Here is a 279675-nt window from a genome sequence, read left to right as displayed (position 1 = left end):
CTCTTATGTAGGCAACAAACTTGCAGTTGGGCATTTTATACATGGTGGAGAAACTTGGATGTACAAAGAGATCAGAGACTTGCTGAAAGAACGGTATGCTGACATCCATGACTATACATTGCTGTTCAAAAGTTTTGGGAGAGTAAGATTTTCATTGTCTCTTTTACCAAGTAGTCTGTATAATTCTTTTTAGGCTGTGTTGCATGCCGAGCATGTGTGTTGCGCCCGTGCCTGGTCTAAGTGGTCCTGCAGTGCTGTACAGTGTAGAGCGGAGAGATTCAAACAAGAAGCAGCCGACTCACTTTACAAAAACACTCTTCTACGGAAGGCCCTGAACCAATGGAGAAACCTCGTCGCTGACATACAAACCAGGTGTGAATCAGATAATGTAGCTTCAGGAAGAACAACTGAATAAACCACTGAGTATTTTTTTGAAGTGTCAGCCTTTCTGTTTTTTGTATACAAGTCAGAGACGTTTCGAGCAGGCACAGGGTCATGATGGTCAGCGGTGTCTGAGAAGAGCCGTGGCAGGCTGGCATCAGGTACGAGTAGCACAACTGGCTCTATTCAGTAAGGGAAACAGCTGAGAATGTTTTTAAATCATCATATGATGCAGATGTTGTTGTTGTTATTATTGGTTTGAAATATTATGAATCTAAAATAAGTAAATATGAGCTTGTTTTACAGTATGTAGATCACAAAAGACAGAAAAGAGAGAAACTTGCTCAAATGGAGAAACACTACCACAGCAAATTGCTCAAACATGCTCTGGAAGCTTGGAAGGTATGAATATCATGTTTGTTTTGACACAGTATACAGTTTATCTACAAATATCGCTGTAATATACTAGTGTATTGTATATTGTTTATATACAAAGCTTACAGCTCATTGTTTTTACATATATGCATGTAGTCGTACCATTTGCAGAATCAATCGATTAACAGTCATGTGGAGTGCCGTTACCAGGAGCATCAGCAACAACTGGTCAGGTATTCTTATGCTTCATTTACTATATATATTTTTTTGTAGTGTTTATTTAAAGATATGTAATTGTATCCTTTTTTATTTATATTTCTGCAGGAGAATGTTCTGTTTATGGAGAATAAACGTGTCACAGCTGATGGAAGAGAGAGAGAAGGAAAACAGAGCAAAATGTTTTTCTCAAAAGCTCCTTTTATTTCAGGTGCTTATATCCTCAAAATTAGTTATATAACAGATGTAAAAAATTAACACCTATTATTTATCAGTACAACTGATGTTAGAAAATATTTGACATTTTATATGTTTGAAAGGTGTTTCTGGCATGGCGACAGAGAACGGTATCTGCTCATCTTCACCGTCATCAGCAGGAGGAAGCCCTGAAACAAGCTCAAATACACCTGGAGAAATGTACTTTGGTTATATAAATACCACTGTTAGTAGTCTGTGTAATGATGAAATTATTCATTGTTGTTTTTGTGCTTTTAGTACGTGTGCAGACGGCTTTGAGAAGATGGAGAGAGCGAAGCACGGAGGTAAAGGATGAGAGGCTGGCGAATGAGACGGCCAACAGACACTACAGCAGAACGCTGGGAAAAAGAACCCTCAACACATGGACAAGTAATATTCACCATCACAAAACATATCAGGTGCCAGTTCAAGTCCCAAGTATCTGTACATTTTATCAAAGTCTGTTCTTAATTATTATTATTTTATATATACAGTACAGTCCAAAAGTTTGGAACCACTAAGATTTTTAATGTTTTTAAAAGAAGTTTCGTCTGCTCACCAAGGCTACATTTATTTAATTAAAAATACAGTAAAAAACAGTAATATTGTGAAATATTATTGCAATTTAAAATAACTGTTTTCTATTTGAATATATTTCACAAAGTAATTTATTCCTGTGATGGCAAAGCTGAATTATCAGCATCATTACTCCAGTCTTCAGTGTCACATGGTCCTTCAGAAATCATTCTAATATGCTGATCTGCTGCTCAAGAAACATTTAATGTGTACAATTGTACAAAAAATGTGTGTACAATATTTTTTTTCAGGATTATTTGATGAATAGAAAGTTCAAAAGAACAGTGTTTATCTGAAATCTAATCTTTTGTAACATTATAAATGTCTTTACTGCCACTTTTGATTGATTTAATGCATCCTTGCTGAATAAAAGTATTCATTTCTTTAATTTCTTTTAAAAAAAATAAAAATAAAAATTCCTACTGACCCCAAACTTTTGAACGGTAGTGTATAATGCTACAGAAGCTTTGTATTTCAGATAAATGCTGTTCTTTTGAACTTTCTATTCATCAAGGAATCCTGAAAAAAAAAGTACACAACATTGAAAATAATCATAAATGTTTATTGAGCAGCAAATCAGCATATTAGAATGATTTCTGAAGGATCATGTGACACTGAAGACTGGAGTAACGATGCTGAAAATTCAGCTTTGCATCACAGGAATAAATTACTTTGTCAAATATATTTAAATAGTACACAGTTATTTTAAATTGTAATAATATTTCACAATATTACTGTTTTTTACTGTATTTTTAATTAAATAAATGTAGCCTTGGTGAGCAGACGAAACTTCTTTTAAAAACATTAAAAATCTTAGTGGTTCCAAACTTTTGGACTGTACTGTATGTGTATATATATATATATATATATAATATGTGTGTGTATGTGTTTGTGTAATATAATATATATAATATAATATAATATAATATAATATAATATAATATGCTTTTTAGGTAATGAAGAAAAGAAGCTTTGAGCTTCACAGATTGAGGATTTATCAGCGCTTTTTTATCTGCTGGAGAACACAGGTGAGTTTTGATTTAGCAATGTGTTCAATCATATTTGACGGTTATTATAAAACAATCCTAAATGCTGATTGGTCAACACAACATTCCTGCTGTGCTAAAATGCACTAATATAGTAACTGTTATGACATGAAACACTTTACCTTATCTTTTTGTTAACAAATGGTTCTTAATAAAATATTAAGCACTCAATTTTTCATTCAAGTCATCATGACACATTTTTTTAATGGAATATTGCAGTGTTTATCATAAATGATGTATCAGTGCACATCATTATTTAAAAAAAAAATCATGTTCCTTCATAATCTTTATTCAAAATATCTTCCCCTCCACCTTGCAACAAGATCTCTTCTCTGATATGTACACCAGCATGAGGGTGGGACAATAATCTCTTCCCTCCAGCAACCTGTCACTCACATGAGATCACAGAAATAGCAAACGACAATGATCTATTAGTCCAATCAATTCCCAAAGAACAAAATCAAGTCCCATCCTACATTTATCTGAGTGAAAAGCCGATGTACATTACAATGTCCACTTAGCACATTCTGTTGTTTAAATATAGCTGTAGCTGTGATATTAAAGCTTTGTTATAGCCTCACCTACTATACAGTAGTTCAAGCTGCTGACATTGCATCATTTCCTTTTTTTGAGCTGAAGCTACTTATGATTGATTGTTACTGTCTCTTTGAAGATTCTATATTGTATTTTTTTGTCTGAGTTTGAATGATTATGACACACAGCTGCAGAGCAGAAGAAGAGAGGCGGAGCAAACTGACACTGCCCTTTGGCATTGGTCCCTCAACCTACAGGCCAAAGTAATGCCACATCTTGCACTGTTTATCACTGATAATTCAGGTTTCCTTCAACTTCACAGTCTCAGTTTGGTCTGTATGCTTTAGGTGTTTTGCTCATGGCGGCTGTGGATCTCAGAACGTCAGAGAAAACAGGAGCGTTTGACTGAGGCAGCTCAGTTTTACAGAGATGAACTGCTGAGAGAGGGTGTCACGCACATCCTTACGCACACAGCGCACATGAGTGCTTTCTCAACTAATATTGCCCAGCACAGCTATGAACAGGTGCTGTTTCTATAGTTATTGTATATTTGTGCATTTCAGTCTACAGTCTATAAAGTATGTGTGTGTGTGTATTTGTTTACATTAATATAAGTAATCCTCATCAAATACAGAGCTGTCGTCAGCTTCAGGAAGTGGTAAGGCGGTGTGCTGTTCGATGGAAGCAGCGGGCACTGTGCAAGCCTGTCAAGGGTAAGACAGTGCCGTCCAAAGTCAGCCACTCCAAGAAGAGTGTGTCTTTTTTTCTGCCAGAAGACCACACCCCCATTCCCACCCCCTCTCCAATCATGAGCCAAACAGCAGAGCTGAGGCAGAAAGATTCCATCATCAATCACCTGTGAGTCAAAGTACAGCATCTTAATTCTATTTTATCTCATTTCATTCAAATTTTAATCTGATTTTTGAAAATTATACTGATTGACATGTCTCGAGTAAATCTGATCCTCCTGTTTTCTGAGCAGTTGGTCAGTCCGAGCATCTAGATTGCAACCGAGAAGACCAGATGACCTGCTGCAGTCCCCAGCCAGACATGTGCCACATGACTTCAAGATCAGCAGGTGTAGTAAACACACAAACTTTGAGACATAAACACAATTTTTTGTTCACATACTAATGATCTAAGTATCTTCCTTTCTCTATGGTGCTTCAGTAGTCAGAGGGTGTGTGTAAAAGAGACTGCATTTCCCTCAGTCTCCTCCAGCAGTCCTTCCTTTCCTTCTCCATTACCCTCAGTTCCTTTGACCCACAACCCACTGGACTCACCTGCAATGGTACTACAACCTAAGATCCTCCCATTCAAACCTGGTCCTCCAGAATATATTGCTGCTGCAGGCCAGGACATACTGCTTCCTCCATCTTCATTTACTGTTTCAGTATCACATGGCAAGGTAATAATGCTGTATGAACACTTGTTTGTTCTTTGGCTAGGACATAAAAGACTTTTGTTTAATGTCACATTTTTATATAATTTTTCCCCTAGCAGTTCTTATTTATTCAGTTACTTATTCTTGTTTTTGTTTCATCTTGCCTCCTTGTAGAAATATTGTATTTTGGCTTAAATGTGAATGGCCTATTTTCTGTGAAAATATTATACGTTTTACGATTTTTCTGTTTTACAGCAAAAAGACTTAAGGAATCAGGAGCCCTTACTGCATTCTACTTATTTCACTTCCCACCTTCTCCCAAAACAAGGTTAAAAAAACTTGTTCTTATAATATGAAGTAGAGCTGCATGATTATTCATTAAAAGATCACAACCTTGATTCAAACACCCGCCTAATCTTACTCTTAAATGACAACGATTTGGCTATTAAACATTACCGCAAACATTTATATCTGCATTGGCGCTGCCGCTGAGCCAGAGAGAGCATGTCATGTATAGCTATGAAATGGCTTCACAAACAGTCTTTTCTTTTTTGTTATTTCTGTGTTACAATAATTCAAATTATCACAGAAGCACTGTATAAAAGTTTATAGTTCAGATATAAACACTGATGTCTATGGATCAAAATAAAGGAAATCATCTATTGAAATTAACTTGATTCTTTAAAGGTGCCCAAGAATGCTTTTTCACAAGATGTAATATAAGTCTACGGTGTCTCCTGAATGTGTCTGTGAAGTTTCAGCTCAAAATACCCCATAGATTTTTTTTAATTAATTTTTTGAACTGCCTATTTTGGGGCATCATTAACAATGCACTGATTTACACTCGGCGCCGCCCCCTTAAATTGCGTGCTCCCTGCCACACCAGCTGTCGACTACAGCGCATTTACAAAGTTCACACAGTTAATATAACCCTCAAATGGATCTTTACAAGATGTTCGTCATGCATGCTGTATGCATGCTTCGAATTATGTGAGTCAAGTATTTATTTGGATGTTTAAGTTTTATTCTGAGTGAATTTGAGGCTGGGCTCCGTGGCTAACGGCTAATGCTACACTGTTGGAGAGATTTATAAAGAATGAAGTTGTGTTTATGCATTATACAGACTGCAAGTGTTTAAAAAATGAAAATAGCGACGACTCTTGTCTCCGTGAATACAGTAAGAAACGATGGTAACTTTAACCTCATTTAACAGTACATTAGCAACATGCTAATGAAACATTTATAAAGACAATTTACAAATATCAGTAAAATATCATGCTATCATGGATTATGTCAGTTATTATTGCTCCATCTGCCATTTTTCGCTGTTGTTCTTGCTTACCTAGTCTGATGATTCGGCTGTGCTGCTCCAGACGTTAATTGGCTGCCCTTGTGTAATCCCTTTCATAATGTTGGGAACATGGGCTGGCATTATGCAAATATTGGGGCGTACACCCCGACTGTTACGTAACAGTCGGTGTTATGTTGAGATTCGCCTGTTCTTCAGAGGTCGTTTAAACAAATGAGATTTACATAAGAAAGAGGAAACAATGGTGTTTGAGACTCACTGTATGTCTTTTCCATGTACTGAACTCTTGTTATTTAACTATGCCAAGGTCAATTCAATTTTTGAATCTAGGGCACCTTTAAATGAAGATTGTATCAATTACATCGTTACACCAGTAGGTGGCGACAAGTGACTTAAAAAATGTTTGTCATTGAATCATTCAAGAGATTCATTCAAAAATGCTGATTCATCCAGTAATGAAACAAGTGAAGTCTGTGTGATTGAGTCATTGAATCGTGCATTCTTTTTTTTACAAAAAAATTTATTCAAATTGAGACTTTAAGGGTTAGTCATTTATTACTCGCCCTCATGTCGTTCCACACCCGTAAGACCTTTGTTCATCTTTGGAACACAAATTAAGATATTTTTGATTAAATCCGATCGCTCTGTGAGGCCTGCATCACCAACAATATCACTCACTTTTTCAATGCCCAGAAAGCTACTAAAAACATATTTAAAACAGTTCATGTGACTACAGGGGTTCAACTTTAATATTATAAAGCCAAAACACTGCTTCATGAAGCTTCAAAGCTTAATAAATCATTTGTTTCAAATCAGTGGTTCGGAGCGCGTATCAAACTGCCAAAGTCACATAAACTATTGAAGTTTCAAAACACTTATGAGGTAACAAAGTGATTTTGGCGCTCTGAACCACTGAATCGAAACAAATGATTCGTAAAGCTTCGAAGCTTCATGAAGCAGTGTTTTGAAATCACCCATCACTAGATATTGTGGAATAAAGTCGCTATTTTGTCATTTTTGGCGCACAAAAAGTATTCTCGTCGCTTTATAATATTACAGTTGAACAACTGTAGTCACATGAACTGTTTTAAATATGTTTTTAGTAGCTTTCTGGGCACTGAAAAAGAGTGTTATTGCTGGCGATGCAGGCCTCACTGAGCCACAGGATTTCATCAAAAATATCTTAATTTGTGTTCTGAAGATGAACAAAGGTCTTACGCGTGTGGAACGACATGAGGGTGAGTAATTAATGACAGAATTTTCTTTTTTGGGTGAACTAACCCTTTCAGCAAATAAAATTTTGCCAGAACCTCTAGTAAATTACATGTTATTTAGTTTAGTTGTCTGTTTAGAATTGTGGGAGAATTGTGATCTCTATTTATCTGGAATCGTGCAGCTCTAACATGAAGTTTTGCTTGCTCATTTCACTAGTCTGAGGTTCCGCGACATATTTAAAACCATTTACACTTGTCATTTGTCCGGGCTATAGGTGTGCATGAGAGATTACCAGAGCAGGAAGAGGAGAATGAGGAAGATGAAGCAGTGGATGTGGAGAAAACAGAAAATCTCACCAAAGAACTATTAGATATTAGACTGGAAATGCAACGATACCAGCAAGATAGAAAACAGCTACAGTATGTAAATCTGGATTTCAATAGGATGAATATACAATGTTTAGTAATATTATTCTAATTATTACAGTTACTGTAATTCATTATTTGTTAGATTTATAAACAAATTCATATATTACTGCTGTCAAATCAATTATTTACGAAGTGATCCTGCCGTAAAAGTTCACCAGTCTCCTGAAATTGAAACCACTACTTTGGACATGCATTTTAAGACTGGAGCTGTTTTTTGTGTTTGGAAAAAAAAAGAATTAATAGACTCTCCAGCTGTAGTTTGACTGAATCAACATATTAAAGTGGGTTATTTATTCTAGCACACACAAGGAAACTTGGCTTTTGGAATGGATAGTTTCTGCTACGTTTAAGAGACTAATAAGATGAAAATATTTGGGTACTTTACATGTTAAATTAGAAAGAAAGGAATGTTTTGTATTTCCTTTTTGTGATCGAACAAAAGGGGTAAAACAAATATCATCACCTTCATAAAAAAAAAACCTTGTGCCTAATGAGATGTCTTCACTAATATAGTGAAATCAGCATGCGTTTGTGTGTTTAGGACATGGCGTAAGCTCCAAAAAGTCTTGAGTAGCTGGCTTTCAACAACAGGCATTGAGGGAGAAACTGAGGAAAGAGAAAGCATCTTAAAGGAGTTAAGTGAGGTATCCATATAACTTTCTTTCTTTCTTGCACACGCTCATACACAAATTCACATCTTTAAATACATACAGTAAAGGATTAACAAATAACAAGATGAGGCAGCATTCTTGGTATCTCAGACTGCACTATCGCACAGAGGACACTGGTGGTTTACATTTAACACGCATATTTTTGGAGAATTTACGTAAACATAAATCTAAAATGCTCAAAACCAGCTGTGAGGACTGTCACTAGATAAATGTTACAGATTGCATAAACCCTTGCTTTTTTGGTATGATGTGCAATACTGGAAAGTTATAATATGGAATATATTAGACATTATTAAGATCTAACATTAATTAATAATAATAAATATAACATTTATTATTTTTATGCTTGTTATTACCTCCCTGTAGCTCTAACGGATTTTGTGCATGATGGTCTATATAAATATCTTTATAAATATTCTAGTTTTTGCTCTGATGAGACAGTAGATATTTGTTAAACTCTGGCTTTATTTATTTTAATTTTCAACGTAATTTTAGTAATGTTTTAATATGATCTTCCTTTGCAGCTTGAGAATCGCATTTCTTCTCTGTCTTTGAGATTAAACAAGCAGAAACCCACCATGATTTGCCATGCTGCCAGAGTTAACACCATCCAGAGCCAACTACTACCGCCCATGGTTAATACAAAAACATCTACCAAGTTTGGAATATAGACTAAGGCTATTGTGAAACCCGTTATCCCAGAAATAATTCTAAACAATATTGTATTTTTGAAGTCCTTAACCTGTTTTTTTTTTTTTTCAGTTGTTATTTATTTATTCAAATACACTGTTGTAAATACTTTTAATAAAGCATAAAATCTCATATTTTGATGTTTTGGAATTGCTTATTTAACTTTAGATCCTATGGACTATCTGATACTAATGATATCTAATACTTCCAGCTAACAGGGAACATTCTCAGAACTTTCTGGAAAGATTCTCTAAAAAGTTAAAAACAAACATTCCTCCAGTAACACTAATTGAATATTCATTCAGAGTTATCTGGTCTAGTAATGTTCTCAACTTTAGCACTAAAACATTTATATATTGTTCTTTGAACTTTTTTCTGAAACGTTTTAGTTTGATGTTTGTCTGTTTTTTAAACGTTACAACGTTTCAGAACGTTCAGAGAACATTCAAGTAATGTTCCCATAATGTTTGCAAAATTAAAAAAAAAAAAGTTCCCTTAATAAGGGAATATAACCCCCCAAAAACATTTTTAAAACGTTTTTAAAAAGACATTTTGAACGTTTAGAGAACATTCAGATATAATGTTTTGATAACAACGTTAGCAAAACGTTCTTGGAACATATTTTTGTTAGTTAGGTTGGATGCTAATCTTGGAATCTTCATTTGGACGAAGGCTACACCTTTGCTGCTTCAGTGGAGTAAGTCCAATAGCATTTAATACACAATTCCAAACAAAAGGCGCTTTCTGGAAATTCCATTAAACGCCATGCAAAAAAATATGCCTGGACGAGAATAGTCCACGTGACATAAGAGTTCCAGTAATATTTTCCATATGCGCACATTTATTATAAGAACTATTCGCTTTGAAAACACCCGCTTGCACAATACATTTTTTTCAGACTCGCACAAACCTACAATGAGATCTTCACTAAGCGACATGCCCGTTCCTCTGAAACTTCTGTACAGGACTCGATGTAGGCAGTTACTGTGATTCATTTTTCCCAGAAGAGATTTCTGATACTACGATGACGCGAGTGAGAGTTATTGTTGTCATTCTACTGCTGTGCACCATCACCAGTTGGGGTAAGTGCGTGCTTGCTATTAAAATTAAGAAAAGCAGCAAAAGAATATTATTTAAAAATTCTCAGAGTTCTGAATGTATTTTAGGATTAGGGAGTAAATAGAAATGTCTGCTGCCCAGCCCTTTCAGTAGCAATGGTTGAAAAAATGTTGCACCCAACAATTTGTTTTATTTTATTTTTTTAATACTGAACATTGCATAAAAAAAATTCTTGATTAATGCACACGCACTTAATCTACTCCAGGTGATATTACTACAAACGTATTAAAATGTGTTAGGTCTATGCATTTATTTTTTTATAGATATAGATATAGATATAGATGTATCTTATTCTATTTATTTGTGAATGTTTAATTTCTTTGATTCTCTACATTCTATTTATTTGGAAATATGATACATTAAAACATGGAAATATAAAACATTTCCAAATGGAAAGTTGCTATAGTGATCTTCTCAGTGAAAGCAACTTTGTGGTTACTGAACCTTTTACTAGAAATTGAAAACACTGTGAAAACTACTATTTGCATAGCAGTATGCAAAAAAAAAAAAAAAAAAAAAAGCCACCAGAATATTGAATAATGCCGTTTAATGTTAACGCTTATTTGGCTGCATTCTTTGGTCTTTGAAATCTTAAGAACAAAATATTGTGTGTGTGTAAAACTAACATATTATATCTCTTGAAATGTTCAGTAAGTATGCCTGTATACCTACATTCAGGTAAGAAGATGCGCTGGTGTACAGTATCAGAGCCGGAGCAGAGAAAGTGTGCAGAGCTGGCCAAAGCACTGGTCGCTGTCCTTCCACCTGCAGCTGTCACAGCCTTCGCCCGTCTCTCATGTGTGAAAGCGTATGGCACTGCCGACTGCATAAATAAGATACGGGTGGGTGACATACAATACTGCATAAGTTAAAATCTATTTTAATTAAAAAAAATCACCCCCTGAGACATAAAAGTAGGCGGTTTACATTCTCCCACCTCTATTGTCAGGATAATAAAGCTGACCTAGTGACTCTGGATGCTGGAGAGGTGTACTCCGCAGTAAAACAGTTCGGTCTCACAGTAGTCGCAAAGGAAATCTACAGAGATGGTATCATACAAAATCCTAATGTGGTTTCAAATGTAGCACACTTTGCAAGCACTAACATGTAAACATCTTCCTTTTCTATTTTGTCATCTCCTCCATCTCTCAGGTGGCTGTATTCTTGCAGTCGCTGTGGTGAGGAACAATAGTTCTTTAGATATGCGCTCTTTGAAGGGCAGTAGGAGCTGTCATAGTGGAGCTCGCTGGACTGCAGGTTGGAGTCTCCCTTTGGGACATCTCCTTTCTCGAAACCTCCTTCCCTGGGCAGAGGATGAGCCCCTCAGTCAGGGTAAGACAACAACCACAAATTATATATAGGCAGTGTTATTGTTGCCTAAAATTAAAACTATTAAAAATGTAAATTTTTAGTTATTGTTAATTGAAATAAAGCTGAAATAAAATATACACTCACTGGCTTATTTATTAGGTACTCCTTGCTACTACTGCTGGAAGGCAAAAGGTTGCCTTCAGAACTGTCTTAATTCTTCATGGCATAAAATCCACAAGGTACTGGAAACATTCCTTGTGGAGATTTTGGTCCATATTGACATGACGTCCCAAAAGTGCTCTGTTGGATTGAGATCTGGTGACTGTGGAGGTCATTTGAGTATAGTAAACTCAATGTCATGTTCAAGAAACCAATGGAATGATTTGAGCTTTATGACATGGTGCATTGTCCTGGAAGTAGCCATCAGAATATGGTTCACTGTGGTCATAAAAGGAATGGACATGGTCTGCAACAATACTCAGGTTGGCTGTGGCATATAAACAATGCTCAGTTGGTACAAAGGGGCCCAAAGTTTGCCAAGAAAATATACCCCACACCATTACAACACCACCAGCTGCCTGAACTGTTGATACAAGGCAGGATGGATCCATGATTTCATGTTGTTTATGCCAAATTCTGACCCTACCATCTGAATGTCGCAGCAGAAATCGAGATTCTCAGAACAGGCAAATTGTATCCTCAGTTTCCTGTTCTTAGCTGACAGGAGTGGCACCCGGTCTGGTCTTCTGCTGCTGTAGCCCATCTGCTTCAAGGTTCGATGGGTTTTGTTTTCAGATGCTCTTCTGCATACCTCTGTCATGACGAGAGGTTATTTGAGTTACTGTTGCCTTTCTATCAGCTCAATCCAGTCTGGCCATTCTCCTCTGATCTCTGGCATCAACATTTTCGCCCGCAGAACTGCTGCTCACTGCATGTGTTCTCTTTTTCGGACCATTCTCTGTAAACCCTAGTGATGGTTATGTTTGAAAATCCCAGTAGATCAGCAGTTTCTGAAATACTCAAACCAGACCGTCTGGCATCAACAACCATGCCACATTCAAAGTCACTTAAATCGCCTTTCTTCCCCATTCTGATGCTCAGTTTCAACTTCAGTTGTCTTGACCATGGCTGTGTCCGAAACCACCCTCTATACCCTAAAATAGGGCACTATTTAAGTGGACACTTGAGCCATTTGTAGTGGTGTCCTAACCATAGTGGATGTTATCGAGTGCACTCATTCATTCCCACAATGCATAACAATAACGAGTGTATGACCGATGTACACTCATCTGCTATATGCATAATGCATTTGCGTGTCTGACCAGAAGATGGCGTCTGCAGCTGAATCATTCATCCATTTTTTTCATTTTTATTCTTATGTATTTGTTTCCTCTTTATGTAAAGCACTTTGAATTATCGTTGTGTATGAAATGTGCTATACACATAAAACTGCCTTGCCTTGCAATCCATTTTCCAAACCGTTGGTACAATGTGGCTACAGTGTAATATCACACAGGTATAAATTCCTTTTTAATTTATTGTTTAATTAAGGTTTATACATAGTTTCCATGACAGAGTTCAAGATAAAACTTTTTATCTTACTACTGGAGCTGCCAGTTTGGTACGTTTTAAATAATTGTTAAACAGCAAGCACAAACTTTGCAAAAGCGGCAGCCCTTCCAGCACACTCGGTGTCCGAATTCACTCACTTGTTTTCATTCACTCCCTCAAGTTAATGTAGGGAATGTTGAATGAGGGTATAGAGGGCGATTTCAGACACAGCCCATGTCTACATGCCTAAATGCATTGAGTTGCTGCCATATGATTGATTGATTAGATATATGCGTTAACGAGGTGTACCTAATAAAGTGGCTAGTGAGTGTAAATATTGCATGAAACTCTTAAACATCAAAATTGAAAACTGAAAATAAAAGAATATAAGCTAATTCCAAATATTAATAAATGCTATATTAGTATATAAATAACACTAAATCAGCACTGTATATAACAATCTCTAAAGGATCAATCCAGATAATCCTGATGAAATAGATTTCCCATATCATTGTTGTTGTTTATATATTTCCAGTTACTTGGTAATTTGGTTCATAACCTAGGGAGTATTCCGTCATGTTCTCCCAAACCAAACAAACAAAGTTTTCAAAACTATGTATGATTGTGTTGAGTTCCCAGTGCTCATGTTTTGACTGTTTTGTCAGCGGTTAGTGCGTTCTTCAAAGCCAGCTGTGTGCCTGGAGCAACTACAATGGCAGCCAACCTTTGTTCCTTGTGCCAAGGTCAAAGGTCATACATTCGTCAGAAAAATTTCCATTGTGAGACATCTCACAGTGAACCATTCTACCACAACCAAGGAGCACTCAGGTTAAAATAATCCGATTTACGTATGTATCAGTGAGTCACTGCCAAGTTACCTTTAAGATCTTTCAGTATCCTTCTTTTTTTCTTTTAGATGTTTGCAGTCACGGGCAGGAGATGTTGCCTTTGTTGATCACACAGCTCTGGACAGCATAGACGGTTGATACAATGAACGCTCACACAACGTTTTATTTTAACAAGTTGTACATTCGTTGTGTAATATTTATGCTTATATCTTGATTAAATCCTATATGGGGTGAAGACCTTTTTCCTCTCTTTCTCATTTCTATTTGATCCCTTTACTCAACAGAAAGTGAGAAAGATGAGTTCAGACTGCTGTGTACAGATGGCACTCTTGCTCCCCTCAGCGGTTTTAGAAAGTGTAATCTTGGACGAGGCCCTGGAGGGGGTGTGGTCACACGAATGAACATCCGTAAAATTGCTCGAAAGTTCTTGGTCGCTGCCCAGGTATGTTTTGTGTTGAAGCCTAAAACTGGCATATAAGAGTGTCTGATCTGAACAACCGGTAGTGTAAAGTTTTAATAACAGAAATGTCTCTTTATTTATTTGAAAGAGTAGGGGTGTCCATACTCAGACCTGGAGGGCCAGTCTCCTGCAGAGTTTAGCTTCAACTTGCCTCTACACACCTCCCTGGAAGTTTCTAGTATGCCTAGTAAGACCTTGATTAGCTGGTTCAGGTGTGTTTAATTGGGGTTGGAGCTAAACTTTGCAGGACAAAGGAGCCCTCTAGGAGCAGGATTGGACACTACTGGCAAAGAGATGCAAAGTGTCATGTATGTAGGACACATAATGGTAAAATTAAAACAAATATTGCTGATATATTTTTAATTAATCGCAAACTCAAACCTGACACAAACCCAGAATCTTACAGTACTTGGAAAAACTTATCTTAAAGGGGTATAAAATGAAAATTCTGTCATCATTTACTCATCCTCATTTCGTTCCAAATCTGTATGACTTTTTTTCTTCTGTGCAACATAAAAGATAATTTTATTAAAGGGTTATTTCACCCAAAGATTATCCCATAATTTACTCGCCCTCAAGCAATCCTAGATGTATATGACTATCTTCTTTCAACCAAACACAATCAGAGATATATTAAAAAATATCCTGGCTCTTCCACACTTTAATGGGAGTGAATGGTACCCTAGATTTTGAAGCCCAAAAAAGCACATCCATCCATCATAAAAGTAATCCACAAGGTGTTAATAAAGGCCTTCTGAAGTGAAGCGACACATTTTTGTAAGAAAAATATCCATATTTATAACTTTATAAACTATAATCATTGGCTTCCGGTAATGGCTGTATGTGAGTCTAGTTCCGGCGGAAGAGTAACCCCTGACCTGACGCATAACGTATTGTCAAATGCGGAAGCACAGAGAATAGAGCAAAACAAAACACCGGTCACGAATTAGAAGTTTAAAAGGAGAATTTTTAAAGAGAAATGTCAGAGGATTTGATAGAAGAGGAGCTTGAGTTTGTTGCTCAGCACTATTTGTTTGAACTGCGAGAGGCGTCTACTCTAACCTAAACTTGCACTACTCCTACGTCATACGTCGGGTCAAAAGTCACTCTTCCGGCAGAACTCGACTTTCTTACAGCCATTACCAGAAGCCAGTGATTATAGTTTTTAAAGTTATAAAAAAAATTCTTACAAAAATGCATCACTTTGCATTTAATAACCCACTGGAGTTGTATGGATTATTTTTGTGATGGATGGATGTGCTTTTTTGGGCCTCAAAATCTTGGGTACCATTTACTCCCATTATAAAGCTTGAAAGATCCAGGATATTTTTTTTAATATAACTCCGACTGAGTTTGGCTGAAAGAAGTCATATACACCTAGGATATAATTATGGGATAATTTGAATTTATGTGTGAACTTAACCCTTTAATGTCCCAGTGAGTTCATTTTTGGGTGGTCTAAAGCAGTGTTTCTCAACCCTGGTCCTGGAGGACCCCAACACTGCAGGTTTTGTCTTTCTCCCTAATTAAACACACCTGATTCAACTCATCAGCCAATTAGAAGAAACTCCACTACCTGAAATGAGAGGAGACTTTTAAAATGTGCAGTGCTGGGGGTCCTCCAGGACCAGGGTTGAGAAAACACTGGTCTAAAGGATAGGGTGATTGAGTGAACTAACCGTTTAACAGACAGATGGTGATGAGGTTCCTGGCGATGGTATCTTGGCAGGAAATACTGATATCAGTATCTTATGAGAGAGAAAAAAAATTCAGTTTGCCGCTTTTTTTCTGTGTTTTCTTTTGAAGATGTCATTTGGTTGGAGGGGAAGGGAGCGTCAGCGTTTCCAGCTGTTTGAATCAGCAACCTATGGTGGGACTGACCTTCTCTTCAAAGATGTGACTGAGAAATTATTAGTTCTGATGGAAGACATGGATATGAGCCAAGTTCTTGGACTGGACTATGTGGCCTTGCTCAAGGGCCTTGGACATGAAGGTGAACGATTGCTTCCCCTCTGGAACTTTTAATCTTGGAAATGATAAGCTCAGACTTTAATTTGTGTGTGTGTGTGGTTAGGTAGCTCACTGGAGGACAGTGTGGTGCGGTGGTGCTGTATAAGTCATGCTGAACAGAAGAAATGCGAGCAGTGGGCTCTTAGCATAAAGTCAGATCCTCTGGTGTGTGTAAAAGCCTCATCTATGAGTGACTGCATTGAGAAGATCAAGGTCCAGTAAGACAAATTTTCAGCAGTTGTGATTTATGATTACACAAACATCTATAACAAACATCTTTTTATTTATTTATCATTTATGACTTGTACATTTTCTACGGAAGAGGATTAGGGCCAAGCAATATCGTTCAACGATACAAATCTCGTTAAATTTCGAGAACAAATTCGTTAAATTATGAGAAAAATGTCATAATTTAACGAATTTGTTCTCATAATTTAACGACTTTTTTCTTGTAATTTAATGACTTTATTCTCAACATTTTATCTCGACTTTTTTTCTCATAATTTAATGAATTTCTTCTCATAATCTAACAACTTTTTTCTCGTAATTTAACGAGTTTATTCTTAACATTTTATCTCGATTTTTTTCTCGAAATTTAACAACTTTAATCTCGAGATGGTTTTATTTTTTTTATTATTGCTTGACCCTAATCCTCTTCCGTAATTTTCTGAGTTTACCCCTCATTTGCAGATTTTCAGTGTTATTTTAGTATTATTATTATTATTATAGTATTTATTCATATTTTGAATTAGCATTTATTTTTATATTTTCAACATTAATTTTCATTTAATTTGTTTTATTAGTTGTTGTTTTTTTTCTCAAATATTTCTATTTATTTTTTATTAATTTGTTTATTTCAGTTTTAGTTATTTTAGTACTTCTACTTAAACCTATTTTATTTTAGTTATTTGCCAAGGCAACATTTCCTAATTTAATTTAAGTGTTTTAAAAAAATGAAGTTTTCTTTCAATTATTTCAACGAAAATAATAATAATAATTTTAGTTTTTGATATCTTTAACATTGGTGATTGTCTTGGTATCAGTGCTAAAACAGAATCAATTGTTAATTTTCACAGAGGGATGAGGTGGATGCTGTTTCACTGGATGCCACTCATGCTTTCATAGCTGGGAAATGTGGCCTTGTCCCCGTTGTGACTGAATATTATGGTATGTAAAACATCCAGACTCATTCTAACTCATGTCTTCAAGTTATCTCACCTGTATTTATTTTTCTCTTTGCTGGTTGATTTGAAATTTAGGAGAGAAATGTGAGATTCCTGAAGGAGCTGGTGGCCATTTTGAGAGTGATGGTAATAAGAAATAAAACAAGTTTAACATAAATGATGCATCCCTATTAATATTTTGTCTTTACAAAATATAATTGTCTCTGCAGAATTACCATCAGTGTATGGTGTGGCAGTTGTACGTCGGACAAGCCGGAGTTTATATTTTGGAAGCCTGGGCGGTAGACGCTCTTGCCACGGTCACATGTACAGCCCTGCTGGCTGGGTTTTACCTCTAAGACACATGCTTAGCACAGAGCACAACAGCAGCGCCCCATGTGAACCGAATAATGGTACTACATGTTCCTCTCTGTTGCATGGTATCTTTATCAGATAGTTGAAAATATTATATTTTAGTTACTTACATTTAAAGAGGACCTATTATGCCTTTTACAAAGTCTTTAATTTTTGGGGTCTTGTTCTTGAATGTACAAAAAAAAAAACATTATTTTCCACATATTTTACATTGCTGCAGCACATCTCTTCCCAGTCTGTTATTACCGCTTTTAGTTCCTAATTTTTTATTTTTTTATTTTTTTTTAATAAGGGAGTTTAGACCTTTTTCATGCTCAAACATTACACACTAAAGAAAGCTGAAAATGTAAAAAAGCATTATAGGTCCTCTTTAAAGTAACTCGCTCTGTTTTCAGTGTATGCTGAGGTGTTTTGGAAAGGTTGTTTACCTGGAGGTCAAGGCAATCTATGTAAGGTGTGTATGGGTGGGACTGAGGAAGCTGCCACCAAACGGTGTGCTGACAACCATAATGAGCGTTACTATGGCAATATGGGTGCATTAAGGTGAGGAATTGGTGTTTGGCACTGTTCAAATAAAATGGTATACAGGAAATATGTCTGATCACCCATTGCTAATGTACTATAGTGCAATCATACAGCTTTGCATGCTTTAAAATGTCTTTTACTCCAGATGTTTAGTTGGAGACCCCAGTGGGAAGAGTTTTGGAGATGTGGCCTTTATGGAACACCACAATCTGGAGAGCAACATTGAACGTAAGATGTACGCACTGAGAAAATGTCTTCGGTATGAATCTCATTGGTAATATGTGTGATGTATTTGATGTACAGGTCTAAACAGCAGTGGCTGGGCAGAGGGTTGGCTCACTTGGGACTTTGAGTTGCTTTGCAGCGATGGCAATCGGGCTCCTCTGACAGAATGGAAGACCTGTAACTTAGGGGCAGTCCCTCCGAACATTGTTATGACGCGTCCTGTTCTTACAGCTCGCATTTATGACCTCTTAATGAAGTCACAGGTCTGTACACTGAAATTATTGTCCTCTGACTGAATTGAGAGTCTTTTAGAATCCGAATCCTGATGTTTTTTGCATTATAGGAAACCATAGCAGCTCGTCCAGATACTGGGTTCCACCTGTTTGAGTCTCAGAAGTATGGAGAGAGTGACCTGCTCTTTAAAGATGCTACAAAGTGCCTCGTTCACACCAGTCACATGGACTATCGCACCATACTGGGAGACGAGTTCTATTCACAGGCTGAAAGCATCTTTAACTGCACACACTCAAGTAAAAAAAAAAAAAAAAAAAAAAACTAATTATATGCATTGCATTCCAATTGTTTGCATGTATAATATTAAAATCAATTGATTTTTAAAAGAATTTGATTTTATAAAAATGCACATAGATGAGTAAAATGTCTTTTATTTTAATTATTATTCATGCATATTTTAATTGGGGCTTTATTATTCTTTCTTTTTTTTTTTTTACAGAAATCTTACAGTTCTGCAATCAAGATGTGTGCAGCATATTCTGAACAACCTAGATTAAATGGCAGTTATGACAATGTTAAAACGAATCATATGTATATGATTTCTAACATTCCTACAATAAAATACTCTTTGAATATATATTTTATATCTGTGAGTGCAATAGAGAGTTTATCATTTTCATCAAAGAACACATATGGAGGTGTTTCAGCGTGCCAAAAAAGCGACATTCACTAAACTACATTTACCATCATGCACTTGTGTAACAACACGGAAGTTCTTGTTTTGACCGCTACAGCTACTGTACTAATGTTTACGAAACAGAAGACTTTTGGTGCTGAGGATTTGATTAATTCAGGTACGTTATTAAAGTAATTAGTTTTACATCTGAAATATGTGTTTAAAATATACATTCGCGCGTGGCATAATGTCCATGGCATGTTTATTATTATCCTAGCTTGACATTTAAATCAAGTAAGCTTAATACAATGAGTTGGTCACATACATTTCACATACTTTTTTCAAGTTTTACTCAAAACAAACGTAACGAAACTGAATTAACTGATATGACTGATATTTTATTATTACGTTTATAACGTAATAATTGATTTAATGGGCGAACACCATTGAATGTATTGGACAAGATTTATGTTCAGTAATGTTACACTGATGCCGTAAACTTTTGAAGCCTTGCACTTTGTTTCATATGATGTCATACACTATTACTGTTCATTTAAAGACCAATCTTTGTGCTCCAGTAATGGAAGCATGTATATTATTTTGAAATTATTTATTTCATTTGATTTTTTTTTTTTAAATGACAATTAAACGTCTCAGGAAAATGTCAGTATATTTTTAAGGAGAGTGTGTATATATATATATATATATATATATATATATATATATATATATATATATATATATATATATATATATATATATATATATATATATATATATATGTGTGTGAATATTCAGTTTTATTTATTTATTATATACAACTCAATTAGTACATATTCTATATTTCAGACCGTAACATTTAATGGTCAAATTAACTGAATAGTTGACAAACCATTGTTGTTATCTGCTGTTGTATGAACAGGTCTATAGATGCTGTTGCCATGGAGATCCCTGCCTCCACGTGTGGCAGTGGGAAGATGTGCTTCTACAATACAAGCTAGTGTGCAACGATTTGTTCCTGCAAGTAGCTCAATTGACTCCAGTGCTTTGGAACAACTCCAGGCCTTTGTGTCACAGGCTTCACGGCTGTTTGTGATAAGTGGTGCCGGACTCTCCACTGAATCTGGAATTCCAGACTATAGATCAGAGGGTGTGGGACTGTATGCACGGACTAACAGGCGGCCTATGCAGCACTCAGAGTTTGTGCGCAGTGCGAAGTCAAGGCAGCGATACTGGGCACGGAACTACGTGGGGTGGCCGCAGTTCTCTTCACACCAGCCTAATTCAGCACATTTAGCATTAAGGGACTGGGAGGAAAAGGGAAAATTGCACTGGCTTGTCACTCAGAATGTAGATGCCTTACACTTAAAAGCTGGACAACAGAGACTTACTGAACTTCATGGATCTACACACAGGTAACTACTACATATACGCACGGGTCTACACACAAACAGTCAAGTCACCTCTATACAGTGCAGATTGTTTCAAAGCAGCTTCACAATAATAAAAAAGAAAATAACAGAATCAATGATGCAAACTTCATCAAATATGAGACAAATTCACATCCTGCTGTAAAGCAGCTATAAAAAGACAATATTGTCATTATTCAGCTCAATAGTAATAATGATAATGTTTTATTAATAAATCATCTTTCCCAGGCTCAAGGTTATACAGGCATAATGTGACCGAGGGGTAGCTATATGTTGTATATGTTGAATAGTAGTGGACCAAGAACACCTAGAGTGAGAGGGGACATGGAAGATTTAAAGTTGTGAATAGAAATGAATAATTGTCAATTAGTGAGATATGATGTGAACCATGAAAGAGCTCAAGTCAGTTCAGTGTTGGTTCAATTCAGTTCAATAAAATTCATCAATTATGAAACAAATTAAATTTTAGCTGTAAAGCAGCTCTACAGAAAACAATAGTGCCATCATCTAGCTCAGTCTATTGTTTGCTATTGCTGCAATCTCATGTGAGTGTTTATGTTTTTTATGTATGAAATTTATGTTTTGTCTGCTCTTAGGGTTGTGTGTTTAGACTGCGGCCAACTGACTCCACGTGCCGAGCTTCAGAAGCGTTTTGCAGCTTTGAACCCTGGCTGGGAAGCGAGTGCAGGTGCTGTGGCCCCAGATGGAGATGTGTTTCTGGAGGATGAGCAGGTGTTGAACTTCAGAGTGCCTGCATGTGATGCCTGTGGCGGTGTACTCAAACCTGAGGTGACCTTCTTTGGTGATGTAGTGAACCGGGCTACAGTTCACTTTGTTCATAACAAGCTGGCTGAGTCTGATGCAGTGCTTGTGGCTGGATCTTCTCTTCAGGTGAGTAATGTTTCATCAATATCACTTACTATTTATTAAAACATTAACTATGCGCCTAGAACAGGGTTACTCGTTCCTGCTCGCTGGCTGCCATCTAATGATGTAACATATTGCTCATTCAGAGTTTTTTAGGTGTATGGATTTAAAAGATGAAACCCCCAGGATTATAATAGTTAAAATGTATGTTACTTGAAATAAAATAAATGTTAACTCAAATAAAATAAAATATAAAAAAACTTTTTTATTTCAGATTGTTGCAAATGTAACATTTCTCATTATTTTGTTTAACTTGATTTGCTAAAATAAAAATAAAACTGAAATAAAAATTAATAAACCGGCATAATAATATATAGACATTTATTACAAATATGGGGTCACTGAACCACCCCACACTCTTAAAGGTGCCCTAGAATTAAAAATTTAATTTATTTTGGCATAGTTGAATAACAAGAGTTCAGTACATGGAAATGACATACAGTGAGTCTCAAACTCCATTGTTTCCTCCTTCTTATATAAATCTCATTTGCTTAAAAGACCTCTGAAGAACAGGCGAATCTCAACATAACACCGACTATTACACAACAGTCGGGATCATTAATATGTACGTCCCCAATATTTGCATATGCCAGCCCACGTTCAAGGCATTAGACAAGGGCAGGACGTCTGGATGTGCACAGCTGAATCATCAGACTAGGTAAGCAAGCAAGAACAATAGCGAAAAATGGCAGATGGAGCAATAAAAACTGACATGATCCATGATATCATGATATTTTTAGTGATATTTGTAAATTGCCTTTCTAAATGTTTCATTAGCATGTTGATAATGTACTGTTAAATGTGGTTAAAGTTACCATCGTTTATTACTATATTCACGGAATCAAGACTGACGTTATTTTCATTTTTTAAACACTTGCAGTCTGTATAATTCATAAACACAACTTCATTCTTTATAAATCTCTCCAACAGTGTGTAATGTTAGCTTTAGCTACGGAGCATATTATCAAACCCATTCAGAATCAAATGTAAACATCCAAATAAATACCATACTTGCGCAATTAGACATGCTGCATGACGAACACTTTGTAAAGATCCATTTTGAGGGTTATATTAGCTCGAGATTAGCACGAGATTTAAAGGGGCAGCAGCAATCGGCGAATATTTAATGATGCCCCAAAATAGGCAATTAAAAAAATGAATTAAAAAAAATCTATGGGGTATTTTGAGCTGAAACTTCACAGACACATTCAGGGGACACCTTAGACTTATATTACATCTTTTAAAAAGACGTTCTACGGCACCTTTAAATTAATGCAATTAGACACTAAAAAATCTTTTTTCTTTTTCTTTTTTTTTGTATTTCACCTCTTCTCTAGCTTGCTTCCTAATCTAGTTGTCTAGCACAGTGGTTCTCAAACCTGTCCTGGGGACCCCCCACCACTGCACATTTTGCATGTCACCCTCATCTAACACACCTGCAAGTCATCAGCTAATTAGTAGAAACTGCAAGAGTTGAATTGGGTGTGTCTGATGAGGGAGACATACAAAATGTGCAGCGGTAAGGGGTCCCCAGGACAGGTTTGAGAACCACTGGTCTAGCAAACTTGGCATTGTATATTATAAATATTGTTGGCTAAATTGCTTGACAAGTTGATTTTGTTCCTCTTTTGTGAATCACTTCGGATCTGCTAAATGCATAAATGACAAAAACGCACAACAAAATTACTAAAACTTTAAAATAAAAATAAAATTAAAATGGAAACTATATAAATAAAAACGTATTTATTTAAAATATTAAATAAAAACTATAATAGTATCTCAATGATACTTAAATAACAATGATCCCTGCTTCTTTAGATCCAACCCTACTCCACTGCATCTTGTTGTAATTTTCAAATGAACCAATTAAAAAGTACTTGAGTAGTTGGTTCAGGTGTGTTTGACTAGAGTTTGAAGATAAGGCAAATCATTTTCTCTTCTTTGACTTTTGGAAAAGTGAAGGCATCTGGTTTCCTTTCTCAGGTTTTTTCTGGGTACCGCTTTCTACTCGCTGCTAGTGAAAGAAAACTTCCAATAGCCATCTTGAATATAGGACCTACAAGAGCTGATCATCTCACTGACATCAGGGTGAGTGCTCGTTGTGGAGAAGTGCTGCCAGCCATTCAACTCAGCTGAGAAACGGACTCTTTTCCTTGAAGCTATTCTGAACCTCAACACTCGATCCACAGCTCATCACAAGATTACTGGAACATAGTTTTGGTTTGGTCCTAGGCTGCTTGCATAATACAACAGATCTCTACCTCAAGTGACAATATTTAACATATTCACATATTCTTGGTTTGTAAGCTAGAGTTTAAAGTGCAATACAGAATAAAGCATCGGCACAAATGAGTCGTTTAAATAATATCTTTAAAATTATAAAGTGGGTTCATAGGGACATCTGGGACAGCTCCTCAAGAGTCAATGTGGGAAACATTCATGGTAATGATGACATTCTAAATGAGCTGTATAGATTCTAACTTCTTGTTTTTATTTAATAATGGTAGTTGTGTTAAATATTAATCACTATTATTTATATATTTTGATTATGAATATAAGTGAATGTATCAGGATGTTTTTAAAATGTTACTCATTTGTTCTGCCTGACAATAAAAGTCAAGTCAAACCAATTGTATTTGTATAGCACTTTTCACAATACACATTTCAAATGATGGTAAGGTTTATAATATCTTCATACCTATAGTCGCATTTTGCAGATTAGAGCTGTGCGATAATATAGTTTATATTTTGTGATATGAACAATCAAACAGTTGAGATTTGGTATAGTAGTGTATACTGTGTGTATGCAGATAAAGTTGGAATTTGAAAAGAACATTTTTTACTTTAATATATATTACTGTTTATTAGCACTGAATTTTTTTTTTATTTTTTTTTTAAAGAAGAAAAAAAAAACTCAAACCAAGGGTCTGGAAACAGAAATACATAGCAGCGTCATAGAAATAAATATATATTACTTTGAACAAAGGGGGATTTGGAGTCAAAAAGGTTGAGATCCACTGCCTTGTTTTATTGTTTTCAACACTATGCACACATTATTATATGTTGTTTGGTATGTAATCTATGGAACAAATAAATGATACTGAAAATATGTGGTGCCTGGAAAAAGAAATTAAATGAACAAACCATTAATGTAATGTGTTTCTGAGAAAATACACTGTAACACTGACAAAATAACATTAAAAAGAAACATAAATCAAGTTTATTCAAAGGGCCACAGAGGGCAATGTGACCACATCCCTAGAAAAGCAGAGATCAGTCAGAACTGTCTGTTTGTTAGATCTCTTTCTCAAATGCTCCGTCCACTGTTGCATATGACTTTGTACTTCTGACCACAGCTCCTCAGGAACACTAAATGAATAAAGACAACAGCGATGATTTATGTCATGTATTTGCCACGTGACCCAAATAGTGCACACCACCAGTGGTGTCATACACAGACAGTTCCCAAATCCCTTTGTTTGGTCAAACCAGTAGGAGGCTGGATAACCTAACAAGATTCCAAAGAGAGTACACAAGTTCCAGTCATTATACAACTCCTCTCCCAACACAATCACTGAGGAGCCTTCATCCAGCTCATTCATGAATCCTGAAAGACTTCTGATCATATCCTCAGTTCTCTTTTCCAAGCCAACCAAGACAGGTTGTTTTCTTGAGGGACATACATCAATCAGAAGGAGACTTTTGCTTTGGAGCAGTTCATCCAGGTGGGACCGAACAGTGGCAGGGTTAAAAATGAATGTGTTGTCATCAATGGACAGTATCCGTAGTGGACTGGTTACAACTCCAGACTCCTGTAGCGAACTGAGGTACAGGTGAAGCTGTTCTGGAGATGCTGCATTGCTGTCGTACAACAGCGCTGGTTTGACGCCCAGATCCACAGCTATTATTTGAACAGTCACATCAAGACATGTAGACGGAGATAAACGTTTCTTTCGAGGACACAATAACTTCTGTGCTGCCGAAACGAGCATTTCTGAGGCAACCATGGCGCCCCTTTCCATGGACACATATAATTCAAAATAACACTTTGTTAACAGCAGGACACACAAAATAAATTGTTCACCAGTTATTTAAAGAAGTCTCACATTTTAGCATTGGTCAGGTCCACAGTGGTGTTGTTGAAAGACATTTTATCTACTCGGTGTTTTAACGAATCGAGCAAATGATTCATTGAATTGTTCTCAACACAAAATGAGCATTGAAAGAATCTTTTTGTTGAATATGATTCAAAAGATTCGAGTCACTGGGGTGAATCAAAATCCCTTCCTTTAACATCCTGTTAAAAGTTCAAACAAGTTAAAAGTGTTTCAAAATACAATTATGAAACAAATTGAACTTGAACATATATTTAGCCTCAGTGCAGAGTTTTATGAACATTTGGAATATTTACAAAATAACGCGAGTCGTCCATTTCCAAACAAAGCCTTAGTTAGAAACGTCACTCAAATACTTTTATTTTGAAATTTCTGTGAAACGGAAGTATATTCTGTTTGACAACTTGTACAGTTGTTAAATACCAAATGGCAACTACAATAGGAAACTACTGTAGTGCAGTATCATAATAATATATCTGTACAATGAAGCGAATGTAGCGCTTATTTTTCACCGGTGAATTTCGGTGATTTTGTTATTAGTGATTTTAAATAGTTGAGTTAAAAAAGTAAAAAGTAAAGTTCACCATGGGCTCAGAGGATGTGCTCAAGAGTGCTTCAAAACTGGCTTCTTATAATGTCCTGCTTCAGGTACTATTAACTGTACACACATACAGACTCTAAATACACCTTTTTTAGAGACATATAAAAAAAAGAAGTATTCCTCTTGATATGCTTTATATTTCAGGTGATGTTTCGAGTGTTGACATTTCTCTTGAATGCATTTACTTTGCGTTTTGTGTCCAAGGAGCTGATGGGTGTTGTAAATGTCAGGTGGGTTTACAGTTACACAACATAAACTCGAACATTAGTTTGAATGGGCCACAAAATGCAACGTTTGCTTTTGTTACAGGTTGATGCTGCTCTATTCTACACTGGTGTTTCTGTCTAGGGAGGCGTTCCGGAGGGCGTGTCTAAGCGGTGAAGGGGCGGGGCGTAACTGGAGACAGGTCATCAACTTGTTATGGCTCACGTAAGTACTAGAAATGTCTGTAAGTTTATTAACCAAAATTTGCTTTTGCATTTCTCAGTGTTATTTAAGGATGTGTTGATTGCTTTTTATAACATAAACAAAACTGTTGTTTTTTATTCTCTTTCTTTTACTTTTTTCTCAAACTGGCAGATTTCCTCTGGGGTGTGTGTGGGGTGTGTTATTGGTGTGTGTGTGGTGGTGGGTGCTCCAGGCACCTGATCCAGAGGTCATCCCGCATTATGTTCCCGCTGTTGGATTGTTCTGCCTGTCTGCACTTACAGAGCTGCTGGCTGAACCTCTCTGGGTTCTTGCACACGCGCACATGTTCGTCCGTTTGAAGGTGTCTGAATCTGCCTTTCATTCTTTAAATTGCACTTAATAGAATCATTGTAGATTGAACAATATGAAACTATCTGATCAAATTATGCATATTCACAGGTGATTGCCGAAAGCTTAGCCATGATTGCTAAATGTCTTGTTACTGTAGTGTTGGTGGTCTCAGCGCCTCAATGGGGGCTCTATATCTTCTCTGCAGCCCAGGTATGTGTATAGTATGTTTGCATACTGAACGTATACAACATCTATAGTTTTCGGTTGCAATGCCTTTCTGTTTGTAATCTTAATTCTGTGTGTTTTTCATTTGACAGTGTGTCTATGCAGGGTTTTTGCTCCTTTGTTATGTGTTATACTTCATCCATTTCCTCGGCTCAGAGGAAGCAGAGAAGAAATCATTCCCTGTTCATCACATAACAGACCTTCTGCCATCTAGGGTGGATCACGAGGTGTGACTTATTTTACAACACAACGCCACATTGGTCTGTTGTAGACTTTTTCTTTCAGTGTTACAACTAAGCTGTAAATTTGTTTTTGTTTATAGCCACTGCTGAACTGGAAGTTGACCACACTAACTTGGAGCTTTTTCAAACAGTCCTTTCTCAAACAGATACTTACAGAAGGCAAGTGCCTATCATGCTCAATTACATAGTACTTTTTGTCTAAATGTTTAAATGCTGTTAATAAATATTTCATTTTGATTTAAAAGGCGAGCGTTACGTGATGACTTTTTTGAATGTGCTCAACTTTGGAGACCAGGGTGAGTTTGTACATTCATACACACAAGCTATTATATTTTATTACATATTATACACATCATATTACCCTTTACTTATTTTTTTTTACAGGGGTTTATGATATAATAAACAATCTGGGCTCAATGGTGGCAAGATTTCTTTTCTTGCCCATTGAGGAGAGTTTTTATGTGTTCTTTGCAAAAGTCCTAGAGCGTGGACGAGATGTACGACATCAAAAACAAGTCAGTATCTGTTTATGGTCATAACTTTATTTAGTGCAGCCAGCCAGATGTGGCTTGGATAATTGTAAAATGCTGATTGGTCCACAGGAGGAAGTCTCCATGGCAGCTGAGGTACTGGAATGTCTTTTGAAGCTGGTGCTTTTGATTGGTCTGATCATCACAGTTTTTGGTTATGCATATTCTCATCTAGCACTTGACATCTATGGTGGGGAGCTTCTGAGCAGCGGAGCCGGTAAATCACAAATATGCAATACTGAATGTACTGTAGTACCTGATTTGATTAACTTTTCCGTTCAAATAAATACATTTTCATTTGTGTGTGTGTGCCATAAAAGTTTAAATGGTTTGTTTGTGTATTTTGCAGGGCCAGATCTCCTACGTTGTTATAGTTGTTATGTTCTGCTGTTAGCTATTAATGGAGTAACAGAGTGTTTTGTTTTTGCTGCCATGAGCAAAGAGGAGGTTGACAGGTGAACAACACATCATTACCATACACTACTATTCAAAAGTTTGGGGTTGGTAAGTTTTTGTTTTACTGTTGTCGAAAAAGAAGTCTCTTATGCTCACCAAGGCTGCATTTATTTGACCAAAAATACTGTAATATTGTGAAATATTATTACAATTTAAAATATATTTTTTCTCTTTTTAATATATTTTAAGATTTTATTCCTGTGATGGCAAAATTGGATTATCAGGAATCATTACTTATTTTTTCAGGATTCTTTGATGAATACATTTATTTGAAGAACAGCTTTTATTTTCTATTTTCTAAGAACAGCATTTATATTTATTTAAAAAAAAAATTGTTGTAACATCTTCACATTCACTTTAGATCAATTTAATGCATCCTTCCAGAATAAAAGGCTTCACCTTTATTTTTTATAGCGCTTTATACAATACAGATCATTTCAAAGCAGCTTCACCGTGATAAACAGAAAAAATAATGATCAATGATGCAAACAGAATTCAGTTTAAAAAAAGACACTGTCAAAAAGGTTTTTTTTGGTTTGTTTTTGAATGCACTGACCCCAAACTTTTGAACTTGAGTGTAAAATATTTTATTGTTTGAAACATATTTATATATTTAAAAATGTAATTTTATAAGAAATTATTTAAACAATATTTTTCTCTCTCTCTCTAGATATAATCTAGTGATGCTGGGCCTGTCGGCCTCTTTTCTGCTGCTTTCTTATTGGCTGACCTGGATGTTAGGGGGCATTGGCTTCATTTTGGCAAATTGCTGTAACATGGCTTTACGAATCACTCACAGTATTGTTTACATACATCGCTATTTCCTGCAAAGTGAATATGCACCACTGTGGGGGCTCCGCCCACATTCTACTGTCATAATTGCTCTTGGTTTGAGCTCCATCCTTACAGCCTTCTCAGAGGTATTGTAGCCTCATTGTTTACATTTTAATATGGATAAAGTTGTGATGAACAAATTCAAATCTGATTTGAAACCATTTTGTCTTTCAGAGCATGTTCTGCTGTGATGGTGGTTGGTTGCTAAGGCTGGTTCATGTTGCCGTGGGGGCAGTTTGTCTCCTGGGTGTGGTCATCACAGTATTTCTAACAGAAACAAGACTTGTGGAGTTTGTCAAAACTCAGCTGCTACCCAAATACAGCAAGAAACTTACATGAGCGTTTACTTAGAAAACACCTAAACCTCCCTGAGGTGAGGTTGACACTAACATATCATGGACCAGATTTTGCCTTGTCAAACATTAGGCAGATTTGAAAAAACATATTTTGTTTTCTTAAAAAAATGGGAATGTTTACTCCAGAAGATGCAGTACTTCTATGTTCAGTTTTTGCTTATGACATCAAAAGAAGTTCACTTAGATGCTGACAGTTTGAAGGTTCTTGTCAATACCTTGTAGAATATTTTATTGAATGATTACAGAACAAATGCAAAGATATCAAGGGGTCCTTCAGTATATAACTACGGTCATTCCTGCTTCATCACCATGAAGAAATGCATTACGATTACGGTTTAATGCTTGAGCATACCAAAGGTGTACATTGACAAAATATTTTGTAACATTGTACCTTTTACATAACATTACTAATAGATATATTATAGCAGTGTAAATCAGTGGTGAACTTTGTATAAATGGTGTGTATGTATAAAATGGTTATATAATAAAATTGAAAACGTTTTAAAAGAGACTGGAAAATATTGTCTACTTTTCTAATATCTGGGTACAAATTAAACCCTTTCCTGAATGTACTATTTTGCCACTTTGATTTATATACAATATCAATAAAATATTTGGATCACTAAAGTGAGGTAAGCTTTTTCTTCTTCCTCCTCTTTTTTTTTTTAAAGATATGAATACTTTTATTCAGCAAGGATGCATATAATAACACTTTTTTTATCCAATTTGTTAACATTAAATGAGGAATAAGGGTCTTATTTAGCAAAATGATCATTCATTTTCCAAAAAAAAAAAAAAAAATGATATACTTTTTAACCACAAATGTTCGTCTTGCACTAGCTCTGCGATGCGCCATGTATAGCACTTTGAAGCTGCATTGAAACTGCAATTTGGACCTTCAACCCGTTGGTCCCCATTGAAGTCCACTATATAGAGAAAAATCCTGGAATGCTTTCTTCAAAAACCTTAATTTCTTTTCACCTGAAGAAAGAAAGACATAAACTTCTTGGATGACATGGGGGAGAGTAAATTATCAGGAAATTTTCATTCTGAAGTAAACTAATCCTTTAATCTACTTTCATGTTAGTAAAAGTTATTCACAGTGTATTAATTGTTAAGAAATACAACTTGATTTTAAAAATGTATTAATAAATGTTGAAATTACCATCTACTAATGTTAATAAATGCTGTAAATGTATTGCTCATTGTTAATTCGTGTTAACTAATGTATATAACTGTTAATAAATGAAACATTATAGTGTTAAATTAATTAAATTAATCAGATGTGACAGACTTTTGCATTATAAAAAACAAATTCAGCTTTGCCATTACTGGTATAAATAAAAATTTAAAAATAGAAAACAGATATTTTAAATTGTAAAAATAATTCACAATATTACTGTTTTTAGTGGATGATCATATAAATACAGCACTGGTGAGCACAAGAGACTTTTGCCTACCCCAAACTTTTAAAGAGTAGTGTACATGTATAGAAACAAGATATTGACAAGCTGTTTAAAATGTTTCTTGAGTTTACAAACCAGCAAAACATTAGGACAGCTGTAGGTAAAGACTTAAAGGTTTAGTCCACTTTTAAATACACTTTTCCTGATAAATTCACTCACCCCCATGTCATCCAATATGTTCATGTCTTTCTTTCGTCAGTCGAAAAGAAATGAAGGTTTCTGAGGAAAACATTCCAGGATTATTCTCCTTACAGTGGATTTCAATGGCTACCAACAGATTGAAGGTCAAAATTACAGTTTCAGTGCAGCTTCAAGGGCTTTAAACGATACCAGATGAGTAATAAGGGTCTTATCTAGCGAATCGTTCGGTCATTTTCGAAAAAAATACAACCGTTTATGCTTTATAAACAAAATATCGCATTGAACGTACTTTTCGCTTCCGCATTCTTCATAACGCTTACGCTGAATGTTCGGAACGAACGCAGCGCCAGTTTCGTTTTTTTCCGTAACTTGAATAGGGAAGGCATAGGACATTCAGCGTAAGCGTTATGAAGAATGCGGAAGCGGAAAGTACGTTCAATGCGATATTTTGTTTATAAAGCATAAACGGTTGTATTTTTAAGACCCTTATTCCTCATCTGGTATCGTTTAAAGCCCTTGAAGCTGCACTGAAACTGTAATTTTGACCTTCAACCAGTTGGTAGCCATTGAAATCCACTGTAAGGAGAATAATCCTGGAATGTTTTCCTCAAAAACCTTCATTTCTTTTCGACTGACGAAAGAAAGACATGAACATCTTGGATGACATGGGAGTAAATTTATCAGGAAAAGTGTATTTAAAAGTGGACTAATCCTTTAACAATGGCAGGGCATTAAGTATTTCCTAATTACCTCTTCTTAAAAAGTGTGTAATTCCAATGAAATACACAAGAGAGACAAATTAACATTCACAAACAAGCACTTAGCAACCCCCCCAAAACAACAAACACAACAGAGTACAAATAAACTCTTGCACTCATTTAGAAGCTCATGAGCAATAAAGCAGATTCAAGACACAAACCATAAACTGTTTTCATTTCTGAGCTGCTGGAACTAATTGAAGTACTGAAGATGTCATCCTTAAATAACCATGTGTTTATCCTACAAGAACAGTGACTGAGATTAAATGGGAGGAGGAACAGTGTGACTCATGCTTTGGCCAAAGGAATTACGGTCCATTTGGGATTGGACTCGGCAAGGGAAGGGTGTGTGGGTATAAATGCACATGCAACAAGTATAAAACAGAGAAACTTAAGCAAGACTTTAGGACTTCACAACTGATTTTGAGAGTTCACAATGTCTCAAGTAAGAGAAAGAAGAAACACTGAGAAAAGAAATAAAGATTGTTTTGCTTGTCATTAATTTTCTGTTTCTCTTCAGCAGGGTGAGGAAGAGGAAGTTAAGAGGCCTGAGGTGAAAGCAGAGGATTTGATTGGAGCCAGGGATAAACTAGCATTTGGAACAGAGGTGAAGAGCAAGACGTTTGAGGTGATGCAGGAATGCGGTGAGTCGAGCAGCAACTGTTAGATCTGCAGAAACTGCAATAACTCAGATGGAAGGTTGTGTGTGAAATGCCTTTGAATCCTAGTGTCCCTGTTTTTTGATTCTGAGCCAAGAGGAAAAAGAAGAAATGTGTATGTGTGTGTGTTTGGGTTTTATAATGTTTCCACTCCATATATAGCAGGAAATCAGAGCACACACACAAACACAAAGAGAGGACTCTCCCCTAGTCACTCTTGTTATGAAATGTTTATTGCATTTTTATTAGCCTTTTATAACTTTTTCCAGTTGTATATCATTTTACAATGTGCTAATTAATCTCTATTGTAGAAACAATTTCTCAATATGTTCCCTTGAATATGAAAATGTTGCCAGTAAGTTATGACATTAGACTTAAATTATTGAGTAACACTTTACAATGCATTATTAATGCATTAACTAACAATAAGCAGTAAATTTGTTACAATTTTTTATTAAAAATTTGTTAACATTAGTTAATAACATTACAACTGTTAGTTCATGCTAGCTCAGGTTCATTAAATAGTATTATCAACTTTGATTTTAAAGGGTTAGTTCACCCAAAAATGAAATTTCTGTCATTAATTACTCACCCATGTCATTCCACACCCGTAAGACCTTCGCTGATCTTCGGAACACAAATTAAAGGATTAGTCTACTTTTAAATAAAATTTTCCTGATAATTTACTCTCCCCCATGTCATCCAAGATGTCCATGTCTTTCTTTCTTCGGTCGAAAAGAAATTAAGGTTTTTGATGAAAACATTCCAGGATTATTCTCCTTATAATGGACTTCAATGGACTCCAAACGGTTGAAGGTCAAAATTACAGTTTCAGCACAGTTTCAAAGTGCTATACACGATCCCACTCAAGGAATAAGGGTCTTATTTAGCAAAACGATCATTTTCTAAAAAATTTGTTTCTAAAAATGATATACTTATTAACCACAAATGCTTGTATTGCACTAGCTCTGCGATCTGCCACACATGACATAATCACGTTGGAAAGGTCACTTGTGATGTAGGTGAAAGTATAGATCCAGTGTCTACAAAGCGAGAACGTGCAAAGACTAAGTCACACACCCTTTACAAAAAAGGGCTTTAAAGGATACCAGATGAGGAATAAGGGTTTTATCTAGCAAAACGATCGGTCATTTTCGAAAAAAATACAACTGTATATGCTTTATAAACACATATTATTGCCTTGCACGTGCTTCCGCTTTCCGCATTCTTCAAACAGCTTACGCCGAATGTCTTACGCCTTTCCTATTCCACTTATGGAAAAAAATTTAACTGGCGCCGCGTTCATTCCGTAAGTTGAATAGGGAAGGCGTAGGACATACAGCGTAAGCACTTTGAAGAATACAGAAAGTGGAAGAAAGAAAGATGAACATCTTGGATGACATGGGGGTGAGTAAATTATCAGCAAAATTTTATTTGAAAGTGGTCTAATCCTTTAGGATATTTTTTGATAAAATCCGATGGCTCAGTAAGGCCTGCATCGCCAACAATAACATTCCCTTTTTCAATGTCCATAAAGCTACTAAAAACATATTTAAAACAGTTCATGTGACTACAGTGGTTCAACCTTAATATTATAAAGACCCGGATCTGGGCCGTATCCAGCTGAGACCAAGGATCTGCGCCTTGACACGACCATAACGCAGCCCTGAAGTATCAGCAGAGATCGAGTCAACTGGATCATCCGTTGTGAAGGCCTCATCGACACGACAGCCAGTAGCACAGTTCCTCAACAGACCGTCCATACCGGCGTGATGAATACGATCCTCAACTGGATGGAACTGAAATAAATACTTTGATTGTTGCGATCCTATCAGATTTATGATAGCAACCTGATTGCAACAAAGCACTGTTCGCCAGAGGAGAACTAGCCCCCCGACTAAGCCTGGTTTCTCCCAAGGTTTTTTTTTTTCTCCATTTTAACACCTATTTGCCACTTGTTTGCCACTTGATGTCACCTGATGGAGTTTGGGTTCCTTGCCGCTGTCGCCTTTGGCTTGCTTAGTTGGGGACACTTGACATTTGATATTCAATAGTATTCTTGACATTTATTCAACAGTGCTTCTGATCTGCCTGCATTGACACTATTATTTAAGAGCTGCTGTGCAGCCAAATTATGTACCAGCTATCAATGTAAAGTTGATTTGACACAATCTGCATTGTAAAAAGTGCTATATAAATAAAGGTGACTTGACTTGACTTGACTTGACTAAAGCGACTAGAATACTTTTTGTGCGCCAAAAATAACAAAATAGCGATTTTATTCAACAATATCTAGTGATGGGCGATTTCAAAACACTGATTCATGAAGCTTCGAAGCTTTATGAATCATTTGTTTCGGTTCAGTGGTTCGGAGCGCAAATCAAACTGCCAAAGTCACGTGAACTTGAAGTTTTAAAACTCTTATGACATAACAAAGCCTCATTTACTGAAATGGATTTTGGCGCTCTGAACCACTGATTCGAAACAAATGATTCGTAAAGCATTGTTTTGAAATCACCCATCACTAGATATTGTCGCTATTTTGTTATTTTTGGCGCACAAAAAGTATTCTCGTCACTTCAAAATATTAAAGTTGAACCACTGTAGTCACATGAATGGTTTAAATAAGTTTTTAGTAGCTTTATGGGTATTGAAAAAGGGAGTGTTATTGTTGGCGATGCAGACTTCACTGAACCATCGGATTTCATCAAAAATATCTTAATTTTTGTTCCGAAGATGAATGAAGGTCTTGTGGTAGTGGAACGACATGAGGGTGAGTAATTAATGACAGAATTTTCAATTTTGGGTGAACTATCCCTTTAATAATGTATTATTAAATGTTGAAATGACCATGAACTATAATAAATGCTACATTATTGTAAAGAATTACCAAAGATTGTGTATACCATTATTAAACACTTTGATTCTTTACATGTAAAATGTGTATTTTACAGTAGGCTATACATTTAGCTGTTTTATTAACTTCTTAGCTATTAGTTCAAATTTGGTTTGTGCTTTCTCAGTTCAAACATGTATATTTTTAATAAATTGAGCGCTTTGTATTGAGGTAACTGAAATTCAAATGTGTAGGATGTTGTATTATTGTGTATTCTGAATCTCTTTGTTTCTGCCGTTAGAACGAGCCGGGAAGGTCGCGCCATCTGTCTTCAGCAAAGTTCGCTCCGGATCTGAGACTGCCTTTAACAAACCCAGCAGGGGAAAGTAACACTGTGGAACCATACACTCAACTTTGTTTCACTGAATCTTACAGACAAAAACATGTAAGGTGCATTTCTAAATGTATCTAAAGCATTAACATTGAAAATAACGCAGTAGTTTTTATTTGAACACAGTACAAGAATCACCGAGTAACACGTGGTTAGTTGCGTCACAACCGCTAAACAATATTAACAGTTTTTGAGGCTGAATGCAAAGCCTTATCTTAAGAACAACATTAAAATGTATTTTTCACTGTTTTTCTCCAATCATTTTTTCCCCTAATTAAAAAAAAAAGGCTTTAAACAAATAAAACTGAGTAGTACTTTTTGACAAATATCCTTGAATGCTACTTTTATCTATATGGATTCAGACACCAGAATACTGCCTTTTTTTTTTTTTTTTTTGGTTAAAAGAATTGTTTGTTGGTTTAGTTTTGTATTGAAAAGAAGTTGAATATTTAATTTTGTGTGGAAACGAAATATTTCTCAAAATAAAACAGTTCAATCCCATTTATATTTCACATTACTATCAAAAAAAAGATTTATTTTCAAAACAAAACAAAAAAAACAAAGGACAGCAGACAAGGACAATGGAGAACTTATCCTACAGGAGTGGGGGATAAAACCAAAGAAATCAGGTTGAAAGCATGTTATTAACAAAGAGTCTGTTTTCTTTCCTGTTCTTATTTAACATTTGCGAGTAACAGCAACTGACTCAATTAGATAAAACAATGCAGTAGCCATGAATTGCTGTTGGGTTGGCTCGGTACTGCTGTCATACTGTTATAATGTCATGACAAATGTGAACTAATCAACCAGTAAACCAAACTATAGCAGGGCATACAGAGAAAGCAAAAGAGTTATTTCATAAACTTGGTGTGCTGATCTTGTAGAATCTTTGCAGAGGACTTAGCATCATAGAAGAGTTCATTAATTTCTTCCACATGTTCTTTATCGACTACTTCCCTTCCATGAACTCGAGCCAACAGATTGGCAGGTGTCAGCAGCTGTATAGCATATCTGCATTTACACAAAGACACACGTTAGCCAACATTACATAACCAAATTGCATTAATTATATGAGTGAGAATGCAGGTAGCAAGACAGAAATACATATGACAGTTCAGTCTAATCTAAATCAGTAGCATATGTTGGGATGTTATAAGTAGTAACAAGTATTACCTGAGTGTAGTCTTGGTACCGATCTCTCCGAGGTGAGATAAAGCCTCCTCGCTGATGTTGAGGCCCTCTGTCTGAGCTCGGATCTTTATGATCTTTAGAAACATGCAAGTTAATGTTTAGTTAGAGTGAATTTTTAAGGAGCTTGTTTTGACAAAAAATAATTATGCACACCTGTTTCATCTCTTGAGGAGTGTACAGCATAGTTCTGATAATCATGACTCGATCCAGCAGATCCAGCGGAATTCCATGAGGAGAGCTGATGTCCTCTGTCCCCCTAAAACATAATTGTGCATCTCTGTAAATTAACTCCTCAACCAATCAAATGAATCATTCAAACAGTTGGTCACAGCAAACTGCAAATCAAATTCATTCCAAAACTGTTAGGTTTATTCAAATATATTTCAGATATGCACAAGATCGTTAACATTAGTTAATGCATTCGATATGAATATGATAAACTAACAATGAACAATATTCATTAATCTCTATTTATATCTACATAAAGTAATATATTTTTAACGAGTTGTATAAGTTAACATTGATGTATTCGGAATGAAGATTAACAATGAACAATAATTTAACAATAAGTTTCCATTTGTTGACATAAAGTAAAAAAAAAAAAACTCCTAAAGCATTTTAGTTTGTTAATTTCAACACTGACTAATATTTTATTCAAATTTGTTCTGTATTTAACAGACCTGAGCTAACATGAACAGTATTTTTTATTAACTAGCATTTATAAAGATGAATACATATACTGTAACCAATGTATTGTTTATTGATAGTTAATATTAGTTAATGCATAAACTAATGTTAACTAAAGCGTTAGAAAATATACATTAACCTAAAACTAAATAATTCATAATTGCTGTGTTTATTAAGTTAAAGGGATAGTTCACCCAAAAATGAAAATTTGATGTTTATCTGCTTACCCCAGCGCATCCAAGATGTAGGTGACTTTGTTTCTTCAGTCGAACACAAATGATGATTTTTAACTCGAGATGACACATTTATGTCCTAAGAGACGAAACGATCGGTTTTGTCAGAGCACGATCAGACCACACTAAACGAACCCTGAACGCAGTTGGACATTATGGTGTATTAGAGGTAAAAAAATGATATAAATACTGTTCGGTTTCTCGCACAAACCGATCATTTCGTGTCTTAGGACATCAATGTGTCGTCATGAGCCGCAGGGTTTAATTTGGATTTGTCTATGGAAGTGTTTTAGACTCTTATTGTTTGAGTTCCCGTCCACTGTTATTATAAGACTGACAGACGGCAACGGTTGCAGTTAAAAATCATCATTTGTGTTCGACTGAAGAAACAAAGTCACCTACATCTTGTATGCGCTGGGGGTAAGCAGATAAACATCAAATTTTCATTTTTGGGTGAACTATCCCTTTAAAGTATTTTATGTTAAAGTGCCCATATTATACTATTTTACATTGTACATCACCTCATTTCTCAAAGAGTCTGAAAAAAAGTTAGTTTGAAGATTCCGTCTCTCTAAACCCCTCCTTTCTGCGAGCCTACTCTACCCTAATTGGTCAGATGGCTCAGTATGTTGTGATTGGTCTACCGTTACAGAATGTCAGAAACGAAGCGCCTATTACCATATTTGAATTTTAGCTCTTCCTCAGCATTTTATACAAACAGTGGCATCACTTTTGTATTTGAAAAAGCATAATTGGGTACTTTAACTAAGTGAACTTTGTTGTAAACGTGTTACATAAGAATCCTACAATTGTACAAAATTGTGACGAAGCTAATTTACTTTAAATATAACCCATGTTTCCCATCAAAAACACACCTGATAAGGCAGTTTCCTCGATTGGATGCAAACACTACGATGGGAGCGATGGAGCTCTCCAGTGCTCGGTGCAGGTAGGTAAAACACTCGATGTCCAGCATGTGAACTTCATCAATAAACAAAACACCAGGAACCAGCTCTGCCACACCCTGTTCAATGTATTTGTTCACAACCTTATTGATCTCCGCTCGCAGTTTATCTGTATACAGAATACACAAACACAGAGAAATGGTTAAACATGGCCTTATTAAAAATCCTGTCAGGATTATCAGTATATAAAATATTAACCATGTTACCAGTGATTTCCGTCTTTTTGGGTTTCATCAGTTGACCCATCATAGAGAGTATGTCCTGTCCGCCCTAGAAAACGCAGTACACTCATATTATTACTGTTATGGAGATCCACTTGAAAAGCATGATGTTTGTGTGCACATACCTGAGGTCTTGCATTAGCAACATCAAGGTCATGAAGTGTAACATCCTGAATAATCTCTTTCTTCTTGTGAACATCGCCTTTCGGTAGCGGTACATACTCTTCCGCCTCCAAATCGAACTCTGTTGCAAATGTATCACATCGTCCCTGCCTCTGCAAACCAAAAACAGAAAGAATGATTTTGAATGAACTCAATAAGAGTCTTGAGAGATGTTTGGACCATTAAAATAGCTCAATGTATTTACAAGGGAAGTTTATTGCACTTCATGTGATGTGGGATTTCATTTAAAAACTATAAATGTGTACAATACCATTTAAGCAGTGTTTGAGGTCAGTAAGATTTTGAGGTTTTTGAAAGAAATCTCTCATGCTCACCAGGTCACACTTTAGTTTAAAATCTAATTCTCACTATTAACTACAATTTTGCCTCAAACTCCTAATTACTCTTTATTAATAGTTAGTAAGGTAGTTGTTTAGGTATGAGTTAGGATTAAGGGATATAGAATAAAGCATTAATATGTGCTTTATAAGTACTAATAAACAGACAATAGCCTAGTAATATGCATGCTAATAAGCAACTAGTTAATAGTGAGAATTGGCCCCTCAACTTAAATATTATTGCTCACCAATGCTGCAATTATTTGATCAAAATACTGAAAATTTATGAAATATTATTATAAAATAAAATAGCTTTTCTATTTTAATACATTTTATAATGTATTTTATTCCTGTGATGGCAAAGCTGAATTTTCAGCAGCAATTACTCCAGTCTTCATTGTCACATGATCCTTCAGAAATCATTGTAATATGCTGATTTGGTGCTCAAGAAACATTTCTGATTATTATTTGCAAATGGTTGTGCTGTTTAATATTTTTGTGGAAACTGCATTTTTTTATTTTTTTATTTTTAAAGGAATCTTTGGTTAATAGATAGTTTAACAGAACAGCATTTATATGTAAAGGATTTTTTGTAACATTATAAATATCCTTACTGTCACTTTTTTTGATCAATTTAATGCATCCTTCCTTGCTGAATAAAAGTATTATTTTCTTTCAGAAATATGAAAGACAATCTTGTCCTTTATACCGCTGCCAGACTACCTGCCCACCTGCACTGACAAAAGATTACTTCAACATGCCAACCTCAAATATAGGCAGGAGAGAGAATGGTTAAGCAAATCCGTCCATACCTTGACTGCCCCACTGTTAGCCTCGATGTAGATAACATCACCGACCTCCACTCTCTCCTTCTGCAGACTTTCATAGATACTGGGATCCAGCTGCATGAGCATATCAAATGCTATGAGATATGACTTATAACTTTAAACAGACATAAAATCGGTTTCCAAATATGCTAAAAAGCAGAACGCTTTCACTTCCTTACCTTCAACTGTTTGGTGCCCTTTGCCGTCTTCAAACCGATAATGACATGACTGATAGTTTTGCCATAGCCTCCCATTGGGTTCTCCGTCTCACAGGGAGTCAGTTCAGTGACCTCTCCCTCATACACCTCTTTAGTCTCCTTGATACGCAGACCTGCATGCACAAACAAAACAAGTATTTTAGAAAAAAAAAACTACAGAAATCATATATATATATATATATATATATATATATATATATATATATATATATATATATATATATATATATATAATACCTGTGAGTCTATTCACTTGTGTGTATTCAACTCCCCATGCCAGTATATTTCTGTCAACACTGTAATAATGTGTGCATGCATGCATATCTCACTTGATTACACAGACCACATTGTTCCAGATGCATACTGGCAGTCTAATATCAGACTACAGTAGTCATTATTTCAATCCATCTATTTTTATGCAAATTTTGGGATATCGCATTAAAAAGAAGAAGAAAAAAAAACAAACAAACACTGGATGGAAATGCCAAGATACGCATAATACATTATAAAAATGCATAAAAACGTATAAGCGCAATTGAGTTGGATAATTTTATTTGATAAGAAGACATGCGCGTAAACTACGATAGAAACACATTTACCGAATAAATCCCTCGATAAGCAACAACAACAAAAAAACTCATGTGACTTTGCCTCAGCAGAGGATGTGATCAGATAACTGGACTAACCTGCGGATCAGTCTGAGACGCAAGTCATTTATGATGTAGGATAAAAAAGCCACAGTGGCTTCAACTTCCTTTTTTTTTTTTTTTTTTTTTTTTTACAGATATTTTGTGCCAGTTTCCCAGGAAGTGAGGATTTTGTTCTCTTGAACACATGGGATGGAATCAATGCTTTATTCGCAAACGTTTTATACGATATTCCAATTTTGCGTACAAGTTAAATTTGCAACTTTGCATGGAAACGTAGCTAGTGTGTGTGAGGAGTTACTAACTAGTACAAGAACAAGTTAAAAAGTATTTGAGTGTGTGTTTTCATGCTTTTATTTAAATCACATTTTACCTTTATTACTAAAAGTGCCACTTAAAATAAATATATTATATTAATAATGAAATATTACATAAATAATAAGTTAATTCATAAATGTATTATATGTTTTTAGAGGTTATGGTACACAAGTATATTGTCCACAACTGAAGCAGACAAATATGAGTTCTTCGCACGAGAGCTCACCTATGGCTCTTCTGAAGTTCTCCATCAGCACTTCAGTCTTCTTGATTTCGGATGAATATACTTCACTGCCCACCATAGGACAGAAGGGAACTTTATTTCCCAGTTCCTGTGCCATGGCCAATGCTAGAGCAGTCTGTGGGGTACAGAAATAAAATTATTATGAATTGTGAATTATTATATATTGTGAAACTATTTACAAAAAGCTCTCAGTCCTTACCTTTCCTGTTCCAGGGGGTCCAGCCAGTAAAATAGCTCTGCCAGCCATCTTTTTGCAACGAATCAGCTCTACGATGATGCCACAAGCCTAATAAAAAGATAAGAATTGACATTTTTTTTAAATAATAAACACACTTTACAGCTACACAGGTTGTTCTTTATTAATGATTAATGTCAAGTGGCTGAATGGCTGAATGGCAGGAAATTGGCCAGAAATTGTTACAAATATTAAATAATCTCCAGGATCTGTTATGATCACAACAGTATACTCTTAGTGAATGTGAAATATGCATATGCACTTTTATATTGCTTCTGACGCATACAATTAATTAGATATTCGTTCTTTGCAAATAATCAGTTAAATACAAATGATTAAATTCATTATTCAGCGTAATCAAATTTACTGACTCCCCAAATACAAAACTGATCTCTACCTCTCTAGCTGTCTCCTGTCCCACTAGTCCGGACGCGGACTGTTTAGCATTACCGGCCTCATCCAGCCCGAGACCCTTCACGTGGCTGTGAGATGCGATGCGCTGCGTCTTGGTTGTGCTTTTCACCTCTTCGATCTTCATGTTTCTTATTAGTTAATTAAACGCTCTAAAACGTAAGTAAAACAATCTCAAGCCTATCTCATGAAAGGCCGTTGAAATCAAACACAAGAGACCCGCGTTTCCATGTGGGTAACCAAGGCGATTTGAGGAAGTACCGCCCTCGAAACGGTTTTTAGTCGTTCTTTGTATTGATTGGTCAATGTGTAGAATCTCTGTTTAATCATTGGATGCCGCTATTGTCTGTATAATCATTGCGAATACGCCCCTATTTTCCATTTGTGCTCTATTTGAAATGTCGTACTAGAACAAAGATAACCTCCGTAGGTTCCACAAATCTCTTTTTCTGTATGAATTGTAAATAAACTCCTAATTATGTATTAAACATGATGTAAAAAATTGAAATGTTTTTATTAGTTTATAAATGATTTGATCCATGAGGTTTATTTTCTAAAAACTAATGCTGTGAAAAGGAACACATGAATTGAGCTGTTTTGTCAGGGATTGTTTTTTGGTAGCACAGGAACTGTCAAATTGCAGAAAAGTTTGCAGAATGCAGTAAGAGCAGAGACATTTAGCATGAAATTTAATCTCTCATATCAGAACTAATTAGTGAATATTATTAAATTCCACCACATTAGATACATTTGGTTAACTGACAGTTTAATATTGAGCTGGTTAGGTTGAACCAACAGCGCTGCTGTCAGCAGTTCAAAGTCTGCGCACTGAGTCTGTAACCAACTATTCCAGTGATGGCAGATTCTAGTCTTCCTAAAACGCTGAACTTTAACGTGGGTGTCCTCGGCCATGTGGACAGCGGAAAACGTCTCTCGCCCGGGCGCTGAGCAGCACCGCATCCACCGCAGCCTTTGACAAGAACCCCCAGTCCAAAGAGCGGGGCATCACGCTGGATCTTGGCTTTAGTGCGTTTACGGTGCCCTTACCGGAGCACCTGAGAGAGTCCTGCGGGGACAGACAGTACGACAGCCTGCAGTTCACACTGGTGGACTGCCCGGGACATGCCTCCCTCATACGCACTATCATCGGGGGTAAGTGCATAAAAACACTTGGTTTATATTAGTTGGGTAATGGTTACACCAATTAAATCCACAATACCAGACTGCATGTTTTACAAGTATGCCTGGATCAATATGTAATTCATGGAGTATGTAAAACAAAGCAATGCACCACACGTCTTTTAATTTCTAGTATGACTATAAGTAGTAGAAGAGAAGTAACCTGTGTCAGGCCATTTTGGTCCAGCACTACAACTTTTGATCAGTAGGTGGTGTGTGTGTATTTGAAGAGATCATATTAACCCTGTAAAGACTGACAAATAATAATATTCAGTAAAATCTATTTTAAATCAAACAGTTTATTGAACCTTTAGAAAAAAATATAAAAGAACCAAATATGTTGTGTATCATATTTGATACTTAAGGCTTTTATGGCTCATATAATATGATATAGTGAGAATATGGAGTTCATACTTGACCAGGATGAGGCCCAAACTGAGCAAAAATATGTAAATTGGTGCAATGTTCTTATTTACAGTACAGTCCAAAAGTTTGGAACCACTAAGATTTTTAATGTTTTTAAAAGAGGTTTCGTCTGCTCACCAAGGCTACATTTATTTAATTAAAAATACAGTAAAAAACAGTAATATTGTGAAATATTATTACAATTTATAAGTAATTTATTCCTGTGATGCAAAGCTGATTTTTCAGCATTGTTACTCCAGTCTTCAGTGTCTCATGATCCTTCAGAAATCATTCTAATATGCTGATTTGCTGCTCAATAAACATTTATGATTATTTTCAATGTTGAAAACAGTTGTGTACTTTTTTTTTTTCATTATTCCTTGATGAATAGAAAGTTCAAAAGAACAGCATTTATCTGAAATACAAAGCTTCTGTAGCATTATACACTACCGTTCAAAAGTTTGGGGTCAGTAAGAATTTTTATTTTTATTTTTTTGAAAAAAAAAGTAAAGACATTTATAATGTTACAAAAGATTAGATTTCAGATAAACACTGTTCTTTTGAACTTTCTATTCGTCAAATAATCCTGAAAAAAAATATTGTACACAAATATTTTGTACAATTGTACACATTAAATGTTTCTTGAGCAGCAGATCAGCATATTAGAATGATTTCTGAAGGATCATGTGACACTGAAGACTGGAGTAATGATGCTGAAAATTCAGCTTTGCCATCACGGGAATAAATTACTTTGTGAAATATATTCAAATAGAAAACAGTTATTTTAAATTGTAATAATATTTCACAATATTACTGTTTTTACTGTATTTTTAATTAAATAAATGTAGCCTTGGTGAGCAGACGAAACTTATTTTAAAAACATTAAAAATCTTAGTGGTTCCAAACTTTTGGACTGTACTGTATATGTAAAGATTTATATGTAAGAAGAAATGCTGGTAGCTTGTAATGTAAATAAATAGGATTGAATCCTCAAATCCTTAGTCAGATGATATTTAATGCTATGATCAAAGCTCTTTGGTTTTAATTGTGGGGAGCAAACATATAATGCAATCCAGTACAATGATGATTAAGAGATAAATAAATGTTCCTTAAAAACCTGTTGTTTCATATTTGATTCTTACATTTTAACAGGATTTAATATATGTAATATATGTATGAATAATCAAGTAAAACTAAGTTGCTTTAGTCCAGTAAATGTCTGTCTTGAAATATTAATAACAATCTGACAGTTATTCTTATATTTACTATGTAAAAATTGTAAAAATCGTTAAAGAATTCACACCAAAAAGACATGTACCATGACATGGACATTTTTAGAATTATACTAAAAGGCATTTTACTTGATTAAAAATTATGAACTATCAATTAGAGTGCAGAAAGCGTGTAGTAGATTGTGTACCATGTGCCATTGTATGGTACCATATTATAGGATTAAAACATATCAAAAGACAAATCTACATTTAATGACAGACTTGTGATGTTACCATAAGATAAGAGATATCTGCATAGATTAAATAAAATCCATTTAGCATGTTCACACCTTTTACAAAAAAACATAATTTTTGTGATCATGATCAGATTCTGTCATTTAATGCATTTCCGAATTATACAACAGAATTAAGTGCCTTTAATACAATCGCATCTATTTGCTAACATAGGTAGTTATGGTTATAACACATGCTTTTGATATTCCTCTATACAGGAAAAAAAAGTAGCTCACATGACTTGTTTTCTTGCATACACAATCTCGTAGGTTTTATAAAAGAGGGATTTATGAAGAAATATATTATGTGAAAAAACAATGTCTAGAGGGCTTTTGTTAACCTGTGGGACCAAACAAACTGAAGTGTAGTGGGAATGTCTAGTGTAATTGCATTGATGGCATTGGTGTGTGTATGTGTGTGCATTTATGGCACATGTGGTTGATTAAGGCGGAAGGGGGCTGTTCGGGGCTCCAGCTTGACTTCCTCTCTCCCCCAGAGGGGATCTCTCAGGAAAGAATGAGTGCCAGAGAGAGGGAGAGAAAAAGAAGGAAAGGAAAGGCAATAGCCTGTTCTCCTACTTCTCTTATTTTTGCTCTTTTTTTCTGTTTCGCAGTGATGATTTTACTCTTTTGTTTGTCATTGTTGAACTTATATGTCTCTCATCTGTGTGCTTGCATTCAGGTGCTCAGATCATTGATCTGATGATGTTGGTGGTTGACGTTGTGAAAGGTATGCAGACACAAACAGCAGAGTGCCTTTTGATTGGTCAGCTCACCTGCTCCCGCATGATCGTCATACTCAACAAAACAGACCTGTTGCCTAGTGACAAAAAACAGGCGGCTATTGACAAAATGACCAAGAGGATGCACAAAACTCTTGAGAACACAAGGTAGACATTGTCAAGCACACGTTTCACTATATATTCTAAATATAATACATATTGCCAGCTTTATACTGCTAAATGCAACTATAAGGCATGGAGATATTAAGAAATTATAAACATTAGCATCATGATTTTCTGAAAAGCTGCTTTAAAAATGATGTGTATTGTTAAAAAGTGCTATACAAATAAAATTGAATTGGCTTGATTTATTTTTTGCTTGTCAGATTTAAAGGATGCCCTATTATTGCTGTGGCAGCAAAGCCAGGTGGTCCTGAGGCCCCGGATACAGACGAGCCACAAGGGATAACTGAACTCATAGATGTGAGTTAGTGGGTGTGCTGTAGTCGGAGACTACTTTAAAATTTTTTAGTGCTGTAAAAACAAAACAATACAACAACAACTAATTAACATTTCTCCTGTGATTAATTTTGATTCAAAAACATATATTTTTATAATGTAATAATTTCAGAGTTAATCTCCAAATTAACTTAGAAATAATATAAAGACAGTATATTTTAAAAAAAATTAATGGCATTTTTTTATGAATGAAGGCCAGTATCACTGATACTAATACTGCTGATGATGTCTCAATTATATTGATTTTCTTTTTAAATTTTAAACATTAATTATAACAATTCAGCATTACAGTATAATTAAAAACTAACATTTATTAGGCTTTTAAAAAAATAGCAACTTTTAATTTAAGTGAACTTAAAACAATCGTCACATAAATCCATTATAATAAATATCAGTTAACCTGTGCCCTAATTATACAGAAATTGAATAAAGTTAAAAAATCTGCTCTGCATTAATTATAAATTAAATATAGTTTAATCCTTAGTAAAGCTACATAAGTTTTTGTCAAGTCAAGTTTTAGTCAAGTCAAGCAGTGAGTGGTTTTCTATATTACTTTTGTTCTTTTATTAAAGGTCCCGTTTTTCGTGGTTTTTTGAAGCTTTGATTGTGTTTATAGTGTGCAATATAACATGTGTTCATGTTTCGCGTGTAAAAAAAACACAGTATTTTTCACATAATTTACTTATCTGTATACCGCTGTTTCCACTGTCATAAAAACGGGCTGATGACTTCCTTGTTCTATGAAGTCCCTCCTTCAGAAATACGTAACGAGTTCTGATTGTGCCAGCGGTTCCTGTGTTGTGATTCGACAGCAGCTTAGCGAACCTTGCCCGGAAAGGTCATGCCTCTTACCATAACATGGAGATGCACGCGCTCAGTGTTATTGTAAACATGTCTTTAATTTTACCCTATCAATTTGAGCCGGAATCAGACCCGGTGATTGGACTGCGGGATGAAAATAACAGCGTTTCGACGACATGGCGACAAACACACTCTACAAACGCAACTCTTGTGTATTCCTGTGGGCGGAGGTTAGTCAAAAAACTGTTTTAGTGACGTCATTAAAGAAGGAAGTAGAGGGATGTAGTCCAAACTGTCCGTTCGATGTAGGCGACTTCTGTTAAATAAAATATCTCGCTTGGCATGATATATATGAGAATACTCAACAAAACAGGCATTTAGGCAAAATTCTGTGTGTTCAAGCACGAAAGAGAACTCGATACTGGCACGCGCCTTTCTGTGCACACAAGTCTCGTGTGTCGACATTAGCAGACAGCGTGTTCTCTTTTGTCTTCTCGCGCATGAATGGTTTAAAAGCATTTGCATGAATAAGAGCGTGATCATATAAGGTAATACTAGCCAAAGGATTAAGGAAAAAAACTGATGCTGAATTAAATATTTTTAACGCGTACAACTGAAAAAAATTATTTGCATGCGTTAATTTTGACAGCCCTCATTTTTTATATATATAAAATAAAATACCTAAATAAAGAATAGTTATGATGTAAAAGAAGTTAAAAACCCTTTAAGATATATATATATATATAGGACACTAAATCAAATTTATGCAAATTTGTAACACTGACTGTGTTAACTACCTACAAAAGATCAGATTTCCTTTTTTCCATTGATGCATGCTAGATTTTTTTTTTTTTTTGTAACATTGTCAAATCATGCTGGATAACAGAGAACAGGTTTAGCACAAACTAGTTTATACTAGCTTGGATGTTGTCTTTATACTGTAGCTAAAGGGAGATTTAAACTTTTTGTTATTACTGTATTTTGAAAGTTATGGACCATATTTCTGAGGTTGTCTCTTACTATGTGCTCAGTTATTGAAGGCCCAGGCCTTCCTTCCTCGTAGAGATCCGTCAGGTTCTCTTCTCATGGCTGTAGATCACTGCTTCTCCATCCGTGGCCAGGGAACAGTCATTACTGGCACCATCCTACAAGGGTCGCTCAGTGTCAATGATACTGTGGAGATACCGGCGTTAAAGGTACTGATCGATACATACACTACATAGTTTTTATAAGCACAACCATTTTCAACATTGATAATAATAAGAAATGCTGCTTAAGCACCAAATCAGCAAATTAGAATGATTTCTGAAGGATCATGTGACACTGAAGACAGGACTAATGATGCTGAAAATTCAGCTTTGCCATCACAGGAATAAATGACATTTTAAAATATATTACAATAGAAAACACATTTCACAATGTTACTGTTTTCACTTTATTTTTGATTTAAATAAGTCAGGCTTTTGCAACATTTTGTGTTGACATGATCAGCTTCTTACTTAATTTTTTTATTTTTTTATTCCTTAGGTAACTCGCAAGGTCAAATCTGTGCAGATGTTTCGTAAGCCAGTTCCTAGTGCTATGCAAGGGGATCGGGTTGGCGTGTGTGTGACACAGTTTGACCCGAAACTGTTAGAACGGGGTGTGGTTTGCACACCAGGTTCATTGCAGACTCTTTACGCTGCTATTATATCTGTCCAAAAGATTGAGTACTATCGCGGAGCACTTAGCAGCCGTGCAAAGTTTCACATCACCGTTGGACATGAAACCGTTATGTCCCGTATCTCATTCTTCAATCGAGTGCTTCCTGGCAAAGCAAATGGAGACTGTAGCCCCACCTCTCAAGAGCAAAGTGCAAGTTCTTTCTCATTTGATTGGGAGTTTCACCACCTGGATGAGTATTTGACTATTCAGGCAGAAGGCGGGAGAGGGGAACCACAGCAATGGGCTTTACTTGAGTTTGAACGACCGGTCACGTGTCCACCACTTTGCTTAGTGATTGGGTCACGACTGGACTCAGATATCCATGGTAATGCATGCAGGCTTGCCTTTCATGGGAAGCTTCTGGAAGGGTTTGAAGACAAAAACTACACAGAGACAACACTTCCTCGACTCAAAATCAGCAAAGACAAGCAGAAAGAAGGAGCAGTGGAGCGGGTAACTGCAAATATTTATATATTGATAATGAATAAATAAAAAAAATACACATACTACTGTTCAAAGGCTTGGGGTCAGTAAGTTTTTGTTTGTTTGGTGAGCTTAAGAGACTACTTTCAAAATATTACAAATCTTTACCAACCCCCGACTTTTGAATGGTAATGTACATGATATATATGTTTAAGTGTATAATTTATTTCAATATATCCAGTGTCATATTTTGTTTATTTTTTTCCCCTACACAATTCTTACTAATTTGATTAATTTATTTGACAGTTTTACTGTCTTTTGAACATCTCTTGTACTCTGTCTGTAGCTAATCGGTTTTGTCCAATTTTTTAATCTTTGGTCAGGTGACAGATGACTACACTGTGATTGGTCGGAACCTGTTTAAGAAGGAGACGAACCTTCAGCTGTTTGTGGGTTTAAAAGTTACACTGTCGACGGGAGAAACAGGGTCCATTGAAGGTGGCTTCGGCCAGAGCGGCAAGATCAAAATCAGAATACCAGGTAAGCAAAGACAAATACAGTCTCATTTACTATTTTTTTTAACTTATTTTTACATCCATGTGCTCATTCATTCAGCATATACATAAAAGCTGCTCTCATATAAAGTTACACACAGCAAAAATGCACGCTGTATCTTAAGTATACGTGCAAAAAAAAAAACTCACATCCTTTTCCTGACCCTCAAGGCTCTCTTGTGTAGGTAGACCTCAGCCACACGGATATATATATATATATATATATATATATATATATATATATATATATATATATATACACACACACACACACACACACACACACACACACACACACACACACACACACACACACACTACAGCACACACCTCTCTTCAGGCCCAATGAAATTAAGTGGAATGAATGTATCCATAACCACACTGGAAAGGACACCTCCTCTTTGTATGTTACCTCACATTTTTTAGTCTAGTTTGGAAAAAAAAGTATACAAGTCAGTTGAAATAAAGCTGAAATAAAATAAAGTATAAATATTAATTGAAAAACTCAAGCTAAACGAAATTATAATTTATACTGGAAATAAATAAAAATGAAAATGAATTAAAAATAAATTAAACCTAAATAGCAATAATTATATAAAAAAATATAATGACAAAAACACAATATTATTCATTTTTATTAATAAAACTAAAATAACACTGACATAAGTTAATCTAGAAGTATTTTTTTCCATTAAATTTTGATCAATGCAGCAGTTAATTTCTGTTAAAACATAAAAGATCATATGATCAATGTATCCAACAAAAACAAGAGGGATATATTCTGTCTAGTGTCTTTGTATGCCCCTTGTCCATGAATGCCTGTGCTTTCTTTCTCTTCTGTTAGAGGGGCTGAAAGAAGAAACCAAGCAGCTTCTGTCCTCTTCCTCTAAGAAGAAGGGGAAGGGTGGGGCCAAAAATGAATCCTCCAAATCTGAGGAAACCAAGGCCGACGCTCAGCCAGTTACCATACACTTGAACTTCAAACGCTATATATATGATCCCCACAAAAAGATGGTGCAGTCCTGACCCTCAGTCTGATCATTCCTGATAAGAGCTGAAAGACGGACAGGAATAACAGACACTGCTAAAGTCTTGTGTGCAAAGTTTCTATTCTGTTACTTTGCATTTTTATTATTCCTTTAAATATGGAATAATAAAAATAAATAAAATGAAAACATAGAATATTCCTTCAAGACACATCATTCCCTTACTAATAAGTGCTGTTATATGACTGCTAATAAAACAACTATTAGCTAAACTGCTCTAGTTGCAGTGTACTTTTTTTGTGTGATTTTACATTTTGTTTGCAAGTGTGTGTAGAAAGTGTTTGTGCGTCTTTGTGTTTTGTGTAGTAAGAGTGTTTGGGACATTGCTTTAGGGCAGTAAGCATTGTGAATATAGGCAAATATGTCTGTTGGCAAATGTGCAAAATATGTTTCCACAGACCCCATCTTTAGTTACTCTAGATGTATAAATATCCACTTTTCATTTCCACTGTTTATGTTTGTTTATGCATGTTGTCTTGCTTGTGTAAAAAAAAGAAACATAAATTTAAAAAACAACTATAACCTTTTATAGACCACAATAAGCCTTTTCATTGTTTACTGATTTGCTTCACAGATTTGCATATATTCCAGTTACGTTGTGGCAACTTGGGGGAATCTGTAGTCAAATTCATTCTTAATTTGCGAGTATACAAAAAGCAGCTGTACTAAAATATTAAATGCCATCTGTGTTGATATACTTCCCTGTTTGTACCTGACATTCCAGATAAGCACAGAGCCTTTATTTGTTATTCATTATAATTGCCAATAACTGGACTTTTGTATATTTGTGTATGTATAGGTAACTGCCTATCACTTTCATTCTCTTACGCACACTTTCTTTGACTAGCAAATGTGCTGTCATGGATTGATTTACAATAATCGCATTTATTCCAATAGGAAGATGTGTTGATCTAACTGACGTTAAAGTTCATAAAAGTAGTCCATGCAATTTACGATAGCTTTGACTGAATTTTAAGTTATTATTCCCTGAATATGTTCCCCTTCATCTTGGCTTTCAAATCACATTCATATTTAAACCTGCCAGTCACTCTGCAAAACATTTATCCTCTGTATTGCACAGAAGAAAGAAAATAATATAGGTCACGAACAACACGACAGAGAAGTAAATGATAGAATTTTTCATTTTCATTTTTAGGTTAATTCTTTATTGCCCAACTATTCATTTTATGTTTCATTCCATATGATGAAAGTACACATTTAGCATTTTAAATGACAAACAATTGTGTCATATCTTCCTCTCTTTTATTTGTCTTTCAGCTCAGAAATTGGTCTGTGACTTTATAATATTCTTAGAAGTATTTTGTGGTTGTAAACTACCATTCAAAAGTTTGAAATCAGTAAGATTTAAAAAAAAAAAAAAAAAAAAAAAAAAAAAGACGTGTATTCTTTTATTCAGCAAGGATGGATTCAATTTATCAAAAGTGACAGAAAAGACATTTTAAATTTTTTTTATTAATACAGTTTATTCACTATAGTTTAAAAAATGCTAATATGACAAGATCTCAGAGTTAAACTGTGTCAGAAAAAAATAATCTTAATTATGTCAGATAACACTTAAGCAAAACATGATGAGGGCAAAGTGTCTGAATAATTTTTGGTTTTACTGGTAGCCCACTGTATGAATAATTTTTGGGTATAATATGTCACAGTGTACTTTATTTTGCAATCCTCACTTACATAAATGAACTATAGTGTCCTGCACCCACTAGTAAAAATATATCAAAAATATCAAAAAATATTGGTTTGACTATATATATATATATACTGTTTTAACAATAATAATAATAAATGTTTCTTGAACAGCAAATTATAATATTTCTGAAGGATCATGTGACACTGAAGACTGGAGTAATATCAGCTTTGCATCACAGCAATAAATTACTTTTTTTTTTTTTTTTTAAATATTAAAATAGAAAACAGTTATTTTAAATTGTAATAATATTTAAGAATATTACTGTATTCACTGTATTTCACTGTTTTGTCAAATAAATGTAGCCTTGGTGAGCGTAAAAGTCTTCTTTTGTAAAAAACATTCTCACCAATCTCAAACTTTTGAATGGCATGCTAGAACTAATTGCCCGATGCAGTCTGCGGACTGATTGACCGCTCATTTCTCGTTTGTAAGGATCAGAAGTTCATTGTATGTGTGTGCTTTACTGTGCATTAATATTAATGAAGCAAAGTTCAATTTCTCTGATTAATTACAGCAGGAAAGAGAGAACACTCAGTTAAACGCTGCAGGCATTAGATCTCTCTGTGAGTCTAACACAACATGGCTTTCATGCCATGCTCAGTGTTTGTGACATTGACTCAAGATATCTTTAAACACACACACACACATGCCGTCTTTTACTGTCTTTTCCCCTACAGTGACTCAGATAGAAATCTCAGTCTTTTATTTTTGTGTGTGAGTGCATGCATGTACAAGCCTTTGATATGACAGCTTGAGTCTGTTAACCTCTCTAATCAGGGTCCTTCATCAGAAAGGTCTTTCAGAGTGCCTGTTTAAAATTCATAAATTGAAAGAGAAGGGAGAAGAGGGACTGAAAAAAGGGAATAGAGAAAAAAGGAAATAAAAACAAAAGATTTCCCATGAGGTAGAAGCTGCAGATTGTCTCCTTCCTGACCCCTGGACCTGCACTGATCTTGAGATGAGCCCAAAGAGGGGTAAAGTCACGCTCGGTGTTTGAGTTACCACTGCTATTAACATTATCGGTTACATCAGCACGGGCAGTTGGCATTTATGTTTGTACGTTTTTAATTATATTCTTTGATCTCGTGGATTGTTTCCTTATTACAGAGTATTTTCTCTCCCTCCTAAAGCGCGCTAGTCTATGTGGACACTGCAATACCACTTGTTCACACGTAGAGGGCACTAGTATCGAGTCAGACGTAGTCATTATTCATTTAATCACGGTTTCTCATATTTAAAAAAAATAAAATAAAATAAAAAAAAATACCCCCAACTCCGGTACCTAACTCGTTCCACAGTTAGCATCTGTGCCACGGACATGAATTCATACCTGGATACCGTAAATGTTGCAGCGTATTGAACAGAGGTGAGCTATTACTTTTCTACGTGACCAAACTAGTGATAAATACATCGGGGAGAACTATTTTGACATAGGACTAGAAGTAACCAACTAGCTACCACCTAGTAACGCCCTTGAAACCACACAGAGCATCATAGCAACAGGATAGCAAACAAGAGATTTGAGCTGACTGGTAAGCAGTTTTGTTCTGAAAATATAAACGCATGGGTACAAATGTGTAAAACAAACTCAAGTGTGGTCTTCATATTGCCCAGCTTTTAACTGACCGATCATTATATTACTATATATACTTTTACATTTTTATATTGTAATATAGTGTGTAAAACTGCTGGGTTAAATATGGACAAAACCAGGGATTGGGTTGTTTTTACCCAGCCATTTTTTTTTCAACCAAATTTGGATTTATTTTTTTAGCCAGCAATATAGCTCAGTGGTGTAGTCGGGGCGATACGCACGCATACGCCGTATGCTTACTTTTTGCTCAGGGCTGTTTGCGTATTACAACTTCTAAGGATCAGTATTTGCGTATACCCACTTGTTTTTTGCTTCGAAAGTCCATAAAATATTGTCCTGTTAGCTTCCCCTTTAACTGTGTGTCCAATGCTGTTGTGTCGCGATTCGTTGATGTAATTGGTGCATGAGCACTTCTGTCATACCTTGTCCCGCTCATAGTCGGCTAAAAACCAGGCTTCACAGTGCGTGTCGCGCTCAGTGAAAATCCGATAACGCCGCTCGGTGTTTTGAGCCGTGCATTGAGGCATTTCTCTCACTGCAGCGGTCTCGGCGTGAGAAAATGGTGGTGAGTAAATAAGACTATTAATTAATTAAAGCCTACATAATGCGTTTTCCAAGTTTCCTACGAACTGAAAAGACCATCAGCGCAACTGAAGCCTTGTTTATAATCATTAGTGGTGCGGGAATCATAAACATACTAGGCTAACTTTACTCTCTGAATCTTATCAAGCTCCAAAAGTTTGATAAGATTTCCATTCCGACACTGATGATAAAATGTGCGATCCATTTGAATTCTATTGAGAGTTAAACACTTTAAAACGCTATAGAGAAAGTCAAACATGTTTCTATAGGCTATGTGTAGGTTGCTATTTTTCATAACAAATGCTATGATAATGGAAAATGATATAGTTTGACTTCTTTGGCACACTGAATAGAAAATTTGTCAAACTGATATACATGTATATAAATAATACAAAACTGAGTTTACAGAGGTACCGGGGAAAAACTCTATTTCTGCTGTTCCATATGCGCCACCTACCGACAGAGAGTGGTTTAAATTTTCATTCAGCCTGACTACTGTTTTTGTTTGTTTGTGAAACTCATGACCATTTTTATAATGTTAATAAATTAAATTTTGAATAATTGACTTTTTTAACACCCTTTTGAATAAAATGAAACTTTAATTTCAGATATATCATTTTTTTTTTTTTTACAGTGAATATAATTCCAAAGCAGCATGTTTAAATAATAGTCAAACTGTAAAGCAATAAAAATGTCAACCAATTTTAGAATGCCTGTATATATTTGTTTTTAATGAAACATTTACTAGTGAACAACAACATAAAACACATTTACTGGCATGTTTATGTTTTTTTTTTTTTTTTTTTTTGTCGTTTTTTTTTTGGGAGGGGGGGGGGGTCTGGGTAATAGTACACCACTTATTTTTTTAGACTACACCACTGATAGTAATGTAGTAAAAGGCATGTTTTTGCTCACCCCCAAATAGGAGCAAATTTGTGGGTTATTTTAAGCTGAAACTTGACCAGACCTGAGACTTATATTACATCTTGTGAAAGACGGCATAAAAGGTGCCTTTTAACCCAACCTGCTGGGTTTGTCCATATTTTACCCAGCTTGGTTTTTTTTAACCCAGCATTTTTTAGAGTGTGTGATGGCAATATCCGATCCGTGTCTTGTGTGGACATTTTTGGTTCCCTTTGAGGAAAACAGCTTATAAATCATACTAAGTGGTGTTTTATGAAAATGTAAAAGGTTTCTGTGTTGAAAAACTGCTGGGTTAAACATGGACAAAACCAGGGATTGGGTTGTTTTTACCCAGCCATTTTTTTCAACCAATTTTGGATTTATTTTTTTAGCCAGCAATAAATTAATATAGTAAAAGGCATGTTTTTGCTCACCCCCAAATAGGGGCAAATTTGTGGGGTATTTTAAGCTGAAACTTGACCAGACCAGAGACTTATATTACATCAGGTGAAAGAGGGCATAATAGGTGCCTTTTAACCCAACCTGCTGGGTTTGTCCATATTTTACCCAGCTTGGGTTGTTTTTAACCCAGCATTTTTTGCATGTAGGGTTAGAGTTAGGGGATAGAATTTACTTTGTACGGTATAAAACTCATATTGTCTATGGAATGTGAATGGAGTGTGTGTTTACCTACTTAACCATATTTTGGGGACAAATTTGTGCCCAAAAGTTATCCAAACCTGACAAAACTACCTTTTGATGACATTCTCATTTGTAAAAACAGTATAGAAATAACGTAAATAATGTAAAAATGTAGAAAGTTTTCTGTTATCGATAGGGTGTGGTTTAGATTATAATATTTATATATATATACATATTCTTATTTGCTTGGTTAATTACGGCAATTAATCTTACAAGCCATGAAATTCATCAGTTTAGTCTTAATTTGTAATGGCACAAAGTTGTCAAAATGCATCAGTTGTTTTCTACATAGAGCTTTCTCAATAAATCAATCAGCTGTACAATTGAGCAAAAAAAAAAAAAAAAATCTATCCATCTATAAATCAATGGACTACTGCTAGAGACCTCTGTACTAATCACATCATTTACTTTAACTGGGCTTTTAGCTGGATATAGACTAGTGTCCTTGTATTTTATAGATTTATTTAAGTCTCTCTGTGAATCAAAAGTTTAGTGCATTTTACAGACCTTTAAAATTTCATACACACTCAAAGAGCTACATGAAAATACCATGTATATAAGGAATTACATTTTTTTTTAAATATTACTGACATGTGAAAGGACATCTGAGGTTCACTTTTGCAGGAATTATTTACATCAACATATTTTATTTAGGTCTTTTTAAAGCCTGCAATGGAAGTGATTTTAGGCTGAGATATCGTAAGCTGCTCACTTACTCACACATACATATATCATGTTTCCCTCTGTGCTGAAGTCTGTTGTCTTCACAGAGTCATAAAGTAACACACTCTTATAGTATAAGGGTCCACGTCCACAAAAAAACAGTCATGTAACACATTCATTCAAGAGGTGCTTTGTTCCAGTACATTATCCCACTTTCCATCCTTTCTTCTAATGCACTTTATCTCGACGCCCCTTTGTTCTATCGCACCTATTCTGTTTAGGCCTTTATGTCCACACAACCATTAGTCCACACCCCCCTTTCTCTTTTGTTCTGCACTTTTCTTCCAGGTCAGCAGCATTGTCACTGTCTACTGAAGAATTTAACTTTGTCACACAGGTATTTTATGCATCATTTGCATGTCTAAAATAGATAATTCAATGCTTATGAGTCTGAACAGAAATTTAAAAGAATATGAGTAGATGCAAAAGTCATTTTATAGATGTGTGCCGCCAATAAGTGTTAAAGGCTAACGATTGTGACCTTTGCCCTTTGAGGTTTGCATGCAATTGTTTAGGAGTGCATCAAACTGTCATTTTATGTTTTGTGATCAATTTGTCGACGCAAGTGACAGACACTTCAATATGAATCGCTAGACAGTAAGAAAGGAAGTAACAGGGGTCATTCTGTTTTGAACAGTTCAGGTTACGCTCATTCACTGTCCGACTCATTGGACCAATTAGAAGGGCGGTAAAAGCCTCCCACATCCCTTACTGAAGAGACTAATAAAATTAGCAGGCCCTCCATCTTATCTTTGAACGATAAACAGCCAGCTATTAGATTACAGCTATTAAATTAGATACAGACTCTAAACAAACAATTACCTGAATGTAAGTGTGGGATGGGGTAAAAGGAGGAGGCAAACTAGTGTGTGTGTACAGAGGTGGATGCATGAGCGTGATGGTTTCATTTACTTATCTGAAAAAACTTATGTTTAATCACTTGAATATGTTTGATAACATCATTCATTACAATAATGGCAAACCAAACCTCTTTCCCACCCTGTTTCACTTTACACAATTTTCACATTTAGTGTACACTAAAAACCTAAATCAAAATGTGACGTAATTTTTTTGTATGGTAAACATAAAGGTAGCTTGTATATGTGTAGGGTTAGTTTGAATAGTGAGGGTTTCAATATGTTTACTAATTACATTTGATGTTCTAATGACCCAGCTGTCACTCAATACATCTCTCGGGTTACTGTAGCAATGTGAGTGCTATTCTACCCATAGGCCTCTGGGCTTTTTCAATCACAACAATAAAAACACAATAGCAACTAACTAAAAGAGATGGCTTTGTCTAGTCCAAAAAGTGCGCCCAGGTTTAGCTTGTGCGTGATTGTGTTTCTCAAAAGTTTCAGATTCTATAAATCTGTATCTTCTTTCTTTCTTTCTTTCTTTCTTTCTTTCTTTCTTTCTTTCTTTCTTTCTTTCTTTCTTTCTTGACTCTGTTTCATTCTGTCTCTGCACATTTTACAAATATTTGTCAGTCAGCCAACTTATCTTAAATCTATAGTCGGCCTACTCTCTGCTTGCTCTTTTTTTCCCCATTCCATTTTTCTTTCCCTTCACAGCTCTATCCATGATTTTTTGTTTACTTGTTTCATCTTATCTTTTCTGATTGGTTTCCTCTTTTAGAAAATTATTGGTAACACTTTACAATAAGGTTCATTAGTTAACATTAGTTAACTACATTAGTTAACATGAACTAATAATGAAATGCACATTATACAGCATTTATTAATCATTGTTAATGTTAATTTCAACATTTACCAATACATTATTAAAATCTTGTTAACATTAGTTATTGCACTGTGAACTAACATGAACAAACAATGAACAACCTTATTTTTTTATTAACTAATGTTAAAGAAGATTAGTAAATACTGTAACAAATGTATTGCTCATGGTTAGTTCATGTTAGTTAATACATTAACTAATATTTAACTAATGAACCTTATTGTAAAGTGTTACCAAATTATTCCTCTTTAGCATCACAGTAAGGATAGGGAATGGGGGAAATGCACTTTATTCATCATGGGAGTGATGAAATATATTTCTTCACAAACCTTCCATAGAAGTTTGCTAGTATTTGAGTTTGATATTGTGAATTATGTTCATTAATTTAGTCATTGACTGAATTTTGCATCAAATTATATATATATGTTTTTTTTTTTGTTTAAAATGTATTTAATTAGACGTAAACATTTACAGCAATAGCTTAGTTTATTGAAATAGAATTCTATATTAAGTTCAGTTTTTATTATTCCTCCATAATATGCGGCATAATTTAATCACAGGCTCTTGATTTAACGAGTATGTCTGCATTTACTGCTATTGAGTCTGATAACTTTGAACAGTGTATTTAGACTCAATCCCCTCCTGCCTCCGGCCTACTTTCCTGCCTCTAAGGTTTCTCTCAGGACAAAACCAATAGGACAGGGAAAATAAAAGAGTGGAGAAAGAGAGGAGGGAGAGGGAAGTAAGCAGATCTGTTACTCTGTTCCAGGAGGATGACAGTAAAACACACACACACTCACACCACACAAGCTGTCCCTGGAGATGGGAACTGAGCGCTCACAGTTGGTTTGTCATTTAAAATAAGTGATTGTTCTGAGACAGAGGATGAATTAATTTACCTGCTAAACAGGAAGATAAGGAGGAGAAAAGAAAAGACAGACTGAAAGGGGTTGGATACTGCTTGGCCTGTGTTATATGGGAGGGTTCTGCTGTGTCCCAGTTTCAGACAGAATGTTTGCAAACAACTACATCTGTTAGGTCAGATTGAAGATTGAACAAACATACTATGCTGATGTTGTTAATATATATTAACATAATATGTTAATTAATGTTAATATAAATGTGGAAACCGTGATACATTTTTTCAGGATTCTTTGATGAACAGAAAGTTCAAAAGAAACACAGTTATCGAAAATATAATTTGTTTTGTAACAATGTAAGGATTTAGTGTCACTTTTGATTATTTTAATACATCCTTGCTGCAATGTAGTATTAATTTCTTTCAAACAACAACAAAAATCTTACTCTTACAAATATTTGAACGGTAGTGTATATATCGGAGAATGAGGTCTCATGAGTCCTTTAGCCTGACAAAAGTATGGATAAGTTATAGAAAAACAGTGATTTAGGGCAGCGATACGGAGGGACATGAGAGACATGTTGTGATGAGAGAAGACATACAAAAGTTAAATCATTTGGTTTTAAGTGCTTTAAGATACTGAACTTAAAAATCAGTATTCAGGTTGATTCAGTAATATTAAAGGGATAGTTCACCCAAAAATGAAAATTTTGTCATCATTTACTCACCCTCAAGTTCCAGACCTGTATGAGTTTCTTTGTTCTGCTGAACACAAAAGAAGATATTTTAAAGAATGTTGGCAACCAAACAGTTTCTGGTCCCCATTGTCTTCCATAGTAATTTTTTTCTCATACTATGGAAGTCAATGGGGACTAGCAACTCTTTGGTTTCCAACATTCTTCAAAATATCTTTTGTGTCCAGCAGAACAAAGAAACTGGTTTAGAACAATATCATATATACAGTACAGTTTGGAACCACTAAGATTTTTAATGTTTTTAAAATAAGTTTCGTCTGCTCACCAAGGCTACATTTATTTAATTAAAAATACAGTAAAAAACAGTAATATTGTGAAATATTATTACAATTTAAAATAACTGTTTTCTATTTGAATATATTTCACAAAGTAATTTATTCCTGTGATGGCAAAGCTGAATTTTCAGCATCATTACTCCAGTCTTCAGTGTCACATGATCCTTCAGAAATCATTCTAATATGCTGATCTGCTGCTCAAGAAACATTTAATGTGTACAATTGTACAAAATATTTGTGTACAATATTTTTTTTCAGGATTATTTGATGAATAGAAAGTTCAAAAGAACAGTGTTTATCTGAAATCTAATCTTTTGTAACATTATAAATGTCTTTACTGCCACTTTTGATTGATTTAATGCATCCTTGCTGAATAAAAGTATTCATTTCTTTAATTTCTTTTCAAAAAAATAAAAATAAAAATTCTTACTGACCCCAAACTTTTGAACGGTAGTGTATAATGCTACAGAAGCTTTGTATTTCAGATAAATGCTGTTCTTTTGAACTTTCTATTCATCAAGGAATCCTGAAAAAAAAAGTACACAACTGTTTTCAACATTGAAAATAATCATAAATGTTTATTGAGCAGCAAATCAGCATATTAGAATGATTTCTGAAGGATCATGTGACACTGAAGACTGGAGTAACGATGCTGAAAATTCAGCTTTGCATCACAGGAATAAATTACTTTGTCAAATATATTTAAATAGTACACGGTTATTTTAAATTGTAATAATATTTCACAATATTACTGTTTTTTACTGTATTTTTAATTAAATAAATGTAGCCTTGGTGAGCAGATGAAACTTCTTTTAAAAACATTAAAAATCTTAGTGGTTCCAAACTTTTGGACTGTACTGTATATATATATATATTATAACTAGTTAATTTTAGGTTACCCAAGAATGTTAGGTTACCCAAATCATAAATAAATCATATAAATCAATACTTTTGATATAACATATATGCTATATAATATATTTGATATAATATATTCCATTTACTCCATAATTATTTTTACTTGCAACCTTTTATAAAAATGATGTAGGAGTCCTATATGTGCTCCACTGTCTTGGCATGTTTAATATTATTCATAGTGTGATAACATTTGTAACATTTTGGATATAATACATAATGTACATCTGTTAAAGTAAGCAGGGATTAAAGACAAGGCTGGTCTTGACCACGCCTCAAAAACCCTGAAGACTTTCTCTTCTCTTTCATCTTTATCTAATCTCTCCATTTTCTCTTGTCTCTCTAGAGTACTGCTGCTCATTCACTGCTTTTAGTCCAGTCGGCATGCTGATAAGCTCTTTTCTTGTTTGCGCAGAGGCGTGTAAGGCCACACGTGTCTCTTGGATTGTTTATATATGTTTGTACAATAGCGTCTTCACAACAGTATTTAATAAATAAGGCAAAGACTCGCATACAAAAAAACATTGTGTTTAAATCATTTATTAACAAAAATTTTAAAATAAGTACACATTAAAAAAGTGTGTGTTCTGAGTGTTACTGTTAATGCATGTGTACAAAAAAAGTGTAATTTTTGCTATTGATGTTGATACTAGTTCATATATAAAGCTTGAAAATAAGGACAAAGAAAAAATAAATTAAAGAAATAATTATATCATTAGAAATGGTATAGAAAATGTATTTATATTATGATCTTTAAAACGCAGGGCTTCTTCTTCCTTCACAGTTACATAAGATACAGTGCAGTGGTATAGATGACATAATCGGGCATAAAAGTTGATGTACTTGTGATTATATTTGAATAAATAGGGGATATTTATTATTAATGAGAACTGGCTAATTAATTAAACTTTTGGTTTACTACAATCAGAATCTATGTTGGCTTAAAATACATTTCAAAAATCCACAAAATAAAGTGCAACTTTTTAAATCAAGCCAAAATAGAATTTAATGATTTGCATAAAGAACATTTGAACTTAAGCCTGAAACATTAATGAAATGTCCTTCACCTGAACATGCAAACTGAAGAATGCATTTAATGTGTTCATTAAGTATGGTATGTTCTATAGGTGTCTCTCATCCTATAGCAGTGACTAAGCTGCTGTGACTGAATGCAGGATGTAACTGTATGGGTGGAGTCATGTTGAAGGGGTGGGGCATGTTGGCCATGTGGCTGAAGGTGGATTGTTTGTCATGTACACAACTGTCAAATTGCTGAAAGTGCTCTCCTCTCCTCTTCTTAGGTTTGCCTGACATTTTCCTATTGCGTGTCTGAATCCCCTCTTTCTTCATAGTAAGTGGACGGTTCACCTGAATGCACAAACACAGATAAACACACTAAAATAGAGTGGTGCAGCAATGACGTCAAAACCCAGAAGACTAATTCGCTGCTGGTTCCCTCAAGATTCTTCTATGAGATTTTATAATGGGGGTTTTCAATTTATGAGTAAAATAAGGTCTGTAATAAACATAACTTGATGATACTTGAACGTTTTGCTGTACAACGTAAATTACACACACCCATGTGGGTTATAAAACCCCATTGGAAAATCTTGAGGGAACCAGTGGCAAATTAGTCTTCCAGGTTTTGACATCATCCCTGCTTCACTCTATTACAACATTTATGCAATAATTATACTATTTAATGTTTTAAATAGTAGGGTGATGGACTGCCAGCATATTTAACGTTAAAAAGAGTCCACTTTAGGTGAAAACTCTATCATTTTTAATGCAAACAATGGATGTTAACCTAGTAGAAATTCAACATATATAAGTTTTTTGGGGGGTTTTCCGTCTATACAAAGTGCTAGAGTAAAGCTAGACAGATACACATTTACTCACATTGTGTAGTTTGTAGTATAGACCGCAGGCATTACAGACAGGTTCTCCATTGGCATTACGTCTCCAAAGTGTGGTGGTCCCTGTCTGGCAGTTGGCACAACAGGTGCCTGCTCGTCTAGATGCTGACTGGAACATAAAAAAACACATAAAATGAAATAAATTGATTAATGACAAAACAAAGCTTGTGAATGAAAATATAATACGGTCGAACAGGAAGGACAAAAAGCCTGATTCAAGTCTAATAAGGGAAGCCTGAAGTTATGCGTAATTTGGTCTCTCTGGTATTAAAGGTGTAATCTTTTCTCTGATGCAGTAAATGTTTATATTCAGGATGAAACGTTAAATTTCGAAAAGGATATTCTGACTGTACATAGTCGGGACATCGTTCTCTTGCAAATGTTATGCTTTCCCCTGAGAAACTTAGCATTTCAAAAGTTTTTGCAAGGAAACACAAAGGTTTTGTGAGCGAACGCAAAAGCATTTAAATATTTTTTCCATCACCATGTATGGCTCCGTATGACTGTGAAATTATATGTATTACAATATTATAAAAATACATTTAAGCTTTACAACAACAAAAATTAATATATAATAATTAAAATTTAAAAAATATATATATAATAATACATAAAAAAACAATAGTTCAATTTAAATTATTTAATAAGTTCATATTCTTTTCCTTTGCAGAGTATCTTATATCACATTATAAGCATTAAAAACATACTGAAAGACAGGTGAATGGAGCCGTAGTTAGAACCTATAGCAATAATACAAAGATTGCTGGTCCAAATCCTGTGTGGAATGTCTGAAAATTTAGACCTGCTAGCAGCATGCTGTTCTGTCCTGTTCCTTTTGGATATAGGCTGGTCCACAGATACATAGAAAACGTTCTCTTAAGAGCTTAATGTGACAACTTTGTTACTGGCACAAGTGACAAACCATAACATGTATTGGTCTATCTTTACAGTATTCTTTTCATACATTAAGAGAACAGACATGTGCATTGCTTAATTTTTTTTTTTTTTTTTTTTTTTTTGAATAATTGGCAAGAAATACTTTAAATACTACAAAAAAAAATGAAATAAATATTTATAAATATGAAAAATAAGTTTTTTAAAAGAAAAATTAAGAAACATCATGATGCTGGCTTCGTAAGAATCTTTACTTTAACTCTCAAACTCACATGTTAAACAGCAGCACGCCCTCAAATACCATAAATTCACAAAACTATACAGGTATAGTAGATTCTCAACATGCCAAAAGAAAATACAGCAAGAAAACAACCACAAAAGGAAGCGTTTTTGGGTCTCACAAAGTTATCGGTACCGGGCAGACATCCTGCCAAGGAAACAAATGGACCGAGCTGTCTCTGCAGGCGCTGTTCAAATATACGACCTGTAGCTGATGCAGAAGCACTCATCACACATTGACTCAAGAAAGAGACCTGAAGCAAGTCAGCCTAATTTACAGCTAATACGCTTTGAATAGAGGATCACACAAAATACGTAGGCGCAGTCACTTTCAAGCTGATTTATTACATTTCCCTTTATTGTCAGTGATGGCAGTTCTGCAGCTGCTTTGTGCTTAACCATTACACTGAGCTTTCATGAATAGGAAATTGTAAACATTTTTCACTTATTTATTCACTATATAAATATATTTGGTGGACAGGAATTTAAAACATAATCATAGAATACAATGGATTAAGGTAAGATGATAGACCTGCCAGGAATACAAGAACTATCTGATTTCTGGTCATGTTTACACTTGTTAATGAATTCTAATTCATTACTTGCTATTTAAACCTGTGGGTAGGGCCATGGAAACTCAATGGTCCATTACACACTCTCACACACAGGCCTTTCGCTTGTTTTCTCTCTTCATTGTCTGTGCACATTTTCTAACTGACATCATACATTACATGGCCACAATATTATAAAAAGTGAAACACTACTCAGAAACATATGACAGTTTTCCCTGTAGTGCTCTACAAATTAGTAGTACATACATGAACAATTTTCTTTTTTCATTAACATATAAAGAGGTTTGTCAGAACAATCCTATAGTTCAAACTATAGAGCAATACACAATGCCAAAGTCATGGGTTTGATTCCTAGCTTATTATAAACTGATCAAATGCACAGCTTGTACACAAGTTGTATTTGGAAAGGAATCAGTTTTCTATTGTCTAACATGTTTGAACGTGTTTTTGTAAAGGTGTGTATATGTATGTTTGTAGCACTAACCAGTCGGCGCTTGGGTCTGATGAGTGGTCGGTTCTGGCCGTTCATCTTGTGATAGAGTCCACATGCATTACACAGATAATGACCTGTTCCATCTCTCCGCCACAGAGGAGTTGATGTAGCTCCACAATTCACACATTCACGACCTTCCGGAACACATTATAGCACAGAGATTGAAAAAAAAATGTAAACAACTTATTCATGCTGAAATTATTTATTACACATAGAAAGAGACTGATAATCAGTTTAATATTTGTTTTACAGATATTCACACTTTTTCTACTTTTGAGTTATCGGTTCTCCCGATAAGGTCTACCGATAAGTGCCGCTATTTGGTGAGGATCTAAAGAATAGCACCCACAAGGAAGCAACAGCTTTCACAGGTAAAACAACTTACTCATTTAATGCATTACTTGCATAAATTAAAAGTTAATTATAATTTTTTTTACATTACAGTTATTTATTGTCGAATTAGAAGTGTGTAGCATGTTAAGCTTAACCATTTAACATGGCCCAAAACAGATAAATACAGTGCATTTGTGACCATACAACTTACAAAATAATTTCTATGCCATTATAAATACTAAAAAATACTAATAGTGCAAATTATGTTTTTAGTCTAATTAATAATTATCTGTATAATAATCAGTATGGTTAAAAATAATGTGTGTGTGTGTGTGAACAAAGTTATCAAATTATGGCAAGACATTACAGTGTCCAAGGCATATGTAATTTATTGCAATGCCAATTGGTATTTACCTGTTCCATAAAATAAAATAAAGTAGAGCATTATTCTGTATAGGCTTATACTGTTACATGAACACAATAAGTTTGGTTCCTTTACCGGCAGCTGATGTTTAAAGCTAGACAATTAAACTGTTATAGGTTCCACTTTTAATATGAACTATGAACTTACCTGAGAAAGCGCGGCTTTTGCTTTTGCATTTTGACGTCATGTTGCTCGCGCTGCTGCCGAGAAGACTTCTGGAATGAAACACACTGCCGGGGTACTCGTGCGCTCCAGCTAAAGCGTAATCGGAATATGAAGGGATATGAGTTGTAGTTTGCGCGAGATTGCTGCGGATTGGACTGGAGCACTCCATCTTCATCCCGTCGACAAGATGGAGATGGTACTTCCCAGCGTCCCTCACAGCAGCACACGCAGGGTCAGGGGACGCATCTTTGGGTGGAGTAGGGGGTAGGCAGTAGAGCTGAGGACTGCAGTGTTGCGTCATTGACAGGCACTGCATCGAACCTGGGGCAGGTGTGCCGGTGCTCGTGTATGGGCCGTTTGAGTTCTCGGCGCCTGCTGAATGCAGAACCGCTTTGCCCAGGTGGTTGACTGTCCATGCGCTGTGGTGCTGGGCCGCCGAAAAAGTCGATTTGCTGTTGTCCAGTAGGGAAAGCCCTTGGGTGTGGATAAGGTGAGGTCGACACATTGAGCCACCCGTAAGCCGTGCTGCCAAAAGAAAAGAAAAAAAAGATATCCTTAAAAAAACAATTGTGTATAGGCCTACACAATGCGTTGCTAAAAGTCAGTTTAATTCTAACTTTACTCCGCGTTTAACCACACTTAAAAACAATAATAAAAAAAAAAAAGTGTTGTATTACAATCCAAATGAGGAAACACCAAAATATTTTAAATCGCACTTATCAAATTATGCTATTGTGAGGGGTCAGATTTCTCAGTGGAGAAGCAAAAATATTACTGTATCAATTTAAGTTAGAATTAATATCTCAGAATATTTGGAAACTTAAGAATCATTGCCCTCGATGTTGCATATTATTTTAACTTACGCGAAACTAAATTTTGTCATGATTCAAAACGCATTAGCTTTGTTCAAATTTTATACATTCGATAAAAACATAGCCTAAATGGCTGATTGTAAATATAACATAGATTAAATAATAATCTTTGTAAATGTTTTATTTGTATGCCTACAAATTGTAAATAGCCTACACTTAATTACAGAGCCAATACTTATAACCTCAATAAATTCCAACCCGACTGTTTTTAAGAGTCGTCAGTCTAACATAAGCTAATTCGAACTTCTGTTCAGTAAAATTAATAGTCATCACATGACAGAATTACTATACAACCATAACATTAGCTATTTAATAATAATAGCATTAGCCTAATAATGTAGGCTACTATTACAATACTGTATGACAAATCCCTCACAGATGAATCTTCGAGAGACTGATAATGGTGGAAATTGTTTGGCAACAGTAGAATATTGTGACCCAATAAACGTTTTAGAAAAAAAAAAAACATATTTCATAGAGTGAAAATATTTCGTTCAAACTCAAAATTGTGCCAGAACACAAGAAGCTACATAAGAAAGAAGACAAAATTGAAGGAAAATGGACAGAGGCTCCAGGCCTACTCACCATGCGTTTGACTGTAAGACATTCGTGCACGAGTGTGAGAGTGGGACCCGTGTGTGTGATAATAGGGGTTTCCTTGAGAGTCTAAATGACTGAGAAATACATCTACCTCGTCTGGTGGTAATAATGGGGCACCTTGCTCCATATATCCCGAACTGTGATGTCCTAAACCAGAGTGCGGAGACACTGAATCTGAAGTACCCATTAAGGCTGAATGATGAGCATGCATCATCCACCGGGGCTCCGCAGGGAGCTCCATCATCTTATGATGCTTTCCCGTAGGACAGGGATACAAATCTTTCTGTGCGGTTAAAAAAGTTATTCCAAGTTTATCCAGCGTGTTTTCCCCAAGTGAAGTTTTCTTGAATATCTTAAATATAGGCCTAAATAAATATTTATGACAGCGTAAACGTCAATGACTATAGAATATTAGCCTAAGTCAGGAGTTCGCGTGTCTGACGCGTGTGACTTGAGCGGTTTGAGAGTCACTGGCAGCGGTGTGACACCTCCTCGCTTTCAAGGGGATGCGCGCGAGCGATGCCCTCAAAGATAGAAATCTCGCGCGTGCAGATACCACACAAACACCACAGCTGATTTCCTCATCTATATGTGTTGGTATGAACTGATGTAGCTCTTGAGAAAATGTTTGAAACAAATCCTGTAAGTTTGGAGAAAAGCAGAGGCTGAAAAATTAGTCCAAGAAGAGTATCCGTACTTCTTATCTCGTCACTCCATGACACGCGCCTACAGTTCAAAAGGTAGGCTACTCGTGCCTACGATGATAAGCTTCGGGATGATCGCCACAGGTATAGTCACACTAGCAACTAGGAGTAAACCAGTGTGCAAAAGAGTTGTATATGAGGCAGAGGCCGACGGAGGACTCCTCCCGCCAGCATAAATGATTTTCTAGCCAATTAGAGTTTGCCCTTTTTCCAGCTTGACACCTGAAACTCCAATTTACAACACGCCTCTCCATCCATTCGTTTCACTGCAGGTCAAATCCACATTTCACCCATTAGCGTATGCGAATGGATAAGCCATTTATTCTTAACACCTTCAGAAAAATTTACGAAAACAAAAAAATTATAAGTAATTTATACAAATGCATATTATTTATAAGATTTATGTAAAAAAAAAAACAACAACAACAAAAAAAAAAAACTGGTAATTCTATATCAGATAATACAGATTGTATTGTAGCCTATTTCTTTTTGAATTGAGTGCATTAATAAAATAAAATAGGAGTTTATGAAACTGAAGATAAAGTAGAACCTGAAAAAAACCCTGCAAGCTCAATAAATATCTCCAGGTGAGGTGAGTATTCTTTTTTTCCCCTCTACGAAGCAATGCAACGTCCTCCGTCGACTTCTCCCGAGCTTTAATTATTCAGGGAATAAGTTTCTGGCCAGCGCGCGCGTATTGTCTGTCTCGGCAGATACGTCTCGTGCGCGGTCAATGACAACACGAAACCGCTGACCACCTACCCCTGACTCTCATAAGATCTTTCCATCACTTTGATGAGGGAGAGAGAGAAAGTGAGAGGGAGTCAGGCAGGGTGAGAGAGAGAGAGAGATGACATTTCTTTACGTCGCTTGCCGCTGCCATTCAATATCAGACCATTGTCATTTTACGTTTTACGTAAAATGATCTGTGAATCAGTCAGTTATACTAGCCTATATATTATGTAAGTTACATTTGATTAAACATATTAAACAAGAAAACCTGCTGATTTAGATAATATGATTTATCAATATCAAACATAAAATTTTAAAGCAGGCAATGATAATTTCGTTCTTATGTGCATTTCCACCGTGATGAAACAGTGACAAAAAAACTAAACTTTTCATATAAATTCCATTTTACATCCTTGTTTGTTGTTATCTGTAAAACAATCCTTTCTCCCCTGCTTCAGTTTTAAAGTAATCAAATGCAAAAAAAAAAAAAGCAGTATTTAATAAAACTGGTTAGGATTTCAATACATTTATACATGTAGTCAACTCAGTAGGATGACCAAGTGCACCACTGTGCAATCTTTTGTTGTGTTCCTTTGAAGAAATGACCGCATCTAATAGAGTATATGCTTGCGTTGAAACGAAACTTAAGATTTCATAAAACCTGTACATTCTCAGAAATAAAAGATACAAAAGCCATCACCGGGGAGGTACCCTTTCAAAAGCTACACCTTTGTACTTAAAGAGTGCATATTACTACCTCAAAAGTACATATTGGTACCAAAAGTGTACATATTAGAATCATTTTAAAGAGTACCATCCTAGTCACAGCTTTTGAATGTTTTTTCTGAGAGTGTATGATAAACATTTGAACCTCGAACTCTCTCTCTCTTATTCTCTCTGTTTCACTCTCTCTCTCTCTGTGCTTGACAGAGTGAGCTCAACAATGTAGCCCATGATCCCTTAATTGCCTTTTCATTTCCTCCGCAAAAGAGAATAAGGAAGGCAGTATTAACAGCCTACTGCAGTAACAACATGTCAATCATATTTTCCTTTTCTCAGGCCTAGGATCAGAAGGGAATATTAAACTACCCACAATATATACACATTAACAGTTATTTTTAATCATAATTTTACTTTCAATGTAATTATGAGTGCCAGGTATTTTTTGACCGAGTTTGACCTTTCCTTGTTTTTGTTTTACAAATCACACCTGTATTGTTAATACTTTTTTTGTTCTGTAGAGAAATATTATTGATATTAGATTGGAAATCTGTTAGATTAGATATTGATTGATTACATAACACCAAATACTGTATGCTGCCAGTTTTTTATGAAACCACAGTTAAGCATATGTAATCAAAGGGACTTTAATTATGAAATCAATACATTCTTTTATTATAATGATTTACTTCAGACATGATTTTGAATTAATGATATCTGAAAGCATACTGTTGTCCTGATTTAAACCTCCTGTGGAAATCATAAAAAACTTTCAATGTGTATGTGTGTGTACATTTTGTGCACCTGTTTGTGTATGTCAGTGAATGTGTGTGAAGATGTTGTAGTGTGAATAACCCTCTCCCCCTCCCATACCCAGAATGCCTTGCAGGCCTGGTTTTCACCACATCAGGATACAGGGCTGCTGGCTTAATTCCGGTATGAAACGGAGCGCTGGTGCACCGCAATGTGTGTGTCATACATATGCACATCCCTCTTCAGACAGAGGGACAGGTGCTGTAACGGACACTTGCTTTTGCTCACATGTTACATTCGTTAAGTGCAGCCACTCCGAGTGCAACCAATTACTTTCATGTCACACACACGAACTTTATACACACCGATTCACTCTGTGCAGGTAATTACCAGAGCAACATCTCACCTAATAGAGAGATGCTTTAGAGTGTAAAATTGTTAAAAGAAAATGGTGTATATCTTGGGATGCCAGTAGCAGTTCTTCGTAAAGGCCCATTAAAGGTGAATTAGCCAAAGCTAGTATAAATGGTTAGGAAGTGCTAGCATTGGACATTGTTCATGAGCATTGTATTCTAAGATATTTCAAAAGCGATGTCACTTTGCAACTTTATTCTGACTTTAATTGAATGTGTATACCTTTAAGTTAGAGAATAGGTCTCACTTATTTCTAACAATTAAAAAGTGACAATTTGCAAGATCATGAGCAAATTTACTGCTATCTATTAACATAGTGCCATATTAAACAATTGTATCAGTGTTTTGATTGTGTAAGTGCAAGGCAGTTGGACATAAGAAACATAATATGAAAGTAAGCTTAAAAAAAAGGTGTTTTAGTGAGCGAAGGGGACAAGATTGACTCAAATCTTGAGGTATATTTTTATATACAATGGAATTGGGTGATACTCAATGGTTGTTCCCCAATCTTTATTATGTTAAGCCATAATGGACTTCAATTAAGAATCTGCTGAGATGGCACTGAGCACCTTTAGTATGCTTCAATCAAATAAACGTGTTGGAGGTCAGATTTTGGTCATTTTTAACTCAAAGCTGCCATCTTCTGGCCATTCTGTGCTTTCAGAATCATGGCGCTTCTTTTGCACCAAAAGAACTTGCTTAGCACGCAACCTGACGACTACTTCAGGCCCTATTTTTCAATTTACTTGCCTGATTAGCATGAATAATGACAAATATAGATATTTATCATCTTATTTTGATTATACAAATTCAATATAGCAAAGATTACGTCACATTAAGTAGCTTTTAAACTTTAGCAAGGTCTGCTTCTGAAACAAATACCTAGATGTTGAAAGTTCCTGGGGGACAAATGCACACAAGCTTTTCTCCAGTATGTGCAGTATGCACAAATGTGTGGTAAGAGATTAAGTGTATGCGTGCATGAGTGTTTTCAGCTTTAAGGGGATGTGCTGGGTAACTGTTGCCCGCTTTGGGTTTCCGGACTGGGTGCCTGCAGACTGTCAGTTCCCCCTCTCCCTCTCCCTTTATCTCTCTCTCCATCACTCCTTTTATCTCCTTATCATACCGTACAGGCACTCAGCCAGGATACTGTGGTAACAGCCGAGCTGGCTTCTGCTTCACCATAGTGATCTTGATGGTGAAAATGAGAAAGGCAGAGAAGCTTTTATTGACAGTAATTATGTTTATTTGCTCTGATTTTGATGTAAATGGTTCATTTACCCAGCCAAACAAACAAGGTGACAAATGATGGGCTGAATATCCAGAAATAAGAGGCCTGTACCAATGGCATTCGCTTGTCTACATTTGCAGGTGAACGGCAAATCCTCATTGTCCTTGCACACTTAAAATATGTAAATATAAATCTGTATTTATACTTTGTAAGGTAAAGACAGACTGTTGAGAGTGAAAACATCCCCAACCCCCTGTGCAAAATGATTCGTGTTCCCTGTCTTCTAGTAAACACAGGCCTGAAAAATCGTGCCACTTAAAGGGGTCATATAATGCCACTTTTACTAGATGTAAAAATAAGTCTCTGATGTTCCCAGAGTATTTCTCAAAATACCCCACAGATTACATTTTTATAGCATGTTAAATTTGTCACTTTTTGAGGGTGAGCAAAAACGCTCAGTTTTTGTGTGTCCCTTTAAATGCAAATGAGCTGCTGCTCCCAAGAAGAGGGCGGAGTTTCAAGAACTAGTGTTAGCAGCTCCGATTACCTCACACAGACTCACTGAAAATGTCAGAAACAGTTTAGCCTTTTATGTTCAAACCGGAGTCAGACAATGATGGAGAGACTCGAGAAGAAGTGACAACATGTTGAATGCAACAGGATGTTTCTGAATTGTTAGTTGATGAATTTATGTAGCTGATGTGGAGTTAAGTATCGTAAAGTCATTGATTAGCATATTCTGTCATGATAATCTTATAAAAAACTCATGTGGGAACTGTTGTAAGATGCCTACAGAGCCAGAGAATATATGCTGCATGAAGATAGAATGGGTATTGTTTAATTTAATTATGGTTATAACTTATGTTGTCATCTTGCTTTTATGACATGCTATTGCATTTGTGTTACCTGTATTGCAATAACATGGTCTCACCCATGTCCGCCACGTAAGAAAAAAAAAATCATGCTTTGGCAAATCATAACTATGACATGAAAAGCTGAAATTATGAAATGTTAAGTCATATTTATGAGATGAAACTTCTGAGTTAAAAAGTCAAATTATGACAAATAGTTGAAATTATCACTTAAAAAGTCATAATTATGACAGTGATTCATAATTTTGACTGTATGTCAATCATGACATGTTTTATGGCATAAAAACATTATGACATGACCTACTAAGTCAGAATTATGATATAAAAAGGCAGAATTAGGAGATTAAAAAGTCAAAATTGAGACACGTCATAAAAAAAATTAAGTTATGACATACAAAGTCATAATTATGTTGAAATTATGACTTTTCTGTCTCGGTTTCACAGACAGGGCTTAGACTAAGCTAGGGTTAGGCATTAGTTCAATTAGGGTATTTACGTCACTTTCATAAACGCAGCCTAGAAAAAAACATTACTGGTGTGCATTTTGAGACAAAACAATGGCACTGACATATTTTAAGATGTCAGTACAAGCTGCTGTCAGTTAAAACAGCTCAAACATGCATTTTAGTCTAGGACTAGCTTAAGCCCTGTCTGTGAAACCAGGGTCTATGTCATAATTTTGACTTTTTATCTCATAATTATGATTTACAAAAGCATGATTATTTTTCTTATGTGGCTAATGGGCTTCCATAGAAACAGTCTTTAAACTGCAATGTACTACAGCATGACATTGTGTGTTTGAATGTGTATGTTAGTGAGTGTATGTGAAATATCATATCTGGTTGATAGTCAGCAGATCATAGGCAAACAGCTATTAATAGATACTGAGAGCGTGTTGAACAGACTGGCATCTATTTGTGAATATGCCTAAAAGAGGCAGATTCAAGAGATTCCCATTCCCCCTGTTCTGCCTCTGTAACACACACACTTTCTGTTATTGTTATTGCCATGTGCATGTGAGTTTATTTGTGTACATTTTGTAGCCTATGATGCCATCGCACTGAAATCTTAACACTCTGACCGCAGTTGCGTACAAGAAACCCTTTACATTTTTTTTTTTTTTTGCCCCCAAACCCAATGTGTCCACAGTTGACTGTTATCCCTTTTAATCAAAGATGTGATAAGGATTTATGGCTTAGAATGTGTCAGTGGCAGGATAGTTTTGGTATGGCAGTCGTTCATCTGGAGACTGAACAGAGAATGTGTACAGGTAGAAATGAGCTGAGCATATAAAACAAGGCCTTTGATCAGCCATTTGATACCCATTTATAGTGAAAATTATATGGTATTTGATAAAGGAAAAAATTGGGGGCAAGTATTCCAGAGAGCTGTATAATAAAGTTAAAGTCACAATAAAAGGGAAGTAGCAACAGTTATTTTTTCTGTGACATACACTGCCCTCCAAAAGTTTGGAAACACCCCTGGCAAAGTGTGGTTTTGGATGAGATCAGCATAAATCCTTACCATTTTTTGGTGCAAATACATTATAGTAACTTGACATTATCATTGAAGACCAGCAATAATAATTTTCATTTTGATTACATAATAATGGCAATATATACAGTGGGTACGGAAAGTATTCAGATCCCCTTAAATTTTTCACTCTATGTTATATTGCAGCCATTTGCTAAAATCATTTAAGTTCATTTTTTTTCCTCATTAATGTACACACAGCACCCCATATTGACAGAAAAACACAATTGTTGACATTTTTGCAGATTTATTAAAAAAGAAAAACTGAAATATCACATGGTCCTAAGTATTCAGACCCTTTGCTCAGTATTTAGTAGAAGCACTCTTTTGATCTAATACAGCCATGAGTCTTTTTGGGAAAGATGCAACAGGTTTTTCACACCTGGATTTGGGGATCCTCTGCCATTCCTCCTTGCAGATCCTCTCCAGTTCTGTCAATTTGGATGGTAAACATTGGTGGACAGCCATTTTTAGGTCTCTCCAGAGATGCTCAATTGGGTTTAAGCCAGGGCTCTGGCTGGGCCATTCAAGAACAGTCACGGAGTTGTTGTGAAGCCACTCCTTCGTTATTTTAGCTGTGTGCTTAGGGTCATTGTCTTGTTGGAAGGTAAACCTTTGGCCAGTCAGAGGTCCTGAGCACTCTGGAGAAGGTTTTCGTCCAGGATATCCCTGTACTTGGCCGCATTCATCTTTCCCTCGATTGCAACCAGTTGTCCTGTCCCTGCAGCTGAAAAACACCCCCACAGCATGATGCTGCCACCACCATGCTTCACTGTTGGGACTGTATTGGACAGGTGATGAGTAGTGCCTGGTTTTCTCCACACATACTGCTTAGAATTAAGGCCAAAAAGTTCTATCTTGGTCTCATCAAACCAGAGAATCTTATTTCTCACCTTCTTGGCAAACTCCATGTGGGCTTTCATGTGTCTTGCACTGAGGAGAGGCTTCCGTCGGGCTACTCTGCCATAAAGCCCCGACTGGTGGAGGGCTGCAGTGATGGGTGACTTTCTACAACTTTCTCCCATCTCCCGACTGCATCTCTGGAGCTCAGCCACAGTGATCTTTGGGTTCTTCTTTACCTCTCTCACCAAGGCTCTTCTCCCCTGATAGCTCAGTTTGGCCGGACGGCCAGCTCTAGGAAGGGTTCTGGTCATCCCAAACGTCTTCCATTTAAGGATTATGGAGGCCACTGTGCTCTTAGGAACCTTAAGTGCAGCAGAAATTGTTTTGTAACCTTGGCCAAATCTGTGCCTTGCCACAATTCTGTCTCTGAGCTCTTCAGGCAGTTCCTTTGACCTCATGATTCTCATTTGCTCTGACATGCATTGTGAGCTGTAAGGTCTTATATAGACAGGTGTGTGGCTTTCCTAATCAAGTCCAATCAGTATAATCAAACACAGCTGGACTCAAATGAAGGTGTAGAACCATCTAAAGGATGATCAGAAGAAATGGACAGCACCTGAGTTAAATATATATGAGTGTCACAGCAAAGGGTCTGAATACTTAGGACCATGTGATATTTCAGTTTTTCTTTTTTAATAAATCTGCAAAAATGTCAACAATTCTGTGTTTTTGTGTGTACATTAATGAGGGGAAAAAAATGAACTTAAATGATTTTAGCAAATGGCTGCAATATAACAAAGAGTGAAAAATTTAAGGGGGTCTGAATACTTTCAGTACCCACTGTACATGTCAAAGTCAGACATGCCCCTTTGCCAGCTGTGATGCCTGGTTACTGGTTTAAACTTGGCCCAGGTTTGTAAAAGATTTTTGGGTCAGCACACCTTAATAGCTTCAACAATTGATTGCCAATTAAGTTTAGAATACAATGAACCAATTAGAACCCAGTTTAGGTCAGATAGCTGCTAATGGTGGATATTTTGATGAATCGAAAATGTAAGTTTTTTTCTATATATAAACTGTTTATATAATAAAATATGTTTTCGTAGTTTGTGTTGTCCCTTATCAGTGCAAAATTATCACAAATTAAAAAGGATTCATGCCAATATTGTCCAAAACCCCACTTTTCTAGGGCGTTTCCAAACTTTTGGAGGGCAGTGTATATCCAAGAAAACAGACTATCAAAATGGGAAAAAATGTAGGGTCCATCAGTTGTTGATTGGATGAAGGCAGATCAGCTGAACGCAAGCATGCAGTGGATTGTAGGAAAGGGGGTGGGTTTTAAGCAGACTAAATTATTGGAGAAATCTGGTATATGTCAAAAGAGAGACGTCTGTCATTTTGAGGTATGACATTTTTATTAAGAAATACAAGGTAAAAAAAATTAAACATGCACAATAAGTACACAATAAGATCAATAACATCCAATTAGAAAATAGATTTTCATTTCATGCCGACCTTAAACAAAGACCACGTTTTAATTCAAATTAAAATAAATTCCTGTATTTGCAGCATGAATAGCATGCAATAGTTTATTTTTGTCCCATAGTGCAACAGTAACTGAAAATTGGGAATATACACAGTCACAGAGAAAACGAGACTGCTTAAAAATTGGCATCTGACATTTTAAAATAAGTGTTTATAAATGTGTTCTCATATCATACAATTATCTAAATATCTCAAGTTCAATATAATGGCAGGTTCAGGTTATAAAATTACAAGCCATTCTTGAAAGGAAACACACAGTGCAAGATTACATGTCAACATCTACAACAAGGATTTGTCGTTTTAAAAATGAGAAATTCTTAGCTCCGCCTTGGTCTCATTTTCATTTCAATGCTCTTAAATGAGTATCTTTCCCCTGTGCGATAGTCAGTCAGGATGTACCAGGTGCCCCAGTAGATGCCATCCGTGATGCCGCTGTAACGCCCGTGGTAGTAGCGTCCATTGAGGTTAGCGGCCAAACAGGAATCAAACCACCAGCCAGCACCATAGTAACGGGCACAGTTACCAGCAGCGTAGCGGTCATGATCTCGGTCATATGTACTGAAAGCTCTGCCATCATGATTGTACTGTTTGCTATAACTGAATGCATTGCCAGCATCGCCATGGTAGTCTCGAGCAGTTAGGCGGAACCTTATGGAGAGAATATCACATATGCATCATAATAAGAAATTTAATTGATTTCCATCTATTTGATACAAAAGATTTGTCAGCAGCTTTTGACACTGGATTTTAGATATCATTGGGCCAGATTTACTAACAGCTTGCGCCAGCGCAAACCCTCTGTTGGCATTAAAAAACTACTGTCGGGATTTACTAAAGACGCGCAGTGCACAATTAGCGCTGAAAAGGCGAGGCCTGAGTTTGTGTAGCTGATCTTATTGCATATGCATTTTTTAGGAGTTTCCCTTTCAGACACAAAATTTATGGGAGGAGAATATTTAAATGAATCACACAACGCGATTTACTAATGTTTGCGCTAGTCAATTTACTGGGATTTGCGGCATTATTTAATGCCCAAAAAAGCATGTCTTAACCCATTTTGCGATATGGCTGCAGTTGTTGCTGCAAGGAGGAGACACCGCAGAGAACAGAGAGCGCGTGAAAGAAGGGAGAAAATATTTTCCACTCCTATTAATATCTTGGGAATGCCAGAGGAAGACGTTATCTGTATAGCCTATTACATGTATCAAGTTGCTCCTATGTCGACCTGCACCTGATGAGCATCAGCTCTGCTTATTTGCGACCAAACACTAAATTGCACTGCTCTTGGTAGATTGAGTTGTTCCAATGATTTGACTTCGTTTGTGTTCTTTAATTTGCGCGTCAGCAGTAGATCATGTGCAAAACTTGCCACTCCCATCTGCGCATTTTGGAATTGTGCGCTTATGCTAATTTGCCCCGTTTAGTAAATCTGGCCCTATGTCTGTGTGTGCATATACCTCTGATTTTCTCCTGCCACTTTAAAAGTGTTATAGTTTGCATGACGTGTCTGTTCATGCCAGTCTTGGAGAGTGATGCGGAGCGTATGATGTCCACTTGCAGTTAACATGGATAGGACTACATTCCCTAACCAGTGCTCTGTCTGCGGGGATCCAAATCCATCACGGTACTCCTGCCAGGTTCGGTTAAAGTCAATTTGTCCATCAAACCTGCGCTGGAACACTGTCCATCCCCCACCAGCTGAAACCATGTCACAGACAGCCTGGAAAAGACAAATAAAAAAGAAATCCCACATGTAGTGCTGCCCCTCAAAAGTATTTGAACACTTTAAAGGTGCTAAAGAGGATCTTTTCGTCGACTGAGAAACCAAAGACTGTTAGTGAGTTTTTGAAATGAGCGCATGCGTAAGAACAACCCCCCTCCTTCACAGCTCATTTCGAGAGAACGTCTCCCAAAACTCGTGCACGAGTATTGGAACACGAGTGTTTACCACCGGCATTCGCTGTGTCGTGTTAATGGATTCATTATGTCGGACTCACCGCAGGTAACTCATAATCTGCAGTTGTTATTACTGTCTCCTGACAAAAACATTGCATGCGGTGCCTGTATAGCGTGGAAAGTTACAGGAGCACGCAGCCGCGCACGTCTTGCACAAGGAACGTCATGGCAGTGATTGACAAGCCAGAGGGCCAATTGGCTGATGTTTTTAATGCCCTACCTCGTGCACAGATGATGTATATTAATATTATTCCTTTCAGTGCACCTAATAAATAGTCTTTTATCAGTTAGTAAAGACAGTTTCAAGTAATATTGCAAAAATGTATAAAACAAAACATTCTCTTTAGCACCTTTAAAGGGTCATCATTTACTCCAAATATGCATGCTTCTTTTTTTTTGTCCATACAATAAAAATCAATGGGGTCCAATGTTTTTCAGACCCCAGTGATCTTCAAAATATCTTCTTTTGTGTTCCGCAAAAAGATACAGGTTTGTAAATAATGACAAAATTTTTCATTTCGAATTTTCAACTATCCCTTTAAATCACACTGGACTTGGATTAGACATCAAAATATAAATGGAATAAGTGAAATAGATGTAATGTGATATAAATGTATTTTAGTTTCTGCAGACTTTCTGTGCCTTTAATGTTTGTACCTCTAATGCCGGGCGCTTTGGATCTGGCTGTATGGTGTAGATCCCGTTCTCTTTGATTCCCATTTGGTAGATCTCATGACAGTCTTGAGGGTAAAGCCCTGCAGAGGGAGGCACTGCCATACAGACCAAAACATCTGTGAACATCTGTGCAATAAATGTCCTAGTACTACAACAGGGTGTTTTTGTCTATCTATCTATCTATCTATCTATCTATCTATCTATCTATGCCTTTAAGTCTACAGTTTGTCTGTCTGTCTGTGTGTTTATAGCTCACCTGTAGGAGTCCTTGGTTTGAGGCCATGAGGTTTAGAATGCGTGATACTTTTCAGCAACAGCAGCAAGTCTTTCTCCCCATTTTTGCCCACTACACTTTCTAAGACCGAGAGAGAGAGAGAGAGTCCCTTAGTCAAAAAAAGTCCATTAAGACATTTCTACAGTATTCTTATTAGATTTTCTATCATGATAAAATTTTCTTATAGAATTCTAGCATAAAACTTCATACAGAAGTTAGAACAAACAATTCTAATGATTATTCCTAATATTCCTGACAATTATGTTTCCAATTAGATAAAATGCCCCAGTATGACATTCACTGTCATAAAAAGAAATTTAAGATTAAAAACTCCCTTTGTAATTCCCTTTTAATGATCAAATGCAAAACAATATGATTCAAATAATCAAATAAGATCATAAACTGTTCCAGGAAAAAAAGGATTCCTCAGATTCAGTCCTTGAGGGCCACTGCCCTGCAGAGTTTAGTTGCAATCATAATCAAACACACCTGAACAAGCAAGTCAAGGTCTTCAGATTTACTAGAAAATTGCAGGTAGGTGAAGTTGATCATGGTTTGAGCTAAACTTTGCAGGACAGTGACCCTCCAGGGCTGGATTTGAGGAACCGTTTTAAAGTATTTGAAGAATATATTATTATTTAATTGATTATTTGCTAGTTGACTATTTCAGGATGGTTAGAGTTTGTTGTGGGGTTATACAAAGGTTAGAAAAAGGTTGTCAGAGGGTCAAATAGAGGCTGTCAAGGGTCAGTTTTCTTGCATTCCTAAGAACACCTCTGTTTGCTGAGTGTAAATTGGGTGTTAACTTAATTGAGAGAACAGCAGGAATCAATAAATGATGAAAAGAAAGAGTAGTTAGTCTGTTAAATATATTGGAAACACACATTAATGTGCTTTATTTAAACTAGTCCTATCATTTAAGAAGGAACTGTAAGTGTTTAGGGGGATGTGAGTGGCATATGTTGTGGAATATAATAACCAAGTCTGGTGGCCATCTCTTTGAGTCTCTGACTGTGGCAGTGGAGGTCACATTCTGTCAGCACTGCTGCCATAAGAGCCAGAAAGGCTACTAGTGAATCAGACCCATCTCCCTGACTCACAGCCACTGATTCATGTTGCAGCATACAGCGCTGCAGCTGGATGAGACGTTCAGATGTATCAGACACCTGCAGGGCATATACACAGACATAAAAACACAAAGTCATTGTATCTTTATTCTCAATCTTAACATTGTATGCAAAGTCTCCATATTCTATAGTGTCAATATTAACATATCTAATAGTATAGAATGCTATTTTTTTTCTAATTCATAAAATATTTTCTGACCTGATGACACAGATGCATTTTTTTTTTCTTCTTTTGGGTAAATAAACAAGGTGACTATTAAATGTTTAGTAGTCTGGGACTCTAAGACAGACTGTTAACACTTCCATGGACACAAAAATTACTAACAGAAACTATTGAAATTATTATTTTTTATTTTATGGTGTATTATTATTATTTACCATAATGTATCAACTTATTTAAAAAGCTATCTTAAATGCAAAGTATTTAGGGATTTGTATTGAATTTAACCAGTATTAATCGTTATTCAACAGCTAATTACTGAAAACAGGAATGGAATACATATCCTAATGTATATTTTACACCACAACACACTGACAAAACTCATATTTTTATAATAAAATATGCTTACATAAAAACATCAATATTAATGAATATCAGAAAAAACTATTTAAATGCAAAATAAATTAAATATAGGAAACATTTTACAATTAGGTTTCATTTATCATTAGTTAACATGAACTAACAATGAATAATACTTCTACAGCATTTATTAATAGTTAATATTAATTTCAACATTTACTAATTCATTTTTAAAATCAAAATGTGTATGTTTAAATTAGTGAATGCTCTGTGAACTAACATAAAAACTGCATTTTTATTAACTAACAATGACAAAAATAAATAAATGCTGTAAAAAATATGTATTGCTCATTGCTGGTTATCGAATGCATTAACCAATGCTACAAAATGAGACCTTGTAAAGTGTTACCAAAAATATTTGTGCCCAATATGCTCTCAAATCTCTCACCAAAGATCATGTTTACGTAGGTAATGCTTACCTGTGTGTTTTTGTGGTTCTCTGGAGTCTTTCTGAGTCGTGAGTCCTTAGGGTGATGTATTTTAAGGGGTGATGCTGTTGCACTGCAGCTTCCCTCACATTTGCTGTTTGGGGGCCCGGCCACCAGGATCTCCCTCTGACACAGCACACATACACACATCATGTACGCTCCCAGCAAAAACAAGGGCACAACACGCACACACATGCTGCTCAGGAGTCCAAAGAGATAGTATGCACCTGTTCCCTCTCTTTTTCTCTCTCTCTTCTACTCTTTCTACTACTTAATTTCAATGGGATTTTCTCTAGCAACACTCCTGTGTCTCTGACTTTTCTTCTCTCTTCAGATCTGATGTTATACGCAGTATCATCTGCGGTCTATCAAGTCCTGCACATTGTCTTTCTTTCTATGTGCTCGTCAGAGTCTCCTTTCCTGTTTTTCTCTTTTATTTGATCTTCTCTCCTCTATCCCTCCCTCTCGCTCTCCTGCGCGCTCCCTTCTGTTTGTGAAGCTCTTTTGGCTCAGATTCCTAGATAACTGCGGCTCTTTGCTGTCTGACATGCACCGGTAAACCCACCCCCTAAAACACACACAAACACACACTCGTACCTATACGTTTACACGCACATGCAAACACTCACTGTCTACCTGATTGCATGAATTTTTCCCATCAAATCCATCTAGAATCAACAAATAATCACATACTCTCATACGATCACATTCAAATAGAAAGATAAACATCCTCATCAGTTTGAACTCAGCCTCTTCACTGCGTGTGTGTCCTGTTTTGGAGTGTGTGTAAAGTTTACAGAGTTTGTTAAGGGTCATAAAAACTTGGAATTCCTCTTTTAACACAGTCTTATTAAAAGACAGACAGTCGTGCACACTAATATATATATACACACACTCGGGCAGGGAAGGACACAACACTTGAATAGGATGACCTCTGCTACACTTTGGCCTTTAACCTTTCTCTGTCTGCAAGGGAAAGGTGCTAGACCTATTTTATTGAGAGGTGTTTGCTCTTTATGTGCGCAACAGGAAGTGGCTATAACAACTGTGTAATTGTAAATGTGCTAACATGCATATTACAGTCAACGCATGACTCACCTGTTCAACTCTTCGGGGTAATGAAGAGATGAAAAATCACTATGATGGGGGATTTCTCTTCAAAGTGTAATTCAGTGAGATGCAGCAAAGTAAGGCATGAGTTAACCATTTGTAATGAAGTTCAGAAGTCTGTGGCCTGTTATTATCTCTGGTACACATACAAAAGTTCCTAAGATGTGAACATCTTGGATAAGTGTACACGATCACAACAAAAGCCATTATCAGTAGATAGACTGCCATCTAGTGCTGAATGTATGGGATGACGGCCTTTAGAGGAGCAAGTAAATGATTTTGAAAATATTGAAAGTATTTCCTTTTGTTTTGTTTTTAGCAAACTGTGGTGTAACAATAATGATGCATATTTATTCAGGTTTCCCTTTTGCTCAATTTTACCTTGATTAAAAATGTTAGTTAATTAGTATCTTTACTATAATTCTATTACTTAGTTAGTAATTAATATACAATAACTAATAGTATTTTTAGTTATTAGTTCATTTGCATCTGAAAAAACATTATGAAGCTTATTGCCATTTATGTGATGGGCAGAGTCACATAAAGGAATAGATTCTCATTTTCTGACATCTACAACAAAAATCACACACACTAACAAATGTTGGGTTAAATGTTTCCTCAGCATGCTGGGCAGTTTTATCCAACCCAACTATTGTTTAAAAATTACTATATTGCTGGCTTAAAATGAATATAAAATAGGTTGGAAATTAAAAATAAGACATAATTACTTAGAGGCAACAATAATAATAGCTAATCAAAAGGTGAACATTTATTAATAAGCAATTTAATAAATGTTTATAGTTTAGTTATTATTCATTAAACTTATTAATAAATGTTCATTTATTAAACATATTTATAAATGTTAATTTCCAATACAACAATTTTTAAGCAATAGTTGAGTTAAAACTACTCAGCAGGTTGGACAAACATCTAACCCAATCGCTGGATTTGTCCATTTTCAACCCAACTTGGGTTGTTTTTAACTCAGCGTTTTTAGAGCGCACCTTTTTTAAACAACCAAGTGATTGAACACCAGTGAATTTAGGATTTGAGAACATAGGTTTATCTTTTTATATAACATATCTAAAGACAGATGAACAGTTAAAACAAATTTAAGTTGTTTAAACAAAGAAGCTGAATATATAGGCCTATATATTAGAGCACACTGATGTAGGTTTACCAGAATTATTAATATTGCTTACCTATTTTTGCTTACATAGGTTTGGAAATAACAATTGTAATATCCATATTTATTTATAATTTCCCAGATAAGGGGATTGCATTTATAGATTGTATAGAAAATAATTATAGGCTATAGATATTCCCTTGATGTTTTTTTGTTTATATTAACCAAATCTGTATGCTATATAGTATAGGACTAAATGTACTGTGGCAACCACTGAAGAAAAATGACTCACTTTTAAACAAAACTTTACATTTTTATCATATACTTTTTTTTTTTTTTTTTTTTTTTAGATTAATTTAAACTATAGGCCTATGGCTCATGCTCGTTTATGGTATCTAAATGTACCAAACTTTGTCCAGATTGTCAAAATGCCTAGAAAGTTTTACAGTTTATCTGTAATCAGTCATTTTTACCACTCATATTACACCTATGTGCAGATGCTCTAGTAATGAGTTGTCAGACACATTAAAATGATAGCAATTGGTGCACAACACCTTTGATATAATAGGCTAAACCAATTAAACCTTTAAAAAATGTCTTTAATGTGGCGTCAAACGGCATGTCAAATACACTACATTTCATGTCTTTATTTGCGCAAAAACTCAAGTTTCACAAATAGGCACAGAAGAATACAGTGAAGTCACCAGGAACACAAAAGAAAAGCAAAGAAAAAGTTTGCCAATACACAGCCACGCGAGGGCGTTTAATGTGTTAGTTGAGAGAATTTAAACTGCCTGTATCTCGAAGGCATTTGGTAAACGTGGACTGTGTAATATAATAACTGAATCTTTACTTTCTAAATTTTCATAGCAGCTCGATGCACGAACTGACTGCATGTCAATAAAAAGATTTTCGTTCGCAAAGTAAGTACCCCTACCCAAAATCGCAAGGCATTATGTGGGCAAGTTCTTTCTTTTGCTTTCTCGCGCCATGGTTTTGCAATTATTCCATCAGTTTAGCACACTCTTGGAAAGAGGAGCTTCTGCACTTCCCTCATGAATCATTTAAAATCGTAATATATGTCAAACTAACAAGATAATAGCTCCCAAAGTCGTGGAAGAAAACACAACTTCACAAGCGCCTCTGTCGGCTGTGTTGTTGTTTTCAATCACGTCCGCGTATCGCAGTTATATCTGATGATTCAAAACTCTCAGATGATGCTCGCGTCTCTGAGCTGATATTCTCGGAAAAAACACACTCGCATTAAGTTTGATAATGTCTGCTGAGGTAGAAGAGTCAGCACCCGCCCCAGCCCCTGCTCCAGCAGCAACCAAAGCGAAGAAGGCATCGGGGAATAAGGCAAAACCTGCCGTAAGTGCTTCTCCAGCTAAAAAGAAGAAAAAGAAGAGTAAAGGGCCCGGCAAGTACAGCCAGCTCGTCATTGATGCGATCCGAACCTTGGGCGAGAAAAACGGCTCGTCGCTTTTCAAGATATACAATGAAGCGAAGAAAGTGAGCTGGTTTGATCAGCAGAACGGGCGCATGTATCTGCGCTATTCCATCCGCGCGCTCCTGCTCAACGACACGCTCGTGCAGGTGAAGGGACTGGGGGCCAACGGCTCATTCAAGCTCAATAAAAAGAAATTTGAGAAAAAGCCAAAGAAAAGTGCAGCCAAGGCGACCAAGACGGAAAAGCCTGCCAAGTCGGCGTCCAAAAAAGCCGTGACCAAGAAAGTGAGTGCAAAGAAGAGTGCCAAAAAGAGCTCCGTTAAAAAGAAGACCACGAAGAAGACTAGTGTTAAGAAGGTGACTGCCAAACCGAAGAAAGCAGCTGCAAAAAAGCCAAACGTCGCGGTGAAGAAGGCAACCAAGGCAAAGAAATCAAAATAGACTCTTTGGAATTGAAGATTTTATTTTTGTATATAGCTAGCTTCTTGGCAAGCGAATCCAGAGATATGGGGAAATGTCTTTTTTTTTTTTTTTTAATTCTTTGAAAAATATTGCTTTTGTTGATGTCATGCTGTAATTTGGGGTTTGATGTAGTTCTTTCTAGAAACGGCTCCATAGAGACACACCCACTTTAGTTTCTGTGCTGCAATACGTCATGCTTTTGTTTGATGTACTGAACAGGATGCTTGGTACAAACTAACTAAAAGACAAGAAACGCTTTGTAAATATAAGTTAGCATTAGAACATTGTTTTTTTATATTATTTGTATTGCATATGCATTGTTTCTGGACTGCAAAAGCAACAAATATGTCCAATAAACATCTGATTTTTAAATACAAATGACTGCGACCTTCTTGAATGCATGCCTTTTAACTTGTTCATTTAAACAACAGACATAGGATGATTAGATTAAAGGGTATTTTTATAATTAAGATATTTTTGATGAAATCCGATGGCTCAGTGAGGCCTGCATAGCCAGCAATGACATTTCCTCTCTCAAGATCCATTAATGTACTAAAAACATATTTAAATCAGTTCATGTGTGTACAGTGGTTCAATATTAATATTATAAAGCGACGAGAATATTTTTGGTGCGCCAAAATAACGACTTATATAGTGATGGCCGATTTCAAAACACTGCTTCATGAAGCTTCGGAGTGTTATGATTCTTCTGTGTTGAATCATGATTCGGATCACATGTCAAAACGCCAAACTGCTGAAATCATATGACTTTGGTGCTCCGAACCGCTGAATCGACACGCTGATTCATAACGCTCCGAAGCTTCCTGAAGCAGTGTTTTGAAATCGGCCATCACTATATAAGTCGTTATTTTGGCGCACCAAAAATATTCTCGTCGCTTCATAATATTAATACTGAACGACTGAATCACATTAACTGATTTAAATATGTTTTTAGTACATTAATGGATCTTGAGAGAGGAAATGTCATGCAGGCCTCACTGAGCCATTGGATTTCAACAAAAATATCTTAATTTGTGTTCCGAAGATTGACAAAGGTCTTACGGTGTGGAACAACATGAGGGTGAGTAATAAATGACATTATTTTCATTTTTGGGTGAACTAACCCTTTAATGATTCACTTTAATTCTGTTACCATGAGCAGTTTTGGTGTTAACAAAAGCCTATAAAGAGTGGCGACACAAATATCAATTGAAATCATCAGGGAGGAAAAGGGAAAATAAATTTAAAACAGATCTGGGATCTAATATCACAACTGCCTTTCAATTAAGTTCTATATTGTCATCATATAATTTTTTACCCTCATGCAAAAATGTAATTTTTAAAGCAATGAAGATAAAAGTACTGTATTTACAATTAAAAAAAAAAAAAAAAAAAGTTTAAGTGCTTCCATCACTAACCCTGGGCAGAACTTCCTCTTCTACAACTTATGGCAAACATAAGTCAAATAAGTCTACAAGTAAGCACGTGACTTAGTGTATGTGAGAAAATTGAGTTTCAACAACACTGATAGCATCTATTTCGCATCACTTCAGAGATTTCAAGGTCTGCATCTCGATGTCATACCAATAATGCATCATGAGTAATGCCAGCTAATGAAGCACATAAAGGCATGTCACGCCATGTTAATATCGCAAGAATTAAAAACCGCAGGCCAAGAAAATACTGTTAGTATTACATAGTCTTCACCCCTATTTAGTAAAAAGTTGGTATCTTCCGATGAGTGGCGTTACTCGCGGAAGTCGCCCGGTGTTTGTAGCGCTTCCGTCTTCTGCTACAACGGGTGCACAGAAATGGTAGGATTTCCTTTCAGCACTTCGGAAAAAAATACAAATTTATTTTATATGTATATGTAATTTTGTATTAGATTAATGATAACATCGATGTGTCGCAAATGTCTAATTGCTCGTGTTTGTTTCAGCATTTAAATGAAGTTGCTCAGAATCGGCACGTAGTGCTAAATCACTAGCTAACATCCCCACCCATATTCCCCTGTCGCTGGTTGACTGATAGTGATTTGACGTTTCACATTTAGTATGTAGTAACATTGCCAGCGCTTTGTAATGTAGGGTTTTGTATCATGGGCAAGCCAACTCAAATCGACCTCTTTTCATATCCATATCATTAAATAATTAATAGGCAGCCCTTTATTGTCAAATACATCAGTGTTTTCTTGTTCTGCTACACATTTTCATTCTGCAGTATTGTTACACTTTTGTATAAACGGTTGACATTTGCTACATAATATTTACTTTCCTTAGAAATATTAATTATGTGTACGGACAAATGTGTGTTTCAGTGTCTAGTTCTATGCAGTGAGCTCTTTCTAATTTCAAGGAAGCCTACAGGGTCAGTATTTTAAAAATGTATCATTTTTCATGCAGAAGGATTTGCACTTCCTCCATGACTTGCAGTTGAGTTCAGGAAGTGGCAGGCTTCAGACAGTCTATGAAGAGATTCATGGTCTTTGCAGGTTGACCGAGTCGTTTAGTTATGTGTTGAGCATAGTTTTTCTCTCTCTGAGGTCTTGCAGAAGAGAACAGTATCCAAGAATTCCCCTGCAGGTTCAGACGTGTGTGGAACAAATAGAGTTGAAGTTGTGTGAGCCATTTGCGATGTTCTTGTTGTAGGCACGGTTCATCAACCTGAGGACTGATTTAGTTTGATTTGTTTTGTCAGACGGCGACTCTGCGTCCGTACCTGAATGCGGTGCGTGCTACACTGCAGGCAGCTGTCTGTCTGGAAAACTTCTCCTCACAGGTGGTTGAAAGACACAACAAACCTGAGGTTGAAGTCCGGTAAGTGTATGTAACTATTGTTTGGATATGCGTATTATTTGTGTGTAAAAGTTACATGGTTCATATAGGTTAGTGGCCCGCATGACCTCATCTGACTGGAGCAATATGAGCCATTAGGTCATAGATAGTTTGAAAGAGCATACAAGCATAAGTTTGCAGTGTACAGCACATGGGTGTATGCTTTACCATCTTGTCTAATTGTCTCACCAGGAGCAGTAAAGAGCTTTTGCTTCAGCCTGTTGTGATCAGTAGGAATGAAAAAGAGAAGGTTCTAATAGAAGGTTCCATCAATTCTGTGCGAGTCAGCATTGCTGTCAAACAGGTAAGTACATTTACTGTTTTGCTCTAAACTCATTCTTGCTGTCCTTTCTGAGATGTTTTAGAGACTTAAAATGCTACTAATAATACAAAAAGAGAAGTATTGTGGTGGTGGTGGTGATGAGACAAGCGAGGGAGGTTGGTTTCATTCTGACTTGGTAATGAGAACACATTCAGTCCACCGAATGCTGTAAGCTAGTGGTTCTCAACCAGAGGGCTGCAGGATTTAAATAAATAAATTATTATTGATATATTAAAATAATCTAACTCTAATCTAAATTAAAATACTAAAAAATCACAATATTGGTTGATTTTAATGTATGAATACCCACAATTTATGTTAATAAAAAAATACCAAAAATATATTATCCTGTATCGGTTGTGTTGAAAACCGCAGGACATTATATTAGCTATGCATACTACATATTTCAATAGAACAAGCTGAGAATCAAGTTTGATGAGCTGTTTATATCTTTAATGGTCTGTGATTGGATAATGCACCTCAACTGGTCCATTAAAGGCTGATGAGATTGAAAAGATCCTGTGTCACAAGTTCATGCGCTTCATGATGATGAGAGCTGAGAACTTCTTCATCCTGCGGAGAAAAGCCGTGGAGGTGAGGGAGATTTCTATTGGTGTTTGCAACACGTGTCATTTTGCTTCACTTTTTCACTGATTGTTTACAGTGCTGTCCTTTTGCTAAATGTTTTGCTGGTATTTAAAATAGCAGCTTGTTAACAAACTTCTAAAGTTCTCTGTTGTTAATTGCTCACTTGTAATATAATATTTAACACCTTTTTTTTGTCAGGGTTATGACATCAGTTTCCTCATTACCAACTTCCACACAGAACAAATGTACAAGCATAAGTTAGTGGACTTTGTCATCCATTTTATGGAGGAGATCGATAAGGAAATCAGTGAGATGAAACTGTCAGTCAACGCCAGGGCTCGCATAGTTGCAGAGGAGTTCCTCAAAAATGTGAGTCTTTTTGTAATATGATTTAATAGAATGAATATTTCACTGTCACTCCAATAACCTCTCTTACTCTATATTCTTCCGGTGCTCAACAGTTTTAGGAAATGATCAGTACACCCTCTGCTGGCTGCAATACCTATGTCACCTTGGTCACAGGAAAAACCGATGGAGAGCTTCAGGGCCAGTGAGGAAGTAGTTAAGGTGCGATTTGATTCCTGGACCACCAGCAAAGGTGGAACAGCTGGATCCTGAGGGTGCCGTCTGTCAGGAATGAATTCAGAGTATTGCAGTATTGTAACTCAAGAGCAGAGTAATGGATTTCACAGACAGGCACGGTACTTCTTTTGTTTTGTTTTACCCCTTTGTTGACTTTTTTTTTTTTGTCCCTCTTTTTTTTTTTACTTCTGCTAATGGCCTAATTTTGTTTTAAGAGTATTCTGTTCTTCACAATTTGCAGTTCCATTTGTGTATTCTGTTTCTTTTCATCTTATCCCAGATCCCTTTGTTATTATTTAGTAGTAGTAGTAATGCGCTCACAATGTTGCAATATTCTGAAAATGCCTCAGCTTTTCCTTGTGCTCATGAATATTAATGAGTATGTACTGTACATATTTAAAAAGGATAGACTCATTTTACCTCTGCCTTTCTAATAAACCTTAAATCAGGGCGGGTCTATATAGATGAAATCTCATTGATGGTCATGAGCACAAAGGAAAAATGTTGTTCCAATAATTTAAACAGTTTGTTTCGTCAGTGTTTTTTATAATATGTATACTGTGTTTGAATGCCCATTTTTCATGTTGTTTTGATAAAAAAACAAACAAAAAAAACTCATGCTGGTGCACATGGATCTTACAAACCATAATAATAATAATGATGACTGCTAAATAAATCCCTTTATTGCTTGTATTGTGTTGTGTACTGTGGGGAATGACAGCTCTTGGTTCATTGTTTTTTGCGGTAAATTTAGTTGGAGTCTATTTTCTGTACATTTGGATATTACAGTATGTGTGCAATGATGGCCCATATTTGAAGAGCCCGAGAAGGTCAGTAACTATTTGATATGCAGCACCCTATATTTACTTTTTCCCTGATATATTTAAAAAAAAAAAAAAAAAACATTTCCAACCATCACAAGATTCAAGATAAACGTTAATTAATCACAAGATAAACTTTAATTAAGGTTCTAAAAATTTTTTTTGCCTTTATTTAATTTGATTTAAACTTATTTAAAAAATAGAGATCTGCCATTTAAAGAGAAAAATAAACCTCTATAATGCATATAATACAGATTATCAAGCAGAAAGATTGATGGCAATGAATCTTTTTCCTTTTTTATAGTAAAATTAAAAACAAAGTACTTACCTATCTGTTCTCCCTTCAGGCTATAAAATAAGCTCTCTTTATACAAGTTGTGCTGTGTGTAATTTTACCTATAAACAGCAGTGATGGATCATTTTACTGACTTGATTTGATGACTTTGTGTTTCATTCAGGAAAATGAAATAGCCTAATCTTTAAGTAATTTCCTTCATTTGAGCAGAGTTAAAATGTCATTTTTCAATAGCTAATTTCTCCGAACATATCCACATACACAATCTTTGATCATTTTCTGAATTAGGAAGTCATTATAATGCAGTCAAAGATAAATTATTCACAAGCAACCCATCACTATCACAGAGAGTGTTTCACATCTTCAGCATATCAGAGAGATTTCAGAGAAAAGATACAGGTAAGAAAAAATATTTAATTTCAGTCATGTTCACGTATAGTTATAAATAATATTAATCTATCCAGTTGTCCAGTGTAGCTTATATAATATTAGATGTTTGTTTTTAAACAACATATGAAAAAATTGCAAACTTTGAAAGAGTCCACTATCAGAGATGTAGGCAACAAAATATATGGTTTAGATATGCTTTTATAATTTGAGCATGCATGATATTACAGATAAATTAAAGTTGATTTGTGTTCGACCCATCTGTAAGAGTATGCAGCAGATTTATTTTTGTTATCGATTTGTTTTGTGTTATGATACAGAAAAGTGCTTAAAAGTGTGTTGTGTCATCACTGCTCATTATCACACTACAATACAAGATTACTTGTCAAATAAATAAATGAACATGAAAATCATTTTAGTTCATGTAGAGTTTGCAGAGTCATACATTCACCCAAAAATGAAAATTCTGTCTCCATTTACTCACCATTGTGTTGTTCTAAACCTGTGTGAAGATATTTTGAAGAATGTTGGTAACTAAACTGTTTTGGTTCCCATTCACTTTAATTGTATGGATAAAAAAAAAAGAGAGACGTTCCTCAAAATATCTTATTTTACGTTCAACAGAAGAAAGTCATAATTGGAATGACATGAGGGTGAGTAAGAATATTCAGAGACAGAATTTTCATTTTATGCCTTTAACATAAATGTTAAAGTGTGACCCCTAGTAGCACAAATGCCCCCTAATAGCACAAGTGACCCCAGACAGTTAACCGCTACTGCTTATATTTTGTTGTTTTCGAAGGGCAGCTGCAGTGTGTCTATATTTGTACTTAATCCTTAGAAGATGATAATGTGAAATCTAAAATATCATATATCCCTTTGAGGAGATGAGCTCACCCTCGTGGGTAAACTCCTTAGAATTTTTACAGCACTTTTCCCTTTTACAGAACCCCTATCTTGTTTCCCATCTCAAGGACACTTCGAGTTCTATTGGTATAAATCTTTTGATCCCTTATTGAATGGACAAAGTACTATGAAAACAACAAGCGATGAGTCAAGATGGAAAATTGGCAGAGATGATGTTGCCCTCTTTACACCGTAAAAATACAAACTGTAAAAACTATTGTGTTTAAACATTAGATAGCAAACTAGAAATGCTCATTTGTCTTACATAGCTGTCTTCTATCTGAGATAAAGATGAAGAACTGAAATACTTACAAATGACAAGGAATGTATGCTAAAATAAATATGAAAATGGATTAAGAGTCAGCAGTGGTGTCTTTTCAAGAACATCACAAAAAGAATAAAAGGTTCAATCAAAAAAAAAAAAAATTGGTTGTAAAAATCATAAATGTGCAAAAATGAATCAGTTAGCATCTTACGGGCACTTTGACATCTTGTCTGTGTGCTAATGCATCTCATTTCAAAATCGATCATTTCATGTCTTTTATCAAATGTATGTTTGGAAGGAATTTGCAACAGTATACAAGTGACATTTACAGGCTCACCTCAACTAAAGAGAGAAGCCCAACAGTGCCAACAAAACATCATGAAGACTGATTTGAAACAATTTCACCATTGCAGTGCTATATATTTTAATACAGTGTATACATTATGTTACAGAGCATCAGTGTTCTCTGCAAATGACCAATGATTTTGTTCAGTGTTTTGTATCACACAAATCAGAATATGCACATTTACTAGGCTTCAGTACGTCTTTGATATAAGCAAAGCTTCCACACTGTTTTGAAAAATATTGGAACAGACCCGTAATACTCTATTCAAAATCACTTTTGATTTATCATCAGATAAAAATAATATTCCAGAGAGAGACATGGAATTGAGGGCAGTCCAAGAACCAAATAGCACCAAATAGAGAGAGACTGTTTTGCTGACTGAGCACATCGTGCTTTATAAAACAAGACGTCGAGTGTGAATCCATTTACTGGGGCTGACTTCAAGTAGGTGAGTTGAACTTAAAACACTGATAAAATTCAAGATAGACTGCATGCAAAAATACTTTGTTAAAAGCAAATTACATCCATTCTTTGTGCATAAATGAAAGCTGATTGTCTTTTTTTATTTTTAGATTGCTCATATAATTTGGCCAGCTTTTACTCACTGGAAAAGAGGTAAAATCTACTATTTGACCCATAAAGCAAAATTCCTTTACATTATTATAATATTACTATTTTTTTGTAGAACCACTTACTATTTCTGTTACTGGCTTAATGTAAGTGTTTGGTCTAATGTTTGGTCTTTCTGTCCAGTAAAGTGCCACCATGAGTGGGAACACGGAACTGGAGTGCTTTGGCCCGGCGGCCATTTTCCTCCGTAAGCCAGAGAGAGAAAGAATTGAGGCTCAGAACACACCATTTGATGCAAAGACAGCCTATTTTGTGACTGAACCTAAGGAGATGTACCTCAAAGGGGTGCTAATGAGCAAAGAGGGTGGCAAAGCCACTGTCAAAACTCTGTGTGGCAAAGTAAGTTGAGAGTTTTCCGGCTAAAAGCAATATAATAGTCTGAATTTAGTACTTTTTCTGGCTTTCATATTAGCTCAGAAGGTTGTCTGCTGAAAAAAAAAAATGTGGCTCTCAGTCATTTATCATTTGCTATTTTCCCCTCTAAAAGACTATCACAGTGAAGGAGGATGAAATTCACCCAATGAATCCCCCCAAGTTTGATAAGATCGAGGACATGGCCATGATGACCCACCTCAGTGAACCCACTGTGCTGTACAACCTCAAAGAGCGCTATGCAGCATGGATGATCTACGTAAGTAAAATGAACAGTTCCTCAAATTTCAAACTTGTTATACTGTTTTATTTAAACTAAAAATGTCTGTGAAACTCAAAGTTGCAACTGAGTTTTACTAACCTCTCTTGCAGACTTACTCTGGGTTGTTCTGTGTCACTGTGAACCCCTATAAGTGGCTCCCAGTGTACGATTCTGTTGTTGTGTCAGCCTACAGGGGCAAAAAAAGAATTGAAGCTCCACCTCACATCTTCTCCATCTCTGACAACGCCTATCAGTTCATGCTCACTGGTAAGAGCTTGTGGAAGAAAATAGTTTAAGATTTTTTATCCATTCATACTTTGTTGGGTAAAATGGAATGTTTCTCTACTCTCTGTAGATCGTGACAATCAATCGATCTTGATCACGTGAATATTTTTCAGATTTTTCAGTTTGAAGGAGTATTATATCTTGTAATTAAATATAGCATCAGAGAAACTGGAGTCATTTTATGTTGCATTATTTTATTTTCAGTGGAGAATCTGGTGCAGGAAAGACTGTGAACACCAAACGCGTCATCCAGTACTTTGCAACAATTGCTGTATCTGGTCAGAAGAAGGTAGAGCCTGGAAAAATGCAGGTATATATAGTATTTGTTTACCAATATGATAATGAGGATGGAGCAAATCAGTAAAACACTTATTTGACTGGTATGTCTGCCCAATCTTTACACATTAGGGGTCACTGGAGGATCAAATCATTGCAGCCAACCCCTTGCTGGAAGCCTATGGAAATGCCAAGACTGTGAGGAATGACAACTCTTCCCGCTTTGTGAGTACTGAGCCAACTGCACCTCTACACTGTGTGCTTTGATTCTGTAATGGAAAATTATGACCTCTGGTTAAATCTCCAGGGTAAATTTATCCGAATTCATTTTGCCACCACTGGAAAACTGGCCTCAGCTGATATTGAAACTTGTGAGTCCTTTATTCTTTCACAGCTCAGTTGATTAATATAGACATTCTATGATTTACTCTTTTGATAATCATGTTACTGATCCGTAGATCTGCTGGAAAAGTCCAGGGTAACTTACCAGCTGTCTGCTGAGAGAAGCTACCACATCTTCTACCAGCTCTGCACTGGCCATAAGCCAGAACTGCTGGGTAAAAAAACTGCACGTGATTGCATTAGAATCATATTTTTCATTATAAAATTTGATTTTAATACAGTTTTTCCAAAGATTGCAAGTACAGATACTGTGATATTTTTGAGTCGAAAGTCTTTTTTTAATCATAATTCTCTTGCAGAGGCTCTTCTGATCACCACTAACCCATATGACTATTCCATGATCAGTCATGGTGAGATCACAGTCAAGAGCATTGATGATGTGGAAGAGTTTGTTGCAACTGATGTAAGAGGAAGTCTAATCTTTGAGCACTTTTATGCATAATAATATGAATGTATACTCTGTGTATCTCTGATGCACTTTATCAAATATGTTATATACAAAACTCATTTGATTGTTTTTGATTTTCAGACAGCTATTGATATTCTGGGCTTCACTCTTGAGGAGAAAATGGGCATCTACAAGCTGACAGGAGCTGTGATGCATCATGGGAACATGAAGTTCAAGCAGAAGCAGAGGGAGGAGCAGGCTGAGCCTGATGGAAATGAGGGTGTGATTTCAATCTAAATTCATCTATAGAAACATTCATATATTGACACAATATGGACACATATAAGTAATTTACTTGAAATATTTCTTCCAGTGGCTGATAAAATCGCTTACCTCATGGGACTGAACTCTGCTGACATGCTGAAAGCTTTGTGTTTTCCCAGAGTGAAGGTCGGGAATGAATATGTGACCAAAGGTCAAACTGTTCCTCAGGTATGTGCATTTAAAAATTCATCATTTCTGCATGCTACATCACTGAATTTTTATGAATATACATTTTTATTAATAAAAATGAAATGGTATAAAACGGCATTATTTTTTTTCTAAATTAGGTGTATAATGCAGCCATGGCTCTGTGCAAGTCAGTCTATGAGAAAATGTTCTTGTGGATGGTTGTCAGAATCAATGAGATGCTGGACACCAGGCAAGCAAGACAGTTCTTCATCGGAGTGCTTGACATTGCTGGGTTCGAAATCTTTGATGTAAGTTAACAAGATAAAATGAATCTGATGCTTTAGCTTTTGCTTCTTGATTCAGATACTGAATTTATGTTAACTACAGTTCAACAGCCTGGAGCAGCTGTGCATTAATTTCACCAATGAGAAACTGCAACAGTTTTTCAACCACCACATGTTTGTGCTGGAACAAGAGGAATACAAGAAAGAAGGTATTGAGTGGGAGTTCATTGACTTCGGTATGGACTTGGCTGCCTGCATTGAGCTTATTGAGAAGGTAACAATTTTCACCTTCAGGACATATAGTGTTTTCTGGGTTTTTTTTACATAACTGCTTTGCTTTAATCGCTTATCTTTTCTCAAAGAAATATGCTATTTCTTGCAGCCAATGGGTATTTTCTCCATCCTTGAGGAGGAGTGTATGTTCCCCAAAGCAACAGACATGACCTTCAAGAACAAGCTGCATGACCAGCATCTTGGTAAAACTCCATCCTTCCAGAAGCCCAAACCGGCCAAAGGCAAAGCTGAGGCCCACTTCTCCTTGGTGCACTATGCTGGAACTGTGGATTACAACATCACAGGCTGGCTGGATAAGAACAAGGACCCTCTAAATGACTCTGTGGTTCAGTTGTACCAGAAGTCTTCATTGAAACTTCTGGCTCATCTGTATGCTGCTCATGCTTCTACTGAAGGTCTGAAAAACATTACTGCATATATCTAAGAGTATTAATATTCTGCATTTTTTTTTTTTTAAATAAATGTAATATTTATTATATTTGTACTGTACAGAGGCAGCAGGCAAAAAGGCTGCCAAGAAAAAGGGTGGTTCCTTTCAAACAGTGTCTGCTGTGTTTAGAGTAAGTTTTTATTATGTTAACTATGTGTTCATGTTATATGTGTTCTAAAAATGCTTATATTAGTTAGATACACTCACTGGCCACTTTATTAGGTACTCTTAGCTATTACCAGGTTGGACCCCCCCCCCCCTTTTTCCTTCAAAACTGCCTTAATTCTTCATGGCATATATTCAACAAGGGACTGGAAACATTCCTCAGAGATTTTGGCCCATATTGATATGATAGCATCACACAGTTGCTGCAGATTTGTCAGCTGCACATCCATGATGAGAATCTTCAAATACCTAATAATGTGGTGAGTGTATGTACTTGTATAATGGTCAAATATTTCAACATATTTTGGACACAATTCTACAGGAGAACTTGGGCAAGCTGATGACCAATTTGAGGAGCACACATCCCCATTTTGTACGCTGCCTGATTCCAAATGAATCAAAAACACCTGGTAAGTGTTATTTATTCCAATAATAAATAGTGCTTCGTATAACATTATCACCTTAGCTGTAATAAAAAGACTCTGAATCCTGTTTAAGAATATTAATGTTTTTAGATTTAAGATTAAATCTCTCCCATTGTATAATGTTCCAGGTCTTATGGAGAACTTTCTGGTCATCCACCAGTTGCGCTGTAACGGTGTACTGGAAGGAATCAGAATTTGCAGAAAGGGTTTCCCAAGCAGAATCCTCTATGGTGACTTTAAGCAGAGGTATTTTACATACATGTCATATGTGGATGTCATGCACTTGTATATATATATATTTTTTTTTTACTATGACACTTGTATTTGTGGCATAAGGGTACTTCAGATGGAAATTAAACTGAAATCTAATGAAATCACTTCTGTTTTAGATACAAAGTACTGAATGCTAGTGTCATCCCTGAGGGTCAGTTCATTGACAATAAGAAGGCTTCAGAGAAGCTTCTTGGCTCAATTGATGTGGATCATACCCAGTACAAGTTTGGACACACCAAGGTACACACTCAAAGCCCCTTCTTATTATGTAAATGACAATATTAGATCATAGTGCATAATTGCTCAATTATTTGTAATAGGTGTTCTTCAAAGCTGGTCTGCTGGGTACCCTTGAGGAGATGCGAGATGAAAAATTAGCTGCGCTGGTTACCATGACGCAGGCTCTTTGTCGCGGCTTTGTTATGAGGAAAGAGTTTGTCAAAATGATGGAGAGAAGGTATGTTTTTGCTTAAAAAATATTCGGTGGGGTGTAAACCTTCATATTCACACACAGGATCTGACCATTTCTTCTGATTCTATGACACAGAGAGGCCATCTACAGCATCCAGTACAACATCCGCTCATTCATGAATGTGAAACACTGGCCATGGATGAAGCTGTATTTTAAGATCAAGCCTCTGCTGAAGAGTGCAGAGACTGAGAAGGAAATGGCAGTCATGAAAGAGAATTTTGAAAAAATGAAGGAGGATCTAGCAAAGGCACTTTCCAAGAAGAAGGAGCTGGAGGAGAAAATGGTTTCTCTGCTGCAGGAGAAAAATGACCTTCAGTTACAAGTGGCATCTGTGAGTTTTTCAGCAGCTTCCTGAAAAGAACACAAATAGGCAATTCATCATTATAAGATAACAAACACACAATTTAAAATAAAAATAACAACAAATGATGTTCTAATCAACAGGAATCAGAAAACCTGTCTGATGCTGAGGAGAGATGTGAAGGACTCATCAAAAGCAAGATCCAGTTTGAGGCGAAACTTAAAGAGACAACTGAAAGATTAGAGGATGAGGAAGAAATCAATGCTGAACTGACAGCCAAGAAGAGAAAACTAGAGGACGAGTGCTCTGAGCTAAAGAAAGACATTGATGATTTAGAGCTTACCTTGGCCAAAGTGGAGAAGGAGAAACATGCCACTGAAAACAAGGTTCACTTTCTCAACTCATATTTCCTATCAAGTATCTAAACCTGATGTGGCTCTAATCATTTCACTAAATTTCTTTATTAGGTGAAAAATCTTACAGAGGAGATGACTTCACTGGATGAAAGCATTGCAAAGTTAACCAAAGAGAAGAAAGCCCTACAAGAGGCGCATCAGCAAACTTTGGATGATCTGCAGGCAGAAGAGGACAAAGTTAATAGTCTGACGAAAGCTAAAGCCAAACTTGAACAACAAGTTGATGATGTAAGTAACAATGTTTACTGCAATATTATGGTTTATTGGTTTAATTTTAGATGTGGATGACTTCTAGACAAAGCAATATTGCAATCTTACTTAATAGCTGGAAGGTTCTCTGGAGCAAGAAAGGAAACTCCGCATGGACCTTGAGAGAGCCAAGAGAAAGCTTGAGGGTGACCTGAAACTAGCCCAAGAATCCATTATGGATCTGGAAAATGACAAGCAACAATCAGATGAGAAGATGAAGAAGTAAGACTTTAACTTAAGTTTTAAAGAGAATGGTATGCAAATCATATACATCTGTTACAATTATTTCCTATAGGAAGGACTTTGAGATAAGCCAATTTCTAAGCAAGATTGAGGATGAACAGTCTATTAGTGTTCAACATCAGAAGAAGATCAAGGAACTCCAGGTCACTTCTTAATACATAACATTTGGGTTAATGACTGATCACATAATCTGGCTCAAGTAAATCTGATCATCATCATAACCACTGTTTATTTCAGGCCCGCATTGAGGAGCTGGAGGAAGAAATCGAGGCAGAGCGTGCCGCTCGTGCTAAGGTTGAGAAGCAGCGATCTGATCTCTCCAGGGAACTTGAGGAGATCAGTGAGAGGCTTGAAGAAGCAGGTGGTGCCACTTCTGTCCAGATTGAGATGAGCAAGAAACGTGAGGCTGAGTTCCAGAAACTACGCCGCGATCTGGAGGAGTCCACCCTACAGCATGAAGCAACTGCTGCGGCACTCCGCAAGAAGCAAGCTGACACTGTGGCAGAGCTGGGAGAGCAGATCGACAACCTCCAGCGTGTGAAACAGAAGCTAGAAAAGGAGAAAAGCGAATACAAAATGGAGATTGATGATCTGTCAACCAATATGGAATCTGTTGCCAAATCAAAGGCATGACAATTGTTTTTTTCCTGAATACTGCATTTTTAATACAAGAGTAATACTCATAGAAATTTTTCCTTTCAGTGTAACTTGGAGAAGATGTGCCGTACGCTTGAAGATCAGCTGAGTGAACTTAAGTCCAAAAATGATGAAGCAATCCGTCAACTAAATGATTTAAGTACACAAAGAGCAAGACTAGCAACTGAGAATGGTATGTTTGAATACAAAGCCATAATTCGACCTCCAAACTGAAGGATTTGCCTACACTTTCAAGGATTCATGGAATTGTTCTGTCTTTTTAAAAGGTGAATTCAGTCGTCTGCTAGAGGAAAAAGAGGCTCTTGTTTCTCAGTTGACTCGAGGCAAGCAAGCTTTCACTCAGCAAATTGAAGAGTTTAAGAGGCACATTGAGGAAGAAATCAAGGTAATTGTTTACTATTTTGGAAGCGTCTAGTAGCAAGTAGGGGAACATTAGCAAATAATGCTTTGTTTGTTGCTTTTCAGGCAAAGAATGCCCTGGCACATGCTGTGCAGTCAGCACGGCATGACTGTGATCTGCTCAGAGAGCAGTACGAGGAAGAACAGGAGGCCAAATCTGAGCTTCAGCGCAGCATGTCAAAGGCCAACAGTGAGGTAGCTCAATGGAGAGCCAAATATGAGACTGATGCCATTCAGCGTACTGAAGAGCTTGAGGAAGCAAAGTAAATGAAATCACCAGTTTAAATGTTCTCACAATTGGAAATAAAGTAGTGGCAATGACTAATATTTCATTGTTGCTCTTAGGAAAAAGCTTGCTCAGCGTTTGCAGGATGCTGAGGAGTCCTTTGAGGCTGTGAACTCAAAGTGTGCTTCTCTGGAGAAAACCAAACAGCGACTGCAGGCTGAAGTTGAAGATCTCATGACTGATGTAGAGAGAGCTAATGCTGTTGCTGCCAATCTTGACAAGAAACAACGGAACTTCGACAAGGTACAGAATGTTTTAATAGCTGCAACTTCTTGGTACAACAACATAATGTCCTTGCTCACAAATTCAATTGACTTTTTTCCAAGGTTTTGGCCGAGTGGAAGCAAAAGTATGAGGAAAGCCAAGCAGAACTGGAAGGATCTCTGAAAGAGACCCGTTCTCTTAGTACAGAGCTTTTTAAGATGAAGAACTCCTATGAAGAAACCCTGGATCATCTGGAGACCCTCAAGAGGGAAAACAAAAACCTTCAGCGTAAGATTTTTCCCAAATACAAAGTGCAGATGATAGAGAGACAAATTTTCCATGCTTACATGTAGATACTCTGTTTTTTAAATTGTTTGTAGATGAAATATCTGACTTGACTGAACAAATTGGTGAAAGCGGTAAGACCATTCATGAGCTGGACAAAGCCAAGAAGACAGTTGAAACAGAGAAAATAGAAATCCAGACTGCTCTTGAGGAAGCTGAGGTAACTCTTTTGTGTTTTTGAATAACTTCCATAATATTTTTTTCTAACTATTGTTAACTATTGCTGTCCTACCGGTCTACAGGGAACCCTGGAACATGAGGAATCTAAGATTATTCGTATTCAGCTTGAGCTAAGTCAAGTGAAAGGGGAGATTGATCGTAAGTTGGCTGAGAAAGATGAGGAGATTGAACAGATAAAAAGGAATAGCCAAAGAGTGATTGAATCCATACAGAGTACTCTAGACTCTGAGATCAGGAGCAGAAATGAAGCCCTAAGAGTCAAGAAGAAGATGGAAGGAGACCTCAATGAGATGGAGATTCAGCTGAGCCATGCAAATCGCCAGGCTGCTGAAGCTCAGAAACAGCTCAGGAACATTCAGGGACAATTCAAGGTAAAGTCGTGGAGCTCTTTGTACATTGTTGTTTAAAAATTGCACTTGTCCTCAGATGAAAGCTGAACCTCAAACTCTTCAATCCCTATTCTATTGTAACAAGTTATCCATCTTTTATTAGGATGCCCAACTGCACCTTGATGATGCTCTGAGGGTTCAAGAGGACATGAGAGAGCAGGTTGCCATGGTAGAGCGCAGGAACAACCTGATGCTGGCTGAGATTGAGGAGCTGAGAGTTGCTCTGGAGCAGACCGAGAGAGGCCGCAAAGTGGCCGAGCAAGAACTGGTGGATTCCAGTGAGCGTGTAGTACTTTTGCACTCCCAGGTTTGTTTTCAAATGTTTCTGATTTATTTCCTCTGCCTCTTAGACAAAATCCCCAATTGGTAAACCACATGTTGCTCTCTAATATACAGAACACCAGTCTCATCAACACCAAGAAGAAGCTTGAGGCAGATTTTGTTCAAGTCCAAGGTGAAGTTGATGATGCTATTCAGGAGTCACGAAATGCAGAGGAGAAGGCTAAGAAAGCTATCACTGATGTGAGTGCCTATTTATACACTTTGATATGTTCTAAATGTCTGTATGTACACACAATTACAAACATTTTTATCTAGTTAAACCCAATTAATCACATCTAGTGAATATTGAGAAGAGCTGTAGTCAATGTCATGTGTGATTGCAGGCCGCCATGATGGCAGAGGAGCTAAAGAAAGAGCAGGACACGAGTGCTCATCTTGAGAGAATGAAGAAGAACCTGGAGGTTACAGTCAAAGACATGCAACACCGTTTGGATGAGGCTGAGACTCTGGCCTTGAAGGGTGGAAAGAAGCAGATCCAGAAACTGGAAGCTAGGGTACTCTTTTGTGCAATATGTAAGAAGGTTATGAAATCCTGGAATTTTTTGTAATCTAATTTTTCTATCTAATTCCCAGGTTCGTGAGCTAGAAAGCGAGGTTGAGGCTGAGCAAAGAAGAGGTGCCGAAGCCATTAAAGGAGTTCGGAAGTATGAGAGAAGAGTTAAGGAATTCACCTACCAGGTAGGTTATTTTACTTGACCTCTGAAAAGAAATGGTTTGTCAACAGAGCAACATTAGCTACAATGGCGAGTCTTTTTAACAGTCTGAAGAAGATAAGAAGAATATTATCAGACTGCAGGATCTGGTGGACAAACTGCAGATGAAAGTGAAGTCGTATAAGAGACAAGCTGAGGAAGCTGTAAGTACAGTATTCTACAGTAATATGTTATCATAATCAAGACATTATTTTGTTGATGATTTCATAAACTACTGATGCATGGGTAAATCCACCACAGGAGGAACAGGCCAGCACTCACCTATCCAGGTACAGGAAGGTGCAGAATGAGATGGAGGAAGCTCAGGAGAGGGCTGACATCGCTGAGTCCCAGGTCAACAAGCTCCGTGCAAAGAGTCGTGAGGCTGGAAAGGTATTTCTGAAACTTATTTATCCACAACTTGTTGATTCCTGAATATACACAAAAACTAAACTCAAAAATCCAGAATATTTGACTCTAGCATTATTTTTCCCCCACAGGGAAAAGAGGTTGCAGAGTGAATATCACCCTTCAAGAAGAGACAGCAATGAACGAGCATATAATATGAGTTTGTGCTGTGTCTGAATCATGCGGTCAATAAAATTGCCCACTAAACAATAATGGCTGCAGTTTTTTCTTTTATTTAAGATGTTGACTTGCTCCATTTCATTCACCTGTTTAGTCCAATATTAAAATACATCTCTGGAAAAACTTAAGAGACCATTGCAAAATTAGCATTTTCTCTGGATTTACTATTTATATGTATATGTATAAATAATATTATTAATATTAATATTAATATTTATGTTTTGTTCTATAAACTACTGACAACATTTCCTCCAAATTACAAATAAAAATATTGTAATTTAGAGCATTTATTTCCAGAAAATGACAACTGGTCAAAATAACAAAAAGATGCCATGTTTTCAAACCTCATATAATGCAAAGAAAACAAGTTTATATTCATTTTAAACAACCCTTAGAACGAGTTCAGAAATCAATATTTGGTGGAATAACCCTGAGTTCCTATCACAGCTTTCATGCTTCTTGGAATGCTCTCTACCAGTTGATCGCATTGCTGTTGGGTGACTTTTGCCACTACTGGCACAAGCAGCTTGGCTTTGTTTGATGGCCATCTTCCTCTTAATAGAATCAAAAATACAAAAATAGTGTGCACATCCCAAACCTTAATTGGGCTCAGGTGCAGCACAAAAAGATGACAACATTGTTGAAAAAAACCCCACCATATGATGGTTAAGCATGAGAGCTGGTTTGAGCTGGTTTATGCTGCTTAGGACCAGCTCATGACTAGCTAAGGACCAGCTTAAAAACATACCTAACCAGCATATGCTGTTTTTATTTCAATAGAGAACCACAGAAGTAAGAAGAGTAACACTGAGTTTACAGCTCAAAAATTAATAAAAAACACCATACAGGAGGTGTAAACTCAGTGTGAGGATGTTACTCTTCATACTTCTATGGTTGTCATCTTACTCTTGATCACATTCCAGAGGTTTTCAGTAGGGTTCAGGTCTGGTCATGATCTGGTGGTCCTCCATCCACACCTTGATTGGCCTGGCTGTGTGGCATGGAGAATTGTCCTGCGAGAAAACCAATCCTTTGAGTTGGGAAACATTGTCAGAGCAGAAGGAAGCAAGTTTTCTTCTAGGATAACCTTGTACGTGGCTTGAGTCATGTGTCCTTCACAAAGATGAATCTGATCTTCTCTGATGAGTCCAATTTTCAGCTTTGCCCAAAACCTGGTTTTCTAATGGTTAGACAGAGACCTGGAGAGGCCTACAACCCACAGTGTCTGGCACCCACTTTGAAAAATTTGATGGAGGAATGGTGACGATCTGGGGATTCTTCAGTAAGGATTGAATCGAGCAGATCAGTCTTTGAGAAGGACACATGACTCAAGCCACGTACAAGGTTATCCTCTATCTAGTAGTATGTCATTTCTGAGAAACTACCAGCATAAAACATGACAGTCTGCATTTCAATTTGCATACTATTTTCATAACCCCTTGTGGTAAGGAAGTTAAGGAGTTTCTACAGCTGATTTTAAATGTATGAATCTAAAGTTCAAAATAATTAATTTTAAGATTGCAAACAGTGTGCTACAAGATGTTATATGTTATATGGTATAAAATATATATATATATATATATATATATATATATATATATATATATATATTATATATACAATATATACTATATACAATACATTTTATATTATATACAATATATATTATATTTACAGTTAAGAATTTATCAGGCATTTTTATCCAAAACTTGAATAACAAACAATTTATCATACACAGGGCCGTCATTTGGGTGGTGCATGCAATATACTGTAAAACCAAACAGTCAAATTTACTAAAGTTAATTTCACTTAATTATTAGTGAAAGTTAATAGAAAAAGAGTCAACTGATCAGGAGAGTAAATGTTGAACTGAAGTGTTCTTTTATGTGTTTTTGGGCAGATGATATAGAAGAGATCTGTTAGTGTTTAATGTTCTGTTGGGATTTAAAGTGTTTCTGTTGTCTGTTTTGTGGGTTAGAGTTGTACTGAAGAGTAGAGCCTGTGCTTCAGCCCAGGATGAGCCGAGAAACATTGATGTTATGCTGCATGTTGCTATAACTTTATAACAGCAGTAACTGTGTAGTTGATGCAGTAATTATCTCTTTTAATTATATTAGCACATGCATGTGTGCTATTGTAAGTTAATGATGAACTGCATGAGATTTGAGTTAAAGTCATGTTTGAATTATTTCAGTATTACACATCAAGTGTTTGCAGTTTAATTTTATAATATGGTTTGTTATTCAAATTTTAGATAAAAATGTCTGCTAAATTATTAACTGTAAATATATTATACCACATAACATCTTGTAGCTCACTCTTTGCAATCTTAAAATTGTTTATATTGAACCTTTAGATTCATACATTTGAAATCAGCTGTAAAAGATTAAAACTCACATTTATTAAAATGAGAACTATTACAAAATCCTCAACTTAGTTTCCACAATGGGTTATGAAAATATATTGCAAATTGGACTGTCATGTTTTGTGTACATTTAAATAATTGAACACAAAAAAATGCATATTTATACATACATCTTCATTTACAGATCTATAGAAGACTAATTTCATAACCATTCCATATTTGATATATTGTATATTAGGGCAGCTAAGGTTTTTTTTCTTCTTACAATTACGTTTTTAGCTCACTATGCCATAGTTTGAACGCACTGTTATTTGTAGAATGACACAAAAGTGAAAGAACCCCAAACCAAGCCTGTGCGATATCATGCCGTTTCATCAAAAATGTCATATTAATGAAAATATAATAAAGATTCATACTCACCTGTGATGGTATTCAAAGAAACCCAACAGCATCCACCAAGAGATAGAGAGGCTTCGTTAGCAGCAGATCTATGCTCAGTGAAAGTGTGGCATCATACTTGCACATTGAACAATAAAGCCAGTACAAACTCATCTTTTACCACGAGAAGCAAAGATGCTGCTTTGTATTTCAAAGTCCTAAAATAAGGAGCCGCATCATAACGATTTGAAACCATGATACGACTGTCTCATCCAAGAACCGTTATACCAACCCACATTCTTTAACGCTGCACACTTGCAGGCTCTTGACAGACGCTAAAACACTTGGATTCTAATGCAGGAACTTCAAGACACAATAAATCCCCTGAGCTTGCTGCCATTTGTTGGGTTAAGACTACACTGGTGGCTATATTTGTATTTTGTCCAAATAAGAATGTAGTGTAATGGGTGGGTGATCAAGTTTCAGATTTTTATTCAATGGGGCCCATTATATCTCAACAGTAACTGCTTCACAATTTTTAAAGCTTTCTACTCTTTGCCAGTATGGGATCACCTTTCCAGTGGAAAGACTGACCTTAAGGCCCATAAAGCCTACTTTAAATCAAATCTCATGTTACATTTAGCCAAACAGTGGAGGAGAGTCACTAAAGAGGTCCTGATCCACTGATCTGGATGCCTCTCAATAAAGTGTCAATGATTTATACATAATACACAAGTCAAGTTATTTTAAATCTTGAAAGTGAATAAAAGGCCATGCACACATTCTCCCAGCACTCTTAGAGTGGAAAGGAACAGCTATTAGCACACAATGACTCAAGTTGGCTTGTTGACATCAAGGATTTTGTCACCACCTTGGACTTTGTTTCATCCCCAAGAGAGGGCTGGGGAGCTTCAGCTGTTCTAAGAAAGGAAAGGCATGATCTTTTGGCATCCCTGCTGGTTTCTTGAAGGGATAGAAGGATACCAATCTGATTTCTTTATAATGTTAAAAGTGTAAGGCTCCTGCAACTTTATACCAGTGACATTTGATGTCTTCTCCACAACAAGTTGGATGACTTATTATTGCCAGATATTAGCCTGCATTTATTTCCAGATAGGGATTTAGGGATGTGGCCTTGCACATTGTGGTTATTTATTTGCACTCCTTATTTGTATCTTCTGAATTCTTTGAGTTGAAAAATAACAATTTATTATCATTACAGTGCCATAATTTCAGATTCTTGGAACCCAGTTTTATGACTTCATCCATTTTTATGCATAACAATGCAAATTCTGACCAGTAATGTCACGTAATTCATAACAGTTACCATAAGAATCTAAACTCTGGAAATGGGCTAAAAAGCTCCCCTCAGTGCTGTACTAAAGCAGTAACAATTTTGGAACTTCTCATTTAAAGAGATAAAAATAATACAGTGATGCTGCTGAAGGGGACAAATGGAAGTGGGCAAACGGGACTCATGACCAAAAATGAGATGCTGAAATGTGCTGACAGGACAGTTCCACCCAAGTATAAAAGAGGGCTTTCCCGACTCCTCCTAGGGCTCACAACTACACAGCTAAGGTGAGTGTCTGAACACTAAGTCACAAAGCAGTTCTGCTTTTAGGGATATTTTAGGCTTTTTGTTACATATTATAACATTGTGATCCTATGCTAATTTTAAGACTAGACTACTTATTTTATTTTTTGGGCAAACTATAAAGTTTCAACCAACAACAAATGCCTTGTTTTTGTTGACAATACACAGAGGTGGTGAATTACAACATCAAGATAAAGTCCTAAGAGTTGGTGCAAGACAAAGGTAAACAGGAAACCATCTTTTAAAAGAACTGTAACTACTAAACATTGTGACAAATTGATATTTCTAATGTTGCTTGTGAAAATTCATGCATAACTTAAATTTCTTTTTGTAACAAAAAGATTTTGTTATTCTCAACCACCATCACCCAAATATGAAGTATATGATTCTATACTATAGAAATTTTGACACTGGATGACAAGATAATCAACCAAGTAATTAGTTATTTTACACTACAGTCACTACAACTAATGTTCAAGGGTGATGTATCATGTGTATGCACGTAAATGTTCTTTCCCCTTGCTACCTTGCATGAAAAATAATTGGTTGTTTTTTCTGTAAGAGTGCCACCATGAGTGGAGACCCAGAAATGGAGTGTTTTGGCCCTGCGGCCATTTACCTCCGCAAGCCAGAGAAGGAACGACTGGAAGCTCAAAATATGCCATTTGATGCCAAAACTGCTTATTTTGTGGCTGAACCCAAGGAGATGTACCTCAAAGGGGTCCTCAAGAGTCGGGAGGGTGGCAAAGCAACGGTGCAAACTCTATGTGGCAAAGTGGGTATAAGAGATATTCAAATAAAATTCGCTAAATAAAGTTTTAAGGCATCTGCAATATAACAGTTCGTACCTGTAATATGACATTCCCTCCAGACCCTCACAGTGAAGGAGGATGACATTTTTCCGATGAATCCCCCCAAGTTTGATAAAATCGAGGACATGGCCATGATGACCCACCTCAACGAACCCACCGTGCTGTACAACCTCAAAGAGCGTTATGCAGCATGGATGATCTACGTAAGTAAACAAAAATGTATAGCGCTAATCTGTTTCAAACACGTTGTAGAATTTTACATGTAAATCAATGCAATGTTTACATCTAATGAGTAAAAGAACATTACTTTCTTGCAGACTTACTCTGGGTTGTTCTGTGTCACTGTGAACCCCTATAAGTGGCTCCCAGTGTACGATTCTGTTGTCGTGACAGCCTACAGGGGCAAAAAAAGAATTGAAGCTCCACCTCACATCTTCTCCATCTCTGACAATGCCTATCAGTTCATGCTCACTGGTATGAAAAATAATGTTTATCATTTTGAATGCAGCTGAAGTACATTGGCTAAGATTGTAAAAAGACATTAACTATGCTAGTATTTTGAATGTAATAAATGACTTTCTACATTTTTGTAGATCGTGAGAATCAGTCTATCCTGATTACGTAAGTATTTTCATCACAAACAAAACTGTGTGCTAAAAATGCAGAAACAAATTTTATTTATTACATATATTTCATTATATATTCACATTGAATATTATGTTATAATATATTGTACCATATTTTCAGTGGAGAATCTGGTGCAGGAAAGACTGTGAACACCAAACGTGTCATCCAGTACTTTGCGACAATCGCTGTATCTGGTCAGAAGAAGGTAGAGCCTGTTGAGGGAAAAATGAAGGTAAGCGATATACACAATTTGTTTGCCAATATGATGAGGATGGAGCAAATCAGTAAAACATTTTTTATCTGCACATTCTGTACACATCAGGGGTCACTGGAGGATCAAATCATTGCAGCCAACCCCTTGCTGGAAGCCTATGGAAATGCCAAGACTGTGAGGAATGACAACTCTTCCCGCTTTGTGAGTACTGAGCCAACTTTGCAGTAAATAGTACAGGGGCCCCGCAAGGGTGTGTAAGCTCACCATTTCTGTTTACTCTTTACACAAATGACTGCATTAGTCAGCAGTCAAATCAATTCATTATTACATTTTCAGATGACACTGTATTGCAGTACTGATGACTACAAAGCTGCTGTAGAAGGGTTTCTCTTATCCAAAACAAATTTCTCCTAAGGGAGACAGTAAATACTACCTTGACCTTGACTTGCATCTCTCCGTTGTGTGCTTTGATTCTGTAATGGAATGTTGTTATCTAATGAATCTTACCTCTGGTTAAATCTCCAGGGTAAATTTATCCGAATTCATTTTGGCACCACTGGAAAACTGGCCTCAGCTGATATTGAAACTTGTGAGTCCTTTATTCTTTCACAGCTCAGTTGATTACTATAGACATTCTATGATTTACTCTTTTGATAATCATGTTACTGATTCGTAGATCTGCTGGAAAAGTCCAGGGTAACTTTCCAGCTGTGTGCTGAGAGAAGCTACCACATCTTCTACCAGCTCTGCACTGGCCATAAGCCAGAACTGCTGGGTAAAAAACTGCACTTGATTGCATTAGAATCATATTTTCAGTTTTTACAAAGATTGCAAGAACAGATACTGTGATATGTTTAAGCAGTATGAAGTCTTAAAATCATAATTCTCTTGCAGAGGCTCTTCTGATCACCACTAACCCATACGACTATCCCATGGTCAGCCAGGGTGAGATCACTGTCAAGAGCATTAATGATGTGGAAGAGTTCGTTGCAACTGATGTAAGTGGAAGTCAACTTGTCAGTTAATTTACATATAAAGCCTATTTCATCATTTAGAAGCATCATCATCACAACAAAGACTTTAAGAGTAATATATAATGCTAATATATAATATGTCAGACATGCTATTAAACAAATTTGAGGTAGTCTATTAGGGACAACTGATAGATTGATAATTATAAGTAAGTATACTAAATGACAAGACACATTTGATTGTTTTTGATTTGCAGACAGCCATTGATATTCTGGGCTTCACTGCTGAGGAGAAAATGGGCATCTACAAGCTGACAGGAGCTGTGATGCATCATGGGAACATGAAGTTCAAGCAGAAGCAGAGGGAGGAGCAGGCCGAGCCTGATGGAACTGAAGGTGTGTTTTCAATCTAAGAAACATCTTTCCACAATATGGACACACATATAAGTAATTTACTTGAAATATTTCTTCCAGTGGCTGATAAAATCGCTTACCTCATGGGACTGAACTCTGCTGACATGCTGAAAGCTTTGTGTTTTCCCAGAGTGAAGGTCGGGAATGAATATGTGACCAAAGGTCAAACTGTTCCTCAGGTATGTGCGTTTAAAAATGCATCATTTTTGTATGCTGCATCACTGAATTTTTATGAATATACATTTTCATGAATTAGAATGAAATGGTATAAAATAGCACCCCCTCCCTCCCTAAATTAGGTGAATAATGCAGCCATGGCTCTGTGCAAGTCAGTCTATGAGAAAATGTTCTTGTGGATGGTTGTCAGAATCAATGAGATGCTGGACACCAAACAGCCAAGACAGTTCTTCATCGGAGTGCTTGACATTGCTGGGTTCGAAATCTTTGATGTAAGTTAACAAGATAAAAAAAATGAATCTGATGCTTTAGATTTGCTTCTTGATTCAGGTGCTAAATTTATGTTAACTACAGTTCAACAGCCTGGAGCAGCTGTGCATTAATTTCACCAATGAGAAACTGCAACAGTTTTTCAACCACCACATGTTTGTGCTGGAACAAGAGGAATACAAGAAAGAAGGTATTGAGTGGGAGTTCATTGACTTCGGTATGGACTTGGCTGCCTGCATTGAGCTTATTGAGAAGGTAACAATTTTCACCTTCAGGACATATAGTGCTTTGTGTTTTTTTTACATAACTGCTTTGCTTTGCTCCCTTGTCTTTTCTCAAATGTGCTCTTTCTTGCAGCCAATGGGTATTTTCTCCATCCTTGAGGAGGAGTGTATGTTCCCCAAAGCAACAGACATGACCTTCAAGAACAAGCTGCATGACCAGCATCTTGGTAAAACTCCATCCTTCCAGAAGCCCAAACCGACCAAAGGCAAAGCTGAGGCCCACTTCTCCTTGGTGCACTATGCTGGAACTGTGGATTACAACATCACAGGCTGGCTGGATAAGAACAAGGACCCTCTAAATGACTCTGTGGTTCAGTTGTACCAGAAGTCTTCAATGAAACTTTTGGCTCATCTGTATGCTGCTCATGCTTCTGCTGAAGGTCTGCAAAACAAATTCACACATTTATGATTGAAACTTTAGTATGAAAATAGAAAAACTAAAAATTCTGTTTGATTTCTGTACATGGTATTGTTTATGAGATAATACTCAACTATATTGCTTTATCAACAGCTGAATCTGGTGGCAAAAAGGGTGGGAAAAAGAAGGGTGGCTCCTTCCAGACCGTGTCTGCTTTGTTCAGGGTAATGGTTCCATTTTACTCCTCAAATATTTTATTTGCATAAAAGCTGTACTGGGTGATAGATTGTCTTTTTTATTCTTTAACTAACAGGAGAACTTGGGCAAACTGATGACCAACTTGAGAAGCACTCATCCTCATTTTGTGCGTTGCTTGATTCCAAATGAGTCAAAGACTCCAGGTCAATATATTTTGCACATCTATGTTAGAATACTGAAAAGCATGTGATATATTTAAAGATGTGACCCTTTGTTAAACATGAGCAACTTCTCTTAAAACAATATATGTTTTTAACTGTTTTTAATTTTAGGTCTTATGGAGAACTTTCTGGTCATCCACCAGTTGCGCTGTAACGGTGTACTGGAAGGAATCAGAATTTGCAGAAAGGGTTTCCCAAGCAGAATCCTCTATGGTGACTTTAAGCAGAGGTATTTAATTTACATGTGTTTTAAATGATATATCAATAGTCTTAGTCTTAGTCTAGACAACTAAAACATTCTAATGAATATTAGGGTTCATTTGATATTTAAATAATATTTAAAATAATTTAATACTATTTGTGAATTTATGTGCACAGAAAGTGTTCTCATGCAAAATTGCACAACACTTTGTTCTTGGCCCCATTTTAATGTTTATGAATATGGATTATTCTAAATATGGAGCATGTGCCCACAGCTAGTAATTTGCCCAAAACAAGTCAGCTTTCTCTCTGTTCCTCTCTTGCATGGGCAACAAGATCTTATCTTATCATAAATTTTAAGATCATAAATTCTGAATAAATAGAAATGGACATATGCAGAATCACAGATATTAGGTACAAATGTGTGTGTGTACAGAAGATTAGTTAATGAGACTGGTGTCCTCTCTTAGTACTTCATGTAATGTACCATCCAGGTGCAAATTTCAATGCAACATGATTCTGAAACCATATTATTGCATCAATTCAAGGTAAAAAAGTGACATCTTGAATGTCTTTCTTTAGATACAAAGTACTGAATGCTAGTGTCATCCCTGAGGGTCAGTTCATTGACAATAAGAAGGCTTCAGAGAAGCTCCTTAGCTCTATTGATGTGGATCATACCCAGTACAAGTTTGGACACACCAAGGTACACACTATCAAAGCACCTGACTTGTTATGTATAATATTAGATAATATTGCATAATGCTTTTTCAATTTTTTGTGATAGGTGTTCTTCAAAGCTGGTCTGCTGGGTACCCTTGAGGAGATGCGAGATGAAAAACTTGTTATCCTTGTGACTATGACTCAAGCACTTTGCAGAGGATATGTTATGAGGAAAGAGTTTGTCAAAATGATGGAGAGAAGGTATGTTTTTGCTTGAAAAATATTCGGTGGGGGGTAAACCTTCATATTCACACACAGGATCTGACCATTTCTTCTGATTCTATGACACAGAGAGGCCATCTACAGCATCCAGTACAACATCCGCTCATTCATGAATGTGAAACACTGGCCATGGATGAAGCTGTATTTTAAGATCAAGCCTCTGCTGAAGAGTGCAGAGACTGAGAAGGAAATGGCAGCCATGAAAGAGAATTTTGAAAAAATGAAGGAGGATCTAGCAAAGGCACTTGCCAAGAAGAAGGAGCTGGAGGAGAAAATGGTTTCTCTGCTGCAGGAGAAAAATGACCTGCAGTTACAAGTGGCAGCTGTGAGTTTTTCAGCAAAAGAACGCAAATAAGCAATTCATCTTTTTAGGATAATACACAATTTAAAGTAAAAATAACAACAAATGATGTTCTAATAAACAGGAAACAGAAAACCTGTCTGATGCTGAGGAGAGATGTGAAGGACTCATCAAAAGCAAGATCCAGCTTGAGGCGAAGCTTAAAGAGACAACTGAAAGATTAGAGGATGAGGAAGAAATCAATGCTGAACTGACAGCCAAGAAGAGAAAACTAGAGGACGAGTGCTCTGAGCTAAAGAAAGACATTGATGATTTAGAGCTTACCTTGGCCAAAGTAGAGAAGGAGAAACATGCCACTGAGAACAAGGTTAATATCTTGAGCAAAAGGTTCTGGTAATCTTGATCTTTTACTCAGGTTGCAGTCATTCAAATAAATTTGTCTCTAGGTTAAAAACCTTACTGAAGAAATGACATCTCAAGATGAGGTTATTGTCAAGCTGACTAAGGAGAAGAAAGCCCTCCAAGAGGCACATCAACAGACCCTAGATGATCTCCAGGCAGAGGAAGACAAAGTCAATACTCTGACAAAAGCCAAAGCAAAGCTTGAGCAACAAGTCGATGACGTGAGTTTGAAATAAGTTTCAAATTAGTGCAAGCTAGTACTCATAGGTATAGTTACTGTTACAACAAGAAGCAGAAATCATGAACCATGAAAGTAATATTTTGGTGAAAGTACTAATATTTCACAACTGTGAACAGCTGGAAGGTTCTCTGGAGCAGGAGAAGAAACTCCGTATGGACCTTGAGAGAGCCAAGAGAAAGCTTGAGGGCGATTTCAAACTTTCCCAGGAATCCATAATGGATCTGGAAAATGACAAGCAACAACTAGAAGAAAAGCTGAAAAAGTGAAGCACTAATAACATTTTGTTATCCTATCCAATTTACCATTTATAATTCAGATTCCTTGTTCACTTTCAGAACAACTATATCTCATGAAACATTTCTGTTTTTTTTTTCTTTTCAAAACAGGAAGGACTTTGAGTCAAGTCAACTTCTGAGCAGGATTGAAGATGAGCAATCTCTTGGTATTCAGCTCCAGAAGAAGATTAAAGAACTTCAGGTCACTCAAAAAAAGTGCTATTGATTTTTTTTCTTTATTCCTAGTAATTAACTGTAACTCATCAAAGTTTTGTAACTACAGGCCCGCATTGAGGAGCTGGAGGAAGAAATTGAGGCAGAACGAGCCGCTCGTGCTAAGGTTGAGAAGCAGCGATCTGATCTCGCCAGGGAACTTGAGGAGATCAGTGAGAGGCTTGAAGAAGCAGGTGGTGCCACTTCTGCCCAGATTGAGATGAACAAGAAACGTGAGGCTGAGTTCCAGAAACTACGCCGCGATCTGGAGGAGTCCACCCTACAGCATGAAGCAACTGCTGCGGCACTCCGCAAGAAGCAGGCTGACACTGTGGCAGAGCTGGGAGAGCAGATCGACAACCTCCAGCGTGTGAAACAGAAGCTAGAAAAAGAGAAAAGTGAGCTTAAAATGGAGATTGATGACTTGTCAAGCAGTATGGAGTCTGTTGCCAAATCAAAGGCAAGTATTACCATATTGATGAAGTATTGTACATAAAACACAGCACTGTGTGTGTAAAAAAAATCATCAACTTTTTTTTTTTGTGTGTTTGGCAGACAAATCTTGAAAAGATGTGTCGTACACTGGAAGATCAGTTGAGCGAGTTTAAGACCAAGCATGACGAACATGTACGCCACATCAATGATCTAAGTGCTCAAAAGGCAAGATTTCAGACTGAAAATGGTAAGTATAGTTTAGTTTACAAAAGGGATAATATTACATACTCTATAAACACCTATTCAACATTGCAGTTATTGACCATCATCATGAAATCCTTTCTAGGTGAAATGGGACGTCAGTTAGAAGAGAAAGAGGCTTTAGTTTCTCAGCTGACTCGAAGCAAACAGGCTTACACTCAGCAGATTGAAGAGCTGAAGAGGCACATTGAGGAAGAAGTGAAGGTGAGGAATTAGTATTTTCTTAATGAATAAACTTATGTACTGAACCTACTGAATAACTCTGGACATGTTTTTATTGTTTTAAAGGCCAAAAATGCCTTAGCACACGCTGTCCAATCTTCCCGTCATGACTGTGATCTGCTCAGAGAGCAGTATGAGGAGGAACAAGAGGCCAAATCTGAGCTTCAGCGCAGCATGTCAAAGGCCAACAGTGAGGTAGCTCAATGGAGAGCCAAATATGAGACTGATGCCATTCAGCGTACCGAAGAGCTTGAGGAAGCAAAGTAAAAGAAATCTCCTGTTTTAAATGTTCTCACACCTGGAAATAAAGTAGTGGCAATGACTAATATTTCACTGATGCTCCTAGGAAAAAACTTGCTCAGCGTTTGCAGGATGCTGAGGAGTCCATTGAAGCTGTGAATGCCAAATGTGCCTCTTTGGAAAAGACCAAGCAACGATTGCAAAATGAAGTTGAGGATCTCATGATTGATGTGGAGAGAGCTAATGCTTTGGCTGCCAACCTTGACAAGAAACAAAGGAACTTTGATAAGGTAAAGCAACTTTATTTTAATTACATATAATATTTTGTGATGCACCTCACTATAGGTATTTAATGTTCAATTTTGATGTCATAAAGGTCCTGGCAGAATGGAAGCAGAAGTATGAGGAGAGTCAGGCAGAGCTGGAAGGATCCCTGAAGGAGGCTCGTTCTCTTAGCACAGAACTTTTCAAAATGAAGAATTCTTATGAGGAGGCTTTGGACCAGCTGGAGACCCTGAAGAGGGAAAACAAGAACCTTCAGCGTATGCACAATAGTTTACTGCTGAATTCTCTGCTTGTTAGATCTTCTTCAGAATAGTATGTTTCAACCCATTGTTAATCATGTGTCCCTTTCTGTATACAGAGGAGATCTCAGATCTAACTGAGCAGCTCGGCGAGACTGGAAAAACTATTCATGAGTTGGAAAAAGGAAAGAAAACAGCTGAAATTGAAAAATCTGAAATCCAGGCCGCTCTTGAAGAAGCTGAGGTACCACATGAGGCTTGAAGTTTTTTACATTTCCATTATCTCCACTGTTCTAGCAAACAATACCCGACAAACCTTCTTAATTTTCAGGCAACCCTAGAGCATGAAGAATCCAAGATTCTTCGTGTTCAGCTTGAGCTGAACCAAGTGAAAGGGGAAATCGATCGGAAATTGGCTGAGAAGGATGAGGAGATTGAACAGATTAAGCGAAACAGCCAGAGAATCATTGATTCCATGCAGAGCACTCTGGATGCTGAAGTCAGAAGCAGAAATGATGCTCTGAGAATCAAGAAGAAGATGGAAGGAGACCTCAATGAGATGGAGATTCAGCTGAGCCATGCAAATCGCCAGGCTGCTGAAGCTCAGAAACAGCTCAGGAACGTCCAAGGACAACTCAAGGTTTGCTCCATTACAGAAGTGTTGCATTTTTATCTAACTAATTAGATCAGAAGATCTAATTGACTCTTGTTTGCTTCAGGATGCTCAACTCCATCTTGATGAGGCTTTACGAGCACAAGAAGACATGAAAGAGCAGGTTGCCATGGTAGAGCGCAGGAACAACCTGATGCAGGCTGAGATTGAGGAGCTGAGAGTTGCTCTGGAGCAGACCGAGAGAGGCCGCAAAGTGGCCGAGCAGGAACTGGTGGATGCCAGTGAGCGAGTGACTCTCTTACACTCCCAAGTAAGAAGAATGATGAATATTTTAAGGAATAACTCATAAGCAACATTATTTTTAACATTCTCTCATTTTCTTCAGAATACCAGTCTTATCAACACTAAGAAGAAGCTGGAAGCAGATCTTGTTCAGATTCAAGGTGAGATGGAAGATGTGGTCCAGGAAGCACGAAATGCTGACGAGAAGGCAAAGAAAGCAATAACTGATGTAAGTGAAAAATGTTCATTGATGAGTTAGCAATGTTTGTTATTATTTGCAGGCTAAGTATCTACTAAATTGCATATATTCTGACATTCTATAACCTGCCATTGACTACTAATTTACAGATTCTTATTAACCCAAGTAACTGAGTAAACTGAGTACAAAATGATTCCAGGCTGCCATGATGGCAGAAGAGCTGAAGAAAGAGCAGGACACGAGTGCTCACCTTGAAAGGATGAAGAAGAACCTGGACGTTACAGTCAAAGACCTGCAGCACCGTCTGGATGAGGCTGAGAGTCTGGCCTTGAAGGGTGGAAAGAAGCAGCTCCAGAAACTGGAGGCCAGAGTATGTGGCTATACATTACACACAGTACATTCACTTACTTTAGCACAAGCATAAAGTCAGGATTGGAATAGCATCAGTTATAATCTCTGTTTCAGGTTCGTGAGCTGGAGAGCGAAGTTGAAGCGGAACAGAGACGCGGTGCTGATGCTGTTAAGGGAGTCCGCAAATACGAAAGAAGAGTGAAGGAACTGACTTATCAGGTACTCAATCAAACAACAATACATATACAGGTATGGTAAACTATCAAATTGAGACACTTTCTAAAAACTTTTTCCTCACACAGACTGAAGAAGATAAGAAGAATATTATCAGACTGCAAGACCTTGTGGACAAACTTCAACTGAAAGTCAAGGCCTACAAGAGACAGAGTGAAGATGCTGTGAGTGATTTTAGACTTTGATGAGTGATATGCTATTTAACATGCAACAAAATATTCTGGATATGATGAACCTAAACAAGTGTTTAATTAATTGACAGGAGGAACAGGCCAACACTCACCTGACCAGATTCAGGAAGGTGCAGCATGAGCTGGAGGAGGCTCAGGAGAGAGCTGACATTGCTGAGTCTCAGGTCAACAAGCTGAGAGCTAAAAGCCGTGAATTAGGGAAGGTAAATATCACACTTTCGTTTGTTACATTATTTGTGCACAGATGCATTTTGCTCTTCATAAACTTAATTATTTGTGCATAAGCATTGTATACGAAATCTTTGTTGTATATGTTTACAGGGAAAGGAGGCTGAGGAATGAACCCTCTGTCAAAGAGAGCTGGCAGAGAAACAAGAACTCATATAATATGAATACTTGTAAAATGCTAGTAACTAATAAAAAAATTAAAAAAAAATCATATGATCTGATATGTCTTTGTGTTTTGTGTTGGATATTTGGTGACATTTGTGACTAATATGTTGTTTTAAGCATTTTCATCTGATTTAAAACCACAAGAACATTCTGTGAGGCAGTGTTAGCCGACTACTAACATAAAGGTTGCTGGTTCTACATGATTTCAATAAAATGAGCTTTTGAGGAAGTGCAGATCAATCGATACCTGGGAATGTCATAGCACATCACAACGAAAAATTGAAAGACGAAATATATATAGAAAATACCTAGTGAGAAAAACTGGTTTGAATCTGCTGCTGCTAAATAAAGCTACGCTCTTATACCAGACCTAGAAAATTACTTACCTGAAAGCCACAGTAGGATCCAGCAAATGAATTACATACTCTTAAGAGGAACTACACAAAATTATTAGGAAAGAAACACTACTTCTTATGAACCCAGAGCAGTAATTATTATTATTTTAATTTTAATTTAATCTATTTTATTCAAGCTCTCCACTAAATACGAGATACTGTATTTGACCACCAGGGGTTGCTATGCGCTATTACTCGCTCTAGTAAAACTGCTTCTGTCAGTTCTGTTTCTCCTCCTGAGACCCAGAAAAAAAAAAAAAAGTTTTTTGAATTTAGTATTTTTTCACGTCGTGAAATTGTTTAGATTAAAGAAACAGATGAAAAAAATGTTTTTGAAAAATTATATTTTATTCGTTATGCTATGGCTTCTGTAGTGGACACCATGACTCTAGTTGTTTAAAAATAAAATTACATGAAATTACATGTATAGGCAAAAACAATGGTATTTTTATTTTTTATTCACCAATCAATTTTTTTTTGTTTTTTTTTTTTACAAAACTTTGTTTAAAGATGATTCTCAAATATGTTATGAAAGATATAATGGAATTAATTGATATATCACATACATGGCTTTTCCCATTCAATACAATGCATCTATACACATCTATATCTAATTTGCATATTAATGTGTTCTTGGGACAACATGTAATGAAAAAAAGAAGTTTAATAATGGGAGTAATAATTGGCAACATTTTCATAATAATGTCTAATAATTAATAGGAATATTGATATATAATTTATTTCACTAATCACTCGTGTCTCCTAAAATGCCTGATAAACATGATTTAAGTCCCGGTGTCCTCTACAGTGGACATGTATAAAATCGATGTCTTGTCAGATGTAAATGATAATACCAAAATATTATCATATTTCCATAAGGGTGTTAAATTTGATCACTGAATCAATGTCAGTCATTTTCAAAGACCAAGGAGATGGAGTGGTCATGGTGAAACCTCCGAACATTTGGTATCTCTGAAAAGCCCTGAATGTGTTCTTTACAGGACATCCAGAATTAAAACTGTGACATGTATGATGGCAGAGAAAATCACTAAAATTTGAATAAGAAACAGTATCCAGTCAAAACCCCACGAAGCACAAGCGTATCGGTGTGAAGACTCGTTTAAACAGCAGACACCTCGGTCCGTGTACGTTTTGATAGTTTGTTTTCCAATTCGAAATGAAATACGCAAAAATGAGAAAACGGCCGTTTTCCGTTTTTTCGTTTTGTAAAAAAAACGGGAAAACGAGATTTTGACTCGATTTTCGTTATTTCGGGTCACGGATAGAAAACGGAAACACGACTTCAAAACTCGTTTTCCACATGTGGGCGGTCATTACACGCCCCTTTCAGCCGATTGGTCAATCAAATCTGAGCCAGTGACGTCATCTTCAGTTCGTTCAACAAAATAACAGTCCTCTGCCGCTATATCAGTAGATGTCATAAATCGGCTTTCTTCTGTGCAACCTAACGCGTATTTCACAGAAATATTTATTTCAGAAATATTAATCAGCACACTGTTATACTGTTATAATGCTGTTTGTAGTTTAATATGCATGGTGAAACTGCGCTACACACACAGAGGAGCGGATGAACAGCACAGATTTTTTTTTTTTTTAAATACAGTTTTTATTTTATTCTATTTTGAATAAATAGAATAAATCACAATAAATAAGTAGTGTAAGCAATTTTGAAAAACGAACAATAGCTCATCTGTCTTTATTTATTTATTTATTTATTTATTTATTTTATATAGCCTAGACTGTGTTGAACATTGCCTGCTGAATAGGCCAATGTTAATAACACCACGGTTAAAAGATTGAGGGAATATGTAAAGATCAAACATTAAAGATCAAAATTACAAAAATAATATATAAATGTTAAGCCAAAACGAATTCATTTGAAGCTGAACTGAAACAGAAACCGGCGTTATAACCTAGGCTACCTCTCTAATTAGACACAAATCCAAATGTTTCAATATGTTTGGAGGCTAAACTATATTTATTATTTAAACCTTTTATTGTAGGCTACACAGACTACTTAAATGAGCAGTATAACTTTTTATATATTTGGTTAAATGTGTGTTAATTTGGCAGTTAACAGACTGCGATGTCAAGTTACTAAAACTGATGTTGTGCGCGTGAGGCGCCGATGCATTCACTTGAATTTTCTTATAAAAGCGGAAACAACTTAAAATACTCAGACATTTATGGTCAAATATATGTAACACCATTCGAATCTGTGAAGGGTTAAATAGGCCTATTATTTTTGTACACTCACAAAAAACAAAACATTGCTCGTAAAATAAACAAAGAAATGTTCTGCTGTCTCGGTTTCCTTTCTGTGAACTTCTCAAAAATTAACCGACACTCTATTGTCGAATTGTTTCCCTCTTCAATATGTTAATTATTTAAGTGAAATAAATTTCGCGCATAGACAGTTATACCTTTTATATAATTTAATCATTTTTTCTCCGTTCACAGAAGCGCTGCAGGTGCGTGATGATGATGAATCCTCACGTTTTGTTGTTTATTCTGCTATTTGTTCATGTAGGCTAAAACTAAACCCTGGGATTTTTTTAATGATTCACAGACATTTATCAATTCTAATTTCGTTTACTTCTAATTTAATATAGGCTAATCTTGTCGGTTAATGAAACCATGATCGCGTCAGTAGAAACTCAGGGGGGAAAAAAACAGAAATGATATTGAAAAGGCAACAATAATTTTCGTTTAGTTTAAGTTTTTCAAAACATCCACAGAACTGCATTACAGTAAATTTTCCCGCTGTTTAAGCCACGAATATTTACAAAGATAATAAAAGATAGGCTAATAAAATAATTACGAAGATAATAAAAGTTCTATGTTTAATATACGAGAGTTTTTGTTTTGCTGTTGTCCACTGAAGCAATTGACGCAGAATCGCCAATTGCCGTTAATTCGAAATTGAAAGTAAAATGTTCAGGGCCATTTATAGCTAATTCATTCAAAAGCGAAGGAAAGACAGAAAAAGTGAGGATAGCAAGTAAACTGTGACATATAATAATGTTCACTGTGTTCATAAAAGTTTATAGGGCTATGTTTAATTTAAGAGGTAAAATATGCATGACCATTTATAAGCTAAGGAAAACTAAAAAGCCCCCTGACGGTGATACCGTTATAGGTGTTGTCACATGTCAAATAGGAATAGTTTTATTAGCCTATATTTATTATATTTCATATTTGTCTTTTTATCCATAGGCTACATATCGTGAAAACAAATGTAACACACACCACCAGCAACAACAACTATTTTGTGTTAAGAAGCTGCTCTTATTTTTTTATCGATGACTTCACAGCGCATTAGTATTGCTGCATAAATAACACTGAAAATATAAAAATATCTACTGCGGGGCAAAGGATCGCCATCGCCTTTCGATGAAACCATAGACTGTAAAAAAAGACAAAACCCAGCACGGAGGTTATCGTGGCCATGGTGATAGTTGTCCATGTGCGCCACCTAGTGGACGGCCTATTTTCTAATATAACTGAATAGTCTACTACAGGGATTCCCAAAGTGTGGTGCGCACACAGTTCGTGCCATATACAGTTTTGGGTGTTTTCATTTTTAAACTTACGAAAGCTTCAAGTGCAGTTAATTATTTGACATGCAATACGTGCAAATATATATAGTCTACGGAGCCCGCACATGACATGCAAGAATAAATAAAGAGATTATGTGCATGATTTACTAATTCGTTCCCTCGATTTATACATAGAGGGAACAAATTAGTAAATCGTTCGCACGATTTAGCCCAGGCTACTATTTATTTTCTCTCTCGTGTGGGGCTCTGTAAATAGACAACGGTAGATACAAATTCTCCAGCAACAGGCCCCCTGACAGCAACATAGTTTAGCCCAGATCTGGCCCACACTATGTTGCTGTCAGCCTGTACTTTAATTCGGCAACTTTTATTCACGCCACCGCGACAAACTCAGAGGTACTGGATGAGAGATGAGGTGAGAGGAATTTGATTTGTGGCTTCTTGCTTGACGCTTGCTCTCTTGTTTGCCGTCAAAACGGTTGACCACTGCCATGTGTGTATTATGTGTCCTGTGGCAAAATGTAGCGAAAACTCCCACATGACGTTAATAGTGTGATTAAGGTGTGTACATGTCTATAACGCACTCCAATAATGCGACTAAAATAGGAATACTCCACCTGTCTTAATTCGATTTGTGTTTACTTCGAGTATGACTTATTCGGATTAAGGTAATAAAACATCGCTGTTTACATGGTCCTTTCTTAATCAGAGTATTGTCTTAATCATATTAATATCGGATTACTGCTGTCCATGTAAACGTAGTCACTGAGCCGGTGTCTGTCACTCGTCCTCTTAAAAGTGGAAGCTTGTGCGTAGCTTTGTTGCATTATATTGAAGCTTTGTTGATGTTGTCATTGTCATGCGTGTTCTGGTTATTTGCGCATGATTAAACATGAGTCTTTATATGGCGATAAAACAAAGCTTTGTTGCGTTTTTTTTTTTTTTTTTGAAGTGGTGATTGGGGGTGCGCCAACCCGGTTGGGACATAGAAGGGGGTGCGCAGGAAAAAAAGTTTGGGAACCGCTGGTCTACTATATAACCTACTGCAAGGAATGCGTCTGCTAAATGATTGAATTTAAATTTATAAAATGTGAACAAAACATTAAAATAATAAAAAAAAAAAAAAAAAAAAAAAGAGTGCAGTAGCCACTGATATATAACAGAGAATAGCCTATCATTATGTATATGCATGACCATTTATAAGCTAAGGAAAACTAAAAAGCCCCCTGACGGTGATACCGTTATAGGTGTTGTCACATGTCAAATAGGAATAGTTTTATTAGCCTATATTTATTATATTTCATATTTGTCTTTTTATCCATAGGCTACATATCGTGAAAACAAATGTAACACACACCACCAGCAACAACAACTATTTTGTGTTAAGAAGCTGCTCTTATTTTTTTATCGATGACTTCACAGCGCATTAGTATTGCTGCATAAATAACACTGAAAATATAAAAATATCTACTGCGGGGCAAAGGATCGCCATCGCCTTTCGATGAAACCATAGACTGAGCCAGTGACGTCATCTTCAGTTCGTTCAACAAAATAACAGTCCTCTGCTGCTATATCAGTAGATTTCATAAATCGTCTTTCTTCTGTGCAACCTAACGCGTATTTCACAGAAATATGTATGCACAGATAAAAAAAAATGTTTAAAAAACCTACAGTAAATTTAATTAAGTCTGTTTTTAAGCTGTCATTGTGTTTTTAAAATGTAAAATGTAAATGCCTCTACATCTGTTACCAAGCGCATGACATCCTTTGGGCTACTACCACCGATCAATAGGCTATACATAATGATAGACTATTCTCTATTATAGATCAGTGGCTACTGCACTCTTTTTTTTTTTTTTTTTTTTTTTTTTTTTTTTTAATGTTTTGTTTACATTTTATACATTTAAATTCAATCATTTAGCAGACGCATTCCTTGCAGTAGACTATGCAGTCATATTAGAAAATAGGCTATCCACTAGGTGGCAACACCTAATAACGGTATCACCATCGGGGGGCTTTTTAGTTTTCCTTACAGTTTATAAATGGCCATGCAGATTTTATCTCTTAAATTAAACACTTTTATGAACACAGTGAACATTATTATGTCACAGTTTACTTGCTATCCTCACTTTTTCTGTCTTTCCTTCGCTTTTGAATGAATTAGCTATACATGGCCCTGAACATTTTACTTTCAATTTCGATTTAACAGCAATTGGCGATTCTGCGTCAATTGCTTTAGTGGACAACAGCAAAACAAAAATTCTCGTATATTCAAACATAGATCTTTTATTATCTTTGTAATTATTTTATTTTGTAAATATTCGTGGCTTAAACAGCGGGAAAATTTACTGTTTGCAGTTCTGTAGATGTTTTGAAAAACTTAAACTAAACGAAAATTATTGTTGCCTTGTCAATATCATTTCTGTTGTTTTCCCCCTGACTTTCAACTGACGCGATCATCGTTTCATTATCCGACAAGATTATATTAAATTAGAATGATAAATGATAAATGTCTGTGAATCATTAAAAAAATCCCAGGGGTTTAGTTTTAGACATGTACAAATAGCAGAATAAACAACAGAACATGGTTCATCACCACGCACCTGCTGCGCTTCTGTGAACGGAGAAAAAAGGATTCAATTATATAAAAGGAATAAATAGCCTATGTCTATGCGCGAAATTTATTTCACTTAAGTAATTAACATATTACCAAAATGAAAGGGGAAAAAATGCGACAATATGAGTGTCGGTTCATTTTTGAGAAGTTCACAGAAAGGAAACCGAGACAGCAGAAAATGTCTTTGTTTATTTTACGAGCAATGTTTTGTTTTTATTGTGAGTGTACAAAAATAATAGGCCTATTTAACCCTTCACAGATTCGAATGGTGTTACATATATTTGACCATAAATGTCTGAGTATTTTAAGTTGTTTCCGCTTTTATAAGAAAATTCAAGTGAACGCGTCGGCGCCTCACGCGCTCACACAACATCAGTTTTAGTAACTTGACATCACAGCCTGTTAACTGTCAAAACATAGCCTGCATTCAACCAAATATATAAAAAGCTATACTGCTCATTTTAAGTAGCCTAGTCTGTGTAGGCTACAATAAAAGCGTTCAATTAATAAATATAGTTTAGCCTCCAAATCGTGATAGAAACATTTGGATTTGTGTCAAATTAGAGAGGTAGCCTAGGTTATAACCCCGGTTTCTGTTTCAGTTCAGCTTTAAATTAATTCGTTTTGGCTTAACATTTATATATTATTTTTGTCATAACTAAAATAGCTATGTAGCTGTAATTTTGATCTTTAATGTTTGATATTTACATATTCCCTCAATCTTTTAACCAAAGGGTTATTAACATTAGCCTATATTCAGCAGGCAATGTTAGGCTATATAAAATAAATAAAGAGAGATGAGCTATTGTTCGTTTTTCAAAATTGTGATTTATTCTATTTATTCAAAATAGAATAAAATAAAAACTTTTTTTTTTTTTTTTTAAATCTACAAACAGCATTACAACAGTCTGTGTGCTGATTAACATTTCTGAAATAAATATTTCTGTGAAATACGCGTTAGGTTGCACAGAAGAAAGCCGATTTATGACATCTACTGATATAGCGGCAGAGGACTATTATTTTGTTAAACGAACTGAAGATGACACTGGCTCAGATTTGATTGACCAATCGGCTGAAAGGGGCGTGTAATGACCGCCCACATGTGGAAAACGAGTTTTGAAGTCGTGTTTCCCTTTTCTATCCGTGACCCGAAAAAACGAAAATCGAGTCAAAATCTCGTTATTCCGTTTTTTTTAACAAACGAAAAAACGGGAAACGACCGTTTTCTCGTTTCTGCGTATTTCATTTCAAATTGGAAAACATACTATCAAAACGTACACGGACCCACCTCTGACTGCACATCACATTTTTGACATTATAAATACTGCTTGCAATCGTAATGCAACGAACCGGCGTACGGGACATAAATTAAGCCTTTAAATAAAAGGGTTATGAGCTGTTTACACTGTCATATTATATAATAAAAAGAGCCTGGCGACAGGAAATAAAAATGAACATAAAAACATGCCTACTTGCGCTCACGAGTAGAGCGGACAAGGCACACTACTTATTTTTTATTTATTTTTTTTCACAATGCACAATACTACTTTTTTCTTCTTTTTTCCCCCTTTTTTTTTTTTTTTTTTTAATGAGAATATAACAATTTACAAACAAAGCATAGCATAAGTGTGACATTAACTACTAACGGGGATATGAAAATAATATCATAATATTTTAAACGTTAATGACATGTTAATGACTTTTTGTTTTTTAACAATTTCAGAGATGTAAAACAATCAAATTCCACTAAAAATACCTTAAATTAAAAGCATTTTTGTTTATGTATATAAAATTTTGCCAGCAATATGAATAAATTAACAATGTATTCAAGACCTTTGTTAACATTGTTTTCATAGCAACGCACACTATTTTTTTAAATGCTTGAAAGAAAAAAAGTAACAACAATTGTCATCATTGTCATATAACAATAAAACAATATGCCAGGGTCACAATATGACGTCATACTCTGCGCATATGTTTAAAAAAACATAAACATGTAAATAACACTTTTTAATAGCCCACTTTAAGAGTTTATTACAAATAAATTACTTAATGCTAAAAATTAATTAAAATTAAAATTAAAATTTGCGTTGCTAGGATAAATTGTCCGACATCCCAGCATGACGTATATGCTGAACATATCGCTGTTTCTTAAGTTATTTATTAGTTTCATTAAAAATACAGTTCTCGTTGATTGTCCAGATCAGTTTGTGAACCTGTTCAACCGATTCCTTCAAAAGATTCGATTCCTAAGAACGGCTCATTCCCGAATCGAACGTCGCTAGAGTAGATGAGCCGTGCGTCGGTCGAGGATGCCGCAGTTGTCAGGGGAATGGCGTCCCTCGAAAGTCCAGTCATCTGCACTTTCACTTCGAGATGTATAGCCAAGGAAGCTGGCAGATAAATTCAAATTATTATAAGCAGGCACTACAAGATCTTCCCAACACGGATTTTGAGGAGAACGAATTTCAAAATGGTGCTTCGGCGCAACGGTTCGCAGGATACTAGAAGCTGCGCAGTTGCTATATCACGCGTCTCGATGTAAACAAGAGAGTGAATGTTGACAACTGGAAGTGCTGAGTAAGCCAGAGAGTGTCATGCTACCACAAACCGGAGGTACGCTTATACTGACGAAAATTATTCATCCTAAAATTTCTTTAACCGTATTTTAAAGCAGCGGGTGTTATCGAGCATATTTTGCTATTTATTCGTGTAGTTAACAAGCTTATTATAAAAGGTCGCGTTTTAGCAGGTTAGCCAGTCAGCTGCTGATCTCCTCTGAGAGACTTCTGTTTTAATGCTGGATTTGTCAAATAGCAGCTATGACTTGTATCATAATGCTCTGAATAGTGTATTTTAAACCGACCAATAAAAAGTGTTGTTTGCCAAAATGATGGAACCCCAGGACAATATTGAGGAGGATGACACCGCATCATCAGCAGCATCATCATCATCACCGCCACCGCGGTCTCTGCCCCGTCAGCGCGTCTCTCTGCAGAAGAGCAGCGTGTGTTCTCGCTCTTACTTCATGGTGGTGATGGTTTTCTTCCACGTTTACATCATCAATGTCATTGCACTTCTACTGTATGTGCATTATAACAACGGCTCTAACACAAGCACGGCAAACCGAGATTTTACAAGCAGAGACAACAGTCAGAAAGTTACCGGACCGTCAGATCCGCAGACCTCTGCAGACTCGGGTTTCCCTCGAAATATGTATCTTCCTCGCATTGAAGGAATACGGGTAAGGAGTATACATTAGATGATTTGGAGCTCTGTGCGTATTTATATCCTTTTATCCTCCAAAAACAACAAGGTCTTTTTTTTTTTTTTTTTTTTTTTTTTCCCTTTTTTTAGGTGGGCCATGTACAAAAAGTGTCACTGGTGCCAGGGAAAGTCCACGAGATGAAGACACTCAGTCTAAAGCCCCTTCTGTTTGGTAAAAGACAAGTTGCTGCAAAGGAATAGTTCACTCCCTAAAAATCATAACCCATGTGATTTTCTTTTTATGCACACAAAAGAAGATATTTCACAGAGTGTCCATAGTGCTCTTTTTTTCATACAGCAATTGTAGGGCTGTTGAGAGAACAAAAAAGTACCATAAAAGTAGTCATGGCTAGCATCCACTCACCTACTTTAAGCAAATCAATCACAACCATTAAACGAACATTATCCCACCTAATTAATATTCAAGGCTCGTTCACATTGAGAACAATAACTATATTAGCATCCAAACAAATGGACAATAATGTTCTGTTTATTATAAGCATGTACTGCAGTTATGTCACTTGCAAATGCTCAAGTTGTATGGATTCTGATTGGCTGTCAGTGTTTTTATCTTTCATTAGCTGTAAAAAAAAATTTAAAAAAATGATTGCGTGATTTCAGTGTTATAGCTATAACTTCAGCATTCTCATAGAATTAGAAGAAACATTATTAAAACTTTAATACTCATTCTAATTGTATGGGAATAGTGAGGTCCACACTACAGTTATAATAATAAGTGAAGTTAATAAACGTAATTTTCGGGAGGAGTACGCCCATCTAATCTTCCAATTAATACCAAGGTATAAAACCAGCATCTTACCTCTTCCTGTTGTTAGATCTTTCAGCATCCCTCCTCCTCCCCTTCTCCTCCTTTTTGTATTATTTTTGCCTGTTATGGGGGGCAATCGGAGCTCAGGTAGAATATCCTTTCCGAACCCCTCTATAGCAGACAGCAAGCCGAATCTGTTTACCACTTACGCTAAGATTTTATGGGCACATTAACTGGTGAATGACAATATTGTTTGAATCTGTTTCAGAATAAAAACATCCCGACTTTAAAGAGCTTGAGCATTTAAAGTGTCAGATGACATAATTGCAGTGTGTGCATTTTTCATTAATAATTCCCAATATGTTTAAAATGAACATTAATGAAAGGTATCTGCTAGAATTTAGATTGTTCAGTTATCTTATGAAATGAAATATTCAGTGTCCTTGTTAAGGCATACATTGTTTGTTATTAGCGTTTTTGTGTTAATTCACTTATCTGTGTGAAGCATCATTGTGGCTCTGTTTGTGCGTGCGTTGCTGCAGAGATCCCTGGCTTTCTGTCAGACGAGGAGTGTGGTGTGGTTGTGCGTCTGGCTCAGCTGAAGGGTTTGATGGAGAGTCAGGTCATGGTCCCTGAAGGTCAAGAGGAACTTAATCAGCAGCTCAACCTCAGTCCGGAGGAAATCTTCAATTTCCTTGACCTCAACCAAGATGGCCAACTACAACCTCACGAGGTCTGCCGAGCCTTGGTTTTGCGATTTGTTAATGTAATGTGTGGATATGTCACATGTGTATCTCTGTTTATGTTTGTTCATTTACGTTACGTGTAATCTGTAACTTTATTGCCGTATTTTCTGGTGTAGATATTGACACACTCTCGAGTGAGAGATGGAATCTGGTTAACTTCTGAGAACCTTAAGGAAATCTATGATGGCTTAAAGGTTGATCAGGATGGAAATGGTAAAGACCTAAGCAGGAGATCTTATTTGAACATTACAGCTTAACTGCAGATAACCCATAAGCAGACATCCAAAATACACATAGATCTTGGTTTGCCAAATACATGTTAAATTTCAGTGTCCGAATGTATGTTTTAGGTATATGTGTCTTTTGACACAGGTCTCTTGAGTTTAGAGGAGTTTGGGCGTCTGAGAAGCGATGCCTTTCAGCGGTTTCTGCTACAGCGCGGGGTAGAAAGGAGCCAGCTGGTGAGGAACAGCAGACACACCTGGCTCTACCAGGGTCAGGGAGCCCATCAGGTTCTTCAAGACCTTCGCAAAAGGTTTACCTGCTCTCTGTTTGTCCATCTATCAAGTGTGCTGACATACACTACTTTTCAAAAGTTTTCATGTGTTTCTCAGTTTGTATTAATGCTCTATATCTCTTTCTGTCTTTCAAGAGTCACTCTTTTAACGCGACTGCCATCCTCTCTGGTGGAGTTAAGTGAACCTCTACAAGTGGTGCGCTATGAGCAGGGCGGCCATTACCACGCTCATCATGACAGTGGGCCAGTGTACCCTGAAACAGCCTGCACACACACTCGCCTCGCTGCCAATACCACCTCCCCATTCCAGACTTCCTGCAGGTAAGCCGAAGAGATTAAGATTAATATTTCATATAATGTCATAGATAATATTTAAGCATTATCACACAAGCAAAAATGTATTTAGAACAACAGCATGATTATGAGTGTGATATTAAGTTAATTGAAGTGCCCCTGTTATGCTGTTTCGGATATTACCTTTCATGTAGTGTGTAATATAGCTGTTTGTGTATGTAAAAGGTCTGCAAAGTTTCAAAGATCAAAGGAGTTGTTATCTCTTTGAGCCACTTTGAGCCATCCTCAGACACTGTAGTTGTAGCTGAAGCCTGGAAGAGTTTGGTTTGTGTTGTCGACATATCAAGAAAATGCTGCGAAAGCAAATCCACATTGCATGCCTTATTCCAAAGGATGAGGACTCAGCTAGAATTAATACGGTAAAACCAACCATTACTGTTACTGTTCATATCACTGTCTATACAAGTACCTCCAGAGCCAAAATTCATATATGATAATGGACGTTTCTTTTCCAACACGCACTGTAAGCGGTAGTTAGTTTGACCAATCAGAGCACAGTATGCTCTTGAAAAGGAGGGGTTTAGAGACACCAGATCCTTGATCAATCCTTTTCAGACACTGTGAGAAAAGAGGTGATGCTGCAATGTATATTATGAGAAAATTAGAGTGTTTTTTGACCTTAGATGCATGTAAACCTATTATAGGAGACCTCCGAAAGAAAATTACGAACCTTTAAAATAGTGTAATGGGGCACTTTCCTTAAATGAAGTTAATATTATGTAACATACATTCCCCGCCCCTTAAGTTCATAGTATTTGTGTTTTTTTTGCAGGTACATCACGGTTCTGTTTTACCTTAGTAATGTAGAAGAAGGAGGGGAGACTACCTTTCCAGTGGCAGATAACAGGACTTATGAAGAAGCGGTGTGTCCTGTTGAATAAAACGTCTTTGCAGTGTCAAAAGCAAGATTTTTGCACTAGTAACAGCCAATAATTATGTGCATGAATATGTGTGTTTTCCAGTCACTGATACAGAATGATGTGGATCTGTTGGACACCAGGAAACATTGTGATAAAGGCAACCTGAGAGTGAAGCCCATCAAGGGGACGGCAGTTTTCTGGTATAACTATCTCTCCGATGGCAGAGGTAATGAATATAACTTGTCTGCTGTTTTGTCATGTATTGTTTAACCTTTTGGAAAACAGCTGAATAAAACATAATGGTGGTGCAATATTTGCACCAATTATCCATAAACTTCATTTTATGTTGAATCATTGTTTGATACACAAACCCAAATTGTTTTATCAGCATAACAATTTAAGTGGTAGAAAGTCTAACTTGAGACTTTTAGACCTCACTGTCCAGATAAATTGTCTGTAAAATGTTTATAAGCTGTAATTGTTGTTCTGTGCTGCCCTCTGTAGGTTGGGTGGGTGAACAGGATGAGTACTCTCTTCATGGTGGCTGTGTGGTGACACGAGGGACTAAGTGGGTTGCCAATAATTGGATCAATGTCGATCCAGACTACCAGCGCCAGGTGCGCTACCAGCATTTAGTTTCTCAACAAGAGACACAAGAGCAAGAAGAACTCATTTCAGAGCTGAACACAGACCAACACACTGAAACACACCAAGACCTGTAAACACATACACAAATCCAGGTACAACAATGCACAAATATACACATTGACTTCTGTCTATAGTTAGCCACTTTCTCTTTCACACACACAGCAGAACATCACTATACACACACACATGCCTCTGCATCACTCAAACACCCTGAAGCACTGACCTCATACCAACAAACACACAAAATACACTTGTGTATGTGTATGTGGTATGTTTCGCTCTTCCACACAAATGCACACTATAGAAATGTAGCCCTACCAACATTTCCTCATATTCATAATTGAATGAGCTTTACCCAGCCTTCAGCGGTCTCAGTGTTTGAGCTGGAACCTGTGTTGGGTTGGATTCAGGGATAAGCAGCCTGAGCTTTATGCAATTGTGAAAGACAATGCTACTGTTCCTAATGTAGATATTGAAGGCATTAATATTATTATTCCCATTACATGGGAATGCAGCCATATTTGACAACTTTGTTTACATACAGATTGACACTCTACTGTACCTTCCAAAGGTTGTACACCGCAGCTAATCGTTAAATGCAGTGATAGTAAATAGAAGTGCATCCGAGATGTGTATCTCTTCCCTGGTGGGATGACAGTTATTATGACTAGGGATTTTGGCAACCTCCAGCAAATAAAGCACAGTCAGTGCTTAAGCAACTTCACAATTGCTGGAGGATGTAGAGTGTATGTGGCCAAAGAATGTGTAAATATATATTGTTGCTTTCTACTGAAGTGACATTTTAACTGACATCAAAATCACCAAACACTTGAGAAACGTTATCTGCAGGTGCACTCAGCATTAACTAGTTGTAGTTCTTGTCAATGGACTACAGGTTAGTTTATTATCATAACTAGTAACTAAAAATAGTTGAGTTGTAACCTATGTAACATCTAGTCATCTCTGTCAGGATGTTTCTTACACTTATTCCCATTCAGATATACCTGGGGAAAAAAAGCATGTAAAACTTGCACAATCTTGTATGATTTGTTTGGATTTTAATAATTTATTTTGTAATGTTTTTTCTTTGTTAATTGCAATGCATCCAAAGACTGACTGAGGTTAACTTATTTTATTTATTTGTTGGAGTTTGAATCACATTGTTGCTGTTAAAATGCACAGAATCACTTTGTTGAATAAATTATTAAAATGACCAATCAGAGACTAGGCTGTTTTCTTTAAAAACAAATTGCATTTTTCTACTTTTCTACTTGTCTGTTGCTTTTTAAGTTAAAAATAACCATTTTCATAAAATGGTATAAAATCCAATTACATTGCATTTAAAAGTAAGTGTTCAATCAGTATAATTTACAATAATCCTTTACTAGTGAAATAAACCAAAAAAATACAAACACAAAAATATTACATTTAAATGCCTATGTTTCATAACCAAATCAGAAAAAAGTAACAGACTTGCTTCATTACTGTCAAATGCTGAGCCAAATGCTATTTGAGCATTAATTTCATAGACATAACTTGACGGAGAGGTTTACTTTTTTGTGTATAGCTTGTATGAGCATGTAGAACAAGATGAATCATCAATCAAGAAATCAGAAATCTTCTCTTATAGTCGGGTACCACTTATATCCTGAAATGAGAAGTTTGAAATCACGTATATGATATTATCACGTATGTGATATATATGATATTGGTGAGCAAATATAGTGTACATATAGAACCTACCAGAGCATTCTCATAGCTGTGAATGGTCACAGCTCCTCGATGCTTGAGACAGTACAAAACAGCATCATGCACAGTAGCAAAGACACGCCCTTCAGTGATGACATCCGAGAAGAAGCCGCCACGTTCAAGCTGTTCCACCACCAGTGCTTGAGTGAAAACAATGCACAGGCCACATATTTTAATCAGTGACTGAATAAAACATCTGACAGGAAGGCTGATCTTACAAGTAATGATGATAGACCCATTACCTTGACAGCCTGCCAAGTAGATATCCACATCGATCTCTCCAAAATCATGGAATATCTACAATAAGAGATGGTGATGAGAACTTGGTTGCAATGCAAAGTCACTTTTTCTCTGTTGGACTTTTGGATCACTTACATTCCTTAATGTCTTAATGGCCACTGTATCAGTAAAGTTAGCAGTGGAGAAATCCAATATGATGGAGTGGATATCCCAGGTCCACTTCCCCAGGGATCCCAGAGAAATCCTCTCCAGGTCCCTGCTTAAAGTGTCCTCACTGCTGGAGTCCAGCGTGGTGATGTCCCCGTCGTGTAGATCTGACACTGACCCCAGGGTGGCGGTGTCAGGGTCAGTGCCCTTAAGGTACACCCAGGTGTGATGGCCATCAGATGTCCGTGCTGTCTCGGGTATTACAAACACTGTATTGTTTTCCCGCTCTCTGCAGCTAAGCTCTCTGTGTATGTCTCCATTCATTCCATCCTTCAACTGCCCTGTTTCATCTTCCACTGTAAATACAGCATTTTTGGATCGCTGAGAGGCTTCCCTGAGAGCTTTTTTCTGTAAAGGAGAATGAAAGTGACAGTTCCCAGATTGGAGCAGATAAATTCACTAGGTTTTTGACTTCCTGGATACATAGCAACTTAATCATTATGGAATTGTGACCGTTTAGAAATTGCCACATAAATAGCACTCTGCACAGGAAACAACTGCTTTCAATAGAGTTTGACATTATCATGTGGTTGAGCTAATATGCATGAATATACACAGCACACACAAATATTATGTAAAATTATCCATTTGTATTTACAGTGAAATATTTTTATTGATGCTTTTCAGTATTGAATGACTTTATTTTTTTAAATATGTTTTCAATGAGCTCATCAATATGCATTCTGGGATTGCCTTCTCCACAAAAATTACATGTGATTCTGCCTTTGCCTTATAATATGGACAAAATTAGGTATCTTGGAAGGCAGCATAAGTACCGATATCTTTTGTAACAGCATTTAAAGGCTGCCTCTGTAAGATCACTAGGTTTTGGAACAGAGCATATATGATTGTACAGGATTAGGACTAGTTCATGTTAATGGTGCAGTTTATCATATCTTTATCCAGTTACCATGGAAACAGCAGAAATCTTCTACCTGTCTTTTAGCCTCTCTTCTGGCTCTCCGCTCTGCTCTCCTCTCTCTGCGTCTCTGCTTGGCCTCCTGTCTGCGCTTATAGGTGAGCATTTTCCCGATGTCCAGGCCACTCTTTGAGTAAACATCAGCAATTAATATGCATTAGTGAAAATAATATAGGTACATCTTAAAAGACAGTGGTTCCCAACCTTTTTGACTCCAATGGCCCCCACTAACCACAACAATATTCAAGGGCCCCATCCAGAAATCCAGTTGTTTTATTCTTTACTCACAATTTGCACGTAAAACATTTTAGAGTGTGGCATAGTTGTTTTAGTTTATGTTAAAGGGATATTTCATATTTCTGCTTGGTTACAAACATTCTTCCAAATATCTTGCTTTGTGTACAGCAGAACAAAGAAATGTATTGAAGTTTGGAACAACTTGAGGGGGAGTAAATGATGACAGAATTTTAATTTTTGGGTGAACGATCCCTTTAATGTTTGTTTTGTCTTATTATAAATGATTTTATGCCATCTTGGATGGAAGGCACCCTGCACGTTTGCTGAGGCCTCCTAGTGGGCCCCAGGCCCCTGGTTGAGAGCCACTGTGACATTACAAAGTATTGAAAAATACATACCCTATTATATACCAAGTTCCAAACAAAAAATTTTTACCTTTTTTTTAAGGGCCTCAAGATAAAGTTCAGCATTAGCAAAGTACATGGTGGCGGAAGAGCGAAATATGGTGATACCGGGTACCTCCCTCACCTGCAAAACACAAAGCATGATTGTCACAGGTCTGCTTAGGTTGATACATTTAAAATATTAAAGCTATTACAATGCTATTCAAATTGTCCTGATATTTCTGGAGTAATAGTGGAAATGTGACTGATATTTCTTCATTTAGCAAAACTGCACAGGAATGTTGAACTGTGGGCCATTTTGTGTGTTATTAGTCTATTTATTGAAGTTAAAATTAGTTACGGTTTTTTGATCTTAATGTAAACCTCACCTCTTTGTGTGTCTCCATATCTAGATACAGCTCAGTACCAGGGAGGTGTCCCAGTAGTGAATAACTGGGCCTGAGACAGAAAAAAGTAATGTGATAAGGTCAGATATGATGCAGTAAGAGAACAAAGCAGATGACAAAAGCGAGAAACACTGCTGGAAGATTAGAAGCAGGGAAAGACTCCAACCGTTGAGTTCTGAAGATAACAGAGAGCAGTGCAAAACCCATGGAGGCCCCCAGACCCATATCCAAATTAAAGAGCACAGTAGACACATACGTCACCAACCATATCAACTACAAACACAAAAATAGAGCACAGAGATTAATAAGTACAGACAAACCAGCAAACAGGGAAATTATTGGCAGAATTAAATATTAATATTAAACTAGATTTTGAAATATATATATATATTTGTCACATTGCTATGCAAAAGTATTATTTTTATTATAATGGGATTTTTTTCTGCAATTTTATGATCCTCACTTAGAAAATAAAAACACATCCCCTCTATAAGCCACATAATCTACCATTCATGTCTGTAACAGTGCAGGACAAGTTATAGTATATATAATGTGTATGTATATTCAATACTTTCAGTTCAATACTTTGCGTAAGTGGTTCAGATGAATTTAAGTATGCAGAAGCACCACTAAATGCTTGTATATTTTTGGTGGAGACTGTAGCATAACTTACCAGATCAATCCTGCTACTACGCCACAGTGTGACTATGTCATAGTACTGCTTGAACATTCCCTTCAGATTCACAAATACAATGGCGGCAAGAACTGCCTAGAGAGACACACAAAGAATGGAAATTCTAGTCATAATTTATTCATAGCTCATACCAGTATAATGAATCTATATCAAGTAAAAATAGTTTGGTAATCTGACTCATAGTCTGCACAGAGGATTGTTTATACATACCTTGGGCAGCTCCTGAAAAAGTGAGCCTAACTTTAGTACTGTCACCAGTACTATTACACCAGACACTACTCCTGCCATCTAAACAAACACAATGTAATGAACAAACATAGATATATAAATGCACACATACGCAGATATGTATAAATGCATTTGTCTTGCCTGTGTCTTGCCTCCTGTGCTTTCCTGTATGAGACTGCGAGACATAGAAGAACAAACTGAAAAACACTGGAAAAAACCTCCAAATGTATTACTGAGACCCAAAGCCACCAGCTCCTACAAATGAGTGAGAAAAAGACAGATCAGCTGTGTAGTGTAGTTATTTGATATCCATATGTGTTATGGTGATTAACCCACCTGGTTGCTTTCTACTTTGTAACCATGTTTGAGAGCAAAGGTTTTGCCCAAAGAGATAGAAATTGCATAACCCACAATGGCTATTGCAAAAGCATCCAACACCACCTCAGAAAAGACACTGGCGTTTGGAACCCTGGGAGGCTGAAGTCTGAGAAAACACATCAGAAAGACTTGAAATATCAGTCATATAATTATTTTTTCAATATTTTATGATATATAACTTGATTATTGCATTTTCTGAAGTAAATGTGAATGAGCCAAAACAATGCTAGTTGTGGTTATCATGGCATTGCTATGCAGTTGCTAAGGTGTCTGAATAGTTTTAACATGTTGCTAGGTGGTTTCTAGGTGGTTTGTTAGAGTGTTGTAGCTGGTTGCCCCATGTCCGTCAAATAAATGGTAGCAATAATAATATTGCAATGCTTGTCTTCCCAAGCACCACTAACTGAGAAAAAAAAGTATTTAAAGGGTTAGTTCAACCAAAAACTGAAATTTCTGTCATTAATTACTCACCCTCATGTCGTTCCAAACCCGCAAGACCTTCGTTCATCTTCGGAACACTTTTAATGAAATCCAAGAGATTTTTTATCTCCCATAGAAAGCAACGAAATTACCACATTTAAGGTCCAGAGAAGTAGTAAAGACATGGTTAAAATAGTCAACGTGACTACAATGGTTCAACCTCAGTGTTATGATGCGACAACAATACATTTTGTGTGCAAAAACAAAACAAAAATAACAACTTTATCTAAAAAATGTTTCCTCTTCCCTGTCAGTCTGTTACACAGTTGGCGCAGTGAAAGCAGTGCAGAGCTTTCGTGTTTACGTCCGTCAACTGCGTAACAGACTGAAATAAAGTTATTTTTGTTTTGTTTTTGCACACAAAAAGTATTCTCATCATTTCATAACATTAAAGGGATAGTTCACCCAAATATGAAAATTTTATGTTTATCTGCTTACCCCCAGGGCATCCAAGATGTAGGTGACTTTGTTTCTTCAGCAGAACACAAATGATGATTTTTAACTCCACGCCTTCTGTCAGTCTCATAATGCAAGTCAATGGTAACACAATTTATAAGAGTCAATAATCATGCACAGACAGATCCAAATTAAACCCTGCGGCTCGTGACGGCACATTGATGTCCTAAGACACGAAACGATCGGTTTGTGCGAGAAAACGAACAGTATTTATATCATTTTTTACCTCTAATACACCACTATGTCCAACTGCGTTCAGCAATCGCTTGGTGAGGTCTGATCGCGCTCTGACAACGGCAGTGATGTCTCGCGTTTATACTTCAATAAGAGCTAGACATCACTGTCGTTGTCAGAGCGCGATCAGACCTCACCAAGCGATTGCTGAACGCAGTTGGACATAGTGGTGTATTAGAGGTAAAAAATGATATAAATACTGTTGACTCGCATTATTTGACTGACAGACATCGACGGTTGGAGTTAAAAATCATCATTTGTGTTCTACTGAAGAAACAAAGTCACCTACATCTTGGATGCCCTGGGGGTAAGCAGATAAACATCACTTTTTGGGTGAACTATCCCTTTAAGGTTGAACCACTGTAGTCACGTTGACTATTTTATCCATGTCTTTACCATGTCTCTGGATCTTGAATGTGGTAATTCTGTTGCTTTCTATGAGAGATAAAAAAACCTCTTGGATTTCATCAAAAATATCTTAATTTGAGTTCTGAAGATGAATGAAGATCTTACGGGTTTGGAACAACATGAGGGTGAGTAATTAATGACAGAAATTTAATTTTTGGGTGAACTAACCCTTTAAAAACACCAAATATTTTTGATGTGAAAACTCACCCACTTGGGATCTCGCCAACGACTGATATCTTATAGCTCTCATTCAGCCGAGTGTAGAATGATATAACCGTTGCCACTACAATCTAGCATAAAAGCATATACAAACTTTCATGAATTACATGAGCTAAGGGTAAAATGATGTTAATGATTCCTTTGTAGTAAATAAGAAGCCAGACTAGGTGCAATTAGTTATTACTAGGGGATATGATGCAAACACTCTAATGCAGAGAGTTGAATTGCTGACTACACAGATTAATAGCACAGAGAGGGCATCAAGGACAGCCACTACTGAAAGATACAACAGAGATACTGATAGAGATTGAGATTGATTACTGATTGAGATTTAATAAATCATATTAAATAAAAATATTACTAAGTACAACTTGGTATTTGAAAATGGACATTTGTCACTGATTACAATACGTACAGTGCAGAGTTCCACCGGAATAGGCACCAGCAGTTTTTGCCTGAGCGCATTGTTAAGCTCTTTGGCAGTGATGAGAACCACTATGGACACAACACTGGCCAGCAGAGTTGGAAGATGAGTCTCTGGCAACAGCATAACCAAGTCTGCTAGAGTCTGCACAGAGAAATGACAGAGTAGTGCTTAATAATGCTTAAGTCTGCATGCACTGAGGCATGCACATCCAATGCATTTTTCTGTTTGTGAGCTTGTACTTACATAGACAATAGACAGAGGTCCACTGAAGCGCTTGGGTGAGACTCCAAGGATGTACTTTAACTGGGCTACTACAGCATGAAGAGAAGCAGCTGTAGTATAACCTCTGACCAATGGCTCTGAAAGATACGTACCAACAAACCCAAACTGCACCAAACCTAATACAACCTAAGAGTGAGAATGCAAAATTGTATTTAATTCCAATGTGAAACTGATACATTATAATTCATGTGAAATAGTGAATATATGTACAGTATATACACTACCATTTAAAAGTTTGAGGTCGGTAAGGTTTTTTATTATTTTCAAAGAAGTCTCTCATGCTTACCAAAGCTGCATTTATTTGAACAAAATTACAGTAAATATAGTAATATTGTGAAATATTATTACAATTTAAAATAACTGTTTTCTATTTTAAAAGATTTGTTATATATTTTTAAAAAGCTACATTTTCAGCATCATTACTCTAGTCTATAGTGTCACAAGATCCTTTTGAAATCATTCGAATTTGCTGATTTGGTGCTCAAAAATCATTTCTTCTTATTATTATTAAACTGTTGTGCTGCTTAATGTTTTTTTATATAAAATAATATATTTGATGAATAGAAGAAAAGAACAACATTTATTTTTAAACAAATCTTTTTTTAACATTGTAAATGTCTTTACTTTCTCTTTTGATCAATTTAATGAATCCCTGCTGAATAAGTATTATTTCTTTAAAAAAAAAAAAAACTCTACTGACCCCAAACTTTTAAACGGTAGCATATATATTTACTCTGTGTATATTTATAAATGACATGGCTTTAGGTATATACATTTTTATGTGTTTGCATCAATCCGTATGTGTTTTTATTTATTACCTGAATAAGTCCTCCCAGTACAGTGGTGGCAGCAGCAACCTGTACTCTGTACAAGTCTCTAGATATGATATCCACCTCTTCAGTCACATTAGTGCCATTGTAAATCAGAAAATCTGCATCTGGGGCCAGTCTCTCTGTCACACTACCAATCATAATACTGAGGATAGTAAATGTGCCTACACACACACACACACACACACACACACACATTTAGAGTCAGAACATTGTGAAGTTCAGTTTTTATATTGCAAGATCAAAAATAGACAATGTACACAAGATTCAAGCAGAAAACAATCCATTTAGACAAAATAAAACCAACTAAAGTTAATCATTTTCATTAGTGTTCAAATACAAATTAGGCTCTCACCTATGGAAATGTGTCTGGAGGTCCCAAAAATAAAATAAATTAATGGAGGATAGAGGGATGTGTAGAGTCCAAATACCGGAGGCAATGAAGCCAGCAAAGCATATGCCATTCCTAAAACACACAAATACAAGGTCTCAAACATAGATTATACTGTGTTTCAGTCATTAAAAAGTCAAGAAATATGCTTTTACCCTGTGGAAGGTGCATAATGCCCACACTAATGCCAGAGATGAGATCGGGCATGCCATAATCCCAGATGGAGTAACGGGGCAACCAGGACAGAACAGGCAAGAAACCAACTATGCTATGTTTCAGTTTGGGTACAGAACAGCTGAAAAAAACAAAGAAAACACTTAAAACAATGCTGATTCCATTCACACAAACAGTTGCTTTCATGGCTGTATCTTACCTGAGTGATTTCTTCAGCCGATGTGAGATGGAAAGGTTGGTCTGGGAACGGTCCATTCTCTGCGAACGCTCTTTCAGCCTCTGTTCATCTATAACCTCTCTCTGTATATGATAGTCTGCATTTCCTGAGTCCATTTTCTATATTTTGTACTGTATAGCTACTATAAATGGTCTGTGTCAAGACTTAATAAATTACAAAGCACAAAGTTTCACTGACCTCGGTAACAATAAAACTTCATAAAGCTTTCTGTGTGACAGTAATCTCTGATATCCCTCTAAAGCTGTGTGGGATATTTAAAAGGGGAGATAATAGGGTTGGTTGAAGCTGTGCTTTCTACCAATGATTAACTCAAGAACAAGTAATAGCATGTAATAATTTTATTGAATGCATACAATTTCAGAAGTGTTAAATGAGCAAAACAAGCTTACAATAATATTGCCACTGTAAATGTCATTATAGAAAAATGTAATTATATATATATTTAAAAAAAAAATGATAGTTCTATCTCTCAACTCTAGTGTTATTTTAGTGCAAATGCTGACTCAGACTTTCCTCCTGTGTTCATTAGTAGCTACTTTGTGCACTCTAAGGTGAACTGCAATGGAAACTTTTTTTCTGTTCCAGTAGAAAATTCCATTGTGATGTGCAGCATATTATGAATTAATGACTTCCAAAAAAAGGACAGGAAGAGATGTTTTGACATCCTTCATCCTGTAACGTCTCTCCTCTGTGGTTAATATATTAATAATTGAGTACTGTATGCCTCTGACTTGTACCGATTACACCTATGGTCCTGTATATATATTACATAGGGGGCATAGGGGGGCTATTTTAAGATACACTATTATTGCCAAAAGTATTGGGACACCCCTCCAAATCATTGAATTCAGGTGCTCCAATCACTTCCATGGCCACAGGTCAGGTGTATAAAATCAAACACCTGGGCATGCAGACTGCTTCTACAAACATTTGTGAAAGAATGGGTCGCTCTCAGGAGCTCAGTGAATTCAAGCATGGTACCGTGATATGTTGCCACCCGTGGAATAAGTCCATTCGTGAAATTTCCTCACTACTAAATATTCCATGGTCAACTGTTAGTGGTATCATAACAAAGTGGAAGAAATTGGGAACAACAGTAACTCAGCCACGAAGTAGTATGCCATGTAAAATCACAGTGTGAGGAAATCGCCAACTTTCTCCAGAGTCAATAGCTACAGACCTCCAAACTTTGTGTGGCCTTCAGATTAGCTCAAGAACAGTGCGTAGAGAGCTTCATGGAATGGGTTTCCATGGCCAAGCAGCTGCATCGAAGCCTTACATCACCAAGTGCAATGCAAAGCGTTGGATGCAGTGGTGTAAAGCACACTGCCACTGGACTCTAGAGCAGTGGAGACGTGTTCTCTGGAGTGATGAATCACGCTTCTCTGTCTGGCAATCCGATGGACAAGGCTGGGTTTGGCGGTTACCAGGAGAACGGTACTAGACTGACTGCATTGTGCCAAGTGTAAAGTTTGGTGGAGGGGGATTATGGTGTGGGGTTGTTTTTCAGGGGTTGGGCTTGGCCCCTTAGTTCCAGTGAAAGGAACTTAATGCTTCAGCATACCAAGACATTTTGGACAATTTCATGCTCCCAACTTTGTGGAAACAGTTTGGGGATGGCCCCTTCCTGTTCCAACATGACTGCGCACCAGTGCACAAAGCAAGGTCCATAAAGATGTGGATGAGCGAGTTTGGTGTGGAGGAACTTGACTGGCCTGCACAGAGTCCTGACCTGTCCAACATCACTGCCTGACCTCACAAATGCGCTTCTAGAAGAATGGTCAAAAATTCCCATAAACACACTCCTAAACCTTATGGAAAGCCTTCCCAGAAGAGTTGAAGCTGTTATAGCTACAAAGGGTGGGCCAACTCCATATTAAACCCTACGGATTAAGAATGGGATGTCATTAAAGTTCATGTGCACGTAAAGGCAGGCGTCCCAAAACTTTTGGCAATATAGTGTATCTGTTTGTGTGAAGTCTTTACATCCCCACAAAAAGAGTGAATTTACATGTTGTAAAAAAGCATGGCACACTGCAGTAATAATATAGAATATATAAGTTTAATATTGTTTAATTTTAAAGGTGCAATAGAAGATCTGGGAAATGCTAACATTAGCCTGCTAGCGAAAAGCATTGAAAGCATAAGATCCCACCCTCCCTGCAAATCGCCATCAAAGTCACGCCTCCTCCAAAACACTGAACGTGCACACACACACACACACACACACACACAGCTGCTCTAGCCACTTAAACTACCTCATGTCTCAAAGCACATAACATTACAAAAATAATGAACGTAAACAACTTTTAGAGAGCTTGTACCTGACTTCTGCAGATTTATATCGGTGTTGATTCTGTTGACATGGAAACGCATAATTCAAGTCTGAGGACGTGAACAGCTCCGGTAAGAACGTAACGGGTGTGGTGTGAACGCAGCACAAGCTCTATGTTTTGGTTCGGTATTAAAGTAAAAGGTGGCTGCTGTTTGTTTGCAGTACTCCATGATGACTGAGGTCTTATATAAACTCTGCGTAGCATGAAACGCGCTGATGATGATGTCTGCGTGAACAGAGTGCGCGAGCGCGAGGGCATGTAAAAACATACGCTGACAGGCAGGTAGGACATCGTATTATTATACGATACGATACGACCGAATATAAAGGTTCGATAAACATTTTAGGGTCCCACGCCTTCCACAGACGACACACACACAATATATATATATATATATATATATATATATATATATATATATATATATATATATACCATTTAACATAGTGATTGCTATCAGGATATGAGGAGATTTTCAACCAGTATAACAATAAATGTTTCTGTAGAGAATCACCAATTGCACCTTTAGGCTATTTAAAATACTAGTACTGGATTTGCTTCATCAATATCTGTGATCAATGTATAAATACCCACAATGTAGAGTATATAAGTTTAATATTGTTTAATATTAAGTATTTAATTGAATAAAATACTAGTTCTGGATTTGCTTCGTCAATAAATTGATAACAAATAAATACCTGTGATTAAGGTATAAATACCCATAATTGCACCAAAAGTAACTGTTAAGAAGCTGCATTAAAGAACAAATGCTTACACATAGATTGTGTAGTCTCTTTAAGAGCATGACGGTGTGAAATTTGACCTCAGCTCTCATGTACTGAGGGCCTTTCCCCAGATTCCATTAGAGAAAAACTAACACATAAGCATTGGAAAGTCAATTGGCAATAAAAAAGACTTTCACAAGCTGTAATATTAAGTAATGTACAGTGATCAAGAAAACTTGTTGAACATTTTTTCCTTCAGTAGTTTGACAAATCATGGTCTATATATAGCACTGTTGCTTAGTGGGAATGGCCATGGAAGGTTGAGTACACAGAGCATGCTCCCTCTCCCAGTGTTTACTGTCAGACGCAAGGCAGCAAGCGTGTTTGTGTCGAAAGTGGGTAATGGACGGTTTGTTGCCTGAAGGCAGACACCACAGGAAGCCAGAGATCTGGTACGATTCATTGATGCATGTGCTAATATAATTCAATAGACTTTGCTTGTTGCCAATACTGTGACTGATACAACAATAACTGTCTTTCTGTTGACATGTCAGAGCATTGACCTGTTTAGCACTGACCTTTAGAGCAAGATAAAATTATTGGTGCATCAAAATGAACTTTCTTTAAAGTTCTGTGGATTACTGAGTGTGCACTAGCATGTTGCAGCAAGTTGGAATTTAGCTGCATTTGCTAAAAAAATTTTTTTTTCTTTTCAGTGCATGTTCCTTGACATCCTTTTAAGGACCTCCAGGATGTATTTACGCTAAGGCTAACGCTTCTCTAAGTTTCAAGCTATCAAGACAAAAAAAAAAAAAAAAAACGAAATGGATCTGAGAGCCAAGCACGGTTTGGCGCTGTTGGAACAGCTAAACCGAATGCGGGATGCTGAGCAGCTAACAGATGTGGTTCTGATCGCTGAGGGTGTTAGCTTCCCATGCCACCGTGCGGTGCTTTCTGCCTTCAGTCCCTACTTCCGTGTAATGTTCACCTGTGGCCTACGTGAGTGTACCAACCGTCAAGTGGTGTTAAGAGACATGCCAGCCCAAAGCCTGGCCCTTCTGCTAGAATACATGTACAGCTCCAAACTTCCACTCACTGCAGCCAATGTGCAGGGCATCTCTGTTGCTGCTTTTCTTCTACAGATGGATGATGTTTTCAGTCGTTGTCAGATCTACATGACTGACAACATGGATGCTTCCAATTGCCTGGGAATCTATTATTATGCCCGGGATCTAGGGGCAGAGGAGTTGGCCGACCAGGCTCAGCGCTATCTGCGGCAGCACTTCACTGAAGTGTGCCTTGGGGAAGAGGTGCTGGAGTTGGAGGCACACCAGTTAGGGGTGTTACTGGGCTCAGATGACCTTAATATTTCACGGGAAGAGAGCATATTGGATGTGGTGATGCGCTGGGTGAAGTACAGTCCAGGAGGTGTCGGGTCAACGGAAGAGAACCGGGCCAGGCACCTCCCAGAGCTCTTAAAGAAAGTACGTCTTCCACTGGTGGGTGTGGATTACTTGAAGGGGACGATGAAACGGAACACAGCACTTCTAGCTGATGCTGAATGTCTTCAGATTATGGAAGAGGCAATTGAAACTGCAAGCTTGGATTCAGATGCTCCACCCCGCAGACTGAAGTTGCGCTACGGTATGGAGACCACGGACCTCCTGCTCTGCATTGGTAATGATGGTGGAGGGATACGCTCACGTTATGGAAGCTACACCGAGCGCAGCTTTTGTTATGCTCCCAATACTGGCCGAACTCTTTTTATCACCTCCCCACGATACGGTGATGCGCTTGGATATGTCTATGCTGGGATGGTAACTGAGAGGAATGAAATTGTTGTGGCAGGAGAGCTGGGAGCCAGAAGGATGGCGAGACAGAAAGACAGAAACGTCGAGATTTTCATGTGAGGCTTCTGCAGGAGAAAATGACAGTAATAATCCATGTTTTCAACATCAAATATATAAAGGAAAAACCTACAAATCTGTTCATTAGAGCACCTATAATTAAAATGATAGAAAATGCATCACATTATTACAGACAGTAAAACATACAGTTCAAAAATCTAATATTTGCTCTGTTTTTCAGGTACAACAAGGAAGCCCAAGGATCCTGGAAACACTTGAGCTCGGCAGAGTATCGTGACTCTTATGCATTGAGCTCTTTGGGAGACAACCTGTATCTGATTGGGGGTCAGATGAAGTTGAAGAACCAGTTCCTCATCACCAACAGTGTTGAGCGCTGGTCTCTACAGGGTGGGCCATGGCGAAGTGCTGCCCCTCTGCCTATGCCCCTCGCCTATCACAGTGTAGTTCGGATGAAGGGCCGCCTATATGTGCTTGGGGGACGAACACCACAGGTAATATACCAAAATAGTGGAATTTGTCATCTTTATATTGCACAAGAAAAGTCATGAAAATGGAGACTGGATGGTGCAAACACAATAAATAACTATGATTTGGAAATTAAAACCAAGTAGGGGAACACAGTAACTGTGTTTATTGCCTTCCCTCTTTCCCTCTAACGCACCTGTTCTGCCATGTCTCATGAATGGCAGTCATACCGCACAGATGACGAGCCTGACCGCATGAGTAATCGCCTGCTTGAATATGACCCAGAGACCAACAAGTGGAGTGAACTTGGCCCTATGAAGTATTCAAAATACCGTTGCAGTGCAGTCGCACTCAATGGGGAAATCTATGTATTAGGTGAGATTAACATTTCCAGAATGAGACCTGTGGATTAATTTAAGACTTATTAACACAAGCATATGACAGAAGTCATGATTACATAATCACAAAATCTTAAGGTAGCGTATGTGTAACTTAATGTTATTCTCTTAGAATAATGGTTACACTTTATTTTAAGGTGTCCTTGTTACAGTTTTTATATTTATATTAATAACAATAATTATAGTAATATTAATTAACAACATGTACTTACTATAGGGTTATGGTTAGGATTAAGTTTGTTGTAGGGTTAGTTGCATGTAATTATGCATAATTTGTAACATGTAATGTGTAACAAGGACACTGTAAAATAATTTTTCTTTTTAAATTTTAAATGTGGTTTCCACTAGTGAATGGTTCACCCCAAAGAAAAAAGGAATCTCAAAACCTAGGTATCACACATGCAATTACAAAGATTCTACTGTACTGTAAAATGAGCTTCAATGTCTCCTCCTGCAGGTGGGATTGGGTGTGAAGGTGTGGATCGCGGCCAGTCACGTCACTGTCTTAATGTAGTAGAGATCTACAACCCCGATGGTGATTTCTGGAGGGATGGTCCTCCTTTACCATGGTCTCTCCTATCACTTCGCAGCAATGCATCAAATGCTGGTGTTGTTGATGGAAAACTTTATGTCTGTGGATACTACAAAGGAGCAGGTAAATATGTAATACTCTAATATCAGTCCAATTAGTTTTGCCTTCAAATTAAAGTTAAATTCATACATACCTCTATGACCATTCAAAATAGACAACATTGTAAGTACTCCACTCTTTCCCAAGATCGTCATGATATCATTACTAAAGACATCCTGCAGTTGGATCCCTGGGAAAATGTATGGACAGTGGTGGCAAAGCAGGCTCTGATGCACGACAGTTACGATGTATGTTTGGTGGCAAATCTGAACCCTCGTGGACTCATGCCCCCTCCTGCTGACTTGGTAGAGGAATGACAACAATCTCTCCAAAAAAAAATGATTTCTCATGAAAAATTATGCAATTTACATTATTCACATGACAGAAGAGGAATTTCCAGAAATATGTAGATATAGGGAGTATGGCTTTCATAAATAGATATGTATTCTTACTTCAAACTATTTTGTGCTTTAGTGATTTTTTTTGTTTTGTTGTTGACATTTTTGGATTTCAGATATTACCAATAGTTGACGTATTAAGATTAAGTATGTATAAAGTAAGTATTATGTATTAAGATATGTGTCAAAGGAAATGAGAAACTCACATAATTTAGAGCTCAAATAAAGTAACACTCCGAGAAACTGAGTTAAAATATGATTTTACTTCACTAACATAGTAAAAATGTATAGCATGGAATCGCACAATACAGTATGCACTGTAACTTTAAGCAGTCGATGCAATTTATTAGACATATAATTATCTGTCCAACTTACCACACTAAATCTGTATCATGTTCCAAATGCAAACAAAATTTAATATATTTGTAAATGATTATGTACCTTTTGATGTTACACTGAGGTTGTCTAAAATATTTGCAAGGCCAAAACAAATTATTCATAAACTTCTGGAATATGATTTGTGAAAAAGAACATGACATGTCTGAATTACAGAATGTGCTAGAATGTTATTGCTTTAGAGTCATATAGTACAAGTAAACTAGAACAATGCTTTTAGAGGCAGTAAATTCTGCCAAACTGTCTTTGAGTTCTTATACCATCCATATGTTCAAATGTTCAAAAAAGAATCAACAAAGAACAGCAACAGAAAAGGTCTATAGCAAGAAAAGTGGTTAGAGAACAAGGTTTGCATGTTCACAGGCAATTTCGATTTCTTACTAAAAAAACTCAACATAGAATGTAAGTGTAATCAGCATACAGTATGGAGGTATTCTGCATTTTATTCTGAGTCATTAGTAAAGTCAAAGAGCTGCCACAGGCCACCTTCTCCTACTACGACACTAGCTTTAGGTTCAGGCACCACATTTTCCCACTCAGTCATCTTGTATTCCGCCATCATTTGGGAACTCTCTGTGTCCTCAGACCACAAACTGAAGGGGTTTAGTGGTTGTTCAGCTACACACCTACTGACTGGTGCTACAGTAGCTTGCTGCTGTAGTTTTAAGTGATTCTCTGCAACAGATTTGTTGGTCATTTTCCAGTTGTCACAAAGAGATGACAAAGGTACTCTGTCTTTTTGTTCACATTGAAAGTCTTCATTCTGTGGGCTGTCCTTTGAAAATGTCACTGCTACTTTTTTTCTCACTGGTTGTCTTTGTGGGAGAACCAAGGCTCTCTTTTTCCCCCTATAATTCAGGGCTTTTTGGCGCCTCCTAGTTACTTTCAGTGGTGGCAATGCATCAGTGCTCAATCTGTTCAATGTTTTTTCAGGCACCAGGTGTCTATCTACATAATGTTTTTCATGCTCCTCTATGGATGCAGTGGATTGAGTATCCACAAGTGGGCTTAAAGATGTGGTCTCAACTAACTGTGTGCACCATAATCTCTGTGAAGCATCATGGGATACCTCCTGTGTGACTGCTGTCTGCTGTTTTTGTACAGGCAGAGCGTGTACATTTCTGTTTTGTGTCTTCTGTGTGGTAAGTGGACACTGGTTCTGCTCTACTTCTTTTCCTGAATAAATGGCAGGCCTGTTGCACATCATCATGCTCTCTTGGTGTTTCTCAGTTGAAATGACACAGAACCTCTCTAACAGACCAGGTGATGTTTGGACTTCACTGTCAATCATTCTGGCAGAGCTAGGTCCTGCTATTGGCTTCTGAATAGAAATCAAAGTGGTAAGCTGAGAAAGAATTTTTCCCAGCATGCCCTGCTCCTTGCTCCGCTCTACTTTTAGATGTTCCAGATCCCGTTGGAGGTTAAGCATGTTTGAGCTCAACTCTTTTGCAGCCAGACTGCTCTATTTATTAGAAAATAAATGTGTATTAATAACAATGGCAATGTTAATATCTTTACATCAATTGTATAGGTTATATGTGCAGTCCTTACCTTAACTTCTCTGTCTTCCATTTCTATTTGTGTTTGGCTCTGCATAGTCTCAAATTGACATGTTATACCCTCTTTTACAGTGTTTAAATAACCTTCAACTGCAATGGAAAACATAATATTATAATGCTATCAATGCTGCATAAAGCTGCTATAATGCTACACTATGTAACTTTTGACTCTTTAGCAGTAAAAAAACAAAACTGCATGGATTTTGCGGTTGTTTGTTTTGGTTGTGCTTCAGGTCTGTGTCTGTGCAGATGAATATGGTTCTTTCTCATAACTAAAAAGAGAGAGAGATTATCCTACTGCTCATAAAACATTCACTACTAGGCTTAAAAGATATAATCAGTTTGAATAGAAAGGATCTCAAGCTGACTAGCTAAAGACTGTAGCTTATACCTATTAATAGACTCCGTACTTCCTTAAAAAAAATTCCAGCAGAGCACAACAACAAATATAATGAAATGACCCTTCACAATAGATAATGCACTGAACTCAATTACAATGAACTCTGTTAGAGAGCTACATATGGCAATTTATCGGTTCAGAAAAATACCTTACTCCATTGTTAAGTAATAAAAACGCGATCTCAACGCTTTTACAACTTTTCTAATCCCCCAGTTCTCGCCATCTGCAAAAAGCCAAGCCAATGTTGATTCTTGTTTTATTTCGAGCTCTGTCTGTTCTCTTTCTGCCAGTAAACTTTGCTCTTTTAGGCATTTTTTTTTTTTTTAATCTGTGATTTCCCAGAGGTTTGAGATTTAGCGTGCTCCATGTCAACATTTCTCACATCAGGATAAAACAAAAACACGCAACAAAAATAAACGTTACATAGTGTACCTTTAAACCTCATATGATAAATAATTATCTTTAATGGTAGTGTTATCTGTGGAATGCTGTGGTCTTAAGCATGGGCTAACTGTTAAGAACCATCTGTATACAGTTAAAAGAATAAACAAAGCTTACAAAGAAGAACGTACTTGTTTTTGAAAAATTATCCATTCTCTCCACTAAAACTTTTCTGGTAATGTCACTGCTTCCATCAATGGAATTTAATAAAGTCTCTTTGGTCTAAAATGAAGAGGTAGGTTAAAGTAATATTGAAACCATGAATATGTGCAGTGAAAACATTCTAAATGTATTAAACATGTATCTATGCCTCTATGTATCTAGTGCAATACTTACATTTTCCAGAGATTCTTGCAATTGTAGAATTCCATTAGTGAGAATTTCCCTAAAAAGTGAAAAAGTTATATAACAATATGTCAGGACAGAACCAAAGCTATATGAAAACTGCAACAGAGAACATAAAAACAGACATTTACACAATACAGTACAGTTAGAATAGTTTTTTATTGAGCAGGAATCAAATTACCTTTCATATTTTTCTTTGGCTTTTCTCTTCTCCTCCTCAAATCTGTCCAACATGCCAACAGATTTGCCACCAGTGAAGTTTAGGATTTTTCCATCACCGGCAAACAAAAATGGCTTAGAACTATAACTGCTGGACACCGTCATTTCCTTCATCTGTAGAGGATATAGACAATTTGTAATAAATATGAAGCTTAAAATATTATTTGTTAATTTTATACACGTCTCTTTCACAACAACATGTCACATTTATTGTCATTTACGAAAGGTTTGTGGACCAAGAAAAAATAAAAACAATCAAGAATATGTTCATCATATTATACAAGACAAAACATGGCATGTTCTACAGTCCAAACAAAATACATAGTTCATGCCTGAGATATTTACCTCCTGTGAGGCATGCTGAGAACCTCTGCTCTGTCCACTCATCTCCTGAGTAAATCCTTGTGAATTGTCAGGCCACGTTTGAGAGCCCAACAGAAACTGAGAGTCAGTCAGGCTGGAGTAGTCACTGGTTCCCGGACCCTTACCAGATTTTATCCCTCTATAACAAACACAACTCTGAATAAATCAATATAAACACGAGATTATAATGCCCTCTTCCAATGTAAATGATTGGGTAAGTTATGTGTAAATTATAGTAGACAATTACTCTAGTATAGAATTCAGGCATGAGACATACCCAGAAGTTGCAGGGATGTTCAACATCTCCTTAATATTCCAGACATTGGGCTTCATATCCAGGCTTTTAATGTCTAAAAAAATATTTTAAAAATAGTGTAGAATTGATTTGAGCGAGCGTAAAGTCTGTTCACGCGCGAGCCCGACGGCTGCCGTCATCAATTACATCAAACATATCATTACGTGTTTTCATGACAAATTAGCAAGAAAACAACTGTTTAACGGATACTACAATTGCTTAGTTCATTTCAAAGAAATGGGACTTACCAGCATATGATTTTTGATATGAAGTAATGATTCTGAGGCAACATAAATAATTTCTGGCGGTAGTTGGCGCTGACCGTTACGGTTTAATGTGTGTAAGTGACAGAGAGTGACATGTGACAGACTGCGGCAGTTTTCCCGGGCTACAGGATTCAAACAGTTCATAAAGCCAGTAAACACTTACACCTATTTTTCCACAGTATTCATAGCCAGGCTGATTGGGATCGCTAGGTGGCATTATTTAAATACTTATTGGGGGAAAAAAATAAAAAATAAATAAATAAATAAATAAATAAATAAATAAATATATATATATATATATATATATATATATATATATATACACACACACACACACACACACATTTATTTACACTCACATTATAAGGATTTAAATTGATTGGGATCGCTAGGTGGCATTATTTAAATACTTATTGGGAATATATATATATATATATATATATATATATATATATATATATATATATATATATATATATATATACAGTACAGTCCAAAAGTTTGGAACCACTAAGATTTTTAATGTTTTTAAAAGACGTTTCGTCTGCTCACCAAGGCTACATTTATTTAATTAAAAATACAGTAAAAAACAGTAATATTGTGAAATATTATTACAATTTAAAATAACTGTTTTCTATTTGAATATATTTCACAAAGTAATTTATTCCTGTGATGGCAAAGCTGAATTTTCAGCATCATTACTCCAGTCTTCAGTGTCACATGATCCTTCAGAAATCATTCTAATATGCTGATCTGCTGCTCAAGAAACATTTAATGTGTACAATTGTACAAAATATTTGTGTACAATATTTTTTTTCAGGATTATTTGATGAATAGAAAGTTCAAAAGAACAGTGTTTATCTGAAATCTAATCTTTTGTAACATTAAATGTCTTTACTGCCACTTTTGATTGATTTAATGCATCCTTGCTGAATAAAAGTATTAATTTCTTTAATTTCTTTTTAAAAAATAAAAATAAAAATTCTTACTGACCGCCAAACTTTTGAACGGTAGTGTATAATGCTACAGAAGCTTTGTATTTCAGATAAATGCTGTTCTTTTGAACTTTCTATTCATCAAGGAATCCTGAAAAAAAAAGTACACAACTGTTTTCAACATTGAAAATAATCATAAATGTTTATTGAGCAGCAAATCAGCATATTAGAATGATTTCTGAAGGATCATGTGACACTGAAGACTGGAGTAACGATGCTGAAAATTCAGCTTTGCATCACAGGAATAAATTACTTTGTCAAATATATTTAAATAGTACACAGTTATTTTAAATAATATTTCACAATATTACTGTTTTTTACTGTATTTTTAATTAAATAAATGTAGCCTTGGTGAGCAGACGAAACTTCTTTTAAAAACATTAAAAATCTTAGTGGTTCCAAACTTTTGGACTGTACTGTATATATATATATATATATATATATATATATATATATATATATATATATATATATATATATATATATATATATATAACTGCTGGTTGCGACATGCGGTAAAAATATTGTGGATTTGTGAAATTCTCACCGATCAAATCCCACTATGGTTACTGTTCTTGCTAAATCGCACTGTCGATCTATATAAATGATCATTTATATAGATCAGTGGGTTCACCATGAATCATACTGTTGTGAATTATAAATACTGTATCCTAGCAACCAAAAACTACTAAGCTTGTGTCTTCATAATAAAAGCCATAAAGCTTAGAAAATGTACAGCAACCCAGATTCCACCTCAAATATGTCCTTATTAATTTCATCACTAAAATATACTGAAAGAGCAGAAAGTATTATTAATTCCCCAACGAGATATACAGTAAAACCTTTAATATTACAAGGACACTGGTTCTGATCTGTTTCGTACATTAGTAAGTGTTTTCTTACTAAATGCTATTAGCATCACAACATGAACATAAATTAGTTAATATAAAATTATAAGAATATAAAAATATTCTTATAATGGTGATCTAATAAAAGCGAATTTAGTAATAGCAAAGCTATAGCAGACAGTGAAAGACTTGTATTTTGGCAGCGCAGTTTATTAATCAGGAAGTAAACTCCCGTTGTCAACAGATTTCTGACATATGAAAACTTGCGTTTCACAGGTAAGTTCACGTGTTTGTTATCATAATAAATATGTCTTATGTCGTCGGTAAACGAAACAGTCATTGCTTCTGTTATTTGTAGAGTCTTTTGTATAATGGCATCAGTTATCCACACAGCAAGCTACAGTAATTAGCCAGCTGCTCAGTAAATAGACGGTTGAAGAACTTGTTTGGTGAGGTAGCTTGTTTATCATACTGTATGTCTTTAAAACTGCTGCTAAAATGCCATTCTTTAGAGAATATGCACCCAGCGACCAAAAACGACATTTGAATCACCAGTGTAGAATTAGACGGCTCGGAAGGGGGCTAGGCGTGAAATGAAATGTCCTCAGAAATACTTGATGGCTCATTCTTTATATTGCCACACCCCTGCATTTATTATAGAAATATATAAAATGACATGTTAAATTGAACAGAAAACGGATGACCTCCAATTATGGCATTTTCAGAACATAAACATAATGGGCTTTAGATGCATACTGACTCCATCTAGCTCAAAGGAGTAATCTCATCATGAGTAGATCTACTACATCATCAGTGCTGCTCTTTTTGTGTTAGAAATTCCAGAGACCAAGGTATCGCTTGTCTTCAGGAATCTTTGGAATAATTTCACACAACTCCTTTCAGTATGTGAGAGCCATGACTATTGGAATGACAGTAACCAGTGTATTCACACGATCTAAAGCTGAATCTAAGACCAGTTCCATTCTTGATCTGTAATTTGGTTTTGCATGTGTTTCAGGCTCTGCTAGAAAACTCCAATGACTGTTGTGAAAGAATAAAAAGAATGAATGAAACCTGTGCAAATATTTCACACTGTAATCCTGGTATGTTTCCAATTTTAATTTTCATATTTCAGATTTTCAATAACACTAAAACAGAGATTGAAATGAATGTGTCTTGAAAATTCAACCTGCAAATTCTCTATGCATACTTTGTGTGTGAAACTAGTTCTGTGGAATTTTGTTATTGATGGTGCCTTTGGATCCTCCTCTAGGGCTCCTTCAAGTTCAGGAGAACAGTACAATCTTTTGTGTGTCCTGTGACTCAACAGATCAGGGGAATTCAACTTCATTTAACAATAGTAAGTGCCGTGCCATAGACATTACAGAACAGCTGTACCGTCTAAAAGATTGCTTATAATGTGGCTTTTCCTTCACACACCATGCTTCGTTGAAATGTTTAAAGCTATACAATTTGGGAATCATTTAACTCATGAAGTTATTTGTTTACCCACTGTTTTTTAAACTCTTATGTCCTCTTTATTTATTATATTATTGTTTATCTTTTTATTTACTTCATTGTTGTTTTCGACACCCCCTCTAGCAAGGACTAGTCCCTCTCCAGAAACATTTTTCACGATTGGTAAGTTACTACCATTGTTTAGTAACAGTTATGAGGACAGCTCACAAAAAACTTGCTTTAATACCTAATTTATTTTTGTATATTGATTTGTACGAAGATGAATTAATAAAATGTGCTGACGTATTAGTAATCATGGGAATGATTTGTTAATTGTGGCTACAATATACATATTTTTTCCTGCATGTCATGTGGGGCTCTGTAGTACAGCACTTTAATTTCATCCTTTGTGCATTATATCTTTAATGGCAGCTGGTCCAGGTGTAGCGGCTTCTGTCCTTCTAGGAACTCTACTGATCAGCCTGGGGCTCATCCTCTCGGTTGCATCATTCTTTTACCTTAAGCGGTCCAACCGCCTCCCTGGTGTCTTCTACGGGCGCAATAAGGGTAAAAAAAGTCATAAATGTGTAAATCAGTTTTATATGTTTTTTTTGAGCTTCTTTTATGTTTGGATAAAGGTTTATAGTTTGGTTGACCTTGTTTACCTAACTGTAATTTATTTATTATTATTGGTAGTGTTTAGGGGTTTCTTTTATTCAAGTTTCTTTTATTCATAAATTGTGCAATTTTCCTTTATCAGCTTTTATATTCCAACCAAGTGAGACGGTAAGATAATCCATTTAAAATCCATTTGTTTTTGTCTAAAAAAACCTTTGGTGTTATCAAAGACAGACACTGCTTTGTCTTTGAAATTTTACTGTAGCTTAACAATGGATACTGAACTACTAACTTGTTTATTTTCCTTCCAAGGCTGTCATGATTCCTGAAGCGACATCTTCAGGTATGTGAAATTTGAACTACTTGATCTGTATGTTGAATTTAATCAAAGAGGTGGTGTATCCTAGTTCCAACTGTGCTAAATTTCATTGGCCAAACATCTATTTGGAATATCTGATTAATAACAACTTGTAGTAAAAGCAGCATGCTCTGTTTAGCATATATAGAATGAATGTGACCTTGTTTTTCTTGCAATTTTTTTTTATTGTCCGCAGTTCGCAAGCCAAGGTATGTCAGGAGGGAGAGGCCTTCAGCAACATCAGCATCATCAGCATCCAACAGTGCTACTATGGCAACAGGGGCAGTAACCAAGGTATACAATGTGTGACCAGACTCCAAGGGCCATCAGTGAACCCCCTTTCAAGACATGAATCTGTCCCATAGCACTGTTTCCTTAGAGGATTGTTAGCTTTTTTTTTTTTTTTGGTGAAACTTTCCTTAGTTATGTAAGCTACATGAGGAGGTGACAAATCTTGATGTAGGCTTTTATCTTGGAAACTTTTTTTTTTTTTTTTTTTTTTGATCTTCTTTTCAATGATGCCAGATATTTATTTATATTTATATATTTTTCACACAATATGTTTCTTTTTTTCTTTTTCTTCTTTTTTTAAGAGACCAGGTGTTGCACTACTAGAGTATTTTTTAATTGTTAAGCTAAAATTCAGTCAAGTGAGTTGTTTTCTCAATGAATTTTGTACTGTTTATATTTATTACTAGTATTTTTGTGTGATATTGTACTTTTGAATCTTGTGACATTGTAACTAGGCTCCAAAACAAGACTTCCGCAGTTAGTCATACTTGCACACAACTAACTCCTCAAACCTCATTAAATAATAATAATAATAAAAAAAATAGACATTAGCATATTTACCATTTGGTTAAGTGTTTGGTTCCTGTATACACAAATATCGTATTTCCTATTCTGTACAGTCGCAACAAATTCCATTAGTGCTTATTGATGCCATATACTGTACGTTTGCTGGAAAATACCCTGTATGAGCATTGAAAATACTTTTGGCTTGGGTTTCCATGTTAACAGCGTTTTCATGTTATACTAACAAGTGTGCATGAAATGTCCAACTGTTTAACAATAGCACATTCCTCACTATATTCAACGTAAAGGGTTCTGGCTTGCACCAAAGAAGATACATTCAAATTTGCTAGGCCTTAAGGTTGCAAACTTGCTGTTAAGACACAATATATAATCAAAACTGTTGTGAAAAACTATTGCCAAACATGAAGTTACCTAAAACATTGAGTTCCCATTTATTCCTTCTTTCCACTGTAAAAGATAAAGTGCCATTAAGTGAATGTGCTAATGGATGAAGTCACCATTTTTGATTTTGTACATTTAATACAAAATTAGAATGTAAAAGTATGAAAGAACTTATATATTATCTAGTAAACTGATCTTGTTTTTTGGTTGAAAAAAAGAGACTGACAAAGCGTGGCTGGAGAAGTGAGTTACTTTTTTTTTTTTTTTTTTTTTTTTTTTTTTTTCACTTTGTTTTGTAAACATTTATTGCAAACAGTGGCCTTCAAAAAGCCATATAATCCCCTATGCCTATATATATTTTATTGTTTTTAGTTTTTTTTTCATTTGTAATAATGGTTCTGTTTATTTAAAAGATTGTTTTTGATTTTTCTACTTCATTTTAGGAAGGGGTTTTTGAATATTGTTTTGTAAAATTTAAAATCTTAAGTATGCTGGATTAAGCAAAAGTAAGGAATGTTTATTTAAGGTGATGGTAAATGATGTGCTTTCATGGGGATACATCTGTCATACTGATTCTAGAATATAACCACTTAAATTCAACTTATTTCTCATGTCATTTTATTGGCTGTTGTGCAGCAACTGGAAAGCATGTCAGTAGATTTTTGTATATGAATTATGTTTCGATTGATGCTGTTGATGAACTTTTTTGTATGTTGATGTCCTAATGGAGTATATTGATCACAAATTGAATCATGTTTGATGAAGATTTCAGTGTTTACAGAAATAAAAGATATTTTGATTTATGAGAATTTATTTTTAACTTTATATCATCATGGCAGAATATGGTTTAATAGTTAGCAAAGAGCCACAGTGCACAAAATAAACAATCCAGGTGGCGGCATGGTGTTAATCATAAAGGAGTTATTTTCCATATAGAAGTTCTGGGAAGATGTAGAGTAAGGTTGGGAGTGGTGGTCATAAATCTCTTGTTTTAGAAGTTTAATTACTGGCAAATACTATCATTGTGTTATCATTTGTAGAATAATTAAAATGGTAGAATATTAGGTTGGACTTGTATCAAAAGCAATTCTACATAATCAAACTTAACTACTATTGTGATCCGAAAACCACTTGTCTGAATGTGACCAGTCAGCAGTTTACATTTGCCTTGTGTAAACAGATGGGGGGACTTTGATCCCATTTATCTATAATATTATAAGCACTTCCTTTTAAGATACTAGATCAAAATAGAGCAAGTACTCTGTAGCTGTCTTTCCATTAGCTCAATCCACTATGTGATGTTTGTCATGTCTCACTGTTTGATACAATTGCACAACACATAAGAGATTATTTAAAGCATTCAAGATAACAATAGTTGGCACAATACATTCTAAAATATACACAACAGTTCCTGTACACACACCCTCAGTGAGATTTGTGGAAACATGTGACTGTTGTTGCACATGTAAACTAATCCCAGTTATTTTTTCCTTATACCTAGCTGCTTATCTCCAAACGAGACAGAGGTAATAAATTTGACCATACAACAGTCATGTGACTTTAAATATGGTTCAAATTTACGACCAATTTCTTTATTGTTATACACATGATTTCTTATCAGTTACCATAAGCAATGTTTTTGTGGAACCAGTTGAATGATGACAGTAAACTTGCAGAATGTTGTAGTTTGTCAACAAAATGTATTAAAATTCTACATTTATGTTAAAAATGTGCAATATGATTTGTATATGTGATTCAAAATATGCAGTTGCAGCACCTGTCTAACTTGTCTCTCCATATGAAACTATTAAAATCATAATAATTATCAACACTGTGAATTAAATGATGTGCTTTAAAATTTGTGTTAAACCTAGTCACTGATATGCCTTGTCATTCTTACGTTAACTAAAGTATTCAATGACGAAGTGAAACCTAATCCTATCGGAAAACCAGTTCCTACTTCCTTCTCTGTCATCCATCCTGCTTTTCCATAATATGCTCACGTACGTGTATCAGTTGGTGTGTGGCGGGAGGGGGGGTTGTAGTCAGAGAGAGAAAGAGCAAGGTAATGATTTATGGTTTAACTCACTTGAGTCACAGCTCAGAAGTATAATTCAAACTTCTGAAGAACAGGTGAGGCCAGTTATACTTTACCGGAAGACCAAGACAGATAGGTCTGAAGAAAGACTGGCATTGAAAGACTTGTTTTGGGAACTTTTCAGCCATATTTGAATCTATTTAGAAAAAGAAGAAAGCATCAACAAGAGAATAATACTGTCTTCCTCTTTTAAGGTAATACTTTTTTTCTTTTCTCACTCTGCAGTTGGGTTTTTGTTGGGGCAGTGGTTTAACCATATGTTTGGTCATCCAGTATAACATTTTTTGTGATGCTGATTAAAGTGTAAAATTATATAATTTTACACTTTAATCAGCATCACATATATACTTGTCCATCATGACTCACATCAAATTTAAAATGTCATTAACCTAAAGCTTGTTCAAATGGATGATGACAGTCCTTGTCTGAAACAGGATTCAAAACACATTTCTTTTGTGATTGGCTTTTAGATATTTGTATATGTTTTGTCTCAGCATCATCTTTATCATATACAGAACTGCATTAATGATGCCCATATAGCAGTCACATTTGCATGTTGTTAATTGCTATATTGGATAGCTTACCATGTAACCATTTGGGATTATAAAATTCAAAAAGGATTTTGCTCTTTTCCTATTTGTTCAAATACATAGCATGGTAAGTAAAAATCTTACATTTAAGACTAAATTTATGATTTATGTATTTGAATTGCATATAAACTTTCCATCCATTTGGATTACACAGTTTTAACATAAACTAATAAACTTGATATAATGCATATTTTTTATAGAAATCTTACCTGTTTCATTAATGTATGACAAATATGCATCACATTAAGTCTATTAGTTTATGTTAAAACTGTGTAATACAAATGGATGGAAAGTTTATATCCAATTCAAATTAGTTTTTCAGAACAATCTAGCATGAAGAAAGACAATTTTCATCTTTGGGCAGTGCATTAGCAATCCATTTCGAGTTTAATTGCATTATTCACCATGTTATTTTGCCATAGTTTAACTCATACATGGATTCACAGTTGCACTTTTTTAGTTTAAGGACTACAGCATCTTCATCTTAAGCAATCGTGGTGCCGATGAATAACTTGAAGGATTCATTTTGCATTTCAGATTTTCTTCTGAGCACACAACAGAATGGAGGAAGCAGAAGTATCCACAGCAACACGTACCGGTTCAGTACGGCACCAAAACGAGACCTCTGCTGACGACCAGGACAATGCCTGGGATGCTGGTCCGGAATGTTCAATCTGCTTTTGCGCATACGACAACACCTTCAAGACACCAAAGCTTCTTGAATGTACACACATCTTCTGTCTGGAATGTCTGGCTCGCTTTGTAGCTATTTCACCGGAGCAGGCAGGCACCCAGATCACCTGCCCCCTTTGTCGGCAGCCAACGTCCGTGCCTGAGCGTGGTACTCCAGATCTGGCCACCAGCCAGGAAGTTTTGGGTCAACTTCCAAGCGACCAGCAACAAGTGGAGAAAGTTTTCCTAGACGGAAAGAGGCTGTGCTACTCGAACCCAATGATACCCAACTGCATCTGCATTGACATCGGTGAGCATAAAGCAGAAGAGATGCCGAGGAGAGAGGAGAGAAGAGAGGGTTGTGGACACAGGCTGCTACGATTCTTGGGTTTTCATGGGAACTGGAAGAGGCTTATGATCTTCATCATAGTGCTCCTTGTGGTCTGCTTCGTTATACTGTGGCCCCTCCAGTGCTTTATCATCTCAGGCTCCATGTCCGAATGCTTCCGGGAAACACCACAGATTCCAACTACTTTTGCCACTCCCAGAACTACAGTGGGATCATAAGACACAGAGGTGCACACAAGAACTTTGAATTCAAACCCGAAAACAGTTTGAATTTCATGACATTCAGATAGTATTGGTTTCAGTCTAAAACATGACTGATGGGCTGATACAAACACATCATTTACAGCTTCATATAGTCCTTAAAACTGTATTGGTTAAAGTTATATTTTCTTTTTAAACTGAATATTTCTTGCTTGAAATATCATTATTATATCACATAGCTCCCTAAATGCCACTGTAAATATTTGATATTATTTTCTGTGTTTAAAATAAACACTGAGGTAAAACAGTTTTTTATGATTTATACATTTTTAATGCTGCATGCACCCTTTAAAAGCTTTTCTGTAAAAGAATTCGCCTGTAATTTTTTCTCTTATTTGCAAAATTGTTATTATTTTAAATTATTTTAAATGACTTGTTAAAATGGTTGTATTAAGAATCTTCCAATAATCTTTTGTAAAATATAAAACAGTTTTAATGGAATGTATCTAACAACTAAATGAACATATTTATTGCAAATTAAATATTGCCTATTTATTTTTCCTTAGTCTTTGATATACTTCTCTTTTTTTTTAACTGGAAATATATTTACAGTAATACTTCATGACACTATATGACCCTGTCAGACTTTTATTACCATAGATAAGTGAAGATTGATCCTAAAAACTTGTTTTCACAGCGTTACTTCCTTTAAACCATAAAAGCGAAGGATCTTCCGTCCAGCACACTGTTCAATGCTTTAACCCTTTATTGAATAGCAGCATAGGTGATCAGTGACAGATTCATAGCATCTCCCCGGAGAAACCCTATTTATACATGTGAAATGGAATGCCCCTCTGAGAATGCAGGACACACACACACACACTTCCATGTGATCAGACACACAGCTCTATTTATAACAGACCTGGACACAGGGCCCCCCTCTCCCACACGCAAGGGCACTGTGGTTTTGAAGGTGTGCCATGCCAGTGTCGGATCAACACTGAAGTGTTTCGAAAGCATAACTAACGTACAACTAAAGGTAGGAAAATCATAAAAGGGGTGAGATGTTTAAAAGATGTTTAATGTAAACTGACTAGATGCAGATTTTGCAGAGCTAGAAGTTTGCGGAGCTTTTCTAAGAGGAGGTTTTGTTTTTGGAAATATTTTCTATTGATCTATGCTTGGTGTATCAGTGCTACTACCAAAATGAGCCACTTAATCGTGCACACGATGGATTAGAACCTCATGAACAGGGGTTGAACTAATTAATACACTAATGAAGAACTAAGCACCCAGTTTGTGTACTAAGATGATGGCTGTATCTAATAATAATATTCATCATCATTCTAGGCTTTTGTACAACAGTTATGAAGCTCATGGGAAATTATATTTTCTTTAAAATGTAATTAGAAGAAAAAATGAAAAATAAGCATAGCTAAATGCATCTACATGTGTTTGTAAGAAAACGCCCCACAAGCTTGATAAGATAAGACTTATTAAAGGTTGTAAAACACATCTAGGTCATTTCTGAGCAACTGGACCATGCAAAATATTTGTAAAAGACATGACCCAAACAGAACATCATGCTGGGATGTTTTATGGGACTCTTGTGGGGCTGTTTCCTGTCACTGACATGTTTTAATCCACAAATCACCTTGCAGTGAGTTGTTGTGAATGCTCTGGGTACAGTCTGCTCTGGAGTCATCTTACAGGCAGGCCAAGATCATTGGCCTGAGACAGTTTGAGTATATTACAGCATATTTGTTTTAATTCTTTTGGAATTTGGGTTGCTTAGTGTTTCTGAGTTTAGGAACTTAATAGCATTTGAATGGTAGAAACTTGTTTCTGTTCAGTGTTGTTTAAAAAGCAATATGTTTTGTGTTTAATGGTGTTTAATTGGAGAAGATTTTAGAACAAAGTTCAAAAAAATGTCAAAGTTTTTTTTTAATACTTTCTTAAACTTAATACTTTAAGATTCTTCAAATATTTTTGGATATTCAACATTTTTCTTTTGTTGTAAATGATGCCTACAAATTTAACCTAGTAATTTAAGCTCTAAGTTCTTGGACAAAAGTTAGCATTAATAAATATATATATATATATATATATATATATATATATATATATATATATATATATATATATATATATATATATATATATATATACAGTTGTGGCCAGAATTATTGGCACCCTTCATAAATATGATCAAAGATAACTGTAATAATAAATCTGCATTGTTTATCCTTTTGATCTTTAATTTATAAAAGATCGAATCTTTTTCTCCAAAACACATTGACCACAATTATTGGCACCCTTTTATTCAATTCTTTTTGCAACCTCCTTTTGCCAAGATAACAGCTCTGAGTCTTCACCTATAATGTCTGATGAGTTTGGAGAACACCTGACAAGAGATCAGAGATCATTCCTCCATACAGAATCTCTCCAGATCTTTCAGATTCCCAGGTCCATGTTGGTGCTTCTTCTCTTCAGTTCACTCCACTCATTTTCTTTAGAGTTCAGGTCAGGGGACAGAAGCTTCATTTTGTGTTCAGTGACATATTTTGTGTTGGTTTTGATGTTTGTTTTGAATCATTGTCCCGACGGATGATCCAACCACAGCCCATTATAGGATTTCTAGCAGAAGCGGTCAGGTTTTGATTTTTTTATCTGTTGGTATTTGATAGAATCCATGATACCATGTATCTGAACAAGATGTCCAGGACCTCCAGCACAAAAATAGGCCCACAACATTAAAGATCCAGCAGTAGATTTAACCGTGGACATGGGGTACTTTTTATCCATGTGTGCACCATACCCTTCTGGTGGGTTTGATGCCAAAAAGCTCTTTTTTTAGTTTCATCTGACCATATAGAGGCCGGTCCCGTTTGAAGTTCCAGTCTTGTCTGACAACTGAATATGTTGGAGATTGTTTCTGGATGAGAGCAGAGGATTTTTCTTGAAACCTTCCTGAACAACTTGTGGGGATGTAGGTGCTTTGATTTTTTTTTTAGGCTTTCTGAGACTCAAGACTCAACTAATCTCTGCAATTCTCCAGCTGTGATCCTTGGAGAGTCTTTGGCCAATCAAACTCTCCTCCTCACTGTGCATTAGAACGATTTAGACACACGTCCTCTTCCAGGACGATTTGTAACATCTTTAGTTGATTGGAAATTCTTAATTATTGCCCTGATAGTGGAAATGGGGATTTTCAATGCTTTAGCTATTTTCTTACAGCCACTTTCTATTTTGTGAAGCTCAACAATCTTTTGCTGCACATCAGAACTATATTCTTTGGTTTTTCTCATTGTGATGAATGATTAAGGGAATTTGGCCTTTGTGTTTCCTCATGTTTGTACTCCTGTGGAACAGGAAGTCTCGGCTGGACAATTTCATGTTCATGATCACCCTGGTGTGCTAAAAAAATGTAAATATGAATGGGAATATACTTCAGATATGTTTTACTCATAAAAATTCTAGGGGTGCCAATAATTGTGGCCAACGTGTTTTGGAAAAAAACATTTATTTCTTAATGTGAGTTTCCCCCCACGTTCAATTCTTTTCCTTCAATAAAAGGTTAGATTTTATGAATTAAAGATCAAAAGGATAAACAATGCAGATTTACTTTTAGAGTCATCTTTGATCATATTTATGAAGGGTGCCAATAATTCTGGCCACAACTGTGTATATATATATATATATATATATATATATATATATATATATATATATATATATATATATAGACTGCATCTTTCATATATATATATATATGACTATATATGACTAAATTGAAAGATGCAGTCTATACTGATCAGCTGAATAAAATAGACTACCATTCAAAGGTTTGGAGTCAGTAAGTTTTTTTTTGTATTTTAAAAGAAATTATTTTAATTTAGCAAGGATGCTTAAAATTGATCAGCAAAGATATAATGTTAAAAAGAGAGTTCTATCTCACAGGATGAATGCTGTTCTGAATGTTTGAATGTTCAATTCATGAAAGAATGATGAAAAAAAAAAGAGTAATGGCTGCTGAAATTTGCCATTACAGGAATAAATTACATTTTAAAATATATTATAATAGAAAATGTTTTTTGTATTTTTGATCAAAATGAATGGCAGTGTAAATATTTTGGTCAACAACTTTTTTTTGGTCAACAATTTTTTTTTTTTCATAATTGTGTTTTTTGTCATTGTTTGTTTCAGATGTCATAAGCCATTTAAGCTCAACTGCAATGGATGACATAGACCACAGTGTGCTGATAGCAGAGCAGGATTGGGACTCTTTCTGTACAGAGAGCGAGGAATGTTCTGTTCAGCAGGCCAAGCTTGCAGCCTTAGATGAGTCTGGCTTCAGTGACATTGATGATGATAAAACCTCTGTCTACGTGTCATCTCTTCCCACTCAGGCCAACCCTGACCAACACTGTGAAAAAGATTGTGTAGAAGGACAAAAACAGCATCAAATAGGAGAATGTAAAACAGAACATACATCTGAGAATTCAGAGTTTACTGAATATCCTAGTCCTCAAACAAAGCCACAGAATGCCAAGTCTGCTGAGCAGATGTCCGATGAAAGAGAAAATCAACTGGGCGCTACATGTGAATGTCAAAACAAAGCAAGTGAAGACAGCAGCCTGACTGAGAAGTTAAACTTAGAGAAATTAAGAGAAAATGATGAGAATCAAGAGAATGGTGAGAATAAATCAAGCCAAGCCACCATCGAGCAAGTCTCTGAAAAATCTTCAGCAGATATAAAGCATGAAAAGAGTACGGATGGTATAGAAATGCTAACTGAGGAGACGCACGCTTCACCAGTGGCCAAAAAAGAGAAGGAGCGTTGGTTTGTCACTGTAAATGACAGTCCAATCCGTCTGAGAGAAAAGGGTCCTACTTCAGTCCAAAAAAAAAGAAGAAAAAAAAAACCTTGTAAAAACTTGAGCCAGAATAGCGGAGTGATGGAGAAGTGCTCTTCCTTAAATAACAATACAGAGCCAGGTAAAGAAATTATTGACAGACAAACAACGCAGGACAAATTTGAACAAGAAAATGTTTTTTCTGACTCACCAAATTTTCAAAATGTACCTCATATCCAAATGAAATATGTATTTCGCCCATTAGATCATGTGAGTGTGAAGGGGAAAAAACAAGCTGTGCCAATAGTTTAAAAAAGGAAAGCATGACAAAATTCCAGAAGCAAAATTAGAAAGAAATCCTGCCGACTCTCTAAATTCACTTTTAACTCCCAAACAGATGCCACAGAAAATATTTAAAGATCTCAGTGACCCTTTGCCACAATATTGGGATAATGAAAGCACAGCATGTGGTAAATATGACAAATCCACAGTAGATTATAACTGTGAATGTATACATACAACTAATAGTTTAAGCCACTTTAATAATGACACTGGGGTGGAAAGTGCCAGATTTATTATGGGTGCTTCTAAGCCCACTTCTCCTTCAGATACTGAAGGAGAAAGAACAGAACAGCAAGAGCCCTTGGGACAATCGTATAATAGAGAAGAATCATCCCATTCATCCCAAGAGACACAATTCTCCAGCAACAGTGCCACGACTTCAGGTCCGACTCGACCCATATTCGCTATTTCCTCCTTTTGGGATGAAATGGAAAAACTAACAATAAATGACATTTTGCAAATTAGAATAGCCAATAACAGGTCTCAACTGACAGAAAGCAGCGTTCCAGAGGAAATAAGCCATGTGGACGCTGTCGACACTCATCTTTTTGATGGGGGTGAGGTAGAATCTAAAGATGATAATTTAGAAGATGGCCTGGTAGATGATACAGCAGATTCTGACTATTTCACACATTTGGATGACTCTAAACCAGACCGATCGAGCTGCGAATTTTCAACTTACTCTGATTTCGATGACGAGTTTCTACAACTTCTTCATGCAAGTGCAAACCCTAGTCCTGAACCCCTTGAAGGCAAAGAGCAAACCCAAAGGTTTCTTGATTCTACATGTCCCATGGATTTAGAAGAAACTTGGCGGAGTGAATCAAATGAGATAGTAAAGCTGTGTACTGAGAGCGATTCCCCACTGTATTCAGAGACAGAAGCAGAGATGCAGGACATATTTCTAGTAACAAAAGAAGACAACAACATGAGTTCCTTTCTACTGGACCACTGTAGCATGAGGAGATCAATGCCTTCTCCAGTTTTATCAGTTTCTGATGTTCTAAATGATCAGAGTCTGTCGTCTTTCTTTGAAATCTTGGAGAGCGACACAGAATCAGAACAATACCAAGCATGGATTCCAGATAGAAACACTTCGCTTTGTTTTTCACAGAACGTATCTGTGGCTGAGACTTATGATGAGGACTTCTCAGACTTTGAGGTTGAGAATTTTCTGTTTCCTTCAGTGCAAGGTTCAACAAAAAGTGAGAAAACATTGGTTCCAATTTATTCTTCTTCTCGCTCAGTGATGAAAGACCTAGAATTTCCAGAGGTAGAAAATGTGATACAGTTGGATAGTGAAGACGAGATCGGCCCAATCCGAGTTATGAGGTGTGCAAGCCCCTCTGAAACATCAAACATGTGCTTTATCACTAGCCAGAGAAGTACCTGGAGAAACCTTTCTCTGAGACACACCAAACTTTTAATGGGAAGGACATGGTGTAGGATGGCCACTTCTTGGGGTTTTCCCAATACAGCCGACACAGTCTACGGTTATGGAACAAAAACAACATCAAGTTCCTCTATAGCTCAACCAAAGCTTCCAGTGGTTCTCCTAGAAAACCAGGCCCTTGGACAATTGACAGAGCGTCAGATACAAGAACATCAGATACATGTTGGGGCAACGGTCACAGACACAGGTACATTTTTTTAGTTCAAATGGATGAAATAGATATGATAATGTTAAGTCTAACATTGCAAAATTCTGCTTACAGATAGAGATTGCTTCCTTTTTTCATTAAAACAAGCAGACATGTGCCTTGTTTGCATTGCTTTTGCGTCTTGGGTACTCAAGTCAAGCGACCCACAATCTACAGACATGTGGAAAGCAGGTAAGACCATCATGTGGATTGTGTATTTCTGAAATGAGACACAATGATCAGTCTGTTACATATTAAATTAGGCAATTTATTCAGATAATATGAGCACACAAAATTAACATGATCCTTTTTCCCTCTATTGTTTCTCAGCTCTTCTGGCAAATGTGAGCGCGTTATCTGCCATCCAGTACTTGCGGCGATACATAAAAGAAGGATGAACCATAAAAATCTAGTATTAGAGCTTTCTGAGGATTTCTCACAAGGGGCCAGTGTACAGGAAAGGGTTAATTTTGCACAAATTCACACCAAACACTTTAGTAAATACACGTATTAGGTTGTATTCCATATTTCCTAACAGTCTAATATTTTAATGTTTAATATATTCATGTTACAAAATAGGTGTTCAATCAATAAATAACTTATCAAAGGACAATTTTGTTAAAGAAAAGCATACAAAGCAAAGGAGGAAACATTAGTTTTTCCCATACAAACACTTGTTCAGTTAGAAGACATATATTGCTTTAGATATTATGTTGATATGGACCAGAAGTGACAACTGGTAAGTTTTGCGTCAGTTATATTCAGGACTCAAGCTGTGCTATACATATTTATGTAACTCACAATTAAACTATTTTGCAGTGTACATATAAAAAAAACATTTTCAATGATATTCACACTAGATGTATCTATTAAATGCAAAAACATCATGCGGCCAAAGATAAAAAAAAGAAAAAAAGAAACAGATCTGAGAACATTTCATAAAGAATATAAATTCGCACATAAAATATAGTTGGGAGTTAAGGAGGTATCAGAAAGTGCCAGAAGAATGACTGCTGCTGAGTGTCAAAGTGTTTCTATCAGAGATAAGCGGTGTCAATGTGAAAAGAGCAAGTGTATATGAAACAGCCTCAAAAAATATGCTTACAAAAAAACATAAACGAATTTAGCACTGAAAGCAAATGTACTGATAAAAAAAGAGAAAAGATCTGAGTTGACTATATGTGTTCATATGACATGTAAAGGGATGTATTGAAGTGTATGAAGAAGAGTAAAAATGATCCAAACTGTTTGAAATAATCATGCATTTGTCATCAAAATGACAGTTTTGAAGTTTTGAGAAATGTTCAACTATAAGGAAATTGCAACTTGACAACACTGTGCATGTAAAGACAAATATACATCAAGACATGGATACTAAAAATGAGAATATATTTCTCATTAATAACATCCATATACTTTGTAAAATGCTAGAACAAATGTTTAGTGTTAATTCAAAGAAAATAATGACTTTTTGGCAGTTTTAGATAAAGTAGCCCATCAAAGTTTCACAATAACATTGTTAACAGATAAACTCATGTCCGCTTGAACACATACAAAACAATGGCACTCCATTTCATGTTTTCTATTGTTATTTTAACAATTAATAGAAGTGCACAACAATACACTTGTATTGCATTAAACGGTCACAATATTACCTTTCTTTCTTTAATGTGTCTATAATGAATTTCATCTTCTGAGAATGCTGTGCTCCTTCCCAACCAGCTTGACTATGACAATGTAACTTACTAAACAGTAGCCCATTTGTTGAATTGGCCAATTGCATATGCTAGGGCTGAAGCCGGTAGTGAAGATACCATTAAATATGCCATATGCAATTTATTGCTAACTGCAGGTACCCTCTATAAATAAACTTCCTAAACTTCTGTCCCAAGTAGGGATGACAAAGGAACTGACCTGCTCTATCACATTGTGTCCTTAAGCATGGTGGTAAACACTGCAAGCAGGTGTCTGTCGGCCTGATCGGTCTTCTGCAGCATCGTATGACCATGGCAGTGAAGCAACTGTTCTGTAGAGATGGACAAGCTCTGTTTCCAGACAGGGCAAGATCAACACTACAGTCAACATGCTGATACTCGGGCTGCATTTGGTTTACGTCTTTAAATCAAATGGTAAAAAGCTAAATTACTGAAAGAATAAGGTATTGCGGAGTTTACTACAGGTGGGTTTTATATTGATGAGCACTCTGAGGTATAGATGAAGAGGCTGTCAGAGAAAAGGAAGGATAGAGTAAAGCATGCACTTTTTGCACACAGGTCATCTGAAGTTTTTGTATCCAAATCTATCATTGAAATTTAAATTCCAACAGTTAATATATTATTTTAAACATATAATATTTACAATCTTAAAATGAATGTTTCAATAAATTTTGAAACTAAACTGTGATAAACTCTGGATATTGGACAGCACTTCTCAAATACTTAGTAAATCTACAGTACTGTGCTTTTAGCACAATAACGACATTACAAGGGAATTGCATTTCTGACAGAAACAATTTCTAAATAGTGTTCATGCAAGGAAAGCAAATTCACTGTTCTCCAAAAGTCTAGTTATTTCATACAGCACAAAGGAGTCGGTCAAATGTTTATAAGTGCCAAAACAGGGATAAACCCATGCCGGGTTTTTTGAAACAAAAGGCCTGATACCCTGAACACAGAATCACTTTGTAATCCACAGTGGAGGATTTGTTCATTTCAGGACTGCTTGTCTCCCTCTTTCTTCAGACGGCTGTCAAAGAGACAACAGTTCAATATATAGTCATAGTATAGTCAGTAAATGACTCATCAGTGCATGCATTTTTAAAGAAAAAATGCCATCAAAACAACTTGCTAAGAGCATATTTACACATGCATTCTAAAACAGCACGTTAAGGCCTCTGTGGTTCACCTGTAGTAGTCTTCTTGGCTGGGGAGAGGAGCACTATGTAAGTGTGCATGTCCATGTAGCCACTGCTGCTCAAGCGCCAGCCTCTGCAGCTCTGCTGACTGTGCCTGCATTGCCTGCAACTGATGCGCAGCCGACATTGGAGCCAGTGGTCCTGGTAATTCTCTGGGGAATGGTGTTCCTATGAAAGAAAGGCATAAAACACCTTACTTCAGTTACACTTCCCTCAAATAGCTGAGAACTATTTCCTAGCATGGGACTGTAATGTATAGATGCTGGATGTTATTGTGAAACAACAATAGGTTGCCTTGACTATTATAATCAAGTATGCAGTGTTGTCGCAATCTTGAAAACGTCATTGATTTTGATAGCAAGTCATAATAGCAACCAAATGTAATCACTATGTGACACAATAATACTCAAAACAATGCTCGAGTTGTTCCTTCTAGACATCACTAGACAGTTTATCATAAGCAAAGGACAGGCCCAGACGGAATCTGTGGACTCTTTTTTTTTTTATATTATACTGTACATATAAATTGTATATTTTATAAAATATCTTTAAAAAGCTTGGGGTCAATAAAATTTAAAATATATATATATATATATATATATATTTTTTTTTTAATTCAGAAAGGATGCATTAAAGTGACAGTAAAGACATTTATAATGTAAACATTCTATTTCAAATAAATGCTGTTCTTATGATGTTATATTTATCAATGAATCGTGAAAAAAATATTTCACTGTTTCCACAAAAATCATGTGATCATGTGACACTGAAGAATGGAGTAATGATGCTGAAAATTCAGCTTTACCATCACATTTTAAAATATATTAAAATAGAAAAGATATTTTAAATTGCAGAAATGTTTCACAATATTTCACTGTGTTTTTAATCAAATAAATGCAGCCTTGGTAAGTATAAGAGGCTACATTCAAAAATCAAAAACAGACTAATATATAAATATATATCTATAAAATTGAATTAATCGTAAATATTAATTCCACAGAATGGATTCCAACAGTTAAATGTTTTAAAAGGAATTGAGAGTGCTTACACACTTGGCTGCTGAAAGTTTAATATAACTAAGAAAAATATTTAATGAAGAAGCATGCAAGCAATGGAGATGTACAAATCAAAAGGGTTTGGTGTTCCAGTTTGGCTCAGCGGGGGGCCTGGGATTACATCTGGGCCTGGCTATATTTGTTAGAAATGTTAATGTTAGTTTTATTTTATATGAAACGGGAGTCTATTTGGTGACTCACCAAACAGAGGGTGGCGGAGCATTTCGTGCTCATGGGGTAACTCACTGAGTAGAGGGTTGGAGATGGCACCAGGTGGGTAAGGGAATCGTGCCAGAGGGGGGCCAGCAGCCAATGGGTCCACCAGAGGATGAGGCCCTTGTCCTGAAAGACAAAGATGTCAACATTTCCATTTACTTTCTTTATTAAAAAAAAAAAAAATGTAATCTAGATCAGTGTTTATCTCCAGTCCTGGCAACCCACCTACCAGAATATTTTAGATGTCTCAACTCATTTAAACACCTGATTTCAGCTCATCAGCTTCTTATTCTGTTGAATAGGGAACAATTCTGGGAGGAGGAACCCGAGGAATGGAGTTGAGAAATACTGATCTAGATAACTGTGTTTGCCTACATCTCTGAAATTCTCACCTTGGTTTAGAGGGTCCTGTTGGTGCAGATGAAGATGGGAGTGTATGTGTGAGTGTTGGTGGTGATGTGGAGTAACATTAAGCATCTGTAGCCGTGCAACAGGGTCACCTGCTGCAACAGAGGCCATCCTTTCAGCATGGAGCCGTTCAGCAGTCAAACGCTCAGCGTAGCTGATTTCCGGCCGGGGAGGTCCCCCTACGTTGCGCTCCATGGCTGGGTGGAATTGGGCAAAGGGGTGAGGCCCAGCCACATGAGGCAGAGGCAGGGCACCGTGGCGCGCAAAATGCTCCATAGGATTTGCCGATGGATGAAGTGGGTTCTCCAGATCCGGTGGCTTCACCTCATATCCGGGCTTCATTCGTTCTCGGATCTCTCTCTCTCGAAGCTCACGAAGCTCTCGCTCTCGGAGGGCTGGATCTGCTGCGTAGAGCCCCGGCATGTGATAAGCTAACAGGTGCTCACCAGGCCCAAGAGGCATGAAGAAAGGATGGTTGCGGTTGGAGGGTGACATGACGTGAGGGCGGGCATACTCGCTGAGCGTGCGAAGGGCTGGAGTGTCAGGGCCAAGATATGGTGGAACAGCAGCTACGGTGGTGGGTGGAGGTGGTTCGAATGACGGACGGCCGGGTTGCACATGGGCAGCAAGCAGGTGCTCACCTATGCGGCCATCATGGGATGAGCTTGAAGCACGCTATGTAAAAAAAGTTTATTATATTAACTTCTTTAAAGCAAGATCTTTAAAAAATTTTCAAAAGCCAAAAAATAGTTTTTATAAGAAGAAAATATACAAGAATATAAGAAAATTATTATATTATATTATTTAAATAATACAATAACATTAAGCCTATTTTTAGGAACAAGATTGTTTTTTAATTTGATTTAATATTACAATTATACATTTATTTATATTTAAATTCTAAATAAATTCATAATCTAATAAAAATCAGAAACAGTACAACAAATACTATCATAATACATAAATACTTGACAATTTACATTTTTTTGCATTGCAGTACTTGGCATGAGTATTTTTTGCATTATGGTAAGGAGAATTTATCCTATTTTTAGTAAACTATAATTTATTTTTTTCTCTCAATATTCAAAAGTAAACGCTACATATACTTACAGAGGTTTTATCAGAGTCTCTGTCCCTTTCTCGTTCCCGCTCTCTTTCTCTCTCCCTCTCCCTCTCTCTCTCACGCTCTCTTTCTCTTTCTCTCTCCCGTCCCTGTCGAGCGCTCAGCTCTGCTTCTCTTCTGGATCTTTCGGCAGTTTCCTCTCGTTTCTTAGCCAGTTTTGAGGAGGCCAAGGGGGTGAAGTACAGGTCCGTGCGAGAGCAGGAGTTGTAGCCTCGGTTGAGGTGTTTGATGAATCTGCAATTGTCAAACAAAATAGAATTCACTATGTGCGCTAAATTGCACAGTAAATGTCTTAGTGAATTGTTTTCAAAGGGAAATGCAGGGTAATTATATAAAGTAAAAATTAAGATACATTTTACTGAACTTTTATTTTGAATTTAAAATAATTATTTTACACTGCTACACTGGGAAATCATTTTATTTATATTTTTCATTTTTATTTTAACAAAAATTTCAAATATTGATAAATGCGATCTCCATACCTTGCTGACTGACTTGCATGGCTGGGTATGTCAACCACTGTCGGTACAGGTGAGGGACTTCTGCGAGGGGGAGGCGGGCTATCGCACTCCTCCTCCTCATCAATTGGCTCCTCTTTGATATGAGCCTGTCCAACAGGAATGTTTGCTGAGGAGGAAGTGGAGGGCTGATGGGCAGGGACAGGGATGGGAGAAGCGTAAAGAGGGAATGAAGCAGTGGACTCGGGAGCAGGACGATTTGGGGGGAGCGATGGGTTAGAACTAGCTGCAGCCGGAGGGGCACCACCGGTGTGACCTTTGACCTGCTGGCTCTGCGACTGAGTCAGAACAGAAGGCTGAGCGGAGTGATTTTGTGGAATTATATGAAGTGGGGGAGGCTGGGAACAAGGCAAGTGCTGTGAGGGCAAGGACGCAAGAGGTTTTAGAGCAGGAGGTGGAGGCAAATTGGGGTGGATCTGCAGGAAATGGGGTGGAGGTGCAGAAAGGTGAGGGGGCTGCTTGTGAGAAGGTGGAATTGGAGTGGTCGGAGGGGGCTTGATTTGGGATGCTGCTGTTGGAGGAAGAAGAGGAAGAGGACTTTCTTTTTGAAGGTGCAGCAGTCTGGAAGCAAACCCTGGTGGCTGATTGGCCCCAGATGAAGGATTTTGCAGCTGACCTGGATTTTGCTGATAATGGGGCGGCACAGGGAATGACTGCCCCTGTCCTGGACACTGCACCTGCTGAGACGAGGAGTTTGAGTAAGAGTTGGGTGCTTCAGGTCCCCTGGGACCACTTCTGAAAGCGGTTGGAGATGGAACCTCCTGGGGAACCTCTACAGATGTTGCCTTCGAGGTGGCGGTAGAAGCTCCAGGTGAAGGTGCGGATGAGGATGCAAGCAGAGAGGGCTGAGGAGATGATGGTGTTTCAGAGCCATGTGTTGTGGGGGTGGCCACAGCAGCAGGCTGCTGGGGCTGGGTTTGTGGGGTTGGGCCAGGTGCAAGGGGCGGTGCTGGGGAGTCAGAGTCACTTTCGTTAGCCTGCAGGGGACTGGCCAGGCTGGGGGAGGAACTGCGGTTGTCCTGATCGATGTCTTTAGTGTCGCTGCTGCCATCGTCATTGGCACTGCGGCTATCGGAGCTCTCGCCTTCACCCTCACCTTCTGATGGAGAATCGGGACCATCCTGGGTTAGAGAAACACTGCTTATTAACACTGCTTTTATTTATATATATATATATATATATATATATATATATATATATATATATATATATATTTAGGGGTGTAACGGTTCTTGGTAATAAAATCAAACCATATCTTTCTCCCACAGTTCGGCACACAAATCTGACAACACATCTATATTATTGTTTGGTGAAAACAGACAGACAGTTTTGCTAATATATGTTTCATGGGAGAGTGGCAGACCAATTAGTATTTAAATCTGTTGCTGATATCACAGTTCCTGATGTGTTGGTGTGTTGCAGTTCAACATAACAAGGAGACAAGCCAGTGATAGAGCCGCAATATATATCTCCTGTCTGGGAACATTCTGGTTTTCCAATACGTTACAACAGTGAAAGTTTATCATTTGCATGTGTTTTGAAGCCTTGCCAATTTAAATATTTAAGCGCAAAAAGACTTGAAAGAGAGAACTGTGTGAGATGTTTTGTGTTTGTACACATCCGAAGTGCACATGCACTTAAACAGACGAATTCACACAAAAATTATTTCAATGTGCCTGTCTATCCTAGCTAACATAGTTGGTTATGTCTTAAGTGTACGTAAACAGTCGAGAAGTATACTGGATCTGTGCATTATGTCTTAGAGTGACAGCAGCCTAATATACCTGCTGCTGTGTCATAAATGTTAATCAAACAACATAAGACAAAGAAATCACTCACTGCTCTTGACTGAATAACTTTTGTAACTTTAATTTTTTTTTATTTGACATTAGTCCTTTTTTTCCTGAAGATAGCACATACCAAACCTTACCAAAACCGTGATCCTACACCCACGATACAAACCGAACCATGAGTAATTTGAACCATTACACCCCTATATATATATATATATATATATATATATATATATTAGTGTCTTTTTGTGTTTTGAAAAGGCCAATTCACACTGCACCGACAGACGCCGACCAGCGCAGACAAGCGCCGATTCAGCATGTTCAGTCGGTGAAAACAGCTCCGACAGACACCAACAGACACCGACAGGGGTAACACACTGATCCAACAAAACCCAAAGAAGTGTCTGTTGCCATCTGTCGGCCTTAAGTGAGCATTAGATGATGGTAAATGATGATGATCTAAATGTAAAAATTGTTGGAAATGAACAAGCACAGTTATATATATATATATATATATATATATATATATATATATATATATATATATAAAAGAGTTACTGATAACCAATATAGTAATGATAACAATATAGGACTGATAACTAGAAATCACAAGTATGATTGCTTGGAAAAGTTTTTAAAACTTAGGACTCAATACTCAGATTTTTTTTTACATTTCCAACCCTTCAGAAGCAACTCTAATGAGAAACTCTGTTCCCCTTACCTGATTCTTTGGTCGTTTCATGTTTTTCCTTTCCGGTTCATCAACATCTGGAGCAGCTGACTCTCTCTGTCTTTTAACACCCTTTACTATAGATGCCTCTACTTTCATCTTCTAAAGTTTAATAATCAAGAAATTTAAACAAAAATTAACAGGTTAAACAACACAAAAAGGATAAATACACAGCTGTACACACTTTTTAAACTCTAAACGGAGCAGAGTTTAGAGAGTTTAGGCCTTTTTATGACTACCTTGTTGGTCTTCCCAGCCACTCCATTCTTGATATCAGAACTGGAAGCCCTGGTTGCCATAGCAGTGGAACTGGCTCTGGGAGACTGTCCATTAGATCGCACATCCTCGATGGTGGGAGACGTGCCCCTGTCGGGACTTCCGGTTGGTCTGTTGCGCCCACTTCGAAGAGATGACATCTACATGCAGAGACATAAGACTAAATTAAGCAGACTACTCTTTACCCATTGCCCTGAGCACCAATGTGCAAGTTAGACTTACATGTGGTGGCACCCGGCTCCGGCGGGTCTTCATCCCATGTCTGACACCCTCTTCCTCTTCTTTGACAGGTTTGAAGAGGTAGGGTGGATCTGCTGGTTTGGGAACAGGTGGCAGGCGCCGATGCTTGCTGAAGTGAGAGTGGCAACTAGAGCACAACAAGACATTGTCTCTCCCTCCATGATGCCAGTCTTTAGAGTCTGAAAGAAACATGTTGGTTTTGTGTTGTGTGAGTCGTTTTGAAAGCGAAGACTCGTACAAATAAAAAGTATTTACAGAAGTCACAAGAGGTGCAACCCATTTTACTTCCGTAACATGAAGTATGCTACCATTCAAAAGTTTAAAGTAGGTAAAATCTTATTATTTTTGAAAGAAGTGCCTTATGCTCAATAAGGATGAATTTATTTGATCTAAAATACATTAAAAATGTATTATTGTGAAATATTATTACAATATAAAATAACGGTTTCCTATTTCAATATACTTTAAAATGTAATTTATTACTCCAGTCTTCATTGTCACATGATACTTCAGAAATCATTTTAATATGCTGATTTAGTGCTCAAGAAACAGTATTATCAATGTTGAAAACAGTTGCACTGCTTAATATTTTTGTGGAAACCATGATACTTTTTTCTGCATTATTTGATGAATAGAAAGTTCAAAGAACAGCATCTTTTTAAAGAAATCTTTTTAAAGATTATAAAAGTCTTTACTGTCACTTTTGATCAATTAAATGCATCCTTTCTGAATAAAAGTATTAATTTCTTTTTTTTTATTTCTTTTTTTTATAAATCTTACTGGCCCCAAACTAGTGTATTTCTGAGTAAAACAAAGTTTTCAACAAGAATAAAAATGTAGGACTGGACTTACATCCATTGGGAATTGATTAGATTGTGAAAAGTGGAACAAACTTTCTCACAACAAGACCAGAAACATACATTATGCAAATAGGGTCCATTTTTATCTCATGTTAAGAAGAATTGCAAACCTAAGCAGGTTGAATCCGATGTAGGGTGACAAACCAAGCACTACAGAAAGTCACTTTCAGAACAGCATGATGGTTGATAGACACATGCATATGGTCAACAAATTATGAAACCAGTATAAACTGCATTCTCAACATAGAGGCTATATACATACCACTGAAGAAGGATGAAATAAACTTACTAGTGGATAGACAGTGACTGCAGGCTTGACCTTTGCCGCCCTGCTCACTATCCTCGCTGTCCAGATCATCTTCACTGGCTGAACTGAGCTCCACTACGGACAGACAGAAAATGCAAAGATTATTAACAGTCCTTCTTGTGGAGATTATAACTGTATCAGACTTGCTATCATGTTTGGACAGCCTGCAAAAAATGAACATATGGCGCATAGTGCTTCACTTACTGGAAGAAGTGCGAGATGTTGCATTGGCTGCAGCTGTCGCGTTGCGAGTTTTCACTTTGCGAGACACCGGCTGCCTTCTTTGCTGCCGATGAGGTCGTGACGCCACAGCTTCAGGAGTTTTCTTCCAGTAGTAGTAGAATGTTATCAGCTCACCCTGAGAGGACAAATGTGTTGTAAAAAAAAAAACTTCAATTTGACAAACACACATTTATAGTCAGATTTGAAATGGCAGGTTTCCATACCGTTTTCTTACTAGGCAGTAGCTCCTTACGGATCTTAAAGAAGTTTTTGCCATACTGTCTAAGACCTTTGATAAACCGTTTCTGTAATTGAACATATTAAAAGATTGAGATTTCTTAAGTAATACTTTCCGAACAGTTCTAGTCTCACATTTCTACATTCCACTATAAATGACCAGGTTTTATCAGTGACAAATGTCATTACAGAAGTGAAAAAACCTAAATTCAAACCAAACACATTCTCACCACTTCATCTTCTGACCAGCATTTCTCGATGAGTTTTGGAACTGGTTTCTTCACCAGACACTGCAGGGCTTTGGCTGCGTCGTATTGGCTTTCATGGAGCTGTGTGCAAAACAAATTAAAATTACATACCAAAGTTGCACAGCAAATTAATTATAGTTGAGGAAATAAGCAAGATTTATTATTTGCAGTTTATATTATTGTTAAGGTCATAAATTACAATATTTATTCAATTACATTTGTATCGTATATGTGCTTAAAAACACAACAACAATTTGAATTCAATGGAAATAATCATTAAAGGTGCCCTCGAATGAAAAATTGAATTTATCTTGGCATAGTTAAATAACAAGAGTTCAGTACATGGAAATGACACAGTGAGTCTCAAACTCCATTGTTTCCTCCTTCTTGAAACATAACACCGACTGTTACGTAACAGTCGGGGTGTACGCCCCCAATATTTGCATATGCCAGCCCACGTTTCCAACAATATAAAAGGCATTAGACAAGGGCAGCCAGTATTAACGTCTGGATGTGCACAACCAAATCATCAGACTAGGTAAGCAAGCAAGAACAATAGCGAAAAATGGTAGATGGAGCAATAATAACTGACATGATCCATGATAACATGATATTTTTAGTGATATTTGTAAACTGTCTTTCTAAATGTTTCATTAGCATGTTGCTAATGTACTGTTAAATGTGGTTAAAGTTACCATCGGTTATTACTGTATTCACGGAGACAAGAGAGCCATCGCTATTTTCATTTTTAAACACTTGCAGTCTGTATAATTCATAAACACAACTTCATTCTTTATAAATCTCTCCAACAGTGTAGCATTACCCGTTAGCCACGGAGCACTATCAAACTTATTCAAAATCAGAAGTAAACAATATAACAGTATACAATACTCACATAATCTGACGCATGCATGCCGCATGCATTACGAACACTTTGTAAAGATCCATTTTGAGGGTTATATTAGCTGTGTAAACTTTGTTAAGGCACTGTTTAAGGCAAGCGCGAGCTCTGTGGGCGGAGAGCACGGGATTTAAAGGGGCCGCAGCATAAAATCAGCGCGTTTATAATGATGCCCCAAAATAGGCAGTTAAAAAAATTAATTAAAAAAAATCTATGGGGTATTTTGAGCTGCAACTTCACAGACACATTCAGGGGACACCTTAGACTTATATTACATCTTTTAAAAACATAATCTAGGGCACCTTTAAACTTTCTTTTATGACAAATGTAGCACAAAAACTTCAAAATTACAAGCACTGACCGTATTTAAAGCATTCAATGTGGTATCATCCCGTGAAGCTGCAAGACAACCATCCTCCGTTGAACCTCCATCACACATCCCTGCAAAAGCTGCCATGCTCCTATTTATTCAGAGAACACAAAACAAAAATGCAGAAGGATATGTTGAATCACACACCATTCACAGACACCTCAGTTCCCTTTTTAGATATAACCTCAAGCGATTATGAAGATAAATGTAAAACGGTGAATAGTAACTGGCATTCAGCCAAACAGCCATTACCTGGCAGCCCGCAGGTACATGAGAAGGTCACAGTCATTGACCCCAGGTGCCCACACCAGCTCCTCATTTTCTGTGACAGACTCTGTTCCATGAGCAGGTGGCGGCTGTAATTCAGGTAGCTTGGCCTGCATACATTTGAGCATGACAATATGACGGTCAAAAAGAAAAGGTTTATTTAAAGACTTGCACTCAGTGAATAGTTTTTGTCCCAATAATACCAGTGGTTTTGGACTTTCAGCATACATTTGTTTACTAACTACTTCTGGACTGAAGTCATTTTGATATAGCAATTCATTCTTTGTAAAATGTTTTTAATTATCAAAAATGACTTAGTACGCCTTTAAAACACAGCATGCCATAGACACACTTTTGAATTCACTTTGTACTCATTTTACCTGATGACTTGGTCCCACTCGAATCTCTCCTTGTGTGCTGTTCAGCTGCCTGAAAGACAAAATAGGTAACACTTTATTTTACAGTGTCATTGTTACATATGTTACATGTATTTACTGTAGTAATAACTAGAAATTATGCATAATTATGTGCAATTAACCCTAAACCAAACCCTCATCCTAACCCTAACCCTATAGTAAGTACATGTAGTTCATTGTCATTACTCAGAAATTAAATGCATAATTACACTGTAATACTGACACCTTAAAATAAAGTGTAACCACAAAATATTATTTATTAGTTGAAATATGGTTGTGTAAGTAGGCTACATCAATTAATCAATACATTAAAATTTAAAGGCTGATGCGAAAGCTTACAGCCAATATCCCTAATGTAAATAATACAAACTATGCCTGTAATGAACAATGCATGAATGCAAACACCATATTTAGCAGAAACACACTGTTGGAAAACTTCTGTCCCTGTCATGTGAGCTTCATGTCACTGTTTTCCACCCTTTTAAATCGCCTCCTTTCAGTTTTAATCATAAAATGTGATTTGCCTATCAGCAGTCGCGAAGATCAATCCAAATCCCGCCTACATCGCATAACCAGCCAATCAGCGTCCGACTGCTCCGTTCCCTCCAAAGGTTATATAAACGGGGGCTTGTAGGTCCAGTTCATATATTTACACATAAATCAATACGTTGATGCGTGCAGTATCTGTTACAGTGCAAATCAAAATCAGTATATTGAACTTAGAGTGTGATATGCACAAACACTGTTCGTCCGCTGTCTAATCATATTCCGCGAAAGAAAACAGTATGCTAAAATCACAATTTGCTGAACAAATATTTGCAGAGCAGACAAACAAAACTCATTTGCAAGAGCAGCACCGCGTTCAGCATGCATTACATAGTTAGCGGTACCTACACAACATCTACCCCATTTTATCTCGCCAGGCTCCTAGCTGGCCTTTGCGTGTGTGTGGCCGAGCGAGACGAGCTGTCAAGTTCAAAATCATCTCGATTTGCACTAGAATGCAAAAGTATTCAGGGTGTCGCAAAAAGCGCTCGCGCGCGCAAAAGCGTAAATATGTAATATAAAGAAGCAACAAACCTTCGCGGACTGAACAAGTCGTCCATGGCAGAGGCCGTTTCGCTAGTGTTTACAGTTTGTTTGCAGCGGCGGCGGCGGCTCAAAACTATGCTTTCCTCTATTTCATACTACTCAAAATGGAGGCTGCGCTGAGTATTTTTTCCTCAGCGCAGGCGATGACCTCAGTGTTCACGCACAGCCTACTGAGATCCCCTTCAACAAGCATAACTGAGCATGTGCCGCTGCAGCCAGCGCTAATGGGATCATCTCCGTGTCCGCTGTCTATGGAGATCAGCTTCAGGGAGATGTCTTTGGCCATCCTCCCGTGTCAATATTCACACACAATTATGGATGTTCCAATAAATTTAACCACCCTAGTCTTGATGGCATTCCTTTGCTTATTTGATAAAAGACACCATGCATGAAGAGTGAAGAATAACAATCTTGTCTTGTTACAGTCAGTGTGTGGGTTGTAGGATATAAATACAGAGCGTTAGATTTAAAGGACTGCCACTGTAGAGACGGTGGATTTATTTCGGCTCAGTGGAATTAGGCTAGACGCTTTAAGCGCAGCCTTGTCTGCTTAGATGTCTTCATATCTCTCCCGCTTCACTGTTATAAAAGAAGCCGGTGGATCTGATTAAAACTAATTTTCAGTAGCGTATTTTTATTCAATTAAAATAATAATAAAGCCATAAAAATACTAACATTATTAATAATAAACATGTTAGTATTGTTATTATCGTATTATTATTACTATTATTAAAGGAATCATTATTACCTCAGTTTTTTCCCGCCAAAAGTGTTATTTTGACTCTAGTAATGTAAAATACATTGCTACGGATGTAACCCTTGCCATGAATTTATAGAAACTATCAACTAATCAGAATCAAACATTCAATGTGTTGTGGTATAAGAAATTAACAGTTCATCAGAATCAAAACATTGGTATTTCCGTCTGCATAAGACATGTTCAAACCTGTCAAAAACAGGTAAACAGGAGACCATTTGAATACTACACAACAGCCTCTCATTAGTTGATGTAATGTTTTTATTTGAACAATATCCACTATTGCAAGCACAGACCTCAGGAATCTGCTATGCAGCATTTACAGGAAAATACTGTTTGCTCTTTCTTTGCAATACAATCATCATCATTGCACAAGTATATGTAACACTATCACAAAGTTTATGATGCTTTGTTTCTGTATCCTAGATGATACGGTCCAAGTAACAACCCAATCATTAGTCATAACACATACTGCTTTCTGTTGGTCTGCCACATCTTGAACTGAACTATTAGTAGGAGGTTAAGTAGTTCTAACTGTACTGTGCTGGTCTCAGTTCAGTGGATTTCTGAAGTTCTTCCCAGCAAAGATAGCTTTATCCCCCAGTTCCTCTTCAATTCTGTGCGTGAAGAAAGCAAGCAGAAGATATGAAATACATGTGCTTATTCATAATTAACATTTAGAAAAAAAAAAAAAATTCTATTCTCATAGAGACATCTGTAAGCTTACCTGAGGATCTGGTTGTATTTGGCCAGACGCTCTGAACGGCAGGGGGCTCCTGTTTTAATCTGAATAAGAAGAGGAAAATTGAAAACAGTCAAGTATCTGAACTTGAGTATGTAACTATAAATTAAAGTTCCTCATTTTTATAATAAATCTAAAATAAGATACCTGTCCAGTGCAAAGTCCCACAACCAGGTCAGCAATGAACGTGTCCTCTGTTTCCCCCGAGCGATGGCTCACCATCACACCCCAGCCACTGGATTGGGCCATCTTACATCTGTGGGGTTCAATTCACATTTATTTGTATAGCGCTTTTCACAATACATATCATAATACATATCATAAAGCAGCTTTACACAAAATGCATGATTCAATTTTGAGTGATCAGAGGTACATACACAAATGACTCAGTTAGCTAACATCATGTATTAATTTTAGGCAGAAACAATAAGCTCATTGAAGTAATTATTACAAGTTGTGAACATAATGATTACAATATATAGAAAATGTAGCATTGGTGCATGCTGATGGGATGTTACAAATAGAAAAAGATCACAAAACATCTTTTAGAGGGCTTTTTAATTTGAACTCTATAGAATTCTTCAGTGTTTTGAGAATTTTATGGGAAAAAAATGTACATATATATTTGTTTTTTTGTTTTTTCTTATTGTTGATTCTCATATATTCAATGCCATCAAACTTGGCATCACTGTAGGATCAGGGTTTTGAACTCACGCCTGCAGGGATTCGGTAACACTCCCGATCTGGTTGACTTTGAGCAACAGGCAGTTGCAAGCCTTGTTCTCCACTGCATTAGCAATGCGTTTGGGGTTGGTGACAGTGAGATCATCTCCCACCACCTGGATGTCCGTGCTGTTGGTGAAATTGCTCCAGGCCTCCCAATCATCTTGATCAAAGGGGTCTTCAATCGAGACCACTGGAATAATAATAAAAATGGATTCACATCTCAGTGTCTGTGCTCAAAGAAAAAATTAAGTAATGTAATTAGTGCAAGAGAGCAAAAGACCGATGGATACCTGGATAATCCTGAATGAAACTTTTGTAAAGGTCAGCAAGCTCATCGGGGCTGATGTATCGACTGGGGTCATCGGGAGACTTGAAGTCCAAGTCGTATTTTCCGTCACGATAGAATTCAGATGCTGCCACATCCATGCCAATCACAATCTCATCTGTGTATCCAGCTTTACTGATGGCACTCTTCAGCAGCTCTAGGGCTATTATACACATCCAGAAAACAATCTATAAGTTATAAGTTGTCTCAGTTGTAAAGTCTCAACCAGTATGATTGTTTTTTCCAATACCTTCTTGGTTCTCCAGGATGTTTGGTGCGAATCCTCCCTCATCCCCAACATTGGTGGCATCCTGGCCATATTTCTGCTTAATAACATTCTTCAGATTGTGGTACACCTCTGCACCAATGCGCATGGCTTCCTTAAAGCTACTGGCCCCGACCGGCAGAATCATGAATTCCTGCATGGCCAACTTATTGCCAGCATGTGAGCCACCATTGATCACATTAAAGGCCTTTAGAAAAACGAAAATTGCAAAACTCAGTGGGAGCATAACAACATTTTATTCCATAATTTTTCTTTCATTCGTTTATTAGGATTTAGCCAGGAAAAAATGTCTGAAACTTCAAATACAAGTGCTGTTCTGTTTCTCACCGGCACAGGCAGGATGACCTCTGGATTTCCAGCAAGGTCAGCAATGTGACGATACAGAGGAACACCTTTCTCCGCAGCTCCAGCCTTACACACAGCCAGGGACACACCCAGGATGGCATTGGCACCAAATTTAGCTGATGTTTGAAACAGACACAGAAATTAAAGGACTATGACTAGACAAATTACATAATATTTGCAAAAATGTTTTAAAATGTCTTTGTGGTAATATTTTTAAATGTTATTGAAAGAAGTCTCCTACGCTCAACAAAGCTGCATTTATTTGATTAAAAATACTGAAATATTAGAAATATATTAAAAACAAAAAAAAAATTATGATCTATATAAAAACAGAAAGTTTAGAAAAACAACATTTATTTTAAATAAATGTAACATTATAAATGTCTTTATTGCATTCTTGCTGAATAAAAGTATGAATTTCTTTAAAAAAAATATTACTGGCCATACATTTCTGAATGGTAGTGTAAACACATTACAGGGGTGTAAGAAACTTAAAAAAAAAATGCCACATAGGTTAGGAACAACTGTTAAAAGAGGAAGCTGTTTTATTCTAAAGCACAAGTACTTTTCTATTGTTAATGTGTAAACATGTAAATATTATGATTTACACTTGTTATCAGTTCCGTCCAGTTCCAGCATGAACTGGTCAATCTTTTCTTGCTCAACGACAGGAATTTCCTATGTGACAGATAGAAAGACAGCAAGACAGACAAAAAATCATTACCAATCCAAAAAATTACCATTTACAACACTGGCTTTATTTTGTTTCAATACTCACCTGGCTGATCAGGGCAGGTGCAATAGTTTGGTTCACATGCTCAACAGCCTTTGATACACCTACATTGCACAGAAAAAGATGGCAGATATAAGCAACATAGTACAAGCGCAAGTTATTGTGGATTGTATGGTGCAGAAATTAGACACATGCACATCTCAACATTCCCTTGCTTAGTTTAGTTGCTACTAAAAACCTATAGATGAGATATTTGTCACATTCTTGTGTGGTTTGTAATGTCAGCCAAGCAACTGCCATAAGCAATCTGCTCATAGGAAATCTATTCCATGCAAATATTGCACACTAAATCATTTTGAAGTACCACAGTAAAGTTCCTTGAATTATTCACTGATGTGAATCACATGCATAAGCATTTCAGAAAGTACATAGTACATAATTCAAGTCAGACAATAGGACACTGGGTTGAATGTGTCATGCAAATTCAGACCCATCAAACAAACAACAACAAAACCGCTTTCTCACTTGTTAACTTGGTATCTGTTAACGCAAGGCTGAACCAATTATTCAGTACATTTACTAAGTTCTCCTTCCCAATCGAATAGAGAAAAACGTAGCTGGGAAAAGAAAAACAGTCCTTTGTGTTCAGTAAATAAATCCAGCTCAACAAGTCTTGGTTATTTCCAAAACAATTTACAATAAATTCTGTAAGACCAGATTCAATCATTTTAAATTCACTAGAGACATGAAAAAGCAGAGTTACCTTTGCCCAGGTAACGTGACTTATCGTTGTCTCTTAGTTCCAGTGCTTCATAGATTCCAGTAGATGCTCCACTAGGCACAGCAGCTCGAAACAAACCTGTTTCAAAACCAGCAGATTAGTATTCGTTCTGCTTGTAATGTCAGTACACTGAACCATCTCCATTTTCAGTAATCTGGTGTTTGATTTGGAAAGAAACATCAATAACCTCTCTCGGTGTAGAGGTCCACCTCTACAGTGGGGTTGCCCCTCGAATCAAAAATCTCACGAGCATGTATCTTCAGGATAGACATGTTCCTAAAAAAATAGTAAAGAAAGAGCAATCAGCTTCTGTCGAAATAGGTATCTAACCACACATCTAAAGGAGATTTCAAGGAAACCTGAGAACACCATCTGCTGTACACAGTAATACTACTGACCCACAGGGTCACTTTGTCAAATCCTCTTGCCTGCTATTAGGCCTGATCATTATTGAAGGGAAACATCTGCATAAATTAATCCACATCTCTTTCAAGCAAATACATGACTAATAGCTTTCAAAATGCACATTGTGTATTGAAGATTGTGCTATCTCTTGTGGCATCATGAGAAGCTCAGGTCTAATTGGATTAGCAGCTGTCACTCTCTGGCCATTATGCTGTCAACAGAAAACAAAAAGCTTACTGAACGTTTTTGCATACACTACGCATAACAAAAATATCACTGTTTTATTTGTTCAGCTGTTCATTATTATCAGCGACAATAGCCAGTCTCAAACTCAGTCATTTCCTTCCTGAAATCGGATTTTTCCTCGTATAGTTTGTTCTGCAAATATTTAATCTCATTACAGTGTGTGAACATGAGTGGGCGTGATGGAAAGCACGACTCATCACGGTCCTCATTGTCACGTGCTTATTCATGGTGACTCTCATCCATCCAGCACTTCATTAGTGTCGCACTCGAGACTGTCTAAATATCTAAATAGTAGCTTACTGGAGACTAACGAAAAAGCCTGATTACAATATAAAACATATGTGATTTTAGCTAGAGAGATGGTCAAAATTATGCGCATAGTTCAAAGTTTATAATACAATGCTTCTTACCTCAGCAAAACGGTATAATTAAAGCGCAAGATGAAGAAATCAGGCTCTCATTCAAGTTCACACTCAGTGCTGGCGGCTCTGCCTGGTTAGGAGAGCTCAGTGTGTGCTCACTCTCAGCTAAAACTCACCCATAGGGGGAGATTACAGAAATCACTTGGCTAGAATGGCTGTTGTCTTGAAACAGGAGTTATGGAAATGGGCGGGGCTTTACGGGCAGGATGTTGCCCCATTTGGTCGAATTTAACGTAATTTATAAAAATTAACTCCAATATTTTAACACTTTACTGTGTGTTCTCGGTTTAATGATTATTACGTTTTGTATCGGCATTATTTATGTATAAATTATTGTCCTGACCGCTACCGAAGGGGACGGTGTTATCACGTGTTAGTTGTTACTTTTCTCAACGCTGCCTAGTCTTGACCAATCACAGTCGTTTGATGATTTAAATTAATAGCAATTGCTTTGAATTTTTTTTTTCATCTGAATGGCAGATAAACATCTCTTGGATTAATATATTTACTGTTGTTTAAACGATTATGCTTTTTAAGTGTAAAAATGTCTACAATATGACAAAGTCTACCAGAGATTTGAATGCAGCTCAATGGAGAATTCGGCTTCATGTGCAGACATGCGCTCCCTTGAGGAAGACACTTTTGTCTCAGAGGAAAAGGTGAGGAAAAGGCCTAGAAACATTTTCCACCCGATGGCGAAGATGAAATGATGGAGAAAGTTGTAGTCCTTTCTCCAGCAATTCAATATACAATCTTTTTCAGAATAAATTATCTGCTTAGTAGGCTATCCTATGCTATACCAATGTAAAATGTTCAGTGTTTTCCAAATCTTGCATAAACGTGAAGCCCTGCTCTTAAAATCATGTAGAAACAATATAGAAGCAATACATTTGGTCATTGTCCTTATATATGCCCTTATGTCCCCCCAATCGCTCCCTGGGCGCCTCAGCAAAAATGGCTGCCCACTGCTCCAGGTGTGTGTGTACACTATATATCTAAGTGTGTGCACTAACTTGGATGAGTTAAATGCAGAAGACAAATTCCGAGTATGGGTTACCATACTTGGGCTTCACATGTCATTTTTTTTTTTCACTTTCACTTAGAACACACATATCACAACAAGAGAATGATGCACAGTCCTGTGGTGCCAATCTGTTAAATGATATCTCAAATTCAAAATCTCAGATTGCTAAATCATTAACCTTCTACCATATTCTTGTCTGGAGGGAAAATGTGATGCAATGACAAGACGCACAATAGAGTGTTTGTGTGCTGGAGAATCCTGGCAACTCATTCCCTTGGGCCAGTAATCTCTCAGGTCATTGCCCCCACCCTCCCTCCTCCATTCGCTCTTTTTATCCCTCTCTCTTTCCACCTTCCCTCTCACACACATACACTTCCTCTGTCTCACTGTTCTTTCACTTACTCTTCATAGAATCCTCAAACCAGCCGTGTTAGTTCAGATCAGTCTCACATACAGGTGCGTGTTTCCCCTCAGTTTGTTTCGTGGAAATGGTTGATGTTTTGTTGCTCCTTTCAGGTACATGGTTTCTCAGGAGGCCTTTCTGCCAGCCAGCTGATCCCCATGTTCCTCCATCCTCTCACCTCACAAATCAGACCTCAGGGATCTCATTAGTAATCTACACAGGCTTTTGGATATAGTGAGGCATTGACCTGTTGCCTGGGTTACAATGCAGTCCCCGTGTCCCAGCATTAACTCCTGCTTGGGTTCGAACTCTCATATCCTTTGTTTATTGCACAAACTCCATTTTCGAAATAGTGGTTTAAAAAATAAAATAATTTTTTTTATGGGCATCAAAAACCACAGAGCCCCCCATCTATTTTTATTGACATCACAAGCCGTTATAAATAATTATTTTATATGTGCATCATATTTGTGCATGATATTTATGAATAAATCTATTATAGGCTACTGTACTGACCTTAATTGTACCTGCCCTTTTTGAAGCGGACCCTGCAAGTGATGCTACTGATCCCTGACACCTGTTTAGTAGGCCTGTCCTGAACAAACCTTGAGCACAAGCACTTCATCGTCCCAATGAAACCTTACATACATATTGCTCTAAATGCCAAAAGCAGGATTTAATAGTGTGGAACTTTATTTTTATAGTCAACACGCAATCTACAGACAAAGGATATTTTCTATCTGCAAAAAGAAATGCCAGATTTAAGCACAAAAATGAAATGTTACAGGTGGACAGAATTCTCACTTTCTCTTTAAATTTTTACGTTATAAAAATGAACACAATCTCAACTTGCATGTTGAACCAATAAGCCAGTCTGAATTTAACAGTCAATTTATCTGAATCTATAAAAAAGGACGATTTAATTCATACTCAAGTCTTTTAAATAATGTTAAACATTGATAATAATGCATAATTTGACAGTGGTAATCTTGCATATATGTATCTATAACATTTTATATTTTAACAGATTATATGTTTGAATTAGAGCTGATTTTGGTGTAATATTTCTTATTTTATTTTTTACAGTCAAATGAATAAATAATGTCGAGTAAAAACGGAGTAAAAAGAATATCAGTTCAGTTTTATTTCTGCTATTTTCATGTTATTTATCCATTTTCATGTCTATCCAACACCTCAGTGGAGTTTATTATCAGTGTAAACAATGTAAATGTTCAGAGGAGGTCCTCTGGGTGACATTTACTGATTGCCGATCGTCTGTTTTTTTAAACTCTAATCTAATGATGAACATTAGAAAGGAAAGTAACACTGAATAAAGAGGAGAGGAGGCTTATTCTTGTCTGTTGCCCTAAAGTCTGACCCAGAACAAGAGACACCGAGGATGGGGCGTGGTCTTTTTGAAGGTTAAAAGCTTGTCTCATTTGTATACTCAGAAACCCAGAGGCACTTCCACACTAAACTAACCAATCACAGAGCACAAGACACACCTGCTCATAGAAGAAGGGCAGGGATTGGTCACAGTGTAAAAATGACACCTGGGCAGGGCTCCAAGGTGTACCTGAAAACCTAGATGTTTTGTAGGAACGGTTTCTTCGCTTCAGGAGGTTTAGGAGATTGTGTTTCTTCTCGTGTTTGAGACTCCATTAGTAATGTCCTTGTGTCTTCTTCAGCCCGGTTCGAGAGGTTTGGCCTAACGTGGAAGGAGCAGTCATACCTTTATCAAGAGGAAGGAGCAGGAAGTGATCTTCCTCAGCTAAAGCGACGCTGCGACACAATGGCATCTCTTGTCCATGACTCCATACTGAATGACTACAACAGGAATTGATAGGGTAACTAATAATTATTTTTTGAATACATTCAACAAGTTGACCAAATAATTCATTAATTGCAAATAAATGTCTTTATATGTATGTCAGTTAATATATACAATAGAAATGCTAAAAGTAAACTATAAAAAGATGGAAACAAATATACATTATGTTTTCTATTTTCACTTTAAAAAAAAAAAAAAACTTTCTTTTTTTAATATAAAAATGAAGTATGCATTTTAGTATGAAATGTGAATCATTGAAATTTAACATAATGGACTACGAGTGCCCAGCATGTTAACTTTCACTTCCGTAATGTGTCAAACCTGTTTGATCAGTTTAAAACAAAGAGGTATGAAGTACAATATGCAAAGCATTTAATGAAATTATGTGAAATGATACAACAGAAGTTTTTTAATGTTATAATACAACGGTGTATTGTACAGTTAACATAAAATAGACTTGCATCTGAGAAATTGTTTAAAGACTTTAAAAATTGATTTTAATCAACTGACACACACTCTCATATCTTTTCTCTCTTAACCTGAGAGGGAACAATAAGAGAAATTAAACAAAAGTAAAGCCAAAAGTTAGCTTGGTTTCAATAGTAAGCGAGTTATCTAATCGAATCTTATCTAATCTGACGTACAGGTGAGGGGTCAGTCAGGTGCACATCAGGTATAGGCGACAAAGATCAGCCATTTTGATTAGCATGACTAAGCACTTTCCTTACCACCTACGTTTTGTGGTTGTAATGGGATTTGGATGCTGTAGACACAATTTTGTTTTGATGAAGGCGCGACCAATTAGTTGAACTCTCTCAGGTCAAGGAGACGTCTCAAAGGTCACAGTTGCCAAGCAGACAGGTTAGGGCGTACACTTAAGAAATAAACTTCTGGGGTTACAATGTTTTTTGTTTATTCTAATAATGGCTGTCATTAAAATGAGTAAGGACTAACATGAACATGAAGAGCTTACATCAAAAGGATCGGGGTCTGATGCAAGATGAGCGCCGTTTAAAGGAAGTATACAAAGCTATTAAATCAAATGACGGGCCAGTCAGGAAAATAGATAATCATTAACAAACACCTTACAACGTCTTGCTAAAGTACACTAACTATCATTTTATAGTGACACGCAATATGAAAAGCATAGAGTCTCGCCTCTTTTTTCAGATTGGGTCAAAAAATCAATGGTAAATCATTGGAGATCTACTTTGGGTGCCCAGCTCCATCTTACAAGGCAGTTTTGGATGTTATATCTTCTCTAATACTGCCTGGTAATGATGCAGATGGTCCTCTGCGGGCATCGTTAAAAATGCTTTGCATCTGGGTGTGGACACGCAGACTATGCAAATACGCGCACATACAAATACACAAAGGAAAATATGCCATGGTGAAATGTGTGTTCTTTGGCTATAGATGCTTTGAATGCTATGATGCTGAAGAAGTTGTCTCTAGGGTACATCTTACCCGGCAGTGCTTGGCTGTTCACTGATGTTCTAACACTGTCTGGTAACGATGCACTCTGGGGGCTCAGTCACCGTGAAGTCACCATGAGAAGGAAAAGAACATAGATCCTCTCACTTAGCCATCAGTAAAGATCTGAACCGCACCCTGTTACGTCCAAACGCCTGCCTGAATGTCACGAAAGTAATTCCTTCATACTCACACACCCTCTAATGTGTAATGTGCTAGTCAGTGATCAGTTCATCCTCCTTTTCTTGTGTCTTATTGTGTGCATGACACCTGAGATCTGTGTGACAAACACTAATTGAACTGCACCTGCACAGTTCACCTTTCCTGTTCGCTGTGTAGAAGAGGAAATAATGCCAGTCAGTAACATATTTTTAAAAAAAAGATTATGGTTGATAGAAAGACTAATTTGAAACTTATTTTCCAGGTCATTATACGATGGAATATGCAAAGAAAAGGCTACATTTTTGGGTGATTTAATGATAAAAGAGAGATGTAAATCACACATAGACTGAAATATGACAAATATTGTTTCTTATGGAAAATATATCTGTATCTGACACAATAAAACATTTGGTAGTATTCTGAATGTGAATGAGGAAATAACATGTTGTTCAACCAGAAATGAAAACTCTGTCATTATTTATTCACCTTTATGTGGTTACCAACATGCATGACACAAACAAACACGGAAGATGACATTTTGAAGAACTTGCTTTTGTCTGTTTAAACATAACCAAGTTTCCCTCACAATCCATGGATGCTGACATTGACCCTTTAGGTTTTCTGCTTGTAAACCTGCCATGAATCTCTGCTTGCACTTTATCCTTAACTAATAGACCCTTTAAACTGTTTCCTTTAAGATTTTTCTCCTGAAAAGATAACCACTTTAATTCTGTCATTTTCTCTTTTTGTCTGCTTTTATCTCTTCTACAGTCACATGACATCAGACCCTTTCTTCTGCCTCTCCGCTGCAGTAAAATCCTTTGATTTGTGTCTTACCAGGCAAGTTTAGATGTTGATACTCTGTCTAATACTGCCTGGTAATGCCATCAATCACAAGGAATTTGATCAACATTTATCCTTTTCCTAATGTAGCAACAATGATACAGTTATTGATTGATTTATTTACTTTTTACTTGTGTTTAGAATTGCTATCTAAAAACAGTCTTGAGTATGCACTACCTGATTTTCTTATTTACATGTATTAAAAAATATGGCTCTCACTCTTCCTTGTTGTATGCTTTTGTTTCAAGGAACAAGTAAATTTATCCTGTACTTTTGTCAATAAAAAGAATTACATTCAAATATGCCTTTGACTTTGTGTGTCAATTCCAGATTAAACGGTTCAGATACTTTTTGACCAATGAAGTTAGCCTACATAAACCTTCCTCTTTTTTTCTTCTTTTTTTTGTGATTACTTGATAAAGATTTTTAGAGATAATTGAAATTGCATATTTTAATTTGTAGGCTATGCAAGGTACATTTTGAAATGAAAAAAAAAACAAAAAAACTTTGTAGTGTACAAACAAATACATCCAGTAAACATACAGACTATAGTTTACTTTGCACAAAAACTCACAAATTGCAATACATAGCCAATGAAATATTTTAGAGAAAAGCTATAATTATATTTATATATATATATATATATATTATTATTATTATTATATGCTAATACTATACTTTTTTCTATATTCATTGAGAGTGCAAAGATATGTGGATGCATCATTTACAGTCTTTGGGATGTATAAAATCAGGCAGCGTGTCTTTTTCATCCAGTCCACTAGATGGCAGCACTTACATTGTGTGGTCTTGACGGTTTACAATAACGAATAAACCAAACTGCTACTACTTCCTTATCACGCTTTGCGACATAATTTAAATTTATTATACATTCTGTCTAAACCTCTAAACCATAGTTGTTGATCAACAGACATGGCTGGAATACCGCCGGATTCTTGGCAGCCCCCGACAGTATCGTTTGATACAACGTAAGTCGCAAAATCGACATTAGTAATAGATTTGTGAATGAATGAGACACGTCTTGATAACACATTGCACTATAAGCAAAGCTGTGTTCAGTGTTTTAACTGTTTTATATATGTAGATAAATGTATAGCTTTACCGCTTGATTGTATGAATGATGCAAAAGGGTTAAAGATCCGACTAGTGTGAAGTTTGATTGTCCGACTAAATCAAAAATCACTCATTCAGTGATTTTTTTTTTAACGTTGTGATGTAATTACGCCATCCCATTTTTAAAATGCGCATTAAACAGCGCTAAATCTTAAGTTGTTTCTGAAAGATGTTGTATGCTCTTCAGTGTTGGGTGTAATTAATTATTACCAAGTAATTACTGTAGTTGAATTACTTGGAAAAAGTAAAGTAACGGATTACTCTTCATTTTCTGTAATTTAGTTATTGCATTAAATACTGTATAGATTATAGAACAATTCTATATAAAACAATATGTATTTAACATCAAAATGTGATGTTAAAATGTATGTTTTTCATGTAACCTTTACACACTTTGGTCAGTTCGAGAATAATTTATGCAGTTGTTTATTGTTTATTTGAAAGAATCAAAAGTGCAGTTTCATGTCTATCCTTGATTTGTTCAACTGGTTGAAGTTGATAAGTGATTTAGAAAGTAATGTAATAAGTAATTCAATACATTTTAGATAATTAGTGCAGTAATCTAATTACACTGTTGAAGGTGTAATTAGTAGCTAGTAATTACTTTTAGAGTAACTTGCCCAACACTGATGCAGAAGCAAGATGGAGTATGTTTGTGAATTTCTATATACTGCATGGCAAATATTTTATTCACAAATAAAAAAAAACTGCAAAGTGTAGCTATACCAAAATGAGTCGCTGAATGAGTTTTCTTATTAGCGAAAACCAAAAGAAACACTACTTTATGGAGAAATTCTTTACAGTGTAATGCCCTTACTTACTCTACATTCCCAAATATTATAGATTTTGTTATTGCTTTTGGGAAAAATTAAGATTTTTGCTCTTTCCTTCTCAGGATGCTGTTTAGTAGGTTAAAATTGTCTTTTTAAGTAATTTGTTATCAACCATCTGTTTCAGTCTGTAACTTTCAACTGATTTCTTGACTTTAAAAAAAGATGCTAATTTTAATTAACAGCCATTTTTGTATGCTTGATGCTAAAACTGGCAATCCACCATGCAGTTAAATCAGCTATTATTCGGCTATAAAAGTTATTTTTGGCCTGTAGGATGTGTACAAATTGGAGACTGCTCTCGGTTCAAAATGAGTCAATAAATTGTTGATCCACTCTGATTTTATTTTGTGAAAAAACAGTTTGACTGGTTCAATTAATAGATCTTGTTCAAAAGAACAATTCATACATGAATCGGTCTAGGGCTGCACAACGATTAATCGCGATTAATCGTTTGCAAAATAAAAGTCTGTGTTTACGTAATATATGCGTGTGTTCTGTGTATGTGCATGTACTTGTATATACATAATTATTATACACAGAACACACACATATATTATGTAACACAGACTTTTATTTTGCAAACGATTAATCGCGATTAAATGTTGTGTAGCCCTAAATCGGATATTGGTAGCAAACATTAATAGCATATTACCACCTACTCACACACTTCACGTTGTCTTTTCAGGATGGGAACTATCGCGCTTGAACTGTACTGGAATCATGCACCAAAAACATGCAAGAATTTCGCAGAGCTGGGCAGAAGAGGATATTACAACAACACCAAGTTCCACCGCATCATCAAAGACTTCATGGTTCAAGGGGGCGATCCAACGGCCACAGGTGAGATGGCCATGGAAACAATACTCGTCATTCAACCCTCCCTTCAGATATCTCATTTAACAATTCAGTAAGATGAATCACATGCTGTTTGTTGTTGAGAAGTCAAATTCTACAAAGTTGTTATAGAAAAAAGTGGTGAAATAATGTCATTAATATGCTGTCATTTACTGTCATGGTAAATGGTTGTTTAACCACTAAGAGCATTTTTATGAAAATTTGTTGAATTTCTGCAGGTCGTGGTGGTGCTTCTATATACGGCAAGCAGTTTGAGGATGAATTGCATCCAGAGTTGAAATTTACAGGCGAGTAGTAATACAAGAGTAGATTTAATACTATTGTAAATAGCAGTAAAATACACTTAATTGCTATGGAAATATTTTGTCAGCTCACAAATCTATGGCAAATATCCAGCATAAGAACTATAGGTTGCAGCTTAAATGTTTATATTGCAGATCAGCAAATGCTTGATTTCTCAGGTTTAAGTGAATCTAAAGATTTGTGGACTTGCTTGGCTGTATTGTAATTGTACTTGCTCACAGCACTTGACCATAATACATTTCAGCAATGTAGTAAAAGTAGGTTTAATTGTATTTATCCTAATATCATTGCTTAATTCAATAATAGATTAAATCTCTATTATAACTCAATCTGACTTCAAAACCATAAAGTCTTCACATAATTTTCATGAGAATATTTTTTAATTATGCTTGTATTTTGTAGGTGCTGGAATTCTTGCAATGGCCAACGCAGGACCAGATACAAATGGAAGCCAGTTCTTCCTCACGTTGGCTCCCACACAATGGCTGGATGGGAAACACACTATATTTGGACGGGTCTGCCAAGGCATTGGAGTTCTTAATCGTATTGGCATGGTTGAAACCAACAGTCAGGACCGTCCTGTGGATGACATTAAAATTCTCAGAGTGAATGTACCTAACTAAGATGTCTAACATTTTATGCCTTATTTTGTACAGCCCTTTTATTACATTAAACTTTCAGAGTTTTCATAAAACATGTTCTCTGCTCTCTTGATTTCCCAAATACAAATCCATGGCCAGATGGTGGCGTCTTACCTATATGAGTTTGGGTTCATTATAGAGAAACTGTCTGTTCAATGTGTACATTCCTTTACATTATGCTAAATTACATACACAAAGTTTAATTATTTGGCAACCAGCATGATTAATTGGAGATGACAGTTAGGGTTTCAAGACACTCACACTGCATTAGGTGCTCATAGATCATTAAAGCTACTGAGGTGTTTAAAATGCTTTATTTGGGACAAAATAAGAGAAAACTATCATAGAATTTCTCATATCAAATATGGCCATAAAGTGTACTCATACAACAGCACAAGGTCACCAACAGAATATGCCATCATAAATGGCATCTTGGCAGTGACTTTTTTTTGGCAGTTCAGTTTGAATCAATATCACTGTAATCCTGGGTTTCTGGACAGATGTTTCACGATCCTAGACTTCAAAGGATTTTTTATTGAAAACTCAAATTTCAGAGTGGAACTACCCTGGATTAAACTTAATCTGTGTCTATGGAAAAAAGTAAAAAAAGCCAGGGAGGTTTTGACCCACAGAATCCTATTATTGTTGGAGCCTAAAACCTTTCAAATGGGCACTTGTTGAGTTTGTAAACTGCTCAGCAGATCCCATGGGGAATAAATAGAATAAATCATTTGAAAGCATTGCTTTGCATCATCCAGGAAATAGTGAAAATGACCAGACAAAAAAGAAAAAGAATTTCTCTCTTCAGTCTGAACACTGTCGCACTAAAATGCATGATGCACACCATGAAGGATGCCTACTACCCCAGATAAATGAAGATTGTATGATTTGCAGTATAATCTGATGGATGTTAAAAAGATTCTGCTAGTCATTCTGTAAATACATAATATATTTGATTTACATTTCATATAATCTGTTACATATAATGAATCTAAAAAGATATTACAATGTGAGATTAAAAAGCTTGTAATAGAAAGACTACATACTACTTGAAAATTACATTTATCTCCCTGTCCATGACCTGTATTTCCAAACACCATGGTGCTGATTAAGCACATTTTACATAATGCCCTCAAGGAATGTGAAACACTGAATATCACTGAAAGAAATATCAATAAAGCTCTTAACATGGATCAAATTAAAACAATGCCTGAAGGCTCAGTTTATCTCATAACAGGTTAACTTGCATGAGAAGATCATAAAGCATATCTCTAATAACCTGTCCCATGAGAATAGCCAGCTGTCAAAATGCTGTTCATCATGGCCGCTACGCTTCAAGGCAATACATACTGTATGTGTGTGCATAGTAAAAGTGTCTGCATCTGCAAATATGAGGTGAGATTCAGTTTTCCCTATGAGACTAACAATCTTTTGTCAAAACTTGAGCTCATAAACAGCACTAATAGATTACTGTCCATAAATAAATGTGGTAACACTTTACAATAAGGTTCATTAGTTAAACATTACTTAATGCATTAACTAACATGAACTAACCATGAGCAATACATTTGTTACTGTATTTACTAATCTTCGTTAACGTTAGTTAATGAAAATACAGTTGTTCATTGTTTGTTCATGTTAGTTCACAGTGCAATAACTAATGTTAACAAGATTTTAATAATGTATTAGTAAATGTTGAAATTACATTAACAAAGATTAATAAATGCTGTAGAAGTGCACTTCATTATTAGTTCATGTTCACTAATGTAGTTAACTAATCTAACTAATGAACCTTATTGTAAAGTGTTACCATAAATGTTTTATATAGTTAAAAACAAGGCACTATCTGTATGCAGAAGGGAGAAAATAGGCAGTTGTGTCAGTAGTTTACTTATGTTACTCTTTTGCCTTTTTAATTTATTGAACTTTCACTAGGGCACATAACTATATTTTTTCTGCAAAATTATAAACTCAATGGAATTCACACGTTTAAGCTTCAAAAGCTTAATTTTGACTGAACTGTGGTTTAACGAGATAGTTCACCCAAAAATGAAAATTCTGTCATTTATTACTCACCCTCATGTTGTTCCAAACCCATAAGACCTTCGTTCATCTTCGGAACACAAATTAAGATATTTTTGATGAAATCAGATAACTCCTCAATAGACATCAATTTAACAACCACTTTCAAGGTTCAGAAAGGTACTAAAGGTACTTGTTAAAATGGTTGATGTGACTGCAGTGGTTCAACCTCTCGTTATTGGCCGGCTCCTGCGCCAGCATCACACGGATGCGTCGTCCTGCTCACGTGATCAGCTTCAGCCAATACTGAGCCGCCGTTCAGACGTAGAAACCTGGAAGCACTGGACGTAAACAACGTAGCAAAATGACACAGGACAGAAGATATAGTTGAATAAATTTGTTGTTTTTGTTTTGTTTTTGCGCACAAAAATTATTCTCGTCACCTCATAAAATTAAGGTTGAACCACTGCAGTCACGTAGACCAATTTAACAATGTCTTTAGTACCTTTCAGGACCTTGAAAATGGTTGTTAAATTGTTGTCTATTGAAGAGTCATACAGCTATCAGATTTCATCAAAAAAATCTTTATTTGGGCTCCAAAGATCTTAAGAAGGTCTTACAGGTGTGGAACAACATGTAATTAATGACAGAATTTTCATTTTTGGGTGAACTAACCCTTTAATATCTAGGGAGAATTGATTTAATGGCAGATGAGCATTAAAGATTGTCGGGGGTCTTTTCTCTGTCTGTACAGGATGACAGAGTGTAATGATGTGGTGAAGGTCTGTGAGATTGAGGTAGATCCTCTGCTGGAGTGCTAGCCAACTGGAGACGCTGAGGGCAACACACACAAAAACATTATTAAGTTATCTCTATTATATTTCATCCCATAGGAAATGAAAGAAATTCATTCCTGTTGTGGATCAGTTGCCTGCTGGTTCTGCTAAACGTTTCAGAAATACTTCCAGACATTTATATAATATTGTTGAAATAAAATGTTCAAAAATAAAAAATAAAATAAAATGTATTAGATAATAAAATTAGATGACCCTGTGAATATATTTTTTATAATATATATATATATTTTTTTTTTTTTTCTCCGTTATTAATCTTGACTATTAATGACTATTAATCCTTGAGACCCACACATGTTTAGTGAGTCTAAATATGGGTGAGAAAGAGAGACAACACCTTGACAACACCTACCTCCCAGAAGGTCCCTTTCCCCTTGTACAGTTTGTAGAACATGTTGATGGGGATGAGGGAGAGAGAGGATATAGCCAGGAACCAGCCGATACCGTATGCCCACCATGGATACACATATGTTTTATTAAATTTCAGGGGATTGTACTTGACCAGAGAGAAAATAAAGGTGCCCTACAGGACATAATTGACAATACAGGTTTGATCAGAACATGTATGTACTATGAAAATGATTTTATATATAAACACACTTACTACACAGATAGAGGGGGTGGCATAGAGCCAGCAATACTTCATCACAGGCCAGGGTTTGTAGCCAATCATGTCTTCTATGTTCTCATAGAATCGGTCAGCACCTTGGAGAGAGACAGCACCATTTTAAGCACATAAAGTGCCATTAAAGAGTAGTAAGTACAATTTAAAGGGATAGTTCACCCAAAAATGAAAATTTGATGTTTATCTGCTTATCTGCGCATCCAAGATGTAGGTGACTTTGTTTCTTCAGTAGAACACAAATGATGATTTTTAACTCCAACCGTTGATGTCTGTCAGTCTTATAATCATTCGCTCTCATTGAAGTATATGCACTAGGGGTGGGCGAATCGATCTAAATATCGATAGTATCGATGCCATCACTGGTATTGGTATCAGATCAATACAATTGTAATTGAATCGATATTTCAATTTAAATATCTCTTCCTCTGCGTTCATTATACTTTGCTCGTGTCTTCTACCTCTACAATCCTGAGCAAATGCTGCTTTCACATCCTGGCCCACTTTGCTACTCCTCCCCCTCCTGCTGCTCTGCTGTGATTCGTTGTTGTGTCGTCACGTGACTCACTGACACAACGCGCCGAGGAGCAGCGAACTGAGTGAGCGAAGCTGATAGCACATTGAGTGAGAGATCAGGATGGCCGAGAGGAAGAGAAGCGTTGTGTGGAGCTATTTTACAGCACTAAATGATAATACTGCAACTTGTGATACGTGTAAAAAGAGCATTCGATACTGTGGCAACACTACAAACCGTTGGGAGTTCGTTGGGAGAGTCATTTCAGAGAGGCAGAGAATACCCAGGTAGCTTGTAAGAGTAGGCTAATATTATGTTAGTCATGTCATATCGCATCTTCAGCATTAGTTAGTGTGAGATTGCTCAAGAGTAAGACATTGCGAAGCTGAGAGCAACCTGACTAACTTTAATTCTTACATTTAGACCTGGGCTATATTCACTTATCCCGCCCGCCCCCCTCTAACATTAGATTACACTTGTGCAAATATGTAAAGTCGTAAAACAACACTTAAAATTATTAATTTTAATTCATTTAATTAATTAAAAATGTAATTGATTTAAATTTAAATAATTAATTATAATAATTATTAAAATTATAAAATAGGTCTACAGCCTAACGGTGTGCTAATAACGTCTATTGTCTAGCATGGTAAACACCTATATTGAGCTGTTGTCTAAGATAACAACTGGCTCATCCATATGTTTGCATATAGGCTATCATGCACTATTTTTTTTAAGTAAAAAGTATCGTATTGGTATCGGTATCGGCAATACTGACCCTATATGTATTTGGTATCGGATCGATACCAAATTTTGCAGTATCGCCCACCACTAATATGCACGAGACATCACTGCCGTTGTCAGAGCGCGATCAGACCTCACTAAGCGAGTGCTGAACGCAGTTGGACATAGTGGTGTTTTAGTGGTAAAAAATGATGTAAATACTGTTCGGTTTATCACACAAACCGATCGTTTCGTGTCTTAGGACATCAATGTGTCGTCACGAGCCGCAGGGTTTAATTTGGACTTGTCTATGCAAGTTTTATTTACTCTTATAGTAGAAGTTCCCATTCACTAGCATTATTTGACTGACAGACGGCAACGGTTGGAGTTAAAAATCATCATTTGTGTTCTACTGAAGAAACAAAGTCACCTACATCTTGGATGCGCTGGGGGGTAAGCAGATAAACATCAAATTTTCATTTTTGGGTGAACTATCCCTTTAAGGCAGATTTAAATGTAGACTACTCACCATATACCCAGCCAATGGCCACAGACTGACAAGTAGCCAGGAACAGGAGAGTGGCTCCACTGCACACGTAATGATCAAACAACTGAATGATGAACAGACCACCCTGTGAAACATAAAGCAGGATACCTTTTTAAGATTTTAAATGATATTCTAATAAACAAAATGCAAAGCCATGGACTACAATTCTTTTAACATGAATGAGAATAGTAAACATACAATTGCTTTTTTTCTCTTCTATTTTATTAAACAGTGGCTTATTGAACAAATTGTGTCTCTCTCTTTAAAAAAAAAAAAAACCCAATTATAACACTTTTAACACTTTTCCTGTTTTGGTGGTTAGCAAACAGCGTTGTGTTATTGTGCACACCCCCTTCTGGATTGGAGTGTGGATCGCCTGTGACTGACTGTATTCTGACTGCATGCACCAAACCGTGAAGGTTCGGCATGAAGACATGTACTGTTACTCCCCTAATATATACTATATATATATTCCAGTTTGAATTGTCTTTGGCCCACCTCTGTGATCATGAAGAGGCCCATCAGGTAACAGACAAGGCAAATCCCTAAAAGCAGCATCTCTCTTCTGTGGCCACGTCTCAACACAGTGGGAAACATGTCTGTCACTGATGTCATTATGCTCTCCAGTCCAACAAACTGAGTGACACAAGAAAGGACATTGGATGGGGAGGCAGGAACAGGGGGGAGAGCAAAGCAACAGATGTTAGGTTTAGAAAGAGAAGAGGGTCTAACCTGGCTGTCCAAGCCCAAGAGGATGATCATGGTGAAGAAACACACAGCCCAGAACTGAGACCATGGCAACATTGTCACCGCCTGAGGGTACACTATAAACACCAGTCCTGGACCTAACGACAGCCAAGGAAGGAGGTACAAAGACCAATACCACCTAGAGCCTCTTACAGTATTCATACATAATCCCACTAACTACATAGCTACTAAATGAATTAATAAAGATAGTATATTGATTTGAGTTTAAATTATTTTATTAAGACAGAATGCCACAACTGAAAATGGCACTTGCAATGGGAATGTGAACTGAAATCTATAAGGATGACAAGTAATAGATAGTGTCTGCTTAATTTTTTTTTGATTAACAAAGACGATTAAATTAAGGCAGTGACAATGAGACCGTTTTAAAACAATGTTATTCCATTGAAAATTCAATTTGATCATTTATTTGGTATGTTGCAATATTTCAAGAGAAAAATTAAAATGTTTTCTCTTACCTGACTCAGCCACAAGGGATATGTCCACCCCCTGTTCCTGTGCCATGTGACCCAGAATAGAGAAAATGGCAAATCCACCCAAAAAACTGGTTCCACTGTTCAGCAAGCAAAGGTAGAAAGAGTCCCTGTAGGAACATTTTCACATCACTAACATTAGCTTATTGTGTCTATTGTGTACTGGCTCAAAAGAAGAAAAAAAACAGCAAACAGGTCTAACAGTTTGGGGGCTCGTCCGGGATATTCCCAAGAAACACGGGACTGAGAGGTCATCCTTCATCACAGGTAAGTTGTTTTTTAAATAATTTCCTGTGGTGGTAGGATTGATTGATCTCATCTCATAATAGGTAGTGTTATCCTTGGATGGAGCTCTAAGAGTTAGTCCAGGAAAATTTGTCTGTAAGGGTACTGTTTAAACGCACAGCTACCTGACAAATATTTTGGTTATCCCTCCAGTGCGAGGAAGATCCATGCAGGTCCACTCTGACGGATATCCGTTTAGATCCGCTCTAACGGAAAACAAAGTGTTGATGGGAATATTCCGTTTGACGAATTAATAAAATTGCTGAATAATTATAATTAAAGAATTATAAAGAGACCCCTTTGGTGTGGTGTGGCAAATTAAAAATCAAAATTGTGATTAGGTGAAGGATGGTTCAAAAGATATCAAGACCAATACAAGATGAGACACCCCGAAATTGGATGTTTAGAAATAATTGTCGATATTAGACTGAACCCTATTTATCAAATTTAAAGGGGTGGACTGGGGTGGAAAAATAAAATTGGATCCTTTTTCCAAAGAAGGCTGTTTTAAGCCAGGGGATATGGAAAGTGCAAATTCGATGATTAATGGGGGGTGGGGAGACCCAGAGTGGAATTATAGGTACATGAAAGAGTCGTACAGTAAATGGAAAGGAACAAAAACATATTGGGATAAAGGTCCAGAGAGGCAAAAGGGGGACGTTCAGATTAATTAGGAGAGTAAACATATGGGCGGAAAGGAGGTGAACACGCAGCGTTACGTCCATATGCGATCTGATTAGTTAATCTGGACCAACATAACAACGTCAAGGAGACCACGGAAGGATCAGAGAAGAGAGCAGTTCAGTGACATGCAGTGTTGGAGAAAAATCCCCTAACACTTTGTGGACTGCAGAATGGAACTTGTAACAATAACTTTGACCACGATTCTGTTAATTGCCACCAGAGGGCAAAGCTGGAGAGGATACAACACCACCCATTTAAGGAAATTCTGTTCAGGAATACTGTCTGTGCTCTGTCTGCTGCCATGGCGGAGACCATGGACACCAAGGACTGTTTGATTTGTCATGCCATACACAGCGTCTGGTCCAGTGTCCCTCTAACTTACAATGCTGCCAAGACAATCAACATGAATGATGTAAAAAGCAATCAGACCTGCACCCTGCCAATCACCATCATGAAGATTTTAGCTTTAGGAGACTGGCACAGAGGAGGACCTCAGCTATGGATTTGTAATAATGGAGTTGTGAATGTTTCAAACGCATGTGACCTTTCAACAAAGCGTGTAGTCAGAGCGATAAATCACATGAAAACCATAATTGTTGATCAACCTGAAGCATATGACTGGGGTAAGAGGATGAGACAATCCCTGCATTCCATTCGGAAGGGCTCATCCCTATGCCCTAATCAGTTATACCCTTCGAAATCCTTCATTCCGAAGGGCCCTTTGAAGTGGCCAGTTTTGAGCACTACGGTTTGGAATGACCCTTCAATATGGCGGCCATGATTGTTTTCACTCCGAAGTGCCCTTCGGAGGGCGATATATCCCGTTTGGAACGCACCGCAAGGTTCTCTAACTAGGCGAAGTACCTTTATTTGTTGTTTCCGGTTGTACTGATGATTTTACTGCTTTTATGCATATTACAATCCTTACAGGGAATGATTAAGACAAATCTTGGAATAGTCTATAGATCACAGTATTAGATTATGATTATGTGTTAAGATTTTGCTTGCTATTATTTGAAAAAAAAAAAACAGCTTTAGCAATTTCCTTTAAAGTGACGCACTAAATCATAAATGATTTAAAGTGGCCATTGTTAAATAATTTCTTATTTCTTGGGCTTCACTTTTTGACTTTCTTTGTGTCTTGGGAATTTTCCATTGTGCACATCATGTACCTACCTAGACAAAACAAGAAGTAGTAGTCCTTGGACACACTGACACTCACATGCAACCAGAAGTTGAAGACACACACACATTTACGCACATACATTTCTTATTTGTTATTATTTTTCTTGAAATGCCATACATGGTAAAGTTTGATTCTTAAGTCGTACGATTGGATGCTCAAGCCATCCTGGAGATTGTTGTTTGACCTATGTCTATAAATATGACCCTTCTTCCTGAAAAAATCTGAGATTGCTTTGTACCACACAGTAAAACAGTAATATTGTGAAATATTATTATAATTTTAAACAAAGGTTTTCTATTTTAATATATTTTAAAATGTAATTTATTCCTGTGATGGCAAAGCTGAATTTTCAGCATCATTACGGCAGTCTTCAGTGTCACATGATCCTTCAGAAATCATTCTAATATTCTGCACAAGTAACATTTCTTATTGTTATTACAGTTGATCACGGTTGTGCTGCTTAATATTTTTGTGGAAATTGTGCTATATGTTTTTAAAAAAAAATTAAAGGTCTTATTCTTTCAATTTAACCCTTAAATGCATGACTGTTTCATCAATCATTCTTACATATTCGGGTCTTTATCGACCCGGATCTATATCTAACACGGAAGGATCTCTACCTGTCGCGATAATATAAAACTCCTCTGATATTAGAGTAACAATTATAGAAGAGTAAAATAAAGCATATTTTGTTACCTTTTGGAGCTTGAAAGGGCTCGGTTTGAGCAGATATTTTATGCCATCATCACTGTCCTCGTCAGAGCTCATTTCCCAGTAAATTCAGCAAATAATGGGCTAGTTTTATGTTTGAGGTTACGAATATGAGCCTATTCACAATCTTAAACATATTCTCAGAACTATATAATTTTCAACATCTTCAAAATCAATATTTCGATCGCTAACAGCTTCACCAGATCCATCCAGTGACAGTTACAGTCATATTTGATTGCGTTCAGTACTTGCTCTGCAGTAAATCGCTGAGCCATTTCATGTTTTTCTTATTATTTCGTTTTCCTTATTATTTCGTTTTCTGTCTGAAAGAGTCGTCACTTCAGAATATAACATGAAAAAAAAAAATTGTGTATCAGACATTGCCACCTTGTGGAATAAAGGTGAATTGCACTTATTCCGTCATCTAAGATTCAATTATTGTTGTGCAGAAAAAAATATATACGTACACTCATACACACCTCGGGTCGTTAGCGACCCTATACAATTTTTACAAAAAATGAATTTAAAAATAGGCATTCTTTTATAATTTTATGATTTTTTTTTTTTTCATGTTATATTCTTTATAATGAATCGATTGAGGAATACCAAGAAGGTTGAAGTCTAACTTTAAAAAATGAATGAGGAGGAGGGTAGTGAATGACATCCCGGGTCACTAAAGACCCGAGGTATGCGTTTAAGGGTTAATAACTTTCAATTTATACTACATATGAAATCAATAAATTCTATTACTCCAAATAAAATGTTATGCTTCATATAATGCACACTCACCTGTAACAATTATTGTTATATTGATTGTAGCTACCAAGAGAGCTGAGGTATCCAAGACATATAGCATAAGAGTAAAAGACCTGAGTACCAGCATCCATCCATACCTTACAAACATACAAAAAACAAGACAATTCAGAAAAAGTAACAAAAAAGCACAATAAGCAAACAGTATGTATTGTGATGGTCAATTAAGTTAGTATAGATTTGCTATTAACTCATTTTAGGCTCTCTAACGTCTTTACCTGTGGGTCAGCCAGTCGTGTCAGATCTGGGTACATATAATAGTGGATGCCGTTGATGGCACCAGGTAGAGTGACCCCTCGTAGGAGCAGTATCAGGAGCATTACATAAGGGAATGTTGCTGTGAAATAGACTGCCTGTAAACATTACAGCAGTTAATTGACTTTTAATCGAAAATAATATAGAGTGTCTGAGTATTTCATGCTGAAAATTGTCTGTTCTGTTACTGGTAATAAAAAGATTTAAAATTCTTTACTTATTTAAGCCATTTGCTGCACATTTTGTATGCCCATAGCTTTTTAATGAAAGGTAATATGGATGTTTTTAAAGACTATAACCTTCCCAGTAGATTTGACGCCTTTCCAGATACAGAAGTAGACCACGATCCAGACTAGTAAAAGAATAAGGGCCAAGTCCCACCTTACTGTGCCCAAATGCTCTATTCCACCAGACAGCCGCAACACTCTGTGACTGAACATACAGAAAGTGTACAGCAATATAATAAAACTGTGAGTAGGCTATCTTATGTAAATGAACTGCTATGAGAGAAAGACACAAGCGAAACATATTCATACCATGATATTTGCATGGCACACGTCCAATAAAAAACATTGTAATAGTAATTCTGGCCTGGTTTGATGTTCTATGTTGGTCAGACTCTCTAAAATGTTAATTAAATATGAATTGTTATTTTATTATCAGCCTATGTTCTTTGCATTTTGATTTAACTCACTGCCAGAACTCCATCACTGAGGAAGTGGCATTAAGAGGAGACGTCCACTCTGAACTTGAATTCTTCCCACTAAGCACAATACAAGCATCTAAACCCAAAGAGATACAAATATAGTTAAAGGTATACAACATATAGCAAAATTCCTGAAGAACCCATAAACCCAGACCTAATCTGATTAAATACTATAATAAATTTCACTAAACATCTGGTTCATATATAGTGGCTATACAATATTCTATACATATCCCACTCCCAATCCTGGCATAAGCATCAAAGTTTGGTAAAAGTGGTGCATGTGAAGCAAAAAGTAAAGTACCACATGAGGCGCCACCATACATTATCTAAATATATAACTAGCTGTATATATATATATATATATATATGTATTCTGAATCAATAAATTCATGAACTGTGAAAATACTGGTTAAATGAAAACATATATTTCTATTGAATAAAAGTCCACCAGAATACATTGAAACTAAAGTTAGATGTCCTACTGTCACTAACTTTTTTGGAAAAGACTGAAGAGCCAGCACTCCATCAAAAACCCAGCCTACTAGCCTACGAGTACAAGTAAATGTAATACAAAGCATACATACTGTATATATGACCTTCAAGCAAATGTACCTGTGTTCCACACATTGTTGCAGCTGGCCCAGGGTAGTTCCACACTGAAGGCTGAGAAAAGGTACAGGAAAGCCCAGGCTATGATGATGATGTAGGTGATTGAGCCATAGACAATAATCATTTGACTGGCATAACCCATTCCTGAAAAAAAGGAGTCACGTTAGTACTAAATTTTTAAACAAATGTTACCTGATTTGAGGTAAAATAGAAATAATGTAATATATGGTATGCAATAAAAAAAAAAAAAAATATATATATATATATATATATATATATATATATATATATATATATATATACTAGAGCTAGAGGACAATGTTTAATGTAATAATATATAGTTAAAGTCCCCCTGTAGTCAATTATTTTATCCCTTAAAACTAATTTCTGATCACCAAAATTACATATTTAAACATTTTTTCCTGTGAAAAAAATTCTTAATGCCTTAAAATAGCTTGAATGTAACTCTACACCCTTGTCTTATTTAATATACACGGATCTATGAATATGATAATTAGCCCCGCCTCCACTCACTCGCACGAGCTCAGACGAGATCCACTCGGTCAACTTCCTGAGGTAAACGCTTCACAAATGGTATCGCTTTTTACAACGTCGTACACATAACGGTAATTAATAGCGTTTTGCTTGACTATGTTATCAAACAGTTGTCTGACAAGGCCAGACTGATATATCTTCTAGATATATCAGTCTGGGGTGCGTTTCCCGAAAGCATCGTTGGTGAACTATGGTCGTAAGTCCCATTGAACTCTATTGGTGACGACGGAACTTACGACCATAGTTCGCTTTGGGAAACGCACCCCTGGGGTGAGTTTCCCGAAAGCATCGTTGGTGAACCATGGTCGTAAGTCCCATTGAACTCTATTGGTAACGACGGAACTTGCGACCATAGTTTGCTTTGGGAAACGCACCCCTGGGGTGAGTTTCCCGAAAGCATCGTTGGTAAACCATGGTCGTAAGTCCCATTGAACTCTATTGGTAACGACGGAACTTGCGACCATAGTTCGCTTTGGGAAACGCACCCCTGGTCAGTCCGCCCTCCGTCGCGATTCGAGTCAACTCCAAACCGTACCGTGCAATCAGATTCGTTTATTTCAGTGACGCAAATAACGTCACTCTAGTGCGGCGAAAGTCCCTTCAATATCAAAAACGATTGCGCACTGGAGACCCGAGAGTTTGTTCTATTCAGCCGTGAATTCAGTTTTAAATGACCAAAAACACATTAATTATTTACTTTTCGCTTGACTCTCTTGTCGCTTTGCTAACGTCATATCCGCCCTTCTCTGATTGGTTTACTCCGCTTCCTGTTTGCTCGGATTTGCTCCGCCCTAGAAATCGAATTGATTCAATGGCCGACCAGGGGTGCGTTTCCCAAAGCGAACTATGGTCGCAAGTTCCGTCGTTACCAATAGAGTTCAATGGGACTTACGACCATGGTTCACCAACGATGCTTTCGGGAAACGCACCCCAGACTCATCCGTTGGTACAGTGGTGAGGCTGGATTTTCCAGGCAAATCAAACAGCTCATAACGTATTGCTAATGCTACCCAAACCATGTTTACAATTAGAAGATAGCTGTCTTCTAACAATCAATATCCTTAAAACACTTTGAACAACTCAGAACGTCAGTGGAGAAAGGCATAGAGCCTAGTTCATCATAACCTTATTGCTAAATCTACCCGATTTCATATCAACAGAAAAATATACTGGGATAATGTTTTTTTGAGACTCCCTTACTCTGTCAGTTAATGATATGCTGAAGCCCGCCACCACGTTGACGTGATTGGTTACAGGGTTGTTTGTGGCTTCAGAAACACCAGCGATTTCAAAGACTGTCTTCGGTTTAATGCAGTTTTAAAGAGAAAAATACTCAGCAATGATGTTGACTATGAATTTGCACAGCACATGGTTTGTCTTAAAGCATCTTAAAAACACCACATAGACATATAAACAACATTAAAAACTTGATTTTCATCACGGGGACTTTAAGCATTTGTTAGTATATTTTATTATTATTTTAACAATTAGCAACAAAAGATTGGTGTTGGGGGTCACTAAATTAGTTTCTAATAGGTGATAACTAGTTTCTGCAACTTTAAAAATGCAGTTGCAATCTGCATTACAATCTGTACAACATTCCACTACTTAAGAAGCATCACATAACCATACTAATTGATAAGTGAGCAACCCACCTTCAAAAAGAGGACAGATCTTTCTCCAACACATGATGCCTCCCTGACTGGTGTACTGACCCAAAGATGTCTCAAGCACAAAAAGCGGGATGCCACAAGTAAGCAGGTACAGGACGTATGGAATGAAAAAAGCCCCTTTGGATTTAAGAGAAATCTCATTTTTTAGTATATAGTCCTACATACACCTACAGGAGGTCCATGGTGTCCAGTATAACTATCATCCCACACCATACATACTCCGTTGCTGTAGTATCATTTGGTTTCTTGTGGAATCCCCCAATTCAATTTGAGATATAACTGTTTTTATTGAACACGTTCTGACCTCATCACATTCATTTCTTTTACTTTATAAAGTACAGAACATCAGGATCATATATAAATTAAAAAATTATTTATAAAAGTAATCCTAACCTCAAAAATGTTATATAGAATAGTGTTTAACACAAATGTTTAACATTTTGTATTTTTTATGATTTTTATGTTTAAAGTTAGCCACCTAATGGAATACAAAAGCAACTTGCATATGACGGATGTTAACTGGTTGTATACTGTGCACAGTATACAAAAAAAATCACAGTAATTTATTATGTAAACTGACAAACAAAATTCCATACATTAAGTGATAGGCTTATAGCACAAACAAAATCCTAATCTCTTTTTAAAGTCATTTTTTAATAGTGAAGTACAATGTAAATAATAATAAAAAAAAAAATCAGGCAATGATTTGATACCTTATCACAAGTAAAATCAAAGCCCTAATCAACTCTACCAGCAATTATCAGGTGTATTGTCCAAAACTACTTACCTCCTCCATTTTTATAGCAAAGATATGGGAACCTCCAGACATTTCCAAGCCCAATGATAGCTCCGGCTACAGTCAGCAGAAATTCAATCTTGTTTGCCCATTGGCCTCTCTCTTCAAGACTTAGATCAGTCTGTTGGTTCCCTGTCCGCCTGGTGGAGGTGTCTGCCATGCTCACAGTGTTTATGTGTGGGAGTCTGTGTCTGTCAGCGCTTATGTAGGTGTGCATGTACGATTCGAAGAAGCGAGTCTAGACGCTGTGAATATCTGATTCTTTACCACAGCTTTTAAGCATTACCGAGGGAGGGCGGCAGGCGATTAGGTTGCCAGGTTTTTTATCCTGAGGGGGAGAGTAGAGATGTGTTAACTTGTCATTCTGTTTAGTCCATTAGTTCTGCGACTGCAGGCATTTTAATAAAAACTTTTCTTCTCAGCAGTGTAGCTACCCTTCAAAGGATGCTGTCAGTCAAGTCGTGACCTGTGCGATTCTTCTATAATGCCCTTTACCGGCATGATAGAGTCTCAGCTTTTGGTCATGGATGGTATGAGGGGTTGATCTGTTGACTCTAGTAACCTGACAGCTGCTAGTCATTATCTCTGAACCGTTTTATATTTTTCACTGATTTATATGTGTGTTTGAAAAAAATCACTATAGATTATCACTAGAAAAAAAACATTTAATTTCTCTTTATCTAAATGATCAATCCCTCTAAAAATCACATTAGACCAGAACTTTATATTTCATGTAGGCTAAAACTAAAAAGGCTATTAAACTTATACTTCTATAAAACAGAAATATAAATGTGTATCTCCTTTAGAAACATTACAGCTATGTCCTGAAAGCACACAATGTCATAGTATTCTGCCAATACCATGTTAAGACATATATATAAATATTATTTAAATACATAATTTTTCAATTCCATTTTACAAATCCCAATATTTCACAACCATGATAAATTGACTCAAGAAATTGTTTGGGATTTGTGCATGATTTAATAAATAAGGGGTCCTCTATGAATTTACTCTGTTAAACCTAACCTTTGGTGTTAAATTTCACAAAAGCTTGACAATGTATAATTTAAAAATAGTAAGACTAAAGCATGGCAATAATGGATGTCATCTTTAAGTTAGCATACTATACTTAACCCTAAACTGAGTATTTTTATATAATGCTTTATATAAAGTTATATTTAACACAATAACTTGTGACAACTTGTGCGATAACTACTGAGCTCGTTACAACATTCATGCTTATATCATCACAATGATTGGCTATAATAGGAACATTACACAACAGCTTCTATAACTCAGAATTTTATATAACTCAGGACTGATCTCTTATTTAAGAGTGACTAGAGTCTTTGGAATGCATCTTCCCATCAGGCAGAGTGTTTTATATATATATATATATATATATATGTATCTGTGTGTCATTTTATAAGTGTGTAGCACATTTAGTCATGAGAAGAATATCTTAGAGAAGGCACTGTATTACATACATTAACTCAACATGACATTTATTAACTAATGTATCAAATAAGGTACAACATGGCATTTTAAATATTTTCTGTGGGTAAAAATGTGGATATCATCTCTAAAATACGTCAAGAGTGGTGAGAACAATGTCCCAATGGTAATCAGATCTAATAGAATTCTTCAAGATATTTCAAGTATTTAGTATTAAAATAAATTAAATTAAATTTGTATTTCAGTAATATGCTGGTTTATTACCAGCACTTTGACTTAAACACACAAGAAATGCCGAGAGTCCTGTAGCTGCCAGATAGATCAACCAACACTGAAAAGCAAGGAAAGAGCTTTGTTGTTGGGTAACCAAAACAAATATTACAAAACATATTACAAAAATGATTCATGTATTGATAATTTAATTACGCTTTAAATTGGTGCATGAGTGATTTACCACCTTTTCAACACCTTTGGCAAATTCTTCTAGAATTACTAAAGCCATGCCTGTCAATCATGAAATCTTTGAGTTAAGAGTATCTTGCTCAGCCTAGAGGTCAGAGCACTTGATTGTAGCACAAGCCCACATTCTGTTTTCTTTTTTAAATTAAAATGAAATCTTATTCATTTGAAAACCTTAATTTTTTATAAAACTGACAGTGTTTGTGAGGAGAGAGTTGAAGAAAAGAAAAAAATGAAGTACAAAACAAACAATAAATATTTACTTGTCCTCGAAACATTCCAGCCTGATCTTGTTTATGGGAAAAGGAACATTGGGCTTCCCTGGGTTTAGTCATTTAAGAAAGCTAATCTTCTTGTTCTTCATTAAATGATCACAAAGGTCATAGCTGTCAATACCTTGTCCAAAAACAATAATGAAGGCAATTTAGCTAAATCAGAAACAACAGATGTTTGGATGTTCTGTATGTCTAATGTTTACAAATCCAATTCAAACCAGACTTGTAGATGGTTTGAAAGCCAATATCTTATCTCTGGATATGCATTTCAATCCGATAATTCAGGACTTGAAGCTGTTTTGTGTCAAACATTTCCTACCAAAGTGACTTTACTGCTTAGTTCAGCACAAGTCTCACCTCAATCTATCATAATACATAAGCAGCGTTCTGCCAGCTTGTAAATAATATTAATAATGGGTAAATAAATAAAAAGGATAATGTACAGTCAGCACAAATAAACCCCAACAAGGTTTTGAACTGTACATTATCTACATGGCTACTCAACAAATAAATGAAATACAAGGTGGCACCATTTGCGTTTGTTTGAAACGAGAGCTCGAGTCCGCAGTGAGTGTGATTAGAGAGAATGGCGTCAGTTTACCCGTTTGCCATGGACGGCAGTGAATATAGCTGACTGGATTTTTACTATTTCTCAAAAATTTGAGTGCTTGCCTGTCTGCAACTCGCAGACACAATGATTAGTTGTGGTTACTATGGGTGGCTGCTATACGGTGCTGGTTTGTGTAATTGTTTACAAGTGGTGTTCGAAATCGGAGTCGATTTTTCCATCTCATTTTTCTTACCAGTCTCATTTCGGAAGCTGCATCCTCCAGAGGTCGCATTTGAAGGCTACATACGTCATCGAGGATGTCTTATTTAAGAAAAGTAACCGTAATAAAATTGGCTGTTATTCCTCGTAATTTCTTTCTTACTTTGCAAACTGTTACTTTTATTAAATGAGACCGCCTCAATGACGTATGCGGCCGACAAATGCGACCTCCGGAGGACGCAGCCATATGATGTCTATGGACGCAGCCTTACATTGACTCCATTTGATATTGATACACATTCTTTAAAATTAAAACAGCGTCAGCATTATTACACTCAAAATGTTGACAATTCTTTTTTCCAGAGACGAAGCCTAGAACTCCCTTTATTAATAAAACACACTTTGTAGCGTGACTGGCCAAATTAGTCCATCTTAGAGATGATTACCTTTAACTGGTAATCACCGTTGTTTCCGAGTTGCTGCCAACAACTAATTTAAAAGAGAGAAAAGTCACAAGAAACAGCATTGGTCGGATATTATTTCAGAGTTCAGAGAGAGAAGGTAACGTAGTATAAACTCATTTAATTAACGGTCGGGTATTATGATTAATTTAATGATTATGAACACAAATTAGGATAAACCATGGCAAACCAAACTAATGTTACGCTTCTATGAAACCACAAAACATACCTGACACGTAGGCCTATTACCTTCAACCCTCTGGCCCTCAAAAAATTGTACATTTTGAAATGTTAAAAATCGTAGCTTCATCAGAATAAGATGACTTGGTGACTTTTATCGCATTAGCAATATGAACACACACAAACACAAAAAATCAAGGACATGATTAGGACATGTTAAAGGGTCGTAAAAAAATAATAATAATCACACTTACCTTCTTTGCGGTCAAAAATAACCGACATAGGAAATGACTGGGAAATACAAAAAAATACGTAAACTCAGAGAATCTTTTGTTGGTAGGCTACAAACTACAAATCAGACACTGTGCAGAAAAAAGTGCACAGCAATGAAGGGCTGACACTCCTAAATGCCAAGAGTGCAAAATAGACACTACCCCCCCCCCCCCACACACACACACACACACACACACACACACACACATATACATATATATCAACTAGCATGACTATAACACAGAGCAAGTTTATACAAATGTGTGGAAAAAAAGATTAAGTAAAAAAAAGTGGAAAAAAAGAAGTAAAAAGATTAACAGCAAGAAAGTGGTTACACTCAAAAACATTGAGAGTGCAAAACAGAAACACTCACTCACTCACTCACTCACTCACTCACTCACACACACACACACACACACACACACACACACACACACACACACACACACAAATGAACCGGTGTGGCTGTAACAATATGGTAAAATTGTGCCAAAACTCAAATAAGAGGTTGAAATAAAATCAGACCCAGATTTATTAAGCTGTAATAAAACATACCTGTCCATTTTTGTTATATTTTTATTGAATTTTGATGTTATGTGTGACAAAATGCCCTCCTCTGTGTTCAGGTTTGACTGTAGTAAAATGAATGCAAAAACTGACACTTCAAATCAACTTTTCAAACAAAAATAAATCTAAACCTTGACAAAAAGTAATCTTTGAGAATGTCTGAGTATAAATCCAATTTCATAACTTAATAAAAATAAGTGTTTGTATCCAAAAACCACTAGAGAATTTATAAGCCACTTTAAATAGAACTATATAGGAATCTAGTGGTTACACAATGGCATTGTATAAGTTTTTCTTTTCTTACTCCCACCAAATGGCACTAATCTACCTTCATAAAATGGATTTTAAATGCCTTTTCTCTATTTTAACATGGAATACTGCTTTAATTGAAAAATAATTAAAAAAAAAATACTAGAAAAGAAAATGTGTATTATTTTCAATGGGGAAAAATTGCTAATAAAAATTGTATAAATATTGCATAGTATCATAAAATAGCCTCAAAATGTTATATAATAATAAAAAAATATTACTGAACAAAAATATATTACATTAGTTATCCTGAAAAACAAAAAAGTTACTTTTCAAGGCTTCGGTCACTTTTGACTGTAAAGAAGGCAAGTGTGACTCCTAAACGAAGAGGGCCAGAGGGTTAAATGTATCACCCGTATCACCGTCGTTTCCTAGTTGCTGCCAACAACTAATTTAAGAGAGAAAAGTCACAAGAAACAGCATTGGTCGGATATATTTCAGAGTTAGATAAACGAGAGAGCTCTAGAAGGTACCCTGAACACAAATTAGGATAACCATGTCAAACCAAACTGATGTTGATGAAGCTTCTATGAACATACCTGGCACGTACAATTACAATGTAAAGTTACTATATATGTTGGATAAAAGTGACGTTTCTGCAACACCTCCATATCACTGTAATGTTTTTCATTTCTATTTTAGGCTATTTGGATTTATTTGGCAGCAATATCGTGAACTGCAAAGCTCTTAAAATGGTCACAATGATGTAGCAAGAGGAGCATATATGTTATGTTAATAAAGAATAAATAACTTTTATTACCCTAAACATTTTCTGTACAAAGCTGTAACTGATATTTTTTATATTCTAAATCAATGAGAAATAGTAATAATTACTCAGCAAACACCGCTGTTATAAAATACAGGTAATTAATAATAAACAGGTATGTTTAATTAATATGTTTATTATTTTAAAAACCATATGTTCTGATTAGAATATACTTTGGTAGCATTTTATTTTAGTCCTGTTCCCCATGTACATACTATTAGTGGGCTAATTGCAATAACTGGGTAATAACTAGATACTGAACCTCTAAACCTAACCTTAACCCATGTAGTTACCTTATATTACCAGTACTTTCTTAGGTAAGTACATTGTAAATACACGTACTGTAAAACAAAGTGCAACGCCTACTTGTTTCATTCCCTCGCTAGCTGTTTATGTGCAAAGGGTGTTGCCACTGCAAAGTGTAAACCAGATTTGAACATCTTAAAATCACACATTTCTTTGTTTCTTCTTTTATGAGCTCTTATCATGTAGCCTTTGCTGCCATCTAGTGGACTAAGCAGACAGCTGACAAAGGCAAAGTACAGTACACAATGTTCACAATTTCTGTTTCTTTCAAGAGCTATCCATCTTGTTTTTTCCCCCCCGACATTTAAACTTGTAACACTTGATGACATTTCCAGTTTTAATGTTGACATTACATTTAATCACATTCATTTTTATTATACAAGCCTTTCTCTTCAAAAGTTTATATGACTGAAAATAACATTCAACATGGGGCATGCCTGCTTTGCATTGTAAGAATGGGGAAGGGTTGCGACTGCAACATCAACAGACTATAGAAGATCTCCAATCTGTTTATAGAGACTGCAATGTCCATCTAATGGAATGACTGTCAAGGCGTTGCTCTTTCTACAAATGGCTGTGGCAAAAGTATAGTGTCTGTTGCGCCAACACAAACGAACACAGGAGAAGCTGACTGCAACTGCATACCCATATATGTTATGTACATACACAGAATTACATACTTACAAGAAAATGTAAATACTGTATATAAAGAAACAATCAAAAAATCGAATTGAAATCGGAATTCTTGAGACGAAACATTAACATTAACACATCTTTTCATCAGGGAGGATAGAAACATTGAGTGTAAATCACCTCATCTGAGCATTTTACAAGTCCATCTCTGTGCGGTACATTCATACAGAGAGTGAGACAGTTTGAGAGCGAGACAGTTTGAGGAGCTTGAGAAATGCAGTCTCCGGTGCAGAGTCCATGCACGGGCAGCTCTCTTTCTCCCTCTCTCTTTAACTCTGACACATTTGAGACACATTCACATTAATGTACAGTACATCACAGTCATTGAGCTTCGCCTAAGCTTTATTATGACAATGTAAGTCTACCGCCAATGGGACAGGTCATTCGATAAGGTCACTGCAAAACCCTCTTCAAGTGGAATACCATCCCAGGTTTAGATGAGGAACTGAATTACGATCAGCCGATGAGCGGTGGTATTCCGTAACTAAGAGGTTCAATGTTGTTTTCATGGAAACAAAGGGTTAAACTATTTCCCGTTTATTCAGTGATTATACTTCTCGGTAAATTTGGAAAAATCATGATTTCACACAGGGATTTACAGTACTTTCAGATGATTGCTCACCCCATTACAATTTCAGTGCAGTTAACCTGGGTCTAACATTTAACTCAAGTGCTGATTTCCCCTGATCATGAACGAAATTAATGATGTGTATGGAAGGTATAAAAACATAAAACAAATCAACAAAGCAACAAAACAAGCATTTACACTCCAAAGCGGCCCCACGCGATCAAAGTCAACACAGGATTCTAGTTAGTAGTGCTACTGTACCTTTAAAATTCCACTATAGCTACACGTTATTTTAAAAGAGTGGACGAAAATCACTTATGGCACAATCAGGTTTTCTATGATCCCACACCTACAGACAAGATGACTAGATTTTTTTTCCTCAAGCCTGGTTTAAATACACATAGAGCGCATGTTTATCAAGATGAGGCCTGAGAAAGACAGTAAACCCACTGCTGATCCAGTCCTTTCTGAATGCACACAGACACAGCTGTGACTTGTATCACAGAACATGTTCTTGAACAACTCAAACAAATTCTGATATGACTCCATTAGCTGTTATTGCAAAATGTTTATCATACCACAATACCAAAATATAGATGTTAAAAACTAGATCGATCCTCTGAAAAGTGTCTAAAAGTGTCCAAATAGTTCATCATCGCATTCTTAAAGTACATAAGTCTATGTAATTGTGATTGTGAGTGTAATATGTTGATTTTATTTGGATTTCTTATTTGGCAGCAATATTGTATTGAACTGCAAGGCTCTCGAAATAAAAACATCACAACGATGTAGCATATAATCTTTAAATCAGTTCTTTTCATATTTTTAAAATAGTTTGAAATTTGAAACATTTTGGTGATAAAAAAATAAATCACATTTATTACTCTAAACATTTTCCTTAAAAAACAAGATACCTGACCCTTAAAATAGTTTCTTTCAATTATGGCTTCTCGCAGAACATTTAAATCTACTGTGATGTTGTTCAGCACATGGTTTCCGTTAAGTACAGCTCATCTCACGTTATATATATATTTTTTCGAAGTTATCTGTTACGATCAACTTTTTGCTAATAATGTACGATAAGTAAGGCCCACAAAGCCCTGCGCTCAGAACAATATGGCTGCCAGTGAGATTTTGAAAAACTGGGTCTACGTCCATGCCCAGCAAGTAAGATAAAAACCTCAGCTCTTGGAGGTCCCTAGCAAAATTTTCATAACTTCAGAAATGTATAGCTACATCAGTATTGTTGGTGAGAAAGAAATTCATTTTTAGGGCTGTGTTAACAACCATAAATAAGACAGCAAATGTGAAAACTGAAAAAAAAAAATGAAAAAAAAAGATGTATATCCATTTTAGAACACCAACTGTGTTATAAAAATAGTTGATTTATGAAATTCCAATGAAAAACAGCAGTAATGTTAGAGACTATAAAATATCTCTTTTAGCTAATTTGGATAAAGACAATGGGATTTCATCGGGAATACACTGACAAGTCGGGTTTTTTAGTGTACTTGTAGACAAAACATTATAAAGTCCTGAACTGATCATGATGTAATTGTAAGGAAACAGCTGCATTTATGTTTTACATGTTGCTGATTGTTAGCCCTAAAATTCAACATTTACCAATGGCACATAGTTCAGTGATATCATTATATTTTTGGCACAATATGTTCAAATACAAATATTCAACATGAAACTGCAGTTTAAAAAAGACATTAAATAATACCAAGGTAGATTCTGTGGTCTCCCAAACCACCTTTGGTATCTCTAAAATGACTAATCTAACAACATGTTATCTACTTGTACAAATAATTCAAATACGAAACAATAAATTAATTAATAAATAAACCGACAGACAGCGAGCTAGATAAATAATTCTAAATTAAATAAATATGTTTTGCCTAATGAGTCCTGGCATGATATTTTTTTAAGATATAAAAAAATAATTAACATTCTTACCTCTGAATATGCATATGGTGCTTTACGTAGCTTTACAAAACATAGATGTACATAAATACACTCTTGGATTCACAGAGAATTGTCACTCTCAGATACTGTATATTATCACTTTGGGGATGTGAGAATAGTCGTTTTTATTGTATCTTACTTTCTACTTGAACTATCTACAAATACCCTATTTTTTGTGTTTATAATTGAAAATATTTATTTTTCAATGCAAATGAATGCTTTATATTTCTCTCTTCTTTTGCCCCTTAAGTAAAGACTCAATTTTGGGGAGAGTGAAAAACAAAAATAGGAAAATAGACAGAAATAGCTAAATAAAAAAGGACTGAAAATGGTGCTAATAGCTAAAGCTTGAGCAGATACTGAACAAAATAAGCTCATTTTTGGATCAGAATTTGCCTCCCTTTCCATGTGTTTTGCTGGGACGAAGTCTGGATCTTAGCACTCAAAACAGAGCACTTTAAAACAGAATTCTCCATCTCAAAACCACCAAGAACCCATAAAGATACTATGGATCGCATTCTGAATAATTACTTTTAATTGGGTAAACTTTATTTTACCACGCCTTAGTGGGGAATTATGAAATTAGGGGAGGCAGTTACAATTTAAGAAAGATAAGTGCAAACTGAATTGATCAAATCAATTCCTGAGGATAGGAGATTCAATAGGCGTTCAAAAACGGAACGGTTTATTCTCTTCGTCCTTGTTGCAGCCACCACATAGCTATATGGGAACTGAAACAGACAACATGAGAGAGACTGCTGGAGTATCTTATGAAACACTTGTGGTGGTTTCAAGTCTGTTCTGCTCAAGTGTCAAAATACTATGCTGACTAAAAAAATTTAAAGAATAGTTCACCCAAAATCATCTATTTATACTGATACTCACTTACTCACTCAAAATTATATATATATTTTTAGTTATCTATTTGTCTTGCTGTCTTTCATTTTTGGGTGAAGTATCCCTTTAAATAACCAACGAACATGACAAATAAAAAAGAAAAAACTAAAATAAAGGATTAAGACACTTAGAAACTTAGAAACACTGCAGACAGTTTCCTGAATCAAGTATTTTTTTTTTTTCTAAACCCAATTCTTTGGCCCAAAGGCCAGACAGCAACCAAAAACCACGGTGATAAATAGTTCACTATCATCTCCCAACCTTCCCACGCAAAATGTGAGAAAAAAATAAATAAACAAAATGCTCAGTGCTTGGCTCAACAGAGTTACTATTTCATCAAGCAGCAGTTGGTATGAGTGTAGAAAATGAGAAAATAGAGGCTTTACGATAATGGTGGGAGGAAAATACCACCAAAACTCTCCTGAACATTTTCCCTCGTTTTTATTCCTGGCATACCTGTAGCTCTCTTTATCCCTTTTTTCCCCCTCTCACAGAGGCAAGTCGGTGCTGTTGTGGCGTGTCTTCCGTGAGGTGCCGTCATCCCGAGGGAGAGCCTTCTGTAGGTTGGACATAGCTGCTGTCTTCTTTAGGTCAATCACGGCGTAGCATTCTCCACGACGGGAAGATGGAGCCGCTGCGGCGGCAGCCATGCCTCGTTTGAGGGGAGGAGGTCTCTGTGGTACCGGACCCCCTCCTCCGTGTCCCGAGCAACCAGAGGGCTCACCCTCCAGGTCCACCTGGATGTAGTTGAGCTGGCGAGAGGGAGGAGGAGGCGGGTGACGGCTATGCTGCTCGCAGGTGGTGCTGCCACGTCCCGCTCGCTGACGTCTGAAGTCAAAGTTGAAAACCCGATTGGCCCTCTCGGGTGGGTGAGGGTGAGGAGGAGGGCAAGCGTGACGAAGACGTGTTGGAGGCTGTAGCTGTTAAGAGTTTGCATGCAAGCACATTTCAGTGTTACTAGTCACAGGGTTTCCACACTTTTTGACTAATGACTTTCTATGATTTTTAAAAACGCATTTTATTCAGCATTATATACTCTCAAAAAGCAATACCTAGCCAATTAAATTATTTTAGAGCTGAGCATAACTATAAATGTATATAATCACTACAGAAATTTTCCTGACTTTGTGACTTTCATATGATCTTTTTAAATTCATATTATATCATAATTTGTTTAATAAAAATATATTTAATTTTCAATTTTATTATATTTGATTGAAATGTGACTTTTTTTAATTGATATGAATTTTCCAGGTTTTACAATTCCTTGATATTTCCCTGGAATTAAATTTGGGCATATTCTATACACGTACTTGCATAAAATATTATTATTATTATTACTTTTTGACCAATGATTTTCCATGATTTAATTAATATATATATATATATATATATATATATATATATATATATACAGTACACACACTATAGAAATTTCCCTGACTTTTATATTATTATTTTTTATAATAATAATAATAATAGTAATTATATAAAAGTTAGGGAAATTTCTTCTTTGTATATCTTCAGTGTTATTAGCATGCATATTACTAGGATTTTGACTGTTTATTTGTACTTATAAATCACATATTAATGCCTTTTACATGACCATATTCTACATCCCTTAATCCTACCCAATACCTAAACTTAACAAATACCTTACTAACTATAAATAAGTAGTAATTAGGAGTTTATTGAGGAAAAAGTTGTAGTTAATAGTTAGTTAATAGTGAGAATTGGACCCTAAACTAAAGTGTGACCATAAATGAACATTTATTATATAAAATTTGTATTTACTTTCCACACCTGGAAATCACTATTTTACAGTTCCCTGATATGTAATTAGATTTGGCATATTCTCACAAGCAATATGTATTTGCTTGTGCTTTTGTTTACACACCTGTTCAGTGTTGACATAGTTCTGCAGAGCGTCGCGATGAATCCCACCGCCGCCGCCACTCTCCTGATGATATCCGTTTGGGGTTGCGGGCCCTTCGGAATACTCGTACTCATCATATTCTTCTTCCTCTTCCTCCTCATACTCGTCCTCATCCTCATCTTCATCCTGATCCTCTTCTTCCTCACGCTGAAGCGCACGGTATTCCCAAACCGGGGGGAGCGACGGAAGGTTCTCATAGTTGAGCAACGCAGTGCGCCGATGACCACCGACCCCCATTCCCCGGTCACAGCCGTATGCTTGCGGAGGCAGTGAGGAAGCGTGTGTGTGCGTCAGCGGGAGGGAGTGTGGATGCGTGTGTGTGCGGGAATCACCTGTGGTGCTGCTACTGCTACTGGAGCCCAAAGACTGAGATTGGGACACAGTGCTCGGACTTAGCCTTTGCCTACGTGCCCCTCGGAGTCCGTTGATATTCTCATATGTCAGCTGGCTTTCTGAGCAAGGCTCCATGCTCGGGTGTCGGTGCATTAGATGATGGCAATGGTGATAGGAGTGTGTGTTGCACATGTGTACGGACGGAGTCTCCTCTCCTTCTGTTTCGGAGCTGCCGTCCGGTGCTCGAAGCGGGTGAGTGACGTGGCGGTCTCTGTCTCTCTCCATCAGGTGGCGCTGTGCTGGGGTCGGACCCAACATGAACTTCACCTCCTGGGCTCCAGGTTGGAGGAAGACCTGAGGGTCTTTGTGAGGGTCGTCCATGGGGCAGCAGTGCAAGCTGGGTTGGCCTGGGACTGGGCCCCCACGTATGGTGGTGGTCGTTGAGGTTTCCGGGTAGGTGGTGGGCCGCACTTCGGGCAGGGAGTGGACACAGTGGCGGCTCGAGAGGTCAGTTTCCATTCCCACTGTATTCACATATGTATGGGTCTGAAAACAAGTGAGAAAGGTTCGTATTTAAACGACTTACTGCACACTAATTAGTATAGATATTTTAACACCTGGAAAAAGTTTTATTATTATTCAAATGTACTTGAATCTGTGGTTGCTAAAAACATCCACTAAAATCACTGTGAGATGAATTGGTTAAGGGGTTAGTTCATCCAAAAATGACTATTCTGACATCATTTATTCTCATGTTGGTCCAATGTTGTTTTGGACCCCAATGACTTTCACTGTATGAACAAAAACATCCTGTAAACATCCTTCAAAAAAATGTTCCTTTTTGTTCCACAGGACAAAGAAAGTCATACAGGTATGGAACGACATAAGGGTGAGTAAATTATAACTAAATTTTTATTTTTTGGTGAACTATTCCATTGCAGAAATGGTTTATTTTTTGAGAAAAGGTCTAGCATTATTTGATTGATTTGGTATGTTGTGGCTAATGCAATGCTGCTTGAGCATCCAAATACTATTTGTGGCTACTGTATGTGTGCACAGGCAGGTGTTTGTTCTCACTTGGTCATCCAGTCCCATGAGGCTGTGTCTGTGGTCGTTGGTGAGAGAGGGCTGCGATGAGTCTGCACTGATTGGGTATCCTGGGTATCCATTAGGAAAACCCTGCATCGGGAATGCAGGGGCTACACAAACAGAACAAAGCACAGTACACATAAGCAGGTGACATTTAGGTCTCCCTCCTATAAAAGTTCTGTTGATATATGAGTAAGATATAAAAATAAAGTTGTGAGAGACATTTAATGAATGGAGCGGGAAAATATGTAAATACAGGTGGCGAGGTGTTTAAATATGCATGTGCTTTTTCTACTGATTAAAAAGCAATATCATTTATGTGACAGAATTAATTTACATATATGTACATATGAAACCCTATTTGTTTAAGTGTGTAGATATTCCAGCTCACTATTGGGTGTCTGTGGAGTTCGAGGCATGTCCATTTCTGGTGCGTGCCCGGGTCGGGTCATGATCATGGGCTCTTCCACCACATTGATGCTGTTACATTGCATCAACTCCTGCAGCAGGTTGAAGATCTCTTCTGCACGAGAGCACTTGAATGCAAAGATCCCTGTCAAAACATACAAGAATAACTCAAGAAAACAGCAAGAAAAAAAACAGTAAATGCTTAAGTGGAGTGTCACTTTTATGCATGGGGGAAGGTGCAAAAATATATTGGCACACAAAACGCCTAAATTAGGATTACAGCATTAAATTGAACTTAATTTAACAATAACTACAATTAATATCACTAGTATGCACATTAAATTAAGTGGTCAAATCAACCACCCCCCAAATAGAGTGCAACAGTCAGGTTCCGAAAGTAAAAACTGATTCATTTTCTCAATAAGGAAATCGATTTTTAACAATAACACACAAACCATTATAGATCAAGATAGACCTACCTAGTGAGCTCAGAGGTTGTTAATCAATGGTATATGCTTCAGCACACGTTATTTCAACTTATTTTAAAATAATTGTTTAATAGCTGAATTAATGGTAAAAAAAAATTACATTACCCATAATGCTTTATAACAATTCCACCAATCAGAGATTTGCTACAAGCAAATCGCGCCAAAAGAGCTTCCATAAAGCCCTGCGAATGACGTCAAAATACTTAAATATTTGTATTCATATGCATATTTTGCAATAAACTTAAAATATATTGTTTCTATTGATTTAATCAACAACTTTAAAGGTGCAATATGTAAGATTTTAGCAGTAAAATATCCTAAAACCACTAGGCCAGTGTTACATATTTTGTTCACTTGAGTACTTACAATATCCCAAATGTTTCCAACTATTTGTAAATCGTGAGAAAACTGCAGTTTTAACCAAGGCTCCGGGACGTGTGAGGAGTCACCTGTCAATTGCGTCATACCCACATTACCCTCAGTTTCCGGTTTTATTTTGTAGAAACCATGGAAACACCAAAGACGCTTTCATATATTACATGTTTTAATAGGCAAGGGAACAACTGTTTGGTTACGTTTATAGACAGAAAACTAATTGTTGTTATATAGCTCAACACGTTTAGTCTTATTGTTTAAATCTAATTTTCTTGATTTTTTTTGCAAGTACCATGCTTTACCATGCCTCAGAGAAAAACACTATTTTGTCAAGTAGCTAACATAGCATAATCAGATGCAGCTTTATTTTTAGAAACAGTAATACAGAATTTTCTATTATATGTTTTAAAATTAATTACATGCCATTTATCAACACAAGCCATCCAGCATTTAATATGATATTCTAAAACCGATCTATCTTACTGCAGTGTGCAACAGTGTCTCACAGCAGCCGCAGAGCGAACGCACAGAGTAACGTCATAACATCATTTTCAACACTCTCAAATGTATCTAATATGATAAACAGAGCTGCATTACCTCATACTCATGACGGAAAAGCGGAAGCAGCGCCGGCGATTGTGTCATAATAAAAAATCTGCTGCTCGTGAGGCGTGTGTTGCGCAATCTCTCCAGCGGCCTCGTTCAGCTCCCACAACACTCAGTCCTGCTCTGCTTCATACTACAATAACGTTAATAATTGCATCCATGAACATGATTTCTTCCCGAGTCCTATCCCTATTCTTTTGCACCGGCTGTGAATTGAAGACCACATGTCCCAAGATTCTGCGCTCAAACTTCCCGTCATCAAGCTACGCCTTTGTTTTGAATAGGCCTCTAGCGGACAGAAATCTTACATATTGCACCTTAAAATTAAAGCCATTGAGTACACAGTCTTGCACATTTTTCTTATTGTCTGATTTTCAAATAAAACTTTGGTTAACACTTTATTTTAGGGTATTTTATCTAGTTGCTTATTAGCTTGCATTTTACTAGAATATTGGCTGTTTATTAGAACTTGTTAAGCACATATTAATGCCTTATTCCACATCCTTAATCCTACCCAATACCTAAACTTAACAACTACCTTACTAATTAGTAATAAGCAGTAATTATTAGTTTATTAAGGGTAAAGTTATAGTTAATAGTGAATATGTGTCCCCTATACTAAAGTGTTACCAAACTTTGTAACATTGTGATTCACCTTGTAGCTGGCTGTCTGGGGGATAAAATTCTTCCGGAACCAACGCCACTAAAAAAAGTGGGCGGGCACTAATGCACTCTATATACCAGGGGTGGCGAATGTCGGTCCTGGAGAGCCACAGTCCTCCAGAGTTTTGCTTCAACCCTAATCAAACACATCAGGGTTGGAGCTGAACTCTGCAGGACTGTGGCTCTCCAGGACCGGAGTTCGCCATCCCTGCTATATATCTATATAGCAGATGTAAATGGTTCACATGCGGTTTCTGTATGTGATTTACACACAATTCAGTCTTACATATGCATAATGTAGAAGTAAGAATCATCTCACCTTGTCCTGTCTGACAACGACGGCCACTCTCGAAAGAGAAGAGGTTGGAATCGTAACCGTACCGACGCAGGCAAAGGTATGGCCACCGAATGGCGTCACGTTTGCGTGTGTGCAGAATGAGCTCTGTCTGTGTGAGCTCCATGGTTCCTGAGCCCAACTCATTTCCCTCATCGTCCACATTAGTCACCTGTCAAACATAACCAGTTTTCACAGATCCATATGATGCTCTACTAGGCGAACTTAGCAGCTATTCTCAAATGTTGCACTTAAAATATTCACCACCAGAGTACTTTTTAAAGGTTTGTTTCTGTAAGAAAGTGTGAATCTTGTGAAAAGCACCTTGAATTTGTTGAGATGGTTGTCTTGGATAGCGTCTCTGTATAGACAGCTCCAGCAGCTCCCCATAGCTTCAGCAGGCCAGCTGAAACCTTAAACAGGGACAAACGAGTCAGTTAATGCCAGAACCTTATGAAAACAGCTATTAATAAGCAAGACATTTATAATTGTTTTATTTATGTAAAATAAATAGGCAATGCATAAACAGTTTACTGAAGACAAAAAGTACACTTTTACATGCTCACCTGGTCCAGGCCATCAGTGGGAGTGATGCTTGCGTCAATCCCAGAATCCTCTGCTGGGTGTCATGGCGGAAGTGGGGTGTGCTGGTAAGAGCATCCAGGCCCAGTGCACAAATGTTTCATTTCTCCTATGAAGCAGAGAAAAAGAAAAGACTTGACGTACAATCCTCTGAGTATAACTGTCCTCTTTTTCAAGAACTTCTGTGATTAAGACACAGGGAATGAAGTTTCTCTGTCTCTGACTCCCACTGGATAAATAAAATGTAATTACTTTGTACTGGGAATCTTATTCTCAAGTGAAAAGCAGCTTGCAGTTCACGGTTTTACATTCAGCCTGTGTGCACTGATCGTTAAAAAAGATGGTCTAATAACTTATAACCGCAACTTGTATTTCAGGTGGCTTCAAACACAGTTCTGTCAGTCTAATTTAAAGTCATAAAAATTATACTGGCATGTAGAAACACAGTAAAAATGCAACTTTTGAGTGTGATCCCACCAAGAAAAGTAAGTTGAGATTTTGTGTTGATGAGTCTATCCAAACCCAAACTACCCAAATACAGAGTACCATATTTATGCATTGCTGTGTTACTGTGTTTCCCCACTTAAGCACTTAAAGTACTGCAAGAATGCATTATTATATTAAAACCCATGGGAAAAATTCCAACAGGTGTCATTACTTTCTCTAAGTGTGGAATGACCACAAACTACTATCTAATTCAGTCCTATAAATATGATTGTAGACCCATTCATGAACTGAATCTCAAAATTAATGTCAGTAAACATGTTTGTTGTTCTGAAAATATGCAAGAATAACGTGCATTTGTTTAAAGTGCATTGACTACATTGACTACATTTGTTCATCAATTAAAATTAAACACTGTAAGACTGTAAATGTGTGTCCATCAATTAAAGAGCAAAGAACAATTTCTGCAAGTACAATAAGTAACAAGTAGTGCAAGTTTAGTTCATCAACACAGCAGTTAATCAAAAAACAAAAAAAACAAAACAAATCTACCATTCAAGAACATGCTGGACCACATCAGAAATTCTCATAATGTATGAATAAAACCAATAACTAATACTTTTTGCTCTGAAATGATACTACACATTCTCAAATCAATGTAAATCATTTAGAAATGAATACCTGAAACATGCAAAAAAACAAACTTTTTGATCTGACTCTCCGCATGCGTGAAAACAGAAAAAAACTTTAATTAATGGCAACTGTGTTTTGTGTAAATTAATGTTTGTGGTGTCTAATATTAAAATAGCAGTAGTTTTATAACAACGGCTTCCACAAAAATGTAAACTCAAATCGATTAACTACAATTAACTACTATATAATGCTAAAATAAAATAAACTGTATAATTATATATGTTGCCTGATTTATGTCTAATATTAATATCAACATTAACATGACTCAAAATTAATAATACAGTGCTCACACTGATCACTATAGCATAATGAGCTTTTCAAATGGCATAACTGCTTTAGATTAAATGTGAAAAGGATAATGGTGGAAGATGGTAGCATTTTAAATGTGGCCCAGGCCCTTCAGATGAATTCATGTGCAATTTATTAATAAAGTTTGTCATGCACATGAAGGCCCAGTCATAAAGTTGCTTTCCACATATCCCCAAACTAACATGCACAGTATTAGTGCCATGTACAGTCCACAGAAAGAGGAAAGTGTGCAATACATTAAAGGTAGGCTTGGAGATAATGTATTTAATGTTTTATCTCTTTTTGGATACTGATAAATCAGTGGCTATCAATATGAGCATGTCAGTTCATAACATCAGGCCACACAATGTCTCGTGCCTCACAGCAGTCGAACCTGCAATCCACATTTGATTCTCTAAGGTCTGTCATGCAGGACCCAACGCGTTTTGCACCTGGAAAATTGTGTTTTTGTCTGTAGTTTATGCAATAAACCAGAATCTTACATCCAGATCTCGTGCAGCAGGTCTTCCGAATAGACACTTAGTGACAAACAGATGCAACTTGAACGTCTTGTAGCACATCGCCGCCAAGAATCAGTCGTAAAACCCGTAGAACTGCTGCACAAATCTGCAGGACTAGCTTTTTTAATGCTAAGACAGAAAAGCAAAGTAGAAGTCGAACCAGTAAAAGCAACACTTGCGGCGTTCACGGAGAAGGCTCGCTATGTTCCAGCCTTTGTATCCACGTTAGTGTTACACTACCACCGTTTGCAGCTGGATGCTAGTAACTATTGTGTATCAAACGCATCACATTCACGCAAACTAATGAGATGAATGAGAGCAGGATGCGATAGAGCTCGCGCTGTACCAGCAGCATCAAAACACGTTTAGGCTACTGCAGAACAATTCAGCTGCGGTTGCTACTCACATGTTTGGCAATGATTGCAATACGAGACGAGACAGATGAAGGATGCGAACAGCAGTCCACGGCGGATGCTACACCATCGCACTTGTCGGTCGGCGTGGTGGTCGTTTGATGCTTATTCTAGTGGTAAGACTAAGAAAAAGCGAATTGCGTGAAAATATAACAATAAAGGCAATTGTTTTTTTCCCCGTAACGCCCCCTTGCTGCGGCACGGGCCTCTCTTTGACATTTCCCGACCACCAGGGTGAGAGTTCAGGCAGACAACGAGGGCTGCTGGAGCGACAAGAAGGTAGAATATGCTGGAGGACCAGAAGATGAGGTGTGAATGTGTTTGAGCATCACACGATGACGTGTTGGCAGCAGCTCTATTTAAATCCACCTTGCTGTCATTTAAGACAGACTAATCAAAATTTGATTGGTTTTATACATTCAGCATTGTGTCAAACAGGTGTTTTTCGGTTTGAGAAATGGTCAGAGCTTTCATTTCTGAATCGTTTGTAACTGTTCAATATTCATTACTTAGTTTATGATCAATTGTCCAATAGTTTATTGAAGAAGAAGAAAAATTTAGCTCCAGAAATGTGAAGAAAAAAAATCTCAGGGCCATTTGTATGAGTCTGTAGGTGATAAAAAGAGAAATATTTTTAATATTTATATTAAAACACATTTACCAAGTTTTTAGAGACTACATATATTTCATCTTAGTTTCATACATTTTTGAAAAATACTGATACCATTTTCTACCAATCTATATATATATATATATATATATATATATTACCATCAAGTAAGAAGTACTGAAATATTTTCATCAGGCCCTTGGCTTGAATACACGGGACATGGTTTTCAATATATATATATATATATATATATATATATATATATATATATATATATATATATATATATTATTTATTTATATATATTATATTTATATACAAATGAGTTCATGTTAATTTCAACATTTACTAATAAATTTTTAATAAAATCATATCTGTTAACATTAGTTTATTCACTGTGAACTAACATGAACAAACCCTTTCCAGTTTTTTTATTAATAAACATAAACAAAGATTAATAAATGCTGTAAAATTACAGTCAACATTTGAAGTGGATTAAAACCTTTAATCAAAGTTGTCCTAAAACCTTCTTCTTAGGACAACTTTGATTAACTTTTTTGATCCACTAAAAAGTTGACTATATATTGCTCATGCAGTTCATAATGCATTAAATAATTTTAACAAATAAGACCTTATTGTAAAGTGTTACCCAAATTTTATATGCAACTCTTTGAATTTCAGCTCATTTTATATACCGAGTAGCAGACATTTTTGAATGTTAAAATCCCCAGATGATTGCCGCAGACATTGCTTTAATTGTAAAAAGTAGATAGCATGACAAAGAGTAGTGAGGTCTTTAACAGATTCACTCGAGCTTTGCATGTGGAAGCTCAAAGGAGCTCAAAGCATCTCAAAACTCTCAGCAGTAGCAGGAGATAACTCATTGTCAGAGTAAATAGCCCTCTTTCTCTTTCGTGAGCCTGTGAAATAAGGCAGAAGTTCCTCAGAATCAGTGGCTGCAGCTTCCATGACACCAGCTGATGCTTGTCCTCTTCCTCTTCCATTGTGTGCATCAAAAGTGAGGTCTGGTATTTTAAAGATATCCTCAGGTATTGCACAATCCAAATTCTCAAGAAGCTCCTCACTCATATTATGTGGCACAGAGGAGGATAGATTTGTTATGGTGCTGCTGTCATCAGCTCTGTTTGTCCCATCCACATTATTGCCAAGATACTTCACCCTATCCATTAAGCTGGCAGGCCAGAAGGCTGGTGGAAGGTTGTAAACACCAACGAATTTCAATGGACCAAGCTCCTGCAGATTTGGAGGATCCCAGATCAGATCTAAACATAAGAAATATAAGCATATGAATATATTTATCTCTTTTATACTGATAAACTACAACATTGGTGTGATATTAATGCTAAGAAATTACTTTCAGGTGTGATAACACCACATTGGGTCTCAATCGCATCAGATCTTGGAAGGGCCTTATTGTAGCTGGTAGATTCAACCTCATCTCTGTATTCCGGTGAGGGAGGAGGTGGAGGTGGGCATGGAGGTGGCATGAAGTATTGGCGAGCCATGGAGGATCCTTAAAAATTACAAAATGTCATTTAATGAAACATTTTTAAATCATATTTAAATGACTGATATACAATAAATGTAAAAAAATATTTCCCTGATTTGTTATCACAGCATTTTTTATTATTATTATTTTTTTTGTTAAAACAGCTTAGATAATTTATGCGGTTCAGATAACATACTATTTTGAGTTTCTGTTGATTAAACCAATCTCCTTCATTGTATTAACTACATTTTTATGTCAGTAAACTCAAAATTTTAAGGCAACCATAATTTTTACAGTGTGTAGATACAGGTAAGAAAAATATTATTATTCATAATTCATATTTATTGCACAGCATTTTGGATGAATTATTGAAAATATATTTTTTTTGTCAAAAATAGTTGGTTTATAAAGTTATGCTCGATAATTCGCTTGGTTTAAATCAACCACTTTAAGCGGGAAATCATGTTCTCTTACCATTATTCAGGCCTATATGAGGTGGTGGAATGTTAGAAGGCTGCTCATCCTCTGGCCCGGACTGGGAACAATCATATGAATTCATTAAAAAGTATATAATTGTGCAAATATTGCTCTCTTAACTCGCTTGTGTTCACTTGCGATTGTTAGCAGTAAAATCAATACTCTCATCTGCTGTTAGAATGTTTTAAAGAAACATTCCTGAGAATTCCTTTTATGATGTCATAAACGGCAGCTGCTTTATTGTAATTCCTGAACTGTATGGCAGGAGATGAAATGATGTACAGTTAAAATACAAACAAAAAATACAGCTGCACTATATACAGATATATAGACAATAAGGAATTCATTTTTGCCACCATCACTGCCAAAAGCATTACAGCATGTTCAAAATGTTTAGAATGTAATCTTGAACATTTTAGTTTTTAATGTCTCTACACAATGCATACAGATAACATAAAGTTTCATTTTATTTATTAAAAATAAAAATATATCATCAATCATTTGTGAGATTAGTCTTGATTGCAAACAACTCAATTTTAATGAATTGAAAATGCTTTCACATGGCATACTTGTTAATAAAGCCATTTAGTTTTTTTTATTTGACCACAAGGAAATCAGTTTCTGCTAAAACAATGTTTTTAATAAATTACAATAGGCACATATAATTACAATAGGCAAATATAAACATAAAATATCACTCAATCGCAGTGTTCATGTTATATGTTAAAATATCTACAGGTAAACCATTTGGCTTGGGAAGGTTTTAAAAGAAAATAAATATTTCTTCTAGAAGCAGTCTATTAAACACATGTAAGTAGCCTACAGAGGGAGTCATCTGCATAGTCTGTAACTACATTCTGCATGTTGCACGTTTCCTTGGTGCTCTTACCCAACTGGAACATGGGAATAAAAAATGATTCAATCTTGGTGTTAATTTGCACAATATTTTCGTGTGCACATTCAATCCTGCATTACAAATAATCACACAACAGATATTTATATCGTCTAATTATATTTAAAACAATCTTTTTTTTATATATTTCAATGTTATTGACGGGGTTCTGTTGTAGTCTTCGTTGCAGTCGTCATCGATTTGGCAGCTCTTGATTTTTGACGCATTTTCAGTGGTATATCCAGTGGTAAAAACGCACATCTGATCCAGCGCAGCGCCGCGTTGATCTTCTTGAACACACTGATTACAACGCAGATCGTTTCACAACACGAGGAAGCGGCAGATGTTTATATGACTCTCTCTAGTGGCCAACGTTTCAGTAGCATTGTTTCTACACTAGAGCAACCCAGTCCTTCTTGTACGCCCACTGTCTGTTACACAAAGTTATATCATGATTGCAAGATCATTCCGGTCATAGGAGGCCATCGAGACTTGTCTTCACATAACATCGAGCAGCTCTTCGCCCTGTCAGGTAAAGACAACAGCGTCGTTATTTAGTACAACACGCAGCTGCTTTTCTCTGATCAGTGCGTCGTTTAAATAAGTGAACAAAATTCTGTAGCGCGCGTTAAATAATGTTCTGCTGAGCGCGTGACTTACGTTTTGCAATCACTCATGCTGTTTGCACGAAAGGAATTCTGTCTATATGTGTTATATGCGACATTCTCATCACCATCTTCACTTTCAAAAATACAGTTTTAAGAGTCACAGGCTACGTGCGTCGAGGCGCTCTTATAGTAGGACAAACTGAACTGTCAGTGAACCTAAACTCGATTCAGTGATTCTATTGTTGGAAGTTCATTCAAATTAATTTAAAACAGAAAAAATAGCATATTTATTAATAACAAATTTGATAACCTGCGGCATTTATTTCGAACGCAGTTCAGTTTGTTTACATATTTACCCAACAGCTATAGCAAAATAGTATTATATTTGAATGTTTAACTTATTTTACTTTATATATGTATATATTTATTTTCTACATATTAGTTATACAGATAATGAGGGTGCAAAGCAATTACACTAAAACTATGTGTATGTTCTTAGGCAATTGCTAAGAAACCTACATTTGAAAGGATGTGGATTCCTATGCTGAGTTTGACTGCCCTGCCACATGTTGGTGGGATATTTGGAGGTCTCATCACACGGAGGGAGGTGAAGACATGGTACACCACACTCAATAAACCCTCATGGAGGCCACCTAATGCTGCCTTTCCAGTGGTGTGGACCACTCTCTACACTGGCATGGGGTTAGTTCAAACAGTGCACGCTTATTTTATCCGCCAGTTATGCATTTAAAGCTTTCAAGGAAGTTGTAGTTAAGTTTAAAAGTTAATAAGTAACTAAAAAAACCTCCCAGATGGTGTAAATAATAGTTTTTCTTTTTTAAAGCTATGGTTCATACCTTGTGTGGAAAGAGCTCGGAGGCTTCACCCAGGATGCAATGGTGCCGCTGGGGCTCTATGGGTTGCAGCTGGCACTTAATTGGGCCTGGACCCCCATCTTCTTTGGAGCACACAAGATTAAACTGGTGAGACATTACTCTGAGGTTCAAAATTCATATCGTTTAGTTAAAATACAGAGAAACTATAGTAGTCAACATTTGAAGTGGATCAAAACCTTTCATCAAAGTTGTCCTAAAACCTTCTTCTTAGGACAACTTTGATTAACTTTTTTGATCCACTTCAAATGTTGACTACTGTACTTTAAAGGTAAAGTAGGAACCAGTTTTTCTGCATATAGGAATGAGATAATATCAGAGACATACTTGACTGAACCTCTACAGTACTGTGTCAGGGGTTCAACCAATTTTTCAAGCTACCTTCAAGCTTCTTCGGTTCTTCTTTCATATCTAGGCACTGATAGAGCTATTGATGCTGAGTGGCACAGTGGCAGCAACAATGGTGTCTTGGTATCCCATCAGCCGCACTGCAACACTGCTCATGGTCCCATACATGGCCTGGCTCTGCGTTGCTACCAGCCTCAACTACTGCATTTGGAGAGACAATCCAGATCCTAAAAAAGACGACTAAAGACGCCAATAAAAACTAACACTATTTTAACTAACACAACTGGCTAGATGTGAAGTTACTGTTTAATAATGAAGGGTTGAACATTGTATTTTTTTTTTATTTTTACAAGTTTATAACATCAGAAAATTCACAATGTCTTAATTAAGAGCAGGAAAGGCAATAAAATGAGAATGTTCTAATGCTTTCATCATCTCTTCACTTAAGTTCAGCATTTTACACAGATCAGTTTATAGGTTCTTCCAACTCAAAATGTTTAATAACAGACAATTCATTTGTTTGCTTGCTTTCTTTCCTATTTTTATGAATAAAAATGTTTTAATGACTCTGTTTCTTGAAAGGAAATTCAGTTACAATGTAGATTTGATTTCAAACACCAAGGTCTGGTCATGAACCTTTGTGGTTGTGCAAGGGTGGTGGTCAGGCAGGGTAGGTTTTTATCATTTATCTTTCGTGAACATATTTTTCCATAGCGTAGACCATATTATCAATATCTGCCAGAAAATTCACCAGTGTGCACTCAGCTTTATGTTATTTCACTTGTCTATGCAACTTTCTATTACTGCACTTTGGATGTCATTTCATCCTAATCCTAAAATACAAATTTCATACTTTAAATTAAGATGGATTGTTAAAATGGAAATTAAGTCCGTTTTATTTTAGCCTTCAAGTAATAAATATATAACCCTCAATGACATTGAGGGAATTAATGAAAACAAAAGCTTGATTTTTCTTTCTTTTTAAAAAAAAATTTGCATAGTATTTTCTTGAGCGAATCTGCTTTAAAAGGTTTAAAAAAATGTGAAGAATGTTTATAACCAAACAATTGTGAGGCACAATTAACTTCCATAGTATGGGAGAAAAAATTCTATGGAAGTTCCCACAACTGTTTGATTACAAAGATTCTTCAAAATATCTTCATTTGTGTTCAGCAGAAGACTTGAGGGCGAGTAAAAGATGACAGATTTTCCCTTTTTGGGTCAACTTCCCCTTTAAAGGGATAGTTCACCCAAAAATTACCCCCAGGGCATCCAAGATGTAGGTGACTTTGTTTCTTCAGTAGAACACAAAAGATGATTTTTAACTCCAACTTTTGCCGTCTGTCATTCAAATAATGCCAGTGGATGGGAACTTCATCTATAAGAGTAAATAAAACTTGCTTAGACAAACCCAAATTAAACCCTGCTGCTCGTGACGACACATTGATGTCCTAAGACACGAAACGATCGGTTTGTGCGAGAAAACGAACAGTATTTATATCATTTTTTACCTCTAAAACACCACTATGTCCAACTGCATTCATCACTCGATTCGTTTGGTCTGATCGCGCTTTGACAACGGCAGTGATGTCTCGCTCATATACTTCAATGAGAGCTAGACATCACTGCCGCTGTCAGAGCGCGATCAGACCTCACTAAGCGAATGCTGAGCACAGTTGGACATAGTGGTGTATTAGAGGTAAAAAATTATATAAATACTGTTCGGTTTCTCGCACAAACCGATCGTTTCATGTCTTAGGACATCAATGTGTCGTCACGAGCCGCAGGGTTTAATTTGGACTTGTCTATGCAAGTTTTATTTACTCTTATAGTAGAAGTTCCCATCCACTAGCATTATTTGAATTACAGATGGCAGCGGTTGGAGTTAAAAATCATCATTTGTGTTCTACTGAAGAAAAAAAGTCACCTACATCTTGGATGCCCTGGGGGTAAGCAGATAAACATCAAATTTTCATTTTTGGGTGAACTATCCCTTTAATTCCCCCACGACTACATATGTAAAACAGGATTGAACATCTAGAAAAAAAAAATAGAAAAAAAAACAGTCTTAAAGATAAAAATATGGGTGTAAAAACTGTTTTTTTTATTTTATTTTTTTTTAAAGAATGTACATAATTCAGAATGGCTCTTAATCAGTGGAATCAAAACACAGTAGGTTGTTTTATGGTAAATACAAAAAGTATTTATTTGCATTATGGATTCAAGAGAAATATGCAAGTAATAATCTATAAACTGAATATTGTTTTTCCTGAATAAATAACATTTCTTCAACTTTAACACAGCTCTCCAAATGAAACCATCCGTTTTATTTCTTGGAAGTTTCTGTTCAAGCATCAACATGAAGAGAGCTACAGCTGTTAGAAGTGAAGAATTACATACACACCTTAATTGTTTTATTTTTGAAAAAGTGCCAAGAGGAATAAGATCTGTACAGTACTATGATTATTTTTCAGCTTTTTCAGGGGGTCCATCTTCAGGTTTGGAGGAGAAGCGCTCCATAAGTGTCTTCCACAATCCCTTCTTCTCCTCATCTGTTTGCTGCATGTTTCCTGCAAAAGAAAGCTTACTTTTGTCATTTCTATATGGTCATTTAAAATCCTAGCACACATAAAATGAGTGCTAATGAACCATTACTTTGACATGAAATGTAAAGGTGATGTAAACAAACTGCTCTTGTAGTGAAAATTCACAATCCAATCCAACAATAACAATGTTTTCTCTCCAATTCTAAAATAATAATATACAACATTTTTTTTCTCTTCTCACTAGATTAAGAGATGTTACATGATGCTGAATGTCAATACGGTCTAGAACTTTATATTTAAGATTTAAACAAGTCTTTATACACTACTCAAAAGTTTGGAGTCATTAAGATTTTAATAATTTAAGAAATTGATAGGTTTATTCAACAAGGACACATTAAATTGATAAAAAGCGACAGTAGAGACTTACAATGTTACAAAAAAAAAAAAAAGGCAATTCAAATAAATGCAGTTTTTACTTTCTAAAGAATCCTGAAGAAAACAAAAAACAAAACAAAAAAAAAACGCATCACTGTTTCCACAAACATATTAAGAAACACTCTTTTGAAGATAATGAAATGTTTCTTGAGCACCAAATCAGCATACTAGAAATAAAATGATTTCTGAAAGATCATGTGACACTGAAGACTGGAATAATGATGCTGAAAATTAAGCTTTACCATCACAGGAATAAAATTACATTTTAAAATGCATTATCATAGAAAACAGATATTTTAAATTGTAATTATATTTCACAATATTACTGTTTTTTGTAAAATATTTCAGACAACTGAGCTTAAGAAATCCTCACCTGTTGCCAACAGTATTCGGCATTCTTCCACTGTCACACCTGTAAAACTTGTATCTTTCGCACGAGGAAACTAAAAACAAGTGGACAAAAATATTATGATGCTGTCAAATGTATTTAATGAGATTTGTGTTAATTAAATCATAAATTAAAGACATTCTACAATAACAATGTGAGGAAAGATGTTTTGACAAATATTCCAGATCTCTTTGAATCTCTTTCAAACAAAAAACAAACAAACAAACAAACAAACAAAAAATATTTCTAAAGATGACAGCCAGTTAAAATATGATGTAAACATAAACGTTTAGGTCTAGAAAATCTTTCAGGAAATTTCACTCACCTTTTCTTTGTACACATTACTATTGATGCGAGCCAGACTTTCGTACATCTGGTCACATTTCTCTGGGTCTGAAATCTAAATTGAGACATATAAGACAACATAGGCAATGTTGCATAAGATATTTGTATTGCTTCTTAAAATAGATATTTTTAGAAAGAATATTTACAAGAAAAAACATACTACACACTGAGCTAGCGAAAATAAACCTTCAAGTACACGTTACAGTAAAAACATATCATGAAAGCCTGGATACCTCTGCACATAATATAAAAGATCTGCAACAAGGGTAAATCTTGCAGTAATTCACTTAGTACTAAATCACCTACCTGTGTATTTTCTCCTTCTCGGAAAGCACTAGCGACTCTTTGGCGTAAAAATGTTCCCAAATCTCGCCCTTTCTTTGACTCGTCCTTTGGCCATTCCTCGCATAGCTTTAGAAATCGACGGTATCTGGTGGCAGACATGTTTTACGTATAGAAATTGTAGGTGGTGTTTCACAACTGTGCTGAAAATCTGTAAGCCGTGGAGGGTCAAATGGTACGGCGTTTCTAAATCGATTCCTCATAGAGAAAATCGCCCGTCTCTTAATACGGGTTGTCCCAGTTGAGGATCCGTAGTGCCATACTGTTAACCTCGTGGTTTGCCGTAGAAATCTCAAGGTAACGTTAATATCAAAGACCCTCTGCTTGCTCGGTTAATACTGATTTAGTATCGCCACCAAACTAAAAGAATAATTTAGTATCAAATAAAATGAGCGGAAAGAAAGCAGATGGGCAATCGGGTGGTGTGATGGGCTGGATAAGCTCAGCTTGCCGTTTTGCAGCGGACAGAAATGACTTCAGAAGGTTTGTTACTGTTGTAAATCCTCTACCAAAGCTTGAAACGACACGAACAGTACTGCTGCTACAACTCCTATCTGAAATGATGTTCAAATGTATCGTTTTAAATATCTTGCCAGCATTTGTGATGGTCTCTTTGTTTCATTGTTACAGGAATCTCCTTGTAAACCTGGGTTTATTTGCAGCGGGTGTTTGGGTCGCAAGAAACCTCTCAGATTTCGACTTAATGTCTCCTCAGCCAGTCACGTAACTCCCCAACAACAACAAAAAAAGGACTTGCAGGTGAAACAGCAAAATTGACAGTATTGCTAACTCCCACCCTTCAAAAACAGGTCCGAGACTTAACTCTTATTTTCCCTTCTCGAAATAGGTGGTGCTGAAATGGAAGAACAGACCTTTTCTACAGTGGGTCTTGTTGAACAAGCCCATTCGACACTTAAGGGAATAAATAATATCCCAGCAATTGTATGATTACAATTGTAGATTTCTTGTGTAGAAATAAAGCTCATGTTGAAACAGTTGCCTACAGCCATTTATTTGTAAATAAATCTAAAATATACATAATATTGGAACAATATTCAAGAAAATTTAAAAGTCCATTATAATTTATATTTTAAAGCACTTTACAATACACATTTCTTAAAGAACATCCTTTTACGTAGCATTTCCACACTTGCAGTCCCTTATTTTGAAGACAAAACTTTGATCCAGGTCTCTTTTTCTAACCTGGAGAGACATAATATTACAATTTTAGATATTACCTTACACAAGAATATTATATTTTTCAAACCAAAATGTTCATTCAAAATAAACAATGCTCAAGATAATAAATACTGGGGTTGGACAATGAAACCAATGAAGCCAATTTAGTGTTGGAGGTTTCATGCCTATATATGTGTGGCTAATCTTCACTGATCTACATTCTATCAGTAAGAGCTGAGTGTGAAGGTTGAATTAGCAGAGCAATAGCACAGCTATACATAAAATATTGCAATCCACACAACATAATGGGAGACGTATCAGTTTAAAAGCGGACAAATTGTTGGTGTGCATCACTCGCTGACTCATCTGTGAACAGGACTGCAATTATTGTGATGTATATAGGGTAATGCCGGCATATCACCACATAGGATGAACCACATCCAACAGGAGTAACTGCAACTGTCAATGCAAGAGGAAGCTGACTGAAAGGGACGTCCAAGTACTAACCTGGATTGTATCAAAATATAAAACCAGAGCTGCCCAACTCACTGCAAAATTAAATGTACACCTCTCTACTCCTGTTTCCACCAAAACTGTTAGTCGGGAGTTTTACAGAGTCAATATTCATAGTTAAACCTTTGATTACTTGTGCCACTGCCAAATGTTGGTTTCAATGGTGCCAACAGTGCAGATCTGGGCTGTGGACAATGTGAAACATGTCTCTGATGAGTCCACCTTCACCGTCTTTCCCACATTTGTGGGAGTTACGGTGTGGAGAAGCGCCAAAGATGATTAACACCCGGACTGTTGCTGCCCAGAGTGAAGCACGGGGGTGGATCAGTGATGGTCTGGGCTGCGATATCATGGCATTCCCTACTGTGCTTGATGGGCACGTCACTGCCAAGGACCACTGAACCATTCTGGAGGACCATGTGCACTTAATGGTTCAAACATTGTACCCTGAAGGGGGAGCTGTGTATCAGCATGATAATGCACCAATACAGCAAGACATGTGAGAGAATGGTTTGATGGACATGAAAGTAAAGTTGAACATCTCCCATGGCTTACACAGTCACCGGATCTAAATATTTTTGGGCCACTTTGGGTTATTTTGGAGGAGCGAGTCAGAAAACGTTTTCCTCCACCAGCATCACATAGTGACCTGGCCACTATTCTGGAAGAGGAATGGCTCAAATCCCTCTGGCCACTGTGAAGGACTAGTATGTGTCATTCCCATGACAAATTGATGCTGCATTGGCCGCAAAAGGAGGCCCTACACCTTACTAACAAATTATTGTGGTCTAAACCAAGTGTTTCAGTCTCATTGTCCAACCCCTGTATTTGCTTGTCTTGGCAATGGATTATATTGTGTAGTACAAGTTACCGTGTGCGTGCAGCAAATATCAGGGCGGTGGAAGATCTATTGTGGTTCTTAGTCAGATGGAGCAGGAGGGAGTCAGGGGGTAGTCCCAAAATCGTCGTTTTGATTTCCTCTACGCGCACATTATCAGGAAATAGTGCATGGTCCTGCACAACAAACCTGTTTCCACTGAGTGGAGTATGAAATAGACAACAATAACACTGGATACCAAAACTAGGTGATTGTAATTTAACATAAAACAAACCAGAGGCAGAGGGTCAATGAAATTATAAAAACATTCCAGCAGATCATACCTTCTAACAGAGAGGAGCAAAAGATCATTGAATAGATGTATGTATACATCTCTGCGAGAGACTACAGAGACTTTGTGATTGCCACCAACAATTAGTTGCTTCAAAGTTCCCTCTTGAATCAAATGACGCCCTCTGGTGATTAATGGAATGGACTGATTGAGAACAGAAAGAAAACTGGTTTAAAAATATGACAGCAGAAAAATAAGAAATGCATTAAGACTTTATACCTTGACATTTCCGAAGTCCACTAACTTGTCCAAACAAACCAGCAGCTCTGTCCTCTTCATTTGTTGGACACTTCTGTCACACTCCTCCACTATCTACGCAGATTTATGAAATTAAAAATGTATTAATTTGTAAAGCAAAGCAACAGATGAATTACATCTAATTATGGAAGCTTGTTTCTGCCAAACGTTTTAGTGTCTTTTTTATCACAATTGAGAGAGAAAAATTGCTTTTTTTCCCCCTTTGCAATTGCAAGAAAAACTCAGAATTGCAAGTTTACATCTTGCTAATAAATCTTGATAATTTATATATAAAGATAGGGGCATTTATTATTATAAAAGCAAAGCATGACAGCCTACCTTACGCACAGCTTCAATGGCTTCCGTCAAATTAGAGACATTAGAACAAACACCTTTAGCTCTCTTGAGGATGTTCTAAACCAAAAAAAAAAAAAACCCATTCATGTTCACAAAAAAAAAGATGTTAACAGGATTTTCTCTGAAGAGTCTACACATCTCCCGGGGCTGTATAAAGGAAAGCCAACCTCAAGTAAGAGTGTCATCCGTGTGATCCTCTGAAAAGGAAGAATCAAGAAAGACTTGAGAGTCTGTCTCTGGCATTGTGGATCTTTCTCTAGTTTCTTCAGGATCAGCGCAAATTTTCTGTTGCCCTGCCTGGTGGGGAACGTAAAATGGTAATTAGAACACTACCACACCAAAGCTATAATATTAAATTGAATTATGTGTTCAATTTGGAAGAAATATGAAAATGGAACAAACAGCAGCTGAGTGATGACGGCCTCCTGGTACATCATGTTGGTGATATACGGCACATAGACTTGTTGGAAGTCTTGCTGGTGTTTCAAAACTATATCACCAACCTGTGACATCACCACATCCTGCCTGAGATGGGACTCCAGGTCCTCCAGAATCCTAAATAAACCAAAAATAAAAGTAATATTTAATTATGATTATATACACACACACACACACACACACGCACACTCACCAAGGCTGCATTTATTTGGTCAAAAACAGTTTTCAGTGTCACACGATCCTTTTAAAACTCAAGTAACATTTCTTATTATCAATGTTTAAAATAATTTTGGTGCTTAATAGTTGTGTGGAAACTACGGAAGAGGATTAGAGCCAAGCAATAAAAAAATAAAACCATCTCGAGATTAAAGTTGTTAAATTTCGAGAAAAAAAGTCTAAATAAAATGTTGAGAATAAACTCATTAAATTATGAGAAAAAAAAAACTGGTTAAATTTCAAGAAAAAAGTCGAGAAAATGTTGAGAATAGAGAAAAAAAAGTCGTTAAATTACGAGAACAAATTCGTTGAATTATGAGAAAATGTTGTTAAATTACGAGAACAAATTCGTTAAATTATGAGAAAAATGTCGTTAAATTACGAGAACAAATTCATTAAATTATGAGAAAAATGTAGTTAAATTTAATGACTATTCTCAACATTTTATCTTGACTTTTTTATTGAAATTTAACGAGTTTTCTCGTAATTTAACGAGTTTATTCTCAACATTTTATCTCGACTTTTTTCTTGAAATTTAACGAGTTTTTTCTCGAAATTTAACAACTTTAATCTCAAGATGGTTTTACTTTTTTATTATTGCTTGGCCCTAATCCTCTTCCGTAGGAAACAGTAAAAATGTTTTACTTTATATTCTTTGATTTTAAGATTTGTCAATGAATAGAAACCGATTTCAATCAACAGATTTTATTTGAAATGGAAATCTTTTGTAAAAAAAACAAAGCCTTGTTGAATAAAAATAAGTGAAAAAAACTTTAATGGAAGTGTATGTAAATCATTAGATTAAAATTATATAATAAATAATATTTGTAACAACATTTTTTTTTTATATCATTAGATATACAGACATATTTAGCAATCAGTGATTTCACATATGAAATTGTATTACATTGTATTGTATATCCAAGTATTTATCCTTACCTTTCACTGACTCTGCAGACATCCTTTAGGTTGGAGAACAGAACATGATGCTGTACACGGGAGAGGGTCTGTTTGAGTTCTGCTGAGCACTGAAACACATTCAGTGCTACTACCAGACTCTTCTGATACGAGGCCTCTGACACAATCAGCTCAAACATGGCCTAGCCCGAAATCACAATGGCAGAGGGATGAGTAGTGTGACTTTACAGTAGACATGAGACCAAGGTCATGTTTTGCAAGCATGCAGCAGTCTTGTTGGTATCCTGCAATACACACCTCCTGAAGCTGGATCTCCTGCGCACTGAGGGAGTTCAGCAGACCCTTTACTTGTGGTAACTCCTGCCATAGAGCGTATGGCTTAGCCTGTAGTCCCGGAGGGCTCAACACAGAGGTCGGGCTTAAGGGAGGAGGAGTTTTCAGACCAGGAAGACGCATAGATGTCACCAATTCTGAAAGTCCTGTGTGCTGTGCTCTGTGTAAATCCTTCTTCACAGAGCTCATCCAATACTCCTGATATAAAGGGACCGCTGGGACAACAAAAAAATGGCGCAGGTGAAAGCAATATTTGGTGTTACTATATATATTTGATAAATATTATGTTGTGTAATGAAAATAAGTAGTATTAATATATATATTTTATTTTTTACATGACCCGAACCATCCATTCTCACCCACTCATTAAAGAGAAAAAATATTTTGAAACAAACTTTTCTTCATGCAAATTTTTTTTTTTTTTTTTGATCTTTTGATTGTTCGGATGAAATATAACCCAGCTACAGTATCTGGTTGACAGTTTTTGTAAGATTCATCTGTACACTTACAACTGTTGATGTACTCTGATTCAAAATTGGCAACGTACGACTCCTCTTGTTGTGCATTGACTTCCATTGCATCTTCTCTGAAACAAGAAAAATAACTACTTTTGTACAAAGACTGATGTACAAACATAAACTGGCAGTTATTGAACATTGGATGCCTTAATTATTGTTTTGTGTATCATAAATGTTACCTTTTCATCTCATTCTCCTCACAGAGCATGTCAGATGATTTCCGCCTGAAGCTCTCAGAAGAAAAGAGGGATGAAAGGGGCAAAGAAAACCCCATAACATTCCATAACTGTGAGCTTGCAACAGATCTAAGAGCTTCAGCCAACCCTTCAGATGCACTAAGAAAGAGGTTAAAAATGAAAAAGAAGTCAAAATGAAGCACCATCTAAAGCTTTTTAAAAAAAAAATTATTGTGAGGTAGGCAGCTAATAGGAAATACAACAACAGTTAGTATAGGAATAGTTATATCAGGCCACGTTAGAACACTAGAATAACAAACAAATTTAATATTTATTAAATATTTATTTTGATTACATACTAGCAAAGTCCTCCAGACGCTTCACAGTCTTCCACGTTTGTTTTAGGGCTGTGTTCATCTAGTGCTTCAGTCACACCATCTCTGTCGGCCCAGATTCTCCCATTCTCCATGACTTGAGCCCTATACGGTAATCTCTCTCGCGGTTTTATGCGTGATATTGAATTTAAAATTTGAATTATCGCCGTAAAAATACCTGTTTACACACAGATATTAACACTCCACCGAAATACTTTCCAAACCGCTGGATTAAGATCTGTGTGAGTCAGACTAATTTAGCCGAGCGTCCTCACCTGTCCAATTTCACACAACCAATTTTGCTGCATTTGATTGGGCGTTGCTTTGGCAAGTACGATTAATTTATTATTGGCTGAACCTAAAGAAACAATAAAGAAAATGTAATGACTCAGTGTCATGTCATATCTTTTTTATGAAATAGTGGGAACAAGATTTTCATTATCATCACATTACAGTAATAAACACATGATAGTGAATGTGGATTTAGATGTGCACATAAATAAAAACTTGCTTCGTTTCCTTAATAAAATAGTTCATATTAATATAATATATAATTAAAATTAATATTTTGTGAGAATCACCCTATTATAAGCAGTTTAAGAAGACTCAAACAGGCATTTTAGCATTAATTAATACAAATACCGGTCAGATTTATGTAATAAATCATTTGAAGTATTATGCTTAGGCCCTATTTTTTACATTTGACATTACTGCAGTCAAATAATTACTACACTTAAATAATACTAAAAAGAACAAGTTCACAGTTGAAATATAAGAATCACTTTTTCCTTTTATTTGGTTTTTAAACTGTATACAAGATGAAACTGAGTTTCTCAAATAGAATGAACACAACTGATATATGACCCAGAGATTACAAAATGACAAAAGGTAGACATGACAAAAGATCACAGACAGCTGGAAAGGGCACATTAGGACTTTACACCAAAATCAAGTGTTTAGACAAGGGACAACAAATAAGAGAATAAAACAGACATCCCAACAAAATGTAGTGGTAGCTGCCCTGCTGAGGGCATATCGGGACTCTTCCTGTAGACTACTTTGTCAGCAACAACTTTTTCCTTTGAACTCCATTTTAAATGGAAAACACAATATAAAACAATACCACAACATCATGAACGTGATAAAAAGAAATACTCCTGATAATAGACTGACAATATTGTTCAAGGATGGACTATGAACAAAGGTTATGGTATTTAAGTCTACTTTATAATTTCCAAAGGCAACCTATTGAAAACATGTCAAGTTATACAGGATTGGCAACTATCAAATAAAATAGTAATTAAAGAGGAAAACAACCTCTGCTTGAACATTATTGCCAACTGAAATTGGGAAAAGGACTCTGACTATGCTACTTTACCGGTTTACTATCTGTTCTGGTCACATTTAAACAAAATGAATTTAGTAAGATGCTTCAGAGGATTCTGTGTAAGGTCAGTAAACATCAGGCACATAAATCAATTTTGAGATCTAAAACCATGCAGTTGTTGGAGTCTATTTCTGCCACATTTGTTTCATTACCAAGTCCCATCACCTGAAGTAAACTATTCATGATCCTGTAAATTGTCTGACAGTTTATCAAATTTATTCAAACCAAACCAATAAAATCAACAATCCATTACGACCTATTGAGGCAACATGCAAAACTTTAAAAAAAGACCGCACAGACATTATTGTTCTGTTGAAAGGGAAATATGGCCAGCTTCTCGTGAATCTATTTTAAAACATGTATGTTGGCAAAGTAGAGAGCCGGAATAAGACCAAAGTACAAAACAACGAGGACTGCTAAAGGAAAACCACAGGATGAAAAAGGCTCATGTTAACTGATGCCACCCCTACAGGTTGATTTGGAGTCTAAGAGGGCACAGTGATGTTTCTTGCAAGCAGCACCAATAAGGCAAGCTCCACGCTGCCTTGAGCCTGTTCCAGTGCCTCAGCAGCCTCAAGAGCAGAGAACCCTGACGCCTGGATCCTCTGAATGTGCTCTAGTGGAAAATGTCCCATTGAGGGCTGTGGTGCAAGTTGGTTGGATTCTTCGAGGAAAAGAGGATCCGTCGCAGTGGTTTGAGTTTGAGGAGATGGCCCTAGGCTGGAATTGGTTGATAAGCCAGCTGCAACAGAAAGGGGGTGCTGCTGAGACAGGTCAGCTGAGATGTCAATGCCTGAGATGATTTCATCCCCAATGTCCTGCTTTTGCTGACCCTCAGGGAGCTCAAGATCTCCTTGGGAAGAAGTCACCGGCCCAGAACTTTCCTCAATAGCAAGGGCACAATTTCCTTCAGCTGCATAAGGGTGCTGTATCGTTTGTTCCACTATGGGATCTACCAGAGTAGAAGGTTGGTTCTCTGTGTGCCTTGGATTGTTTGGTACGTCTGGAGTATCCCTCACTGATTGGGAAGTAAATTCAGCTTTGGCAACACTTCCCTCCTTGTCATTTGTTGTGGCAGTATTAGAGGACGTGTCAATAGTTGGGTTTAAAGTGACTTGGTTTCTTGCAGCATGATCCTGGCCCACCTCATCAACATCTTGTCTTGATGTTGTAGCATTAGGGTCAGACTGAGGAATCGATCCAGAAACTGTTGGCCAACTGCTGGACATCAGAAGTTTATGGAGCTCCTTAAGGGCTTGAGCCAAGGAGGGGATGTTATCTACCTCTGTCTGGTCTCTTTCACAGGGTATTACACTCTTTTCAGAGTCTGAATGCACAGAAGAAGTGGCTGGCTCAGCAGGACAGGGTTCAAGGTTCATATCTGGAACAGGCATGCATTGTGGTTGAGCCCCTGAAACATCTTCCATTACACTACCTTGGTCTCTCTGGAACTGATCAGGAAAGTCATGGCCAGTTTCTGGTTTTGCATTGGAAGAAACATCCATGTCCACTTCCTGATCCAGTGTTTGAGTCTGAGAGCATGGGTTGAAAAGAATAAAGGGAGATTCTGCTGCTACAGTCCCAGAGGAAGTGATATTCTTCCCCAAAACAGTGTCTATCGGACTGTCGGAATCTCCTGAAACGATGTCACCAGTCACTTCAATGTCCTCGGGCACAGTACTAGAGAATGGTTCCTGAGAGGGAAGAGTGCTCGGGATGGGAGAGTCTGCATCTGTCTGTAAGCAAGATGTTGAATCGGCCAGTCCTTGGGACTGAGATCTGAAGGTGTCATCAGAAGGATCTGGAGAGGGTTCACCAACTTTCAGTGGCTGAAGTGGAGACGATTCAATCGATGTGGAAATTTCAATTGGGGACGCTCCTTGGTTTATAGAGGCTGGGGCAGACTTGGAACGATCTAAGGTGAGACTGTGGGGATGACTTGAGGCTGAAGATGTTGAGGGTTGGTTGAGAGGTTTAAATGGCAGGGATTGTGGTGAGGTAGTTTTTCCATCTTCAATATCTGAGAGAGAAACAGTAACTGATGAACTTGAAAGTCTACATTAAAATAGATGATACAAAACCATGCAAATTCATCAAACACTGCAAACTAGGGCTGCACGGTATATCGCATGAGATTGTCACGCGCATTTCGTCAGTAAAGCCGGTTCCCTGATTACCGCTAAATCGCCATCACCTGCTTTCAAATGGAGCGGCATTTAATAGACAGAGCCGTAGATCACTGAAAAGCCACGCAATATCGCGTTCATTATCGAAGGCGATTCATCTGCGATATGAATGCGATATTGCGTGGCTTTTCAGTGATCTACGGCTCTGTCTATTAAATGCCGCTCCATTTGAAAGCAGGTGATGGCGATTTAGCGGTAATCAGGGAACCGGCTTTACTGACGAAATGCGCGTGACAATCTCATGCGATATATCGTGCAGCCCTACTGCAAACCATGCAAAATAGTTAGCATCATAGACAGACAAAGTTGAATTTATTTCAAGATATTACTCACAAAATGGAGGCCATTCCTGTGCGTATCAATGTATAGCTTGTGTTTAATATTTATTGGGTCAAATATTGTATTGGGCTAATGAAACATTCCCTTTGTGACTGTAGTACCTGGTAGGTAGAGCCCTCTCCAGCTGTCTGTCCATATGACATCAGTTCTGTCCTGCTCATTGTTAGGTCACACAAACGCCACACATTTCATGCAATAAGAGGCAAAAATTAGCAAAAACACATCCAGAGAAAAAGAGTGAAAAGACACATGCACCTATCAATCACATTAGCTACACGAGGTGGTGTTCAACTCACATCATTTAAGGGTAATCTGTATTAACATGAACTTCTTGACAAACTCATGAACTTTACAGCAACAAATTACAGTATTTACAAATATAAACATAGCAAATTTTAATGCCATCTAGAAAACCTCAAGGATTTAGTGAATGTTAAAGCTGAACTGGTGTATGCAAGCATACACTACCGTACAAAATACTAGAGTTAGTAAGATTTTTTGGTAACACTTTACAATAAAGTTCATTTGTTAAACATTAGTTAATATATTAACTATCACGAACTAACCATGAGCAATACATTTGTTACTGTATTTAATGTTTGTTAGATAATGAAAATACAGTTGTTCATGTTAGTTCACAGTGCATTAACTGTTAACAAGATTTTAATAATGTATTAGCAAATACTGAAATTAACATTAAAAAGATTAATAAATGCTGTATAAGTGCATTTCATTATTAGTTCATGTTAACTAATGTACCTTATTGTAAAGTGTTTCAGATTTTTTTTAAATGTTTTTGATAGCAGTCTCTTATGTATGCCAAGGCTGCATTTATTTGATGAAAAATACAGTAAAAATAGCAATATTGTGAAATGTAATCATTTAAAAAAAAACTAAAAACTTCCAGTCTCACATGATCCTTTAGAAATCATTGTGATATGCTAATTCGATGATCAAGAAACATTTTTATTATAATCATCAATATTAAAAACAGTTGTGCTGCTTAATATTTTTTGGAAATTGATACTTTCAGGATTCTTAGATGAATAGAAAGTTCAACAGATCAGTTAAAAAAAATATTTTCTAACAGTTCAAATGCCTTAACAGTCACTTTCGATTAATTGCCCTTGCTAAATCAAAAAAGTATTGATGTCATAAAAAAATTGTGCACCACCTTGTGAACTGGGTGAGTGGTTCTGTACTGCAACCAAGAAAAACAAACTATACAAAAATTGTTTACATTTTTACATCTTCTGATTCCCTGAACAAGGAAATCCCTTATAATTCTACAATGAACCACTAATGATTTTCATTTCTTGTGTTAAATTTTAATGCTGCCTTTACATGCTATCAGAATTATCGTAAATACGGGTTTCCTAGTTAAAAAATTGAACATAAACGCCCTCTCAAGTCATTTTTACCACTAGGAAGCTTGGCGATAATTTTGATACCCAAGTTCGGGCCATAAACTTTAAACATGGTGGAGGGGATAACGATTACTGCTGTGACTGGTTTTCTTTATTAGTTTTTCCCACAAAAGCTACATCGCCTTGTTTTGTCATTAGTGTAGTGCATATTTACATAAATTAATAATTATTTGATGCATACTGTATGTAAAAAACAAAAAAAACAAAACTCGTAATCACGACAAGATCGTAATCATGACTTGAGAAGTGGGAAATTTCCGATAGCACATGAAGACAGCATAAATCTAGCTTTTATTCCAAACCATTAGCCATGCAATCTCTTGGTCTACATATCATGCATCTCACCGCTGTCCTGTACAGATCTTTGTATTGCCTCTGCCAGTTCTCGATCTGCAATCTCCTCAGGCCGGGCATCCTCTCGTCCCTCTGGTCCATATGCCAGCCGGGCACACTCAGGCAGCTCTGCCTCAGGTAGGAAACGTGTCTCTGTACCCGTCGTCCCAATCAGAAGAACATTTTTCTTTAGGTCTATGGAGCACTGAAAGAGAGCAAATCAAGGTATAAGATAAGAATGACAGTGAGTAGAAGAGAACAGGTATTGCAAGAAACTTCTACTGTAATCTTCTCTAAAACAGAAACCTTTTGATCCATAAAATTAAATATAACATTAATATTATTGCTTACATAATACTAAAATAAAAAAAAAAATCTAACAAGCTATTTAGACCATATTTGTAAGACTACGGGAGATATAAAATATTTCCTGAGTACACAGACTGACAACAGCGTGCAGACAAAGTAACCTCACTTGCTAAACTACATATGTCAAAAGAATATGGGAAAAAGTCTGCATCCTCAAGTTAGTTTCATTTCATTAAAGCAACATTAATGGTAAGTTACTGGAAATATTCGATTTCCAGTATTCCATTACGGGAAATAGATCATTTTATTGGCTATGAACCAAAGTTCCCAGGCAGACCTGGTGTCTCTTCAGCATGTCAAGGCCTAGCAGCATATCCATGGGCTGATCTTCCAAAATGGAGAAAGAGCAAGGCAGGAAATCTCCTTCAATCTGCACCTGGGCTGGGTGTAAAATATATATTTAGTATATTATGATAAGATTTAAGAAAATGTGTTGGGAGGATATAATGAATATTAAAGGAGCAGGTCTAAATAAATGCCATACCCAAATGAACTCGGCCAATAATTTTCTGGGTGCCAACTCCTTTGGCAATGCCTGCCCAGCGTCTGTCCACTAGACGCATGATATTACATCGCTCTGCACATGCTTGGCTCATAATTGTCATCTGAGCTCCTAAAGGAGGATTATAAAACATTAGTATATAATATGAAGAAGCATCAAGAATTAAAAGGATTCTCAAACAAGTATATAAATGAAACGTATGACTGAAAATATGATGCTAAATTAAGTGAACAATATTTAAGTTGATGATGTTACTACCTGAGTCAACAAAAGCCTTTACTGGGTGTCCATTGACTTTGCAGTTGATGTATAGCATGACCACCTGGCCAAAACTCTCAGGTGCTTCTTCCATAGCAATGGTCATATTCTCTTCAATGTTGTGCTGTCTGGAAATGAAAAATAATGTCATGCATTCTATCTTTCTTTTTTTTATGATCTATGTGCCATAGACCATGCTTTTGCTGTGCATGTAATCTCACCCCTTATTTGTTACCTGATTTCTTCCTCAATCTTGGCCTGAGCTTCCAAGTCAAAGGGATCTGCAGTCAGCAGTTTGATTCTCTCCTGCTCTCTTCGCGCTCTGTCCTGCTGCTGCTCCAATAGCACCTTGGTGAAGCGCTCTGAAAAAGGGAATCAAAATGATTGTCACTCTGGGAAAAAAAACATTCAATTATCCACTTAGATGCATTTAGGCCCCATCATCTTTATTTACCAAGGTCTCCACTCAGCAGAGCCTCAGCAAGTGGAGGGTTTCGCTCTTTCAGCAACGAAAGCTCATGTGGATTTGCCAGCAACATGTCACGTAGCAAGGCGGGGTTGTCCAGTCCCTGAGGAGAAAGGGCTGAGCCTGATCCTGCTCCTGAGCCAGAGCCTGGAGTGGTGGCTTGGGGCGGCCGTGATTGGGCGACACTGGGGCGCTGAGCTTGGTGCTGTCTGTTTTGGCCTGAGGACGTCCCAGGAACAGCAATGGAACTGAAATCGATGCGAGGCAGACCTAAGACATTAAGATTCATTATGATTAATGCCATGATAAACTCACATTGCGCCATTGTAAAACGGATCTAGTTATGCTGGTTTACCTGGAACTGTGGGTTGCTGCCCTAATAACCTCTCTGCTTGTCTTAACACTACCACATCTCCATCCTTCAGCCCATAGTTCCCTAGGGCTCGGGTTGGATCTTGTAATGGCTGCTCTGCGTATGAGATCTGCAGAGCAAAGGTTGTAATATTTTATTCATTATGTGAAAACACAGCACAATCTTTTTTGTCAAAAACAAAAACTACAAAACAACTTTACATTTAAAAAAAATTCTTTAAAATACCAACTCATAGAGATAAATGTCTTCGTTTTAAATTAGTTTGTTTAATAAAATGATTGCTGTTTCAATTCATGCACCATTTAATAGGCATCAGGCACAGTTTCTCTTTCGATTTTAAAATCGAAAGATTTATCTGCGACCTCAACACACCCATGTCAAATAAAAACTCATTCGTGTTATGTGTTTTAACTGCGTGCAATTCAGTGTATTATGGTTTCCTGACAGGATTCATCTTTACCAAACTACGTTTCCTTGAAATAGTTTAGCTTTGGTAAATGCTCGTCATTAGGGCAAATATGACCTGTTAATCTTTCCAGATTTGGGGTTTCTTGAAGTGTTGACAGGCTCAGTATGCTATTAATAGACCTAGGACACTAATTTGTTTAGTCAGGTCGCTTAGCATAGTAGCTAACTAACTGTTGCAACACTTTTGGAAGATGTTTACCTGAATCTCCCCGGCTGGTATTCCTGATTCTAGTTCACAAAGAGCCAAAAAGTCCCTGAGTTCAAGCTCCGGGGACACTTCCAGGGCGAAAGTGGTTTCCGAGCGGTCTCTCGGTGCACAAAACACGGTGAGCAGCATTGCGCTCGGGGTCGAACCCGGTTACTGCTTCTCTCTTACAGTCAGAAACTGCCGTTATTCCGGAGTTTTGCTACAGGAAATGTGACCACGTGTGTCCCGTTAAAACGTTGAGTAAAATCTGGTTATGAAAAAGTTAAGCATATGGAGAAACATCTGAACAAGCAACACACAATTCGCTAATAAAGAATTCGTTCACTTCCTTTCCACTGCTCTCTAGCCACTGCCGTAAACCGACTACGTGTGTCGTAGCTTACTGAGACAGGAAGTCAGAAACAACATACAACATCAAAACAATGCATTTTGATGTGGTAAATTAACTAAATGAATGAATGAATGAATTAAATTATTTATTTAATTCAATTTGCCGAATCAAATAAATTTATAACATTAATTAAAGTGAATAACTGAATGTACGTAACAAGTAAAAAAATAAACAAAAGGCATTTTAAGTTAAATTAAATTGTTTTTAGTTAACGTGGTAAATGTCACAAATGTGCTTATTTGACTGATAAATTTATCCATTTTTTATAGCTTTAAGAAGTTTTTTATAACTCTTAAAAGTTTTAGAAATCCGAACATTTTCTGTTTATTTTTTTTACACAGTAAAACTAGTTTTTCCAATGTGTCCTCAGACCATAGCCTCAGACCAGTGTACATGCATGCATATTTATTTCGATTTTTTGTTTATTACGAGATCCTATTAAGCAACTGTACTAAAAACACAAAGTACAAATGTATTAATATTACTACAAATTCAATTCAATGAATGAGGCATGATTGACTGTTGTGTTGTTCTAGTCGGGACACCCAACCCCCGTACTGTAGAGGGCGCTACGACACAACGTAATTCATCATCATATAGATGGTAGTTATTAATTATTTTTAATTAATATTAGATAATTAAATGAACACTGTTGTAATAAATATGAAGAATGACTGTCAAGTATAAAGTTTAAGGGTACTTTAAGGGTAAAACTGTAACATTGACATACTGCTGTATTGCCCTCACAAAATACAGTGGGTTCCTAGGATTCAAAATTTAATTTAAACCTGTAAATAAAAAAGTTTAGGATTTTTAAGTTTTTAAAAACAAAGAAACTAATTTCTAGATTAATAACCATCATGTGGTCATGACACTGACCACGTGAGCCTCTGTGAAAAAGTTTTTTGTTTCTCTTACAGTCTATGGTAAAAGGTCAATTTTTCAACAAATCTTTTCACTAAAATGATTATACTGACAATATAATTTGATTTTTTTTGTTGTTCTTGTTCATAAATATTACTATAAAGGTGAGATACAAAAAACTAAATCTGACTGTAAATATAAATCACAATCCAAATCGGTTTATTCACCAACAAATGTTTATTGGACCCTGTTCAGTTTCTCATCCTAAAACAGAGTCATGTACGGAATTTGATCATGTGGTCTCTTAATAAGTGCATCTTATAAAAACACCTTAAATGCAACAATATACACACTAAAATACACAAACAGATGACACTCTCAGAGCTAAGATAGCTATGTTTCTGTACCAGATATACACATTTTCTAATTAAAACACAATATATGCATTTAACACTTACAAAGCACACATTCAACAAGTTCTGGTCAATCCTTTGTGCAAACAATACACACACACTTGGAACAGACATAGATCACTGCAGAAATGTACAACATAATCCATGACTGTAGCATGCACACATTGATTTAAACAATACTTGTCTATAATCTCTGACCTATTTTGTTTTTGTACACTTCTTTAAATTGCTCTTTTCCCAAACTGAACTAACAGCACACTCCCCGACTTCAACTGTCAACTTTGTACTAACCCAGTTATTTTTAGACATCCTAACTTTGCAAGGACAAGTTAAAAATTGCATTGAGATTGGGGCACCCTAAAATGCAACAAGACTGCAATCTCACTGATGCACTATGAGGAGGTTTGAAATGTATATTAGGTTATAAAGGGCTTCATTAGAAGCTCACTGACAGCCTGTCTTGTCTTATAAGGTAAGAGTTCAGATTTGGGAGAGCGCTCATGGTTGGTTTGGTTAGAGCAATAAACTAGCTCAATACTATGATCAAATGAACAGAACAGTTTTTTTTCTTTTTGACCACATTATAAATATGTCACTTTTGTAAAAGATGCTCCATTCTTGGATTAATGAATGAGAAGCCAGCGAAAGCGCTCTGGTCCATGGAATCGATCAGGCCTTTCTCGCAGTGTGAGAGACGGGGTTTCTCACTCAAAAACTCCCGGTCGAAGTTACTGCAGTCATTTGGAGCTTTCTGCAATTAGATAAAACCAGAAAAAAATTAGCAAACACAGAAAGACACACACAATAAAGAAGAGAAACAGATGTGAGAGGAAAAAAACATACCACTTTTGGTTTAAAGGGAGGGTCAACTTCTTTCCTTTCTAGAGCAGGCCAGTTGACAGTCTTGAAAAATTGGTGGCCTCGAATATTACCCACAATCCCTAAACGCTGTGAAGGGTTGCGCTCAAACAGCTGTGTTCAGGCGTAACACACACACACACACAAAAAAAGTTGTAATTGCAGAAATTCGATTTGTGTTGTCATTAATTAAATATACGTGCATGTGTACCCTTTCTAGCATGTCTCTAGTATCCACTGTGATCCAGCGGGGATAATGAGGTGTGTCCATTCGGATCGATTCAAACAGCTCGTCCTCGTCGTCACCATGGAATGGAGATTGACCAATCAACATCTCGTAAATGAGCACGCCAAACGACCACCAGTCTACTGAGAATGAGTACTGCTGACCCAGGAGAATCTGTGATTTCCCACACACAAACACATCAAATCAGAACCAGGCCATTGTTGGTCTGAGAGTGAACCAACATCAAAGCGCATTTTATACCTCAGGAGCGATATAATCTGGAGTTCCACAGAAGGTTGTGGCCCGATTGTCCCCAAACACGTTCTCCTTACACATTCCAAAGTCAGCTATTTTTATGTGACCGTCTCCATCTAACATCACATTATCCAGCTTGAGATCCCTGACAAAAGGAGAGAGCAATAGTGAAAATTATCCTGAAAACTGTCTTGTGAATTGTTTCAGAGGTAAAAATGGGGAAGTAATGTATAATTAATACATCAACACAATGGTGTGATTTTGTCTGTACCTGTAAATAATGCCTTTGGAATGGAGAAACTGCAGGCCACACACTATTTCAGCTGCATAGAACCTGGCAAGAAACGTTCAATACAAGACAAGTTCAATACAATATTTCTGGTGCTCTCATATATATATTATATATATATATATATATATATATATATTATATATATATATATATTTATTTATTTATTTATTTATTTATTTATTAGGGGTGTGATGAGACACTTAGCTCACAAGATGAGACACAAGATTGGGTTCACGAGACTAAATGTTTTTTTTACACAGTATTTTAAAGAAATCCTCAATGACAAAATTCATGACTGGAAAAATAGTCTGCAGGTGCATTTTGAAATGTTTTAACTAATCATCTTGTAATGAATGTCATTTCAGTTCTACTTTCTGAGTATGAATGATCAAATGCATTGAAAGACAACAATATACAAGCACTGTAAAGTTTTGCCAAACTCAACTGACTGCCTTCTCTCCTGTATATTTCACATGAGTCTCTTCAGACCTTATTGTACATGAATTATGAGCTTCCAGAACTTCTGATTGAGGCTGTGTGTGACCTCCTAATTGAACTCATTTCCACAAATTGAACATAGAAATAAAAACACTATAAATAACAAAAATAAATAAAAAAAAATTTCTTAGTCTTATTAAATGTAATCAAAGTATTCTCTCAATATTCAAAGTGCAAACAGAGACCAGAGCCAAGAGGTGGTTACAACTAAACAGCCCAGCCTAAGATAGGTTTGATATTGGGAGACAGGCTATTGTATACAGCTCAGGGAGCTCGCGTTTTACTTTCACTTTACTTTTCGAATTCGCGATCACACGTACTCTAGAGACCGGTGGTGCTGAGCGCACATTCTGCAAGATAATACATTTATCAGATGCTTAGGCTCTGTAGTGCAACGAATCTTCCACCATGGTCTTGTCAGTCATCTCATGATTAGTGAACTGTGATTCCTGCTGCGCTGTGTGCGACTCTGCAGCTCATGCTGGATGAGCAGAGCAGACATTTACAATAGTTTACAACTGAAGCGACTGTTATCCAACTGATTTAAATGGTTTTTATTTCTATTAAAAAAAAGCAAAACAACAGTGGAGGCGGTGCCGAGGTAAGCACAGTAATGTAAATGTAGTGTTGCCATTTTCTATGCCAATTTCACCCTCACGCTCCGTCATGGTGATATCGCGAGACAGCTTTTCACACAAGGAATCTCATCAAATTTTTATATCGCGAGATCTCGTCACACCCTTAATGTATGTATGGAACATGCTCAGTAAATCAAGAGCTCACCAATATTTTTATATTATAAAAAAAATATTGTTATTTTGTATGCATATATGCATGACATACGTGGCTCTGTACAGATCAAAACGCCCCTTTTCCTGTATGTGAAACATCAGATCTCCTCCATTCAGATACTCCATCACAAAGAATAAATGCTCCTGTTAGAGATAAACAAATTAAAGTAAACTATTTATAGCAAACAATGAATAAATATTCATGACATTTACATTTACTTTTTGTTTGGTACTGTCACATTAAGATTTAGACACCCTGCAGACCAAGAGGTGCTGTGGTTAAGTTCATAAATCGGGATTGGGTGACGACATTTTATGTGCCCTTATTTTAATGAGAAAATTTGATTTAAAATGAAAATTAATTTTATTGAAAACTTTTGGAATGTGGAAAACATCAATGATGACAATGTACTAAATGTGACAGGCATAATTGCATATATTTCAAGTGTTTGTGTAACTACTTTGTGGTTGTTTTTGTGTAAATGTATGTTTAGTGTACCTTGGTCTGAAAAGTGGAGTAGAGGTGTGTAAGAAACGGATTGTCCCAGGCTAGAGCCAGCACTCGTTTTTCTACCATGGTGCACTCCACATCATCATCCATCAACACAACATCTTTCTTCAGTGCCTTCACCGCAAACCATTCACCAGCGCCCTTGAGCTCGGCCAAAAGCACCTGACAACAGAAAGATGATGAACGTGTTTATGTGTGAGACCTTGAGCATGACTGTATCTAGCAGCTACTTAAAACTTACAAAAGGCTAAAAGGCTAAGTCAGGGAGCTTCCAACATATTCCTGTGACCCACCACCATGATCACGTGACATTACCAATGCAAAACGCATTACCACCTTCATGTCTTCTACCCTGTACATGTATGTGTGTGGGAAAGGGAGGTTGTATGTTACCTTGCCAAAGCTTCCCTTGCCCAGGACTTTATGGAAAATGAAATGCTCAGCAGTGACACGTGTTTGGTGGGTGATTCGAGAGGGGGGGCGAGGACTCAAACCCTCCCATAGACGACCATAAGGAGCCCCATCTGCAACATAGCTTTTCTGATAAATTGAAATCATCATTTTTATTGTTAGAATTACCACCATTTAAATCACGCAATCTCACCATTAACATCAGTTCCTGGACTTTTGTTAAAATCCTGGTAAACAGCAACATCCTGCGTGTTGCTCTGCGAGTTGCTCTCAGGTCGCTTGGTGGATTTCTATGACAACACAAATATACACAAACTTTATTTCAATACTTTAATGCTGTTATGTTTATATTTAGGGCCTCATAACTTGGGCCTGTGCAAACATTAATATATACACTTGAGACTTGAGTAAGAGCCTCTGCCAGTAGTTTCTGGTTGATGCCACACAAATTGGCCACTTTAGTCTGGCACTTGTGATGGACATTCATGGAACAGTCTGAAAAAGAAGAGACAATTGCAAACATATAATCAGAGTCCAACCATTAAGTATAGCCAAAATAACAAAAATAAAATGGCTTTTTTCCAAGTAAATATAGCTAGCCAGTTTACAAAGTTACTGACCAGTGAGATGGTAACTATTTTTAAGCATTTCTAAATATTAAAATGGTTTAAACTACAAATGTAAAACACCAAAATAAGGTGTTAGTTAAATAAACCAAAAAGGGAATTAATGATATTCATTTTCATAGTTTTCAAGAGTTATATATAAGCCTCCTCTCGCGCTGATTGGGTAGATTATCTGAACGTGCTCCTCCCGAACTTTGTTAATAAAACATAATTTGCAGTAAATTAGCAGGTTTGGCAAACTTTTGGGCCCTTATAATAAATATACTGTTCACATAGGATACTCACCCTCGCATTTGAGGCCTTGTTTGACAAGACCCCACAGCAGACTGCCGCAATGGTCACAAAAGGTGGGACTCATGTAGTTGTAGGTCTTAAAGCGATGTGGCATGTCAATCTTAAAACGCTCCTTCTGAAACTGTAGGCACACACACTTTAAATAACCCTGTCATGATAAAATAAAAAATAAATGAAAAACGCAATACAGCACATACCATGGTGTCTCGACTATTGGTTGCAGTGCCCGTGCACCTTCCAATAATTTTATCAATACACTTCTTGTGGATGGCTGCATTGCATTCTGGAAAACATTTTTAATTTTTTTTTTTTAGGAGAGCTCGGGAACTAAGACAGGTTTTCAGAGGCTCTGTGTTCACAGTGTTGCTTTATTCTGGTACATTCATACTAAAACATGTCTGTGGACATATGTGGGCAAGTATGTAAGATAATGGGGGAAAAAAACAGCAAAATATACTCACGTCTACACTTGTAACCTTGCTTGTTGAGACCCCTGGGAAGTAAAAGACAAAATTATATGTATGTCTGAGTTTTAAACTTCTGATGTTATATAACTGAACATTTTGGACTGACCAAACAAAATCTCTGCAGACAGAGCAGAAAGTGGGCTGTCTGAAGAAGGTGGCGATGAACTCATGGTTTTTGATGAAGTGAATCTTAGCCTGTTTAATAGCTCCACGACGACGATTGAGAGTCGGTGCCTCCTCTTCTGTTACTACTGAATGATGAAACTCTGAGAGTGAAAGAGAAAAAACAAAACAGGATGGAAGCAGAATCAAGCTGATGGAACGAAATTTTTTGACAGTAAATTCATGAGATCTTATTTCTTGAAAGCAATTAATTATAAATGAAATATATTTAATCATTTAATGCTTTTCTTTTAATTCAACTTTTACAATGCCTGAATTTTGTTCCATTCCATTACGTTTTGTCAAGCTATTTTTGAACAAGCATACATCACAAATGTCCCTTGAGAAACTTCCCACTGGGGTCAGGCGAATCCACCACCAGACTAATTATAATGTAAAGCCGTACAAGGCTGATTAGTCAACTAGTTGTTCAATCAACCCACAGACAAAATTACACTGAAAATACACTACTGTTTCAAAAGTATTCAGCAAGTATTCATTAAACTGATCAAAAAGTGGAAGACTTTTACATTGTTAAAATATTTGTATTTAAAATAATTGTTGTTCTTTTAACTTGTTATTTCAAAGAATCCTGAAAATGATTTTCACAAAAATAATAAACAGTTCAACTGTGAAAATAAATGTTACGCAAGAAACTAATCAGCATATTAGAATGATTTCTGAAGAATCATGTGACACTGAAGACTGGAATAACAGCTGCTGAAAATTCAGCTTTGCTATTACAGGGAAAAAAACATTTAAAAAAATATATATAAAAACAGAAAATAGTTATTTTAAATTATAATAATATTTCACAAGATTACAGTTTTTACTTTAATAAAAAAATAAAAAATAAAAAAAAACACATGGTCAGCATAAGAGACTTTCTTTCAAAAATATTTTAAAAATATATTAAATGACCCCAAACTTTTAAACAGTAGTGCACATAATTTTGCACATCCCATTATTACAAACAAATGGAAAATATGCAGGGGAACATTTTGAATTTTAAAAACAATAAAACACAAAAAAGAGGAGCAATGGACAGACTGTTTGAAGAAGACAGTGTAATGCAGGGAAGAGCTGTTGTGACACGTTCAGCAGAGACATTCCTGTGCACAGAACTTTAAAGGGAGTCCAAATGGATTCAAACACACCCATACACACGTGATAAAATAAGCATGACCCCTCCCACAGCTAACGGCAAAAGGTTCAAGCAGGGCTTTAAATGAAAAAAAATGTACATTGAGAAGGAGCTCAAGGGTGGCACTAAGGTAAAACATCCGTGTCCCATTACTGACACACTAACACAGGGTGGATGTACTAAACAGCTTGAGCACAATATGCATAACTCCCTTTAACTAGCCATTTTTCATGAAAATGTCATTTCTATAAGAGCAGCAAGTGAGAGTATGTCTTACCTGCATCTAAATCCTCCAAAAAGAACTGTACAGACATCATAACTTTCCCTGAAGGCTGCAAATCAACCTGAAAATGAAGCGAGACTTTATAACATCACCTGTGAAAATGTAAACATTGGCACTACATGACAATAAATAGACACAACCACATACCCAAAATTCAGCACGTCCGTTTGCCTTCTTGCATCTTTCAGCCAAAACGGACACACCCACAGTAACTTCTGCTAAAGGTTCCTCTGCGGTTCTCATGAGTAGTATTTGTATGACACGTCCCTCATAAATATGTGCATCAAAACTGGATCGCCAAGCGGGATACATGGTGGGCTTCTTCTGGATCAGTGTTTTTCCTCGCTCTTAAATGGAAAAGGGGATATTTTGTGATCAGGCATAATCCATTGGAGAATGGTTGGAATTAAATACTAGAATACTTCACATATGGTATACTACAAAATATTTTAAAAAGAATTATGTGAAGGAGTATGCAAAAGGCAGCAATAAACATTTCAGTTCATACTGTAGTATGACCTCATTACGTTGCATGTTAAATTCAAAGAGTAGCGGTTGGGATTTTTAATAAAAATGAACTTTTGCCGTTTTGAAACAATAATCAGCCAGAAAAATGTTATTAAAAACTGCAAGTGATAACACTTTCAGTCACATGGAAATGAAGGTCAAGTCAGGGTTCATTGTATTGTGGGAAACAATATTTTGTGCACTTCTAAACTACTCATTTGGCAAAATGAAATAGCTAATTCAGGTTATGCAGATGGAGGATTTGCATGTTGTTCCATGTACACACAGTATATTGCAAAAACAGAACAAGAAGCATGGCAGTATGCCATTCCAAACATAGCAACGCACTTGAAACCCCCATTACACACACATGCACACATTTACTCACCAGTGCTGAGAGCTTCCTTCATTTTGACGGCACAGAATGGTGCCTCAGTCATTGGCGAGAATGTGCCAAGATCATAGGCATTAAAAGTAATTCTCAGGAAAGGGGCCATGGCAACCCCTCAGGCACAGCCTAAAAAAGACACAGACAACCAAAATTCTTATGACTTTACTAATGTGTATGTTCAGTAAGAAAGCAATACATCAGCATTACTGTATATAGGAACAAGGAAATCAAAACAAAAATATTACTTCATTAGTATCAATTTATTTTAGAACAACTAATATCATTATGTCGTAATTATATTTAGTCAAAAACAAAAGGCCATACATTGTTTATGCTAGCACATGTGCCTGCAGAGGAAATTTAGTCTCATTAATAGGGATCTTGGTGTTAATTTCTGTCTGTTCTGTCATTAATTATAATTGTAGCTCTATTGTTCTCTTAGTAGTTTCATAATACTTTATGTTACTTACGTTTTGAATTCAATTAGCATCAAAAATAGTCATCCACCCTCTTTCTGACCTTTAGCAATAAGCGGGCAATTTTTTCTGCTGCGCCTTTAAGGCTTCTACTGTATGTAAACGCCCTCTTTAGATGTAAATGAGGTTGAGTGCTTTGCAGTATTTTCTCAAGAGCAGTGAATTTGCTACAGCTCTGTTGGTCTCTTTTTGGTTCAGAAAACAATCCATGCTGAAATGATCAGACTGACATGATGATAGTGACCATGAAAAAAAAAACTTGAACTGCAGTTTCAAACACTGGGATTCTTTAGAAGGATATGCAGAGTGACGGGTGCTTCACACAACAAAAACCATCACAGTTTAACTCTTCTCATTAGTATTTCCAGAGTTTAGGAGAAAAAGTATCTACTTCCTTCTTATTACCTCACTGTGAATGGGTGGACCAAGTTTCTAAGTACATCTGAAGGTGTTAGAATATTAGAAGGTGTTTTAGGAATAAAGATGAAGTTTTAAAGGGTTAGTTCACCCAAAATGAAAATTCTGTCATTAATTACTCACCCTCATGTCGTTCCACACCCATAAGACCTTCGTTCATCTTCGGAACACAAATTAAGATGTTTTTGATCAAATCCGATGGCTCAGTGAGGCCTCCATTGCCAGCAAGACGATAACACTTTCAGATGCCCAGAAAACTACTGAAGACATATTTAAAACATGTGACTACAGTGTTTCGACCTTAATGTTATGAAACGACGAGAATACTTTGTGTGCCAAAAAAACAAAATAATGACTTTATTCAACAATATCTACTGATGGGCGATTCCAAAACACCGCTTCATGAAGCTTTGAAGCTTTACGAAACTTTTGTTTGGAATCAGTGGTTCGGAGCGTGTATCAAACTGCCAAAGTCACGTGATTTCAGTAAATGAGGCTTCGTTACGTCATAAGTGTTTCAAGATTTCAATGGTTCACCACTCGGGCAGTTTCATACAAGCTCCGAACCACTGATTCGAATGAAAGATTCGCAAAAAATTATTTTTGTCGCTTCATAACATTAGCTTAGAACCACTGTAGTCACATGACTGTTTTAAATATGTTTTTAGTAGCTTTCTGGGCATTTGAAAGTGTTAATTATCTTGCTGGCAATGGAGGCCTCACTGAGCCATCATATTTTATCAAAAACATCTTAATTTGTGCTCCGAAGATGAACGAAGGTGTTATGGGTGTGGAACGACATAATTCATTAATGACAGTAATTAATGACAGAATGTTCATTTTTGGGTGAATTAATCCTTTAAGTATATCAAGTTTATTCTCTGAGAATCTGTATACTATGTGTATCAAAGTCCATTTCAAAAGATTTCAATTTCATGTGATTTGACACATTCAGTGTATTTATCTGTGTGTAAAACTGGTTAACTTAAATATCATTGGTCAAACAAATAGCTACTAACAAGTTTGTGAGATCTGTATTTGCCTTTATGTGATTTGTTCAAAGCGCTTTAAATCCAACTCCCATCAATACGATTCGATTAAATAAAAATATTTAATTGCAATTTGCTAAGGCTTCCTGGTTTAATTCTCATGCAACAGGACCATGTAGAGAAATGGCTTCTGGTAATCTGTAACATTGGTCATCCCTTCAATCCCCAATTGTCTCTACATTATCTCGCTTTATTATAATGCATCAAAACATTTGGAATATGACCCAGATGAGGTTTATAGGTCATGATAATAACTGACCCTAAAATTGATAGGTCTTGTATAATGTCAGGACTCCACCCACTTCGGTCAAAAGCCAATGACATGAGTCAGGCTGTGACTGCAACATAGAAGCTTCATAACAAACTTGCCGGTTGTGTTCAGTGGACTTCAGACCGTATTACTACTGCAGAGTGTGTAAGAATAAGAAAGACAAGGAGAGAGAAATTTGAACAGTCAACACACCCATACACACACACACACACACACACACACACACACACACACACACAAACATTTCTGCTGTAGCTCAATTATGAAGTGCACTTGTTGAAACATGTCAGTAACCAGCACAGAAATGTTCAAACAAGTTGCAGAATCTCAATCTAAAAACCTAAATCTGTGCTTGTGTGTGTGCTAGCGAAATCAGTTGTGTTGAAGACCGTGTCAATAACAAGCTTGCAGCACAGTACAAAATCGATTCTGAAATAATCCATGACACGTCAGAGTCTCTTTTAGAAAGATTCACACACACACACACACACACACACACACACACACACACACACACACACATATTAAATCCTCTCTATGCCTGACTCTTCAGCTAAAAAAGACTAGAAGAGCCCGAGCAACAAGTCTGTGCCATTGTGTGAAAAAGAGAGTGATATAGAAAAGGAGAGAGATAGTGAGGGTGGGATGATGGGTAGGCAGATGTGGTTAACAGGCTCCATGTGCTTTTCTGAAAATACTTTACACATAATGGCATTTAAATAAGTATTAGGAGGGTGTTTGTACTCTTAAACCTTATGATAAGCCATAACAGGAGCTGAAACATTTATAAGGGTGTCAGAAGTGTGTGTTTGCGTGTGCATGGATTTGTTAGGTATGCATCACTAGTACAATTACAACAAAACACTAATCCTATAATAAGTATTGAACTTAAAGGGATAGTCCACCCATAAAATGAAAATCCTATCATCATTTACTCACCTTCATGTCGATCCAATCCAAACATATATGACGTTTTTTCTGCAGACGTTATGTTCCACAGGAAAAAAAAAGTCATAACAGTTTGGAATGACATGAGGGTGACTAAATGATGACAGAATTTTCATTTTTAAGTTTTTAGTTTGACTATTCCTTTAAACACCCTCAAGTTGATCCAAACCTGTTGCTCTGCTGAACACAAAGGAAGATATTTTGAAGAATGTCAGTAAACAAACAGCTGATGGGGCAGCATTGACTTCCAATGTATTATTTTTTCCCATACTATAAGAAGTCAATTGTGCCCCACAACTTTTTGATTTCAAACATTCTTCAAAATATCTTCTTTTGTGTTCAGCAGAGCAAATACATTTATACTGGTTTGGAACAACATAAGGGTGAGTAAATGATCACAGAATTTTCATTTTTGGTTGAACTATCCCTTTACGAGTGGCCTCATTGACTTGAGCCAGTAAGCAACCACCGACAAACCACCCAGGACACCCTAGTACCCATACTGCAATCAGAAGACCAACCGCAGTGCAGAAATCTTGTTGCACATAAAACATAACGAAATCTCTTCACAGTCAATCTTTCACAGCCCATCTGATGAAATTATCATTATATTACCAAACTCACTGTAACTAGTTGCTTTAAAGTGCATTAAATACACAATCTAAGAATGTACTTCACATAATCTTGCTGATAGTTAGTTTCCTATAAGGCATTTCTGGGGTCTTTCTGTTCATTTAGTTAACATTGATGTCCACAGGAGCAGCAGGTTTCATCACTTATGTCCACAGTCATAGACACACACACACACACCATCTAATGTACGGGACAGGAAGGAACTATCGACACCCATGAACAGAATGAAAGAGTGGTATGGTGTAAACTGTTCAACCACAGCAGGATGTGTGTCTCCACTGCAAACAGTTATCACTTCAACCACATGCTAGAGTAGTGATGGATAGTTAATATTAAAAGGAAACATGACAGAGTTGAAATCAACAAATCACCAACAACAACTAAAAACAGTAGATAGTTGCTTTAAAATGTAACATAACCATTTCAACCATGCCAACATACACACACACTTAGTCATCTCAACTAGAACCACGCTCCATCTGTTTTGTATATTAGATCAATAATCATTGATATTTTGTAGAGGAGCGTGTCAGTGGTATTTTAGACCCCTCAATGTCATCAATTGAGGCTCTTTATGGACTATGAACAAGGGAAATGTAAAATATATATATATATATATATATATTTTTTTTTTTTTTTTTTTTTTTTTTTTTTTTTTTCTAACAATTTTGTAACAAACCATCTAATGCCTGTAGCCAACATCACAGGCGCGTGCAGCATTTTTGGATGTCAACAGTACGGAACTCGCCTATAATGTATAGCTAAAATGCTCTCTAGGTAGGTCACTAGGTTGACACACAACCTTTATTGCCTTTTCAACTACTTAAGAGTTGATGTATAGCAAGACAAAGTGCGGAAAAGAACGATTCTGTCAAGGTCCAGTAGACAGCAGCGTACATGACAGTTATCTGAAACTGCGGTTTGCACAGCGACCTTTTCATATCAGTCTAATAGTCTACATATATGTTAAAGGATTTTTGAGTCATAAAGCCATATAAAACATTGAGCAGAGGGATTGAGGTCTGGTGTATCTATAAAACACACAGACTGTCTCTGCTCTGCGCGCGGCGCTCGAATCAGTTCAGTGCATCAATCGGAAAAACAGCGGAAAAAAATGAGTCAAACACTCTAAAACGCAAATGTACCAAAGTTCTGACACGACCAAGCAATATTCGATTAAAAAACCCAAGAAGTGATGTGTAACTTCTTACCTTTCCTCCGGAAGAAACGGACTTTTCTCTGAAGCGCCTGCTTTCTTCGGTGATTGAGTCGTTTGAGGAAGTACAAATCGCTCGTGGAGTTCTGAGTAAAAGTAGGGCGGAGTGACGTCGCACAGGTGCTCTCTTTCTGCGCGCGATCCCTCTTCTGTCTCACGCGCGCGCTCTCAGATGCCTGTATAAGCCACTGCACTGAACAGAGAGCACAGGTGCGCTTCTAGAGTCTGTAACAGTACGGCCAGTGTGTAAGTGAGTGACCTCTTTGCAAAAGCACTGGCGGTGTACCTCTAGATGCACCACTATTGATGGTGTGCATATGGCAAGCCATTTAATCATTTAATCTTTATTTCATTTATTTACTTTCTAGCAGGGTCTCCAAAACCATCATAGACATTGAAGGGGACAATATTTGATATTCTTGATGCTGTTCTTCTGTTCTTAAATTATGCACCACTCTCAGTGTTGTTAGGATGACAAACAGTTCATTTTTAGGATGGTCTGTTTCATGACTGAAATGGCCAGTTTAAAAAAAAAAAAAAAAAAAAAAAGCCAGGCTTTTCTGTTTACAGAAGCTGATTGTAATTTCCAGCGAGCCTGATAGCACGAAAATGCATATAAATAGTACGAGTGTGTAATCTCGTAGAATATATACGCCAAAATGAGTTTTGGCGTGCTTATGGTACGAGATTACATTTACATTTGGATTACATTTGGCGTACTTATGGTACGTACAATAATCTCGTAGAATATATACGCCAAAATGAGTTTTGGCGTGCTTATGGTACGCAGTTTTTCGCGTGCATATGATACACATTTTATGGCGTATTATACATACGAAACCCCCACCCCCCACCCCCATCCTAACCAAGAGCGTGTCATATACACGCCATAAAGTGCGTATCATATGCACGCGGAAAACTGCGTACTATAAGCACGCCAAAACTCATTTTGCCGTATATATTCTACGAGATTACACACTCGTACTATTTATACGCATTTTTGTGCGATCGGGCTATACATAGTAGCTATACATTTAATATTTGACAACTGTTTTTGCGACAGTAATATCCAGTGATGCAAGGTATTCAACTGTTTTGTCAACTTTGTCGCTTTTGAATGGAAAATAGCTTCTATCATTTATGTGATTCATAATATAATTTGTAATTGAAAGTGACAAGACAAGAAACATTAACAGATCCAGCAAATTAGACAAACTGTGACTATGAGTGTGTACATATTTTAAAATAAAAATATTATATTGTAATATTTGTAAATTATTTAACATTACAATAAATAATTATTTTATTAATATTTTATTTCCATTTTCTTTATTCCCTTTAAATCCTTACATTTTTTAATTCCTTTAAATAAATAGCCTCCCTCCTTCCAAAAAAAGTCCCCCCATTAGAGTGATGCAGGTATGACGTCAGAACCCGGATGACTAATTCGCCTCTGGTTCCTTCCAGATTTTCCTGTGGGGTTTTTCAATTTATGAGTAAAATAAACATGTGGTAAACATAACTTGGCAACACTTTTAGGTTTTGTTGTTTTATGGTTATGTCCTTATTTTCTAGTAACTATTCCAATAGTTATTAATATATATTTTAGCTATAGTGGCTAGTAGTAAAAGAGTGAAGAAGTAGATACAAGTCACTGTTGGAAGTAGTGACTTGGAGTATTGGAGTAGCCTACTAGTACTCAGTTACTAGTGAGATTTAAAAAGATACTAACACTACTACTTTAGTAGCCTAATTAAAACTAAGTAGGCCATAAAAATAGATGCTAGTTTTTAATAAATACATTTTAAAACAGCTTGCCACATTTCCCAAAATTATGTCCACAGCTAGATACACATACAAAGAGGAACAGCGATGGTGTTGGCTGCTGATATATAGATAGTTTACTCAGAGGCATTGAGATGAGGAACAGACCATGTGTCTGGTTTCTATATTGTGTCCATGGAATATTATCTATAAAACATACGCTGAAAGGTCAAATAACTGTGGGTGTGAAGGACGCAAAAATGTGAAAATCTACATCCTTCTCTGTGTGTGTGTGTGCGCTTGTAGTCTTGTCCTGCTTTCCTTCTCTTGGTCCGCAGTGCTGTGGAGTGTATGTCCTAGATTTAAGTGTGTGGGTGAGTTTTAAAAAAAGCAAAGAAACAACAGTATGTTGCAGAGCCTATGTGTGTGTAGATATCTGGTGCAGAACTGGAGGTGGTGAAGGGGCTGTTTTGCTACCCCTTGGCTGATCAAGCAGATCTACACAGATAAACGGTCTATTGTTATGTGCAATATAAATAACCACAGTACCAATTAAATGATATTTAATCATTTGTCTTTGTTTTCTTTGTTTGTGAAAAGAATATTAGATGAATAGCCCAACAAAGTGGTGAATTAGTATACTGGTGCACTTAGTGAGAAGTTTACAGTGCTACATAAACTTTGCATCTGACACTCTCTCTCTCTCTCTCTCTCTCTCTCTCTCTCTCACATACTATAAACAGATAAGTGATACCTTATATGTCAGTTTCCAGCAGTAAAACAGAAGCCACATTTCTTCCTCTTCTCACCACAAACCAATGAAGAGAGTATAATACTTTGTATCATTTTTAGTGGAATTACACATGTAAGGTAAGATAAACAGCCCCAAATAAAAGGGAAGTGGAAATATAAAGAATTTTTTTTAATATATATATATATATATATATATATATATAGAGATGAGATTATTTCCTGTGTATTAATAGTAGATCAGGCCAACTGACTTGATTTACAGAATGAAAGATTCCTTATATGTCATTGTGCACTGACTGGGTAATAAGACAGATCAAGAAAAGAACAGATAACGCTTTTATCTATTGTAGGAAAAAGAGAGATCTTTTCCTCCCCCTCTTTTTATCTCTCTGCTGCAATGCAGAGGAACATAAGGCACTTAAAAGACCCAAAAGTGTCATGACAATGTCACTGTGACACTGCCACGGAATCATACACACTCACACACATTTTCTGTGCCTCTCTATCATTCTAGATCTTCAGTCAAATTTTCTTGTTATAGAAATATGAAAGACTAAAATCCTCTTAGTAATATGTCTCACCTTTGACCTTTACAGATATCTTAACAATGATCAATCTTTAATCGATTTTATGACCTAAAAGGATGAAACTGTTTATAATTTACAGTACACACAACTGTTACAATTTACTGTTTACAGTTAATTTATCTACACTCCTGAGCAAAAGAAGAAAAAAAAAAGGGCCAAGCCAAAAAATGGCAAATTTTATATAGTGGTATTTTAATGGCCTTAACCATTTTAATCACAAATCACTGGTCAAAAATATTAGCAAGGATTGCACAAATACAGTAGATAAGTAAAATACCACAGAATAGCCTTACCTTTTGTCTTCCTTAAATGTTTAAGCCGTGTGGGTAAGCTTGCAGACAGGAAGAAGAGTAATTGTTTTTCCATTTAATGTTAATGGCTTCAAACAGTTCATGAGTAGTAGAAAAATGTCTCCCAGTTCTTTTGAGTTTGATGTGGGACCAAAAATTCACTAGAGGGTTCAAATCTGACTAGGCCAAAATATGAACCTGATGGACTTGTTCTCAAGCCACTTCATGGTTGTCTTTGCAATTTCGGCAGGAGCATCATCTTATTGAAAAATAATAATGATCATTCCTCTTTAGATAACAACTTTTCAGTTGTGAGAAAGCAAGCCATTCTGCAATATTCTCATGTACTCTAAAGCATTAAATTAATTTTCACAGTGAAGTAGCTCAACAATACCAGCAGCTAAAAAGACTCCCCACAAAAATGACACCTCTTCCTCCGTGCTTCACTGTGGTAGAGATGCATCTATTATTATATTTCATCTTTTCGAAGACACCAGTCTGGAGCATCACCATGCAACTCGTGTTTCATTGTGATTCATCACTCCACTCAAACTTCTCAAATTCTGCCAAAAACTTCATTGTGTCTTTGATGTTTTTTTTTCTGATACAGTAATGGCTTTTTAAATGGTGCATTTGCTTAAATTTTGATAATTTCCTGACTGATAATGTTTAGCCATTTTGGGCTTGGCCCATTTTTTTTTTTTTTTTTTTTGCCCAGGGGTATACAAGAGCTATGCACTTCACTATGCCAATGTAGGCAAAATAAGCCGACTTTGTTTAATAGATCTCAGTGAGAAAGGTGAAGTGGGTTGGGCTATAAACAGTCAAATAGAGATGTTTTGATTAAAAGTAATAATCTCAAAAACTGTCATTAATTCAGTGCAGTCAAGTACTTTGAAGAAGCCTACTTATAGGGCTGTGTGTAGCATCCATCCACTCAAATTGGATTGAGTATAAAGAGTTCATTACTAGAGAGGTTTGATTCCAAGCTTCAACCATCCAGCAGGGATAGTTCACCCAAAAATGTGTCATCATTTACTCACCCTCAAGCTGTTCCAAACCTGTATGTGTTTCTTTCTTCTGTTGAACTCAAAAGAAGATATTTTTGGAAGAATTTTGGTAACCAGACAATTGATATTAGCCATTGACTTCTATAGTTTATTTTTCCTATAAGGGGTCAAAGGAAGGGTCCCTTTCCCTTGACCCCCTGTCATACAGAGACCATTATGGAATGCCTATACTTTTCCCAAGTTCTTTCCAAGTTCTTGATGTAAACTATTTTTCAAAAATCATGTTTTTTTCTTGTTTAATCCTTAAAAAAGGATTTATGTTAAGACCTATTTTAGAACCTGTGGTAAAAATGAAAACACAAACCTTGGTCAGTGAAGTGCATAGTTGCATCAACTATACATACACTCCTGCAAGAGAATAATTTGTCCACTTTAATGAAGAAACTGCAAATTAGGAACAGAATGATGCAAATTGCTTTTTCTGGCATACCTCACTGCTGATTCAGTTCTTGAGAAGCTGCTCACTGCAGAGCCATGGGTGGAGCTTGAAGTCCAGCTCCCCCTCTCTAGATGTAATTTGGGCATAGTGGGTGGAGCTAGAAGGTCCAACCACACCCTAACCCTACCCATAACTCTATCCCTCCACTCATTAGATCCACAGAGGTGCAGCGGGACTAGGTCAAGCTCAACCCATAAACTCCAGAGAGGGGGAGCTGGATCCAACCTTGAATCCAACCTTGGTCCATCCATCTCATGTGCAATGCAATTGAAAAAACTTGCCAATTGCTATGCTGGACACATTTTGAGATTTTAAGGAGATTTACACCCTCCTTTAGAAATTCTGATTAAGTAGATGCATGGTATCTAACAAGCAGGAACAATAATTAATTGGTGGAAGATTTTGCACGAGTGTAGGACTATATCGTATATTGTTAGCTCAAGTAATGCAGTTGGTTTCAACCAGTACAATCATATATATATAATGGTTTAATATATATATATATATATATATATATATATATATATATATATATATATATATATATATATATATATATAGTTTCAGAAAGGAAAAAAGGGGAGCACGTAAGGCAGAATGGACAATGAATAGCTTGAGATCAGTGACTTGGGAGAAAAAGAAAATAGAAAAGAAAGGATAGAGGAAGGTAAAATGATGAATGTGTCTCTTATTTGGGACAAGGTGTCCGTAACTTTCAGGTACTCCAGAAAACAAACTCCTCTCATCCTTGCTCTCTCACTCTGTTCTGGGTCACATTGTCTCCTGGGAACGTGGAAGCAGGGCAACGTCACCCCTCCCTTTTTCTTCATATCCCTCACACACACACAGTCTCAATCTGTAATACACTCTTTAATTACTGAGTTGAAGATACTTAATCACAGAATTGCATCTCTAAAATTCACTCTCTGTGGACTCAACCTGGCAGTTTTTAAAAATAAAACTTAAAAACACTGAGGGGTCCTGATAAAAGTTATAGAGCTACACACAAACTCTCAGTTCCTCCTAAAGTTCCTCTAACCAAGTCTGAATTGGTATCA

The 279675-nt window shown here is 36.5% G+C and overlaps 33 protein-coding genes and 2 long non-coding RNA genes across 49 annotated transcripts in view; 20 read left to right on the top strand and 15 right to left on the bottom strand.

Annotated features, from left to right (window-relative positions):
* sfi1 (SFI1 centrin binding protein) overlaps positions 1-9196 on the top strand; it is a 13736-nt gene extending 4540 nt beyond the window's left edge. The window contains exons 14-31 of one of the 2 annotated variants that reach the window (XM_048199460.1): positions 12-93; positions 194-372; positions 467-542; positions 688-783; positions 913-989; positions 1081-1183; positions 1293-1389; positions 1468-1628; positions 2739-2813; positions 3554-3628; positions 3713-3889; positions 4000-4223; positions 4348-4443; positions 4539-4773; positions 5005-5077; positions 7548-7692; positions 8243-8345; positions 8897-9196. In XM_048199460.1, the coding sequence (XP_048055417.1) occupies positions 12-93; positions 194-372; positions 467-542; positions 688-783; positions 913-989; positions 1081-1183; positions 1293-1389; positions 1468-1628; positions 2739-2813; positions 3554-3628; positions 3713-3889; positions 4000-4223; positions 4348-4443; positions 4539-4773; positions 5005-5077; positions 7548-7692; positions 8243-8345; positions 8897-9043 (2221 nt within the window). In that variant the 3' untranslated portion in view covers positions 9044-9196. Of the gene's footprint in view, positions 1-11; positions 94-193; positions 373-466; positions 543-687; positions 784-912; positions 990-1080; positions 1184-1292; positions 1390-1467; positions 1629-2738; positions 2814-3553; positions 3629-3712; positions 3890-3999; positions 4224-4347; positions 4444-4535; positions 4774-5004; positions 5078-7547; positions 7693-8242; positions 8346-8896 lie in introns of both variants that reach the window. The other variant, XM_048199459.1, reaches the window with a different exon arrangement.
* A 641-nt stretch (positions 9197-9837) lies between these two features.
* sxph (saxiphilin) lies at positions 9838-19520 on the top strand. Its single transcript, XM_048199468.1, has 17 exons — positions 9838-10144; positions 10860-11023; positions 11131-11230; positions 11334-11513; positions 13709-13871; positions 13960-14024; positions 14176-14333; positions 16158-16344; positions 16426-16574; positions 17438-17528; positions 17621-17671; positions 17755-17937; positions 18295-18442; positions 18570-18652; positions 18728-18912; positions 18993-19179; positions 19383-19520. The coding sequence occupies exons 1-17, from the start codon at positions 10087-10089 to the stop codon at positions 19424-19426; spliced, it is 2196 nt and encodes a 731-aa protein (XP_048055425.1). The 5' UTR covers positions 9838-10086; the 3' UTR covers positions 19427-19520.
* A 73-nt stretch (positions 19521-19593) lies between these two features.
* sirt4 (sirtuin 4) lies at positions 19594-24546 on the top strand. Its single transcript, XM_048199471.1, has 4 exons — positions 19594-19737; positions 20482-20974; positions 21586-21880; positions 23900-24546. The coding sequence occupies exons 2-4, from the start codon at positions 20490-20492 to the stop codon at positions 24050-24052; spliced, it is 933 nt and encodes a 310-aa protein (XP_048055428.1). The 5' UTR covers positions 19594-19737; positions 20482-20489; the 3' UTR covers positions 24053-24546.
* Positions 24547-24923: 377 nt separating this feature from the next.
* lg8h1orf74 (linkage group 8 C1orf74 homolog) lies at positions 24924-26227 on the bottom strand. Its single transcript, XM_048199472.1, has 2 exons — positions 26023-26227; positions 24924-25930 (listed from the first exon to the last, which is right to left on the bottom strand). The coding sequence occupies exons 1-2, from the start codon at positions 26106-26108 to the stop codon at positions 25141-25143; spliced, it is 876 nt and encodes a 291-aa protein (XP_048055429.1). The 5' UTR covers positions 26109-26227; the 3' UTR covers positions 24924-25140.
* A 112-nt stretch (positions 26228-26339) lies between these two features.
* rft1 (RFT1 homolog) lies at positions 26340-30545 on the top strand. 2 transcript variants are annotated; one of them, XM_048199469.1, is made up of 13 exons: positions 26340-26679; positions 26777-26862; positions 26942-27061; positions 27212-27401; positions 27500-27601; positions 27709-27843; positions 27939-28017; positions 28104-28154; positions 28243-28373; positions 28461-28605; positions 28738-28843; positions 29515-29764; positions 29853-30545. In XM_048199469.1, the coding sequence occupies exons 1-13, from the start codon at positions 26617-26619 to the stop codon at positions 30015-30017; spliced, it is 1623 nt and encodes a 540-aa protein (XP_048055426.1). In that variant the 5' UTR covers positions 26340-26616; the 3' UTR covers positions 30018-30545. The 2 variants fall into 2 exon arrangements, with proteins under 2 accessions (XP_048055426.1, XP_048055427.1); XM_048199470.1 differs by lacking the exon at positions 26777-26862 and having other exon boundaries at positions 26981-27061.
* Positions 30546-32684: 2139 nt separating this feature from the next.
* mustn1a (musculoskeletal, embryonic nuclear protein 1a) lies at positions 32685-36786 on the top strand. 2 transcript variants are annotated; one of them, XM_048199457.1, is made up of 3 exons: positions 32685-32844; positions 32920-33043; positions 36196-36786. In XM_048199457.1, exons 1-3 carry the CDS (start codon positions 32836-32838, stop codon positions 36282-36284), a joined length of 222 nt encoding a protein of 73 aa, XP_048055414.1. In that variant the 5' UTR covers positions 32685-32835; the 3' UTR covers positions 36285-36786. The 2 variants fall into 2 exon arrangements, with proteins under 2 accessions (XP_048055414.1, XP_048055415.1); XM_048199458.1 differs by having other exon boundaries at positions 32708-32844; positions 32923-33043.
* ruvbl1 (RuvB-like AAA ATPase 1) lies at positions 36787-43258 on the bottom strand. Its single transcript, XM_048199454.1, has 11 exons — positions 42969-43258; positions 42536-42622; positions 42319-42451; positions 41089-41240; positions 40895-40984; positions 39708-39857; positions 39568-39631; positions 39272-39470; positions 37630-37732; positions 37459-37550; positions 36787-37296 (listed from the first exon to the last, which is right to left on the bottom strand). The coding sequence occupies exons 1-11, from the start codon at positions 43107-43109 to the stop codon at positions 37137-37139; spliced, it is 1371 nt and encodes a 456-aa protein (XP_048055411.1). The 5' UTR covers positions 43110-43258; the 3' UTR covers positions 36787-37136.
* Positions 43259-43557: 299 nt separating this feature from the next.
* eefsec (eukaryotic elongation factor, selenocysteine-tRNA-specific) lies at positions 43558-52051 on the top strand. The gene is given in 8 exon segments (XM_048199453.1): positions 43558-43904; positions 43907-44134; positions 46753-46960; positions 47179-47275; positions 49144-49308; positions 49640-50269; positions 50623-50779; positions 51638-52051. Coding segments are annotated over 8 exon segments (1734 nt in total). The 5' UTR covers positions 43558-43837; the 3' UTR covers positions 51820-52051.
* A 2540-nt stretch (positions 52052-54591) lies between these two features.
* LOC125273788 lies at positions 54592-73035 on the top strand. The gene is made up of 4 exons (XR_007186121.1): positions 54592-54919; positions 63903-63952; positions 67008-67126; positions 72183-73035. It is a non-coding gene; the product is annotated as an uncharacterized LOC125273788 (long non-coding RNA).
* Positions 63126-70101, bottom strand: gata2b (GATA binding protein 2b). Its single transcript, XM_048199452.1, has 5 exons — positions 69135-70101; positions 67660-68202; positions 66747-66889; positions 64501-64626; positions 63126-63969 (listed from the first exon to the last, which is right to left on the bottom strand). The coding sequence occupies exons 1-5, from the start codon at positions 69391-69393 to the stop codon at positions 63736-63738; spliced, it is 1305 nt and encodes a 434-aa protein (XP_048055409.1). The 5' UTR covers positions 69394-70101; the 3' UTR covers positions 63126-63735.
* Positions 73036-78299: 5264 nt separating the features above from the next.
* Positions 78300-84283, bottom strand: si:ch211-157b11.8 (fibroleukin). Its single transcript, XM_048198465.1, has 6 exons — positions 83528-84283; positions 82381-82567; positions 81384-81482; positions 81110-81222; positions 79954-80216; positions 78300-79144 (listed from the first exon to the last, which is right to left on the bottom strand). The coding sequence occupies exons 1-6, from the start codon at positions 83729-83731 to the stop codon at positions 78814-78816; spliced, it is 1197 nt and encodes a 398-aa protein (XP_048054422.1). The 5' UTR covers positions 83732-84283; the 3' UTR covers positions 78300-78813.
* A 2686-nt stretch (positions 84284-86969) lies between these two features.
* LOC125273785 (histone H1.10) lies at positions 86970-88061 on the top strand. Its single transcript, XM_048199451.1, has one exon. It carries the CDS (start codon positions 87048-87050, stop codon positions 87660-87662), a length of 615 nt encoding a protein of 204 aa, XP_048055408.1. The 5' UTR covers positions 86970-87047; the 3' UTR covers positions 87663-88061.
* Positions 88062-89386: 1325 nt separating this feature from the next.
* arpc4 (actin related protein 2/3 complex, subunit 4) lies at positions 89387-92702 on the top strand. Its single transcript, XM_048199442.1, has 6 exons — positions 89387-89497; positions 90381-90499; positions 90710-90821; positions 91338-91433; positions 91626-91796; positions 91889-92702. The coding sequence occupies exons 1-6, from the start codon at positions 89495-89497 to the stop codon at positions 91892-91894; spliced, it is 507 nt and encodes a 168-aa protein (XP_048055399.1). The 5' UTR covers positions 89387-89494; the 3' UTR covers positions 91895-92702.
* A 2271-nt stretch (positions 92703-94973) lies between these two features.
* Positions 94974-105764, top strand: LOC125273746 (myosin heavy chain, fast skeletal muscle-like). Its single transcript, XM_048199389.1, has 41 exons — positions 94974-95477; positions 95602-95644; positions 95783-95998; positions 96147-96290; positions 96404-96560; positions 96649-96676; positions 96783-96888; positions 96987-97079; positions 97162-97225; positions 97313-97411; positions 97556-97659; positions 97786-97924; positions 98018-98136; positions 98256-98405; positions 98485-98655; positions 98764-99070; positions 99168-99235; positions 99593-99680; positions 99824-99941; positions 100085-100208; positions 100289-100425; positions 100516-100771; positions 100885-101127; positions 101209-101385; positions 101483-101628; positions 101702-101792; positions 101887-102276; positions 102352-102478; positions 102573-102691; positions 102772-102968; positions 103051-103234; positions 103318-103483; positions 103576-103700; positions 103783-104091; positions 104213-104416; positions 104506-104631; positions 104775-104945; positions 105025-105129; positions 105212-105307; positions 105405-105536; positions 105644-105764. The coding sequence occupies exons 3-41, from the start codon at positions 95795-95797 to the stop codon at positions 105662-105664; spliced, it is 5805 nt and encodes a 1934-aa protein (XP_048055346.1). The 5' UTR covers positions 94974-95477; positions 95602-95644; positions 95783-95794; the 3' UTR covers positions 105665-105764.
* A 4231-nt stretch (positions 105765-109995) lies between these two features.
* LOC125273745 (myosin heavy chain, fast skeletal muscle-like) lies at positions 109996-121186 on the top strand. 2 transcript variants are annotated; one of them, XM_048199388.1, is made up of 41 exons: positions 109996-110055; positions 110240-110293; positions 110634-110846; positions 110943-111086; positions 111201-111357; positions 111477-111504; positions 111631-111742; positions 111833-111925; positions 112250-112313; positions 112401-112499; positions 112619-112722; positions 112953-113091; positions 113170-113288; positions 113409-113558; positions 113641-113811; positions 113914-114220; positions 114352-114422; positions 114512-114599; positions 114729-114846; positions 115401-115524; positions 115606-115742; positions 115833-116088; positions 116189-116431; positions 116511-116687; positions 116824-116969; positions 117094-117184; positions 117266-117655; positions 117751-117877; positions 117977-118095; positions 118180-118376; positions 118460-118643; positions 118730-118895; positions 118997-119121; positions 119209-119517; positions 119597-119800; positions 119876-120001; positions 120171-120341; positions 120437-120541; positions 120625-120720; positions 120819-120950; positions 121069-121186. In XM_048199388.1, the coding sequence occupies exons 3-41, from the start codon at positions 110643-110645 to the stop codon at positions 121087-121089; spliced, it is 5814 nt and encodes a 1937-aa protein (XP_048055345.1). In that variant the 5' UTR covers positions 109996-110055; positions 110240-110293; positions 110634-110642; the 3' UTR covers positions 121090-121186. The 2 variants fall into 2 exon arrangements, with proteins under 2 accessions (XP_048055345.1, XP_048055344.1); XM_048199387.1 differs by having other exon boundaries at positions 111631-111925.
* A 4318-nt stretch (positions 121187-125504) lies between these two features.
* p4htmb (prolyl 4-hydroxylase, transmembrane b) lies at positions 125505-136111 on the top strand. 2 transcript variants are annotated; one of them, XM_048199423.1, is made up of 10 exons: positions 125505-125531; positions 130639-130977; positions 131091-131172; positions 132312-132502; positions 132632-132728; positions 132888-133050; positions 133168-133353; positions 134159-134249; positions 134349-134472; positions 134751-136111. In XM_048199423.1, the coding sequence occupies exons 1-10, from the start codon at positions 125520-125522 to the stop codon at positions 134966-134968; spliced, it is 1503 nt and encodes a 500-aa protein (XP_048055380.1). In that variant the 5' UTR covers positions 125505-125519; the 3' UTR covers positions 134969-136111. The 2 variants fall into 2 exon arrangements, with proteins under 2 accessions (XP_048055380.1, XP_048055381.1); XM_048199424.1 differs by lacking the exon at positions 125505-125531 and having other exon boundaries at positions 129935-130977.
* slc26a6l (solute carrier family 26 member 6, like) lies at positions 136096-145742 on the bottom strand. Its single transcript, XM_048199402.1, has 19 exons — positions 144437-145742; positions 144219-144358; positions 144028-144138; positions 143661-143836; positions 142804-142968; positions 142549-142701; positions 142122-142204; positions 140295-140442; positions 140100-140213; positions 139941-140018; positions 139710-139805; positions 139203-139309; positions 139019-139088; positions 138682-138774; positions 138026-138136; positions 137019-137438; positions 136886-136940; positions 136638-136783; positions 136096-136542 (listed from the first exon to the last, which is right to left on the bottom strand). The coding sequence occupies exons 1-19, from the start codon at positions 144568-144570 to the stop codon at positions 136519-136521; spliced, it is 2424 nt and encodes an 807-aa protein (XP_048055359.1). The 5' UTR covers positions 144571-145742; the 3' UTR covers positions 136096-136518.
* A 2087-nt stretch (positions 145743-147829) lies between these two features.
* On the top strand, positions 147830-151968 carry kbtbd12 (kelch repeat and BTB (POZ) domain containing 12). The gene is made up of 6 exons (XM_048199414.1): positions 147830-147988; positions 148253-149442; positions 149625-149895; positions 150094-150244; positions 150725-150922; positions 151046-151968. The coding sequence occupies exons 2-6, from the start codon at positions 148361-148363 to the stop codon at positions 151213-151215; spliced, it is 1872 nt and encodes a 623-aa protein (XP_048055371.1). The 5' UTR covers positions 147830-147988; positions 148253-148360; the 3' UTR covers positions 151216-151968.
* Positions 151969-152092: 124 nt separating this feature from the next.
* Positions 152093-155718, bottom strand: LOC125273763 (interactor of HORMAD1 protein 1). Its single transcript, XM_048199422.1, has 8 exons — positions 155563-155718; positions 155297-155369; positions 155002-155158; positions 154619-154770; positions 154429-154477; positions 154224-154314; positions 153244-153341; positions 152093-153154 (listed from the first exon to the last, which is right to left on the bottom strand). Exons 2-8 carry the CDS (start codon positions 155350-155352, stop codon positions 152135-152137), a joined length of 1623 nt encoding a protein of 540 aa, XP_048055379.1. The 5' UTR covers positions 155353-155369; positions 155563-155718; the 3' UTR covers positions 152093-152134.
* Positions 155719-157588: 1870 nt separating this feature from the next.
* Positions 157589-161857, top strand: lg8h1orf159 (linkage group 8 C1orf159 homolog). Of its 4 annotated transcripts, XM_048199438.1 has the most exons (9): positions 157632-157699; positions 158200-158274; positions 158442-158526; positions 158697-158783; positions 159026-159064; positions 159314-159448; positions 159642-159667; positions 159812-159842; positions 160054-161857. In XM_048199438.1, the coding sequence occupies exons 3-9, from the start codon at positions 158487-158489 to the stop codon at positions 160164-160166; spliced, it is 471 nt and encodes a 156-aa protein (XP_048055395.1). In that variant the 5' UTR covers positions 157632-157699; positions 158200-158274; positions 158442-158486; the 3' UTR covers positions 160167-161857. The 4 variants fall into 4 exon arrangements, with proteins under 4 accessions (XP_048055394.1, XP_048055395.1, XP_048055396.1 ...); XM_048199437.1 differs by lacking the exon at positions 158200-158274 and having other exon boundaries at positions 157589-157699; XM_048199439.1 differs by lacking the exons at positions 157632-157699; positions 158200-158274 and adding an exon at positions 157724-157872.
* Positions 161858-163066: 1209 nt separating this feature from the next.
* Positions 163067-165749, top strand: LOC125273772 (RING finger protein 223). Its single transcript, XM_048199431.1, has 2 exons — positions 163067-163346; positions 164280-165749. The coding sequence occupies exon 2, from the start codon at positions 164304-164306 to the stop codon at positions 164979-164981; it is 678 nt and encodes a 225-aa protein (XP_048055388.1). The 5' UTR covers positions 163067-163346; positions 164280-164303; the 3' UTR covers positions 164982-165749.
* A 119-nt stretch (positions 165750-165868) lies between these two features.
* LOC125273751 (PPARGC1 and ESRR induced regulator, muscle 1) lies at positions 165869-173455 on the top strand. Its single transcript, XM_048199398.1, is given in 6 exon segments — positions 165869-166002; positions 169170-170071; positions 170074-170146; positions 170149-171801; positions 171877-171993; positions 172132-173455. Coding segments are annotated over 5 exon segments (2784 nt in total). The 5' UTR covers positions 165869-166002; positions 169170-169198; the 3' UTR covers positions 172200-173455.
* On the bottom strand, positions 172049-186280 carry rereb (arginine-glutamic acid dipeptide (RE) repeats b). 2 transcript variants are annotated; one of them, XM_048199396.1, is made up of 17 exons: positions 185983-186280; positions 184867-184915; positions 184472-184596; positions 184211-184310; positions 182931-183029; positions 182688-182768; positions 182446-182599; positions 182224-182316; positions 181057-181253; positions 180798-180974; positions 180550-180660; positions 178000-179156; positions 177505-177751; positions 176379-177069; positions 176017-176112; positions 174706-174883; positions 172049-174546 (listed from the first exon to the last, which is right to left on the bottom strand). In XM_048199396.1, exons 1-17 carry the CDS (start codon positions 186006-186008, stop codon positions 174513-174515), a joined length of 3615 nt encoding a protein of 1204 aa, XP_048055353.1. In that variant the 5' UTR covers positions 186009-186280; the 3' UTR covers positions 172049-174512. The 2 variants fall into 2 exon arrangements, with proteins under 2 accessions (XP_048055353.1, XP_048055352.1); XM_048199395.1 differs by having other exon boundaries at positions 175972-176112; positions 185983-186277.
* A 714-nt stretch (positions 186281-186994) lies between these two features.
* eno1b (enolase 1b, (alpha)) lies at positions 186995-191935 on the bottom strand. The gene is made up of 12 exons (XM_048199427.1): positions 191751-191935; positions 190877-190965; positions 190672-190767; positions 189954-190012; positions 189784-189853; positions 189158-189291; positions 188795-189017; positions 188510-188707; positions 188208-188409; positions 187641-187749; positions 187479-187537; positions 186995-187368 (listed from the first exon to the last, which is right to left on the bottom strand). Exons 2-12 carry the CDS (start codon positions 190959-190961, stop codon positions 187302-187304), a joined length of 1302 nt encoding a protein of 433 aa, XP_048055384.1. The 5' UTR covers positions 190962-190965; positions 191751-191935; the 3' UTR covers positions 186995-187301.
* Positions 191936-198280: 6345 nt separating this feature from the next.
* ppil1 (peptidylprolyl isomerase (cyclophilin)-like 1) lies at positions 198281-201314 on the top strand. The gene is made up of 4 exons (XM_048199443.1): positions 198281-198484; positions 200148-200302; positions 200536-200604; positions 201023-201314. The coding sequence occupies exons 1-4, from the start codon at positions 198429-198431 to the stop codon at positions 201241-201243; spliced, it is 501 nt and encodes a 166-aa protein (XP_048055400.1). The 5' UTR covers positions 198281-198428; the 3' UTR covers positions 201244-201314.
* A 1650-nt stretch (positions 201315-202964) lies between these two features.
* slc6a11a (solute carrier family 6 member 11a) lies at positions 202965-216561 on the bottom strand. Of its 4 annotated transcripts, XM_048199415.1 has the most exons (14): positions 216052-216561; positions 215247-215381; positions 213040-213180; positions 212413-212500; positions 212018-212150; positions 211682-211816; positions 211440-211543; positions 207770-207894; positions 207276-207388; positions 207042-207179; positions 206526-206628; positions 204742-204842; positions 204490-204660; positions 202965-204117 (listed from the first exon to the last, which is right to left on the bottom strand). In XM_048199415.1, the coding sequence occupies exons 1-14, from the start codon at positions 216275-216277 to the stop codon at positions 204001-204003; spliced, it is 1830 nt and encodes a 609-aa protein (XP_048055372.1). In that variant the 5' UTR covers positions 216278-216561; the 3' UTR covers positions 202965-204000. The 4 variants fall into 4 exon arrangements, with proteins under 4 accessions (XP_048055372.1, XP_048055373.1, XP_048055374.1 ...); XM_048199416.1 differs by lacking the exon at positions 215247-215381 and having other exon boundaries at positions 216052-216559; XM_048199417.1 differs by lacking the exons at positions 215247-215381; positions 216052-216561 and adding an exon at positions 214289-214334.
* A 5645-nt stretch (positions 216562-222206) lies between these two features.
* frs3 (fibroblast growth factor receptor substrate 3) lies at positions 222207-235461 on the bottom strand. 2 transcript variants are annotated; one of them, XM_048199411.1, is made up of 8 exons: positions 235176-235461; positions 232808-232932; positions 232566-232654; positions 232227-232413; positions 229759-229920; positions 229356-229477; positions 227907-228824; positions 222207-226929 (listed from the first exon to the last, which is right to left on the bottom strand). In XM_048199411.1, the coding sequence occupies exons 3-8, from the start codon at positions 232629-232631 to the stop codon at positions 226498-226500; spliced, it is 1887 nt and encodes a 628-aa protein (XP_048055368.1). In that variant the 5' UTR covers positions 232632-232654; positions 232808-232932; positions 235176-235461; the 3' UTR covers positions 222207-226497. The 2 variants fall into 2 exon arrangements, with proteins under 2 accessions (XP_048055368.1, XP_048055370.1); XM_048199413.1 differs by lacking the exon at positions 235176-235461 and adding an exon at positions 234752-235168.
* Positions 228651-229834, top strand: LOC125273784. The gene is made up of 4 exons (XR_007186120.1): positions 228651-228785; positions 229131-229167; positions 229338-229514; positions 229738-229834. It is a non-coding gene; the product is annotated as an uncharacterized LOC125273784 (long non-coding RNA).
* A 917-nt stretch (positions 235462-236378) lies between the features above and the next one.
* On the bottom strand, positions 236379-238981 carry LOC125273771. Its single transcript, XM_048199430.1, has 3 exons — positions 237777-238981; positions 237168-237326; positions 236379-237075 (listed from the first exon to the last, which is right to left on the bottom strand). Exons 1-3 carry the CDS (start codon positions 237859-237861, stop codon positions 236633-236635), a joined length of 687 nt encoding a protein of 228 aa, XP_048055387.1. The 5' UTR covers positions 237862-238981; the 3' UTR covers positions 236379-236632.
* On the top strand, positions 238979-241086 carry tspo (translocator protein). Its single transcript, XM_048199444.1, has 4 exons — positions 238979-239203; positions 239779-239981; positions 240124-240262; positions 240588-241086. Exons 2-4 carry the CDS (start codon positions 239809-239811, stop codon positions 240762-240764), a joined length of 489 nt encoding a protein of 162 aa, XP_048055401.1. The 5' UTR covers positions 238979-239203; positions 239779-239808; the 3' UTR covers positions 240765-241086.
* A 1611-nt stretch (positions 241087-242697) lies between these two features.
* On the bottom strand, positions 242698-244752 carry LOC125273781 (ubiquinol-cytochrome-c reductase complex assembly factor 2). Its single transcript, XM_048199446.1, has 4 exons — positions 244541-244752; positions 244215-244289; positions 243875-243944; positions 242698-243090 (listed from the first exon to the last, which is right to left on the bottom strand). Exons 1-4 carry the CDS (start codon positions 244676-244678, stop codon positions 242984-242986), a joined length of 390 nt encoding a protein of 129 aa, XP_048055403.1. The 5' UTR covers positions 244679-244752; the 3' UTR covers positions 242698-242983.
* Positions 244753-244813: 61 nt separating this feature from the next.
* On the top strand, positions 244814-245574 carry tomm6 (translocase of outer mitochondrial membrane 6 homolog (yeast)). Its single transcript, XM_048199450.1, has 3 exons — positions 244814-245059; positions 245207-245335; positions 245424-245574. Exons 1-2 carry the CDS (start codon positions 244965-244967, stop codon positions 245301-245303), a joined length of 192 nt encoding a protein of 63 aa, XP_048055407.1. The 5' UTR covers positions 244814-244964; the 3' UTR covers positions 245304-245335; positions 245424-245574.
* On the bottom strand, positions 245568-251318 carry si:ch73-15b2.5 (rho guanine nucleotide exchange factor 5). Its single transcript, XM_048199425.1, has 12 exons — positions 250990-251318; positions 250634-250789; positions 250446-250522; positions 249901-250151; positions 249625-249785; positions 248434-248586; positions 248199-248328; positions 248014-248088; positions 247657-247749; positions 247430-247581; positions 247140-247304; positions 245568-245779 (listed from the first exon to the last, which is right to left on the bottom strand). The coding sequence occupies exons 1-12, from the start codon at positions 251097-251099 to the stop codon at positions 245737-245739; spliced, it is 1566 nt and encodes a 521-aa protein (XP_048055382.1). The 5' UTR covers positions 251100-251318; the 3' UTR covers positions 245568-245736.
* Positions 251319-251774: 456 nt separating this feature from the next.
* ddi2 (DNA-damage inducible protein 2) lies at positions 251775-259719 on the bottom strand. Of its 2 annotated transcripts, XM_048199401.1 has the most exons (10): positions 259312-259717; positions 258627-258753; positions 258260-258541; positions 258041-258167; positions 257806-257933; positions 257530-257658; positions 257323-257426; positions 256689-256881; positions 255018-255069; positions 254315-254411 (listed from the first exon to the last, which is right to left on the bottom strand). In XM_048199401.1, the coding sequence occupies exons 1-9, from the start codon at positions 259447-259449 to the stop codon at positions 255059-255061; spliced, it is 1239 nt and encodes a 412-aa protein (XP_048055358.1). In that variant the 5' UTR covers positions 259450-259717; the 3' UTR covers positions 254315-254411; positions 255018-255058. The 2 variants fall into 2 exon arrangements, with proteins under 2 accessions (XP_048055357.1, XP_048055358.1); XM_048199400.1 differs by lacking the exon at positions 255018-255069 and having other exon boundaries at positions 251775-254411; positions 259312-259719.
* Positions 259720-260793: 1074 nt separating this feature from the next.
* On the bottom strand, positions 260794-273956 carry prkcda (protein kinase C, delta a). Its single transcript, XM_048199407.1, has 18 exons — positions 273710-273956; positions 268702-268830; positions 267954-268153; positions 267801-267867; positions 266324-266483; positions 266212-266243; positions 265948-266033; positions 265742-265871; positions 265225-265325; positions 265024-265120; positions 264813-264943; positions 264408-264581; positions 263961-264052; positions 262599-262661; positions 262334-262472; positions 262058-262246; positions 261832-261960; positions 260794-261739 (listed from the first exon to the last, which is right to left on the bottom strand). The coding sequence occupies exons 2-18, from the start codon at positions 268808-268810 to the stop codon at positions 261581-261583; spliced, it is 2058 nt and encodes a 685-aa protein (XP_048055364.1). The 5' UTR covers positions 268811-268830; positions 273710-273956; the 3' UTR covers positions 260794-261580.
* Positions 273957-279675: the final 5719 nt, after the last annotated feature.

Source organism: Megalobrama amblycephala, linkage group LG8 (assembly GCF_018812025.1).
Source record: "Megalobrama amblycephala isolate DHTTF-2021 linkage group LG8, ASM1881202v1, whole genome shotgun sequence".
NCBI classification, from domain to species: Eukaryota; Metazoa; Chordata; class Actinopteri; order Cypriniformes; family Xenocyprididae; genus Megalobrama; species Megalobrama amblycephala.
The sequence above is the reverse complement of the archived record's forward strand: the minus strand, read 5'-3'. Positions and strand labels throughout refer to the sequence as shown.

Bases quoted from the DNA above. Each gene is read 5' to 3' on its own strand.
- sxph (XM_048199468.1), top strand. From the start codon at position 10,087: ATGACGCGAGTGAGAGTTATTGTTGTCATTCTACTGCTGTGCACCATC. The intron at 11,024-11,130 runs GTGGGTGACATA...CTCTATTGTCAG, and splicing joins ACTGCATAAATAAGATACGG to GATAATAAAGCTGACCTAGT. The intron at 18,443-18,569 runs GTGAGGAATTGG...CTTTTACTCCAG, and splicing joins GGCAATATGGGTGCATTAAG to ATGTTTAGTTGGAGACCCCA.
- sirt4 (XM_048199471.1), top strand. From the start codon at position 20,490: ATGCTGTTGCCATGGAGATCCCTGCCTCCACGTGTGGCAGTGGGAAGA. The intron at 20,975-21,585 runs GTAACTACTACA...GTCTGCTCTTAG, and splicing joins CTTCATGGATCTACACACAG to GGTTGTGTGTTTAGACTGCG. The intron at 21,881-23,899 runs GTGAGTAATGTT...TTCCTTTCTCAG, and splicing joins TGGCTGGATCTTCTCTTCAG to GTTTTTTCTGGGTACCGCTT.
- lg8h1orf74 (XM_048199472.1), bottom strand. From the start codon at position 26,108: ATGAATCATTTGCTCGATTCGTTAAAACACCGAGTAGATAAAATGTCT. The intron at 25,931-26,022 runs GTGAGACTTCTT...GTCCATGGAAAG, and splicing joins GACCTGACCAATGCTAAAAT to GGGCGCCATGGTTGCCTCAG.
- rft1 (XM_048199469.1), top strand. From the start codon at position 26,617: ATGGGCTCAGAGGATGTGCTCAAGAGTGCTTCAAAACTGGCTTCTTAT. The intron at 27,602-27,708 runs GTATGTGTATAG...TTCATTTGACAG, and splicing joins ATATCTTCTCTGCAGCCCAG to TGTGTCTATGCAGGGTTTTT. The intron at 27,844-27,938 runs GTGTGACTTATT...TTTTGTTTATAG, and splicing joins CATCTAGGGTGGATCACGAG to CCACTGCTGAACTGGAAGTT.
- mustn1a (XM_048199457.1), top strand. The intron at 33,044-36,195 runs GTGAGTCGAGCA...TTCTGCCGTTAG, and splicing joins TGAGGTGATGCAGGAATGCG to AACGAGCCGGGAAGGTCGCG.
- ruvbl1 (XM_048199454.1), bottom strand. From the start codon at position 43,109: ATGAAGATCGAAGAGGTGAAAAGCACAACCAAGACGCAGCGCATCGCA. The intron at 41,241-42,318 runs GTGAGCTCTCGT...TTGTGCATGCAG, and splicing joins GAACTTCAGAAGAGCCATAG to GTCTGCGTATCAAGGAGACT. The intron at 39,632-39,707 runs GTATGTGCACAC...TGCGTTTTCTAG, and splicing joins TTGCTAATGCAAGACCTCAG to GGCGGACAGGACATACTCTC.
- gata2b (XM_048199452.1), bottom strand. From the start codon at position 69,393: ATGATGGAGCTCCCTGCGGAGCCCCGGTGGATGATGCATGCTCATCAT. The intron at 64,627-66,746 runs GTTAGTGCTACA...TTTATGTTCCAG, and splicing joins TCAGACCCAAGCGCCGACTG to TCAGCATCTAGACGAGCAGG. The intron at 63,970-64,500 runs GTGAGTAAATGT...TTGTGCATTCAG, and splicing joins TATACTACAAACTACACAAT to GTGAACCGTCCACTTACTAT.
- si:ch211-157b11.8 (XM_048198465.1), bottom strand. From the start codon at position 83,731: ATGTGTGTGCGTGTTGTGCCCTTGTTTTTGCTGGGAGCGTACATGATG. The intron at 82,568-83,527 runs GTAAGCATTACC...TATGCCCTGCAG, and splicing joins AGAACCACAAAAACACACAG to GTGTCTGATACATCTGAACG. The intron at 79,145-79,953 runs GTATATGCACAC...TCTCTCCATAAG, and splicing joins GTGGCAGGAGAAAATCAGAG to GTTCCGCCTAACTGCTCGAG.
- LOC125273785 (XM_048199451.1), top strand. From the start codon at position 87,048: ATGTCTGCTGAGGTAGAAGAGTCAGCACCCGCCCCAGCCCCTGCTCCA.
- arpc4 (XM_048199442.1), top strand. The intron at 90,500-90,709 runs GTAAGTGTATGT...TTGTCTCACCAG, and splicing joins AAACCTGAGGTTGAAGTCCG to GAGCAGTAAAGAGCTTTTGC. The intron at 90,822-91,337 runs GTAAGTACATTT...GGTCCATTAAAG, and splicing joins TCAGCATTGCTGTCAAACAG to GCTGATGAGATTGAAAAGAT.
- LOC125273746 (XM_048199389.1), top strand. From the start codon at position 95,795: ATGAGTGGGAACACGGAACTGGAGTGCTTTGGCCCGGCGGCCATTTTC. The intron at 98,406-98,484 runs GTAAGTTAACAA...TGTTAACTACAG, and splicing joins CTGGGTTCGAAATCTTTGAT to TTCAACAGCCTGGAGCAGCT. The intron at 101,629-101,701 runs GTAAGACTTTAA...TATTTCCTATAG, and splicing joins TCAGATGAGAAGATGAAGAA to GAAGGACTTTGAGATAAGCC.
- LOC125273745 (XM_048199387.1), top strand. From the start codon at position 110,643: ATGAGTGGAGACCCAGAAATGGAGTGTTTTGGCCCTGCGGCCATTTAC. The intron at 111,087-111,200 runs GTAAGTAAACAA...ACTTTCTTGCAG, and splicing joins ATGCAGCATGGATGATCTAC to ACTTACTCTGGGTTGTTCTG. The intron at 120,342-120,436 runs GTATGTGGCTAT...TCTCTGTTTCAG, and splicing joins TCCAGAAACTGGAGGCCAGA to GTTCGTGAGCTGGAGAGCGA.
- p4htmb (XM_048199424.1), top strand. From the start codon at position 130,624: ATGATGGAACCCCAGGACAATATTGAGGAGGATGACACCGCATCATCA. The intron at 133,354-134,158 runs GTAAGCCGAAGA...TTTTTTTTGCAG, and splicing joins CCATTCCAGACTTCCTGCAG to GTACATCACGGTTCTGTTTT. The intron at 134,473-134,750 runs GTAATGAATATA...TGCCCTCTGTAG, and splicing joins CTATCTCTCCGATGGCAGAG to GTTGGGTGGGTGAACAGGAT.
- slc26a6l (XM_048199402.1), bottom strand. From the start codon at position 144,570: ATGGACTCAGGAAATGCAGACTATCATATACAGAGAGAGGTTATAGAT. The intron at 143,837-144,027 runs GTGAGAGCCTAA...GTGTGTGTGTAG, and splicing joins CTCCAGACACATTTCCATAG to GCACATTTACTATCCTCAGT. The intron at 142,702-142,803 runs GTAAGTACAAGC...TTCTCTGTGCAG, and splicing joins GACCTCTGTCTATTGTCTAT to ACTCTAGCAGACTTGGTTAT.
- kbtbd12 (XM_048199414.1), top strand. From the start codon at position 148,361: ATGGATCTGAGAGCCAAGCACGGTTTGGCGCTGTTGGAACAGCTAAAC. The intron at 149,443-149,624 runs GTGAGGCTTCTG...TCTGTTTTTCAG, and splicing joins AGAAACGTCGAGATTTTCAT to GTACAACAAGGAAGCCCAAG. The intron at 150,923-151,045 runs GTAAATATGTAA...CTCTTTCCCAAG, and splicing joins TGGATACTACAAAGGAGCAG to ATCGTCATGATATCATTACT.
- LOC125273763 (XM_048199422.1), bottom strand. From the start codon at position 155,352: ATGAAGCCCAATGTCTGGAATATTAAGGAGATGTTGAACATCCCTGCA. The intron at 154,478-154,618 runs GTAATTTGATTC...TTCACTTTTTAG, and splicing joins GCCAAAGAAAAATATGAAAG to GGAAATTCTCACTAATGGAA. The intron at 153,155-153,243 runs GTAAGGACTGCA...TCTAATAAATAG, and splicing joins TGGAAGACAGAGAAGTTAAG to AGCAGTCTGGCTGCAAAAGA.
- lg8h1orf159 (XM_048199437.1), top strand. From the start codon at position 157,679: ATGAAAACTTGCGTTTCACAG. The intron at 157,700-158,441 runs GTAAGTTCACGT...CATGTGTTTCAG, and splicing joins TGAAAACTTGCGTTTCACAG to GCTCTGCTAGAAAACTCCAA. The intron at 159,449-159,641 runs GTAAAAAAAGTC...TTCCTTTATCAG, and splicing joins CTTCTACGGGCGCAATAAGG to CTTTTATATTCCAACCAAGT.
- LOC125273772 (XM_048199431.1), top strand. From the start codon at position 164,304: ATGGAGGAAGCAGAAGTATCCACAGCAACACGTACCGGTTCAGTACGG.
- rereb (XM_048199395.1), bottom strand. From the start codon at position 186,008: ATGGACGACTTGTTCAGTCCGCGAAG. The intron at 184,597-184,866 runs GTAAAATGAGTA...AAATGTATGCAG, and splicing joins GAGTGGGACCAAGTCATCAG to GCCAAGCTACCTGAATTACA. The intron at 182,600-182,687 runs GTATGGAAACCT...TTGTCCTCTCAG, and splicing joins TACTGCCTAGTAAGAAAACG to GGTGAGCTGATAACATTCTA.
- eno1b (XM_048199427.1), bottom strand. From the start codon at position 190,961: ATGTCTATCCTGAAGATACATGCTCGTGAGATTTTTGATTCGAGGGGC. The intron at 190,768-190,876 runs GTTATTGATGTT...GTTTTGAAACAG, and splicing joins GGACCTCTACACCGAGAGAG to GTTTGTTTCGAGCTGCTGTG. The intron at 189,292-189,783 runs GTAAATCATAAT...TTCAAACATCAG, and splicing joins GGACGGAACTGATAACAAGT to CTAAATTTGGTGCCAATGCC.
- ppil1 (XM_048199443.1), top strand. From the start codon at position 198,429: ATGGCTGGAATACCGCCGGATTCTTGGCAGCCCCCGACAGTATCGTTT. The intron at 200,303-200,535 runs GTGAGATGGCCA...GAATTTCTGCAG, and splicing joins GGGCGATCCAACGGCCACAG to GTCGTGGTGGTGCTTCTATA. The intron at 200,605-201,022 runs GCGAGTAGTAAT...TGTATTTTGTAG, and splicing joins TCCAGAGTTGAAATTTACAG to GTGCTGGAATTCTTGCAATG.
- slc6a11a (XM_048199415.1), bottom strand. From the start codon at position 216,277: ATGCACACCTACATAAGCGCTGACAGACACAGACTCCCACACATAAAC. The intron at 207,895-211,439 runs GTGAGTGTGCAT...ATGTTCCTACAG, and splicing joins TATAACAATAATTGTTACAG to GGACTCTTTCTACCTTTGCT. The intron at 206,629-207,041 runs GTGGGCCAAAGA...TATGTTTCACAG, and splicing joins GCCTCTTCATGATCACAGAG to GGTGGTCTGTTCATCATTCA.
- frs3 (XM_048199411.1), bottom strand. From the start codon at position 232,631: ATGGGGAGCTGCTGGAGCTGTCTATACAGAGACGCTATCCAAGACAAC. The intron at 232,414-232,565 runs GTGCTTTTCACA...TATGTTTGACAG, and splicing joins ACCATCTCAACAAATTCAAG to GTGACTAATGTGGACGATGA. The intron at 228,825-229,355 runs GTGAGAACAAAC...ACTTGTTTTCAG, and splicing joins TCATGGGACTGGATGACCAA to ACCCATACATATGTGAATAC.
- LOC125273771 (XM_048199430.1), bottom strand. From the start codon at position 237,861: ATGAATTCATATGATTGTTCCCAGTCCGGGCCAGAGGATGAGCAGCCT. The intron at 237,327-237,776 runs GTAAGAGAACAT...GTAATTTTTAAG, and splicing joins TCATATAGGCCTGAATAATG to GATCCTCCATGGCTCGCCAA. The intron at 237,076-237,167 runs GTAATTTCTTAG...TCTTATGTTTAG, and splicing joins TGGTGTTATCACACCTGAAA to ATCTGATCTGGGATCCTCCA.
- tspo (XM_048199444.1), top strand. From the start codon at position 239,809: ATGTGGATTCCTATGCTGAGTTTGACTGCCCTGCCACATGTTGGTGGG. The intron at 239,982-240,123 runs GTTAGTTCAAAC...TCTTTTTTAAAG, and splicing joins ACTCTCTACACTGGCATGGG to CTATGGTTCATACCTTGTGT. The intron at 240,263-240,587 runs GTGAGACATTAC...TTTCATATCTAG, and splicing joins GAGCACACAAGATTAAACTG to GCACTGATAGAGCTATTGAT.
- LOC125273781 (XM_048199446.1), bottom strand. From the start codon at position 244,678: ATGTCTGCCACCAGATACCGTCGATTTCTAAAGCTATGCGAGGAATGG. The intron at 243,945-244,214 runs GTGAGTGAAATT...ACTTGTTTTTAG, and splicing joins GTAATGTGTACAAAGAAAAG to TTTCCTCGTGCGAAAGATAC. The intron at 243,091-243,874 runs GTGAGGATTTCT...TTTCTTTTGCAG, and splicing joins CCGAATACTGTTGGCAACAG to GAAACATGCAGCAAACAGAT.
- tomm6 (XM_048199450.1), top strand. From the start codon at position 244,965: ATGAGCGGAAAGAAAGCAGATGGGCAATCGGGTGGTGTGATGGGCTGG. The intron at 245,060-245,206 runs GTTTGTTACTGT...TCATTGTTACAG, and splicing joins GACAGAAATGACTTCAGAAG to GAATCTCCTTGTAAACCTGG.
- si:ch73-15b2.5 (XM_048199425.1), bottom strand. From the start codon at position 251,099: ATGGAGAATGGGAGAATCTGGGCCGACAGAGATGGTGTGACTGAAGCA. The intron at 250,152-250,445 runs GTAAGTGTACAG...TTGTTGTCCCAG, and splicing joins ATCAGAGTACATCAACAGTT to CGGTCCCTTTATATCAGGAG. The intron at 249,786-249,900 runs GTGTGTATTGCA...ATTTCGGGCTAG, and splicing joins AGGAGATCCAGCTTCAGGAG to GCCATGTTTGAGCTGATTGT.
- ddi2 (XM_048199400.1), bottom strand. From the start codon at position 259,449: ATGCTGCTCACCGTGTTTTGTGCACCGAGAGACCGCTCGGAAACCACT. The intron at 258,542-258,626 runs GTAAACCAGCAT...TTAATGTCTTAG, and splicing joins GCAGCAACCCACAGTTCCAG to GTCTGCCTCGCATCGATTTC. The intron at 254,412-256,688 runs GTGAGATGCATG...TTTCTCTCTCAG, and splicing joins AAGATCTGTACAGGACAGCG to ATATTGAAGATGGAAAAACT.
- prkcda (XM_048199407.1), bottom strand. From the start codon at position 268,810: ATGGCCCCTTTCCTGAGAATTACTTTTAATGCCTATGATCTTGGCACA. The intron at 266,484-267,800 runs GTAAGACATACT...TTTCACTCTCAG, and splicing joins TTTGGAGGATTTAGATGCAG to AGTTTCATCATTCAGTAGTA. The intron at 265,121-265,224 runs GTATATATTAAT...GTGTTGTCATAG, and splicing joins CTCTTACTCAAGTCTCAAGT to AAATCCACCAAGCGACCTGA.